Here is a 273,254-nt window from a genome sequence, read left to right as displayed (position 1 = left end):
GCTGCCCTACCTTCCTTCATTTCCAACAAACTACACTGCTCAAAAAAATTAAAGGAACACTTTGAAAACACATCAGATTTCAATGGTGGAAAAAAAAAAAGTTGGATATGGACAGTTTCATGTCTCAGGAACAAAAGGATGCCACATCTTTTGATGGAAATAAAAGTTTCCAGCCTACAGAGGGCTCAGTATATAGACACCCCAAAAATCTAAGTGAAAAAATGTTGTAAACCTGCTCTCATCTGTGAAAAGCACAGGGCGCCAGTGGCTGACTTGGCAATTGTGGTGTTCTATGGCAAATGCCAATCGAGCTCCATGGTGCTGAGTAGTTAGGACAGGGCACACTACAGGACGTCGTGCCCTGAGGCCATCCTTGTGAAGTCTGTTTCTGTTTAGGCAGAGACATTCACACCAGTAGCCTGCTGGAGGTCATTCTGTAGGGCTCGGGCAGTGCTCAACCTGTTCCTCCTTGCACAAAGCAGCGGATATCGGTCCTGCTGATGGGATGAGGACCGTCTACGGCCCTGTGCAGGTCTCCTAGAGTAACTGCCTGTCTCCTGGAATCTCTTCCATGCTCTGGAGACACATCAAATCTTCTTGCAACAGCACGCATGGATGTGTCATCCTGGAGGAGTTGGACAATCTGCGCAACTTCAGGAGGGTTAAGAAATCGCCTCATTCTTCCAGTCGTGATAATGACTCTTGGTAAAGCCAACACTTGTGAAAAACAGTTAAAAAAGATCAAGAGGGAAGAGCTTGAAATGGCCTCCACCTGCAAAACCAGTCCTGTTTTGGGGACCATCTCGTTGTTGCCACTCTAGTGTACCTGTTGTTAATTCCATCAACACCAATGCAGCTGAAAGTGATAAACAACCCCCTCTGCCACGTGCCTGACCAAAACCTTATCAGAAAAGTGTCATTGAATTCATGCCATACCCTGATAAAAAACTGTTCCTTTCATTTTTTTGAGCAGTGTATTTGCGCTGAGTGGATTTTTCTCTACCTGATAATCACAGAAGCAAGAACTAATATGAGGCCTGGACTTTCTCCTCCTTGGTTAAAAGACATGTCCAATCAAACAAGTGATAAGGAAATGAAAGGAGCCATGGCCTGTGCAAAAAAATAAGAAAAAAAGGAAAAAAAGTGGGGCACAACAATGGTTGTTGAGAGTTGTCAGAGCAGCAGTGCTCAGCAGGGAGCGGTGAAGTTGACCTTTGTTCTTCAGAACAATAAAAATCATCCCGAGTATATGAGTGGAGACGTGACTAACTGCACACACACATACGTCCGACCTGTGTCTGCTTCTGCGTACTCGAGGGACCACAACGACCAGCTGTGGATTGCCTGGTGGAAGTGTCTCACGATGATGACATCACTGTTTTGTCAATCTTTTGGGTAGCAAATAAGAATAACAGCTTTGCTATATTTTAGGTTGTTATTTACGTCACTGACGGGTTAGCAGTTGTGCCTAATAAAGTGTCCTGAGTGTGTGACAGTGCGACTGGAGGTCAGGATGTTTTTCGGCTTCCAGGAGACAAGCTGCTTAGCGCTATGAGATGAGCAGCTCACAAGTCCTATTTTAAAGGCTTTGCCCTGAAAGATTTTCAAAGCTCTGAAGCAGAGAAGCTAACGCGCCGTGTGCCGTTTTCGCTTACGCTGTCATCACACGAGATACGTTGGCAAGATAGTTACAAATCGGGAAAGCTGCCGTTATGGCCTTTAATTTAAGGTATCATGACATACGCTTTGCTGAAAGCAGATTTTTCACCTAATTTGACTAAGGAGGCAAAGAATCCACACTTATTTGGATTAAATGTATTTGAAAATAGTTTGGTGACTTTCCAATCATAAAACAGACTGTTTTAAATAGGAAAGCAGGAAGTAGACTGGACCAGACTCAGGAAGTAGCCTATTCCTTTTGCAAGTTTCCATCTTCCACTGATTCACTTCTTCTTTCAGAAGTAATCACAGTAAATAAAGATTCTGAGTAGGCCGTCTGAGTCTGTGATCCAAACACGACACGTTTCTTTATTTAACCCTGCAGTAGTGAGTAAGGCCGGGATTAGCGTCTCTCGTAGCATGCCGGTCACAATGATCCCGCCGTGTCGTTCTTGTGGCGGCGGTGCTAAGAGGCTGCGGTCGGCCAGGTCACTTCGTTCTGATGAAGCAATAAAACGTCCAAGGAAGGAATGTTGCCGTCTGACGAGCACCCGTCGTCAGTTAACTTCCTTTTTTAGGAAACGGCCACAGATGCTTGTAAACGCTAAGCGCTAAAAACCAAATAAATAACAGGACATTCCAAAGAGGGAGATCTCCCAGTACTGTCATGTCGTCACCTCTTTACTTTTTTTTTATTTTTTTATATTTGTATAAAAGAAATAGCCAATATCTTTCAACATTCGACTGAGTGAACAACAATAAAAAGACATTTTTTTTAACTGTATTTTTTTATTTAAATTTTGAATTGAAAAAAAAAAAACATTTGAACTTTTGTGAACTTGCTGTTTTATACAAACATTTACAATTTATCACAATAAATGAATAAAAAAAAAAAAGAACCTTTTTGCCTGATGTTTGTTTTCTGAAGTAATTTCAACAAATGTATAAAAAATAACAAGTTGTAATGTCAGCTTGATGCAAGCAACCAAGATTACTTAAAAAAAAAAATGCCATTGAAAAGCAAACTTGACTATGTTCTGGGTTTGGTGGCGAACGTAAGGTACCCGGTGTGGGCGGGCATCTCGCGGGGCGGCGTGGTCGTCTTCAAGGAGAGAGCGGCGTGATTGGAGGCGGGAAGGGGCCCAAAGTCGGGGAGCGGCATTGAAACAGTGCGGACTTCGTGAACCCTCAGCACCACCTCCAAGGTTTCCACCTCCTCAAAGTTGTGAGCCAACAAAGCCTGGCATGTCCTCTGAACTTGCTCCATACACGGAGAGAATGAGCACATGCGACCTCCTGCTGGGAAAACACAACACGTAAAGTCATCATGAAACTGGTGGATGTTGCTAGAATGGCCATCGGAAACATGGCCGGTGGGGTGGGTGGGGGTCAAACGACACACCGCTAGCATGGCCATTGGAAACATGGCCGGTGGGGGAAAACATAAAAAGGGCTTGCCGAAAGAAAACCAAACGACAAATGCAAGCCCTGCAATGGGGTGAGGTTTACCCTCTTTCTTTTTGGGAGGGGACCACATTGCCGGCAAGCGAATGGGGCGAGGCGGCCATAAAGTGGACGGTCTCTGTGGCAACCCACAGGCAGGGGAGGCGGTTGATGATTAAACAAGCTCAACGGGCAACCAATCAACAGTGCTGTTGCCACAACTGGGCGCATTGTTGGGCTCTTATTTGTTTTATGCGCTTACATCATGGAAAGGGGCTGGAAGGATTGCAAAATGTGGTGGGGCAGTGTGTGTGTGTGTGTGTGTGTGGGGGGGGGGGGGTCCTGAGGGGCGGGCTCAGGATGTCAAGGACCTGATGGAGAGCAGCTTTATTCTAAACAAGGAAGTCGGGCGGCTCACCAAATCCACGACAAGAGTTACGAGCTAGGCGAGGGAACGAGAGAGAGAGCAGAGAAGAACTTGCAAACTGAAGCATTCTGCTAAAAACTGAAACTGAAGAAGTGAAGAAGACAAAATCGTATTTTGTTTTGTTGCTGCGCTTACGGGCCAGTCCTCTTACCAAGTTCCACTTTTGGGAGGACGCAAATGCGGTCACGTGACCTTGCCGCGGCGCAGCCCTCTATGGACATGCGAGACGAGACCTGCAGTCGCGCGGTGGCGACTCCATAAAAGGCAGTCAAGACGGGCCGTGAGCATCTCCAGCATCTTGCCCGCTGCCTTCGCCTTGCACGTTGCGACGGTTTTCATAAACTGTCTTGGATGTTTTTACCAAGGAGCATTCAAAAAGATGTTTGACTGTCTTCAATTACTTTTGTCATAAAAGTTTTCGAGAGCGTTTTAACAAAGATTTGGTTTCATGACGCAACGTCAGAATCGTCTGACGCTAAAGCCTCTTGATTGTTGAATGTCAACGCTAAATAGCTCAGCGTCGTCTCACCCACGTGTCCGCCCAAGTGCGCTTACCGTGCGCTTTGAGGGCGGTCTTGGCGTGCAGCACGGCCTCCCAGGGGCTGGGGATGTCCAGGAAGACGGCGTCAGCCACGCCCGCCACCCCAAAGCCGTCCTTGCAGACGTCGGCGCAGGTGACGGTGACCAGGTGGTCCACGTGGTGCTCGGCGAACTCCACCTCTGCCTTTTGGGCGCGCTGTTGGTGGAACTCCACCGTGTGAAGGTGGCCCGTCGGTGCGATGCTGCGCAAAATGGCGTGAGACAAAGACCCGCTGCCTGTACCTGGAAAAAAAAAAAAGAAAACACATTTTGTGAGTGAGACGCTGGGAGGAATCCTGAAAAATTTCAGACTTCACATGGGAATGCTAAACAACAGAATAAAACAAAGCAATGTGAAGAGTAAAACTTCACAATTAAAATGATTACGACGAAGACTAGCGGGATGAGAAAAACTCTAGACCAGTGGTCCCCAACCATTGGCACCGGTCCGTGGGTCACTTGGTATTGGGCCGCCAAGCCACATAGAATTTCTTTCTTTTTATTTTTTTAATCGACGATCAATTAATTTAGGTCAAGACGGTCATCCCGGTCACGTGACATGTTTCCTTAGTCGAGCCCGCAAAGCTAGCAAAAAAGAGTAAGAATTTATTTAGAAAAATATTTTAAAAAAAAAAGGTGATTCTCTCCCAATTACATCTGTTGGTTCAGGTCAAGAAGGCTCGTCTCGGTCACGTGACATGTCACCTCAGTCGAGCCCGCGAAGCAAGCAAAAATGAGCACAAAACAGAGCTGTTTGGAAAGCTTCTTCGGAAAGGGAAAAAAGCCCAATGAGGAGACGGAAGAAGAAGAGGCTACGACTTCTAAGAAAAAGAAAACTGCATTTAAAAGAACATTTCTGGAGTCCTAATTAAGATATGGATTTATCGCCACAGGTGACTCTGATGCACCAAGCCCATAATATGTGGCGACAGGCTAGCTAACGAGGCAATGAAACCTTCAAAACTGCTTCGGCACATGGAGACCAAGCATCCTGTATTAAAAGACAAACCTTAACCACTAGATGGGACCGGCTCGTTTCTGAGAAACAAGCTCAGTGCTCCCACTAATTCAACGTGAAGGTGAGTTTTATTTTTATGTCGTTTATACTTGTTTTTATGTCAGTCGTACAATTTTATTTCATCGTATTTATATAGTTATTATACATGTATTATTTATTTATATAAATGTATTATTTATTTAAAGGCCGGTCCGCAAAAATATTTCTGACACGTAACCGGTCTGTGGCACTAAAAAGGTTGGGGCCCACCGCTGCTCTAGACGACAACTCCGTACTGCGTAAAAGTCAAACTACGACGTGCCAGATGAGCGATTTGAATGGTAAAGGACCTTGGTCGCTAGGACGACCAGCAGAGAAGCTTCAAAGTGGACGCTGACCGATCTTATTGTCGACCCCCCACCCAAGCCACTGTTTCCATGGCAACCAGCCTCAAGTGACGTGGCAATTTGATGCCAAGGCTACGACTAACATTTGCACGCCCACGTCCGCCTTGAATTCATCAGCAGGCAAAACCCACAATGTGAGCGAACATGATGAAGCACCGCTATGACACGCTCACAAACACCCCCACTGCCGCCACCGGGTCAGGAAAGGCAGAAATTATTGCAAGTGGAAGTCAATGCGAGAAGCACTTCTTAGCCAAAACACTTCCAAATTTTCCGAAATTGTCACGTACATTCATTCATTTCGAAAAATATTGCTTGTGTCTCCTTGAAGCCGTCTTTGACGTTTACAAACTCAAGTACGTTGGAAGACCAAATCTTTAGCGTTAACCAAAACACGCAACAGGTTTGCCTACAACAGGGATGAGAATGGCAATGATGAAAAAGCACTGAAAAGCAAGGGGGGGGGTTTATATATATATGTGTGTATATATGTCTTTAATGATATCATGACAATAGCCTAACATTAGCTTACATGTAACATCATGTTACTGTCTAAACCTACATGCTTGTAAAAGTCATCATCATACCTTGTCACGCCAAACAGCCAACCATTCTAGGGTGTTCTGATTCACATTCACCAAGTCAGGGTTGTTCGGGCTGCATGATCTCGGAGGATATGCTCAATGGTCTGGGCGCCCTCTCCAGACTCACACAACTGCTAAAGCATGTTGGACTGTTTTGGCGAGTAAAAGTAAAAACGTAGCTTTGTGGTTTTTTGTTTCGATGTGCTCCTTTAATGTTCCTAGCGCCGCGACCTCCGTAGCTGATCATATCTTGACAGAGAATACACAAAACCTAAAAATGCCATCGCGACGGGGGAATGATTGCGAGTCGCCAAGGCTAACGTTGCCCGGCCAGCTGGCTGGTCCCTCCCCCTCCATATATATATAAAAAATAATTTTCTCAACGGATTCACATGATTCATGAAAATGATACTTTAGACGGAAAAATGATACTTTAGACGGCAAAAAATACGGAAATCCGCGGATCCGTGGAAAATTCTCATCCCTGCTACATTGTCATTATTGAGCGGCGGCTTGTTCAGAAAGGTGGTTCTCACCGGACTCGCAGACGATGGAGCCTGGCTTGAGCTCCAGCATGAGCGTGATGGTGGCGATGTCGGTGGTGTAGAGGATCTGCGTGCGGTGTGGCAGCGTGACGGTCCACAGCTCAGGTGTGGGGTGCAGCACGTGCACCCAGCCCCCTTTGCTGCAAGTAACCTTGGCGCCGTAGCGCTTGCCGATCAGATCGGCCGAATGGCGAATGGCGCCGTAGCGCGTCTGTGTCTGGCCCCCGTGCTGCACCTTCACCGGCATCATGGACTCATGGCCCAGGTACACGACTGCCACGTCGCCGTCACGGATCTCCTCAGAGTACTCCGCAAAACTCATGACCCGGTTGCTGTAAAACGCGCAGGAAACAAAAATAGATCAACTGTTTATCGCAGACTAAATTTGCATGTGAATAGGATACACAAAAACACAGCAAAGTACAGCATTGGAACCAGAGGTTAAATTCCCACCCTAAAATATGTTGTTATTTTTAGTGCATAATACACTAGTATACTTTTTTGGAGGTAACTTAGCACAAGGTGGTCAAACGGGCAGAATCACGTCACTTAAGAGATAAATTAAATTGGTGTTAGGTATTACGTGTTTAAAAAGTTCTTGAGCTGAACATAAGATTACACTGCTTAGACTTAAACGCCCTCACAATTTAGCCATTTGTCAAATTCAAGCATTTATGAGGCCAGTGTCAACTTTTGATTCATAATAATAATGCAGGGATGCGTTAGACCCTCCACAATAACAACCGATAAAGACAAAACCAGGAAATATTACTTTACGGGACAGGATGGGGCGGCTCGGTGGAGCACTGGGTAGCACGTCCGCCCCACAGTTAGGAGGGTGCGGGTTCGATTCCACCTCCGGCCCTTCCTGTGTGGAGTTTGCATGTTCTCCCTGTGTCCACGTGGGTTTTCTCCGGGGACTCCGGTTTCCTCCCACATCCCAAAAAACATGCTTGGTAGGCCGAATGAAGACTCTAAATTGTCACTAGGTATGAGTGCGGATGGCTGTTCGTCTCTGTGTGCCCTGCGATTGGCTGGCAACCGGTTCAGGGTGTCCCCCGCCTACTGCCCGATGACGGCTGGGATAGGCTCCAGCACGCCCGCGACACCCGTGGGGACAAAGCAGTTCAGAAAAAGGATGGATGGATGGGACAGGATGGTTCCAAAAAGTGAAACTAAGATTGCGAGCATGCGCGATGACTTGCGTGCTAACCACGTTAGCTTGCCTGTCTAATACAAAATGGAAAACCGAATTCAGTCAAAACTGGACTTACCACGTCAACAACGCTGCTTCTTTTACGTTTCACTGAGAGCACTAACTTCGAAAAATGAACTTTTTGCAACTATTACAAGCATAAAGACATGTAGACGTGCATATAGCCACATGTGCCAGCGAGTTTACAGGAAGGTGGGTGAAATAGACCGGAAGTAGACGCATAATGTAGCCTAATACACTTCCTGGAGTGGACGGATGACTCTAAATGCGATGGCGCAGCTCATTTGTAGATCTACGTCTACCGCAACGAGAAATAGCAGGTGGTTTTTAGAATTTCTTTGCTTGCAGAGTGGAACACTACGGAAGATACGGAAGAAGATTAGGGCCAGTGAAGAAAAAAAAGGGGGTGACAGATTTCTGACTTTTTTTCTCTCAGAATTCTGACTCCAAAGTGAGAACTCTACGGTAAACTTTAAAAAGTCGGGGTGACAGAATTCTGACGTTTTTTTTCTCAGAATTCTGACTTTAAAGTGAGAAATCTGGGAATAAAGTCAGAATTGCCCCTTTCTGACTCAGAATCCTGACTTTAAAGTCGGAATATTGTCACCCCCTTTTTTCTTCTTCTCTGGCCCTAATACTCTTCCGCAGAAAACAAACAAAAATATGAACTTTTGATTAAAATTTGAATGTTTGGCCACATTGTTTTTTGTGCAACATACATAACAAATTAGTGATTTTATGATTTGACTGTATACAAAAGTCCATAAAGCGATATAGTGAATGTGAAAAGACACTCTTTCAGGCAAGATTATATTTCCGTACAAATATAAAGTATTTACTAAAGAGCAATTTATTCATACTGTAGGCATCAGTTTCATATTTTTGATGCCATTTTGTTTTTATTGAAAGTACAATGTTTTCTCTATTCCGGTCGTCCGTCATCCATTTTCTGAATCCCAAAATATGTTTATGAATTTATTCAAAACAATTACTTACGCGGTTGTGGTATTTTATTATGCCCACTTTTACCACAAATGATAACAAATAACGCATTAAAAACAGGCGAGGAGGCGTCGTCCAATCCGTGTCACGAACGACGTGAATGGATGCGAGCCTCGTCCAATGTGCGTCGAGCAAGGGGCTCTATAAATGATGATGTCAGCTGGCGTCGTTCCGCGGACGCTGAGAAGAGAGGGCATCTTTTTGTCGGACCCAGATTGTTGCTTGTTTTGGCACGTTTGCAGGAAAAATAGGGATCTTCGTATCCGTCCCGGCTAGTAGTTGTAGTAATCAGCCGCATATCTGCAAAGCAAAGGTAAGAATTTGGATTTGTATGCATGCGCGTGCAGGAGCTATTTCTAAAATTGAATGATGGAATGACGCGCATTGGCCTATTATCGGACACACAATGAATTGCATCGATTGACAGCATAGCGGGCCCACGCCTCCAAGCCAAGTTGTGTTCTGTACTCTTCGTTGTCTGTCAGGAATGGCCATTCATGAATCGTGCAACCCAATTTTTTTAACATGAATCTCACTTTGTCTTGGTTGTGACTCTTGAAAGGAAACTCATTTTGCTGCAGGAGTAGATGGGATTTGCCACAGATTTTTTTTTTTTAAGACAAGTAGCTTAGTCTTAAAGCCATAAAATATGCTTCAGTGAAAACTCTCAGTACTAAACATTTTATTTTAGTAAAAAAAAATAAAACTGCTTAAAAACTATGCGTCAAATCCAACTATGTGCGTTATGACATAAAAATTAAGACATTTTGCACTACAAAAACCTTGAGTGTGGTGGTGGGGGAGTGCAAAAAGACCTATTTGCTGCTTTTGTGTTCAGGCTAAAGCTAAAGTTTTTCTTTAGTGACATCTAGTGGTGTCTTGGTGTCACTGGTGTATGTTGAAGTGGGTAACGTTCCATTTGGCCATAATTGGTGCTTTGCTGCTATCTTGTGGCATCTATGGATAGTTACAGATAATTCAAGTCTGGGGTCAGCAGTGTTTTGTCTCCTCCAGTTTTATCATGCGTTGAGTGACTCTTTCTCTAGTTCTCGAGTTCTTTGTTGGCTTTACCTTGTCGCCGATGAGTCCGGTTTGCTCACGTGTAGATGTCTCCTTTCTCTACCTCCGTTCCCGGCGGGTCAGGGTGCAGACATGCCGTTTGGTAACACGCACAACGAGATGAAGCTGCGCTACACGTCGGCGCAGGAGTTCCCGGACCTGAACCAGCACAACAACCACATGGCCAAGGTGCTGACGCCCGACATATACGACAAACTGCGGGCCAGGAAGACGCCCAGCGGCTTCACGCTTGATGACGTCATCCAGACTGGCGTCGACAACCCTGGTGAGGTTTTACCTTTTGACTTGGATGGTGGGTAGTTGAGAATCTTATCCAATCAAATTTGTCGTGCACCCAGGCCATCCGTTCATCATGACTGTGGGCTGCGTGGCAGGCGACGAGGAAACTTACGAGGTGTTCAAGGAGCTCCTGGACCCAGTCATCCAGGACCGCCACGGAGGCTACAAACCTTCCGACAAGCACAAGACTGACCTCAACCCCGACCACCTCCAGGTAAGTTGCGCCAAATGCTCACTTGTCCACATAATGGCGCTGCGCTTGCATGGTTACACGTGGCCGTTTTTTGTTTTTTTAGGGTGGCGACGACTTGGACCCAAACTACGTGCTGAGTTCTCGGGTGCGAACGGGCCGTAGCATCCGTGGATTCTGCCTGCCGCCTCACTGTAGCCGCGGTGAACGCCGAGCAGTAGAGGAGCTCTCCATCCAAGGTAAAAGGAATGCTGCTGGTGTTGGGCCACCTCTAGCGGTAGCAGGCGGAATAACACTACTCCTGATTTTGCAAACGAGCCTGTAAAATTTCAGTAGAGTCGACAGTCAGCAGAAACTTTACAACCTTCAATTGGGGCCACTTAAGTCTTGAGGGGTGGAAATTTTGGATTTTTCTCCCCCCCAAAATTGCCATAAATGCTATGGTAACAAAAAGTTCACTTTGCAGCTCTGGCGTCGCTGAGCGGTGACCTGAAGGGGAAGTACTACGCCCTGAAGAACATGACTGACGCCGAGCAGCAGCAGCTGATTGACGACCACTTCCTCTTCGACAAGCCCGTCTCGCCACTGTTGCTGGCCTCCGGGATGGCCCGTGACTGGCCTGACGCCAGAGGCATCTGGTGAGGACTCACTCCCACTCCTCTCTCACCCAAGTGACCTTATGTGACTATTGCGTCGTAGGCACAATGACAACAAGACCTTCCTGGTGTGGGTGAACGAGGAGGACCACCTGCGGGTCATCTCCATGCAGAAGGGGGGCAACATGAAGGAAGTCTTCCAGCGGTTCTGCACCGGACTCACCAAGGTCAATGACATGACCTTACAAAGACCTCGAAAAAGACTCGCTCGCATGCTTCTGCAAAGTAACGCCATGCTGCTTCTGTGGTTTTTGCGTTGCAGATTGAGAGTTTGTTCAAGGACCGCGGCCACGCCTTCATGTGGAACGAGCACTTGGGCTATGTCCTGACGTGCCCGTCTAACTTGGGGACGGGCCTGCGCGCCGGCGTCCACGTCAAGCTGCCCAACATGAGCAAGCACACAAAGTTCGAGGAGGTCCTCAAGCGCCTTCGTCTGCAGAAGCGAGGAACTGGTGGGTTGCCCTGAACTTGAATCTAAAACATGAAATTTTCTGACTTAAAAAAAAAACCGTTTGGGCATCTTTTTTTGTGTGCAGGCGGAGTGGATACGGCAGCAGTCGGCGGCGTATTCGACATCTCCAACGCCGACCGTCTCGGTTTCTCGGAGGTGGAGCTCGTCCAGATGGTGGTAGATGGCGTGAAGCTGCTGGTGGACATGGAGAAGAAGCTGGAGAAAGGCCAGCCCATCGATGACCTCATGCCGGCGCAAAAGTAGGAATACCTAGGCCGCGGCCGGGTGGAATTGTGGCTTGCTTTCCTTTCCTTCGCTTGTCCCAGAACGCGCTCTACCCCCGTGTGTGTATTTCAATGATGGATCTACAATAAAATTTGTTCCCAAGAGAACTTGTCCTGCTTTTGTTAATAGCACTCTAAGGACAAAAGTATTGGGACATTTATTCAACTCACAGGTCAGAATCAAATAACTTCTCACTCAATGGTAATTATTTGGATTGTATTTTGTAGACTTTTGCTCAAGTTCCACAATATATTGATTTTATACTTGTCCCAATACTTTAGCCCAAGAAACAAATTGTCTGGGCCCACATTTGACTTAAGAGCATTTGTCCCAGACTCTTTTGCTTCCAGCAAGTATCGCACCACTTTGATTATTTTAATGAAGTGACTGTCATGTGACCATCACAAACGCCCATCTCTACTCCTCCCCACCGTCCCAACCCCAACACAAAAAGAGAACAAAAACAGTATTTGCCATGTGAGATAATATTTACACGGAAAACAAGAAAAAAAGCTACGTGGTGATTTTAATCTTATTTAGGAAGGGGGAAGAAAATAAATAAGACTAGAAATTCTCTCTTGTGTCCACATTAACAGCAGGACACAAACTCTCAACTATGTTGCCTCCGTGTGGCCAGAACAAAGTATTAGTCAGCAGTTGAGCGATTATTGCCAAAAAAAAGGAAACAAAGGTGGGTGATGTATGTCGAATGGATACATACTTTGCTGGTCTTTTAGTTTCTTACAAAAGGAGGCGTTTGGAAAGTTGCTACATGGATGATTGTACAGCTCGTGGGGCGGTAGCAGTGGCTCCTCATAGCTTGAGCTCGTTGGCCACCTTGGAGGCAATGTTCTTGAAGGCCATGGACGAGCCGGTGATCCTCTTGAAGCGCACGCCGTTGAGCGAGAGGCGCGGCAGCTTGCACACCTCCATCTCCCACTGGACCAGGTTCTCGGCATGCCCGTCGCCGTGGACACACAGTAGCAGAAAGCTCTCCTGCTGCTCGTAGTCACAGTTGTTGGCATCCAGCACTTTGCGGATCTCCCGCATTATGTCGGCCGGCTCCATGGAGCTGGTGGTCCTCATACTCCACGTGAAGCGCAGCGAGCGCGGCTTGCCGTCCTTGCCGTCGCCCTTGGCCTCTCCGACGGGCACGTGGCGGCTGTGGACACACGCGACAGCAAATGTCACACAATACATACATCGTGTGTGTGTGCGTGTGTGTGTGTGTGTGTGTGTGTGTGTGTGGAGGGGAGGTCTTGACATTCATTGTGGCCACAAAACACTCACCAAATCCAAATGTAAAATATATGGGCAGAATATGTTAAATCAAAAAGGCAAAGTTTTGGCCCATAAATTTTAGTTAGTTGCTAAATACACATTTAGCAACTAACTAAAATGTAGTTATTAAACTAACTAATACTAGTTTAGTTAGTATTGTGTATAATACACACATATTTGTGTATTTGACCACAAATACAAATTTATGATGGGAAAATACAAATTATGGTCACAATAAGTAAATGTCTGATTACAAAATATAAAATTGTGTCCAAGTGTATTTTGTGGCCACAATATTCAAGTTTGCAGCCGTAAATTGGTAATTTTCATTTTCATGTTTTGCTTTTTTTGTATCAAAAATAAGGAAAGCAAATGAAACATCTGGAAGAATTCATCAACTTGAACATGCTGCAGCAGGCATCCCGGGGGGGGGGGCGGGGGGGGGCGTTTGTTTGACACAGCAACATGCAGAAAGAGCAAAGACACGGCAAAACAAAACAAGCACAACGGCGGTGACGGCATGCAACCAACAAGACAAACTGGACGAGAATATTCTGACAAAATGTGACGAAGAGGGAGCACTATGGATGCCGTGGCCCCTTTCCCGCCGACTCTGCCCAAAATTGGCACGTCAGGGAGGCAACATAGATTCGATTGAAAACGAGGCGTTGCAACGTGAATTTGCCAATCTGACATTTTTACAATAGATGATTAACGAATGGGATGGAAACGGATTTTGCCTAAAAGTGCATGTGAGCCGCAAGTGTTTTCCTTGTCCACTCGGGAGTGCAATTTTTACATGACAGGGTGTTTTATTGGTGGTGTAAAGCTGGGATGCCACTTTTGGCAGCAGGTAGAAAGAGGCCGGCCAGGCGCCACCAGACAGGAAGGTTTTCGGGGCGGCAGGTCGGGTAAGCTCACCTTGAGCCCTCGAGCCTCCCGTTTCGCTCAAACTCTGTGGAGACTCTGAGGGACATGCGCGAAGACAAGTAAGAAGACAAAAACAAGAAGAGGATGTGGCTCTGGGTGCTAGCATTTTTTTCCCATCCAAGCAAAAACAGCAAGAAAAAAAATTCTCGGCTCTCAATGTGTCTGGCACTCTGTAACCGTGGCAACGGCAACAAACGTCCCACTTCACGCTGGGCACTCCTCAGGATTTGTCGTTTGCTTTTAAATGACGGGATGCAAACTCGTGTGGGTTAAGGAAGAACACAGCGTGATGGCGGCTGTGGCACAGGTGGACGGCGCCCCCTGCCTGCCTACTTGCACGCAGCGCAGCGACATGAGTAGCACTTACGCACGCCTTCTATACGTATGTATGGCGGACCGGCGCTACTCGCAAGGGAAAGCCACTGTGCAACTAATGCTCATTTAAATTGCCATTTTTTTACAAAAAATAGTTGCATACAGATTTTAAATATTTGTCTGAGGCAAATTTGTGAAACTAATATGTAGCGTGTGAGTGTGCAGCCGGGCGGCATGTTAGTGGCGTGCCAGCGGTCGTGCGACAGCGCAGGCGGGCGGGCGGGCAGGCAGCGCCGGTCCTACCTTTTGGTAAACCTGAACGACATGTTTCTACAACAGAACCACACACAGGAAGAGGGACAACAGAGACAGCGTCAAACGATGTCCCGTCGTATGTTTGGACACTGGGAAAGGGACACGAAAGCGGCCACGGTGAAAAACACAACAAGGAGGATGGGAAGCCATTTTGTCCCATCTCTGACCTGCTTGAGCCTCTGAGCAATCAATTGGCGGGCTTTTGGTGGTTCGAGGTTGTCCCTGTAATACTATCACCTCTGTTTAGTTAAATAAATAAATCTTCTCAAAATGAGCGCCTTCCCACACAAAACACTTTTTTTATTCCACATAAAAATTCTGAATTGCTGTTGATGAATCCCTACAGATGTAACGATAAGATTCAGATTTGTAAGTTCCGTACTCAGTTGAGCAAAGTAAAGAGAGAATTTTAACATTGAAACAGTCATAAAAAGAAAAAGCAGTACAAGAAGCAAATAACGTGAAACATCAAAAAGAGGGGGAAAAAATGCGAGCTAAGCGAGGAGAAAGTGTCCTACCTGCGCGTGAGCTTGGAGGTGAGCTTGGAGAAGAGGTTGCTGGTAGCGCGGCTGCGTGCCTGTGACAGCGGTGAGGCGTCGTGCGAGTGGCTGGGTGAGGCAGGCGGCCCGTTGTAGGTGGCTGTGCGCCGGTCGCGCAGCTGGCCGCCGTGGAAGGTGCTGCGGCTGGCTGTGCCGCGTGGGAAGCGCAAACGCTCAGGCGTGGACGCGTTGGCCACACTGTGAGTGGACGCCACCGGGTTGCGCTGGCCACCTGGGGACACCGATGCGCTAAGGAGGGGGAAGGAAAAAAAACACACGTCAGGTCAGCCGGCATATTTGGGGCGACTCAATTGTTGCCATTCGCTTTGATATTACAAGTACATTTTTGCCATGAAGTACGACAATAAAAATCTGAAAAAATATAAATGGCGTTTCCCGCCTGGTAAGTGGAGGTGGGGGCCTGGAGGGGTCAAAGTTGAGGGCAGAGGACAAATGACGAGAAGATTAGGATGAATGAGTGAATGGAAAAAAAACGACGGATGTCATCAAACACATTTCATGACTCGTCATTCCAGCTCGCAGTCTGACGAGCAGGAGGCGGGAAAAGAAGCGGGCTTGACGTGCGGGATTGGCGCAGACACCGGGAGACAGACTCCCGCCCCACTGTCTTACTTGGCCGAGCAGTAGTCCAGCGCGTAGTAGGAGTGCGGCAGCGTGGCCCAGCCCGCCTGGCAGGCGTGCAAGGGGCTGGGCGCCTGGCCCCGCAAGGAAGGCGAAGGGCTGGCGGCACGGGCCACCCAACTGCTGCTGAATGCCCGCGGGGGCCCCGCCCCCAGAAGTCAAACAAGAGAATGAGAGGGGGAAAAAGAGAGAAAGGAAAAAAAGAAAGAAGGCAAAAAGGCGCTGAGGGCAAAGACCTGAGCGGGCGGTGGAGCGGGCGCTCACCTGTTCTCTTTCCCATTGGGAATGACGGAGAGGCGGTCAGCGTTGTTGCGGTCGCTGCACACGTAGGTGTTCCGGCGAGTCATCCCCGCCGACGCCGTGTTATTCTACAGGAGAAACGCGAGTGGTATGTCATTCTCACAAGTGGACATTTTGGAGGCGCAGGGATTCCGGCCGACGCCAGCAACATGACAAGCGTCTAAGACAGTGGTTCTTAACCTTGTCTGAGATATTGAACCCCACCAGTTTCATAGGCGCATTCACGGAACCCCTCTTTAGAAACAAATGTATATATATTTTTTTCAAATTCAAGACATAAATGTATTTTACTGGTGCACAAAATGAGCCGTGCATGATCATCATCTTGTTCAAAGAACAAAACCAACACAATGCATGAACTCGCAAGAAATTACATACCTGCAAATCAGTGTGCTGTTGCCTTTGCAAAACCCGTTCAGAGATGCATCATCACATTTACATGATAAATCAGCTGTGTTCGGACCTCTGCAGTGGAGGCTCTGCCAAACACCTGAGACTAACTCACCAAACCCCTCGGGTTCGATCAAACCCAGGTTAAGAACCACTGGTCTAAGGCGATCCCGACGGCGTCCACTCACGGCGTGCGCGACGGCACCGGCTTTCCGGCGGTCAGGTATGTCGGCCTTGTTGGGGTTGTTGGCGTTGCCCAGCAGCGGGCCGGTGGGTGGCGCTACGCGACTCCCCGGGGCTCCTGACCTGCGCAGCTGGACGCCGCTGTCGTCCTTTCCGTTGTCGACGGCGGCCGTCTGGCTGCGCTTGGGCTGGGCTGTGACCGCCGTGGCGTTCTGGCCCGCTGGAGAGGATGAGCGCATTTAGAATTGACATAAAAAAAGAGAAAACAAGCCAAGTAAACAAACGAGGAACATATTAAGGCCCAAGATATGAAGCTTCTGAATTTGACATGCCAACCTTGCTCGCTGTAGCGTCGCTGCTTGTGGTTAGATGAGGCGCTCCTCTGGACTTTGAGTTGCGACGGTGACTGCCCATTGAGCTCACTGTTGGGTCTGGCCTTGGCCAGCGACAGGTTGCTGTTGGACACCGACTCACCGGGCTCTGCCTGGGGGGCAGAGGGCAGGAGGGATCAGGAGGGGCCGGCGCTTGCCCAAGACGGACGGACAGACGGCGCTTACCTCCGAGGCCTTCCTGCCCAGCAACAGGTAGGTGGCGGTGATCTCGTCGTACTTCATCTTGGCCAGAGCCTCCTGAATCTCGTCCAGGTTGTAGCCCATGCCCACCATCACATCTGTGTGCACGCGCACACACAGAAACACAAACACACAAATTGGTGGCGGCAAACTGCAGGCACTCGTCTGCCCAAAATGCTCAGAAAGGATTTAGGCACTAAATCAAGATAATTGTTGTGTGGGCTTTTGTGATTATTTATTTCGATCATCAAATAGAATTTTTGTTTTGAAAACTATGAGTACAATTCAATTATAACTCTCCAATTCAACACGTAATGTTTTTTTGTCATGACATGAATGTTGATGGCGACGTGCTCAGGTGCGAGTACAATTAAATTATGGCTCTCCAATTTAACAAGTCATGTTGTTTTTTTGTCATGACATAAATGTTGATGGCGACGTTCTCAGGTGCCGGCACTCTTCTGTCGCGTTGCCGGATATCAAAAGTGCTGCTTGGTGTTATGTGGCCCAATACTTTTGTCATAAGGCTGCAATCCTCTATTTTGTCCCCTGTGCCTTTACCTGAATTATTTACAGGTGGAGGGATCCCTCTCCCGGCTTTGCTGCTGTTACGTAAACTCCAGCCCCCCACACCCAACTATTTCATTAAGCCCTTATCCGGGACACAAAGTTGGGGCGGGCGCGAGTTTGCTGCCTCTCGCCAGCAGCAGCTTGTGTTTACTTATTTAACAGCACATTTCTTCTTGGTCGCTGGAATGGAGTGAGCCAGCGAGCTCGGGCCACCAAATGAGAGCTCACGCAAGAGCCTCGTTACGCAACGCCAAGATAAGCAAAGGATGCCGATGTTTCAGCCCATTCCACGAGCGCTTTGTGTGGGTTGTCCTGTTGGGTACCTATTCTCTTCTGATCGGCGATGTCCAACTCCGGGTCCACGTAAGGCTTCAGATCATCGTCTTCGAATCCAGCATTGATCCAGCGATCCTTCATGATTTGCTGCAGCGGAGACAAAGTTTTAGATTTTGCGCAACCTCTACCACTTGACAGTTGTTTGTTCTGGTGTCCTGCCGATCAGATCAATGCCAGCGGAACAACTAATTATCATCGATCCCGCTCGGACGCACGAGCGCCACACACGTGGACGTTATTCGGCTGGTCTTACTATCACTCAGAGGACAAAAGATTGAAAAAGAAATTCAAGATCAAATTGTTTGAGGCGTCACCTCGAGCGTCCCACGCTTGGCTGGGTTGAGCACCAGGAAGCGCTTGAGCAGGTTCTCGCAGTCGGTGGACATGTAGAAGGGGATGCGGTACTTCCCTCGCAGCACGCGCTCGCGAAGCTCCTGCAAAGGCGAGGCGAGTCAGCGCCATTTTTGCATTGCCATGCGGTAGGTGCCACCTCACCTTGAGGTTCTGCCCGTCAAAGGGCAGTGAGCCGCTGACAAGCGTGTAGAGGATGACGCCCAGGCTCCAGACGTCCACCTCAGGCCCGTCGTACTTCTTGCCCTGGAAGAGCTCAGGTGCGGCGTATGGCGGTGAGCCACAGAAGGTGTCCAGCTTGTTGCCCAGCGTGAACTCGTTGCTGAAGCCAAAGTCGGCGATCTTGATGTTCATGTCAGCGTCCAGCAGCAGGTTCTCTGCCTGAGCACGCCAAACGGAGGACCGGGTTACTCAAAAAGAGCAAGTGCGACGCAACGCAAAACTGGTTAAAAACTGGTTCCTTGGGGGAGCTGCGTGTGTGTGCGCGTTCACCTTGAGGTCTCTGTGGACGATGTGCTTCTGGTGGCAGTACTGCACCGCCGATACAATCTGTAAGAGGAAGAAAAGGAGCAGTTTTTAGCTGTCCTGCCGCGATTGTTTCATTCATTTCTTTCAAAGCTTATTTCCTCTGCACTTGGCGGAGGCTTTTTATGGCTAATAAATCAAAGTTGCTCGTTGCAGCTTATCTAAAATACTGTAGAAAGAAAATAAAGGACAATTGTAAAAAAACAACATAAAACACAAAAAAGACTCTAAATTTCAAAACAACTTTTTTTTTCTAGCGTAGCAACAATTCGCTTGTTGGTGAGTGGCCTTTTCAAGACGTGACATGGCGTGATGCCCGACCTTAATTAGCTTGTGGAATCCCGACAGCGGCCTTTGGAAGAGTGTCGCGTTTCGCGGCGGCCGTGCAGTGCAGCCCAAAGCAGAAGGCTGCGGGCGTACCTGTCTAAATTTAGCTCTGGCCTCTTTCTCCTTCATTCTTCCATGTGCTACCAGGTAGTCGAAGACTTCTCCTGCAAGGACCAGGAAGCGGAAGCATGGTGAGGACAAGATGAAGGAGCTTCATTGACTAATCAATCAATCAATAAAGAAATAAATAATCCAACAGAAAGAATTGTTAGTTACATTTGTGTACTAAACAAAGCTATATGCCTGGCTTATTCAAAGGGTGTGAGCATTTGTGCAACCCCAATATCTCACCCCGCCACTTTCATCAATCAAGGGAAAAAAGTTTTGGAAGTTATTTCTCTGCGTTGCTCTCGTACGAAGAGGGGGGGTGCAGACTTTTTGAGATCTGCCGTAAACTCGACGTCTCTTCAGTCAACCCGCCCGGTAATCATCTCATTGCAATGCCGCCGAACGGACGCAAAGCTCCTATCAATAGTAATGCAATGAGAGCGCGGCTCTCTGCACATTGCAGAGAGCGACGCAAGTGTGACGGCGCATGTGATGAGGGGACAAATGTGATACGGGAGAGTGTGTGTGCGCGCGTGCGCTCACCTCCACTGGCGTACTCCATGACCAGGTAGAGTGTCCTCTCCGTCTCGATCACCTCAAACAGCTTGACTGGCGGGAAGAGACACACAACAACAAACACACAACATACGTCAAGGACGGGTCGCTTCGGTGTGCATGGTGATGAAAGAGTAGCAGGTGGACTAAAATAGTCTTCGGTGGGATGGAAGACCAGCAAACCGACAGAAAATGATGCTAGGCCGATATTAGCGCTTTTGAAATTATTTTTTCGCAACATAAAGAAAATGGCATTCAAACATGCAAGCACATGACCATTTAAATAATCTAATGAAAATCGGCCGATTTTCCCCCTTATTATGTGAAGTTGGGCAAATGTTAAAGGACAAAGTAAAACAGTCAAGTGTTCTGTAATTCAGAAAGTTATTGATCCAGAAAGTTATTATTATTTCTTAAACGAATTTGTGAGCTGAAGTTTTTTTCTCAAATATCGGCATCAGGCTTAAAAAATAAAAAACTACATCTCGGTGGGTGCCTATCTCTTATGATTCTCATCCTGCTGATTCTGATGGCAAAGCGCCTGATGGCCAAAATTCAAACTTGAGTGAACAGTTGCTAATGACGACTTACCAATGTTGGGATGATTCAAGATCTTCATTATTCTGACTTCTCTGAAGAGCTGAATGTAAAAACAAAGTGAAGATAAATGTGTGAAGAAACACATACATACTCATGAAAAGGCAGCTGAGACAACCGGAAACACACAAAACCAAACAAAGTAACTGACTGCATTAACAGCATTAATTAACATTATTTGCATTAACAAACACAAAGTGGCCATGAAGAACAAAAACAAACCTGTCACCTTAAATTCACGTCGACAATGTCACCATTAACAAGAACCAGTTTGTGAAGTATTGGCCGTTTAAAATGTGCATTTAATTCAAAGGCATGTGGGGGGAGGGGGGGTGAAGCCATATTCAAATCAAGACCAGCACCAGGAAAAGCACTGGATGTGATGGCGAACATCTGCTATTCCTTTGTGTCTTTTGGGATTAGTGTGTGGCTAATGCTAGGGACCGCTTTGGACATGGCACTTTTTAAGAAGCAACACGTGAAGAGACGGCTGATAAGTCAGGTGGAGCGCTTTGCACCCGACAGGACGTCCTCCAATTGTTGCGCACACAAAAGAGGGAAGCCGTCCATTTTCTAGCCCGGTCACCCATCAGAGCGGCCCGCAACCGTTGCGACCATTGTCATGCCTCATTTTCTCTGCCGGGTCATCCGGACAGCAGCAGATGTGACAAAAGGTCTGATCAACCGGATTAGCGTGAGGATTCAATCCTTAGGGACGCCGGTCTCTCTCTCTCTGGCATTTGTCAACTCTTCATCGTCGCTGTCAGCTACGGTGAGGGGGGGGTCGACTGTTCTGTATTTAAAGCCTCACACGACAGCAATTTCACCTCTTTCAAGACGGCTCGGATCTCTTAAAATAAACAGGAGGAAATCAATCGCCTGTTTGTCTGCGTGCGCGACCTCGCTCGTCGTTTTATCTGGGAGCCTTTGACACACAAAGGGTTATAAATTGATCGTGCTTCGGAAAAACTGATGGAAAACCACTGCTGGCCCGCCTGGGGTGGGGCAAAATAGCGGCCTTCTTTACAGAGGCCGTCAATAGCGACCACCAATAGCTCAAACTGGTATCGCAACCCCATTGAAACGACTCTGCAAGCAAAAGTCGTTCCGATGGGGTTGGGCATGATTAGAAACAAAGGCTCATCCCACTTGCCCGAGTTCATTTGCATGTGACGTCTAGTTTGGGACAACTACGGACGCGCTTTCCCGCTTTCTCACAGAATCGGCAATCGTAAGACACTTGAGCAAATTTGACGGCCGGTTACCTTCTGAAGACTGTTGGGGTTCAGTTGCGTCTTGTCGATGATTTTGATGGCCACCTGTGCCCAAAGAAGAAAAAAAAACAACATGACAATAAAATTAAACCAGACAAATGCACTCGAGGAAGGTACCATTTCAGTACAAAAGTTATTTTGGCCTTTGGGCGTTTTTATTTTATCAATGATGGGCTCATTCATCCCTATTAAATTAATTATGAATACAGAAATCATTCTTGATTTATTATCAAAATAAACAATTTTACAACTCATTAGCCTATGAGCCAAAGTCAACAACAACAAAATTTTGAGCTAGCGCATTGATAGTTTTGATCAACTGAATGTTTAAAAATGACGTAGGCAAAATTACTATGAGGTAGGCTCAGATACTTAACCGGCAGCGGCAATGTTACCTCTCTGCCGGTGAGGATGTGGCGAGCCAGCTTGACCTTGGCAAAGTTGCCCTTTCCAATGGTCTTGAGCAGGCGGTAATTGCCCACGTGCGGCTGCTGGGGCTCATCGGAGCTGCGAGAACGCACGCCCGAGCGGGACGACTGGCGAGCATTGCTGTGAGAGGACGCATGCTGCAAGAGGGACGACACGTTATTCCACAATACACACACATTAAAAAAAACAAAAAAAAAAAAAACTGCTTTGACTTGAGCCTTGCCCGCACATATTTACAGAAACAGTACATTTACTTCACTATATCTGTGGGGGAAGGGGGGTTGACCCGATTCGTGTGCTTGCGTGTCTGAAGGGGTCACGTGAACTTTGATGCTGGCTGCAGTTCTCACCAGCATTGATTTTTTTTTCTGTGTGTGCTGGTGTCTTTTTCAAAAGCAACTAGGGTTAAAAAAAAAAAAAAAAAAAAAACCCGGATCAATGTCAGTCAGTATCAACAGAGTCGTTTCCCCATCACGCTGGCTGAAACGCTGCAACGCAGATCCAACTTTCAAGTCCTGGCAAATTTCTTGGAACATGTGGCTCTGCGACGCCCAAGTTCCAGGGACTACAAGTATCAAGAACGCAAGGTGTGAATGTGTCCAAAATCAGATACAGCCAACACTGCAGAGTCCGTCTCAACCGGGTCCGAAGCTTTTTGAGAGCACTTAACCCAATCAGACCCAAAACCAAATTACCCCATCATTTTTGGACTCTGGGACATTCCTGAGATTTTTTTTCTTCAGGTTAAAAGTACTACTACCGCCTTTACAGGGTATTCTGGTTCTGATAAAAAGCCCCAGAACTACATTTAGCCAACAGTTCTTGTATCCAAAAGGCAAAACAGCAATCCGAACGTTCCTGGAGAAAAGTGATAGAAAAAGATAGGAGCCCACAGTTGCAGTAAAAATGTTACAAACGCAATTTGAACCAACAACTTCCAAATGTCGTCACCTACTCAATCACAGATGCTTTAAGTCTTAAATTTGACCTGTCACGTTGTTCACTCACTGCAGGAAACACAAAAGAGCCTCAAATTACCCCCCCCCAAACCCAAACATGGTTTCAGGCAACATTTCCGTCTGGCTGGCGGTCTTGAGGTTTTTACTCACGAGGCTGGAGTGCCTCCTGGCCGCCTGCGAGCCAGTCATGTCGCCGCTGGAAGACGTCCACCGGCCCTGCAGACTTCATCAATGCAGCTAGCAACTTCCCCACTGATAACCAGCACAGGCCAGGACAGGGGGGGAGCTTGCAGTCAGATAATAATAACAATGTGCTTCAAGTCCACGACAGGCTGCCAACTGCGGCGGGAAGTTGGCCTTTCAGAATAAAAGCCCGATATTTTTCCAGGGGAGTCAAAGGGATTTTGGGAGGGCCCCCCCCTAAATCTAGCTGCACGCTACCTTGTCAGGAGCCAAAGATGTGGACCAGTAATGACATCTAGGAAGTTTTAGGTCCCAGGAACACATTGGAAGCTTTTAGCTCCCTCAACTACAAATTACCAGGATGCAAAGCTCCTGGAACTTCAAGTAGGTCATCTTGAATCGTGGCTTATTTTCAACCTTGGACCAAATTGCAGTCAGGTAAAACACAGGTTCTTGCCCGAGGGACATCCCCAAATAAAGCCCACCTGGCCTTTGATGACACCGGACCCGCAAGTGACACAAGTGTTGCCGTTATCGAGCGTTTGTTGTTGGTTATCTGCAAATGTGACACATCACATTGTCATTCGACAAACACTCTGGAAAACAACAAGGCTGCCAGCGGATGGATGAGGAAATAGAGGAAAATCCATGAATTGATCAGTCCCTCAGTTAGTATCTCAGCCTATCCCCTCCTAATGTATTTCCACGTATTAATTCCAAAAGTCTTTTGGAGTTGACGGCTATTAGGAGTTGCATCAATTAATTCATTATTTAACAACTTAGTGTTATAATTGTCCAAGTCCTTTGACAGAACATATACTGTTATAATAAAATATTTTTTGTAAAAAATTCTTAATAATTTTTAATAAAATAATTCTTGGGATTACACGTCTGAATTAACATTGCAACCCTTGTGAAAATAAGCACAGCAGAAATTCGTCTGTTTCAATTGTTTGCCAATATGGGGCTTACATATTTTAGTGTCGCGGCTTGTAATATTTATTAACAGTTTTGTCCAAATAGTAGACACCGTTACAGTAAAACTCCAAAAACCAACAGTACAGTGGTAAGAAATAACCAGCGCCTTATTGTGACAAAGCACGTCGGAAGTGCGTTCGGTTGTGTCGCGCTTGTTTTGAGCAATGAGTCAGGCACAGTGCCCTCTACTGGTCACAAGTAGGCGGAGCTATAACATTCGCTTCCAAACCCGATTGGTCGAGGCCCTTGATTGATAACCCTTGTCGCCAATAGGATACCCCCCCCAAGCCATCACGCAAAGTAGAGTCTGTCCTGTAGTTTAGCTCGGATGGGGCCTAAAGTGTCCCCCAACACGTTCCAAATAAACAACTACCGCTCAAGAACTTGACACAACTTGTAACTGAGAACAAAAACTAACCCAAAGCGTTTTCACAACAAACGAGGGGATTTGGGGAGGCCGCAAAGGAAGCCGATTTGTTTATGAAGTGCGGTGGAGAGAACAATACGCGAGGTTTCAGTCCGATATGCGCAGCAAACTGTATGCCATGAGCTCGTAACATCACAAAACGGCTACTCACACTCTCGGTCGCCTTTTCGTTGACGGTGGGCAAAGGGGTTTTGGTGGACATGATGTTTCAAGCGAGGCTAAGCAACTCGCGATCCGGTGACACCTCGTTCGATCCCGCGGCGGAAGAGGGACACAGTCGCATGGATCTCCGAACGAGTGTGGAAGCGACACTTTGGAGTGGCCAACAAAATAAAACGTGCAAATCGTTGCTGCACCAGTCGTCCCGACTCCCGGGGCCCGTCGGGCCAAAGGGAATTTGGCCAACGTTTGACGGAGGGGCCGCTCAGCCACCACTCCCCCCCCCAAAAAAACGCCCCGGGCTTTTTTTTTTTTGCTCTCAAATCCGCCTAGCAGCGACGGGCCATGGCCTCCAAAGTCGGGCGGCGGCGCAGTGTCGTCGGGCAGGCGGGATTTAAACGGGTTCTACGTTGTATTTCCTCGGCGTCGGCTCGTTTTGGTCCATCGCGAGCGGCCTAAAGTGGACGAGCAGCTCCCTGGGATGATTTAGGTGCGACCAAAATGGCTACGAGTGCTCGGTGGCTGGGCTGGATTAGGAGGCATTCAATGACCTCGCCCGGAGTCCGAAAAAGTAGTATCGTAAACACCGGAACTGGCCGTCTCTCCGACAGGCGAGATCCCAAACTGTTAAGCACTTGGTTATTTTCACACCCCAAAACATCAATTTATTCGTCTTCAAAATTATATTTTATGTAGAAATGAGCTGTTTTTGTTTGCGAAGCAAAGTTCCCCATATTACCGGGCGTTTTACAGGGCTGATCGTTGGAGATCCAGACAGTGTCGTTCATGTTCAGGGGTCATTTCATTAGACTACAGAAGAACCAAAGTGAGATGTTCGAGAAATAGAGTTTACTAAAAAACTAATTCTAAAACTATCCATGACAACCATGGCTGCCTCTTTTCCGACGACACCAGAAAGTAGCATTGTCGCGAACCAGCTGAACAGGAGGGGCGGAGAAGGTCCTGAAGCTGAAGTCAGCAAACCCACCCGGCTGAACATCTGGCTCCGAGCTATCACTCAAACATCTGCGCTCTGTCAACACTTAACTTAAGCTTCAAACGCGGACAAGTGTATACTTACATTCGAGCTCGGTACAGACAACAAAGTGGCAAGAAATTCCAACCAAAAAATAATAATGTTAACATTATGATAGTGTCGAAACTCGGTAACCTTTCAGTGGAGACTAGTCATGCGACGCATGGAGGTTGAGCGGTGGGATATACAAAAGTAAAATTCACCTTTAGTGACTTTACAGTTGTTTGTCTGTAATTATTCATCACATTTTAACGGTCCTTACACTACTATTTCAAAATTTGCTAGTGTACCAAATTTTCAGCGGTAAACTTTTGTTCACCCTCCGCGCGTCGCATGACAGACAACCATTTGTGAAATTGTGTTCTCTCCACACTCTTATTAATACGCAAAGCCAATCAATATAACACCACTGCTTTAGTTCTTGGACCCATTCCTTATGTGTCTAGAAAGTTGATCATGTCATAAATGCATGATGCCCTGCTGCGAAGTTGGCGTGAATCTTTGAAACGCGACCATGTTAAGTTGGTTCCGAAGAGCCAGGTAACATGGGCGGGTATACATAAGGCATCAGCTCAACTTGCCGGGTAATTTAAATTTGGCTATATTGAAAATGATCTACTGTATTAGCTATTTGTCACGATAGCACAGCGGTTGAAGCGGTGGTTTTTTGCGCTATATGCTATTTCTTTGCGTCACGGGTTCAAATCCCACGTATGACTTTTCTATTTTATGTATTTTTGTGTGTTTGCTATGTGTTGCAGCCAGTCAGAAATGCAAACGAGACGTTTCATTCAGCGTTTTTATTGAGAATTTGAACAGTTTTGCAGTCAGGCAAGTTCCAAGTCGCTTGCGACGAATCTCCAGTGGCGAAACACAAAATCGCTTTACCATAACAGTCGTAACTCCAGACGGGGAGCAAAATAACATGGGAGCAAGTTGACATGTAACACCGGTGTTGTGCTCGATTTGGTTCCCCTGTGAGATTTTGTTCCCCCTGCCGCGGGAGCGCGCACGCCTTGTTTGGAAAGCGAAAAACCGATGCCGTACGATGTCGTACAGGGTCAGCACTATGTTGTTTTCAATAAAACTCACGTTTGCGTCAGTCAATTTTCATTTTTAGCTCCCGCGGCAGGGGGAAACAAAATCTCACGGGGGAACCAAATTGAACACAACACCGGCAACACCGATGCGTCGGCGCATGTGTCGAGCTCATAGAGCGAAGCCCCGTGTCGGTGCGCGTATCGCTTTAAAAAAGTCACGTGACCGAAACAGCAGCAGTATAGTTTGCCAAGGAAGCGCGCCAAACCTCTGTTAAAGGAAGCGCATTGTCAACAGGATGGATCTGCCAAAACAATATGTGATCTTTTGCGGTTCATCCTCGAAGTTATCAAGAATTATGGAGCAGCCCCAAATCAGATAAAGGGACAATCAAAAGACCTATTACCCAATCCTCTTCCGGCTTGCGTTGCAATTTCTCTGCATTCGTGCTTTTTCGGAGTCTGGAATGGCATGTCATCGGGATAAGGATAAGGACGCGGGTTCGATCTCTAGTCTAATCTGTGCCGTGTGGGCGGGTGTTTCAAAAGTCTGGAGAAATTGTATTCTAAGAGCGCAACAGGCAGAATATCAAAATAGTTGAAAAACTTGTTTTAAATAAAAATTGGTAAAAAAACAAACAAATCCCAGTGCACAAACATCCTCTTTCACAACACGTTCACTAGATTGTCATGTTATGATACATGTTCACATTATTGATAGTGCTGCGTAAACCTGCGTGTACTCTTAAGGTTCGCTTATGATGAAAATAACGAGACCAAGAGCGAGCGTTCAAGTTGACTCTGTGTTTCTTTTTCAGTTAGCCTTCAGTTAGTGTCCCACATACCAACAGCTCTGTGTAGCAACAGCGGCCGTACATTCAGTACCATTACAGAACATCTTCCCCTTTTAGTAAGAAACATCCCCAATAACAAGGCATCCAATTTCAAAGAATTACCCCATATTGATTCAACGCTCTTATCTATTGTCTTTACTCTTTGTGCTATTTGCTTGTATGTGTTGTGTAATGTGTCTAGTCACCGTGGGACTGTGGGAAACGTAATTTCGATCTCTTTGTGTGTCTTAACATGTGAAGGCATTGACAAAAAAGCAGACTTTGACTTTGATATCCAACAGTTTCAGAATATTCAACATCTTTAAACATCAGTCTTAACTCAGAATCTCTATTATATTATCAGAATTATTCTCTAATGAACATAGAACACATGCAATTCACTTCTCACCATTACCTTTTTTTATGTGCCCTCTTTGCATCCATTGCAGCCTGGTGATCCTGAAAGGGGGATCCTTCCATCTGTGGTCCCTTCTCAAGGTTTCTCATTTTTCCCCTGGTAGGGGTTTTTGAGTTTTTCCTTGCCCATTTGGGAGCCCAAGATCAGGAGATGCTTTGAGAATAATTGTCAATTGGTTGTCTATGTGAAGCCCTTTGAGACTGCTTGTGATTTAGGGCTATACAAATAAACTTGACTTGACTTTTTTTTCCATTAAATGGTCATTAATCACCCCCCCCCCCCCCTCTCTCTCACAGATCCAGTCTAACTGGAGGGCGTGACGCTCTGCCAGAGGAAGTCACATAGGGTGCCTTGGTGTTATCAAAATGTCTGTCACCCCAAGTCTCTCTAGCATCACGAGCCGGTTGGTGTGCGTGTGTCCCTGTATTGCCTTGCTCCACAGTTGTTTCTGGCACCTCAGGTGTCATTGTCTGAGGTATATCGGGTGCTGGAGCAGGTTGCTGAAGCGTGCGTAGGTGAGCGCGGTTTCTCCTTAGCTGTCCTCCATCGCCGTCCATCTCCACGATGTATGACCTAGGCGTTGTCGCCTGCTGCATAAAGGTCCCACCCCATACCTTTTGGCCACACGTCAGCGTAGATAAGGGGCAAGCTCTGCGTCGCAGATTGTAGCGGCGTTGTTGGCCGGCCTCCTTTGCCTCCCTCTCCAACCTTCTGAATTCTCTCAGATTTGGCCAGGGAGGGACTAAAGTCTTTGGAGTTGTGGTATATTGGACCGAATTTGTCTCCCCATTAGGAGTTGTGCAGGGGAATAGCCACACTCTAGGGTGTGGCGCAGTACACCATCAAATCAAGGCCTGTGCTTTGTTGCCCCCACCTTTCTACAGTCCTTTTACCGTGGCCACGGCCCGCTCAGCTTCTCCATTTGCCTGCACATACCGTGGGCTGCTGGTCATGTGGGTGAAACCATACTCCTTAGCAAAGCTCTGGAAGGCCGATCCATGAAATTGAACGCCATTGTCTGAAACCACAGTCAGCGGCGTCCCGTGACAGCTGAAGACGTCCTTCAGCGTGGCTACAACTGTTTCCACGGAGGCTACTTTAAGGTGGGCAACCTCGATGTAGCGTGAGAAGAAGTCCACAATCACAAGATAATTCTGTTTCTCCCAGAAGAACAAGTCCGTAGCGACTCGCTGCCAGGGTCCTTCCTGCACTGGGGTAGTGACCAAGGGCTCTCTGTGCTCTGCCCTGTATTGAGAACATGTGTCACACCTTTCCACCAGCTGACTGATATGTACTGACAGTCCTGGCCACCAGACTGACTGGCGTGCTCTTGCTCTACACTTGACAATTCCCTGATGTCCAACGTGTAGGTTATTCAGCACGTCCTTTCTCATACACTGGGGAATTTCATCGGGATTTCATTGGCCCCGGAGCATTTTTAGCGCCGGATGTCACGCATGTTGGAAGACTGTGCGGGTGTCCTGTGTCATGCAGATGACAGAATATAAGACGACCCCAATTATAAGACGACCCCCTCTTTTTCAAGATTCAAGTTTGAAACAAAACTTTTTGAACAACAAATTTATTTTTATACAGAAAATAATTACATCTGAAACAAATGATTATAACAATATATTGGAGAGAAAAAGCATGTTATTTTGCCTCATTCAAATCATGCAAAAACTGTCTATCACATCTTAATATCTGAACATTTAAATATGTAAGTGCAATCACATTTGTAAATGAATGGCTTCTGGTTTTTGAAATGTAAATAAACCAATCTACTGTGATAAAACAACACAATTTGCAATAACTGCATTAACCATCAAAGTGAAGTCTAACTGTAGTCTTGAAACAAATCTGAATCAGGAAAAACATTGCAATAAAATAATGCAAACTGCTTCCGCTCTTGTTGGGGAGCCTGAGGACTGTATAGGGGGTTGGCTCGGATGGTTATGCTCTTTTCGCCCCCGGGTGTCGGTCAGAACACAGGAGGGAAGACGTGGTTCACTTTCGATTGCTTTACTAAATTACTGGCAAAAAATAATCATAAATAATCATAAATGAAATACTCTCGGCAACACACCAAACATAAGTCATCGATCGAGACACCAAAATACATTTGCTGGCGACCGTTAGTGGCCGTGCCGCTGCATAACGGCTACTCGCACGATGCGAGGCAAACTTAAAGGGGCGCGCCGGAGCTGTCAATCAAACGGCGCACACACGAAGCAAACCGCGATCGGACAAACGGCACACCAGTGGACAGTAGTAACAATGAAATGTATATCCTCACTTTGTGTCAAAGACGCACACGATCACAGCAACATAGTCGATTATGAGCGCGCCGGAGCTGTCAATCAAACGGAGCGCACACGAAGCAAACCGCAATCGAACAAAGGGCACAACAGTGGACAGTAGTAACAATGAAATGTATATACTCACTTTGTGTCAAAGACGCACACGATCAAAGCGACATAATCGATATCAACAACCTTTAACTTACCGCTGCGCACAAGTGAAAATGGGTATAATGTCTCGGGCCCGAATATAAGATGACCCCCACTTTTTCAGTCTTATTTCAATGCAAAAAACATCGTCTTATATTCGGGCCATAACGGTATATGCAAAGGACATACAGCAGCATAATGAGAGGTTACACAATGTCCTGAAGGCATTGCAGGCGGAACAGTGAAAAGTGCGAGTTTGCAAAAACCAGCATCATGTTCCTAGACCACCCCATCACAGCAGACGAAGTGGCCCCGGATCCAGCTAAGGTCAGTGCAATCTTGGAGATGCCAGAGCCGACCGATGTTGGGGGGGTGAAAAGACTGATGGGAATGGCCCAATACATAGGAAAGTTCTTGCTTCATCTGGCTTCGTACACTCGCCCAATCAAAGACCTGCTGTACGTAAATTAATTAATGTATATACTAGGTCATCAAATCAGTGTCAGTTGAGTCTGTCAACTTGGTTGCCTGTCGTATGTTTAAGGTCCAGCAGGTGTCAGCACTCAGTGACACAGTATCGACACAATATCAATACAGTTTGGCAATGTGTCGAAACGATAAACGACGCCTCATGGACCCATCACTAGTAGAGACTATCACTATTTGGAGGGGAGAGGCATCTGGCCAGTCTGGAATAGGTCAAATCTGCTAATAGTCGACAGTCCATTTTGTAACTTCACAAAATGCACAGCCCCATGACATAGCTGTAAATTAGCACCTAAGGTAAAATCCCCATTACACAAGCCTTAAGTGCTGTTCAGTGTGATTGGATAAGCGGGAATGTACCACTCACCTAAAATTGCACAATCACACATTCAAAAGTAATAGCAGCGAAATAGCACTATTGGTAGACGTTAAAGAAGCAGTGACTTGAAGGGTCTGTTCTGCTTTACTACATAGCCGCAGCAATCGCACCATGGCTTGCCAAAAGGTCTTCAGACAAACCTTTATGAATTAACTTTAAATGAGCTTTGGCTTTGCAACAAACCAAACTAAAAACTTCATAGCTGTCCAAATACTTTCTATTCTTGATGTAAAATTTCACTTTTACTTTGGTACAAGGTTCCCTTCTAGGCTCCCAATCAGAGTGAACACAGGAGTTGTGGATAGCAAAACATTCACTTCTTTATTGACTGGAAAAGTATGAGGGACCAAAAAAAGTGCACTGCAATGACCCTCAAAAAACAGGCATGATTAAAATCTCTCCCAAAAACAAGCATCCTAACATAACATAAGTTATGTCTTATTTTAGGGCTTGTACGCACATCAACGTGACAGAAGAGTGGATGTGCAGCCAGTTAGCTTAGCGCGCAAGGTTACGAGAACATGCCTCAAAGCGAAGGGGGAGGGAGGAGTCAGCTGGTTACAGGGTGGCCAGAGCTAAAGGGTTCAGCCATTTCAAAATCATGGGTCAAAGCCACACAAAAAAAAAAAAAAAAAAAAAAAAAAAAAAAGCATCATGTCATCTATATTGTCCGTGCGTCTTAGATGGCATCAATATCGATGTCTTCGTCCTCCTTCTCCGGCTTATCCACTTTCACAGTCTCCACTTTGAGCTCACGTGCCGAAGAGGAATAAACCACCTGGTGGCCAGAGAAAGAAAAATCATCAAAGGCATGTTACGCACACCATAAAACCCTAAAAAAAAAAAATTCTTCCTCTCTCCTCAAACCGCGTAATGGCCGAGGGATTACCTCGACGTTCTCATCATTTTCCTCGTCGTCTTCGTCGCTGCCCTCACTCTCCTCCTCGGCCTCCTTCAGCCACTTGATGAAGGGCGCCGCCTTGGCGCGGATCTCTTTGGCCAGCTCCTTGGAGACATACTTTTTGGAAACCTGCAGACAGTCAAGTGTCTGTCAGCTTTCTATTTTCATCTTGCTCTTGTTGAAAATGTTCTTGGGGCCCTTGAGAAAAGTCCCAAAAACAAAACAAAAAATGAAAGCAGCCCAAGGCAGCAGTGTCACCTTCTCGGCCCAGGCAAAGATGACGTCCTCCTCCAGGAGGTCGGCATCGTAAAAGTCCTTGAGGATGATGGGAACTCTCTGCAACAGCTGGACTTGGTGCAGCTTGACCAAGCACTCAAAGCCGCCCAGCAGGTACTTCTGAGCCTTCTTGTTGTTGTGGCAGAACTGAATACAAAAAGGACAAAGCACTGTTCAGTTTTTCGCTAATTCAGCGCTTGCTTCAAGTGACCTCGGATGGGCGGGAGAAGTGGCGCGATCGGGACGCACCCGCAGGAAGTGTCGCTTGTACTTCTTGAGCTGCTCGCGGATATTCTCGTCAAAGAGCAGCTCGCTGAGGATGAGCGGGCCCATTGCCTTCACATCCAGACGCTCGGCCTCGGCCAGGATCTCCTTGTCGGTCGAGTCCACGGTGCCGTTCTCCTTCCGTTGCTGCGCACATCAACAACTGGCATCGCATTTCCACAAGACGGACAGCTTTTTTTTTTTGTGCCCAGTGGCACAAAAGAGTAGCAACCGGTGCTGCACAAACATGTTGACAAGAAGCGCCTTTGAAGGGCACACACTTGGGGGCATTCAAGTTTGGAATCAAGACTCTGCTGCTGCAGGAACAGACTTTGTTGCACATTCACAGCTGGAAGGAGCAAGCCGCCATCGCGCTTGACCGTTGACTGTAGAGAGCTAGCAAGCGGTCGAGCGTCGGCGAGCAGCGCCACGGCACTCTGGCATGTTACTGACCAAAGCAGAAACCGAATAGTTTTTGTTTGTTTTAGCATTTTCTGCACAGTCAAGTGGAAAAGCCCGATTGCATAAAGGAGACGAAGGACTGACTTTGACAAAGTTGTAGAAGAGGTTGACTCTCTCCTCCAGAGGTTTCTCCAGATCCTCGCTGAGCGTCAGGTTCTTGGCGTGGTCGCTGATCTCCTCCATTCGCCTCCTCTGAGCCTCCTTAGTGGTCTCCTCCCCCCAGTCGTCGTCATCATCATCTCCGTCCTGAAACGCGGGCAAGCCTGAGCGGCAGCGATACAAACACGAGCTGGCAGGGAGGGGCGGGGGTGAACGCACCACAGCGTCAGGAGCGTCAATGTTCTCCTGGTTTCCGGCCTCTCCGCTTCCTGAGCCATTCTCCTTGTCCTTCTTGCGGTTCTTCTTCTCTTTCTCCTTCTTGGCGGTGGTGGATCCGCTGTCGCTGGCCTCTGGCGTGAGGGAAGCAACGTCAAGTTTGGCCGCGATGTGCAGCTTTAAGGACACAGTCTCACCTGGCGGGTTTTTGAGGATGAAGGTGCAGAGTTTGTGCCTGGTATCGAGCATGCCACGGTAGCCGCAGGCCTTGCAGGACGTGCCAATGGTTTGCTTCTTGGGATTCACGTTCTGCGGAATAGACGCAAGCATTAAGCAGAAGCGAGACGAGCTCCGAGCGCCGGAAGCGGGTCGATGGTTTACCAAGTCGGTTTCTGGGTTGTCACACTCGGCGCACAGCACAAATTTCCTGATGAACCCGTCCAGCATGTCCTGCAGCTTGTTGGCCTCGTGTGAGCCGTTGACAATGTAACGGTCGTTTTTGGTATCGAACTGGGTTTGAGCGCCAAGTTCACAGCCAAAAAACTTGGTCGGGTCTGCTCAAGAGACAAAAGGGAACAGTCAAATAACAGAAGAGTTCAATTCAAATGATCCATGACAAAACATTGTATCGTTATTTTTGTGCGGCAAAAATCACAACCCTCAATCATGTCACCAACATCCACAGTAGTACAAAAAAATTGTCTATTTAACATCATTAATTAAGACGCATTTGTGGCGTTTTGTTATACGCTTCATTTTGCTTTCAAGAGGTCAACATTTGTTGGCCTTCGATCGAGATGACGTCAAGTCCAGAACGTGAAAATCTCATCACTCGATCCAACTAGATGAACGTACATGTTGGAGGCCTGTTCAGCGCCTTTGCAACATCGACCATGTTGACAATGACAGTCTTGATTCCATTCCCTTTCCCTTCCACCTGAACAAATACACAAACATGCAGTACATATTTAAAAAAAATAAATAAATAAATAAATAAAAACGTGGCACGTCCACTCCGGTCCATCTTGCGTGGGTACCTTGGCGATCAGACGGGGCATCTTGTAGCGGTAGAACTGGTCCGACACGCTGCGGTTGACATTGACAGACATGTTGGCTGGACGGCGCTACTATCAGTGAGATAAAAGGATCGTGATTGGGGACTTTCCGGGATCTTCTGTCTGGAAAAGAGGGGATGACATAAACGACTGCAAGCGTGCTCGGTCTCTGACATGAAAAACGCCGTGCCGCCGTGGCCGCAAGCTCCCCGCTTGAAGGCTAAGTTTCCACCACACAGGTTCCAACGGCTGCGCAACAGCTCTGAAACACACACAGACACACAAAGGGAGCCAAGAAAACTCCTGTCAGACTAGAGACGGGGAAGTACAAGAAAGCAAAATACCCAAGTGCAACTTTCCATCTAGCCTTCAGGTTGGCAAAAAAATATTTCAGTTGTGAGGGCAATAATAACGTTTATTTCCAGATGTCTGCTAATTGTTCAACCAAATTGAAGACACAGAACTGCTTTTAGCTTTCCCAGCAAATTCAAGATCTACATTGCGACTTGGCAGCATTTTACATATTTTACGCTTATCCTGTGGCATGAGCGCTTGATCGTTGCTTCTCTGCATTTAAAAGACGTGTGACATCACAAAAAGTAATAAACATAAAAAGGGTAATTTTAGTTAGCTGTGATTTCAGGCACCTTACTGCTTTAGCGGGCAATTAAATCAATTTTAGAGGAGGCCATTTCAAGACTGTATGGCCAACCTGCTGCGCTTGTCATGTCAGCTGATTTCACCTTTTTAGGAGCTCAAACCTAAAAAAACAAAAAAACTGGTGGCTTACAGTCTTCGCTGGACGGCTTCTGTTCTCACGCACACCAAAGGAAAGTGCTGAGTCTGACCAATTAAGTAAATAAACTCGAGTCCGGCCGCCCACCCTCGCAGTGTGATCCGGCAGAGGACACGCAGCAGGATTAAGTGCGAAGAAACGAACAAATCAATGGGCGGTTTACCCGCAGTGGCTTTGGTTTGAAAATAAATGGTAAACATGTTTGTCAAGGCCCAGCATTGTGCGGGGGCAACGGTGTGGAGGGGTTATGGGGTGGCAGTGGAATATGAACGCACAAGGCCTGCTTCTGTTAGGAAGCCCCAGAACCACCAAGGGCTTAGCTAATGCTAAATTGATGACGAATACTATCTATTTCAACTGCCTCGCGTCTATTTTCACACGGACACCACTAAATCCGGCACTGGATGAGATCCCAGAAGCTATTTCGGGCAGATTCGTTAGCTTAGCTCATTAGCCTAGCCGGCCTAGCTTGGCGCAGAGTGCGTCATGCAGCCAATGCACACGAGCGAATGGGGAGGCGCCATTTTGATAGCGCCTACTAATCAAATAGCGCACGTAGCCATGTTAAACAGGACTCGTGAGAAGGCTCATTGAAAACACCGGGCGCAGCATTTGCGACTTACCGTTTTCGCAAAATAAAGACATAAACACAACGCTGATCGTCCCAAGAGGCGCAGTGAACAGTGTCGATGACTGCCGCTGGTCTTGTATCGATTGCAGCAGGCTTCTCGGGTGCTGTGTGACGAGGATGAGGATGATGAAGGAGGAGGGGCCCCTCTCTTTTTTTTTTTTTTTAAGATGCTCGGGTTGGAAAGACTCGATGAAGGGAGGCAAAAGCCTTGACAAGACGCGCGGGCCGCTGTGTCCCAAAATGTCCTCTGTGGAATGGAGACCTTGAAAGCCGAGTGAGAGAGGCGTTATTTTCCACTGTATAATAACGTTCTTGTCTCAAAACATTGAGCAGAGCAATTAAATGTAGCGCAAAGTCGGCCGTACTTGGTCGGTTCTAATGGGCAGCGAGGTTTAAGCGTCAGCTCCAAATGGACGAATGACTGTTACGCAAGTGTCGCATGTGTTTGAGCGTCATATTGGATCCGATATTGCATAATTACAGTAAGTCTCAAATAGTTGTCGCCAACTACTCTAAAGAGAATTCCAAATTAGCGTTACCGTTAGCACGACCTATATCCAGCATTAAAAGCGAAATCGACCGACGTGTGCCAGGAAATAGCTCCTACCGAACTCGACAGGAAATAGCCTGAGCCCAGAGGCTAACAGGGAAGAGCTGTGACGTCGTTTACTATCTGGGAGCAGTCGACGATGAACAAATGGCTATATTGTGAGTTTAAATAAAGGGGGGTGATAATAGCCCAACCTGCTTTTAGCTCGACGTAATCGATTGGTCAATCTGCGACCATATGAGCAGTGTCGCGAGGAATCGGGTAAATTTAACTGATCTGAAAGAACTAGTAGTAACACCTTACCTCTAGAATGTTCTGGGTAGTGACCTCGCTCCACGCTTCGCTTGAATAAACGATGTGTCAAATTTACAGACGAGGCATATGGTATTACTTCCGGAATTGACAATTTGCTGAAATGAAGTTCACATTAGAAAGCTGAAGCACTCAAAAACGTAAAATAAAAATACATATGTAGTATTATAAATTTCCTAAGAATTTTCTTGAAGGGTATTGAGTTCGTCTTCACGTAAATAATCCCACTTTTTTTCCAAGATTAGTTTTATTTTGAAACAACAGAAAAGGAAATAAACACTACACAAAATTGCCTGGCTGGTTCTTGCTCTCGTTATTCATTGGCTGACAGCGTGACGCAGTACGTACGCCGTTACGCACGTACGTACTCGCTTCCTCAACTTGACTAGCACAGACAGCGTATTTGAAGATGGTGAGTGAGAACTAACTGTGCATAAAGAAACAATCTCGCCGATTTGCGCTACGATTTTAGAGCGCCGTTCCCCCCATGATGTTTCTAGACGAGTCTTTGACAAACACGCGGGCGACGTTGGGCATGGGTGCAAAACGATGTGATTTTTTTTGGTAACGCCTCAAGTACGAGATGGCTCGTTGGTCACATGACTTTATTGCACTTTAGTGGCACAAAACGTCAGAATGAATGACATAACCGTACCTTAAGTCTTAAATCGAGCCTCCAAGGCATTCTTTGTGCTGGTATTTCAATCAATAGAAGATAAACATTAACGTTACTTTTTCGTGTTGCCGAAGTGGTTAGCTCGCCGTGCTAACAAGCTAACAAACTCAACTGTCCATGTCTCATGCAAAATGCAGCACGGTGACGATCTAACGATCATTTCATTAATTTTGACATGAACTCGTTCATTTCCTGTTCATTTTGCTCGCTAATTAGAATTCAACGTGTTCAACTGTCCCGTATGACTGCTCGACAACAGGGGTGGGCAAAGTATGGCCGCTCTTTTTTTTTTTTCATTCAGGTTGCATAAAACTTGTATTCATTTTTTTAATTTATTTTTTATTCAGAGATATGATGTAGTGTGGTTCCTGGTTGAGATCAAATGATACGCAAATGATGAATTTTGGTTAATTAATTTGAATGAACAGAAGTAGAAATAATACGTAATAAAAATGTAAAACACTTGACATAATTATTAGCCTTGAGAGAGATTAATTCAACATACTTAAAATATTGTTTTTCCCTTAAAAATGATTAAATTAAGCGAATAGGTGGCTTGGTGGTGGACTGGGTAGCATGTCCGCCTCACAGTTAGGAGGGTGTGGGTTCGATTCCACCTCCGGCCCTCCCTGTGTGGAGTTTGCATGTTCTCCCCGTGTCCGCCTGGGTTTTCTCCGGCCACTCGGGTTTCCTCCCACATTCCAAAAAACATGCTTGGTAAGCCGATTGAAGACTCTAAATTGTCCCTAGGTATGAGTGCGAGTGCAGATGGTTGTTTGTCTCTGTGTGGCCTGCGATTGGCTGGCAATCGGTTCAGGGTGTCCCCCGCCTACTGCCCAATGATGGCTGGGATAGGCTCTAGCACGCCCGCGACCCCCGTGGGGACAAAGCGGTTCAGACAATGGATGGATAAAGCTAATGTCCTAATGTCAATTTTTGAATATCAGTTTGCCAAGCCCTGTTATACTATAACAATGACTAACTGAAATAATCACATCACATTCTAAATAATTTGTTTGTTTGTATTAATCTTAATTTGTCTGTCCATTCATATTTGATTTCTAATTTCAGTTACCCCCTTCTTGTCCCAACTGCTTGTCATTTTTTCTCTGGATACAACCCTCTCAAAACCATATTTATTTATTTTTTTGGTTGAAATAATAATTCCTTCCTTGTGTCATTCTATCCATGCACATATTCCCTTCTTCCATCCCGCTTGCTTGTCTCCAATCAACCAGGCTGGTCACCGGGTAAGTGCCCCGCGATGGACGCCACTCTTTCTCGCCTAACACTAAACTCTGGAGGTCTGCGGTACCCAACAGAACAACCTTCAATGCATCGTTTGCCTTTTTTTTTTTTTTAATGACAATACATATTCACAAGTGTCTTCTCAACACACTGCTTTGACAAAAAAAGGCAATTGTTGGGCAATCATTTGGTGCGAAAATTGTTCCCCAATTAGCGTTCTCTTCTCATACAAAAGTACAATCAAGACTGGATGACTTTATGGATGTCAGAGATGGGGAACCTACGGCCAGGCCAAGTGCGACGGCGGTCCAACCCATCGAACCAATTGACCGCCTGTTGAATTAAATGATCCATTAATTTTTTTCTGTCCTAGTTTTGCTTTTTTTTTTTTGAATGTTATGGTTTAATACAGAGGTGGCTCGGTGGAGCACTGGGTAGTACGTCCCCCTCACAGTTAGGAGGGTGCGGGTTCGATTCCACCTCCCGCCCTCCTTGTGTGGAGTTTGCATGTTCTCCCTGTGTCCGCGTGGGTTTTCTCCGGGGACTCCGGTTTCCTCCCACATCCCAAAAAACATGCTTGGTAGGCCGAATGAAGACTCTAAATTGTCACTAGGTATGAGTGCGAATGGCTGTTCGTCTCTGTGTGCCCTGCGATTGGCTGGCAACCGGTTCAGGGTGTCCCTCGCCTACTGCCCGATGACGGCTGGGATAGGCTCCAGCACGCCCGCGACCCCCGTGGGGACAAAGCGGTTTAGAAAATGGATGGATGGGTTTAATACAGTCAATCTCCAAGTGGTATATGAGCTGTTAATTTGTTGCGTACAGTTCAGTTTTATTTAACTTTTGATTTTAATTTCGTTATTATGGAGAACCAAGTACTTCTTTCTGCTCCAAGGTAAACAATGTTACAGCAGGAGGTTGTTAACTCAGCAAGCTAATGGTACAAACATGAACTGCAGTCAGAGCCAACTAAGCTTAAGAGGCTAGGTCTGTTCCCCGGCCGGGTGTTGTCAAGGTTCCCCAACTCTGTCGCGTATCGCCAAACAAGTTGTTTGTGGGCTTTAGCGTTCAGTTGTTGTCTAAATAAAAAGTACAACTACCATCTGGTCTCTCGTTGGCTGTCTGAAACTCAGCTGTCCACCAAAGTAAGAAAACAACGTGATAAATATTTAACAGCCGTAGTTCAGACAGTCAATTCACTCTGCTTACAAATCAAATGAGTGTTTCTGCCCGGGCGTCCCTCAGGGAGACTCTCGTGGCCCACTTGGAGTTTCCCACAAGCACCATCTGAGCCATCTTCTTTTCACACAGTTGGTCCTGGTGCTAGGCGATCTACACATCCCGCACCGGTGCAACACGCTGCCGGCCAAGTTTAAGAAGCTTCTGGTGCCAGGAAAGATTCAACACATCCTTTGCACGGGAAACCTGTGCACCAAGGAGAGCTATGACTACCTGAAGACACTTGCTGGGGATGTCCACATTGTACGCGGGGACTTTGATGAGGTCAGTATGATGCAATAGAAAGGTTGGCTGAGCCTAACCATTCAAAGCCTGTTCAAGACTAGCTTCCTGAACTACTTTACGCGTGTTTTTTTTCCCCAGAACCTTAACTACCCGGAGCAAAAAGTGGTGACGGTGGGTCAGTTCAAAATCGGCCTGATCCACGGCCACCAGGTGATCCCATGGGGGGACATGGCCAGCCTAGCGCTGCTGCAGAGGCAGCTGGATGTCGACATCCTCATCTCGGGACACACGCACAAGTTTGAGGCCTTTGAGAACGAGAACAAGTTCTATATCAACCCCGGATCTGCCACCGGAGCCTACAGCGCACTAGAAAGGTACAGATAAGTTTGCTTGTGTTGATTTTGGAAATGTTGTGGTTGTCTCAGTTTGTAGCAACATGATCAAAATGTTCTATAGCATGATCCATTGTTTGGTGTGTTTGTAGCAACATGGATATTTAGTCTGTGGTCGGTCAAAAAATCTGATGCTTCTGCAAACTGGGACAATACAAAAACTGCTTTTGATTGTCTATTAGCAACATGAACTCTTTTTGCGCCGCTTTTTGTAGCAACATAATTCCGTCGTTCGTACTGATGGACATCCAAGCGTCCACGGTGGTGACGTACGTCTACCAGCTGATCGGAGATGACGTCAAAGTGGAGAGAATCGAGTACAAAAAGTCTTAAGCTACAGGACCAGATGGTGTTCCATTCCTTTCCACTCAGGGGCAATGTTAGCCCTGTAATATATTGTTCATGATGTTCAGGTATTTTTTTTTTTTTTTTTTGCTTGTGGAGTTTAGTCATTGTCCTGAATGCAAACGTCTTTCACGTGCAAATTTAGTCACAAAACTTAGCTTTCTTCTCATTTCGTATTTGCCCCTTTACACAAAATAAATGACTTCACTCAACTCTCGTTTTGTCTGAAATTATATCATCAAAGTTTCACAGATTTATTTTTACTATCATAAAATGGAATCACAAAAGTTTGAATTGTAAAGCATTATTTTCAAATAGGAAATGCAAAATTGACCTTTACTGTTATGCCATTTTACAACTTTAAAAATGAAAATAAACTTGTTTCAAAAAATGACAGAGTTCTTGTTCACACTTTTAATTGGATAAGTGAAAAAATGCATTTTACCTAAATCAAAATTCATAAAATATATTGATTGCTTAACCAATTATTTTGTGTTCAAAAACTATTTCGCAAATAATTCAGTGAATTAATATATTTCAGTTAATCAATTTTAGGGGTAAAATTGGGCAACTAGTTTTGAAAACATGCTCTATTTTTCATGATTTATTAATCGATAATTTGAAATTAAGAAAAAAGAATATACTAAATTTATTAAGTGAGAAATCTTTGGGAAAATGACTATACAGTAAACTAAATAAGGAATATATGAAGCAACAAATTTTTGGGAAAAGGACTGCAAGAAAATATGTCTTATATAAGTTATGATTAATAAATAATTTAAGAAAGTGCATATTGTATAAAATAGTTTATTAATTAACCGGAATTGATATGTCAGACAGGTTCATATCCTGAACTGTCGTTTAAAATTGTAATTAACATTCGAAATTATTTCATATAAGGGTCAAACCGTGTCCATCATGAATGTTTTCAACAGCGTTTTTTTTTTTTTTTTAATGAGTCAAATAGTGACACCGAGTGAGGGTTTATCTGTAGCGCTGCGAATTTCAAGCACAATTACTCACAAGCCACCAAGACAGACGTGCTGCTCGTTCTTTGCCTTTCCGCTTGCCAATTTATTGCTCTAACTGGAACTAAGAAACAGAAGAGTGACAAGCAATTGCACATGCCGCTTGATTTGAAGTCGCGGAGGGTTAGGCAAGACGTCAGTGCAATTCTGAAATCATTGCTTTCAACATTTTCAGAGACCAAAATGTTTGTGTGGCAACAAAAGACAAAGAATCAATTATTAACCAAACCATTTATTTTGCATGAACAAATCCCTTCCTGCCTGGCGCACAGACACGCACACGCGCGCGCTCACACACACACACACAAACGCGCTCACACACACGCGCTCGCACACACACGCGCGCGCACACACACGCACGCACGCACGCACACACACACACACACACACACACACACACACACACACACACACACACACACACACACACACACACACACACACACACACACACACACACACACACACACACACACACACACACTCTCTCTCACTTGACATTAAATACGTAATGCGGTGGCAAAGGGGCCAAACTCACGGTTGTGTTCCACATGCTTGAAGAAAACCATGGATATTATTTATTATGTACACTGTCTGCAACATTCCCCCAAACTAACACACACACACACATAGAAAATGGAAGGGGGGGGGGGGGCAGAAACTGTCTGGTGGTGGTGTGTGTGTGTGTGGGGGGGGGGGGGGGGGGGGGGGGGCGTGATTTGGCTGAAGAAAAACAAAAAGTGGACTACGTGAAGATGGCAGTAACACTGAGTGACTGACTTGAGTCCTAAGCACTAGTTATATAGAGTCGATAAATTGGACAAATCAGCATGTGCCTTTTTTTTTGTGGGGAGGCTTCTCCAACAGGAACGACAAAGCAAATAAGGCACGACTAATACTTGGACTGTTCACTTTTTGAAAGTCGACCATAAGATGGATTTGGGGGTGGGCCTACAGACTTGTAGCTGGCTTGTAAACAACTGAATTGATTGATTAAGAACGCCAATCAACTACCCTTTGACCCTTATCCTTGACACCCCCCCTCCCCCAATTCACTCACCCGCCCTAAGATACTGGACATCATCAACAAAAGAGAGCGCCACCCTGCCTTACACCTTTGGTACTGCCACACCTATGCCCGAGGGAGTGAAGTGATTGATTGGCGGATGGCCTGATTGACTGGCGTCACAAGCAAGCGCCAATGTGAGGGAGAGTCAAAAGAAGGTTTCCTGAAGCCCGTCCAGAAGAATAGGTGGAGAGCAGAGAGTGAGACCCAAGATGGTGGCGGGTCCTGGGTGGTTATGAGCTCAGAAGGGGGAAGGAAGCAAGGAAATTAGAGAGCAAGGAACCAGTCAGTCGTGTTTGGGGTGCTCCTTGACGTCCTCCTCGTCCGTGTACTCGGAGGGCTCGTCACCGGGCTTCAGCAACCGGCCCACGTAGTCGTATTTCTCTGAAAAGCAAAATAAAATACAATTGAAAGAATGAAGGGAGTTTATTCAATTTTTATTTTTCAGTTACCATCAAATTAAAATTCCACTACATTTTTTTTTTACATTTATATTTACACTTGAGCCCTAAACAAAAATGATGTTCCAGGAAGAAAAAGAGATTTTCTTTTTTACCCATGAACTGCATCTCCCACTCTCGGACGCTCTCCATCTGGACAGCGCTGAGGTCTGACAGGTCGTCGTACTCGTCCTTCAGAGCGCCTTTGCCCAGGCAAAAGGTGGCCAGGCCTCGGGATGCATCGCGACCCGCAAACACGCCATACGGACCCTCTGAGGTGGCAAAAACACAAAATCACAAATCCGTTTTCCCATTATCATTGCAACACAAAGTGAAGCGCACAGAGACATTTTTGGATTCATGCTAAACATATTTTTAAGTAATCAGCCAAGGTCATCGGTAATTCATCCATCTATTTTCTGAACCGCTTAGTCCCTACACGGGTTGCGGGTGTGCTGGAGCCTATCCCAGCACATCGGGCAGTAGGCGGGGGACACCCTGAACCGGTTGCCAGCCAATCGCAGGGCACACAGAGACAAACAACCATTCGCACTCGCACTCACACCGAGGGACAATTTGGAGTGCTCAATCGACCTACCAAGCATGTTTTTGGGATGTGGGAGGAAACCGGAGTGCCCGGAGAAAACCCACGCGGGGAGAACATGCAAACTCCACACAGGGAGGGCCGGAGGTGGAATCGAACCCGCACCCTTCTAACTGTGAGGCGGACGTGCTACCCAGTGCAAATATCGCCTCAAGTTGGAGAGGGCGCGTCACCGTTGGGCCATTTCAAAGACCTCGCAAAAGTTTGGTGCCAGACTGTGCCGATTTTTTCTACAAAGTGCACAAAGGAGCCATGGGACGCTCGACATCGCACACGCAAGCAAACGCGCTCCAGTGAAGCATGTGTCATTATCAGCTTGCAGATTAGATGTGCCCAAAGTGTAAAGATAAACATTTGCTGACACTTTTTCCATCTGCACGTTCACATTCAATCACGCAGCATACTTGGTTCCGCTCACTTTAGTTCAAAGACTGAAAAATACTTAAGAATCCACGTACCATCATCCTGCTGTTCACTTATTTAAAATCCAGAAAGAACTTTGAGTTGCAGAGTGAAGGTACATCAAGTGTTAAAGAACACGCATCATGGAAAATCGACTTCTTTTGCTGTTAAAATCATTTTTCTTGTGTATCTGGAGTTTCCAGGAATGTAGAAAAGTGTAATATATCCTTCCAGGTCCTGCAGAGATAGTTATGATCGTTTTGGGAGGCTGTTTTCTACTCTGTTCAGATTTCTTTGTTTTCTATGATTTTATTTTTTTTTTTACCTTTTACATTACATCCATTAGGGCGGGCCAAACCAAACAAGGTAATGGGTGTTGCCAAACAAAAATTGGAGACATGGCGGATTAGCAAATCTGCCATGCTTAAAACTAATCCACCTTGTTTATTATTCAGTGAGACTTTTGTAGTCCAAACAACTCAAGGATGCCCAAGTGGAGAGATCAAAATGTCCCGTTGTTGGATGCATCAATGCTCTATGTTTTCACTTCTTGTGGGTCTATTTTGAGTTGTATCAGATGAATTGCATCGAAGGTGCTGTATTATTCTTGGGTGACACAATGTGTTTAACGCATTCGTTAGCTTCTCGCTAACTCTAGCATTGGCTTACTTCATCGTTTGACTGCAGTGCGTTTACAAAACGTTTATAAATATTGTGAGGGGATTTATTTTATTACGTGTCAAGTCTTCTGTTGACATCTTTCAATCAAAATAAACTAAATAAAAAAAAAAAAAGTAAAGCTACCTCCTCATCTTAAAAAACTACAAATGTTGACCGGAAAAGGAGGCGCACATCTTGTGGCCTGAGTGGTGTGATGTATCTCATTTGCATTTAAAGAGACCGCACTAAAACGCTTGCTCTGAGCCGCACCTCAGTACAAGTAGAAAAGACTGACGGTATCAAAACGAGGAATTTAGACAAAAGCGTCACTGTTCCACTTTATATAGACCGCAATTACATGAGTAAAACAGTAGAATACAGTACTTTACTGTGATACCTGGGCTTTAAAGAAACGTCAGAGTCGCATTGGAATGCGCTACAAGGCATCTTTGCTCTTTAATGAAGCGCTTCTTGTCATTAAATAAAAACCAGAAAACAAAGCATCACATCTTCAACTTTAGGGACATTCTACAATGTCAAAATATAACAGAAAACAAAGCTTCATATTGAAAACATCCAGCGCAGAGAGGACGGGTTGGCTTCAGAATACTTGGAAGGTTTGGTGTTTTAATGGACTGTTTCAAGGCAAGGTAGAATAAGCAGAATTGTTATCCAGGGTTTCACAGTTGCACTTTCATGGTAGCTTTACTGGTTAGGCTTCAAAAATAGGCTTGTAGGATAAGTGGGTTACTTTACAATACATTGTCAATAGAATTGCCACTCCATTCCATTTCACTTAATTCCAGGTTTTTCTGTATCGTTTCCAAATAGGTCACACCCTTCTCAAATCTAGTCACTGCTACGAAGTAGGGTGGGCTGGCCAATCTACACCGAGTGTTTACAAGCAAAGCCCAAACGAAAATGCACGTTCACGGAGAAGTTGAATAAAAAACTCCCACACTTTCGACAGGGTCGTTCGTGATCCTCATGAAGCCGAGTGCTTGCTTGACATGCAATGCAGGCACTTACGTGTCTGAAGCAAATAAAGGTGCCAACGTACTCAGCAAGAGGACTGAAGAGGAGCCGTTTTTTTCTTCGTCAAATGCTGCACCGATGGCTGTATTTCTTGTCTTTTTTTACTTAGTGTACCACTGTAAAACTCGAAAATGTCAGTATACACATGTTTTTGTTAGTGTAAATATCTTTTTGTTTTTGCATTTGAGTTATTTGGGCCAATAAATGCAATTGCTATACGAACATCATGTCATTTGTGTCATACACATTTGTGTCATAACATATGATAATAAAAAAAAAAACAAATGCCCCCCCCCCTCCTAAAAAAAGGTGTCCCCTTTTTCAGAAACCAAAATCTGGTCACTCTATTTGTGGTTTTAAGATACAGTTGTGGTTTCAACACAAGTAGGCGCGATTCATTTTGAAGTCAGGTCATCAACACATAAAAGGCAGTCAGTGTGCTGACAACCGCCAACAGCTCACAAACGTGTGCACGTCAACGAGCTAACACGCTAACGTTAGCATTCCAACTCGAACTTGGCGCCTCTGTTGCTATGTGAATTGTCAAATGTTGCACTTTGAAACGTAGTACATTGAAACGTATCTTTTCAAAGTGTGCTTTGTTGAAACATGATTACGAGTCTCCAGGTGCTCCCGCTGCTAATAATGTATTCCTGAAAAATGGCTCACTTCCATCAAAACGGAACGAGTTGTTGATAGACTGGGAAACGACTCTACGCCCAATTGTTGACACGTAATTAGTCACGTCTCTTAATTAAAAACGCACATTTGTGCGAATGAAGACGTCAGCGAACGTCACCAAAGTCTCCGAGTGGCCGTGCTAACTCGTTAGCATCCAGCGCGGTAACCCCATTCAAAACAAGACAAAAGCCCCCCAAAAACGAGCGAAGCAAGCCCCCAATTCACAGAGCAACTTTACGCCCGACTGTCTGCTTGAGGACATAGAAGCCGAGAGACACGCAAGGCGGCAAAGCGTCTGCGCACCTTTCCCGTAGAACTTCCTTCCGCTGGTCACGTCGAACACCTTCATATTGACGGCCATGAGGATGCGGGGGTTCCGGAGCCCATCGTACTCGCGCAGCTGCTCCAGCGTCAAGTCCCGCCGCCTCATCTTGGGGAGTGCCGAGGCCTCGTCGCCCCGGGCCGCCCCGTCCGCGCCGAGCCGCCTGGCCCAGCGGCGATAGAGCAAAATGCACGCCGCTACCACTGCCAGCAACACGGTGACGTTCAGCAACATCCCGCTCAACCCGAGCCCCCCGCCGTCGCTGAGCTTCTCTGCCGCGTCCTGGCCGCCGCTGGTGTCGAGCGGAGCGGTCGAGTTGTCGCCATCGTCCGCCATACTGCACGGTTAGCGTCTACCCGCTCCTGGCCTCGTGATGCGTTCGGGGATGTCGGAAAGAAGCCGGACAACTTGACGAGAACGGGATTCCCATTACGTACGTGACTTCAACGTGGTATTTGAGAGCCCCCAAGAAAATCACATTAAACTTCAAACCAAGAGACAATCTCGGATAAGAGTAAATAAATTGTTTTTTTTAATGTTTTGTTATATTGTCTTGTCACCGTGGGATAGTGGGTAACGCAAATTCGATCTCTTTGTGTGTCTTGGCATGTGAAGTGATTGACAATAAAGCTGACTTTGACTTTGATAAGACATTGTGGAAATACACTGCTCCAAAATATTAAAGGAACAGTTTTTTATCAGGGTATGGCATGAATTCAATCACTTTCAGCTGCATTGGTGTTGATGAAATTAACAATAGGCGCACTTTAGGGGCAACAACGAGATGGTGCCCAAAACAGGACTGGTTTTGCAGGTGGAGGCCATTTCAAGTTTCTCCCTTTTGATCTTTTTTAACTGTTTTTCCACAAGTGTTGGCTTTAGCTCGAGTCATTTTCACAACTGGGAGCATGAGGCGATTTCTTAACCCTCCTAAAGTTGCGCAGATTGTTCAACTCCTCCAGGATGGCACATCCACGCGTGCTGTTGCAAGAAGATTTGATGTGTCTCCAGAGCATGGAGGAGATTCCAGGAGACAGGCAGTTACTCTCGGAGAGCTGGACAGGGCCATAGACGGTCCTCATCCTATCAGCAGGACTGATATCTGCTGCTTTGTGCAAGGAGGAACAGGTTGAGCACTGCCCGAGCCCTACAGAATGACCTCCAGCAGGCTACTGGTGTGAATGTATCTGCCCAAACAGTCAGAAACAGACTTCACGATGGTGGCCTCAGGGCACGACCTCTTGTAGTGTGCCCTGTGCTCACTGCTCAGCACCGTGGCACTCAATTGGCATTTGCCATAGAACACCATAATTGGCAAGTCAGCCACTGGCGCCCTGTGCTTTTCACAGATGCGCAGGTTTACCCTGAGCACTTGTGATAGACGTGAAAGGGTCTGGAGAAGCCAAGAAGAGCGCTATGCTGCCTGCAACATCATTCAGCATGACTGGTTCGGTGGTGGGTCAGTCAGTGATGGTCTGGGGAGGCATTTCCATGGAGGAACGAACAGACCTCCACAGGCTAGAGAACGGCAGTCTGACTGCCATTAGGTAGCGGGATGAAATCCTTGCACCCATGGTCATCATTGCACTACTGGTGCAGTAGGTCCTGGGTTCCCCCTGACCCACGACAATGCTCGGCCTCATGTGGCAAGAGTATGCAGACAGCATCTGGAGGATGAAGGAATTGACACAATTGAATGGCCTTCACGATCACCTGATCTAAACCCGATCGAACACATCCGGGACATAATGTTGCGGTCCATCAGACGCCGCCAGGTTGCTCCTCAGACTTTACAGGAGCTCACTGATGCCCTCAGACAGATCTGGGAGGACATCCCACAAGACACCATCCGTCGTCTCATTAGGAGCATGCCGCGACGTTGTCAACCATGCATACAAGCATATGGGGTCCACACATGATATTGAAAAGAAATTTGAGTTGCAGAAATTGAATTTAGGCAAAATGGACGAGCCTGCCACATCATTTTTGCACTTTGATTTTTGGGGTGTCTATATAGTGAGCCCTCTGTAGGCTGAACACTTTTATTTCCATCAAAAGATGTGGCATCCTTTTGTTCCTGAGACATGAAAATGTCCATATCAATATAGATATCCAACATTTCTTTTTTCACCATTTAAATCTGATGTTTTCAAAGTGTTTCTTTAATTTTTCTGAGCAGTGTAGATTGCTTATTGGGTTGTTGTTTTGACATAACGAGTAAACTGCTGTTTTGTTCCCGTCACATAAACCCCACATAAAAAGACAAGTACTATATCGTCAATCACATCAAAACCTGGACACTTTGCTCTCAAAACATGTCAAATCTTCTGGTTCGTTGGATGTATTAAGCTTTAAAAGTAATCTATACTGACGTTTGTTTCTTAACGTCGCTGGACACCCGGCGTTCAAATTTCCGAGGAGTTTACGAAAGCAGCACATCACCGCCCACTAATGTTGCTACCTGATGTGTGTTCTCATTTGCCACCCGTACTGCCAAATTAACGACATTGAAAGCACGTCTTTGGTCTACGCCAGTGCTTCTCAAATAGTGGGGCGCGCCCCCTGGCGCGTGTGACACCAGGGAATATGCTTTTCTTTTGGCTGTACTAGATTCAAGGGTAATTAGACATCCACTGCAGTAGGTGGGAATGGCGGTATCACTGGAACAGTGTGCGTCAGGAGTAGTCGCTCTAGTATCGAGCGCATAGAACAAAAGCACACACAGCACAGAGCTGGCGATAAAAAGTGCAGTGGGACATCATGGAAAAATATTGAATAGGGTTGAAAAGAACGTCGGAGAGAGACACGAAAGCTAAGACAAGGAAATATGACTAAGCGTACGTAGCGCTCCACTTCAGTATGACTACGATGGGAGACGAGTTAAGACTGGTGTGTTTACTGTGCCTTACTTACAGTGTTGGCAGTGGACAGTATGAAGCCAAATAAATTAAGGCGGCGCTTATAAAGTAATTGCACCCCAATCACGCTGATAAGGTGGCTGAGAATATTGTCAGTTGTCATTTTCACATGTCCTGAGTGTTGTTAGTCACCTATAAGTTGAACAGAGACTGATGTAACGAAGTCAAATTCCTTGTTTGGCACGCTCAAACATGGCGAATAAATTCTTCTTGAATCTTGAATAAGATGCTTGAGGTTTTTCAGTGAAAACGGGCTGAATGTTGCCAACAATCATCCCACTTTGTGAATGCTACTTCAGTCAATCAGCAATAGCAATAGCTCAGTGGAAAAAAAAAAAAAAAAAGACCATTGCAGAAGAGCTGATACTACCTGCAGCCGTGGAATGCTGCCTCATTTTGATTAAACAGCACAAATTGTTTGATTCATTTTTGTTTTGTAGGTTAAAATGTTTTATATATTGTGCTCCTGATTAGTTTGAATTGAATATTATTCATTGCTGTTATTTAATATTATGTATATTATTATTTAATTGTATTTTTTTCAGCATAAAATAATGGTCAAGAATGTTTATAGTTTGAATAATTATAATTTATTTTAAGGAAAAGTGATGCACTTTGAATCTGTTCTGTTAGAGAATAAAAAAAACTGTTAAAGTTATTCTTTATTCTAAGTTGATCTTTATATTTTTTGTTTTTCTTTAATGTTAATAACATGGGGGGGGGCGCGAAATGTTTTCTTCTCCCGGGGGAGGGGGGGAGGGCATCACATAAAATAACTGAGAAGCACTGGTCTACGCCAAGAGTTTTCCAAATGTACAGCTGATATTTTTTGGAGGGATACAAATATTTGAAGAAAAAAAACTATTTGATATTTTGTTGTATGAGTCACGAAATTCTGTTAATCGAGTTTAATGAGTCACTATTAATAAGATATTTACGTTTTTTTCTTTTAATCAAACAAATAAGGCTTTTTTTCTTACCTTGATTAGTTTCGATGTTTGGTGACACTTCCGGTACGTAACCGGAATTATCCATCTGAACTGATGATCAAGAGTTTTTAAAGCTTTCAAAGACAGCAGAAAATGGCAAAACTAGTCCAAGTATATATAAAAAAAAGCCTAATTTGTCTGATGACGAAAAATAACAATTCAAAACAAGATTACATTATTTGACAATGTACCATATTTTCCGGACTATAAGGCGCACCTAAAAACCTAAAATTTTCTCAAAAGCCGACAGTGCGCCTTATAGTCCGGTGCGCCTTATATCAAAGTCAAGTCAAAGTCAGCTTTATTGTCAATTTCTTCACGTTAAGACACACAAATAGACCGAAATTACGTTTCCCACCGTCCCACTAGATATGGATCAATTTATGAATTTGTTGATCCATACTGGTTGTACACAGTGCTCTGCCAAAATTTTCAGTACGTTTTAGTACAACTAGTAAATTACAAGGTCGCATCGCTTACCAGCATTATGGCAACCATGGTTAGGGGGCGTCACTGAATAGCTATTGTACCCGTGAGGCTATTTCATGTCAAAATAGGCTGCTCTGTTAATGTTTCGAGTAAATTTACGGATCGATACGGAAGGGAAACATAGGTAAGCAGTACCAAGGTGTTAGATCGAACTTTAGTCAGTTCCGATCATTTTTTTAAGCCCTCGTTTGAGAAACGCGATTGTTTACACTTTGCTGAGACTCATGGGAGTCCGCAAGCTGAGGTTCATGGGAGTTTGCGGGTGGCCAATGCTATAGTGATAGCTGCTATACGCACGAGGCTATTTCATGTCAAAATAGGCTGCTCTGTTAATGTTTCAAGTACATTTACGGATCGATACGGAAGGGAAACTTACGTAAGCAGTGCCAAGGAGTTAGATCGAACTTTAGTCAGTTCTGATCATTTTATAGGATAGTTTGAGAAACGCGATTGTTTACAGAGGGCTCGTTGGTTATTGGCTAGTGGATGCATATCGCAACCCTAGTCAACCACAGTTTGTTGCAGTATAGCTTTTGTTTTATGCGCCTTATAATCCGGTGCGCCTTATATATAGACAACGTTTTAAAATGGGCCCTTCATTGAAGGTGCGCCTCATAATCCGGTGCGCCTTTTGGTCCGGGAATACGGTAACTAAAAAAAAAAAAAGAGGGAAAAAAAGCTTATCACAACGTACATTCATACAATCAATTATTTAATATTTTTTTGGGCATTTTTACAGTACAAGTTATTAACATGCATTACTTATTCCCCCCAAAACACACGTCAAAAAACGCTACCAATTAATCACTTCCTAAAATCAAAAAAATAACTCAATAGCAAAGATTTTTTATAGTATTTACATTTTTTTCTTGTCATTCAGCTCTAAAACCTCCATTTTAAGTCTATTGAAGCAATAATGAAAATAAAAAAAAGCAATTTAAGTGCTCTAAAAGCACCAAAAAGCCTCAAGCGTAATATCAAGTAAACTTAGAACAAAAAAAGTAAAAACACTTTAGGTTTTCTTTACGTGGCTAGCTCAAACCCATGATTCCAGCAGAAATTAATATAGCAAAAAGCCATGACAACACCATCAATCAAGTCGATAACCAACAGAAATAAAAGAATAAATTATGTCAACAAGGGACTTTTTAAAGCATGTGGGTGGCATAAAACGTACTTGAATTAAAAGTGTTGACTTGATTGTTACAATTAAAATTTCATTTCCTTTTAATCTTATGGATTGAAAATAAACGTACATTTAAAACGGGGCGGAACGGATTAAGGCACAGGAGGGCAGCCACCTTGGCAGTTTAGAGATCAAGTGATGATCGATCGAGTTTGGCAAAAGTGAGGGCTCAAAATGCACGGAATGCATCTGCTGTTGTCAACACGACGGTGTCTCTGAAGTAAAATGCCGCAAACAACGCGTCAGGTTAACACTCGGCATCTTCATTCCTTTCTCGCTTTGGGCTCGTTCACCTTCTTCTGGGCTCCTCCGTCTTTATGGTGCGTCTGTGGCGCTTTGGAGGACGCCTGCACCGATTTTGAGGTAGAGTTGGAGGGATGACGGCGACGCCGGCCTTCGTCCCCCGCCGATGACGAATGGCATCTCCTCCGACCTCCTTCCTCTCCCATGGGGGGCTGCCGGCACGCACGTTTGTTTATCACTCTTACATCTTATCAGACACTCATTTGACACAGAGAGAAGCAATTTGGCCTTCCGGGACCTCACTGCTACCCACAATGACATTCCAGGACCAGGCTTGGCTGTCAAATACAATATTTTCCCCCCTTGGTCTTGTGAGACCTGAGTGGTATCCTGTGGGGTCTTCGAGATCGGACTGAGGTCTTCAAGGAGCTAAGAATGACTAATTGCTTTCCAGTGTAGCCATCAAGGACCTAACCGGTTTTCAGTATGACCTCCAAGCCGGTCCTAGACAGTTTTTAATGAGGTCTTCAACGGTCTGACTCGTTTCCAATAAAATCTTTGAGTGGTGTGCAGTATAGCCTACAAGGTCCGACTTAAAAGTGTGACTGTCACTCACCACCACCCTGAAGTCTTCCAGGTTCTTGAACTGGGAGAGGTGTTCTTGAAGCTTTGGGTCGATAGTCTGATTCTTTATCTTGGAGTACTTCAAGAAGGCCCAGAACTTTTCCAATCCGTACAGCTGACCTGCAGGAGAAAGCCAGTCATTGAAACTAAGAAACGAAAAGACGAACGAACAAACAAACAAGCAAGCAAAACTTGAAGGTGACTGATCGTTACCTCTTTCGAAGTCCCTCAGAGTTTCTTCCTGGAAGTCCTTGAACAGGTCCAAGCGGAACCTCTTCTCCAGGCCATAGCTGTAGTAACGGAAGAGGCATTCCAAGCCGTACCTGCGAGGCGTCCGTCGTTTATTTGGAGCGCGTCATCTAATTGAGCGGAGGCCAATATTTGAGACCATGGTCGTCACCTGTAGTTGTCCTTGGCGTCCTCAAGCGCGTACTGTTTGAACTCCTCATACATCTTCCTGTTGAAGTTGTCCCTCAGGAAGAAGGACCAGAACCGGAACAGGGTGTTCATCTCTTGGGACTGGCCAACGCCCAGTCGCTTACGCTCTGAGCACAAGCAAGCAGAGGAATGCAACGTCAGCGACACGCAAAACCCACAGCGCTTGCTTGCTTGCGGCTCTGTTGTCGCTACCGTTCAGGCATCGCCGTCTGTACTTGTGGTAGCCCTGCTGCGTGAAGCCGTTGTCCCGCAATAGCTCGTGCGACGGATGCCAGAACTTGGGCAGCGATTGCGGTGTGCACCCGTAGCTGCCCGTGGACGGGGCCCCTTCCGAGGGCGACGCGTTGGAGCTGCTGTGGGAAGGAGGACCAGAGAGCAAGTGCCTGTCAGCACAATTCAAAATGGACGCCAGGGCCAGGCAAACCAAACAAAAAGGGGAGAGAGTGGGACGCCCCCACCGATGCGAGGCCAACCTGATGGAGGCAGATCGCGGGCGATGCTCGCGCGAGTCCATAACCCAGCCGATATGCGCCTCCTGCGGCGGGTTGGAACTGTGCCGGGTCTTCTTCTTCCTGGGCATCTGAAAACACGTGCCGAAATGTTCAGGACTACTTCTGATGGCGTTAGTTCGCCGTGGAACTCACCTGTCCATCCACGGCGCCACTCTCCTTCATCACCGGGTAAAAGCGAGGCGCCTTGGTCGGGTCCTGGCGCCCGGGGGTGCGCGGCGTTCTCGGGGTATGAGCTTGGTGGGCGCCGGGTGACTCCGGGACCGTTTTGGGCAAGGAGCGAGCCATTTCCGTCTCGCCGGGCCCTGAAAAGGCACAAGGTTGAGCGTGGGCTCGACTTGGGCCAGCGCAAGTGGCGACAAAGCTTACTGGCTGCGGGCGAGGCCGGCACTTCCTGATCGGGGTCCGCAGTCACTTTGGGTGTGAGCGTGTCAAACTCATCCTGGCTGATGACGCTCAGCTTCTTGAAGTTCTCCACTTCCTGCTGAAGACAGGAGGGGAAGACCTTCCAATTTTTTTTCTCTACTGGTTGTAAAAAGGCCGATAAGAAAGTTGGAACACGGCGGCTGTGCGTGAGACACCAAACAGATGCGATGCAAGGGACTTTGGACGTTATACAGCAGTGGACGAAGTGACCTTGATGTAGGCGAGTGTGCGCGTTCAGGCGTAACATTTCCCACGTGTTGAACACTTAAAAAACTTGTTTTAAAAAAACAAGACAAGGGCAAAAGGGAACAAGTGAGGAATTTAGAACCTAAAAAAATTGACTGAGGAACAGTTAAAAAAATAGCCAACAGAGGTTGAATTGGGCTTGTACGGTTTCAATCAAAAGCCCTTTCGGAAGTCTTCCTTGTTTTATATTCACCAAGGAAAACGTCTTGTTTTTTCTGGTGCAAGATCGCAGTGCACGCTCCACATGACATGATCGGTCTCGGTTTGAGTTGAATATTTAATAATTTCACTCTGAACGCTGTGTCAGGATTATGAAAGATGAGGTCGGGCCTCATGGTGCACCCTAGCGAAGGCGTACGTTGCTAGCTAAGATGCTACCTTGGTGCAGTCGGCCTGGTCGGCTCCCTTCCACAGGTCCTGCTCGTAGTAGTAAAGGCCGTCATTGATGGCCTTGACCAGGTCGGCGGTAAGCTTGGCGCGCGACTCGTGGTTGCCGGTGCGGTCGCCGCTGGGGTGCTTTCGCAGGTACGGCGGCGTCTGCGTGACAATCAAAATCTTGTCCACGTCCCGGTCATCCAGCTCGTAGTCCGAGTCGTCGTCTTCCGACCAGTCTGTGAATTGGTTCTTGCGCGGTGCCATCTGCTCCATCTCTTCGTCGAACATAAAGTCCAGCTCCTCCTGCTCGGCCTCCGGGGCGGCTCGCTGCTGCTGCGGAGGGGACGGAGCCTCACCACGTTCCTTCAACGCAGCATCGATAACGTTAGCCAATTGAGCACGACACTTCGATTTGACATTGCAGTCGATCATGGTACCTTTGCTTTGCCAGAGGCGTGGCGGTGACGTTTCTCCACTTGGATCCAGGCGTCGGCAGGGGCGTCGCTAGAGGGCGCCGCTTCCTGGCTGACAGGTTGGGGCTCATCTGCAGGGTCTTGAGACGCAGTCGGTTCAGTGGCAGCCTCTTTCGCGGTCAATGAAACTGCAAAGGCAATATTTGAAGGCTGATGATGATTGGCACTGATGAAACGACACCGTCGTCATCTGTTTTTGTCAGCCTATTCAAACGCATTGCTTTGATGGGGGCTACTTCCTGAAATCTGGTCAAGATCTCATCCAGAAAATATTCAACGGTGTAAATGTCACTGGCCTTAACATTTAAGCATGGGGAAAATTGAAAACAGGACAAAAGGTGAAAGATGAGCCTAGCAAGTAAAGAAGAGCAGAGGTGGAACGAAGCTGATTGCTGACCAGCGTTGGCGACGCTCTGCCGTGGAACAAACTCAGGACAGTGAACGAGCTGCGAGAAGTCGGTGCGGGGTGAGCCCACGACGGGCGGTGCGGGGATGGGCCAGCGCTCGGGCTCCGCTTTGCATCGGATCCGGTCGTCCACCACCTCCACCTCCTTGCTGCTTTTCAGGGCCTGGGCCAAAAACACAAGATGCATTAGCTCGCCGCTGGGTTGCCGCCGGCCGGGCCAGTACTCTTACCTCTATGATGAGGCCCACATCGGTGGTGAGCGCTTGCACACGGTGGAAGCTGGCGATGAGCGAGACGGGCAAGAAGCCCTGCGTGTCCATCTTCCTTCTTAAGAAGAAGTCTCGCTCCAAGTTGTGCAAGCTGAAGTAGTACTCGCTGCAACGCACACATCAGGATGATGCCGCCGCCGCCAATCCAAAGACAACAAAACACAACTGTGATATAGAAATCGTGACATGCGGTTACATTTTTTCATTGAGGAACTCACATTTGTCGTTTAATGTACTCCTTGAGAAGCTTCTCGTCCACCGTATACATCTGTACTTTGTTCCCGTAGTAGTAAACCATCCCCCCGCCGCTGAACTCCGAGGCGGTGCCGTCCATTCCCTCACGGTAGCCCTGCGAGTACTCAAAGCGACCTGGAAGGAGGCGGAGAAAGTGTTCATGGGGCTGGCCCTCAGCCGGGGGTGGTCATTGTCATGTCTACATACCTCTGCCACGACCCCTGCCGCGTCCGCGTCCTTTGCCTCGGCCTCGGACGCCCCCGCGGGAGCCACCGTCGCTCTCTGCCAAGTCGCGCGTCTCCCTCCTCCAAGCTGGCAAGCAGAGCGAGCATGCGTTTGCAGGCGTGCGTGCGTGCGTGACGGCTTGTCGCCATATTTATGCCGTCGTTTGTAACTGGGTCTCTTACTCCTGCCGGTGTCCTGCGCCCGGTTGTTGTTGTTGTTACTGCTCTGCAACGCGTGGCTGGGTGACGTCGGATCGGGTGAGGTGCTGCCAGGCTCCACGTCAGAGTGTGCGGGACCACTGCCAGGTGTCCCGCTGCCGCCATCGGGCATCCCGCTGCCGTCGAGCGTACCAGCGGGGCCGCCGCCGCCGCGCATCCCGGCGGGGCCGCCGTCACTGCTACCTTCCCGAGTGGCGTCCTCCAGCGGCAGAGAGACCCACTTGCGTTTGTTACCTATCGACACACACAGACACAGCTGACACAAACGCACGGCTGCCATCTTGGAGCGACATTGACGCGGCGACTGCATTTTATGAGCGCTTGACTAGTTTGGGATTCTTTGACTTAATCGCGGTCTTGTTTAACTTTTGGGTTATGACATGTTTTGACTTTATGCTCATTCAAATTGGCCGGTGAGTGCATGGCGCAGTTTATAAATGTCGGCCTCACCTCCTCTTTTCTTGGGGCTGGCCGTCTTGACGTCCTGTCCCGGCTTGGCGTCTCCGTCAACAGCTGGAGGCTCCGCCCGAGGTTGCATCTCGCGGTTCTCTTTGCTCTCGCCTCCCCTGCCGTCGTGGCTGCTCTCGGACTTGCGGTCAGGTCGCTCCCGCTTCTTGTCCTTGTCCCGGCGGGAAGACGGCGGCTTCTTGTTGGCGGTGCTGCCACTGCCGCTGTTGTTGTTCACCACATTTTGTTGCCGCTGGATGCATGCAAAAAACTATCATGAGAAAATTCACTCTGGATATTCGGACATCCTTCCTCCCTTACATTCCCAGAAGGGAAATTCAAAAGTACACATTTCCATGAGATATGTCCCAAATCCAATATTTTGCACCCAATTCGGTTCTACTTCATGAAGGACAAAAAATGTCTTAATTTATTTTTTTCTGATACATTATTTGGATCTTTGGGTGTTTTTTTATTTTATTTTATATTTTTATTATTTTGAAGAAAAGCAAATTGTCAGATGTCTTCCGGAAATAAGTTACCCTTTCTTGATGCCTGGGAAATTCAAGTATCCAATTCATAGTCCACTTTGTGCCTTTTTTAAATTTAAAAAACATACAATATCTGAACTTTTTTTTTTTTTTTTTTTTTTTTTTAATGGCGGTCTTACCTCTTTGGCCAGTTCACCGGGCGTCGGCCAGTTTGTGATGTCGCCAAAGTCTCCCGACTGGGAGGAGAAAAAAAAAAGGCAGAATCAGGTCAACAGTTGCTGCGTTGACACAACATTCACTTTGGACTCACAAAGTTTGGACAAGCGAGGTCGGGCGAAGGCTTTGGCTGAGCTAACACGCCCGCTCACCCACGTGCGAGTCCAACACGTTGCTTCACTGCCAATCGCGATTTTGAATAGGGCCAATGGCCACCAAAACGAACGTCAAGGAGCAGCATGCAACCGGCACGAGAGCTGGCAACATCTCAGCGCAATATTTGCCTCACTATATTTGAACTGTCCTTTTTCAGTTCTCAGAGCTTTTTAGGTTTCACGGACAGCGTAAAACAATTCTCGCGCTTTCAGGTCAAAAGCTGCTCGCTGTCGTCGTCTATTTGAGAGCTGCTCTGAGGATGTTGATTTCCATTTTGCAGTGGAAAAACAAGTCGACAAAGCAAACACAAATGAGTTTGGGTTCATTAAAAATGTCTTTTTTTTTTTTTTGAAAGAAAAAAATCACTCTGCACGTTTGTGCTGGCAAGCGGTTAGCAGCAGATGTAGCTTATGCCAGCCCAAATTCCCCAAACTTCTTTTCCAGCGTGAAGGCGGGCAGCGGAAGGTCAAATCGCAGCTCGAGGGACACGCTTTTTATCCCATTCTTGCAACATAACACTTTTACCAACGTGTGTGTGTGGGGGGGGGGGTGAAGCCAAATAAGGTTTGGCATTCCTTCCGTGTGGAAATTCGGAAAAAATTCTGAAAAAGTTCTGATCCTTACCTTGCTGGATTTTCGGGTTCTGGGTTTGCTGGCACGGACGACCTTCAGAGTGTTTTGCTGATCTGCAGACAAACAAGAGGTTAGCAACTCAGGTCCATTTTGGAGTCAAACTACAACAACAAAAGCCGCTTGCCATGTGTGTGCACCATGTCCAAGCACAAAACGTGTGCCAGCCGCCTGAGTCAGGGCCTTCGCTGCAAGTGCAAGACCTGGGAGGAGTGCCCCCCCCTATCGCCTGCCAGAGGACGGCCAACGAGATAAGAGGCCAAAGGGCCGGCCAGGCAGCCACAAGAAGCCTGGGCTGTAAAATGATGCCGCCGTCACCGCGGCGGTCAAATATAGCGAAGCTAACCTTACAAACACTTACATGACTCTTTTTCAAACACATTGCCAGTGCCCGGCGGCACTTTTGGGGGGCAAATGGGCCTGAAAGGTGGCCCAAAACTTGAAAAAGCAAAATAGTTTTCTTGCAGCTTTCTCTAAAGAAAAAATGCTGAGACTTGACTTGAGTCGTGGTTGAAAACAGTCTGCCGATGACAGCGACACAATTTTTCCCCCCCAATCAGTTCAAACAGTGCATGACACATGCGCTTTATGACATAATTGGAAGCCGCTTTGTTACACCAAACAAAATCACAATTCTTGATGTCAAAGTCACATTGTGACTTTTTGGCAAAGTCATGTGTGCTTTGCGACACAAAAGCCACCACGGTGGAGGAATTGGAGAAAAGGATATTTCCTACGACCTAAAAGCCAAATAAGGACTTTGATCTCGTGACCGATTTTGACCACCCCAATTTGTGGAGTTCTTTTAAATGTGCAGTTCAGCACTTAGCTTGACTTTGTACAAAGGTTAGCCCTGAAGAATGTTTCAATTGGATGCCACCGCCATGTTCATTGCTTGTATCTGCCTGAGTTCGCTATTGAAATGACTCAAATGTTGAGACTACATTTTGGTTCGTAGCGCCATGATCCCACGTGTAGCACCAATTGTTCATTTGTTCTACACTTTAATTTCAAAGTACAGAACAAAAGACATTCTTTTATTTTGGAGTGGGGACGTTGGTCAGCGCCTCACAATTCAATTTCTGCCATTTGATTCTGGTTGCGATTTATTAACCGATTCAGAAGGTCGAATGGAATTGTGAGGGGAGTGCTGTGATGCATCCATTGAATGGAATCTTTACCCATGGTTGTTGCCTTCTAAAACTTTTGACTGGGAGCACAGCGGAACACCTCACTAAACCTTTGCACATCTTGTCATAAACGCCAAGTCACTATAAGGGACAATGGGGAACGATTTCAAACTGCCTTTTGCGGCTCCCCTGGTTGACACTGGCATCCCTCCCAGGGAGGGGGAGGGGGCGATGGCGGAGGGACGGGTGGGGCTACATGCTAACAGCTACAGAAGTAGCAGTTGTCAGCAATCAACACGTGGTGCTCGCGGGGGGGGGGCAAAAGGGTGGATGCAGGGGTCCTCTCAAATGTTGACATGCTCGCATTAAAATTTGGCCATTTGAGAATAATAATCCCTCATGGCCCAGCGGGATTATTCAAGATATCAAAGTCCAAGCACGCATACGAGACACGTGCAAAAGTCCTACTCGACAATCGCTCGCCAGCAATCAGCTCACCTCTGTCTTGCGAGGCTGACGAGTGGACGCTGTGGAGCGGCACCCTGCCCGTTGTCCTGCGGGTCCACGCGTTGACTTTAGGCGGCGGAGCCTCGACGACTTTCTTAGCCGACGCGTCGTCGTCGAGGCTCGGCTCGTCGTCGCCTTGCTCCACTCGTCGCTCCTCCGCGCCTACCTCGGCGGCCCGCTCAGCCTCCGAGGGCTTGTTGTTGTGGGGGTTCGGCTTCTCCTGCTCGGCTCCGCTAGAGCTCGCCGCCGCGGGCGGTAGTGCTGTCAAACTGGAGTCCAAGTGACCGCTTTCCAGCTCGCTTGACATGATCCTGCTCGTTTCGCAAAAGCCGCCGCGCTTAAATCCAGGGTGAACTTTTGGTCCTTGGGTTCCTATCCCAGAGAAAAGCGGACAAAAATCTCGTTGGGTGTCCACATCCACAAGTCGAGGTAAACAACTTTTTCAAGGGGGGTGGGGGGTGTCTTGGATCTCGCTAGCCAGCTAGCCCGAGTGCCTCCAGGCCGAGTCGCTCCCGTTAGCCACCTAGCTCAATCGATGCTAACCTTTAGCCGCCGAGCCCGAGTGGGTTTGAGCCAGCTAGCAGGCTAGTGAGCTAGCCTCACCACGCACACGTCCGTCCGCTAGCCCGGGAGGAAAAGTGTCGTTGAGCCCCGCGAGTGCCGAGTTTTACGTCAGTCGGGCGTTTACCTCCGAGTGGCGCGGCGACGCGTTGTCGCTCGAGCTGCCTTGGACTTGGCGTAACTTTTGAAAGGCTTAAAAGTATGACGCGGTCCCGAGCGAGCGTGTCAAGTCCACGCTACCAAGCAGGCAGCTCGGAGCTACTGGCTACTCCCACTAGTGCCACCGCCGACTGCTACTCTCAGACTGTACACGGTGTAACTGCGGCGCTCGCGTCAACGTGCCACTGCGCTGTAAACAGTCACTCTGCTGTCCCCAATAGGCAGCAAGCGGCAATGCAACGCAACGTCTGTTTTTATTGTTTTTTGTTCGCTCGCTCAAAACTATCCAACGCCCCCAAAACAGTTATTTTGAAAAACAGGAAAAAATAATTATATATATCTATATATCTATATATCTATATATCTATATCTATCTATCTATCTATCTATCTATCTATCTATCTATCTATCTATCTATCTATCTATCTATCTATCTATCTATATATATATATATATATATATATATATAAATTATTTATTATTAAAATGATATGCTTTAGAAGATACATATCTTCTAAAATGCTAGATGAATAACTAGCATAGCATTCAAGCCTTATATGGCTTGGTCCGGCAACACCGATGCGTCGAGGCATGTGTCGAGCTCATAGAAACCCCGTGTTGTTGCGCATATCGCTTTAAAAGTCACGTGAGCGAACAAGCAGCAGTTTAGTCTGTCAAGGAACCGCGCCAAAGGTCTTTTAATGGAAGCGCATTGTCAACGGGATGAATCTGCTAAAACAATATCAGTCAGATACAGGAACAATCAAAACACCCACGGACACTGCACTCCAGTCTCATCTGTGCTGTGTGAGTGGGTGTTTTCAACGGTGGGAGAAATTGTGTCAAAAAAGCGCAACAGGCTCAATTTCAAAACAGTGAAAAAACGTTTTAAATAAAAATCTGTAAAAAAAAACATCCCAGTGCACAGGCATCCCCTTTCACAACACGTTCACATACATTTTCATGTTATGATACATGTTCACATTATTGATTGACTGTAACGATCCATCCATTTGCTGAACCGCTTTGTCCCCACGGGGGTCGCGGGCGTGATGGAGCCTATCCCAGCCGTCATCGGCAGTAGGCGGAGGACACCCTCAACCGGTTGCCAGCCAATCGCAGTGCACACAGAGACGAACAATCATCTGCACTCGCACTCATACCTAGAGACAATTTAGAGTCTTCAATTGGCCTAGCAAGCATGTTTTTGGGATGTGGGAGGAAACCGGAGTGCCCGGATAAAACCCACGCGGACTCGGGGAGTACATGCAAGCTCCACACAGGGAGGGCCGGAGGTGGAATCGAACTCGCACCCGCCTAACTGTGAGGCGGACGTGCTACCCAGTGCTGCACCGAGCCGCCTGTAACTGACTGTAACTAAAAAATAAAATATATTTTCAATTTAAATGAATATGTGAAAGAATACAATATAAAATATAATTACTTAAATTAATGTATATACAGTACTAGGTCATCAAATCAGTGTCAGTCGAGCCTGTCAACTAGGTTGCCTGTAGTATTTTTAAGGTCCAGCGGGTGTCAGCAGTCAGCGACACTGTGTCGAAACGATACACGACGCCTCCTCATGGACCAATCACAAATTAGCATACTAATTAGCCCTTGTTGTCTCCTAAGCCCCTAACCCTGGCTCTTTACCATTTTCCTCTTCGGTTGGTCTTCTTAAAAACATATTTGTGAGCTTTGCACACTTGGCAGCATCATCCTGTAAAGCCTTTCTTTTCCGTATCCGAGCTTTTTCAGCCCCACCTGGCTTTTTTCTGAGGAGACCACAGATGGGAGGGTCCTACTTCCAGGATGACCAGGCTGCAATGGATGCAGAGAAGACACATAGTGCAAACAGTGTAGACAATCCAAAAAGGTGTGGAGAGCAGGATGTTATAGCACAGCAGTGACTCTGAGACTCTAAGAGTGGTGTGAGTTCATCAGAGCAACAGCCTGGGGGAAGAAGCTGTCTCTGTGTCTGCTGGTTTTGGCGTACAGAGCTCTATAACGCCGTCCGGAGGGGAGTAGTTCAAACAGACTGTAACTTGGGTGAGAAGGGTCTGTAGAGATGTTGCTTGCGAGTTTCCTGGTGCTGGACAGGTACAAGTCTTCGATAGATGGGAGGTTGATTCCAATGATCTTTTCTGCAGTCCTGATTGTCCGTTGCAGTCTGTGCTTGTCTTGTTTGGAGCCCGATCCAAACCAGACAGTGATGGAGGTGCAGAGGACAGACTGGATGATGGCAGTGTAGAAGGTCTTCAGCAGCTCCCGCGGCAGGTTGAACTTCTTGAGCAGTCTCAGGAAGTACAGCCTCTGCTGGGCCTTCTTCCGGACAGAGTCTATGTGGCCGGTCCATTTCAGGTCCCGTGAGATTGTGGTACCCAGGAACTTGAACGTGTCTGAGGAGAGTATGGTATTACTGTGGATAGTGAGGGGTGAAAGTGGTGAAGGATCTCGCCTGAAATCCACTGTCATCTCCACGGTCTTCAGCGGGTTCAGCTCCAGGTGATTTTGGCTGCACCAGTGGACCAGCCGCTCCACCTCCTGTATGTAAAGGTATCTCCCAATTTTAGACACGGGGAAGAGAACTGCGATGCGAAAGGGGTGTTGCAGGGCCTAATATGGTGAAATTGAAAATGAATTGAACTAAAAACACGAATAAAACTTAATTAACTTTTAGCCTATAAAATGATGGCCCTCACCGGCCACACATTGGAGAGGCCCTCCAGGAAAAGTCCCAACTCTCCCGATTCGCCAGCACGCCATTGGGTGGGCGTCCCCCTTTTGCCAGGTGCGCGGCTGTCAATCATTTCTTGTCACGTGCTTCTTTCCCTAGCTGTAAACAAATGGACGTGGCGACGCTCGGCGGACAAAAGATGCAAAATGTGATTCGGCGGCGCCGAGGGGACTCGCGAAGATGCCGGCACACAAGAGACGATTTAATGTCCGTTTCGCACCGGTGAATACTTTCTCTTAAAACTTGCATTTAACATTTTTGAAAGGGTGGGAGACGAGAAGGGTAGCTCGCCTGTTTTTGAACCGTAGAATTAGCTTGGCGATTTGATGCCTTCGAGGACTGTCGGAAACACTAAATATTTTCCACAATTTCAAGTTTGATTTCAAGTTTGTTTCGAACGTGTGTGCGTGTGCGTGCATGTGTCAGGCTCGCATCAAAAAGATTATGCAGAAGAACACAGAAGTAGGAAGGATTGCCATGGCAGTACCGTTGATCATTTGTATCCTTTTTACTATTTCAAAACGATTTTTGTAACACCGTGCATTATATTTGCTTGTTTTAACGTCCTGATATTTGCATTTGAACGGCTGTAGGACGAAAACACGATGGATCTGTCAAACCTAACATTTTGGGAAAATATGTCGAGAAAATCACGAGAGCTCAGTTCAACCACAGCTATGAATGTTTTATTTTATTTTATACAATTTTAAAATTGTGTGTACGTTACACACAATAAGTTGCATTGTTTGGCAGCTCACGTCAAATGTGACTGAGGTTGAATTGATAATGTGGTTGGTTAAAAACACTGGCTACTTTTATTATCCTAGGTGAAAGGGTGCAACAAAAACCAATACTGGAAAATTTTTTGATGGCAAAGATTAGTGCATCGAGGTCCCAGTGAATGACTAATAAACTGAAAAACGTGACATGTCGACGCCCTGAACTGGAGGCCAGCTCGCCTTCTTGAGATGTCCCTCAAGTTTCTTCTCACCAAAACCTATTTGATCACCAAAGCAAACCTCAGCAGCGTCATGTCCCTCGTGCACGTGTGAGTGCGCATCTTGTCCCAGGTAACTTTGGCAACCGGGAGCATTTCAAATGTGAGCATTTGTAGAAAGCAGTGCATAGAGTCGGAGAAACTCTTCCACTTCCTGAAGGACATGACGGTAAGATTCTCATTCCCGAGCGCATCGAAGGGCCTGAGTGTATGGCCATCGTACATGTGAGGAATTTCGGGAATGCCGTTCTCACGACTGTTGCTTCACTTGAAAACGGAGGGCTAACCGGTGTTGTTTGCAAGCCCAAACAACCCGCGTGTGCGTGCAGAAAAGTGTGAAAGCAGAAGTCACGCCGCGGCAAAGCCTGGACTCGCTTAGCAACGACTCCATCTCCAGTGTAAATAAGCTACCAAGTGAAATTGCCTTCATGTTTCTCATTTTATTTTTTTGAGGGCACTACCAAGCCTAAAGCATGTCTTCAAACGAAACGCCAGACTTCAAATCTTTTGTTGCTACGTTAAAGCTGAAAACGTTAATTTGAGGTGCAACAGTGCCACCGTGAAGCTGCAGTTTTTATTATGCCATTCAAGGGAATTTCTTTTAATTTTTTTTCCCTTCTTTTGCAGGAGACGGAGCTCTTCATCTGCTTGTGAGCGTCCTGCTTCCTTTTTGCTTCTTTTGGACAAGAAACAAAGACTCGTGCATATATTAAGAGCGGGAAAACATAGCTTTTGATGGGGTGAAAAAGTAGCAAATATTATGTTTGGCAAGCGTTTTTGTTAACTATTTTCTTTTTTGTACATTTGCAAGTGTTGCTGAGGTCGATTGTTTTGTGTTTTCAGGCCTTTCTAGGCGTTTGCAAATAGGTGGTTTGCGTTTTTGGAGCGTTTAATTTTTAAAGAACCTATAAATTAACGTTTTTAAACTGTCAAACCTTTTTGCGTGCGCAAAAACATGTTCAAATCCATTGTGAAAGTGAAAGATGCGCTCAAACGGCAATAACGATCAATCAAAGCAAACTGATTGGTTTTATTCTGATCATTTTGAGGCCGTGTCATAGTTTTGAGGGAAATTTTGAGTTGTCACTTAAATGTTGATTCAAATAAAAAGCACACAAAGCGAGTGATCACGCAGTGATTGGTTTATTCCAATAGTTTGCCATCACAGCATCGGCATGAAAAGGTATAAATAGATTAAACCCGCGGTGGCAGCGGGAATGTTTGTCTGCTACGCTCTCTTCCTGCATGATGCCTTCATGAAAGCTGGGACATTATGCGAGTGGCCGCGGCTATGAGGAGCAACATGCACCGGCGGTATGCTTCAACAAAAAAAAACTTTTTCCAGAGCTGCTTGTTTGCTTAAATAAATGCAGTATTGGTTCTTTTGCTTGGACACGTAGAGGCCAATATGCTTGAGTGGTTCTTGTGAAGTTCCTCTTAACAACAAATACTCGATAGGGACAAAACTAAAGTTGAAGAACAAAAAAAACACAAATGGTCCTCGCCGAGTTCACGTCAACATGTCACAGAACGTAACGATGAGTCGAAATGAGGAAAAAAGGATGTTTCAGAAGAGTCGCGCACCGTAGCCAAATGTCTGTTTGATGGCTTCAAAGTAGAACCTGCGCCAGCCGTCCTTGGTTCGATCCACATCGTCGTTGGGAACCCCGCGACAGTCCACACGCAATTCTGTCTCAGTGCTGCGGTCCGCCAACGTCAGCGTCACGGTGGCGTAGTGCTCTGAAACCGATGCAAATCAGTCACAAAATTCATCAGCCGGGCTTTGTAGTCAGAAAATTCCACAGAATGATTACGTGAGTAAGAATACGCTCGTAATTCACCGCGGCCATGCAAACATATCAGAGCGGAACCTTAGAATTCCTGCGTGTGTGCAAATACATACCACAAGGCCAGTTGTTGTACCGCCACTTCATGACTATTTTCTCATCTCGCACCTACAAGCAGGAGTTGAGAGAAGCACTTAAATGCAAAACACCAACAACAAGCACGATAAAAGATTTTGCTTCTTGCTGAAGACGCCACATCTCACCAACTCCACAAACTCCCCCAAAACATTTCCACCTAGCAGATGAAACTTTCCTCCTTTTTCTCCCTCCACGGTGGCTGGAGAGTGCGTGAAGGCCTGAATCATCTGCAACAGGCACAACACGCTCGAGTGGACGTCGATAACGCAGGCGGTGACATTTCATGAGACGGTTGATCTTTGTGACGAAGGGCCACACTTGAGTTTTAAAATGAACAAACAGGCCAGCTCACTCACTCAGTAGGTTAAAAAAAACAACATTAAGACACAAACTGCTCTGCTGAGTTTTTTTTTGTCTGGTGTTGCAAGCAATATATATAATATAAACTTCACAAGCAGCAGACTGTGAGCAATTCTCCCCTTGCCCCAAAAATTGGTCAGCTAGCACATATCATGGAAGATCAACTTTTTTTGCTTTTACAAAGAAGTGCCTGGTCAAATTTTCAAGCAGTGTTCCCACATCTGTGGACAAAGTCCTGCTCGTTCCAGGAGGAGTGTTTTGTTAGTTGGAACATTCTTCTGTTTTCTCATCATCAAACTGACACAATTCTAGTGTGGATGAAGATGCAAATATGCTCCAAGAACAAATCAAAATAGCAAGCTAAATAAAATGGAGTGACTATACATTGTCCACCACTGCCAGAAGAGGGCTGGGCAACGTATTCGTTTCTCACCTCCTGGTTGACAAAGACTTTGAAGAGGTCTGCCGGGCTGGTGAGGAACGTTTCTGTCAGGCTGAACTTGCACGTGGGAATCTTCACACCTGTGTTGGCCGCTGGCGCTGCGCTGCTATTTGATGATGAAATCTGCCGCCGCCCCCCCCCCCAAAAAAAATGGAGTCAGCACGTCTTTTGATGAAGGAACGCCTGTAGAAATGAATGTGAGGTACCCGAGTTGTGTCCGACTTGGCTTTGGACTGCGAGGACGACTGCAGCGACGCCACGCCGTTGGCTGTCGGCAGGATCATCCCCTGAGTGAACTCTGTGCGTACGGAAGAAATAACCCGAGTTAAATACGTGTCGCCCCAAAAAGAATCAGCAACATTTGGTTTGACCTGATTTCAATAAGCCCACGTAGCTTCCGAGAGCCTCACGAATCTTATCAGCTCCCATGGATTTCATCAAGTGGACCAGTGGCGTCTCCGGTTCATCTTTGTTCAGTGCAATGCTAATCTATGAGAAGATGACAACACAAGTGTCACCGCTACAGCAACGCTCCAAGTGTCCGATTTTGACTGCTTACATCCAGATCCTCCATATCGTTCTCATCAGACAGGTTAGGAATCTCCACAGAGCCCTGGTATTTTATTCCCGATTTGGACATTCCTGTTAAAACAAAGAAAAGTCAAAAGGTTTACATTTTCACAGACTGACGATGTTGTAGATCGACATCTCACAACTTTGACCAACCTGTCCAGGTTGCTTTCAGGTTCCATTCATAGAAGAAGATCAGTTTGCCTTTGCGGTTGTTGATGGATGCCTCGCCCTCTACTTTGCTCACCTCAGTCACCTCGCAGCTTCCTTCGCCGCTCTCCACACGCAGGCCCAGCAGCAGACTTTTTAACTTATCCGACGACCAGCTTGTAGCATCTCGTTCCGTCCTGAGGAGGAAACAATTGCTACAACTTGAAAAGAAGTCATAAAAGTTCCTTAAAAGTCTGCATTTGTCGTAAGCCTTTGCGCTGCGCGCACCAGCGCTGGGACTTGGGAAACATCCCACTTGGTTCCACTCAATTACCAAATATCATCTTGTGAAGGTGTTTCAATTGTGTTTTAGGGCACATCTTGAGTTGATGGGGTATATCATCGCAACTTGTAATACACCGGGAACCTGAAACCTCCCAGACTGCAATATTGCATTTTTAGCACTTGTCAAATGTGCGGGACTACCGCACAAGCCTTGGGGATTGCGCCAAACATTCCCAGAAAAATGTTGTTCCATCAAGTCACCATGGCAATGGAGTGTGGTTGCCATGGAGAACCAACTCAGAGGGGGGAAGATGACGCTTGACACGCTGCCTGGCTGTGATGACATTTGATTATGAAGCCAGCTCAATTTTCATTTGCATGTGGTGAGATGCTGACAAAATGACAATTAAACTAGCCCAAGCAATAATTTTTAGCTCTAGTTGCCTGTAAATGTTATTCTCTCATTTGAAAACATTGCACACAAAGAAACGAGAGAACACACATTTGACAATGTTAAGAAGAAAATCTACAAACTTTTGTAGTAGTGCTCAATTTGGATTGTGCCGAGCTAACTCACAATCAACTTCAATATACACTATTGTGAGTACCCAAATGACTTATGGAATGAACCTTTTAAACATCAAGTGTGGTAATTGTAGGGATTCAAACAGCTGAAAGCCATTTGTTTATGTAATGCTGCAAGAGGAGTTTAAAATCAAAGTATAATGATTTTGTTTGAGCGCATTTAAGATTTAAAATTCACCTGCCATGAATGTGAACCTATTCAGGATGTACTTTGAGAGCTGTTTTGCTGCTTGTTAAAGACTCAGTCTCTAAGCGGGTAAAAGACAATATCAATTCCTTTAGTAACACTTTTCTTGCCTGTGCTACTTTAGCTGTTAACTTTCGGACAAAATTAACCTGGACATTTTTAGATTTTCGTCGGAAATATATTTTTCTAATTGTTAATCCATTTTAGCGGTAATAAGACGAAGGGTTGCGACAACGTTGAAAGACCTGGAAGAGCCTCAATGTGCTCTTTTCGTGCGCCCTGCGAACGGGGTCGATGTGCTATTAGCATTAGCCGCCAAGCTCGCAGACTAACGTCCTTTCTTCCCGCCTCACCAATGCCAGTTGTTGACGTTCGTGGCGTCCGCTCGCTCCTCTACGATCCAGCGAGGGTCTCCTTCGCCCCACTTGGCCATCGCGGCTGTCGTCAAAAATAAAATGGACCGTGACGAGAGTGTTTCGCCGACGCCGGTGTGGACGCAGACGCTCGCACACACACGTTGCTTCTAGAAGTATCCAGCCGGCCCCCACGAGAGAGTTGACTCGGCGAGACGAGAAATTGCTGGAAACGGAAGTTGTTGCAATGGGAACGCCTCTTTTGCCGTCTTTGGTTGGACCTCGGTCACACCGGATATCCGGCCCGATGCGAAGTCTCGCGTGACGTCATCGTTCGCGACTCTCGTTCTATACCTCGGCTTTTCAAGATGGCCGCTCTACTTGTCCGAGCACCTGAGCGAGTTAGTTCAGTTGCACTTTCTGTTCACGTCATTTTTTACGTGTTCTGTGTCATTTAACACGTACTGCTACTTTGTGATGTCATACGTAATCAGTGGTGAACTAATGCTAACAGTGGCTAGAGAACTAGCCTTTGCTACAGTAGAAAACGATATATGGATATGAAATAAACGTAGCCGACTCAAAACTCACCAATTTATGATTAGTGGTATGATAGAATACGTGACGACAGATAACACAAATACCATACACAAACTGATTGCTCTGAAGTATAGATATAATCTTAGGAGGCCACCTTCCAAATGCCAGTTCATAAATGCAATCATAGTTATCACCATTTCTCCACTGCTGCCAACCCAAAATAAATGTGCTGTAAAACAGCATCATTGATATTACTGAGCCCCCCTTCCAGCAGAAAAACTGTAGATGGTGAAACATCCAGCTTATCTGCTATATCAACAACCCAGCCATGAAAAGATTCAACACCCTGAAAAAAATGTTGATTTTGAAACACCTACTCTTTTCAGGTGTGGGTATTTTCACATCAGAGCCCTTTTTCTGCCAACACCCATATTTATGGCAATGGAAGCGTTCCAACACCCATCTTTTTCCCAGTGAAATGGCTCAACATCAACTTATCAATGGAGACAGTGGGAGAAAAGAGGGTGTTCTAAGACACCTACTCACACAAAATGTGGGTGTCCACACTTTTGCAAACAAAAGCTCAACACCCACACATCTACCCGGTTCACCACACCACTTCTCTCGTAAGCCACCCGCAGAAAATGTAGACAACTAGACGTCTATTTGGCTGTCAAGTGATGAGCAACTTGAAAAGACAAGTGATTAGTGTGACTCCACATTATGATTTTCTTTCGCGTGGCCTTTCAGCGGAGAAGTCGTGTGGAGCGATCGTGTTGATTCGCCACGACAAGAAAGCAAACGTAAGTCGTGTGCGTGTGCTCGAGTCTGTCGATTCCCCTCCCCCCTTCGCCTTCGTCTCCCTGTCCGTGCCCCGGCTGGCTGGCTGGCTGGCTGCTTGTTTGGAGTTCTCACTCCCTGGCTGACTCAAGCGAGTGGCTGTGCACAGCGGTGTTGGCGGCTCCACAGCAGCAGCAGCAGCAGCAGCCGCAGCGAGCGAGCGAGCGAGTGCGCAGAGAGAGAGGAGAGGCGCTTCACTTTTTGAAGCCGTGGCATGAATGATCTCATCGGAACGTTCTGCTCCGCTTTCACCGCCGACGATCCTATGAGTGAGATCGGAAGAAAATAAGAGTGAGGTGAGCTTAAAGTCTACCGCTCGTCGCATTTAAAGGAAGAGAAAAAGCCGGCAGCCTCGCGTTGTTTGTTTGTGTTTAACAACTTAAAAAAGTGATGGGGGTGTCGTGAAGGAGGAGGAGGAGGAGGAAACGTCGCGGACAATCGAGTGGTCGCTTTACAGGCTAATTGGCCTGTTGGCGTTCACATTTTAAAACGCGAGAATAATTGGGTGACACACGACTGACACGTCCGCCAACTTTTACGACGATTAAGTCCTGCTTTTGCTCGTTTCACCGATACATTGTCGCCCGCTCGGCCCCCACCTCCGGCTAGCTGTTAGCTTAGCACCGCAAAATGGCCTCATTGTGGTGCGGTGGTTGGGGAGACAAAAGCGGAACGCCAACTGACTCTGAGCGGCTCACATTCACAGAGCGAGCGGGCCACCTACCCAAAAGATAGGGACGACAACGTCGACGTTGAGGGGGACCCGGTGACAGAGTAACGGGTAGAATAACCCCGACTATGAGAGCGCAGTTGATTGATTGATGACGGTCGAGGCAAGGCCTCTCTGGCGGTGGGGGATGGGTCACGCTAACGGTCATTGACGAGCGGCGAGACGGCGTCTTGTCGCTTTGTTTCCGCCTATTGCACATTTCATACGCATGACACTGAAATTACATTTTCATAAAATGCAGCAAGATGCCGTTACACACCGGACCGGACTTAAAAGGCGCGGAAGAGCGTCTAGTGGCTACAATGCGCCGTTGTCCCCCCCCCCCCCCCCCATCTTTCATCAAAACAACGATGTGGCCAATCACATGATAGCGTTTGTGGTCTTTTTCAATTACATTCGTCATGTTTTTCCCCAATGCCTTTGTGTATCTACTCTTATCACACTCGCTGGCTGATGTGCTTATATAACATCATGGGCTAGTGACCTGTCAGGATTTTTTTTTAAAGACAAAAACTGTAGTTGGTAAGATCTTGCAAATAAAGAACCAGCTATTACTCCACATTTTTGTTTTCCTTGCTCAACGACGGACATCTTGAACAAACGCAACACCACCTATCTATTTTAAAATATACATTGTTTTTCTTGAAAGGCAGTGTTGCATGCTTAGCCTTACTTTTATGTTGCCACTTTATTGAATTGTGATTTCTAATGAAGGAATGGATTTTTTTCGAAATACAATATTAGGTAAAATAACTGTCAGATTATTTGATGATACAAATAATCATTGAGGGCCAATTGTCAGGTTTAGCTTCTCAAGCGTTTGGCTGAATGACAAATTTGCAGACTTGATGGATGAGGTGTTGCCCCCATCAGTGAAAATGCAATTGACTCCTTAAGGGAGGGCTATGGATAAATCAGTTGTGGGTAAACAGGTTTTCACAAGTCTCCAGTAACACCACAAAATGTTGCGAAATCTGTTGATAGTTGCATTTTTGAAAGCAGTAGTTCAAGGGGTTGGAAAAGTGATAAAAAAATAGTCAATAGTGCATAGTGAAATGAATCTTGTGAAAAACAATCAGGAAGTTACTTTTTCTGCCTCCCTGGGTGAGCATCTGAATCTGGTTCCACCAGTTTTGATGTGTGTCTCGCATTCACTAAATACGTTCAAGACTCACGACATTCGGCTAACGAAAAAGCTGTGTTAAGGATTTTTTCTAGGGGCCAATTTTACACTCTAATGTTTTTTTTGTTTTTTTTCCCGCTTTCAGACAAGACGACATGTATTCAAAGGGCACCAAGCGTAAGTTCCTAGACTCGGCGGAGGAGGCGGTGACAGCAACCAGTCCTGGCGAACAGGGGCCAGCGACAGCTCGGACGCCGTCGCCTTCATATAGCCTCCAGCGCCAGTCTCTCCTGGACATGTCGCTCATCAAACTTCAGCTGTGCCACATGCTGGTGGAGCCCAACCTGTGCCGCTCGGTGCTCATCGCCAACACGGTACGGCAAATCCAGGAGGAGATGACTCAGGATGGCACCTGGCAGATCATGACGCAAGCTCTGGCCGCCGCCCAGTGCCCCGCCGATCGCCTGGTGGCCACCGAGGTGCTGTGCCGGCAGTCGGATCCGGCGGCGGCGGCCGGTCAGAGCCCCAAACCATACCCTCTGATGGGCGGCCTGGACGAGGGCTACCACACAGAGGAGGTGGTGATGGAAGCGGGGGACCACAAAGAGGTCCTTTCCACGCAGTCTTATCTGGCGGGCCCCTTTGGGATGGGGCCCTGCTGGGAGGAGCGTGAGGAGGACGACGAGGACGGCGAGGAGTCGGAGGGCGAGGACGACGACCGCCCCGAGGTGGAATCCAAGCCGGGGGAGCAGGTTTTTGGCACTTTTGAGATCAAGCAGCCGCCGCCGCCCCCTCCAGACCCGGCGCTGGAGGAGCTGTTCTCAGATGTGGACCCATCCTACTATGAGCTGGACACAGTGCTGACAGGCATGCAGAGCGCCCCCAAGATGGGACCTTACGACCTGCTGGAGAGCCTTTCCTCCCACGGGCCGCAACCTCTCAGCCCCAGCGCAAGCTGCCGGTCGGACCTGAACGAACTGGACCACATCATGGAGATCATTGTGGGCTCTTGAAGCTCGGCACCGCCGTGGACTTTCCTGAATGTGCTTTTGTTACACAGCCAGATTGTGGGAGGGGCAAAGTGGGAAATTATCTGCGAGCCAAAAATGATTTTTCGGATCGGCAGCTCCCATTGGGACATTTTTATGTTCTTTTGTTTTTACTCGAACAGTATATTCCAAACACGGAGGAACACGTTCATAAGTAGGGTTGCAAAGTAGTGGAAAGGTTCCAGTACAATTCCACAAAAGTTTATCCAAAGGAATTTAAGCTGGGGAAAAAGGTTTCCAGGTTTGAAACTTTTCATAAGAATTGAGGGCAATTTTAGGGAAGGATGCATAAATTGAAATATTTTAGTTTTTGTCCGAAGCAGTCATCCATGCAAAATAGATAGCCCCAAATGTGGGGTATCATGCTACCTAAATTGCGCTGTCTTTTTTCCCCACTTGGCTCAAGCATTGGTGTATTCGTAACTAAAATTTCCGCTTGTAATACAAACCCAAAATAAAAATACAAACGATGGGTCGAGAAACACAAACTGGTGAATCGGGACTACAGTGGTGGACCCATGCTATTTGCGCCTGATCTGGACCAAACTTGAATCGAGATAACCCGCCAATAATTAACTGAAAATAATCATACGGTTTTAAAAACTATTGTTCAAGAATAAATGAACAAATTCATCTGTTAAGAAACAGCAATTGCAGAAAAAATATTTTGCAATCGAACAAAATGCCATATGAAAGTTTTAACTGATTAATTGATTCTACCAATATTCATTTGTAAATTCCGCTTCAGTTTCCATGGGAAGTTAGGGAATGTTTTTCCAATTGCCAGAATTTTTGCAACTATTTGCAACAGTCTGTTTCTTTATGGGTTGTTTTTTTTTTTTTCCATGTTTACGTCCGTTGCGCTAGCTCCCGCTCGGCCTATTTATTGGAAGTCTTCACACTACGACATCAACAGCAATTCAGAACAAACATCCACAACTTTGAATTCATGCGTATTTTCCTAAATATTTGAGCAATTATGAATGGAATATATGTATATGTACCTATATGTATATAGAAATATATATTTTGCATTATACAGTCGGGGGGAGGGGGGTTTTGCAAGTATCATTTGATATTCTTGTTCCCATCATTTTTTTCTGAGATTTTTAACATGGCCACATTTGGGACTAGATTGTCTTCCCAAACTTTTTTTTTTTTTTTTTTTTTGCCATTGTCAAGCTTTTTTAAAAATGTTTATACCAGTGCTGATTTTACTTCACTTGCTCCAAAGCTTTTTTGTTTTATTTTTTCAACCCAGGGAAGCAAAAACACACCTTTCTATCAGAAGAAGCCATATTGCTAATTTATTTTTTTTATTTATTGTATTTATTCTATCTGTAGGTACATCTGCACCACACGTCACCCATTCGGTCTAAATGAAAATTTGTCACTTGTTTTTTTTCCCGTCTTGAGTGCAGTACCTATTTATGATTCCATTTTTGTTTAAATAATCACAAGAACCGGGTCACAATTCCAATCACTATGCAGCTCCGTCATACGCGTTACGAAAATGATTGTATATGACTTCAATGTCCTTTAAAAGTCCTTTTATGCAAACAGTTGCCTTTCTGCAAAAACGGACGCTCACAGCGGCGGTGAAGACGACGGTGGAGAACTCAGGCAATGTAAACATGTATTGACAAACACATAAGTTCAGTATTACACACGTACACACACTCCTGAAGGATGTCACGCTGGTCGCAATGGGAGCTAGAACTTCAAAGACTTATTACTATCGTTGTCAAAAACTGTATGCATTTTTTTTATATGCTGACAAAAACTTGTAGTGTCTTTGTAAATATTTTTTTATAATAAAAGATGCAACTATTGGTTGTCTTGTGTGCCTTTGTGTTCATTATAGTTGTTTCATCGATATTTGTACTTTTTTTCCTTAAATATTGTAGCATTACAATGTAACTGCAAGGCAGGTCAAAGTTTTGATGTTTAGAAACCTATAAAATATATATATATATTTTCAAACTGAAAGACTTTCCGATGGAGCCATGTTGTAGCCAGTAATGAAAAGGTGCACTTAAATTGTGGTCTTTGTCTTCACATGCAGAGTCTACTCAGGTGGCAGCATGACAAAGCACACACTCATCTGACTCAACACAGTTCAGTAGTCACCAGACCGATATGTGCACAAACTTGCACCCCTACTAAACCTTTAGCAACACTTGAATGGAAAAGAAAACCGAGCAAGAAGCCGTACCTTGGCGTAATGAACGGCTGCCAAGCCTTTGTGACCATCTTTTTAAAGATTAACAGCCTGCTGGTGACTCAGCAGAAAAAGAAAAAGAGACGAGCAGGATGGTGGGAAGCCATTTGTAAAGGCACGAGAACTGCTTCTAGGATTAACTTGAAGGAGAGAAATTAATAACAAATGTCTTAATCACAGCCCAATGGTGAGTGTGAACAAACTGTCATCCAAGAAAGTGATTCCTCCTCTTCCGTAGATGTGACTACAGACAAAAGCAGGATGAATTAAGAATTCTGTTCATTTTCAGCTAAATGCTTCAGAGCTCACTGGACGGACAGCGCCTCACAGTGCAGATGGACAATGACCCAATGCACACAGAGGGCGCAACCAAATTAATTTTGAAGCCAAAGAGGTGGAACGTTGTGCAATGGCCAGGTCAATCACCTGACCCGAGTCCAACTGTGCATGCATCTAACTTGCTGGAGACAAAGGTGAAAAGAGAATGCCACCATAACCTCAGTGAGATTCGTCAACCATTAATATGTTAAATTCACTTAAAATGTACCCTTAAAATTCTAATTTGATGTTGGAGACATTTTGTTGTGGTGATGAGCTTTTAACAGAAAAATGACATAAATATACTATAGCGAATTTGAATTTACTGAATTTTATTGATGGCTGATAACATTTTAGCACAAATAGCCAACAGTAAGTTTTTTTTAAATGAATAGATATCCAAAGGAGAAGTAGGTCAAATCACAATGAAAACTTGTTCAGGAAAGAAAAGAAGAACAATATTGTTTTTTTGAGAAAGCTCGAGTGATGCGCTCACTGCTTTTAGGCGAAAGACGCAAAACATGAGCGTGGAAACCCCTTATTTGGTATCTGCTTGACTGCTTCCGGTCACCCCCCCTCCCTCCCCCGCCCCTCCCCCCGCCTCTAGCCCTCTGGCTCTGCGTCATCGGGCCCTTTAAAATGTTGCATTCAGGAAACACATGTAGACCTGGCAACACCCTCCGGTTCATGTTGCTTTTTAATTTGCGCCAGCATAAAGCATTCAGATGTACGTCTAATAGTTTTGTATCATTGTTGGACAAAAACCACAAAAAATGTAATTTTGACGTACAAACGTTAGAAAACTGCGGTAGTTTTGATTGATAAGTCTTCAAAAAGTGTTATTTTTGTCGTGTTTCGTTTCACAACAAAGATATTGATTCCTAACATCACACTTTTCTATCTAGTTACACACAAAACCGCGATTGGTCCAATCACTTTGGTGGCTCACGTGTGCAGCCACCCGATCCCGAGTTCCTACGTTCTCGGAGCGGCATCTGAACGTACCGCAGCCGCCGCACATTCATAGCCCCGTGAGCGGCGGAGGCGGATGCTTGAAGGACGCTCGAATGGACCAATTACAACCGGTTTAAAAAGCCCCGGTCCCACCCATACTTCGACACCCTCCACCCTCACCCCCTCCACGGGGACCGAACATTCCTCCTCTTCTCTACGGACTCGACGGCGACATATCACGGCCGAAGAAACGGACTTTACGGGGGATTGTCTTCTCATGACGCGGGCCGAGGACAAATAAGGTTTGTTAGCTTGAATTAAATAATTCGGAACTTTTAAACTCGGCTCACAAGCGGGACCGGTTCGTTACCCTCATCGGGAGTTGGAGCCCAACAGAGGAGCATGACGTTCATGTGTGTGTTTTGTCATTAAAACTATCAGAAGGCAAATTGGATATAGCTTTAAGGACTCACTCTCCAACCTCCCTATTTGGAGTTCCACGTGTGGTTGGTAGAACCATCTTCTCGAACCTGCCTCTACCTGGTCTGACTCTCCCTCTAGTAGATGAAGCGGCGCCTTTTCTGCATGAGTAAAATCTTACGCATCACAGCCTCTGAGTCACGACAATATAAAAATCCCAGGTGTCCCAGATAGGACTGTTGGGACAGGACATCAGGAGAATAAAAATTGGACCTGTTTGGTCACTGTTACATATACCAGGACGCTAACATGATGATGGTCCCTGCCAACATGAACTGCCAATGTTCCCAAGAGGCCTTTAGTGTGAAAGGTATTGTAGCAGATAGAAGGTTGGAATCAACCCACAAATTTCCCAGCTTCTGATGTTGGACAATGGCTGTGTGAAAGGCGATAACAGAGGAATGCCAGGACCAGTCTAGTTAAACACCAGTCCTGCAAAAAGCCAGGAATCGGAAAGGTATCGATATGTGATGGGATATTGGAATGGAACAGCTAAACTTGTAAAAACTGTTGTATTATTACAAGTATGTCCTTATAATATGTGGAAAAAACTTCCTGCAGGTCCATGTTGGGTCGCGGCGTGAAGCGGAAGTGGAGCTGCGTGGAGGAGTTGGACGCGGTCGGTGAGGAGAAGCAGCGGCGCAGTGATGGCGAGGTCAGCACCACGGAGGCAATATCAGGTGGTGCCGACGACATGCGTCAGCGCTTGCTGGGCCTCAGCCTGGAGAAGCTGCAACGCTATCGGGCCGGCGTGGAGCTCAGCCTGCGTCGCTCGGTGCTTCTCATCAACACGCTGCGGCAGATTCAGGACGACATGCTCAGCAACTCCGAGGAGAACAAGAGTGCGATCCTCTGTGCTCCGGACTCCCCTCTTATGTACGAGGACCGCACCTGTCCCGGGTGTGCAGAGGGTGGCAGAGACAGTCCGTCCACACAACTGGAATCCACCCGGGAAGCGAACATTGGGGCGTTTAGCGATGTGGTGAACGCCATGGGCTACCTCGGTGACTTGGCTCTGGACGATATCTTCGAAGACATTGATACGTCCATGTACGAAACACCTGACGTGTCTGGGGGCTGGATGGCGGGCTCTCTGTGGCCCCTCAGCGTGTCCCTCTGGGCGGACGATAATGAGAAAGGCACTGGTGGAGGTCTCCAGTCATGCCTGATGGACGTCAATGAGCTGGATCACATCATGGAGATCTTGGTCAAGTCCTGATCCACCAGTACATTGAACCCCTGCGTAGTCGCCTTCGGTATATGTGACTTTCTTGGGCCATTTTGTTGACACGACACTCCTCGTTTTAGGAAGTCCAGAATCCTCAAGACGCTTTGACGCCACTGGGGCTTCTTTGCTGCGTCGTATCTCTCAATTGTATTTTGATGGCATTTTTGTTTTTATGACTGAGGTTTTATGGAAGTAGTTTTGTATATGAAAAGCTCCAGGGCAAAACTTTTACGGTTTACTCCCGTTCTACCTCTTGATGTTGGCACTCCTGCGAACCGATCGTTCAGAATTTTAGCTTTCCCACAAGGACTCATTTCAACGATGTGCCTTACTGTTTGTACGTCTCAGGCCACGTCCACAGATTCAGGAACTTGTGAGCCAATCACAATGAGGATTTAAAAAAACACCTCTCTTTGTACACAAGAATCCGTTTATCGACTTTAGCGTCCATATCAACCAATCTGAATGCTGAAAAAGCTACATCATGCAGTTATCGCTGGTCATCCATTTTCTATAATACCGATTCATTCCAAACACCATTTAGACTCTTCAACGACCCCACATTTTTGGGAATGTAGCAGCCAAGATTTAAAGCCAGAACCTCTCAACAATAAGGTTGACATGTAAAACACGTAGACCAAAAACTTTGGCCAGTACATAACCCCAACGTTTTCGAGAGGACCAAGAAAACAAAAACCAGCCTAATGCAAAAAAAACAAAAACGGAAAACAGTCTTTCTGACAATATCTGCGTTGATGTGGACATGGCCTGAGGCTACTTGAGCGTCATACACTCAAGCACACAAACCTGCCCCACCACCACAGCCCTTCTTCTGTGCTCTGGCTTCATGTTTCCTGACAGGCTGACAAGCAAGTAGCCAGGGAGGGGCTGACAAGCAGGACGACGGGGGAGGGGTGGGTGGTTGAGGAAGCACCGCTTACGTCACTTGTCCATTGGGAGGAGCTTCCAGCTTGTTTTGTCCAAGACTGGTGCAGCTGGCCAATTGCGTGAGACCTATGATCGCTCTTGGGACTTGTTTTTCAGTCTTTCTTTTCTGTGTAGAAAGACCGAGAGCATACGGAGGAGGCTGACCAATGAAATATTATTTGTTATTTAATTTCAGAGAACGTTGCAGTGTTATTTATACGTGTGTTCAGGTTATATAAGCACAAAAGCTGTATGTTGTAGAGAAAGCTCTTTATATATATTTAAATGTAAATGAATGAAGGATGCGATTACTGGTAATAATTCCTATTATGTATTTTATAGATTTTATTAACCAATACAGAAACTACAAAAATAACACTTGTCCTTTTTTAACTACTGACAAAACATACATCTGCACGCAAACACAGACTGACTCGTTGAATACACTCCCTTTACCTAATAATTTTAAGAAATAATGTTAACATTATAGCAGCATTGTCTAAGTCATTTGAACATTAAAAAAAAAGACAAAAAGGGAACCAATTTGTCCACTGAAACCGCTGAGGATACAAAAGCTCGGCGAAGGTTGCTCTCTTGTGGTTAGACGACCGTAATGCAGGTCCACTATTGTACACGGCGTTCTCTGTTTACGATGGCACTGACATGATGTTTCGAGGTACGAATATGCACCCACGCTGTTTCTCATTGGACTTACAAATGTTTTTCATGCTAAGATTCTCTAGTGTCTAAACTTCTAAATTAAAAAAACATAGGCTGGTTCTTGTCTCCAAATCTTGATTCATTAGCTATTCAAAAGCGTCATTGAAAGTAGGGGGTAACCCTGCAAGCTATATAAAAAAAAAAAAATCAAGCATGTGACACATGGACTAAATGAGTTCAAAACCATAACCTTGCAGTTACTTGCATGTTGTTGTTTTTTTAATCTTCCTTCTGCCAACCTTAACTTTGCTCTCCTTTTTCATCTTCAATGATAGTCCTTAATCTTCCTGCACTTCATCTCTCCTGTGCTGACACTAACAGTAGTGCTAAGCCAAGTGGCAACTTTTGACAGAAACGCTTGATTTTGCCTCGATGTGCTTATAGATCAGTTTTGATCGCCTCTTGTTGAATCAAGTCTTCTTGATATATTTTTTAAAGTCAAGTCAATAACCGCTTTGAATCAAAGAACATTTTATGAATCCGTCTTTACGAGAGGTTTGGGGGCCCGAAGAATTCTCGGGCAGGCAGCTGCTTATGTTTATTTCCTCACCCTCAACGTTTTGCCGGCATATTAACTGTCATTACTCATTCTACTCACAAAACTCGTTTTATGGCTCAGCTCATCTGAAAATATGAAAGCAGCCCAGTAAAAGCAGAAGCCAGCAAGACCAAAGTCGCTTGGGATCGATGCGCGCCTTTGCTGCAGACATCGGTCACGGCGGGGCTGCGGGTGTGGTTCAATTAAAAAAAAAAAAAAAAAAAAGCCTGCCCGCAGTCCGTCCGGCCCCGCTCGTCTGGCTTCTCATGAGATGGCCGACATCAGTTGACTGCACCAAATGAGAAAAAGAAGCGACCCTGGTGTTGTGCCGCTGACTCAGCAAAAGCCTATTGAACTTCCTCAAAAGACGGATAGATGGCGCCACTTAGCAATTTGTTTGCGTCAACACAATTTCACCACCTCAAAAGCTCTGTGGAGGAATCCTTTGGTCTGCAGTAACAACAGGCAAGGGATGCCATTTTTGAAGAAGTAAAAGCGCAGATGGTTAGATTGGAAAGCAAACAAACGCATCTGAACCTCCAGAGACTAGTGTAAAGGCCTCAGCTTTCGAGTAGTCTTGTTGGGAGAAATGCGAGGGGACGCATTTCTTGATGTGATTATCCGTAAAGTATTTCCAAGAGTCGGGTAAAGGTCCGGAATGTGACCTGAACATGCAAACATTCATTCACGTGGAAATGGATTTGTGATGCCATCTCATGACTGATGTCGTTCATTTTTCACATGATGCTACAGTATCTTCTTCTTGTTGTTTTTCTTTCATTCTCAACAAAATCATGTGACATGCTCAGTCAGATGGGAACATTTTACAATCGTATTGGAAAATGTGGAAGCGTATTCTTCTCCCCACGTTTTGTGACATAGTTCTCCTTCCTTGTTTGTCAACTGGTTTAAAAGTCTAAAGATTCTCTGATGGATTGAAACCTTTCCATCTTCAAGTCCGACATTGTCCACGTCAACAATGCAATGAATTCCATTTCAGTTTCAGATCTTGAACATTTGCACGTGTTGTCTCCAAGTCAAGCTTTTCAACGAGCAAGCGATTCTAATTCCAACGATGGGCCGGAAAACAGCAATGGGAGCGTTCAATCTCATTTCCTTGACGTTAATTCTAAAGGAGGCTAATGAGGCAAATGGTCTCGCCCATGTGGAAGTACACGTGTGGACCGGCTTCACGTGGTTGTCACATGAGAGGCGGTGGTTTCGTTACGCGAATGAAAAGTCGAGGCATCCATGCTTACAAGTGTCTGCAGGTCGTAAAGTGGAGCAAGTTGGAAGCTGGTTTCCATGGCAACCACAGCCTCTTGAACTTTGCATCATGCATTTTAATTGAAAATTCAATCAAGTGGATGTTTTCAAATGCAACTAAATGATTCCAAGTGGAGATAATGAAAACGAGCAAGAGCCCTCAGTCACAGCAAACGACATTAGGCGCCGGCCGATGCTCTTTGGCTCTCGCTACCCCCGGCAGCTAGCACGGGATGGCCGGTCCGAGTGACGAGACGTTTCGTTAGGGTCAGGCTGCTCGTTCTGTTTTGGGAAAGGATTCATTCTGCCGGTCTTAATTCACATGATGTCACAGCATCAGTGATGAAAAAAAAGTCCTTTGGTGGCAAAACATGACAACGATGAAGAAGAAAAGAGGGATATCTGATTTGAATTAGCATGAACGCTGGCAGATGTTTGTGTCCAACATTGTGAGTACATTTAACAACAGATTTAAAGAATATGAACCTGAGCCGTGTGAACAGAACAGCCCGTGAAAACAAGAATTTCAAGGTAAGCGTTTCAGTGGCTCAGCGGAAAATTAGATCCCGGCCTCATGCCCAGGAACCTGAAGAATTTCCAATGCTAATGTGAGGCGAGGCTGACGCTGACCATCGCTTATTTACTGTGTCGTTTTTACGGAGCTGAGGATAATGCCATTTTAATCAACTAATCAAACAAGAATGCGGACATCTGTCCATAGAAGACCCACAGACACGAGAAGAGTGGAACCTCATCCGCTCATTCCTCATGTGCTCATTGCCTTTAATGGTCAGTTTGAGATGAAATGAAATTCTCAAATGGACCAGCACCAAAAGGACAAAATGGCAAAGATTTCAAAAGAGTTCCAAGTGCAATCGGGCCCAACGACAGAGAGGATCAAATAAGTACCAAGAAGATCAAACACAGAAATGGGAACCACCACATGTCAGAGGATCGAGTGGGCAAAAGAGCCACAGGACTATGCCCAAGTGGACCAAATACTGAGATGTCCAATCTCTGAAAAGGCGACTCGCGGTTAGCTCATAAATGTAAATCTGGTTCACGTCCATAAACAAGTCATTGTGTCACATGACGAACTGAGTTGCGGCCTCGCAGGGTCGGAGGTGTGATAAAATGTGCGTCGACGTGTAATGAGGCTGACTGATGAGATGCTGAGCTTGCAAGAAGAAGGCCTGCTGGCAGCATCCAAGCGCTTGGATTGACAGCGAGAGCCATCCATCAGACCGGTGGCAGAAGGTGGGGCAAATTTGGGATGAGGCCGCCAATACTTAAGGAGACCCGTTTCCAATGATGCCACAATGGTCAGGAAATGCTCATTCCTTTCCTCTGCGGCCATAAAACTGAGAAGCTGTATCAATGTCCTTGTGAAGGTGAGCCAGAAATAAATGCTGCATCACTTTGGCTGCAGGTGGACTTGAGGGATGAGCTCATGCGATCATCTTGAATGCGACGCTAGTGAGAACTTTGGCGCTATCACGGTGGCGGATCTGCGTGCCAACCCATTAAAAAAAGATCTTGTGCTACGCGACGATGTCATTCTTTCCCTAAAGGCGACACTCTGGAAGCGGCATGTGACAGCGCCGGTTGAAGAGTGAAGGCAAAGCAAAGAGCCCGCTACCTGACACCCGGTCTTCCTCGCATCGCCCCGCTATCGATCCACGAGGCTAATGCACCATCGAGTTCACGTGGGCACCACTTAGCGCTGACGATATCTTTACATGTTCGCATTCAAATGTGCATTTCTGAACGTCTGCTCAAGATTAGGTGCTCACATCCCAAGGGACCGATGAGCAATATTAGAAGAGCCGACCTGTCCTACAGGCAAAACACGTTTGATCGTTATCTTCTCCGTTTGTGTCCTTATGCTGCTAATGAAGTTAGTGATGGCGGGAAGGAAGTGGCGAATCCATTTTTATCACAGAACCGCGGTGACAGTTACCTGAGGCGGAAGCGCAAATGCTCTCCAGCTAGTTTCTGAAATGATGACAATGTCCATGTAAAAAACAGTCCATGCCTTGCAAAAAACTTACTTGTCGACTGACTTCACAAGCAAAACAAAAAGCACCAATGTTGTATTCTTTGTCCATGGCAGTACCTTTGCTTAATTTCACAATAAATCCAAATTAAGAAGGTGTACGATTGAGTTGTGACGTTTTACAGATGCACGTTAGCCGAAATGTGGCTACAAAGTTAATTGGAGCACTGAATGGCAACGAGGAGGCACCCGACGGAGGCATCGAACTTTCCAAAGTTCTCAGACTGGCTTCTTGCCTTGTGTCTGATTGAGTCGACATGGCTAGATGTGTCTCCACAAAGGAGGGCTTGAAAAGCTGCACAGACACGGCGGCAAATCCACTTATGGACTCAGAGCACCATACAGGCATGCACACAGACATCCGCGCAAACATGCATAAACATCCAAACAGACACAACACACACTCACATGCACGCACACACTCCATCAGAGCTGCAGCTGAACGTTCTTGTCTGATGAGAGCGATCAATGCGCAAGAAGGAGGGAGGAAGAGGGGAAAGAAAAGGGACGAGGAGTCTGAGCTGGGAGGGGGCGGTGGCAGATGCAGACGATGGGTGGGGATGGCGGGTTGGTGGGGAGGGGTGGCAGCTCCTCCCACAAGCAAGTTATCGAGCCGCGCTGAAGGTCCGTGATGCTGACAGGGCGAGCCAGTCTTCAGACGGCAGCCATCTCATCGGATCCGGGATCAGCCCAAGAGGAGAGGAGAGCCCTGCCGCCGCCCGCCACGCCGCCATCCGGCCGCCTGTCCCGCCCTTTACAACTTAGGAGCCTGTCTTCTCTGCAGCCACCACCATCATGTGCGACTGTTTCCACCTGGCCTTCCCTAACTGGCACGGCGCGCCCTCTGGTACAGGTGATCATCTTTCCCTTTGGATCTGACATTGAATGTTTTTTGGGGGGCTTCACGGTGGTACAAGCGGTTAGCAGTCTGCCTCACAGTTCGGAGGTTCAGGGTATGAATATTGCGTGCTCTAACCCACCCCACCCCAAAATTCATGATAGCTTGACTCTAAATGATATGTCAATCTCAAGGCCCGGAGGAATGAGATATTGTGCCATACTAAAGCAAGTTGACTTTCATGTTTGATAGAGTTGTTTGATTTCATTTTGGCAAGAAAGTGGAATTTTGTCTTGCATTGTAGAGTTTGTTTTCATCAAATCCTTTCAAGGTGACGTGGCATGTGTATTTGATTGTCAATAAACTATAGTATACTGTAATAACAAAATGCACAACGTAGCAATATGAAGAGGTGAATCCACAGTTATGATTTTCAATCTTAGCTACAATGACAATGAGCTGTAAATGGTTCGTGGGTGTTACTTCATGTCAACTGGCAACAAGTCCATTGCTTGTCATGATGCACACTGTGATTGGCTGGCGACCAATCCAAGGTGTACCTCGCATCTCTTGTTCAAAGTCAGCTGAGATTGACTCAGGCTAAGGGTGTTCTACTTAGGGCCCAGGGGCAAGACTGCATATCATCTCTCGAGGTCCACTAAAGCGAACGAGGCGTGTCGCCTTGGAAGGGATTCACTCTTTTCTTTTTGCCACAAAATCTAGACATAAACGTGAAGTGTGTTTTTTAAGCATTCATTCTAACCACTGTTTAACAGAAATTATGATTGATATATATATATATATATATATATATATATATATATATATATATATATATATATATAAATTACTTTGACACCTCTCGGGTGGGCAGTAGAAGAAGCACAGATAGATGATTGGAAAACAACATCCTGCTGACTCAGCGGCAGTGTGTGCGTGTGTGTGTGTGTGTGTGTGTGTGTGTGTGTGTGTGTGTGGTGCCAATGCCAACCTGCAGTGAGCGCTGGGTGTGTCGTCTGCAGAGATTTCATCATCCCTTCTGGCGAGCTGGCCATCCTGCAGCTGCTGCTGCTGCTGCACAGAAGCGGTGGCACCCAAAGCGCAGCTGCACCAGACTAAAACAAAAAAAATACATAATGCGCCACCTGTAACCTTGCAGCAGATGCCGAGCAGGCTTAACTCGTTCTTTGCTACTCTCATCCTGCTGACTTGCCTGCTGATGCGGCACACGTGCTCGATGCCTCGAGGCAGTTAGATACGACGAGGGTCAAAGGGACAAATTCTTGCAGACTTTACGTTACGGTGATGTGGTGGCACATGATGCTGTCTTTTGTGCAGACTTTGACTGCAACTGGTGCCCTAATACTGGTCGGAAAGAGAGCGGGAAGTTGAAGTTGAAGTTTATTTTTGAACATGAGATCGACTAAACACAAAATCTTTTTTTTTTTTTTCTTTCACAGTTTCACATAATTTTCAATAAGACCAATGAGACAAATAAATCAACATGTTCAAAAAAGGAGCAGGAAGAAGCTAGTGAATCTGGCGCAAAACTCTTTGCTTCTGCTTGGACTGGTCCAATGTCAGTCGTGGTTCCTTTTCAAACTTCAAGACAAGATTCAAACTTCAGAACAAAGTTTCAAGTTGGCTGAAGGCCCAGTGATCGCGTTTCTTGAGTAATACGTTTGAGATGCTAGTAACAGTTGTGATCTGAAGCTGATGACATTTTCCAGTTGCCTGACGCTCATCGAGCTCTATCATTTTGCCCTCGCTCTCAAAAAAGCACCTTAGTCTCAGGTTCTGTAACGTCTCTGAGAAGATGACAAAGTGTCCATTTTGTTTCTTTAGGATGTAAGACACTCAAGGTCAAGGTCAGAGGGGTGTTTCAACTCATTCTTGACATTGACATTCTGGATACGATTTCGAATATCGGAAAATCACTTGGTCAAATCCCTCACCCACATTTTATTGCATTGGTGCCTTTTATATATAAAACTGGAATTATAAATAAATACCAGTGAAAAGATGGCATTCACAGACAGCGTGAAAGTAGCTAATTATCCTGAAATGCTTGGCAATGCTGTAACGTTTGATACTCTTCTATATGATTTGTTATTTGTCTTGTCACCGTGGGATAGTGGGTAACACAATTTCGATCTCTTTGTGTGTCTTGGCATGTGAAGTGATTGACAATAAAGCTGACTTTGACTTGATATGTCATGATGTCCATCAAGAAATAAAAAACGCAAAAGAAATATGTTTGGAGACATCTAACAAGCGATAATGTGTCCCAGCCTGAACATGAACCAAAAGTTAAAGATACAGAAATTCAGAAAAATATGAAACAAATATGTATCCATTAAAAAAAAAAAACTGATTCTACCGTTCATGTTGCCATGGTAATGAGGTCAAATTGTTCAGTGGAGTGTTGTTTACACAAACACTTTGTGGAAATAAGCAGTTTCAGATAGAAAATTTTGAGATTACGTTGAAGAAGTAGCTTCAATTTCTTGTTTCAGTGGATGAGGATATTGTACACTGAGAGCTCGAGGTGGAAATCCAATTGCGTTTCTGGGCTGAAATCCAATTATAAATCATATTCTCGGCAGCGGTGGAAGGGGCTTGTGTCCGAGTGCAAGCGAGCGGTCGTGTGACCTTTGACGACTTGGTCGAGTTACGCGAGACCATCAGACAGGAAACAATTCTCTAACCGCTTTAGCTTTTGTTTCTGCAAGACAGCACGATCGGCATCAAACGTGAACGTCGTCGGTAAAAGAAACAAACGAGATAAGGCAAAGCGCTCTGAGACAAGTGGAGCCACACCCACGTCGAGAGCTGCAGTGTCAACCTGCAGCAGATCATCTGCAGTGTGCCCTGCTGCTGACAAAATGCCGCTTCAGTGTGTCTCAACCATGAGTTGACTTGAGTTCCAACGGCTATCAATATAAGCGGCCAAGCGACAATCTAAATATTCGCTTTTCAATGTCGTATATACAATCAGGCAAGTGCCTGGTGTCAAACCAACCAGCCGGGTCAATCTTTTTCTGAGTTTCATATTTCTGAATGTGTACCTGGATGCGAGATGTTTATTATTATCATTAACCATTTATGACTTCAGTGTTGCTCATTTACATCATAGCCACCCCCTGCTGGTGGGTAGCAAGTTGTGTAGCAATGTGTCTGCGACATGCGCCACCCCCTGCTGGTGGGTAGCAAGTTGTGTAGCAACGTGTCTGCGACATGCGCCGCACAAACAGATTTCGCCAGACTAACTGAATTGAGTTGAATGTGGAATTTCGTCGACGTCACAGTCAGAACCGGGCGTTTGCACCATTGTGGCACCATTGTGGGAGTGAACGTGGTCGATAACTTTAGGGCCTCGGAAGTCACCTGTCCATTTTCTCTACTGCTTGTTCTCACTGGAGCGAGGCAAAATTGTAGACTAAAAAATGTACCTTAATTCTTGATCTTTTGCTAAATCATTTTATTTTAATAACTGAAATAATTATGTCTCCTTGAAGGTCTGCACATATTATATTTGCACATGGCAAATATTTGAGAAAGGAGTTCCTCTCATGTGCACTGCTGGACACATAAAAGCCGTCGCACACAGCCACTGAACTGAACAGCACATCATCAGCGCCACGTACAACAATGATTATAGCCTTGACACCACCGGACGGCATCTGGCTGCTACCTTTATTCCATCTAATCCAGTTCACGCCAATATCCTGGAACATCAGGATGAAGGCAGAGACGATGCTTGCCACTCACAACTATTAACACAGGGGTGTCAGAAACGCAACAACAGAGCTGAGGTTTGTTGTAGCAGCTGACAAAAGTCGACTGGGAGAACGCTACAAAAACAAAATAGTGGGTTGAAGTCGACATGAAAATCGAATGACTTACAACATAGTTATTTATCTTTTGTTGATTTTACAAATTATACTAAAGTGTTGAAAATGGCTCACCCTCTTTCACAATGCAATGCTAGCAGTGGAACAAATGAGCCATTTTGGGATCAAATGAAAAGCGACTGTTTTGGAGCCAGCGGTATGTACAAGTACATCAGCGAGAGAGTCAGAAGACTGCCTGTGTGAAAGGCATCATAGGCAGCCGGAACTTGGGTGTAAAGTTTGACTTTCGACACCCAACATCCACACCCCTCTGTGTCCACACATATGGAAGGTGAGCGCGTGTACTGCCACCTTTTTTGTCTGTACCAGGCTGAACAAATCATTTGAGGCACTGGTTGCGTTCAGAGGTGCCTGGGGTCAGTTCCAGGACTTGAACAAATAACATCAGCAGGTAGGTGAACTGCTTAAGTCAATATGTCGGTTATTCAGACTTTTGATTCAATATAGAGATTAGATGGTGAATGTTCCATTGGGTCAAATGAATGTGGACCAGTGTTTCTTCTTATCATCGAGTGGAATGTGATTTGATGTTGTTTTGCCCCCCCAAAGTGAACAGAGCGCCATTTCTTAACACACTAACGCACTTAAAGAAGCAGTCGGAGCTCACATGAGAAAGGTTAGCAAAATGTGTGAGGTCTTACTGTCAGTTGGTAAACAACATGGCTTCTGAAACTAACAACAACAAACCAGATGCATTTGTAGTCTGATCTTTCCTTTTTGGAAATGTGTCTCATATATGGATCGATAAAGAGGATCACTTAAGAGAACATGGAGGAGATGGCCCTCGGGGGGATTTGTTGCCAGGAAGAACTCGTCAAAGTCTCTACGCAGCAGACTTCAGGCTCCAATGAGATACAACAAATGTTGAAGGAGTTTTTTGTGTTTCTGTCCGTAGGAGCTGGACGAAGGCTGAGAGCGCCAGATCTCGGCTCAGAGGACCACTCGGTGAGTCTGAATATATATTTGAGTGGAATGGATTCATAGAAACCAGTTGTTGGATCTTGGACTTTTGAAGAGGCAGATCTCAAATGAGGACAAATGCCACAGACTCTGACTCTGAAATGTACAGCTACTGAGAAGAAGATACCTGTTTTGAAATATAGAGCGTAAAAGTAAAACGTCAACATACAAATACTTAGGTAGAGTAGAGATATCTGAAAATCAACTTAAGCACTTTCCATAACTGAAGGACAATCACAGCTTTTGTTGACTCAGCAAAGTGTCATTATCACACCTTTTGCCGGATACTGGAAATGTGAAGCAAAAAAAAATCTGAAATTAAAGCACGGACTACCTACCGCGTCATCTACAGGCATGTGACGAGCCGTCTCATTTCACCGAGGGTGAGAGACCACGCCCTCAGGGATCGTCCCCCGTGGAAGAACACCTGGAGACGGAGAAGTATAGCGACAGCGACAAGGAGGTAACGCACAGGAAAGTGAAAAGGGGCCACCAAACTGAGTCTGATTGACCAGAGAAATTTTGTCTCCAGTTCAGGAACTTATTTGAGTCAACTGTAATTCTTCTTGTGTTTGACACCACAGAGAGCTTTCCTTTAAAAATACATTCTAATTTTCATCATTGATGTTTTAACTATTAAACACACAACTCTGACACGCTATGCGACCTGACCGAAATTAAAAGGGCCACAGAGACTGAAAGTTGTCCCCCCCCCACACTGTCACAAATGTAAACTCACAATTATCCATCTGGTGCACCGACTAAATTTGCATCTATAATTCCACCAAGAGAAGAAATAAAGGTGGTAACTGTGTTTGCTGACAGCGTTGTTGCGTTTGGTGTAGGAAGATGACCCACACCATAAGCGAGGCAAGGGGAAGAAGGGTAAAAGGTCAAGCTTTGCCTGTGGATTTGACCGCCGCTCGACCCCAAAGATGAGCAAACTGAAGGCGAGTCATTTCCAATCAATTTCTCCGGTTTGATAGAGTTTTCACCACTCTACCTTTTATGCAAGAACCACATGTGAGACAGTTTGCCCATTTTACACAAGCGGCTATCAGCACCCTGTGTGGTACAGAGGTGCTTAAAAGCAGTCTGACTTTCACCTGCAAGGGACTATTTATTGAGAGAAAGTAGGGTGGGGGTGAGACTGAACAGGTTTTGGGGGTCACCTCTGTCTTAGCTCTTTGTTTTACAAGGTTGTGGAAACAGATACAAGTGGAGCCTTTTTAGATAACTAACTAAGCAAGAATGTTTCCACATCAATGTGGAAAGTTTCAATGAGTCAAAAAAAGGTGGAAGGTTTTAACAAAGGTTCAATTCTAGTCAACATTCCAACATAATCATACGATCAAAATAATTTTTGAACCCTAACACTACGTACCATATAATGGTGTTTCCACAGGAAGCGTATAGCCCAGAGTCAGGGATGATCGTAAAAACAGCCCAAGATGGAGGTGCAGAAGGTCTTATCTATGGCGGAGGTGGTAAAGACGGCATCTTCATCAAAGAAGTGGTACCAGAATCGCCTGCCTCTAAAAGTCTACAACTCAAAGAAGGTATGCTTCCAGTTTGACAAAAGCTCAGAAGAGTATTTGCCGACTAAAATGTTCTACTCCTTCTTTTAATGCAGGAGATCAGCTTCTGAGTGCCACTGTCTATTTTGACAATGTGTCATATCAGGATGCTATTCAAATTCTGGAGCATGCTCAGGCTTACAAAGTGAAGCTCTGCCTAAAACGCAAACCCGACATCACAGAGACGGAGCCCCTCGCTGAGTCTGACATCATTCCTGTAACTATTTTCAGTTACATCTTCAGACCCTTGATGTTGTCTTCTTTTTAGAAGGCAAAACTAACATTCCTGTTCCCAACTAGGAGGATGAAACCTTCACTCCAAAGATGCGAGAACATGGGAAATCCAAGAGACGAGGTGATGCTCGCATTTCCTGGCCCAAGTTTCCCTCCTTAGGGAAAGGGAAGAAGTCCCGTTTTGCAAGGTCTCACAGTTCTTCAGAGGCTGATGAGCAGAGAAAATTGGAGCTGAGTCCAACCACAAGTGACACAGAGTCCCCAATAAAGACTCAAGACGCCCTTAAAGGCAAGAAACGGCATAAGATGAAGCTTCCATCTCTAACAAAGAGAGGCCGCGTTAGCTCATCTGAGGATCAGGACACTGATGCACCAACATGCACACAAGAAGCAGCTGAATTATGCTCACCTGAAGGCCTTCAAAGCCCCGTAGGAACGAGGCCTGAAGTGCATCGAATAGAAGAGATAACTCTGATAGAAGATTCTGACTCAAGAGTGACTAAACCTCTCGCTCTTCAACACAAGGTAGAACTCATTGCTATTGACAGTGCGTTGAAAACAACCGATCTAACGGTGGCTCTGACTGGTCAAGAAAGCCCTACTGGACCACTGTCTCCCGATGGTAAGAAAAAGAAAAAAGAAAAGTCCGAATTTAAAATGAAAATAATGGGGAAGGACAAATCGAACAAGAAAGAGGCAAAAGCAAAATCACCTAAAAGGCTCAAAACACTGGGCGCAAGTTTAGAAATAGCAGACCTAGGCATTGTTAGAGGGGATCAGCCCGAGCAAAAGACTGAAACTGAACAAACATCCCCGCGTAAAGGCAAAACTAAAAAAAGAACCCTACTTCCCAAGCGTGAAGACATTGAAATCCCTGGTATGGAGGACATGTCGCGAAGGAAACAAGTCAAAGGAGCCCACGATGAACTACCAGAAACAGTGCAACTCTCAATTGATGTGGATAGCGTGAAAGAGGCTGTTTCGAAGTTGCCTGGATATAAATTACCAAAGGTGGATATGTGTGGAGTACCTATTCCAGAAGAAATCACTGTGATAGATGCCAATGCTCAGAGAATATCAATGAAAACGCCCACTAAAGTTGCTGATGGCAAAACAAAACAGGAGGCACCCATCAGTAAGGCAGAGGAAGAGGACGCTTCCAATCCAGAATTATCCAAGACTTCTTTCAAGATACGAAAGATCAAACCGGGTGATTTAAGTTCAGAAGAAGTTTTCACTGTGACCCTGATGGACCCAACAAATACAGAGACGACACAAGAGTGCCAATCTGCGCTCGACTCAAAAGAATCTGATAAGAAATCAAAGTCGGCAAAGATAGTTTTGCCGAGCATCGGGTTTTCAAAGGCAGACTTTAGAATCCCTGAGGTCGGAATGTATTTACCAAAGCCAAATATTTCTGGGCCCAAGGATGACGAGGTGAAAGGAGAAAGAACTATATTCCTCCAAGAAGAAATAAGAGAAGGCATCACGTCCGCTGCTGCGATAAGTACTGGTGAACTTGAATACATCGATTCAGCAGAATCCCCCATTGAGTGGGAACTTGATGGAAAAGGAAGCCTGTTACAAAACCTGAAATTTGAAGTATCATTACCAAAGTTAAGAGGTGCACAAATCGATTTAAGCTCGTCAAAAACTGATGGAAAAGTCAAATCACCTGATGTTCAATTAGGCGCATACAAATATACTCCGGAAGAGAAGATGGCAGTTGACATTGCAGGGTTGCCAGGAGATCAGGAAGCAAAAGGACGTAAGTTTGAAATGCCGCAATTTGATTTCACGATACCAGAAATCACTGGACCACAACTCAATGTAAACATTTTCAAAAAAAAACTAGATCCTGAACCAGAGGAACAAATCAAAGAAGCCTTAGATGTGGATTTAAGTCCCGGAAAAGCACAGGCATCACCACAGAAAGACAAAACACCTGAACAACGTCTGTCTGGGGTTGAACTTGATGGACACAAAGCCAAATTTCAAATGCCAAAATTGAAAGTTCAAGTACCTGATGTTGATTTTGGTTTATCCAAGGAAATTGGAGATGCTACTGTGCCAAAGGCCAAGGTTGATGCCAACGTTGATATTCCAACAAAGGACCTTGGATTTAACATTTCCGCACCTAGCGTGGAAATTGAAGGATCTAAAGCGTGTGAAATAAAAATGGATGGAGAGGGAATGAAGTTGAAAATGCCAAAGTTCGGAGTAAAAATGCCAAAACTCAAAGGGCCTGAAATTGAGTTCAACTTAAAAAAGAAAGAAATTGATGTCAATCGTCATATAACTGATGAAACAATTTCACAGACTCCTAAACTAAATGTAAATATTGGACAAACTGATGGAATACAGACAGATATTGACATTAAGAAACCCGATTTACAAATGCAAGCTTTGAAATCTAATTTTGAGCACAGTGAGAAAAACCTAAAGGCAAATGTTGACATCAAATGTCCAGATATTCCCAAACTTGATCTTGGAAAAGTGAATATTGGGACTGCAGAGTTGAAAATGGAAGAACATCTGATTGATGCTGAACCTTTATATGCTGAAATTGAACATAAAGGAGGCAAGTTTAAAATGCCAAAATTTGGTATCTCTATGCCAAAGATGAAAGCACCTGACATTGATATAAGCTTATCAAAGAAAGATGGAGAGATCAAACTCCCGGAAGCTGTAGTTGAGCTCCCCGATGTTGACGTGAAACTACCATCAGCTAAAGTGGAAATAGAAGGTCCTGAGGTTGATTTTCAACCAGGTAGTGTTGAAGGATCACCATCAAAATTTAAACTGCCAACATTCAAATTACCAAAATTAGGTGTCGCTTTACCTCAGGTCAGTGTGGAAGTACCCGATACAGACAAAGAGATCAAGGTGGAGGGAGCAGATGTAAAATCACCAGAATTAAAAGTGGGAGCTAAAATTCCTGATGTTGCTACATATGTTGATGTGAAAATAGATGGTCAGGAGAGCAAGTTCAAAATGCCAAAATTTGGTATCTCCATGCCGAAAATGAAAAGACCCGACTTTGATACAAGCTTATCAAAGAAAGATGGAGACATGAACATCCCGGAAGCTGAACTTGAGCTCCCCGATGTTGACGTGAAACTACCATCAGCTAAAGTGGAAATAGAAAGTCCTAAGGTGGATTTTCAACCAGGTAGTGTTGAAGGATCGCCATCAAAATTCAAACTACCAACATTCAAATTACCAAAATTGGGTGTGGCTTTACCTCAGGTCAGTGTGGAAGTCCCTGATATGGACAAAGAGATCAAGGTGGAGGGAGCAGATGTAAAATCACCAGACTTAAAAGTGGGAGCTAAAATTCCTGATGTTGCTACAGATGTTAATCTCAAAATGAAAAGATCAAAATTTTCATTCCCCAAATTCTCATCAACAAAGCAAAGTAGCAAAGAATCAGAAGTTGAGATTGATCTCCCAGATGTTGATGTTTCGATTCCAGCAGGGAAACTGGAAATCCCTTCACCAGAAGTACAGTTTCAAACACCAGATGTTGATGTCAATATAGGTGGTCAGGAGAGCAAGTTCAAAATGCCAAAGTTTGGCATCACCATGCCAAAAATGAAAGGACCGGACTTTAATATAAGCTTATCAAAGAAAGACGGTGAGATCAAACTCCCTGAAGGTGAAGTTGAATTCCCGGATGTTGATGTTAAACTTCCATCAGCTAAAGTAGATATTGAAGCTCCTAAAATTGAAGCTCGACCTGGTAGCGTGGAAGGATCACCATCAAAATTCAAGTTACCAACAATCTCATTCCCCAAATTCTCATTAACCAAGCAAAGTAGCAAAGAGGCTGAAGTTGATCTTGACCTCCCAGGTGTCGATGTTTCTATTCCAGAAGGAAATGTAGAGGTCACTCTACCTCAAGTAGAGTTTCAATCACCAGAAGCTAATGTAAATATACAAGGCCAAGAGAGCAAGTTTAAAATGCCCAAATTTGGCATCTCCACGCCAAAAATGAAAGGACCTGACTTGGATATCAGCTTATCACAGAAAGATGGAGACATCAAACTTCCAGAAGCTGAAGTTGAACTCCCCGATATTGACGTTAAACTACCATCAGCTAAAGTGGAAATAGAAGGTCCTAAAATTGAAGCTCACCTAAGTAGTGTGGAAGGATCGCCATCAAAATTCAAACTGCCAACATTTAAATTACCCAAGTTGGGTGTGGCTTTACCTCAGGTCAGTGTGGAAGTCCCTGATATGGACAAGGAGATCAAGGTAGAGGGACCACATGTAAAATCACCAGAATTAAAAGCAGAAGCAAAAATTCCTGATGCTGCCTCAGAAATTGATGTCAAAATCAAAAAGTCTAAATTCTCATTACCCAAATTCTCACTAACCAAGCAAAGTAGCAAAGAATCTGAAGTTGATGATGACCTCCCAGATGTTGATGTTTCTGTTCCAGCAGGGAAACTCGAAATTACTTCACCAGATGTTGATGTCAATATAGATGGTCACCAGGGCAAGTTTAAAATGCCCAAATTTGACATCTCCATGCCGAAAATGAAAGGACCTGATTTTGATATAAGCTTATCAAAGAAAGATGGTGAGATCAAACTCCCTGAAGGTAAAGTTGAACTCCCGAATATTGATGTTGAACTTCCATCAGCTAAAGTAGATATTGAAGCTCTTAAAATTGAAGCTCGACCTGGTAGCGTGGAAGGATCACCATCAAAATTCAAGTTACCAACAATCTCATTCCCCAAATTCTCATTAACCAAGCAAAGTAGCAAAGAGGCTGAAGTTGATATTGACCTCCCAGAAGTTGATGTTTCCATTCCAGAGGGAAATTTGGAGGTCACTCTTCCTCAGGTAGAGATTCAATCACCAGAAGCTAATGTCAATATAGAAGGCCAAGAGGGCAAGTTTAAAATGCCAAAATTTGGCATCGCCATACCAAAGATGAAAGGACCCGACATTGATATAAGTTTATCAAAGAAAGACGGAGAGATCAAACTCCCAGAAGCTGAAGTTGATGTTAAACTTCCATCAGCTAAAGTGGATATAGAAGGTCCTGAGGTTGATTTTCAACCAGGTAGTGTTGAAGGATCGCCATCAAAATTCAAACTACCAACAATCAAATTTCCCAAATTCTCATTTTCAAAACAAAGTAGCAAAGAGTCAGAAGTTAAGATTGGTCTCCCAGATGTTGATGTTTCCATTCCAGAGGGAAATTTGGAGGTCACTTCACCAAAAGTCAATTTGAAATCACCAGATGTTGATGACAATATAGATGGTCAGGAGAGCAAGTTTAAAATGCCCAAATTTGGCATCGCCATGCCAAAAATGAAAGGACCTGACTTTGACATAAGTTTATCAAAAAAAGATGGAGGGATCAAACTTCAGGAAGCTGAAGTTGAACTCCCAGATGTCGATGTTAAACTACCATCAGTTCAAGTAGATATTGAAGTTCCTAAAATTGAAGCTCAACCAGGTAGTGTTGAAGGATCGCCATCAAAATTTAAACTGCCAACGTTCAAATTACCCAAATTGGGTGTGGCTTTACCTCAGGTCAGTGTTGAAGTACCTGATATGGACAAAGAGATCAAGGTGGAGGGAGCAGATATAAAATCACCAGAAATAAAAGTGGATGCTAAAATTCCAGATGCTGCTACAGATGTCAAAATGAAAACGTCTAGATTCTCATTCCCCAAATTCTCACTAACAAAGCAAAGTAGCAAAGAGTCAGAAGTTGAGATTGATCTCCCAGATGTTGATGTTTCGATTCTAGCAGGGAAACTGGAAATCACTTCACCAGAAGTAGAGTTTCAAACACCAGATATTGATGTCAATATAGATGGCCAGGAGAGCAAGTTCAAAATGCCAAAGTTTGGCATCAATGTGCCAAAAATGAAAGGACCCAACTTGGACATAAACCTATCCAAGAAAGATGGTGAGATCAAACTCCCAGAAGCTAAAGCAGAACTCCCAGATGTTGATGTTAAACTACCATCAGCTAAAGTGGAAATAGAAGGTCTTAAAATTGAAGCTAAACCAGGTAGCGTGGAAGGATCGCCATCAAAATTTAAATTACCAACAATCTCATTTCCAAAATTATCATTCACCGAACAAAGTAGCAAAGAATCTGAAGTTGAGATTGGTCTTCCAGATGTTGATGTTTCAGTTCCAGCAGGGAATCTGGAAATCACTTCACCTAAACTAGAGTTTCAACCACCAGATGTAGATGTCAATATAGAAGGGCAGGAGAGCAAATTTAGATTCCCAAAGTTTGGCATATCCATGCCAAAAGTAAAAGGGCCTGACATTGACATAGGTTTGGCGAAGAAAGATGGCGATATCACATTCCCAGGGGCAGAGGTTCAACTCAAAGCAGCTGACATGAAACTACCATCTGCAAATGTGGAAATTGAAGATCCAAAGATTCACGTTCAGCCAGGTAGTGTTGAGGGATCTCCTTCAAAATTCAAACTGCCAACGTTCAAATTACCAAAATTGGGTGTGGCTTTACCTCAGGTCAGTGTTGAAGTACCTGATATGGACAAAGAGATCAAGGTGGAGGGAGCAGATATAAAATCACCAGAATTAAAAATGGGAGCTAAAATTCCTGATGTTGCTACAGATGTTGATGTCAAAATGAAGAGATCAAAATTCTCATTCCCTAAATTCTCATTAACAAAGCAAAGTAGCAAAGAGTCAGAAGTTGAGATTGATCTCCCAGATGTTGATGTTTGTGTTCCAGCAGGGAAACTAGAAATCACATCACCAGAAGTAGAGTTTCAACCACCAGATGTTGATGTCAATACAGATGGTCAGGAGAGCAAATTCAAAATGCCAAAGTTTGGCATTGCCATGCCAAAAATGAAAGGACCCGACTTTGATATAAGCTTATCAAAGAAAGATGGAGACATCAAATTCCCGGAAGCTGAAGTTGAGCTCCCCGATGTTGATGTTAAACAACCATCAGTTCAAGTGGATGTCGACGTGCCTAAAATTGAAGCTCAACCAAGTAGTATTGAAGGATCACCATCAAAATTCAAACTACCAACAATAAAATTCCCCAAATTCTCACTAACTAAGCAAAGTAGCAAAGAGGCTGAAGTTAAAATTGATCCCCCAGATATTGATGTTTCTGTTCCAGCACGGAAACTGGAAATCACTTCACCAGAAGTAGAGTTACAACCACCAGATGTTGATATAAAAATAGATGGTCAGGAGAGCAAGTTTAAAATGCCAAAGTTTGGCATTGCCATGCCAAAAGTGAAAGGACCTGACTTTGATATAAGCTTATCAAAGAAAGATGGTGAGATCAAACTCCCCGAAGGTGAAGTTGATCTCATGGATGTTGATGTTAAACTTCCATCAGCTAAAGTAGATATTGAGGCTCCTAAAATTGAAGCTCGACCTGGTAGCGTGGAAGGATCGCCATCAAAATTCAAATTACCAACAATCTCGTTCCCCAAATTCTCACTAACCAAGCAAAGTGGCAAAGAGGCTGAAATCGATCTTGACCTCCCAGGTGTCGATGTTTCTATTCCAGGGGGAAATTTGGAGGTCACTCTACCTCAAGTAGAGTTTCAATCACCAGAAGCTAATGTAAATATACAAGGCCAAGCGAGCAAGTTTAAAATGCCCGAATTTGGCATCTCAATGCCAAAAATTAAAGGACCTGACTTGGATATCAGCTTATCACAGAAAGATAGAGAGATCAAACTTCCAGAAGCTGAAGTTGAACTCCCCGATGTTGACGTTAAACTACCATCAGCTAAAGTGGAAATAGAAGGTCCTAAAATTGAAGCTAACCCAAGTAGTGTGGAAGGATCGCCATCAAAATACAAACTGCCAGCATTTAAATTACCCAAATTGGGTGTGGCTTTACCTCAGGTCAGTGTGGAAGTCCCTGATATGGACAAAGAGATCAAGGTAGAGGAACCACATGTAAAATCACCAGAATTAAAAGCGGAAGCAAAAATTCCTTATGCTGCCTCAGAAATTGATGTCAAAATCAAAAAGTCTAAATTCTCATTACCCAAATTCTCACTAACCAAGCAAAGTAGCAAAGACTCTGAAGTTGATATTGACCTCCCAGATGTTGATGTTTCTGTTCCAGCAGGGAAACTGGAAATCACTTCACCAGATCTTGATGTCAATACAGATGGTCAGGAGGGAAAATTTAAAATGCCCAAATTTGGCATCTCCATGCCAAAAATGAAAGGACCTGATTTTGAGTTAAGCTTATCAAAGAAAGATGGCGAGATCAAAATCCCAGAAGCTGAAGTTGAACTCCCGGATGTCGATGTTAAACTTCCATCAGCTCAAGTGGAAATAGAAGGTCCTGAGGTTGATTTTCAACCAGGTAGTGTTGAAGGATCACCATCAAAATTCAAACTACCAACAATCAAATTTCCCAAATTCTCATTTTCAAAGCAAAGTAGCAAAGAGTCAGAAGTTAAGATTGGTCTTCCAGATGTTGATGTTTCCAATCCAGAGGGAAATTTGGAGGTCACTTCACCAAAGGTTGATTTGAAATCACCAGATGTTGATGTCAATATAGATGGTCAGGAGAGCAAGTTTAAAATGCCTCAATTTGCCATTGCCATGCCAAAAATGAAAGGACCTGACTTTGACATAAGTTTATCAAAAAAAGATGGAGAGATCAAATTTCAGGAAGCTAAAGTTGAACTCCCAGATGTTGACGTTAAACTACCATCAGTTCAAGTGGATATTGAAGTGCCTAAAATTGAAGCTCAACCAGGTAGTGTTGAAGGATCTCCATCAAAATTTAAACTGCCAACGTTCAAATTACCAAAATTGGGTGTGGCTTTACCTCAGGTCAGTGTTGAAGTACCTGATATGGACAAAGAGATCAAGGTGGAGGGAGCAGATATAAAATCACCAGAAATAAAAGTGGATGCTAAAATTCCAGATGCTGCTCCAGATGTTGATGTCAAAATGAAAAGGTCAAAATTCTCATTCCCCAAATTCTCATTAACAAAGCAAAGTAGCAAAGAGTCAGAAGTTGAGATTGATCCCCCAGATGTTGATGTTTCAGTTCCAGCAGGGAAACTGGAAATCACTTCACCAGATGTGGATGTCAAAATAGATGGTCAGGAGGGCAAATTTAAAATGCCCAAATTTGGCATCTCCATGCCGAAAATGAAAGGACCTGATTTTGATATAAGCTTATCAAAGAAAGATGGTGAGATCAAAATCCCAGAAGCTGAAGTTGAACTCCCGGATGTTGACGTTAAATATCCGTCAGCTGAAGTGGAAATAGAAGGTCCTGAGGTTGATTTTCAACCAGGTAGTGTTGAAGGATCGCCATCAAAATTCAAACTACCAACAATCAAATTTCCCAAATTCTCATTTTCAAAGCAAAGTAGCAAAGAGTCAGAAGTTAAGATTGGTCTCCCAGATGTTGATGTTTCCATTCCAGAGGGAAATTTGGAGGTCACTTCACCAAAAGTTGATTTGAAATCACCAGATGTTGATGTCAATATAGATGGTCAGGAGAGCAAGTTTAAAATGCCTCAATTTGCCATTGCCATGCCGAAAATGAAAGGACCTGACTTTGACATAAGTTTATCAAAAAAAGACGGAGAGATCAAACTTCAGGAAGCTGAAGTTGAACTCCCAGATGTTGACGTTAAACTACCATCAGTTCAAGTGGATATTGAAGCGCCCTTAATTGAAGCTCAACCAGGTAGTGTTGAAGGATCTCTATCAAAATTTAAACTGCCAACGTTCAAATTACCAAAATTGGGTGTGGCTTTACCTCAGGTCAGTGTTGAAGTACCTGATATGGACAAAGAGATCAAGGTGGAGGGAGCAGACGTAAAATCACCGGAAATAAAAGTGGAAGCTAAAATTCCAGATGCTGCTCAAGATGTTGATGTCAAAATGAAAAGGTCAAAATTTTCATTCCCAAAATTCTCATTAACAAAGCAAAGTAGCAAAGAGTCAGAAGTTGAGATTGATCCCCCAGATGTTGATGTTTCAGTTCCAGCAGGGAAACTGGAAATCACTTCACCAGATGTTGATGTCAAGATAGATGGTCAGGAGGGCAAATTTAAAATGCCCAAATTTGGCATCTCCACGCCGAAAATGAAAGGACCTGATTTTGATATAAGCTTATCAAAGAAAGATGGTGAGATCAAAATCCCAGAAGCTGAAGTTGAACTCCCGGATGTTGATGCTAAATTTCCATCGGCTAAAGTGGAAATAGAAGGTCCTGAGGTTGATTTTCAACCAGGTAGTGTTGAAGGATCGCCATCAAAATTCAAACTACCAACAATCAAATTTCCCAAATTCTCATTTTCAAAGCAAAGTGGCAAAGAGTCAGAAGTTAAGATTGGTCTCCCAGATGTTGATGTTTCCATTCCAGAGGGAAATTTGGAGGTCACTTCACCAAAAGTTGATTTGAAATCACCAGATGTTGATGTTAATATAGATGGTCAGGAGAGCAAGTTTAAAATGCCTCAATTTGCCATCGCCATGCCGAAAATGAAAGGACCTGACTTTGACATAAGTTTATCAAAAAAAGATGGAGAGATCAAACTTCAGGAAGCTGAAGTTGAACTCCCAGATGTTGACGTTAAACTACCATCAGTTCAAGTGGATATTGAAGCGCCCTTAATTGAAGCTCAACCAGGTAGTGTTGAAGGATCTCCATCAAAATTTAAACTGCCAACGTTCAAATTACCAAAATTGGGTGTGGCTTTACCTCAGGTCAGTGTTGAAGTACCTGATATGGACAAAGAGATCAAGGTGGAGGGAGCAGACGTAAAATCACCGGAAATAAAAGTGGAAGCTAAAATTCCAGATGCTGCTCAAGATGTTGATGTCAAAATGAAAAGGTCAAAATTTTCATTCCCAAAATTCTCATTAACAAAGCAAAGTAGCAAAGAGTCAGAAGTTGAGATTGATCCCCCAGATGTTGATGTTTCAGTTCCAGCAGGGAAACTGGAAATCACTTCACCAGATGTTGATGTCAAGATAGATGGTCAGGAGGGCAAATTTAAAATGCCCAAATTTGGCATATCCATGCCGAAAATGAAAGGACCTGATTTTGATATAAGCTTATCAAAGAAAGATGGTGAGATCAAAATCCCAGAAGCTGAAGTTGAACTCCCGGATGTTGACGTTAAATTTCCATCAGCTAAAGTGGAAATAGAAGGTCCTGAGGTTGATTTTCAACCAGGTAGTGTTGAAGGATCGCCATCAAAATTCAAAGTACCAACAATCAAATTTCCCAAATTCTCATTTGCAAAGCAAAGTAGCAAAGAGTCAGAAGTTAAGATTGGTCTCCCAGATGTTGATGTTTCCATTCCAGAGGCAAATTTGGAGATCACTTCACCAAAAGTCGATTTGAAATCACCAGATGTTGATGTTAATATAGATGGTCAGGAGAGCAAGTTTAAAATGCCTCAATTTGCCATCGCCATGCCGAAAATCAAAGGACCTGACTTTGACATAAGTTTATCAAAAAAAGATGGAGAGATCAAACTTCAGGAAGCTGAAGTTGAACTCCCAGATGTTGACGTTAAACTACCATCAGTTCAAGTGGATATTGAAGCGCCCTTAATTGAAGCTCAACCAGGTATTGTTGAAGGATCTCCATCAAAATTTAAACTACCAACGTTCAAATTACCAAAATTGGGTGTGGCTTTACCTCAGGTCAGTGTTGAAGTACCTGATATGGACAAAGAGATCAAGGTGGAGGGAGCAGATATAAAATCACCAGAAATAAAAGTGGATGCTAAAATTCCAGATGCTACTCGAGATGTTGATGTCAAAACGAAAAGGTCAAAATTCTCATTCCCCAAATTCTCATTAACGAAGCAAAGTAGCAAAGAGTCAGAAGTTGAGATTGATACCCCAGATATTGATGTTTCAGTTCCAGAAGGGAAACTGGAAATCACTTCACCAGATGGTGATGTCAAAATAGATGGTCAGGAGAGTAAGTTCAAAATGCCAAAATTTGGCATCTCCATGCCAAAAATGAAAGGCCCCGATATTGACATAAGTTTACCAAAAAAAGATGGAGCGATCACACTCTCGGACGCTGAAGTTGAACTCCCAGATGTTGATGTTAAACTACCATCAGTTCAAGTGGATATTGAAGCTCAACCAGGTAGTGTTGAAGGATCGCCATCAAAATTCAAATTACCAACAATTAAATTACCAAAATTGGGTGTGGCTTTACCTCAGGTCAGTGTGGAAGGACCTAATATGGACAAAGGGATCAAGGTGGAGGGAGCAGATGTAAAATCACCAGAATTAAATGTTAAAGCTAAAACTCTTGATGCTGCAACAGATGTTAATGTCAAAATGAAAGGGTCTAAATTCTCATTAACCAAGCAAAGTAGCAAAGAGGCTGAAGTTGAGATTGATCTCCCAGATGTTGATGTTTCGATTCCAGAAGGGAAATTAGAAATCACTTCACCTAAAGTAGAGTTTCAAATGCCAGATGTTGATGTCAAAATAGATGGTCAGGAGAGCAAGTTCAAAATGCCAAAGTTTGGCATCACCATGCCAAAAATGAAAAGACCCGACTTTGATATAAGCTTATCAAAGAAAGATGGAGAAATCAAATTCCCGGAAGCTGAAGTTGAGCTCCCCGATGTTGACGTTAAACTACCATCAGCCAAAGTGGATATTGAAGTGCCTATAATTGAACCACAACAAGGGAGCGTGGAAGTTTCACCATCAAAATTCAAACTACCAACTTTCTCATTTCCCAAATTCTCTATCACCAAGGATAGTAAAGACTCTGTAGTTGATATTGATCCAGATGTTAATGTTTCTGTTCTGAAAGGAAAAATGGAAACTTCACCTAAAGTGGAGTTTCAACCACTAGAAGTGGATGTCAACAGCAAGATTACAATGCCAAAAGCTAAAAGCCCTGACATTGACATAAGCTTGTCAAAGAAAGATGGAAATATCTCACTGCCAGTTGTTGACCTTAAACTCCAAGATTCTGAAATGAAACTACCATCTGCTAAAGTGGAAATAGAAGGTGCTAAGATTGAAGCTCAAAGAAGTAGTACCAAAGTTTCTCCATCAAAATTCAAATTACCATCTTTCAAATTGCCTAAATTTGGAGGTTCTCCACCAAATGTTGAAGTGCCTGATGTGGGTAAAGACACCGAAATTGATGGCATAAAGCCAGAGATACCTGAGGATGATGCAAAGCAGGTGGTTTCAATACCCAGCATTGACATTGAAGGCCAGTCTATGGAAGTGACAACTCCAGGAGGTGAACTCCGAGAATTAGGAATCAAACTGAAACCATTACCAGATGTTGAGGCTGAGACTAAGCTGCCGGATGTTGAAGTTGAACAATTGGAACGTACCATTTCAGAAGCACCAAAGATTGAGGTTGACGTCAAGTTGAGCAAAGGGACAGGGAATGACGCTCTGAGTCCCGTCTCTCCGAGCAAATTCAAACTGCCATCTTTCAAAATGCCAAGACTAGCATTTTCACGACAAAAACCAGAAGGAGAAAGTGTCTCACCTGACACAGAATATAAAGACAATCAACGAGAGATGAAAGCTGAACTGAATGGAGATGGTAAACCATTGCAAGCCACTCCCACATCATTTGGAGCTGTCCTTGAAAAGCTTGACGTTGAATTTGATGTGTCAAAAACAGAAAAAGAGGAAGAAGACCCAGACAACTCAAAGGAAGTCATAGAACGTAAGGACAAAGAGCCCAAGCAACAAGTGACCAAAAGTCCTGAGCGCACAGGATGGTTTAGGTTTCCAACATTTGGGCTCTCCTCACCTTCAGAACCTGCCAAAACGCCCTGCAAAAATGACGAGAACGATAAAAAGAGCCCACAAGGAGAACATGAAGAGGACATGAGCCCAACTTGTTCTATGCAGTCTTCAGACATCTTTGCTGACATCAGCTCAACAGCAACAAGCGAGTATGTCAGTTTGCCCTCTTCTCCTCCAACCAAGGTCATGGCCAAATATTCTGATCTGAACCTACCTCCAGATATGGGAGAGAGGAATGTTCAAACTTCCACTGCCAGGTCAGAGCTTATCACAGTCGAGTCAAACTTACCAGAGAAGATAACTATTCTGTCGTCTGAGATCTTGTCTTCCTCTGAGGAAACACTCAGAATGGCGTCGGAGAAAATACACGTCTTTACATCCAACGTACAAGTAGGCCCTGAATCACATCACACCAAACTTCTGTCTACCGTCCAGTCGGCAGGCGAGGCCGGCCAATCCTCGTCATCGTGGACAGTGGAGAGTTCTCAGAGCAGCAGGAGGACAGTGTCGCAGAAACGTATTGTCCACGAAACATCGCGCGAAAGCACAGAAACCTTTGTGATTACCAAACAAATAACCAAAACCATCGACCCCACCGAGTTCTTCGCCAACGAGGAGGCGGCTTCGTCCATCCAGCGTCTCAGAGAATCCGTTCACTCGGAGAAAATTAGATTTTTTGACGGTGCTGAGAAGTGAGGTGCTAGCTAAATCAACTTCCTTGGTCTACAAGTAGAACTTTGTCAGTGTTTAATCAAAAGCAGGGATTAATGGAACCTCTGGCTGCATGTTGCAGAAAGAAAAAGAGATGGACAAAGTGTCTTGGCAGAAGAAAAACGCAATGAAATTGTTAATAAGCTATGTATCTAGGTGTCTTATGACAGGGCTTCCCTAAATATGCTTACGTGTGGTACAGAAAATGTTTACTAGCTGCATTTGTGCTCTACCATCACAAGGGTGTTAACAATGAGGCTATAGCAAAATGAATGTTTACGATAGTCATAAAACACTGTGTGTGTGTGTGTGTGTGTGTGTGTGTGTGTGTGTGTGTGTGTGTGTGTGTGTGTGTGTGTGTGTGTGCGTGTGTCTACGCGCATGTGTGTGTGTCTGTGTATTCGCTGAGGTATTCTTGTTGATGCAGTATAGGAAACACACAAAAAGAAATGTAACGGTTACGATGATGACAAAGTGTACTGCTGTATTTTTTATCCCTATTTTTGCTTAAATCTCATTTGCTACAGTACATACATGCATATGTATCAGCAGTGCTTTCTCAGCCAGTGTGAATAATAATAAAGCTGTGTAAATAGCTTTTAATGATCTCTGGACTATTCCATATGCTTCAACTCCAAATGTTTGCAATATACACATCAATAAATACATATTATTAGTCCAAGCATGTCTGAAGAGGTCATATCTTACCGCATGTTGATGATGGGAGGACTGAGCTCCAGGTGAGTTCTCCCACACCAATCTCATCCAAACATGCATTTATCAAACTTGCTTCATCAGAATCATCTTTTTATTGGCTAGATATGTAAAAAAAAAAACACAAGAAATGTGTCTTTGGTAGTCTGAGATAAATTAGGCTGCTGAAATATGGCACTTACTTGATTGACTGGTTGTCAATGTAATGAAAGCGGGCTCGTCATTGGGCCAGGAGTATGTGAAACTGGATGAAGGTCTGGCACCCCTGCACGAGACAGTTAAGTACTTGTTGACAACTCAATCAATCAAAATATCAACTGCGGGGGTGACTTACGAGCTCTCATGATCTCATTTATGTACGTTAAAAGAAAAAAGAGACCCAAGCCCCATTTTGACCAAATAGAGAAGAAAGCACAGATATCCATTTCAAAATTAATGGAGTGAAAGTAAAATTTCGTCACAACATTAAATATTAAAATTGTGTTTTCTCCGGGCACTCTGGTTTCCTCCCACATCCCAAAAACATGCTTGGTAGGGCGATTGAAGACTCTAAATTGTCCCTAGGTATGAGTGCGAGTGCGGATGGTTGTTCGTCTCTGTGTGCCCTGCGATTGGCTGGCAACCGGTTCAGGGTGTCCCCCGCCTACTGCCCGATGACGGCTGGGATAGGCTCCAGCACGCCCGCGACCATCCGTAGGGACGAAGCGGTTCAGAAAATGGATGGATGGAATTATGTAAAAGTAAGTTGGTTACTTCCGACCGCTATGCTTTTGTGCCTCGAGTCTCAAGTGATCTGTCCCGATACCTTTGAACATGGCGGCTTTGCCGGTCGATATTGCATTTCCACCCTAGAGGGAGACACAGCTCACCGTAAAAAATGCACTTACACTCCCAGTGTTCCGAATGTAAAACAGAGTGACTAATGAGGCACCATTTTTTTATTTTTCAACAAAATATTTTCGCAACGCTGTCTAATTAGTCCAGACATTAGCCAAACTAGCTACCGCCGAAGTAACGTTACGTTCGGACGATCTGAATGAGAACAACTTAAAGCACTCGTGAAGTTTATTTAAAACAGGGCGGACTCCTTCTCCGCCAACCAATTGGGTTTTTGTTGACGTTTTCGGGGTAATTTAAAGACGACTCGTCGACCGGCACTTTAAAGATGCCGAAAGCCTCGAGGCTTGCGCCTGAACGTATGCTCCGTTCAGTTATACGTCGTAAAAGCAAAGGTGTAAACCACTGTACTGCGCTCGTTGATTTAAACATGTCAGACAATGTGACTTTGTCCGCTATCCCACAATGGGAACGGAGCGATTCAACGAGTAAAGGTTAGGTGTAAAGGTTGAGTGACAGATAACCCATTGGATTCAGGTTGATTCAGTACCGCGTCGGATTGGAGGTAGCCATATTTCCGACGGTACTTGGAGTAGTCGTGGCGCTCTCAACTACGCATGCGCCCAACACTTTGCTGGGCAACTTGACCAAGAGACTCAGCCGCCTGTCGCCCACAACACAACAGTCCGCATCTTCATCAGTATCTGCATCAGCAGCAGCAACCGTGTGATGAGGAGCTAGATTCTAGACCAACACACAGGTATGAAGCTTTTATTCAGCAAACCAAACAAACATTTGTATATTCGATCTTGTATTTTTATGAAGAAGGCAAGAGTAAACTGTCGAAACTTTCCCCTTGCAGCTGTTGCATATTTGACACATTTGGTGTTTTGTGTGTGTGTATGTGGAAGTGTGGGTGTTTCTTCATAGAGCGAGTCACTCTTAATGTATTCATAGTGTCAGTAAGCAACTCGGCTACCTGTTGTGAAAAAGCTCAATTATTCATCATCCATCACGCACACTATGAACATTTTTGCGCTGCAGAAACAAAAAGGGAAGAGGAAATGACTTGAAAATACCACAAAGCTGCACGGTGTGTGTGGAGAGGAAACATATTTGAACATCCTTTAACTCTTATGAAGAACTTGGCCACTGCGGAGGGACAAGAGTTTCATTGTGCTGTGATGAGGAAAAAGAAGCAACGGCAGCTTTTGACTCAACAAGGTGTCTTCGGGTGATTGACGCCATGCACGAGTGGCCCCCAAATCATCTGTGGGCCTTGCACGCTCAAGCAAAGTGCTCCGCTCACTCAACTCCTCAGGAATCTCATCCCTCGGTATCCATGGCAACAGCAGCTGCCAGTCCACTGCTGACCAATTTTATGAAAAGTGACACATAACTTGTTGAGAGAGCCGAATGGGAGGCCGGACGATTTCGGATGATTCGGGAGCAGGCGGCAGGCAGGTTTATAGGCCATACTCGTCCACCCCTTCCTGTTGGAACGGTGCGGTTGCTGACTGTCCCAACCAGCATCTCCATGGCGATGGAGTCCACAAAGCGAGCCGTTGATCGACGCTCGGCTATCACCGAGCTCGCTGGCTGCCGCCAAATGGCCAACAGCTGCCGACTACACTGGAAAGAAAAGACGCGTTTGTGTGGGAGCGTTGCAGAACATTGAGGAAAGCCCCCAGCAGTAGTTAAAGCGCGTCAACAAGATACGAGCGTCTGTGTTGAAAACCCACAGAAGGTCGTTTGGAGCCAGGCACGTTGTGTAACTAGGAGATGAATAAAGGTTGCATTCAGGCTTTGGCGTGTTGAGGAAGGCTGGAGCACAACCTTCAAAAGCACACCAATGGAAAATTCACAGTTGTGATCAAGTACTCTATCAGGGACGTGCGGTCAGAGGAGGCAAGGGAGGCTGCGCCTCCCCTGCCATCACGAAAAGGGGAAAACCAAATTCAATTGTTTTTATTATAAAGTCATTTTCCTTTTAATCTCAATAATTTTGTATCATTTTGAAACAAAATCGGTGAATTTTTATAGTTCTTTTAAAACTGATGACGATTCGCTCGGAGGAGCCAATGTCCTGTCTTGCCTCCTCTGAGGATTGCGTAATCACATGGCTGCCTATGTTGACAGGCTATGCAGTTAGACTGAACTGCTCGCTATGTCGCTCTTTAAGTGTTCAAACACTGTGGCTATATGAATTAATTTTCGTAGTTAAGCTGGTGTATATAATATCTTGTGCTTTTTGTCATCTGTCACGTCGTGTTTCTTTAGATGAACAAAATGGCTTTGAAAAAGAGATCTTACGGAGGCTACGAAAAAAGGTTCTCCATCCTTATGGCAGGAGGTGCTAGTGATCCCGGGATGCTTCATGCACCTACCTGTAGAATAAGAGATCTTCAGTTCAAATTTACAGTGAACAACTGAGGAGCAGTCGTCCATTTGTTTCGTTTTACATTCGGGTTTTTTCCCGTTTTTACATTTTGTTTTACAATGGAGGATTACATATCCAAACGATTTTGAATTATGGATTTTCGGTCGAAGCAGGAGGTCATCAGTAAAGGAAGACCAACTCCGGAGTAAAAAGGTTTGATTTGGACAACGGAACTTCAGAGCAAACGGAGTGGTATGCACGATCGAAAACAAGTTTTTGATTACATGTGCTTTATTGAGTGTTTTTCTGTGTGAAGACTGCTGAGATTTTAATTAATTTAATTAATTAGTTTTAATTAGTTATTAATTAATGAGATTTTAATTAAAATAGTTCAAATTAAATAATGAATAAGCCAGACTAAAGCAGCATTCCCCAACCTTTTTTGTGACACGGTTAGGTGCTGGACAATTTTTACTGGGGTCGACGTCAGTGCTTCCCCAGTCATGAACCTTACCGCACGTCACTGTACTCTATATTGATTTTCCTGAGCCCGCATCTCTGGCTGCTTCCATACAATAATTGCAGCATCAGAGGTGTAACTGATTTTATTTAAGTGGTGTAGATCAAGTCAGGACCAAGAGTTGAAGGAGTTAGCACTAAGAAAAATACTACGAGAAGCAGGGACCAAATCATGTTCTTTGAAGGCTTGAGACCAAGTCAAGATGAAGATATTCGAAAAACCAATTATGGCTCGAGACTAAGTCATGATTTTGACAGTGAGGGCTTGAAACCGAGTCAAGTTCTTTGAAAGACTGAAACCAAGCCAAGACCAAGACTATGACAGTCTGAATTCAAGACTTTGAGTGGTTGTTGAGGAGTTGAAACAAAGACTTGAATGGACTGAGACTCAATTAAGTCCTTTGAGAGTTATACCAAGACTTTGACCGACTGAGACCGAGTCCAAACCATGCTCAGCTCAGGTCATGCACCATTGCAGTTGTTATATTTGAACAAACAAAGAAGAAAACAACTGAAAAATGTATGCTACCAATATGCTTTGACACAGGACTAAGGATTAAGGACTAATGAGGTGTTTCCTCTGTGCAGGATGACCCAAGTAATGAACTCTTTGGAGACGGGTGCGGTGGGAGGTGACCAGGACGCAGTATCCTTCCAGAAGCGGGTGTGCACAGGGATTTTTGCATGGTTTTTGCGCCGGCTTTGTCTTCACTGCAGGTCCAGCAGCGCTCATGATTGGTTTGGTGAATGAGTCACTGGAGCCAGTGAAAGAGGAGCCAATGTCGCCACACTCATTTTGAAGCCCCAGAAATCACCATCTCTGATCTTACTTTGCTTGTGATGATGATAGAACTTTATTTGTCCCACAGCGGGGAAATTTACTTGTCACAGCAGCGTACAAGAGTGCAAGAATAGAGACAAGTGCCAAATGTAAAAATGGATAAACAACAGACAAGGACAAAGACAAGCGCCACTAGTAGCGGTAGAGACAAACCACATGATCAGGTGCCACGCATGTTGTGAAGTCTGACAGTCTTACCCTAAAGCAGTGTCGATCTGGCTTTTGCATAAAATCAAAACAATTCTTCTTTCTCTTTTGGAGATATGCTGTCACATGTTCACTGACCACATTACCGCTGCACCACCCTGCAGTCAACCTTACATGAGCTTGCAGATATTCCCAGATTCCCATGAAAGGCATCCAAAGTTGTCCAAGAGGCTTCCATCCATTGTGGTGGAGCCGACAGATGGGCCAGAAGTGGAGAGCGGCGAGTTGCGGTGGCCGCCGGAACCCAGCTCCCCGGACGCTCAGACCAAACCAGTTGGTGAGAATGCCTGATGATCAAAATACAGTTGAAAGTGTTCTAAGGATGCGTGACACTGAGTGTAGACAAATATTTAAGCGTCAGACACCAAGTTGAGACTAAGACTGAGAGCTTGAGACTAAATCGAGAGATTTTAAGCATTTGAGACCAGCGGGGAGCTTTTGTAGAGTGGGGACAGAGTCAAAACCAGGAACCAAGCAGGTTGAAACCAAGTCCTAAACAAGATTTGGGGATCTAAGTCAATACCAGGACAAAGAAGGGTTGAGATCAAGACAAGACCAAAACTTTCTTGGGACTAAGAATTTAAGGAGATGAGACCAAGTGCAGGCCAAGGCAGGAAGGGGTTGAGACCCAGTCAAGGCAATGAATTTGTTTCAACCTTAAAAAATCCCAAACTACCAGCCTTGGGGCACTGAACAAAACCAAATTCCTAAACTAGCTTTTTGTTCTTCCAGATGAGCTCCAAAGTGGATCTGGTGAAGAGGTGAAGGTGCACACTTCCAACTAAAACAAAACCTCCTTGGTAACGCCGATTTACTAGTCCATGTGTGGACAGACGCATGAGACGTCCAATAGAAACGTACTTAGACACAGCACACGCACACAAAGATTAGAAGAGTGTCTTTATAGAGAGCTTGAGGTTCCGAGACTTACAAAAGGGTAGAACATTTCCAGAATGTTTTCAACAGTAACATTAGTTCCTTGAAAATTTTATGTTTGCAGGAATCTTTCTTGTCGTAATATAAAATTAAAAAATCATTTATAGATTATTTTGAGCACCATTGTTCACCTGGCACCCCAATCCTGCAGAGGGCAGCATATTGCCTTCAGAGGTGTTTTTACCAATGAGGAAGGAAATGCTAAACTTCCTTCGCGCTGCTTGCAAGTCAGTCAGGCCCTCAATGGACATTTGGATTGTGCTAATATTTCCAGTCATAGAGAGCTAAATTGCTCGCAATTATTGTCAAGTGAAAGGTCTTTCATGATACATAATAACATAATCAGTTTTGACATTCTATTCCCATGAAAGGATGAGAACAATCACTTAGGATTTCTTTTAAGGTGAAAGCTCTGACATGATACATAACCATCATCTTGAAAACTGAAAGGTCTTTCTTGTTATGTGCAAATATAATCATTATAGGAGATCGATTGAAGTGATAATGTCTCATGTTGCGTAATAGCTTCATCATTTTGTATTTTGGAGGAGAAAATTTGACTTAGAGAATGTTGTTTTGCTTTTTTGTCATGAAAAAAAAAGAAGGAAATAAACTGTCGTGGAATTTGGCTTGTTTACATTTGATGGCTTGAAAGTGTCTGATCATGAACTCAAAAGCAGTGTTGAGGTCGCTCCTGAGAAGATGAGCGCATGCGACCATTGTCAATTACCTTGCAAATATCACATGCTAACCGAGACGAATGTTCCAAAAAGTGGGATGGAAACTTTGGTTGTCTCAAAATTCCACTTTCTGATTTAGTTAGCGCCCATTTTTGCGTAAACCCTGCCTGAAAAGACCAAGTGAGTTCACCATGGAGGTTTGATGAAGATGTCAAAGCGATGACGATGAAGAGGACGTCAAAGTGCGCCATGCCGCCACCTTTATCGCCGCTTGCTGCTGCCGGTGGCTTCAAACGACTCTTTTAAGTCTTTTTGCGTTCCGCTCGCCTCTTCGACGGCCGACCCGCAACCCACCTGGTCTGCTGATGTTTAACATCCCCAAAGAAACAATGAAAATTCCAAGAATCATTTTCTGATACCTCAGCATGGCCCTTCATTCAGTTAGTTTCTCTGGAACAGTAATAATATTTATGGGTCAAATTCACCCAGTACATTTTGCAATTTCCCAATGTGGCAGAAAAAATTCGCCAAATTTTGTTTAGGTCACATTCTTAACCAATTTTTTTTCGTTCATTTCTCAGGAAGAGCAACAATGATCCTGGGTCAATTCGACCCGAGTATTTTTTCATTAGCAAAACGCGTCAGAGACACACGTGTTACATGTGTTGCTTAAGGAGTTGTTTGTTGCTAAAACAAATCTCTTACATGGGCCAATTTGACCTGCAATCAAGAGGAGTGAGCTAGAAAATCCCAATAAACGTTTATGTCTCATCTTACCTTAATATTCATTTTTCAGGATCAACAACGTTTCTGGGTCAGTTTGACTTAGGGCATCTTAAAGTACCCAATGGTGTCACAAACCGAGATTTAAAAAAATTAGTAAACACTGTTTCTCGAAGAAGTTCACCATCACAAAAAATTTCTTTTGCCTTTAAATATTTTTGGGGCACTTGATTTAGCGTACAACCCAGTACATGTTCACACGTGCACAGCAAAATTAACTATAGTCGTGTCCCAGTTAGGAGGCGCCGCCAAAGCTTGACCCCGTTTCAAGGCGCCTGCAAAAAAGGCCCTCTTGTCTTCCAGCACTGTCTCGAAGTATGCACAAGAAATGAATGTGAGTAATCGTTGCTGTTAATCAGATGAGCAAGTTCTTGTTCGTGTTGCGGGCGAATATCGCTCCGGCCTGCAGTAACTTCGCCCAGGAATCATTGTAAATGTCACCATGATCAATTTTGCATGGGCTGGCTCTGCAGGTGGGGACTGGAGGGTGGTGCGGGTGTGGCCTCTGTGGCATCTTGAACATCTGACTACGATGGCCAAGAGATGAGTGATGAAAGCAATATTTGATGGAGGAGTAGAGCGTAAGTATGTTTTGACATTGCTTTGCTGAGGGGGAGGCCTGTGCGTGTGTGCATGTCGCTCTGACAGGCTGTCTCGCTCAGTGCTGGGATAGCCGCTTTGTCGTGAGAGGGGCAATCGAGGTGCGTGTGTGTGTGTGTGTGTGTGTGTGTGTTTATGAGGGTTATTTTAGGAAGCACAGAAGCACTTCCAATGGAACCAATCACAGCCCCAACTGGCTTGCCCCCCACACACAACTCCTCAACCAGCCTTTTTCATTTGTACAAGCTCAATTAGCCTTCAGTAGGCAAGAGAAAGAGCAAATCCCTTGAAAGCACCTCTTCACCCTTTCATGAGGGTAAGCATAAGTGTGTGTGTGTGTGTGTGTGTGTGTGTGTGTGTGTGTGTGTGTGTGTGTGTGTGTGTGTGTGTGTACGTGTGTGTGTATGTGTGTGTGTGTGTACGTGTGTGTGTATGTGTGTTGTGTGATGGTCCCCATGTAAACGCATCCAAAGGTGTCTTTGATGTTTCTTCCACAGACGATCCCCCATGGCTGGTCACAATTGTTGCTAAGCAAAACAGCAGCACCAACCCAGTAAGACATGAATAATACGATGGATGCGGCGTGCAGCCAGACAAACAATCATCAAAGAAATTTAGAGTGACAGCTCGCGTGTGCCTGGGCACGCTGAAGCGTGCAGTCACCCAACTCTGGAAGGGGCAAAACCATTTGGAAAAGCATACATGAAAATGCTGACGCATGTCTGAGATCAGTTTCATTTGTTGCCTATGACCACAATGTGAATGATTGGGAGGGTGAGGAGGACAATGGATCGCAGGAGCCAGCGAGGTGGCAAGGCGACGCAGCTTCTCTTCTCTTTTCTTTCATTTCCTGTCTGCGGCGCCGTTGACGCTTGGCACGCCGAGGGTCACCCGAGTGAGACCTCCTCTTTGTCGCCTCCTCGGCTCATCTTCACATTTCATCATGGTGATGATGATGATGAAGATGATGCCAGTCAAACCTCTGAAAACAAAATGTGCTCCATAGCAAATGACGGAAATGGACAACATGTCTCTGTAAAATGAGCCTTAGTGATTGTGCATCCGATGAGCTTGCACAAATACCGGTAATCAAAAGGGTTTTTAGCCCGGATCTCCGTCTCCCGTCAATGTCCTCAAAGGCCCAATTATCTAAAAGATGATCCGTGGCGATTGTCCTGTGGTGTGGGATGTGTGAAGTCACATTTTTCCTGCTGCTCAAAACAAGTGCAAAATGTTAGCCTGCTAGCACGAGTGCCTAAATCATGTTTGGAAACAAAAACCACCAAAAGAGTTAAGGTGCCTTGATTCAACCTTTACTGGTTACCAGATTTATTTGAAAATTCTTAATATAAAGTTCAGTACAAATTAAACACCAGGAGTTCACAGGCAACAACCGAATAACAAACAGATTATTATGATATAATAATAATTCTCACTGTTAATTATTCAACCTTCAATGGAGTCATTATTAAAAAATGTGAATATTAATATCATCATTTAACATGATTCTTGTAAATAATTGAGTAAGGTTTGGTTTATTTCACTGGATTTTTTTGCCAAACACGCACATTCACACCGTCAAATCAAACTCACGGTGTCGGGACTCAAGACAGGCAAGTGTACCCCTACACCATCAGCGACTCCTATTATAAATAGAATTAATGTCTCAAGCGATTATGTCCGTGAGGTCATGATCGAGCTCGACAGTGTGCCTCCCTCTCCTGGTGGACACTTCCGTCATGGCATCCCTTCAACGGCCCTTTTCAAGAGCAGAAGTTTTGTGTGACTTCTGCTTAACCGGACTAGGGTCTGCGCTCAAAACGAGATCCCTTGACAACATTCAAGCACATATGTGCCCCGAACACAATAAGGAGTGCGATTTGACCTGGATTAAGAGTTTACTAGATTAGTGACAATGAGATTTCCGAGGGCACTTGAAGGCAAAACAGACCCTTGCTTCCATAGTATGGAAAGATGGAAAAAAGTACCAAGTGAGAATTTTTTTCTGATGAATTACAGCACACGAGAGTGACTTTAACGCGCTGCGCGCGTGCGCGCTTGCGCACGCGCGATTGTAATAATTAACTGGAGGGACGAAGGTGATCTTGTCATTCCTGTTCTTTCTTTCGTTTCCCCCGCAAACCTTATGCATGGATTGTGAAACAAGACGTCTTTCTCTCGCTGGCATGTCGAAAAAATGAAAGTAGCAAGACAAAGTTGCCGTTCTTCTACCTGAGCCGAACAGGTAAGCGCGAAGGTCGTTTTGTTGCACTTGTTTGTAGACGAGATTCGACATTTGCTCCGTTTTCACTTGTTGATTTCAACCAACGACTGTAAAAGGCATTCACTTCTCATTTGATCACGGTTCATCGAGGCTGACTATCTTCTTAATTTTCGTGTTGTGGAGGAATTAAATGCTGTACTAATTATAAATTTTAGCATACTGAAATTATGTTTTAAGTGTATTGAAAGTACACTTTTTTTCAATATTATCGTAACTGTTTGCACGCTTGTTGAAGTAAAACAAAAAAATAAAAAATGAAAAATCTGTTTCCTTGTCCTCTAAAAAGTAAGTTTGATAAAAAAAAAAAAAAAAACGCAGAATTTGAAATACTGTATAGGTGCCTAATTTGAACTAAATAAATCATTATACAAACTTAATTTAATTTTAATTGATTGATGAGCAGGGTGTAAAACGAGTTCTGCAAGTAAGACAATTCTGCACCTTCCCACAGCCATATTGACAGGACGGGTCGCCATGTTTTGTGTAAACAAAAAAGTTGAGTGTTGGGTAACTTGGCGACTTGCAAGTTGTACGTTAAATTAACTTTGACTACACTGAAGCAAAAGTAGCTCAACTAACTTGTTCATTATCGCAGTGATTGGAGCGTGAATTACTTTGGGAGTGGAACTTGATGTCAAAAGTTCTGTGCATCACCTTCCCTTCCATGTCCAGTTGCCATGTCAATGACTGAGCCTGGCTCCCAAATCCACCACCATGACGCTGACTCCTCCAAAAAGACACCGGGGGTGCTGGAGACCTTCCGCAACAGCATCCGGCTGGCGGCCGAGAAAAGTCCTCTCACGCCAGGGTCCAGGGGGTCCAAGAACCAGTCGCCCCTCATGCCAGTCCGAGCGCCGCATTCTCCTGGTGAGTGGTGAGGTTGGCTGAGGTTTTTCACAGTCCCCCATGGGCGCATTCCTGAGCAGGTCACTCGAAGGACATGCGCTGACTGGTGGCTGGCTCTGTTACGGTTTTGTCAGGCGTCACGTCGCCGCTGAGGAGTGTGCCGGCGCTCTTCCAGACCAAAGAGGATGACGACAACCACCCGCAGAAAAGCAAAGCCGTGATGCGTTCAAGGACAGGTGAGCGTCTCAAGCCCATGACAAAATGAGTCCTGTATGTGTCAGCGTGGTGGCCTAGTGGCTAGCGTGTCTGCTTTGGAAACCTGATCTTCGGGCATTCTTGTGAAATGTTTAGGTTGCTTCTCTGAAAGCTCCAGGTTGTCCAATCCTGTTTTGATGCCTCCTATCTTCAGAACCGAGCATGGCCCGACTGGATTCTCTCCTGAAGAAGGGCGCGTCCATCCGTCGCAGCCTGAGATTCAACTCCAAGAAGGACAAGCGACAGGACGCCTTCCTCACCGTCCAGGAGGAGGCCATGGCCAAGGAAGAAAATGAGGAAGAGGAGGAGGAGGAAATGGAGATGGAGGAGACATACACGCTCCCCGAACTGCCGCCCGTTCCTCTCTCGGGTGAGTTTGGAAAAGTGCTCGCGCGCCGCGTTCAAGGACAGTGGGAAATATCACTCTTTTCCTGCAGTAATGCAGATCAGTAAGCTAATCGAAATGGAGGTCCTGGAGGAGGCGCACCTCCACCTGCTGGCTCTGCGGGCAGAGTTTCAGCACGAGCGTCTTGGCCTGGAGGACTCTCCTGTCGAGCTGGCTAAGAAGGAGAAGGACCTGAACCTCCTGTACGCCGACCTCCGCCTGAAGCTGGCCTCCATTGTGCGCACCTCCGTTTCGCTCCCCGCCAGGAACAAGGGGCTCTTGGTCCACGTGGCCCGCATCATCCAGGAGGAGGACAAGCGAGCCCAGGAACTTGGCGGTCTGCAGGGGAGCTGGATGGACGCCTGGAGGGAGGCAGTGGACCAGGGCGCCCGGGACAAGGTGGAGGCTGTCCACCTGGAACCGACCAACCACAGGTTTGTTGGCAATCAAATAAAACAACTCATTTGATTTGATTTGATTCTGCGTGTTTTATACTGTCCTCTGTAGGCCAAATGGAGCAGCTGAAATCAAAATGCAGCAAAGACTCATTCATTCCTGCACTCTGGATTTAATTCCGCCGTTGTCTGTGCCTCCCCCCTCCGGGCAGCAACTCCTCGTGGCTGGCGGTCCACCTGGGCCTTCTGGGCAAGGCGCTGCTGGAGGATCTGGAGAAGGTCAAGTGCGAGCTGCGCTGGTCCTACCCGCCCAGCTTCCAGGTCTTCGCCACCTACGTGCGCGCCTACCACACCGCCGTCAAGGGGCAACTCGGCACGTTGGAGGGCCGCGCCGTGGAGCTCAAGGACCTCTACGCCCTGTTGGACTGGATTCTGCACCGCTACCGCAGGTCAGGAACACCGCCTGGTCTCTATTTGGCCTTACAGTAAAATGCACTGCTAGCTAAAGAAATACGCAAGCAATGGCTCATATCTTGAAAAGCTTTAAAGTCAAGGGACTCTTATCTCAAGGTGACACTGTATGAATTTGACTTCTTGTTGCTAACGAATTAATGTGGCGGGTTCAGATAAAAGTGCTTTGCCGCCATCTCGCGATATCCTAGCGCCAAAGAATTCTGTTGGAATTAGTTTCAGTTAGATTTACAAAACGTTTTTTAAAAGCATTTTCCGTTTTATTCAACAGAACAAATTTTCAATTTTTAGTTTTAGTGGTTTCAATAGTTGTCATCTGGTAGAATAACCTTGAAGTATTCTCCACTACGTTTAGTAACGTAAAAATATTTCCATGCTCATGAAATAACTGGACAGACAAAATTATGGAAGAGTGTTGATGTCAGAGAGCAGGAATGTGGGCAACATTTTCAAACAAAGAAGAAGCAGCAGCTGGGCTGGCGGCATTCCCGCCTGCATATCTCCAAACGCGGGGGCAAAAGGCTCAAAATAATTGCAGGTGATGCAAGCCGCTGGACATTATGGCCGGCGTGTCTTCACGCGTCCTCCTAACGTTGCCAACGCTGCGCTTGTCAAACCTCGACAGTCGGACGATGATGGGAAGTCCCGCCCTGGAGCCCGAGATGAGCCTCGCTGACGTCGACCTGCGCCCAGATGGCGACTTGCTCCTGACGCTCAGAGACAAGTTCTGCCGCACTGTCCAAGTGCGTGATGTCATCGAGTGGCCTTTGACCTTTGTCACTTGCAAACTTACTTTACTGTTCCAGGAGGACCTGAGAGCAACTCTGGACCGCTTGGTGGAGCTGGAGAACGAGGAGATGTGGAGCACCGGAAAGCATCCCGACAAGGACGACGATGGCTTGCTCTCCTCCATCTTCCACATGGACATCTGCACGGTCGGACAGCGACGCTCGGAACCTGACCTCGTTATCTTTTTCTTAAGCTTTTGGTTGTTTACGTCATGCAAAGTCAGCAAATGTATACTTGAATGTCACATTTTAACGTGAATGCGTTTCACATTATAATGTGATGCATGATAAATTGGCTGGATGATTTAATTTACCGATATTAGCCAAATATTTTTATATAGTTTTTTTTATATTTCATATTATCATAATTAATTGGTTTTAACATGGTTATAATGTAAACCTCACGTTATTCCATGAAATTGGCCGTGTTTTTTTTCTTTTTCTGGTAAGGCAGCAATGCGCTTCTATAGCCAGCAGAGAGCAGCAAACTCAGGCCGTCCTTTTCACGTGTGTGCAGAAAGTAGGAGGAAACGTTGTGAATGCGGGACACGTGGATGCCGAGCTGGAAGGAGACGTGATCGCTTCCTGTCTGGCAGAGCTGAAGGATTTCCCCAAGAGGTGCTGCATTTTGTTTACCCGAGTAAAGTGGAAGTGGGTATTGACAAATTGTTGAGGAAATCTTTCAAAAGCAGAAGAAATGATGGCTGGGTGGTGATGCAACTACAGAATGCCTTGGGAGGTAGCAATAGCAAAAGGACGTGACCTTCAATTCATGTCACTTTTGGAAAACCAACCTCAGCTGAAGCAAAATGTACATGAATTGTAACACAATTGGACGTGAAGTCAGTCAAAAACAATCATTTCAAAACAGAACAGACACTAAAATATGGCTCGTGTGGTTTATGTTTGTGTAAGCAACAAAACAATCATTGATCATTTTCAAAAAGCCATAAATATAAGAATGCCTTTTGTTTTTTCAAAAAAAGTTCTTACGAGGTAACTCCAATGTTGTGTGATGTGTTCAAGACTGTGGGAATTTTGCACGTTCAAGCATGAAAGGCGAACTGCCGCTCATGTGCAGGTTCCACAGCGAGTTTTGGCGCCACTGCTCGTCGCTGCCGCTGTGGAGCGAATACCAAGTCGTCTACATCAACGGCTTCCAGGCCTTACTGTAAGTCACATGACCGTCGCAGGTCCGCAATTGTTCAGAGCGCCTGCCTGACACTTGTCGACATGTTTGGACGTGTTTGTCAGGTGCCACATGGAGAAATGCTACGCGGGCTCCAACCCGAATGGGGTGGCGGCCTTGAGCGAAGAGGTCGTGTGGCTCCTGCAAGCCCTCCAGGACGGCCTCCAGCAGCGTTTCAAGGAGGACGTCAAGGTGCAAAAGCAGTTTAAGTTCTTAATTTTTATTTCTTTTGACCACTCTTGCAACAACAAAACAAAAAAATGTTGATTCAAATGGGAGATAGCGTTTCCCTGCTGACCAACTGAGTCGCACCAACTGGTCGACGCGTTGAGACTCACGAAATAAAAATACCTTTTATTTAATTTTAGTTCACGCAAGATGTCATCATGAAAAGTCCTTTTCTTGACTCAAAAGATGGGTCAAGGAGGGGTCTCCTCAGAGTGGCCCGCATGTCCTTTTAAGTTCTGATTGTGGGAGTCGTCGGCTGAGACGAGAGCAATCGCAGCCGATTTGACTTTTCGCCGCTCATGTTTGAGATCCACCAAGGAGAAAGGAGTCAAGTGCTCATTTAGAACAATCCCAATGGGTTACAACCGTTAATAGTTGAAGGGGAAAAAAGTGGAAGTGTGCTGAAAAACAAAACCTGGTGAATTCCCACGATGCGCATTTCTCAATTTATGACTTCTGCTTCCTCCTCCTTCGCACCTTGCAAGCATTTTGACCAACTCACATGGTGACAATATTTACACAGACCACACTCATGATGACACTCAGGAAAAAAAAATAAAAACGCTCCTTGTGATAGGAATTCCTCGCGTTGTCATAAACGTCAGCGTTTGTTCTGATGTTGTTTGTGCATGTTCTCGTCAATGGAACCTTGTCCTTGCATAAAATGAAGTGCCAGTGTTATCGGTACTTGGTATGTGCGTACTCAGAGAGTGATGCTTGTGTCCAAAGACATTTTGGTGTCCTAATTGAGCCAGGTTTTGTGTTGCAGCCATACCTGCGCAGGATGATGACGAGAAAGTGGCTGGCCAACGACGACGACTTTGACGCCCTGTACGCCCGGGCCGAACGTCTGGCGTGCCACTGCGAGGCCCTGTGTCCGCCGCACCGCCAGGTAGTGCCGCCGTCCCAGAGCACCCGACGCCAACCCATGTCACTTTTGGATCTTTGCGGGTAGGAAGTGGCGAGCGCGGCGCACTTACACACACTGAAGGAGTATGTAGGCCAGCTGATGAAGAACAACTACTCGTGCAAGAAGCGCAAGCACGGCAAGGCAGCCAGCAAGATGCAAGCGCAGTGCTGCCGGATCGCCGACGTTTTCCGCCGCATGGTAACGCATCCTCCTACATCGTAGCAGAAACGTCAACCACGAGTTACGAAAACTGAACGCACTCTTTTGTGTCTACATCGGTTTCCATGAACGGCAAAGTTTGTTTCAGTAAACAAATTCAATTCAAGACTCAAGGTGTTTTTCCAGGGCTCGCGTGAGAACTGGCTGGACCCCGTCGGGGAGCACCTGAGCAACATCGTGGGCCTGAAGAACCAAGGCGACATCAAAGACCACCTGCAGCTTCTACTGAACCAATACCCGGACTTCAGGTACGGCGCCGTGTGTTTTCCATGCTGCCCAAACTCATCACCGTTGTTTTTGTGGCACCCATAGCTCGAGGCACCTGACGGCCGTGCTGGCGTTCCGCGGTGTGCTGCGCGGCCGCGAGCATCAGCGCATCATGTGCAGGTTCAACCAGCTGAGGAAGAATGTCATAGTCACGACAACGGGCGACCAGGCTCGCAACCCAAACAACGGGAGCCGCTTGCTCTTCAGCAACATGGAGGCGGCGGTTCGCGCTGACTGCCTGTCCGATGTCTCCGTCTTCTGCTTCACCTTCGTCTTCCCCAGCGAATAGCTTCCTTCTTCATCCGCCGCAGGAAGTACGTCCTGCATATCTGCTGCTTTTTAAAATTATTTGATACTGTCCAAAATTGTGTTTAGAAATTCAAATTCAATTCAACTGGCATGAAAATAGCGCAAGGTGACATTTGGTGAATTACATGGTTTTTTTTGGGTGGCAGATTTAGAGGCAGTTCCATACCAGAATTTTTAAAAATCAAATTAAAATTTTTTCAAGTTATTATTATTATTTTTTTAAACATTTCAATTTTTACCACTGATGTTGAAGTTCACACACTAAATTTGTTTGTCATCCAAATAATGTATTTGAATGACATTTTTTACTCAACATTTCCTAATAGTAAAAAATGTTGTGGTATTTTTGGAAAAGAATTAAACAATTTTTTGTCTTACAACTTATTCAAGCGTTGACACGCATCTCCAAAAAAGGGTCAACATCTGCTCTCAATTTTGTAGTCTGTTTTCCTCTTGTCTCACGTAATTTTTTTTGTATGTGCTAAACCAGTTTTAGTGCTTGTATAAACAGTTGTCTATGTTAAAAAAAAAAACGTCATTCGTTCCACTTCATGGCCGTTGATTTTCATTTTGTGTACACTATAAAGTGACTTTCACTTTCACACTCATCTGTGGTCTCTCGTTGTTTGCTGTCACGAGAGCACAACTTCTCATGCAGTTTGTTCCCCTTCAGACAATGAAGGCAAATGGAAATGTGTCCTCAATCTTTTTTTAATGACACAAGCATCTTTTGATTTTAATTTCAACCAAAGAAAGATGAAAACGATTGCAAATCAATTCACATTTTTCCATCCATTTTCTGTACTGCTTTGTCCCCACGGGGGTCACGGGCATGCTGGAGCCTATCCCAGCGGTCATCGGGCAGTAGGCGGGGGACACCCTGAACCGGTAGCCAGCCAATCGCAGGCCACACAGAGACGAACGACCATCCGCACTCGCACTCACACCTAGGGGGAATTTGGAGTGCGCAATCGGCCTACCAAGCATGTTTTTGGAATGTTGGAGGAAACCGGAGGTCCCGGAGAAAACCCACGCGGACACGGGGAGAACATGCAAACTCCACACAGAGAGGGTCGGAGGTGGAATCGAACTGGAACCCTCCTAACTGTGAGACGAACGTGCTAACCAGTGCGCCACCGAGCCACCCAATTCACAGTTTTAAACATTTAAATTCTTCACTATGATTTCAATTTGAAGACAAGATTTTATTAGTATTAATATTAAGAAATTATAAATGTAACACTTTAAAATGATTATATACTTTGGTGTGACTGACCATTTCTTGGAATTTTGTGGATTTGGCATTTGTGGAACTAAGTTTGAAAGATTTCCTCAGAGTTTTGAGTTTCTTTGCATCTGGATGCAACAGGAAGTGGCTTCTCGTGAAGAAACTTCGTGGTGAGGGGGGGAATTTCTGAAAAGTATTCACTGTTACATCACGCTCCTAACTTGCTTGCAGTGATTTGCTCTCGAAACTTTTGCACAAATGGAAGAAGAATGAAGTTTAATGGATTTTTAGGTGACATGCTCCGCCCACTTTTAAAAGTCCCCCAAGTCCCAATGATCATTGTCACACACACATCTGGATGTGGTGAAATTTGTCCTGCATTTAACCCATCCCCATGTGATTTTGATCCATCCCCTGCCCTGGGGGAGAGAGAGGGGAGCAGTGAGCAGCAGTGGTGCTGCGCTTGGGAATCATTTGGTGATCTAACCCCCCAATTCCAACCCTTAATGCTGAGTGCCAAGCAGGGAGGCAATGGGTTCCAATTTTTATAGTCTTTGGTACAACCCGGCCGGGGTTTGAACTCACATCCTTCCAATTTCAGGGCGGACACTCTACTACTAGGCCACTGAGCTGGTTTTCTAGCATGAACACGTTGTATACTGCAAACTCGGTCAAAATATGAAAACTGCATAATGTTCACAAGCAAGCCCCGGTGGAGTCGTGCGGTTTCCTGCAAGCGTCTGCTTGCCATGATAAAAGTCTCATTTCCTGTAAAGCCCCGCCCCTCTCCAGGGTTGTGCTGTCATGCTACAGGTATAACGAGTTGCAGCATTTGTAAGAATTACTTTCACTTTCCATTTTGGAGTATGCCAACAATTGCACTGCTGCCTTGGGTAATGCTGAGGAACAACAGAGAAGCCTTTGACAAAATAAAGTGGCTTTTTAAACCAGAGCATAGGCTGAGATGTTTTGAACAATGACAGTTTGACATGCAGTTTGTTGTGAAGTTGTGAAACGTTTGTTGGGTTAAATTCGAGAGCCAAAGGGCCAACCTCAACCCAACATGGATGACCCCTCGTATTTTTTCAGCCTTGGCACCTTGAGACTTTTTCGTGGGTGACATGTCCACCACATTTCCTGAGTCAAACTGCCTTCAACTCGCAAGCAATCTAACGTCTCAACCAATCACTTTGGAATGACAATCACACGTTTTATGGTGCTTACGTATTATCGGGAGGACCTTTGATTTTTACTTTTTCTTTTTTTTCACATGGAAAAATCAGGCTTTCATCACCTCAACGTCAACCACAAGTACAACTTTGTGGATCCGAACACCGGGGCTCATACGCAGACAGTGGAACGCCTATGGGGATCGGCAAAGTGGCGAAACAAGAAGCACTGTGGCACTGCACGTCACCATTTGGAGTCGTATTTGGCCGAATTCATGTGGCGGAAGCATGTTGCCTGTACTGATGTCTTTGAGTCACTTTTGGAAGCAATTGCGACGTTCTGGCCTCCGGAATTACAAATGTAATGTTATCGTTTCAATAAATAATTTACTTTAATTTTTGAGTCGTTTTTTTAAAGGTCCTCCCGATAATACGTAAGCACCCGTTTTATTTTACCCCAAATATTTCACCCCACGTTTGAGCAATTGGTGGCGCTGGGGGATCTCCCTGCATTCGTGTTTGTTCGTGCGTGTGAGTGTGTGAGTGTGTGTGTGTGTGTGTGTGTGGGGGGGGGGGGGGGGGCGTTATTCCTTGTGCAGGCGCGGCCTGAGCCATTTCAAAACAGAACAGACACTAAAATATGGCTCGTGTGGTTTATGTTTGTGTAAGCAACAAAACAATCATTGATCATTTTCAAAAAGCCATAAATATAAGAATGCCTTTTGTTTTTTCAAAAAAAGTTCTTACGAGGTAACTCCAATGTTGTGTGATGTGTTCAAGACTGTGGGAATTTTGCACGTTCAAGCATGAAAGGCGAACTGCCGCTCATGTGCAGGTTCCACAGCGAGTTTTGGCGCCACTGCTCGTCGCTGCCGCTGTGGAGCGAATACCAAGTCGTCTACATCAACGGCTTCCAGGCCTTACTGTAAGTCACATGACCGTCGCAGGTCCGCAATTGTTCAGAGCGCCTGCCTGACACTTGTCGACATGTTTGGACGTGTTTGTCAGGTGCCACATGGAGAAATGCTACGCGGGCTCCAACCCGAATGGGGTGGCGGCCTTGAGCGAAGAGGTCGTGTGGCTCCTGCAAGCCCTCCAGGACGGCCTCCAGCAGCGTTTCAAGGAGGACGTCAAGGTGCAAAAGCAGTTTAAGTTCTTAATTTTTATTTCTTTTGACCACTCTTGCAACAACAAAACAAAAAAATGTTGATTCAAATGGGAGATAGCGTTTCCCTGCTGACCAACTGAGTCGCACCAACTGGTCGACGCGTTGAGACTCACGAAATAAAAATACCTTTTATTTAATTTTAGTTCACGCAAGATGTCATCATGAAAAGTCCTTTTCTTGACTCAAAAGATGGGTCAAGGAGGGGTCTCCTCAGAGTGGCCCGCATGTCCTTTTAAGTTCTGATTGTGGGAGTCGTCGGCTGAGACGAGAGCAATCGCAGCCGATTTGACTTTTCGCCGCTCATGTTTGAGATCCACCAAGGAGAAAGGAGTCAAGTGCTCATTTAGAACAATCCCAATGGGTTACAACCGTTAATAGTTGAAGGGGAAAAAAGTGGAAGTGTGCTGAAAAACAAAACCTGGTGAATTCCCACGATGCGCATTTCTCAATTTATGACTTCTGCTTCCTCCTCCTTCGCACCTTGCAAGCATTTTGACCAACTCACATGGTGACAATATTTACACAGACCACACTCATGATGACACTCAGGAAAAAAAAATAAAAACGCTCCTTGTGATAGGAATTCCTCGCGTTGTCATAAACGTCAGCGTTTGTTCTGATGTTGTTTGTGCATGTTCTCGTCAATGGAACCTTGTCCTTGCATAAAATGAAGTGCCAGTGTTATCGGTACTTGGTATGTGCGTACTCAGAGAGTGATGCTTGTGTCCAAAGACATTTTGGTGTCCTAATTGAGCCAGGTTTTGTGTTGCAGCCATACCTGCGCAGGATGATGACGAGAAAGTGGCTGGCCAACGACGACGACTTTGACGCCCTGTACGCCCGGGCCGAACGTCTGGCGTGCCACTGCGAGGCCCTGTGTCCGCCGCACCGCCAGGTAGTGCCGCCGTCCCAGAGCACCCGACGCCAACCCATGTCACTTTTGGATCTTTGCGGGTAGGAAGTGGCGAGCGCGGCGCACTTACACACACTGAAGGAGTATGTAGGCCAGCTGATGAAGAACAACTACTCGTGCAAGAAGCGCAAGCACGGCAAGGCAGCCAGCAAGATGCAAGCGCAGTGCTGCCGGATCGCCGACGTTTTCCGCCGCATGGTAACGCATCCTCCTACATCGTAGCAGAAACGTCAACCACGAGTTACGAAAACTGAACGCACTCTTTTGTGTCTACATCGGTTTCCATGAACGGCAAAGTTTGTTTCAGTAAACAAATTCAATTCAAGACTCAAGGTGTTTTTCCAGGGCTCGCGTGAGAACTGGCTGGACCCCGTCGGGGAGCACCTGAGCAACATCGTGGGCCTGAAGAACCAAGGCGACATCAAAGACCACCTGCAGCTTCTACTGAACCAATACCCGGACTTCAGGTACGGCGCCGTGTGTTTTCCATGCTGCCCAAACTCATCACCGTTGTTTTTGTGGCACCCATAGCTCGAGGCACCTGACGGCCGTGCTGGCGTTCCGCGGTGTGCTGCGCGGCCGCGAGCATCAGCGCATCATGTGCAGGTTCAACCAGCTGAGGAAGAATGTCATAGTCACGACAACGGGCGACCAGGCTCGCAACCCAAACAACGGGAGCCGCTTGCTCTTCAGCAACATGGAGGCGGCGGTTCGCGCTGACTGCCTGTCCGATGTCTCCGTCTTCTGCTTCACCTTCGTCTTCCCCAGCGAATAGCTTCCTTCTTCATCCGCCGCAGGAAGTACGTCCTGCATATCTGCTGCTTTTTAAAATTATTTGATACTGTCCAAAATTGTGTTTAGAAATTCAAATTCAATTCAACTGGCATGAAAATAGCGCAAGGTGACATTTGGTGAATTACATGGTTTTTTTTGGGTGGCAGATTTAGAGGCAGTTCCATACCAGAATTTTTAAAAATCAAATTAAAATTTTTTCAAGTTATTATTATTATTTTTTTAAACATTTCAATTTTTACCACTGATGTTGAAGTTCACACACTAAATTTGTTTGTCATCCAAATAATGTATTTGAATGACATTTTTTACTCAACATTTCCTAATAGTAAAAAATGTTGTGGTATTTTTGGAAAAGAATTAAACAATTTTTTGTCTTACAACTTATTCAAGCGTTGACACGCATCTCCAAAAAAGGGTCAACATCTGCTCTCAATTTTGTAGTCTGTTTTCCTCTTGTCTCACGTAATTTTTTTTGTATGTGCTAAACCAGTTTTAGTGCTTGTATAAACAGTTGTCTATGTTAAAAAAAAAAACGTCATTCGTTCCACTTCATGGCCGTTGATTTTCATTTTGTGTACACTATAAAGTGACTTTCACTTTCACACTCATCTGTGGTCTCTCGTTGTTTGCTGTCACGAGAGCACAACTTCTCATGCAGTTTGTTCCCCTTCAGACAATGAAGGCAAATGGAAATGTGTCCTCAATCTTTTTTTAATGACACAAGCATCTTTTGATTTTAATTTCAACCAAAGAAAGATGAAAACGATTGCAAATCAATTCACATTTTTCCATCCATTTTCTGTACTGCTTTGTCCCCACGGGGGTCACGGGCATGCTGGAGCCTATCCCAGCGGTCATCGGGCAGTAGGCGGGGGACACCCTGAACCGGTAGCCAGCCAATCGCAGGCCACACAGAGACGAACGACCATCCGCACTCGCACTCACACCTAGGGGGAATTTGGAGTGCGCAATCGGCCTACCAAGCATGTTTTTGGAATGTTGGAGGAAACCGGAGGTCCCGGAGAAAACCCACGCGGACACGGGGAGAACATGCAAACTCCACACAGAGAGGGTCGGAGGTGGAATCGAACTGGAACCCTCCTAACTGTGAGACGAACGTGCTAACCAGTGCGCCACCGAGCCACCCAATTCACAGTTTTAAACATTTAAATTCTTCACTATGATTTCAATTTGAAGACAAGATTTTATTAGTATTAATATTAAGAAATTATAAATGTAACACTTTAAAATGATTATATACTTTGGTGTGACTGACCATTTCTTGGAATTTTGTGGATTTGGCATTTGTGGAACTAAGTTTGAAAGATTTCCTCAGAGTTTTGAGTTTCTTTGCATCTGGATGCAACAGGAAGTGGCTTCTCGTGAAGAAACTTCGTGGTGAGGGGGGGAATTTCTGAAAAGTATTCACTGTTACATCACGCTCCTAACTTGCTTGCAGTGATTTGCTCTCGAAACTTTTGCACAAATGGAAGAAGAATGAAGTTTAATGGATTTTTAGGTGACATGCTCCGCCCACTTTTAAAAGTCCCCCAAGTCCCAATGATCATTGTCACACACACATCTGGATGTGGTGAAATTTGTCCTGCATTTAACCCATCCCCATGTGATTTTGATCCATCCCCTGCCCTGGGGGAGAGAGAGGGGAGCAGTGAGCAGCAGTGGTGCTGCGCTTGGGAATCATTTGGTGATCTAACCCCCCAATTCCAACCCTTAATGCTGAGTGCCAAGCAGGGAGGCAATGGGTTCCAATTTTTATAGTCTTTGGTACAACCCGGCCGGGGTTTGAACTCACATCCTTCCAATTTCAGGGCGGACACTCTACTACTAGGCCACTGAGCTGGTTTTCTAGCATGAACACGTTGTATACTGCAAACTCGGTCAAAATATGAAAACTGCATAATGTTCACAAGCAAGCCCCGGTGGAGTCGTGCGGTTTCCTGCAAGCGTCTGCTTGCCATGATAAAAGTCTCATTTCCTGTAAAGCCCCGCCCCTCTCCAGGGTTGTGCTGTCATGCTACAGGTATAACGAGTTGCAGCATTTGTAAGAATTACTTTCACTTTCCATTTTGGAGTATGCCAACAATTGCACTGCTGCCTTGGGTAATGCTGAGGAACAACAGAGAAGCCTTTGACAAAATAAAGTGGCTTTTTAAACCAGAGCATAGGCTGAGATGTTTTGAACAATGACAGTTTGACATGCAGTTTGTTGTGAAGTTGTGAAACGTTTGTTGGGTTAAATTCGAGAGCCAAAGGGCCAACCTCAACCCAACATGGATGACCCCTCGTATTTTTTCAGCCTTGGCACCTTGAGACTTTTTCGTGGGTGACATGTCCACCACATTTCCTGAGTCAAACTGCCTTCAACTCGCAAGCAATCTAACGTCTCAACCAATCACTTTGGAATGACAATCACACGTTTTATGGTGCTTACGTATTATCGGGAGGACCTTTGATTTTTACTTTTTCTTTTTTTTCACATGGAAAAATCAGGCTTTCATCACCTCAACGTCAACCACAAGTACAACTTTGTGGATCCGAACACCGGGGCTCATACGCAGACAGTGGAACGCCTATGGGGATCGGCAAAGTGGCGAAACAAGAAGCACTGTGGCACTGCACGTCACCATTTGGAGTCGTATTTGGCCGAATTCATGTGGCGGAAGCATGTTGCCTGTACTGATGTCTTTGAGTCACTTTTGGAAGCAATTGCGACGTTCTGGCCTCCGGAATTACAAATGTAATGTTATCGTTTCAATAAATAATTTACTTTAATTTTTTAGTCGTTTTTTTAAAGGTCCTCCCGATAATACGTAAGCACCCGTTTTATTTTACCCCAAATATTTCACCCCACGTTTGAGCAATTGGTGGCGCTGGGGGATCTCCCTGCATTCGTGTTTGTTCGTGCGTGTGAGTGTGTGAGTGTGTGTGTGTGTGTGTGTGGGGGGGGGGGGGGGGGGGCGTTATTCCTTGTGCAGGCGCGGCCTGAGCCTGCTCTTAAATAGTTGCACTTGAAGGAGCGTTTTGTGTTTTGACAGAGAAGCGGCAATGATATCAGGTAAGTCGCGTACGCACACACAAATACACGCACACACGTTTCGTGTACATTGTGTGTGGAAACGTGTCATCTCGTCATAATTTGGATGTTGAATATTAGTCAGTATGTTGAGTTTGGTGATTCAATACGTGAGAACAAACTCATAAATTTTATTCTTTCTCCACTCTTAAAAATGTACAGAAACTGTGAAATGTGCCCACAATGCGGGATTGTGGGCACATTAGAAGCAAGTTTCAAGTGCAAAAACCAAAAACAATGCACATTAATTTGATGTTTGCAGGTCATATTTCTGAGATTTGATTTCAAAATAAGTGTTTAAAATAAATGTGTTGCTATTTCTATTTCCAACTATTTTGGTCCTGCTTTCAAATCCTGTCTTGAAACCCATTTGAAAATTCTAAACATGAATCCTTTCAAAATTGTCGTGAAACCGTATCCGGAAGCCTGACCCAGGCTTAAAACCCTTCCGTGAAACTGTGTTCATGTGTCAAAAGATGTTTGTGTTGTATGACGTGTCAGACGCGGCGCAGAAACATGGCGGCTTCAAGTGGTCGACGTTGTCATCCTGGTCCGATCCCGAGCGGAAGGCGGCTACGGAGAAGAAGCCTGCCGGGAAGGGGTTGGGGGGCCACAAGCTGAAGCTGAAGCTGCCCAAGCTATGGGGAAACAACGCAGCTCAAGTCAGGCGTAACAGCGTCCCCGCAACGAATGGACGGACAGAGATACAAGACATCCATGAGGACACAGGTGCTTTTTTTGGGTTTTTTTTGCTGTCAGCCTTGCATAGCATAAATGGATTTCCAAACTTCCACCTTGAGACCTGACCTGAAAGCCTAAGCCTGTCTTAAAATGCTTATTCACAACCCAGTGCCTGGCTGGAAGCCTTATTTTGAAAGCCGAGCATTTTTTTTCTGCTTAAGAGCCAATGGCACGGCCAGCACCACCGGCGCCACCGGTGCCGCTGACCTTCGAGGAGCATCTTTCGGCGCTCCACTTGAGCGAGGCGGGCCGGCTACTATTGGCCCGAGAGGAGCGTCTGTTTGGGGGCACCGAGGCGAGCCAGGAGGGACGCCGACAAGGGGACGTGGACGCCCTGGCAGCCGACCGCCGAGCCTTGGAGGAGGCGGTGCTGCGGACGCTTAGGAGCTCCCTGGACGGGGTGGACACTGACGTGCTGACATCAGCCGTGACCTTTATGCAACAGGAGGAGGAGTGTGATGCGTTGTGGGAGCAGCGCGGGGGGATGCCGCCGCCCTGGAGGCTCAGGTATGGAGAAATATTTGTTCAAAATTCAACCCAGCGATGGACGGCAGAGGCCTAACTCACAGCATCCCTCAGGGACTGGAGACAAGTGCACGACGGGACGCTGCAAGGCCTCGTAGAGGAGCGCATGGACGCTCCGGCCACACTATCGACGGAGAAGTCGTCCATCCAGGCCGACATGCACAGCATGGGCCGTCAGCTGAGGCAGGACCTGCTGTTAGTGGCCGAGCGCGTCAAGCCCTGCTACCCGGGCCACTCGGACATCTGCCAGCAGTACGCTACCTGGTACCACCAGTGCATCGGCGCCAGGCTAAGGAGGCTGGCCGACTTTGTGCTGGATGACCGTGACTGCACCTTCCTGCTGCGCTGGGTCAACGACTACTACCCGCAGTCAGTTCCACATGCCTCAGATTTCTACTTTTCCATTTTTTCTTTTCCCATTCATTCAGTCATTCAGTCATTCAGTCATTCATTCAGCTTTCCCCCTTTCTCTTCCTCAATGTGTCAGATTGCTTCAAGAAACTCAGCTGGCCGCCGACATCGACACATGCGGCCTTCAAGAGCTCCTGCCCGCCAATCTCCTCTCACCTCTGGAGGAACAATACCTTAGCTGTCAGCAGGTAGCCATGCCCGTCTTCACCTTGGCCGAGAACCATTTGTAATATGGAACGTGTCTTCAGCGAGAGCTGACCACGTACGTGGGACGCATCCTTGACCAGGCTCAGGAGGCCTGTACCAAAGGAGAGATGCCGCCCACTGAGGATGAATGCTTTGTCAGTCCAATGGCCTATGACATCATTCAGGTACTTGACAGCGCCCTGCCCACCCAGCCACGGAGAAATATGTGAAGAGTAAAATGTGATTTTTAGATGGTGAACGGCATGGTGAACGCAGCGGCAAAGGTGCTGGGCGACCTGCAGGAGGCTCAGAATTTGACCCCTCAGCTGCAAGACTTGCTTCACAGGTAGGAGTCGAGTTATTGTGAATGCCCAGGCGTCGCCACGACGACAATCAGTCACATGGCTCTGATGGCTTCGCCCACTGGCTTCCTCGAAGGTTCCGGACTTTCCAGGCTGACGTCATCAAGTGCAACAGAGCAAACAGCACTGCTTTCGTCAAAGCCAACCTCGGCTGCGTGGCGCAGTTCAGGTAACGTTTGCTTCTTTCGTTCTCATGCTTTAACCCATCATCCACTCATCCTTTGATGATGATGATGCACGCGCAGGGACTTCCTGATGACGCATAGCCGTCTGTTCCCGGAAGACGTTCGGGAAAAATGCCTGAGCGTTTTGGCCGACATGACGCGAAGCGCGCACGAGTTTCTGCTCGGCCCCGTGCACAAGAACCTCGAGGTGAGGCGAACTGTTGGATTCGACGGCTTTTTCCCACATACTTGACTCAACTCCGAACCTTGTGACACGGCAGCCGCACTACCGGAAACTGTTCAGCCAAAAGTGGTTGAAGAAGTCCACAATCGAGAGGCTGCGGTCCGGCCTGGAGGAAGAAATGCTTCAGCTCCAAGGTCTGCCAGAGCCCACTCACCAGGTACACATGCCACACGCTGATATATCACATATGAACTCTTACGACATTACGTTATTCGATATGTACAATGCAATAGCATATAAAATTGTACGCTTCCCTGATTGGCTTAGCGTTCTGCGTTCTAGGAGCTGATTGGCCGGCTACACCAGGAAGTGTCTGCTGAATACGTTCGCAGGCTCATGAAGGGAGAAATCAGGCTGAAGGACAAACAGCAGCAGCAGCAGGCCGCCATTAACGTGGAGGACGACGCGCGCCATTTGCGTGAATTTTTCGCCACGCACGTACGTACGTCGCACGCTGTGTGTTTCTCACAGCGCATACGTTGGTGTCCTATGGCGCCATTTGCAAAAGAATTACTGCCAAACTGTACAATTCAGTTGTATTTAACTTTTTAGTCCAAAACATTTGCACTCAGATTTTTTAAAAACATTCATTTATGTACACTTTTCAGTCAACCTTTCCATGTCATATAGTCTATTGAATACTTTTTTTTTTTTTTTTTTATTCAGTATGAATGACCACGTTATTATTGCACAATAGCTGAAAGTCCAACGCTGACTGGGATCTTGGGGAATTTTTCTTAAACAAACAAACAAACAAACGTGTCTGGCATTTAGGGCTCCAAAGAGGCATGGCTTCAAGAGGCTCTCAGCATGATGGCTGAAGTCCTGAAGCTCCAGGATCTCCCTGCCATCCAGTTCCAGGTGGCCTCGATGAGAAGCACTTTCCCAGACCTCAGGTAACCAGGAAGTGATGTAATCTCTCTGCTACTCACTGCAACCGAAAGACTTTGTGCTCAGCGCGCTCGATATGAGCCAAAGCGACACCTCATTTGCCATTTTATCTAGCATGTTAGCACTAACCTGCTAGCTTTAGCATTAATACAAAAATCTAAATGGGAGCAAAAACAAAATTGTGTGTTTATATTTTTGTCAAGTGTATTTCCCATGGAAACAATTGAACCTGCCTTAGTGGCGGTCATCTGTAACTCTGCACATCATAGCATAGTCAAAAGAAACTCTCTTGATCTATTGATCAAATGCGTCCAAAGGTGCTCAACACATGTGCACTAAAATTGGATCAATGCCATGCCCACTAACTTTTCCTGCCCTGCCTCCTTCCTTCCTTTGCTTCCTTCAGCGAGAAACACGTGCTGTCTCTGCTCAAGATGAAGAGCAACCTCACCAAGAAGGACAAGAACAACGTGAAGGCCGTCCTGGCAGAAATTCCCCCTGACTCTAGCCAATCGCGGCCTTTTTTCTCATTTGTGGTGCTCAAATGACAACGGTGCCAAATAGTCTCGCTCCGCTCCACAATCCGAGCGCAATGTGGTTCCCATTATTCCGCACGTTTGTGTGTTTGTGTCCATTGGTTGTTAAGAATGTACTGGCCATTTTATTTTTGTATAGTTTGCACATGTACATTTTGTTGAATAAAAGAAATGTTAATTATTGCATTCTGGTCTTTTTACTATTAAGACTTCTAAGAGTAAGATTGTGAGATACACAGAGCTGGTTATGAAAGATTTAATGAGTCAAGAATTACGGGCATTTTCAACAGCACGCTCTTCCCCAGAGGGCTCTGCCTGAAGGCTGACTCACTGGCATTCAAAAAAAGTCACAAAGAATTCCCGGAAATCATTTAGCCTCAGAGTGGGAATGGAACCCCGGACTAGGTTGGCCTCATTAATGTAACAGAGGTGTTTTCAAGCTTGTTCTACTTTGTCCGTAAGTGAGGGCGAGCTTTCCTGAAAGTCCGCCTTTGTTTGTATGCATTTTGGCAGGAAACGGAGGTGCTCAGAATGAGCGAGGTCAGAGGTGCACATTCTGTTTGGACGAACGAGAATGCAGACGGAGATAGTTCAAGCAGTCGGATGATGGGAAACGGGATGCCGGGAACGATCAATTACGGAGAAATGTGACTCCCTCGAATGTTGTACTAAGATGTGAGATCATTTGCCACTATAGCATCTCACTTGAATCATGAAATGTTCCTTTTAGTGTTTGTTTCCCTCTGGTGGCAAAAATAGGTACAAACACAAACGTGTCCCTGAAATGGTACAAAAAGTGGTACAATATAATTTAGTGGCGTAAATATTTAAAGAGAATTTTTGTAACTTCAGAATTCTCTCTATCTTCTCTCTCCATGTGTATGTTTTTGTTTCTTTCTATGGTTGTGTTTCTCTGCTAGTTATAACCAAGCCTACTGTGCATTCCTTCATCATGCCGTGTCACGCTTTTGCTTCAACACTCTCTCACTTATGCCACACATCTGAGTAGCCCTGGGGCCATTTATGGGGCAAAATAAGCGCAAGGCATGCTGGGAAATACTCGCTGCCCTACATCTCCGAGAGACAACGAAGCAAGTGAAACGTTACTAATGTGAGACAATTAGATTTTCTGTCTTTTCTGAGCGTAATCTTGGTAGCATGGTGACGTCCTGTTGGAAAAAGAAATACATAAAACATCAGCTCCCATTTCTTTTAGAGATAGGATTATCAATTGTTTTATTTACTAATGTTTCATAAATCAGCAGATATAGAAAACTAAGCCAACACAACAGTACAATTTTGCCAATGGAATTTAATCATACTGCCATATGTCTTAAAGTGTTGGTGGTGGTGGTGGTGGGGGGGGGGGGGGGGATTGGGCGGACCACCCAAACTTGTACACTTCTTCGTGATCAAAATAAGGGTGATTTAAATAGAAAGATGTCCGACAGCGCCACGTTTGCTGTGGTCATTCATGGAACTATCCCCGACGTATTGGATGCCATCACACACAAGCAGCCAGCTCTTCCTCCCTTTTCCGACTATCCTGATCCTCAGCTGTGACAGCCCCTCGGAAACGGGACTCCGAAACACGATGGCCGAGCATCTTTCACAGAGTGAGCTTGACTATCCGTTTAAACTACTCGAGTACTTCAACGGCTTCAGGGTGTCAAAGGTAAATGAAGTTGATCTTCTTGGAATGAATTGTTGTATTTTACTCATAGTATCATTCAAATGCAACGTTGAGGTTACAATCTTGTAATTTGGCTTGTTGATGTTGCTTTGTAGATGATAAGTTTGTTGCTCTTAGCCTTCCACGTCAGTTTCAATCAAATAAAACAGCGGTTTATGATATTTACTAAGGATACAGGAATTTGTCACTTTCGTGCGCTTCCAAGAATGCTAACATGCTAACGGTTGTTATGCAATCTTGTTTTGTGGAATTTTATTTGTGTTCAGGTGATCTTCTCCGCCTGCGAATTAGGCATCTTCGACCTCTTGACGACGTCGCCGTGTGCCCTGAGCGCCCAGCAGGTGGCGCAGGCCCTGCACGCCAGCGTGGATGGAATAGAGCGACTGCTGGACGCCCTGGTGGGCATCAAGATACTCCACGTGGAGACGCAGGACGGGACAGGTGACCACCAATACTAACCATCCCCACTAAGAGCTTCTCTCTTTAAATTGTGGGCTGATATCTTGGTCTTAAAATTGAGGAAAAATCCCAATCAAATAGTTTATATACAATAATATAATGTTATAATATCTTGCTGAGCTGACATATCCTGGTGTCTTTGCTCCCACGTCAGCTCTTTACAGCAGCACCGATGTGGCCAGCGTGTACTTGGCCAAAAGTGGCACCAAGTCGTTGCACGACATGGCGTTCTACCAGTCGCAAACCGTCTACCCACTGTGGAACAACCTGGCGGATGCCGTCAGGTTCGTGTCAGCTGTGAAGCTCGACACGTCTAAAGGCTTTTTTTTCTTGTTCACTGGATATTGCACCTCCTCACAGGGAAGGCAAGAATCAGAATCAGAAAACCTTCGGCATTCCACCCGAGGAGGTCTTCCAAGCCATCTACAGGTGGGTCTCCCCAAGAAGACGTTGGCAATTGTTTGGTTTCGACCCAACATTCACGCTTTTTTGAAGGTCTGAGGAGGAGATGCTGAAATTCATGGGTCTGATGGACTCATCCTGGGTGCTGGACGGACACGACGTGGTGACGGCATTCTGCCTCGATGGCTTCCAGAACATTGTTGACCTTGGAGGTAGGAAGTTTGATCATCGTTTGGTCACGGCTATCTCAACACAAATGGTGGAGCAAAACATGTAGGGAACCAACATCACAATGTTCTTAGGCACCTTTCATTAAAGATCAGTTTGGTTTTCAGATGCGTGCTATTGCTCTTGAACTCGCAGGCTGCACGGGTGCGCTGGCCCGCGAGTTAGCCAAGGCGTACCCTTCGTCCTCCGTCACTGTGTTTGACATGCCGGCAGTGGTGGAAACGGCCACCCAGCGCTTCCTGCGGGAGAATGACACCTTCACATTCCAGAGCGGTAGTCAATGACTTTTATTTTTCAGCTGGAAGAATGCTAGCTATAGCACTGATTGTTTTTGACCATTATCAGTCGGTCAATTGGAAGTAAAACTGCACCCTCTGATGGATATTTTGAGATGCTGCAGTGTCTGCCTTGCTGAACTCGTGCTCCTGACAACGTGATGCGAGTATTAACAGATCAGATGGCCACTTTCTCTAAATCATAAAATACATTTCTATCCTTCAGGAGATTTTTTCCATGGTGAACTTCCTGCTGCTGACTTGTACGTCCTGGCTCGCATCCTCCACGACTGGTCGGAGGACAAATGTCTGACACTTCTCAAGAGGATCTGCGACATCTGCAAACCAGGCAAGGTCTTATCACGCTGTAGCATTAGTGCATCACATTCAAGGACTCGGTTCGGTTGTGTTTCATTCAAAATGGACCTACTGTTCGATATTGCACGTCTCAATTGGAGAGGATGTGACATTTCACATAGAATCCTCATTGTATGCTTTTGCCTCAGGCGGAGGTGTGCTGCTGGTGGAGGCCATGTTGCTAGAGAGCCGGCGGGGCCCCATCCAGGCGCAGCTCTTCTCGCTCAACATGCTAGTGCAGGCAGAGGGCCGTGAGCGCCCGCCTTCCGAGTACACTGGGATGCTCCGACGGAGCGGCTTCCGCGACGTGCAGCTGTGCCGCACAGGAAAATCCTACGACGCCATCTTGGCTCGCAGATAAGAACGCAGGAAAACATGGGTAAAGGAGCACAATGAGAAATGTTGCTATTCCAAATGTCAAAATATTGTACATGCAATTGTCTAAAGCAGTGGTTCTTCACTTGGGTTTGATCGAACCCTAGGGGTTCGGTGAGTTGGTCTCTGGGGTCTTCACTGCGGAGGGCCGAACGCACCTGATTTATTGTGTAAATTCGTGATGACGCATATCTGAATTGTTCTCGCAAAGGCAACAGCAGAAGTCACACTGATTTGCAGGTATGTCATTTGTTGCAAGTTCATGCATTGTGTTGGTTCTGTTCTTTCAACAAGGTGATGATCATGCACCTTGTTGCATGATCATCATCATCACGCCGGCTCATTTTGTGCACCAGTAAAATACATTTATGTCTTGAATTTGAAAAAAATAAAGGTTTTCGCTAAAGAGGGGTTCGGTGAATGCACCAATGAAACTGGAGTGCTTCGGTTCCTCCAACTAGGTTAAGAACCACTGGTCTAAAGGTTTATTTATAACTTTATTTGGCTGTGATCAAGTACCTTCATGTTCCATGAGTGCCCCAGTGGTGAATTGTACGTATATGATTCATCTCTTTCCCAACATCTCATCTGCAGAAGTTCAATGAGGAAAACCACGCTGATTTATGATCAGATAGTTCTGATTCATAGGACTGAGACCCTGTCGTACTGTGTAATAAATATCCACAAAAGAAGCCACACATGCAGCAAAACATAATAATAATTCATATTTTGTATCCAAGTACGTAAAGTACAGTGTCTGCGAAGTTGTTGTTTTTTTCATTGTGGATATAAAATATTTCAGTTATTTCTCAATTGAACAGCGCGGGCGTTGCTGCCATCTAGGGGCCCAGGGTCACAAGTGCAGCCAAGCAGGGTTTCCTCCTCCCGGCCGAGTCAGTCCCGCCCATGACCCCCTCCCCCACACGCCCCTATTCCGTTGCCCCCTCCCCTCGCGCGCCTCATCTGGCTGTTTGTGTGTGTGGAATGCGGGTCAAGCAGAACTCCGAGCCCGAACTGCACTTCTCCTTCGAGAACAACGACGACTTGCACCGTCCCGGCGTGCACCGTATGTACCGTCCACACTACTGCGCTACACTTGGCCCCTTAAGCTTCTTGTCGGCGGCCGGCGAGACCCTTTTTGAGGCGGCGGTCACTTCCACTGGGAGAAGGCGACGTCGTCATTTTAAAATGGCGCCAAAGATTAACCCCGACCAGTGGCTCGCTGGCTCGCGGTGTGCACCACATTGTACCCAGCTGGTTAACATTCATTCCCCGTTCGCCGCACGTACGCAACAATCTCCCTTTTGGTGTTCTTCGCTTGTCTTTACAAACGTATCCGAGCCAAACTATGGACATATTTACAAATTCGAAAATGAAACCTAAAATTGGATAAGTAGGTGCCGAAATTATACTAGCAATGTTAGCTTTAGCTCTTTGCTACGACTTTCTATAGTAACAAACGTAGCTATAAGGTTAGCACGGGTTGCCACGACTTGCTAACGCCTAAGCCGTTGCTTACCCCCTTTTAAAGAAAGATTTAAATTCTCGAGTTTTTGGTGGTTTTAGAGTAATCAAGTCTACTAACCGCCCCGAGGTCTCTATTAAACACGTATAAAGGGGTCAAACAAGAAGGAAGAAACATCCAGAATATTCCACTGGAGGCGCCGGTTGATGGGTGGGCCCTCAATGTTTTGAAACGTCTCTGACACGTTAGCTTTGAGGCTAATGCCAACAGCTATTTGCCCGAGCTTGTTGTCAGCGTAGTCTCATTTTCCTTCCAAAGAAACAAAAGTGATAAACTTCCTATATATGCGGTAACGAAACTAAATTGTACTTTACTATCTTTGTCGTCTTTAGCCACTGTTATCGTAGCTACACATATAGCGGCGTAAACCAACTACGCTTTACACTATTACCAACCATTTTATTTTTAAACTTATATTTTTCTGTTATTCTTTACGCTTCCCGTGTTGTTTATCCACCCTAGTGCTTGCTTCTGTAGTTGTTGTTCACACTAACGTCATTTCCCTAAAAGTTGCTCGGCCAAATGTGGCATCGCGAGGGTGACGTTCATCATTTCTAATTGTGTTTTGTCGTGTGTGACGCGAGGCAAAATGTCGTCTTGTACACAGCAAGCGATTCCTTCGCTCACAGCCTCGGGAGACGAGTTTGTTCAGCAGCTCAGCGCACAGCTCGAGCAGCCCTCGAACTATGTAACCCAAACAGCCAACTTCCCAAATGTATGTTTGCCATTAGCAACTAATAATGCATGGCAGTTATGTTTGGTGGTCTTTTAGGGACATAATTTGATGAGATTTTCTAGACTTGCTGTACAGGCTTGCAAGTCTTACTTGTATTAGTTGTTTAAAATATATAAAACATTTAATACTGTGCATTAAATAACAGCTCTATTTTTTGTTCCGGGCCAACTTGTGCTCTTTTGAACTTGCAAATATTTTCTTTTGTCCTCAGCGTGAAGCCGGAACTCCTCAGACGCGCCGCTATGAAGAGAAATCGGCACCCCAGTAGCAGCGATGACTCTGACAATGCCAGTGAGTCCAACGCTGATGACGGGGGAGGTCTCATCCCTCAGAAAAAGTTTGATTTGTTCACCCCACCAATTTCTTGCTCAGGCAATTCAACCTGCTGGTCTCAGCATTCGTCTCAGGCCAGAAGAGGAAGCAGCCAAAAACCTTCAGAGGTGCGTCTCTCGGCGTTTTGCACACTTTTGCGTCGCGACGTCGTGCTGCTGTTTGACCTGATACTCCTTTGTTGATAAGTGCCTTTCGAGCGTTATCTGCCGTTGCCACACCCCGCGGCTTGAGGGCCAAACAAATGCAAGCAAAACAAGGACCAGCTTGATATTTTTTATTTTATTTGAATAATAAAGACAAAATGAAAAATAGAGAATCAAAAAAACATTTGCCTCTCAGTTTTCCCCCAAATTGATAAATTATTTTCAAGAAATTGATAAGGCTCATTTAACAATAATTTATTTACTCATTGCTAATTTTTTTAAATTAAATATTAATCGGAGAACTAATTACATTGTAAAGATTTTTTGCCTGTGGTTTCTAATCAAAATCGTGAAATTGCAAAAAACACAATAGTTTGTTTTTCTGTCAACCGAAGATGCACGTAAAAGGTTAAAAGAATCCCAAATGTAATTTTTCACTGCTTTCTTTCCTGCGCTCTTCAGGTCTTCAGGACAGACCTGATCACGGCCATGAAGGTCCATGACTCGCACCAGCTCAACCCGGAGGACTACTACGTCCTGGCCGACCCGTGGCGCCAGGAATGGGAGAAGGGTGTCCAGGTGCCAGTCAGCCCGCGGTCCATCCCGCAGCCGGTCACCCGGCCACTGGCTCCCAAGAGCACTGAGCTCACCTTCGTCCGGCCCAAGAAGCTGATCCGCACCTCGGCTGCCCAGGTGCCGGGCTACGCCGACATCCGCACTCTGGCCGAGGGCACCTGTCGCTATGACCTCACCGAGCAAGACGCCGCCTGGCTGCGGCTTGCCAACCGCGAATTTGCCAACCTGGGTGAGTGCCGATATTTAGTTTCTGGCCTGATTTTGATGCGGCTGGCACTAAGCGCTTCCATCGACGTCTCCGCCGCAGCCCTCCCGCTGCTGGATGAGTTTGCCATGGAGCGCGCCTTGGAGGAGTTTGAGCGCAGTTGCTACGACAATATGACGCACGCCACCGAAACGCAGGAGGGACTTGGCATCGAGTACGACGAGGATGTGGTGTGCGACGTATGCCAGTCGCCCGACGGCGAGGACAACAACGAAATGGTGTTCTGCGACAAGTGCAACATCTGCGTTCATCAGGTTGGCATCGGCGCATTCGCCGAGGATTTCTGAGCTGTTGCTGACGGGATCCAAATTTGTGCTCTCTCTTCGCTCATGATTTCCTTTCTGTCCTGCCACCGACCTTTTGGTTTTGCTTTGTTGTCAGGCGTGTTACGGCATCCAGAAAGTGCCTAAGGGCAGCTGGCTGTGTCGGATCTGCGCCCTGGGCATCGTGCCAAAGTGCCAGCTCTGCCCGAAGAAGGGTGGCGCCATGAAGCCCACCCGCAGTGGAACCAAGTGGATCCACGTCAGCTGCGCCTTGTGGATCCCGGAGGTGAGCCATCAGCTCGGGCGGGCGTGATCTCGCTGGCAGTTTGGGTTTTAACGCCGGTCGACCTTTCTGGCAGGTGAGCATCGGGAACCCGGAGAAGATGGAGCCCATCACCAACGTGTCGCACATTCCTAGCAATAGGTGGGCGCTCAGCTGCTGCCTCTGCAAAGACAAAACGGGAGCCTGCATCCAGGTGGGTTCACTCGCTGCCCTCGTCTTGATTTCTGCGCTTTGAGCTGCTTTGTGTGCCAACGGCAACCTCTGCCTTTCCTTCCGCCTGCAGTGCTCTGCCAAAAACTGCCGCATTGCCTTCCACGTGACGTGCGGCCTCCACGCTGCTCTGGAGATGACCACCATCCTCACCCAGGACGACGAAGTCAAGTTCAAGTCCTTCTGTCCCAAGCATTCGGGCCTGGAGGGCGACGACTTCAGGGAGAGGGACTCTGGCACTGAAGGGGAGCCGGAGGAGGCCGTCGCGAGCAAGAAGGGCAAGCGGCGGCGGAGGGTGAGAGGGGGCGAGGAAGAGGACCTCGCCCGCCCCTCCGCCTCCTCGCCCTCGTCTTTGTGTCTCGTCCGCCAACATGACCCACAGGATAAGCGTGTCAACCTCCGTAAGATGAAGCTGCAAGAGATGGAGGAGGTCTTCTACCAGTTTGTAGACGCCGAGGTGGTGGCTCGCCACCTTAAGATGGCGCCCGAGATGGTGGACTTCCTCTACCAGTATTGGAAGCTGAAGCGCAAAGCCAACTTTAACCAGCCGCTGCTCACACCCAAAAAGGATGAGGAGGACAGCCTGGCCCGACGTGAGCAAGAGGTGCTGCTGAGACGCCTACAGCTCTTCACGCATCTCCGCCAAGATTTGGAGAGGGTAGGTGACCGCAAGAACGGGTTGGGGGAAAGCTCAACAAAGAGGTGAAGGAGGCTATAACTGCAAGAAAGGCTAGAAAAGCGAGGGCACTCCCTTTGTAAAGGAGGGTGGGTGAAAGGCAATGGTGGCCTTTGTGAGCCTCGGGGACGAATCTATACCTTTGGGAAGGCCAGTTGACATGGCAGCAACAAAAACTCCTCCAGAAGAAGGTTTTGGAGTGGACCGTGTAAAGGGGCCTCTAGAAAGGATGTGGGTCCTCTGAAGAGAGATCCCGTTTCTACTAAAGTACCGGTGACGACTGGCAATGGTAGCTGTCCACCTGGGGAGGTTGATGATCATTGATCATGCTCCGAGATTAAAACTGGAGTATATTCAATCATGAGAACAGATAGCTTAAGTGTCTTCTCGTCTTCCGTGGCATTTGACTTGAGCCGCTGCTGCCGCCCTCAGGTCCGCAACCTGACCTACATGGTGACCCGGCGGGAGAAGATGAAGCGGTCCTTGTGGCGAGTTCAGGAGCAGATCTTCCAGCACCAAGTCCAGCTCATAGACCAAGAGCTGCTCACTGGTAAGTCCTGTAGACACCACCACTGGGTGGAGCTGTAAATCTTTAGTCATTGAATCTTTTTAAATTGTAAATCTAAAATTCGCAATTGGCTGGAAACTAGTGTACCCAAATTTATTTAACTCCAGCGCACCTCCAACCTTCTTGAGAATAAAATGGTTCAGATAATGGATAGCTAAATGGTAAATTGCAAAGTTGTCTTGATTTCAACGCGGGTAGTTGCACAACCCACAAGCCTAACGCTTTTCCCACCATTTTGTCCTCAGGAAATCCAGCTGGCAACCTGCAACGACTTTTTTCTGAGGAGCACCTAAACTCTGGCGGGTGCCACTCGGCACACAAGACCAAACGGGACAAGGGTAAATCACGTGACAGGAAAGGATTCTCCGACTCGCTGCCGCTTTCCAAGGATGACCCTGACACCTCTGAGGCTAAATCCAAAGATTCTGATGTGGAACCCCGACTCTCTAACACCCGGAACGATGACCTCATTCTTCGGCACGCAAAGTCCCCAAAGCAGGAGCCCACCTCTCAGGAAAGTATCAGCGTGAAACTGCATAGGAACACCGTCCGTAGGGAAGCCCTTGGGCCCGGGCGACGAAAAGAAAAACAACCAGAGCACGAGGACCGCAAGAGGAAGCGGTGGACTGAAGTTTCTGAGACATCCGCCGGATCCCAGAAAGTCCGGTTCGGCTCCAAACATCTGGATAAAACCGTCTCCATCCGGCTGGTGGACATCAGGTCATCGGACTCGGAGAAAATCAGAAAAAACATTGCAAATGTGGATGTCATCAACCACCCTAAGATCAAAGATCTGGATGTGCCCCACGTCTCCAACGGGTCCCTGAAAGGTTGGGGGAAGTTTCGGATCCCCAAGAGAAACGACAAGATAGAGCCGGAGCAGGGCAAAGTGTTGCTCCGGCCGCTCACCAACACGCCGGCGGCGCCAGGGCCCCAGCACCCCCGGACCAGGCTCCGCACGGGGGCTGAAAACGAGGACGCTGGCAGCCCCGAGTTGCTGGAGCCCTGCTTAAAGCGCTGCCATTCGCACCAGCTGAGGGGCGACGCCTCCCTCAGCCGGCGCTACGGCTCAGACATAATCCGGCGTGGCGTCCTCGCGTCCTGATCCCAAAGAGGAAAAAGCAAATAATTGCTCCCTTTTTATTTTTATGGACAAAACCCACAAAATGTCTGAGGAAAGCTGATATTTATTTTTTATGTGTGGCAAACTGGGAAACATTTGACTTTATTTTGAGAGGACCCCCACCCCCCACCCCTAAGGGACCAAATGCTCGCTCTCATGGTGATTTTGTTTTTGGTGTGTCTTGAAAGTTGAAAAAGTAGTGGGAAATGTCAAGGTGTTTCCAAAACCTTCTTGGAATGTTCAGCTGGAGAAATTTCCAAATTGGAAAATTTCCATGGGAATTCATTGTGTTTTGAGTCTAGATTTCTTTTAAGGTGTTTCCAAAACCTTTTTGGAATGTTAAGCTGGAAAAATTTCCAAATTGGAAAATTTCCATGGGAATTCATTGTGTTTTGAGTCTAGATTTCTGTTAAGGTGTTTCCAAAACCTTTTTGGAATGTTAAGATGAAAAAATTTGGAAACATTTCCATGGGAATTCATTGTGTTTTGAGTCTAGATTTCTGTTAAGGTGTTTCCAAAACCTTTTTGGAATGTTAAGATGGAAAAACTTGGAAACATTTCCATGGGAATTCATTGTGTTTTGGGTCTAAATTTTTGTTAACTCCCATGGAAACGCTCCATGGTTGCTCAAAGTTTGCAACCCTTGTGAAAGTGTTACCAACTATTTTGCACAATGCAGGAAGCGACAGCGGCCTTTTTACAATTGGTATTTAGGAGGAGTTAACAGTGACGTTCGCCATTAGCACTTGAGTGTCATTGAACGAGCGCCCGCGCCACGTGCCTCACTTATTTCAAGCGTTTGCACTACAACGGGCTGGCCAGAGTTATTTTTTCACTGAAGGGAAAAAAAAAAAAAAAAAACTAAAATATATATATATTTTCTATCCTAGGCCGCTGCTGTACTACTGTTATGCAAAAAGTTTAATTATTTTGACTGTCTTGAGTATGAAAGACAAATAAAAATTTCTGGAGGAACGTTTGGCATCCTTGGGTTTATTTGAGTTAGGAAAAACATCTCAAGCACTAATCCTTTATGTACCTCAATGCGGGTATGTCACACTAAGACGTATGTATGTTATGGAACATGTTATTGTTTTAACTTGTTTTATGTGAACGTTAATTCTCATAGAAACCTTAAGGTAGCTAGTACTAATTCCAAACTTCTACCTAAAGTGCAACTTGACAAGATCATCCCCTTAACTTGGGTTATCTTGTCCATTTTTTTTTTCCATGTCTCACATTGTTTTTCATATAGTGTTACTAAATTCATTTGACTATCTGTATGGATAGGTTTGTATGTGTGTGTATATTACCATGTTTGTTAGTATTTTCTCATGCAACATGAGCTGTAGCACACAAAAATTGACAGAATGGTAGGAGAAAAAAAAAAAAAAAACTTGATATATTTACAATAGAAGGCATCACTATGGGCACTTATACAGTATGTACATATTAGTCTGTGGTTTAGGAGGGACAGTAGTTAAAAGCCAGTTAAACCAGTTAAATGGTGCTCACAACAATCCACTACATATATTCAACAAACAGTCTTTCCAGGGCTCAACCTACGTTCAAGCAGTGAGTCCTTGAGAGCTGACATTTGCCACCTTTTTATCCTTTTTTAACAAGAGACTAAAAACTAGAAGTTAGGATCCAACTGAAGAGTACAAAATGTGCTTGGAGCGCTCTAACGACTCAGTAGTGTTTGTCACAGATTCACAGGGAAGCTCCACCTCGCCTCTCCCCCAACACTATCAATATTACCACCCTCTGTTGGGTATTATTACCCCCAAAAAATATGAAGGACACTACTGGACTAAGCACAGTACAAGGTAGTCTCATCTTTGTCATATGCACATATTTACTATGTATTATCTATATATTAGAAAGTACAAATAGAAAGAAGGGGACTCAAGTATGAAAGCCTCGACTTGATGTTTCAAAAAAAAAAAAAAAAAAAAATGCAGTTTGGCAAAAACAAATCAGACCAGGAAGTGGATAGCTCAGTGCAAGAAAAAGAAAACCCTGAAAAAGCGCAATCGGTGAGCTTGTTCCCTGATGACCACGATTGAACTTTTTGTTTTCTTTCTACTTTTTAAGCTTCGACCGCTTTCCTCTTGGTGTTCTTGACTGGGGTTTTCCTTGGGCCATTGGGACGGGCGACGGCAGGAACGGCAGCGAAGGCGATGTCCTGCTGCTCGTCGTGCTCCAGGCAGCACAGCTGGCCCGTGGGAGGCCAGGCACGCAGCGCTCCCTCCTGGTGGGCCTTGCAGAAGGAGTTGGGACACAGTTGGCAGAAGGCTTGGGAGTTCTTGCCGCAGACGTCGCAGTGGTGCCACGGGCAGTCCCAGCGACCTGACAGCAAACGGGAAACATTACTTCACTCTGTAGCATCTCCTGGAAGGTTGCAAAAAATTGTGCTCCTGGAACCAGTTTGACTGATGAGCACAAGATTGGGTGGATGTGTTGATCATGAGGTGCACACAAAAAAGTCTCAGGTACAATGCCCAAAGTTAAACAGGAAGTTGACAATTTAGGTTTTAAGGCTAGAAATATAGTTTGTTCCATCTTTGTTTGTTTTGATTTTTAATCACTGACCAAAGGGCCTCTTGGAGAGGTTGAGGCAGGACAAGTGGAAGGCTTTGGTACAGGTCTTCTTGCCGCAGATGACCAGCTGGCCTCCATCGCCGCAGCGGAAACACTCGTCGTCTGACTTCTTGCCCTCTGTCCGTCGCTTCCGGTACTTGCGCTTGGGCCTTTTGGCTTTAGGATCGCCCACCTGACCGCTGGAATTCTGGCGACGGCAATCAAATATGCTAGTACTTGTTGCAGCTTTGATTTGATTTTTTTTTTTACCTTGGGGCGATCTCCCAGGAAGCCGCTGCAGTTGGGGGCGCCACAGCGGCACACCGTCTTTTCGTTACCCAGACAGTCCAAATTGTAGTTGAACGTCAGCTCAGTGCCTACCGCAGCAAAACAAACATCAAAGCATCTGAGATTTGTGGAAAGGCCACATGAACGTTTGGAGCCTCCAAAGTGGCTTGTTGGTGTTTTGAAAAGAGTCGTTAAGTAGTCAATTGTTGTGGCGTTGTGGCGACGTGACGTGTAAGGTTACCCGCCGGGATGTCGCAGACGGCAAACAGTCCCACGCGCGTGTCCCCATTGACAGTCCACTTCTGCGTCTCACAGTTGGGCTGGCAGCTGTGGTTCATGAAGCGGGAGAAGTTGCCCTTGGGACCGGCGTCGATGATTCGGTCCTGGGGGAGTGGGAAAGGCAAAGACGTTGCCGGACGATGGGGCCGCACCGCCGCATTTGTGGTGTTGACGACTGTCACGTTACAGTCCGCTCTCGTGTAACGTTCCCAACATGCCGACACCTCGTCATTTGTGTGGCTCCCGGCGGGAGGGGAGCCGCTGAGCGCACGGCGCCCGCCGACACGTCGGGGAGCAACGCTTTCGCAAAGCACGCACCCACCTTGTCAATGGTGAGCATGTAGAAGTCGGTGATATTGTTCTCGTGAGCGTCTTTGATCCTGGCCCGGCATTCGTCCTCGTCGATCAACTCTCCGACGTACTCGTTGACGAACTCGCCCTGGCGGGTGAACAGATGAAAAGCTACAAATTGGAACCGTTTTGAGCCATGAGCAAGTCGCAAATGACCCGCTTGTGTTAGTTTTCCGCCAACAAGTTTGGTTTGCAGGGCGGCGACGGACCTTCTTGACGTCACGCAGCGCCATCAGGCCCCAGCCCTTGCCGGGCGTCTTAATGATCTTGGTGTCTGGGTAGAGGCGCTTGCTGAAGTCCTGGTTGCAGCAGCGCTGGCCGCTGGGGCACACCTGCGGGTGGCACTCGTATTGCAGCATGCGGTTTAGGCACTCCGACTCAAAGCCGCATGGACGTTCCACCGAGGGCTTGCAGTTGCACTTGGGGATCTCCGACACGTCGGCCACGTACACCTGCACCTTGCCCACCGCCTTGTTGACCTGCAAGAAAGAGAAAGGAGCTCTTCCAATTTGAGATGATTTTCCCCTTCACTTTCTGAAAATGCAAAAATGGCCATTTCTGTTCTCTAACCCACCTTGATGAATTTGTACGGGGGCGGCTTTCGATTTTTCTCCTGCGCTTCCTTGGCCTCTCGCTTCATCTTCATTTCCTTAAACCGAGATTCAGCCTCCAGCAGTGCTGAAGAGAGCAAAGCGGGTAACGCTTCAAATCAGCTCTTTGCGTTGGGGCGGATGCTTGCCACGTGAGCCTTTACCCGTCTTGAAGACTTTTCCGATACCGGTTTTCTGGTACTTGCTTCCCCGGTCACCTTCCATGTAGGGGAAAACGCGGCCCTGGTGTGTCCAAAAGTAGTCCTTGGAGCCAAAGAAGAAGACCGGGAACTCTCCGATTTGGTGGCGAAGGTGCTGGATGTTGGTGGGGACGTTGCGTGGGTGGTGAATCTCCGCTGGCCACCAACTGAAGGCGAACGACGTGAGAAAGGCGGCGATGGAAAAACGCCATGGCCATGCAGTGCTTACCGGTAAGTTCCCAGTTTGACCCAGATGATGTCTCGGTATTTGGGCTTCTTGCCGGCGCGGCAATCGTTGCAGAACCAGCTGCCGTCGGGCATGGCGATGTTCAAGCAGTCGGGGTGGAAAGCGGCGGGACACGACTCGCAGCACAGCAGCTGACCTCCTGCAAGGCATTGCAGCAGGCTTGCTTGGTTTTGGAAGAACTATAAATCAGGCGAGAGTTGCATAATGTTTTTTTTTTTTTTTTTGGAAGTGGAGGGGGGGTCTGATTGGGATTTTCTTTTTTGGTCATAAGTCGGTGCCTTGTGAAACACATGGCCTGAGTTCGCTAGCTAAATGCTAACGCACAATGGGAAACACCATAGAGTGGCTACTTAATAGCATGGGTGCCACAGTGTTTCCAGCATATTTGATATCGGGACAGAAATGGTGGCACAACACACGTAGACAGACAATCTAATAGTATGCAGGCATACAGTATTATATTTATTATTTGCAAAGAATGACACTGAAAGCTATTGTTGTTTTTGGGATTATGCTGCATGATTTTCACCTTTGGAGCAGACGAAGCACCAGCTGACGTTGACGTGACTGTGGTGGCTATATCCCTTCTTGGCGTTGAAATGGTTGGTGCAAACAATGGCGGTGTTGGTGATCATCTCACTGCCCGCCGCCAGGCACTGGTCGCCCACGTGGTAGGCCACCGGGCAGCGCAGGCACCGCATCAAGCGCCCTGCAAACACCTCAGCTGAGCCTCACGTTTGCAGCTCGAGTTGGGGTCCGCTGGCGAGCGCCTCACCTTTGGTGGACCTGTGCTGCGTGCGGCAGCCGTAGTGGCAGGTGAGGCAGGTGTGCAGCGGGCAGCGGAAACCTTTGCTGTCAAAGACACTGAGTGGGCTGAGGCGGGCGCACACTTCATGGTAGAACTTGCCGCAATGCGCCACGTGGCAGCGCCGCACATCCCCGTCCGACTGCTTGCATGAGAAGCACGGGTGAACCCCTGGTAGGAGAAACGGAAAGTCTGCTAAAAGATTCGAGGCGACGGCAAACGGACGGCGCGCTCGCTTGCTCACCCGTGCTGCACGGCCGGCACAGCGGCTTGTCGTTCGGCTGAAAGCTTTCGCCGAGACAGCCGAGGTGGAACATTCCGCAGCACTGACCTTCGCAAGGAACCAGGTCGTCGCCAGCCAGCTCGCACACCTGCACCACAACGCCGAGATAAGTGCACTCGCAGAACGTTCAAGCAAGCCAAATACCAACCTGGCAGACAAACTCTTTCTTGCGTTCTCCCTTTTTCATGCCGTCTAGGCTGTCGCTCGGAGAAGCGGGACAACCTTCGCTTCCGGAACCCTGCGCACAAGGTAAGGTCAGCCTCAGACATGAAGGCAGGGCCTTCCCCCCCAAAAAAAAAATCCCCACACAGCTCTCAGACCTCAGGTTCAGGACAAAGGGACGTGCGTCTCTTTTTGGTCTTGGTGGGCTCGCCGAGGTTTTCGCCATCTTGCTTCCTTTTGCGCTTTGGTTTCTCAGCTTCTTGGTCTTGTGGAGCAAGGGAACACTTTGACAAACTGGTCTTGTGGTTGGGCTGCTTAATGCCATGGCTCGATTGTGGTCTACCTGCAAGAGGGACTTGCTGCTCTTTTCGTACTTTCTTGGTTTCTTTGCCTTCTTTGTCAGTTTTCCAACTCCTCCTTGTACTGGCCTTCTGGTCGACCTGCTCCTGTTGATAAAGAACGTTGTGAGCTTGCGTTTCCCATATCCGCGCACAACGCATGCAGGATCTTCTGACATTTTTTCGCCTCTTTTTGGGCTGCTGCTCCACAACTGCGTCGACCGCTGTTGTCGTTTTGGAGGTTTGCTTCAGCCGCCTCTTAGCTAAAACCACAACAGATGAACGGCATGATAAACAATAGAGGATTTGTTTGGAAGGCAGATGGCACTTTCCCCACTGACCCGGAGCCGAATTTTCTGCCGACGTCATCTTCTCAGAAGGACCTGTTGATGTTTTCCGCCTCCCGTCCGCCTTTAGAGGTTGTCGAGGCCTTGGCGGCTTCTTGAGAGGCATCGGGGGTTGCTTTGGAGTGAAAGCAAGTTTTGAAACAGTCGGCAACAGCATGTTATGACTTCAAAGCGTGTCTTACAGCATCTTTCTTCTTTCTCTTCAGATGGCCTCCGTTCAGCCGCTGTCCACGCTTGGAGGCAGCGGCCACGCCCATCAGGAGCCGGACCTCCGCCTCGGTGCCGGGTTCGGGTTTCAGCTTGTCCATTATACAGGCGTTGAGGTGAGGCCCGTTCTCGTCGTACGCAAAGATGAAGTTGGCCAAGCGCTCGTCAGGCGACATGGCCAGCGCCTCGGTGGCCTGGATGACGCCCATCTTCCACTGGGGGCGCACTTTACGGGGCACCGATTGAAGTGTCTGCAGGGCCAAACGGCCGTCAACCACAACCAAAAGGAACAAAAATGAGGTACCTCCACTTGAGAATCGAATTGTTTGAATTCTTTCCTATTTTTTTCTCACTATACAGCGAGGTTGAAGTACCTTTTTGTGAAGGACACGCGAGACCGGCTGCTTGCTGCGCAGGCTGAGTTCCTGGAACTGGCTCTCCCGAGCAAAGGGCACCATATTCTTCTCGAAAATGTAGCCCCTTTCAGGAGCATCTCCAAAATACTGCACATGGTAAAGAAAGCCTGACCTGCCTTTAGCTAAGGGAGAGAGAGGAAAAAAAGACAGATTGGAGGGAATATTCAGTGTCCTTGTAATGTAGGAAAGTTGAGCGAAGAATCACCGTTGGGTTTAGGTTTGATGTAGTGGTTGAGTTCAGGGTCGGTGGTCACGAGACAGGGCCACCAGGGGTAGCCTGACACTTTGGTCCACACCACGTCGCCAACAGAGAAGCTGTTCGGCAAAGGCAGCGCTTCTGTCGCGTTTGCCGGCGACTCAGAGACGACTGCAGGCTAGACAAAGAAATTAGGGGGGGGGGTCCACACTTTTAAGAGGAAATCATCTTTTGCACTTCACTAACAAAAATGTCAAAGAGCTTCTTGTGACCACTTATGAATTAAAGAGAACCCTCATGTTCAACTTTTCTAGTAGGCTTTTCCTGACTTTTTGCTTTCCAGCAGAAAATATTTTCTGCTCACTGACCGCAAAGTGGAGTTCTGAATTCGCGCCAGCTTGACTAAAGCCTCGACAGCTGAAGAACAACATCTCCAAGCCTCAACAACACAGCCACCACAACGCTTCACTATGGCTCTCTTTTGTACCTTTTGAAGCGACAACCAAACAGTTCAGTCTTGGTTCCGCAGCACAATTTAAGCACATGCGTTTGGGTCAAGTGATTTTGTTAGGCCACCCCGCCGCCATGACATATGTAGAAGACGGCATATTGTTGTCACGCCAGTACTTGCCAGAAGGTCTTGCAGCTCCTCCACCATTTTCGTCTGCCTCTCAGCGGCCCTCCTAACCAGTTTTCTTGTTATCTTTTCAGCGATTTTGGAGGGGCGTCCGGTTCTTGGGAGCGTCATGGTCGTGCCGTACTTTCTCCATTTGACGATGACCGTCTTCACTGTGTTCCACGGGATCTTTAATGCCTTAGAAATTCTTTTGTACCCTTCTCCCGACTGATACCTTTGAACAATGAGATCCTTCTGATGCTGCGGAAGCTCTCTGCGGATCGTGGCTCGGGACTACAAAAATGTCAGGAAAAGCCTATTAGAACATCTGAACCTAATTTTGAATGAATCAGAGGCAATCTACATGAGTGCAGGTGTGCTCTGACTCCCCTTCAACATGAGTTTGGACTGCTGGGGTCCAGTGTAATTTCTTGAAGTTCCCAACAAATACAAGCTTGAACGTGTTGACTAGAAGCGGAAACTCACCGCCTCCACTGCCTCCGAAGCGAGACCATCTTTGGATATGGCGGAGGAACTGAGGTTGGGTTGATGTTTTGGTTTCTGAGGTCTCCCCCGCCGCCGCTTCTTCACTTCCTGTCGTTCCTCGGGTGCCAAGGCAGCACCCTCAGCGGCGGCCAAGCTAGTCCCACTGGCTAAACAGGGCTCAAAGAGTGGCGCCTTGACCACTTGCGGTACGCTCACTTTCAGCCCCGGTTCACCGTGAGGACCACGTGCGTGCTGATGGGTTCCGTTGGAAGGAAGAGCTTCGGCGCCCTTGAGGGCGGGCAGCTCAGCGGCGCACATCTTGGGGATGGCGTCCTGGTCGCTGTTGAGCACCAGAGACGTGAGGTCCTTGAGTCGCTCATGTCCGTGGTTGCCGTGAGCGTGGCCGGACATCTTCGGGAGTACGCCGTCCTGCAAGGTGGTGGCTGTTTGCGCAGCGGCCCGTTCCATGAGCAGGGAGGGGTCGCCGCGCGACTCTGGCGGCTGCTTCATACTGACGGGGTTGGCCGGCTCTGCCATCAAAGGCAAGGAACTTCCTTTGCTGTCCATTCCAAAAGTCCTTTTCACCCACTCTGACAAAACAGCAGAGGTGGGACAGAGTCAAACGTGTGCAAATCTCAAATTGATCAAAACACACTTTCTCAAGAGTTCCTTTGCACAAATAAATCCAAGTAGGGAGCAAGACTCTATCCCTGGCTCCCTTGCATATCAGTCCCCCTGGAGAAAGGACAAGCTATCAGCTAGCTGCAGTCTGTGCACGGAGGAGGGCAGGAACCGCGTGCAGCGATGCCCAATGAGCGCTTCGCCGTCTGGAAAAGCCGCGGAAACAACAACAGCTGACACGTCCAATAGCGTGCCTTTTAGTAGCGATGTTTCATCGTGGATCGATTTATCTTGTCTGGCGTGCGCCTTGCGATTGTTTCAACTTCGTGCTACTCACTGTCCGGACGTACTTCTAAAATACAAACTAGTCGTTCTCATAAACTGGAACATGTTTTAAGATGTAATAGCTAGTACCTGTAATTGGCAAGCGGGCATGTTTTATTCCCTTTAGATTACTCGCGATCGTCTGCCATTAAGCAGCAAGTAGACAAAGCCGCCGCACAAAAGCCAAAAACACCATGGCGAGAAACACTACAGTTACAACCGAATTGCATCTGAGACTGAATTGTGTGTTCGGCTCCGACTCGGTCACAAGAGTCACTTTGTCGGCGCCATGACAGCTCGTTTCGAAAAAATGCTAACAAGCAAAGCCTATTGAATCCCATTAAAAAGTAGCAGCCAGAGTTAGCATTGGCTAACTAGCCGCCTCTCGCTTAAAATGGATGCTGGGCCCCGGGACAAGTGTACACTTTCCCAGAAGAAAAAGTCCCCGCGTTGGCTTCTATCGACTCGGCCTTGACATTAAGGACGAACGGCAACGGTCGGGGGTTTACCCGCTGGCTGGACGTCCCGGCGGCCACTTAGACGGAAAAGAGGATTTTTTCCATGGCGTCAAACGACGAATTTCATTCAAGTGGAGTGAAAAGGCTTTTGCGGGGAACTCAAACTGTGAGGCCAACCAGCGCGAAAAATGCTCACTCGTGATTGGTCGGAGGAGCACACGAGCAGACGGGTCCCTTAAATAAACAGAAATTACATACATTTACGAATGTTTTGGTTTTTTATTCTTTATTTTTGTTCATTTCTATTAAACTGCAAAAACACTTTATGGAAACCATTCACATTTGGAGGCACCCACTGCTGCGTAATTCATAGGTGGAGTCATTTTGGTGGTCCTGGGTAAACCCAGTCATGGATTTTGTAAACAGTGGACCCCGCATACTCGCAGATTTGCATTTATTTACTTTGCTTTTTTGCATTTATTTACTTCTTTTTTTGTCTATTTCTTTTACGGGGAGGTCCTTATCCACAGCACATCTGCCCCACACTCTCGGGAATGTGGTTTTGAATCCAGGCCTTCATATTCAGGATTTTGCATGTTCGCCTTGTGCTGAAGATGCCCCCAAGGACTACATGAGTTGCCCATGTGAGGAAAAGATTACGATTATTGTGGACAGAAACAGTGATAATACGTTCTTCTCCGTTATGCTCTTTTTCCGGTTGGCAGATCCCGCCACAGACCAACGCACCGTGGTCGGAAAGGACGGGACTTTCAAATTAAAGTATATTTTTTCGTAAAACAAAACATCACGTTCTACAGAAAAATCAGCCATTCATCTGGAAAAATTGTTGAACAATATCTTTTGAATTACACACAATGAACATACATGTAAGCTCGAAATCAGTAAATTACCCCCCCCCATAAAAAAATGACAATGACCTTTTATTTTTACAAACCACACAAAAGATGTGTATTCCGCCTCAGTTCAAACAAAACAAAACCGAAGTCTAAAAAAGTATAGTATAAGTATAAAAGTTGCAAGAAGATAAACAAAATGCCACGCTCTTTGTGTACACGCACATATGTAGTAATTATTATTTTTTATTATGTCGTGCTGACACGCTCTTGCAGATGGCGGTTACGTCATCGTATCACTCAAACGTCATCGGCGGAAAGGAAGTTAAAATGAGTCTAGTAAAACAATTTTAAAAAGGAAACAATCCTTTGTCCGTATATTTTGTAGGCCAATAATTGTTTATTTCATTAGAATTCAAAAATACATCAAATTTTTTTTGTCAATATGATTTCATTTTATTTAACCACAAACCCAGACGTGTTTCCGCCTTGGTTAAAAACAGACAAATATACTCGAACTTTAATAGCTATAGAAGTAATGGCCAAATAACGACGATATTTTGGTACATTCATATTTATAAATATAGTGAGAACTGTCTCTCTTTTTAACACTATTATTATCATTATTATTACAATTATTATTATTATTATTATTAATTTTATTATTATTATTATTATTATTATTATTACAGCGAATTTCCGGTTGGCGGTTCCCGGGCTTACGGACGGTCGAATGACGTCAGAGGAAGCCTTGCCCTCGTTTTGCTGTCACTCGAGGCCTCCTTGAGCGAGAGAGACGGGAAGGGCATGAAACACGTAGCCGGATTCCCTGATGTTTTGCAGTTATTTAAGCGACGTTTTTTTTATTCTATGTTTCTCGTCTGTAACTCTGGGAACCTTCTTTCCGTCGTTACGACAAACATTTAGCTTTAGCTCGCTAGCCTGCCGGCGCACCAGGTAATAAAAAAAAAAAAATCCAAGGTAGCCGCGGGACCGACACCGAGCAAAGCTTCCACATGGCGTTAATCCTGTTTACGAGGTCCAGGGCACCCTTAATGACTACCTCCAGGTCGTTAAACGGCGATCTACGGAAAGCCAAAGGTAAGGCGTCATTTATTGTTGTGATGAATTTGTTAAGCCCCCGAGTATGAATGTATGTATGGGGGGCTTGACGTAGCTAACTAGCTCGTTTGGATTAGCATTCGTGGTAGTTTTCCGTTTAGGGCTGTGAAGTGGCGGATGACTCACTGTTGCCGTAAAATCTTTGGTAAAGGTCGCCGTCATAACTGTCTAGGAAATGAAATGGAAAAAGGTCGTGTGAGGACAGCGGCTCACCAGCTCGCATTGGATTGGGGGATACCGGTTGCCATGGCAGCTCCTTCGACTTCGCCCAAATCCTGTCATATATTTTTGTTCATGTCATGACTTTCAATGTTAAAAATGATGCGAAATTTACAAGTAACCGCAGACTTCTGATTAATGATGTGCAATTCATTTTCTCCAATGTCCACGTGAGAAATTGGAATGTTTTGGGGAAAAAAAGAATATTGAAGCTGAAAACATTTGCATCTTGTTTGGCTTTTATTCTTTAACGTCCTTTTCTTAGTGCTGCTTGGTGCTCTGTTTCGGTCCTCCATTTATGAAGCATGTCAAGTAAAAGACACATTGTTGCTTGGTGCAGTCTGTAAATAGAAACAAACACTTGAGCAGCTCACCCCAAAATAGCGTTTACGGGCGATGCGAGCAAACTGCCGATTGTCGGTTAAAAGCAAGCCAGCACTCTCGGATAGCGCCACACTATTTTCATTATTTCTAGTCCTTTCCCTCGGTGTCATGTGTGAGTGCAGTGCTTCCAGTGCACTCTGCTTGTGATTGTGCGTGCACGCGTTTGTGTGTGTGTGTTCAGCCAAGGGGGGTGCCACCCGGCCACCTGTTCCCACACAATTGGTCAAAAAGCTTCCGCGGGCCTCTCACTGAGCCTTCTGGGATGTCAACAGATAGTTACTGATTGGCCTGCTTCTTTCGGTACACCTTTTCATGTCATCCAATGCAAGAGTCGGATCAACAATGTTGAATACCGGTAGACGTTGGCACGTAACCGATCTCAACTCGATAGTCCACCTGGAGCGCTTGGAGTTCTATCAATGTTATGGATGTTGTGCGATTGTTTCTCTTCCAAATCAATCAAAGATACGGTCTTTGCTGCTTCACAGGGAAAATAAAAGATTCTTCCTGCTTCAACTGCACTGCGTTAAGACTCTCCAGTCACAGGTGAGACAGTCAAATCGAGCCTGAAAAGTGCACATTTTATTCATGAGGTGAACTTTGATGTCACTATGTTAAGCAAAAGATATGTGAACACAAACAGTGCAGCAACACATGTTGAATTTGATAGCGTTGCTTTTGCCTTCGCAGACTGGGTGGGTTCCGACTTGTCAGCACAACCCAGCTCTATCAGTTGGACCCCTCGGTCCTCTCGTCCGATGGCCCCCCCTGGAGCTCGGACTCACGGCGCTTCTTATGCACCTCGGCCCTCCGGGCTCCCCGTTGGCCGTACCCAGCACTTTCTGGCGAGACGCAAGCGTGGCGGAGGGACGTTCCCGCCGTCCGCTGGCTCCACGCCTCTCCGGCCAGGCGGGACGACTCCAAGGTGGAGAAGTCCCTGCGCTCCCTTAAGGACAAGAAGAAGCTGGAGGAAGGTGGGCCGGTGTACAGTCCGGCTCTGGACGCCGAACCTGTCAGACGGACGCTGCGACAGCGGGTGCTGGACGAAATCAAACATTACTACCACGGCTTCAGGCTGCTCTTTGTGGACACGGGCATCGCCGGACGAATGCTGTGGCAGGTGCTCAACGGACATGGCCTGTCCCGCCGGGAGAGGAGACAGGTGAGGACTTGAAGTGGGAGAAAGTGCTACGTCATTTGCTGGTAGTCGGTGCTGACGATGCCCCCAACACGCACACACATTTCCCCCTTTTGGGCCTTTTCACATGCAGCTGAACTCCCTCTGAGCAGGCATGTCCCACCCCCATCCACAGTCCATTGATCTAGCCCGGACTTAACTTTTGCCATGGTAATCTTCTTTTCGTATTATTCATTCTCAAGTCTTCAATGCCCAACCATCGAGCAACCCCCCGCGCCGCCACGCTTTAATGTGATGCTATACATGTCAAAGGCCCCGCTCACGAAAGGCCTTTTCACTGGGAACCACCCGAAGCCCTTCATCTGGTGTGAACGCCCTGTTTTCAAACGTATGCCCTCCCCCGCAGTTCCTCCGGACCTGCGCGGACGTCTTCCGACTGCTTCCCTTCCTGGTGTTCATCATTGTCCCCTTCATGGAGTTCCTGCTGCCCGTCGCCCTCAAACTCTTCCCCAACATGCTGCCGTCCACTTTTGAGACGCAGTCCAAGAAGGTAACAAACACAGCGGCCGATACCCGTGATCGGTGCATCAGCGTTGCAGGAAGCAGTGTATTAACACAAACGGTTGCACAACACATGTAGACAGGCAATTTAAAAGCACTGACGGTGAATATTCTCTATCCTCTGTGAGCAACAATTTCATATACTTGCAGGAGGAGAGGTTGAAAAAGGAGCTGCGGGTCAAGCTGGAGATGGCCAAGTTCTTGCAAGACACCATTGAGGAGATCGCTTTGCGTAACAAGGCGGCCGAAGGTGACGTCGCTGAAGAGTTCTCCACATTTTTCCAGAAGGTTCGTGAGCGACGTGTGCTGAATATGCCACCCTAACCTCATGTTCATTTGAAAAACACCCGCAGCTGAAATCTGCACAGAAATAAAAATCCAACATAAAAGTCCTCACATGCTCCTAGATCCGAAACTCGGGCGAGCGTCCCAGCAACGAGCAGATCTTGCGTTTCTCCAAACTGTTTGAAGACGAGCTGACGCTGGACAACCTGACTCGGCCCCAGCTGGTGGCGCTGTGCCGCCTGCTGGAGCTCCAGTCCATTGGCACCAACAACTTCCTGCGCTTCCAGCTCATCATGAAGCTGAGGAACATTCGCGCCGACGATAAGGTGACCTTAGCTGCTTTCGTAAATGGGCGGGCCAAGATTTGTGCCCTTGACTTTTTCCCCACGCACAGATCATTTGTAGACAAGGCAATTTATTATTATTTTTTAAGTTAGTCATCTTCCTAAAATAAAACATTTTTACACACGCTGTGACAAAAAAATCATTGATAGGAATTTGAAATATTGGTAAAAAGCGCAATATGAAAATTACAACATTACAGTCATACTCAACGGGGCAGACTGCTTTGTCTTCTTGCAGCTGATCGCCGAAGAGGGCGTGGAGAGCCTCAATGTGAATGAGGTGCAAGCTGCCTGTCGGGTTCGAGGCATGAGATCGCTGGGCGTCACAGAGGAGCGACTGCGAGAGCAGCTCAGCCAGGTGCCCCACTTTTATGTGATGTATGCTTGCTCCGTTTTGAGGGAGGTGCATTACACCCGACCCGTCACTAGTTGATGTTTTTAGAATCGATCATCCATAAACGATTCCAGAGCAATCGGAAGGTTTTGCAATGTTTTAGTCGACCCGTCATCTTATTTTTCCCACGATCCCTCTTGCAGTGGCTGGAACTTCATCTGAAGCAGCAGATCCCCACCTCCCTGCTGCTGCTGTCTCGGGCCATGTACCTCCCCGACACGCTGTCCCCAGCCGACCAGCTCAAGACCACCCTGCAGACGCTCCCCGAGATGGTGGTACGTCCGCCTGGCTAGTGCTCGTCCCACACTGTCACTCGCCGCCTTCCGTCTTCCGCAGACGAAGGAGGCGCAGTTGATGGCGGCCGAGATGGAGCTGTCCAAAGTGGACAACAAGACCAAAGTGGAGACTACGCTGCAGGAGGAGGCGGCCATTCGCCAGGACAACAAGGAAAGGGAGCTGGAGAGACTGGCTGACGCCGCGGAGAAGGCTGCCAAGGTAACGCCATCATTTACTAGATACAAGCCCCCAGCTGCCTTTGTTTACACATTAGCTTAAAACTTAAATGTCAGAAGCTGACGTTTTGTCAACTGGTACAAATCATCCTGGCAACTGTGACTTAAGCACAGTGACAAAAGTATTTGTGCTCCGTTACTTCCCGCTACGGGTTCAAAACACCAAAACATCCTCCAAAAGTCTGACGAGATCCATTCTTGAATACTAACATGACAGAACGGCGAGGAGCTGGAGGCTGAACGAAGCAGGCAGACGGCTTCACAGGTTGACACGCTCAGGGACACGGCGCCTGTTGTTGAAGGAGTTAAGGTAAAACTTTGTTTGGGAGCAATTGCACACGTATCCATGTAAACAATGGCTCCTTCGAGCGTTTGCAACACAGTTGTTTTTTTTCCTTTACTGACGCAACCTCAGGCTTTTTTATGCTGCTTTAATTTCCTCTGTTCTTCTTCACGTGTGTACCTATGCACAGTTTGAACAGTGGACATTCCTGCGCTACCAGGTTAGCTTGAGTGCTAGCTAACGCTAGCTCCCCTTCCCAAATGACCCTGTGTTCATACAAAAGTTTCTGCCCACGTCTTGTGAAAGTTCCTGTGTTTTCCTGCTTGTCTTGTGTGCATGGACATTTGGGCTTCATTTTGTTGTTTCATTTCCATCTGTCCTCGTCTTTGAAGGGCGAGGAGATCACCAAAGAGGAGATTGACTTGATCAGCGACGCCTGCTCCAAGCTGAAGGAGCAGAAGAAGCTGCTGACCCTGGAAAAGGAAGAGCTGGAAGAACTCAAGGACGACGTGCAGGAGTACAGCGAGGTGCCATCACTCACCCTTAAATGGATTTTCTTGCCTCAGAAATTTTAGGGAAGGCAGGCAAATTGTAAGGGCAAAGTCAGATGATGGCATCATAAGTGGAAACATTTTGATGTTCCTGTTGGTGCGTTTAAGGGCGGCCCCAAACAACAACACAATTGCAGATGAAAAACGATTTCCAAAGAATTAGACCCAACAACATTGAGATGCCATTGGATTGCGCCAAAGTACTCATTTTATCACTCGGGCCTGCACAGAGCAAACGGGGAGTTGTAAGGACGGGTTCCACTGGTGGCACACTTTGAAGAGCACCGCCCTGCCGTTGTGTGCTGTCACGCAGGACCTGGAGGAGATCAAGAAGGAGCTCTCCAAGACTGGCCAGGAGAAGGCAGTGTGCGAGTCCAAGGCCAGCCAGCGGCTGTCCAAGAGGGTCAACCGCATGATCGGACGCATTGACAAGATCATCGGAGAGCTGGAGAAGGACAAGGTCATCCTGGACGGACAGATGGGCGGCGGAACTACGCCTCCTGTTGGGTAAGAGAGCAATGTTCTCACCCCATCATCATCATCCTCTTCGATTGAATGGTAAAATCCTGGTGGAGATCGGTGCCTCAGATAAATTTTTGCCATCATAAATACCCCCCCCCCCCCCCCCCCCCCAAAAAAAACAACCCCAACAACAATCATTTGATGCTCCCTAATTGACTGCAAACATTTCCAGCTTATTCTTGACTAAGTATAGTGACGCTCCAAGGTAAGATGAGCTGCAATCAATTGAGTTTGTTTGGCTGATTTATGCTTCCACCATTGCTAACGCGGCATTGTGGTTGTCTGCTGTGATTGTGCTGGAGACGCTTCCACATTTTACTTGCTCGCCATCAAGCCTTCCATTCGCTTCTCGGAGAGAGAAGCACCCGTAATGATTTTTTGTTTTCTGGCATGAAATTAATTTTGTGGCAAGCGCAAGCTTGGAGAAGCTTGCTTGGAAACCTTTGATTGGTTTAATCATGGGACGGGAGGAGCTGGAATGCAGCATGCAGCCCCCCCTCCCCCCAAATGAGTGTACTCAAGAACTAGCTCTAAATCTCCACCGCCTTTTACACCCCCGCCAAAGCCGGTAACGCACCTTCCTGTATCCAGTCTCTTCTACACCTTCAGGGAGAACCTGATTAGCATCGACGAGCTCATTGGCATCATGCGGCAGATCCAGAACATTCCTGAACACAAGCTCCAGAGCATCGCAGATGCGCTCGATGACAACAAGGACGGCAAGATCGACATCGACGACGTCATCAAGGTGGTTATTTGTGATTTCATGATTTATTTGGGAAGTGCGTGACTGACCACAATAAAATGCAAAAAGAGACCCCGGCCAGAGTGAAAGGCGCTGGAGTTTCAAATTGGCTACGTTCGAGTGTAAATTTGCCAATGCGCTTTTACTCTTGCCAGAGCGGCCATGTTGTTATGGCACAGAGGTAAGATAGAGAAGGTCACTTTGTATAATGCATTTGCTCCACTCAAGTGCGGTAAGCCAGGAAAAGTCATTTTTCTTAAATTGCGTCACGTACAATATGGTCACGCGTTTGCCGGCAGGTGGTGGAGCTGATCGACAAGGAGGACATCGACATCTCTACCACGCAGGTGGCTGACATCATGGTGATGCTGCAGAAGGAGGAGAAGCTGATGGAGAAGGAGAAGGCCAAGGAGAAGGCAGAGAAAGAGCAGGCGGCTAACCTCAATGGATAGACCAAGCAAGAGCATTGTGGCGGCGCTGTGGTAGGCGCTTGGCGGAAGGTACACGACCAAAAACTGCCTTGTGAAAAATGTATTCCCGCCACAAGGCTTCAAGAAATGTCTACTGATGGACTAAATGACACTTTAGCGTTCTTTTATTATTTATTGGACATGGTGGGATTATCCGTTTGCCCCATGGGGAAGGATGAGGGCATAGACACTTGTAAAAAGTGATCAGGAGACGTACCGAACGATCCGAGACACGCGATGCTTTGTGCACTTTAGTCCAACACGTCATTCCTCCTCTTTCATCTCGATTGTACACTGAAGGTGTGTCGCTTCAACCAAAGAAGATTCAATTCACGTCATCTCACTTTTGCACCGCTTCATCTCCGTTTCATCATCGTCCGCGTTATGCTTGCCACTTGAGAGATTGCGCAAGTGACCTTTGTGTCGTCACCTTCTTTACGTTCCAATAGGAGAGGGGACATGCTCGAGCTCATAAGGGAAGGCAAATCAAGACGGAGGCTCAGACAAACTTGCTGTTTTAGAATCACTCATGTTTCAGAGGTGCACTATTAGTTTCTGTCAACAGGGAGCGCCAGAGTGAGCATTATCAAGGCTCAGATTGGAGGAAGATGGCGATCCCGATGGTAAGCCGTTGAGCATTATTCCGTACATCCTTGGTGTCCAGCTCCTCGTGGTTCTTTTGGTTGATTATCATTGGAATTTATCATTTGGAATAAGTGCTCAAAAGGCTTTTCAGATGTGGTCTCCCATGCAACTTGCGTCCATGCACTTTGGGTTGCGGTTATGACTATTTCCTGGGATGTGTTTGCATCATTTGACTCAAACCGTCCTCTCTTCTTGTATCATAAGAAACAAAGCAATAAGCAGATCTGCATTCAAACTTTACAATTGAGTGTCATTATGATGATTCCTCATTGTCACTGTTATTTAGCCAGAAGAGGGCAGCTGTGCTTTTTTTGGAGAGTTTTTTAGGATGATTTCAGGTTCCTTGCTTTGGACTGCAGTGGCGTTATTAATCAAAAAGGAAAATGCTGTGTCAGGGTTCCAGCTACATGATGGTATGTTGGATGCAATTTGCTTTCACGCTCATTTCATCGACCGGATTGGTCGCATAGGTGGCGGAAATCCCTCATGTAAATGAATCTAACGGTTGAACACTTGACAGCTTGTTGATTGTTGCCACCGTGATTGTACCGCCTCAAAACGGACCTTCAAATTAATTCCACACAAGAATCGTCTCCAGTGTTGTTTCACCGCACGTGGCATGTAGATTATTTTGAAATCAGTTTTATTTATTTCTTGAACCTTCATGGAAATTTGAAGATTTTTTTTGTTTTTGCTTTTGAGGAGGTCAGACTTGAAAGAAAAACTTCTTTTCTCTCCCAATCAGATGAATATAAATTGTAAAAAAATATATATACATATACAATATACAAAAAGTGAAATAAAAAAAAACCAAAAAGCTCACACGCTTTCCTTTTTACTGCTTGTTTTCTATATATATAAAAAAAGAGGAGAAAAATAACCATCCATCGCGCCTCCCCTGCTTCCAAAAAAAAACTTTGCAAACACCATCCGGTCCGTCAAACAACCTTAATTTAACATTGATCACGTCACGTATGCGTGCATCAGGTAATGCGGCAAGACACGACTATCAGGAGTAAATTAACATCACGTGACAATAAGGGCGCAGTGTATTGCCCACTGAACAGATTTGAGATGGAACTGACTGAGCTAGAAAACTGGCGATTTTTTTCTCTTGAGAGCGCTCGTGCGCCCCCACGTGGATTGCGCCCTGGGTGGTCGCCCATATTGCCCAAAGCGAAAACCGGCCCTGGCGATACAATTGGTAGTTTTTGTTTTTTCAAGACAACATTGGCCACTAGAGGGCGGCAAAAGAACATTTTGAAACTTGCTGAAAAATGTAATCCATCACCTCGTAAGTGAAGGCAACACTCGTTTCAGTTCCAACCCAGACCTCAATCTTGAAATGTAGGCAACACTCATTTCAGTTCTGACACAAACCCCAATTTTGAATTATACCCTCATAATTTTGTGTTGGAACCCCAATTTCAAACACCCAAACTTGCTTGAGGCCTCAATCTTCACTTGACACCCTAATTTGAAATGCTGAATTCAATCTTAAAGCCTAGTTTGATAGTAAAGCCACATCTCGAAGCCTTGATTTGAATGTGATGATATTGCTTTCTTGAAATCTTAATCTGTAACCGTGGCTGAATTGAATTGCCTTCAAAGTGTGACTTGAAACCCTACCTGTGACTTTTGAGTGACCCGACGAGCAGCAGGGTCCAATCTGGTTGTTATTGCTTTGCGTGACATCGAGCGTGACAATTGCAGGATTGACCCACTTCATCCTTTCAAACTCATGAATTTCAATGTGTGCCCATTTCACACCTAAACACCGCACCACTTCCATTTAGTGAGAGCCCATGTGTGTCTGTGTGGCCCTCCCCCCACAAAGTGTCGCTGCAAAAGTCCAATTCACTCCTAAATGAATGGACACTTGAAGAGGATATTCCATAATAAGCACTTGATGCTACCTCTGTTGTAATCCAAAGAATCGAACGATATTGCTGACGACGTTGTCTTGACTTTGAAATAGACCTTTACATGAAATCCAAATCTTGACTTGAAACCATCTTTTGAAGCCCCAACCACAAACAAGCCCCCCCACCCTCCATATAAAAGATCAACTCTCAGAGCAGATCGTAGGAGCAACTTCATCCTGTTCACCTCAGCCAGGTGGAACGTGGCTCCAAAGGTTGGGGCTGCCCGGAAATCTCCTGTAGTCTCCGTGGGGACCCCCTTTTCTTCCCCCTTCCCCCCTCGTCTTCCTCTTCCCTCTCCTCCCTCTCTGCAGCAGATGAAAGAGGATGAAATCTTCACCATTGACCTTCAGGCTTTTCCCCTGTGCCATGTATTTTAATGTGCACACCATCACCTGGAAGACCCCCCAGCCTCTTCTCCATGTTGCAAAGCGAAGATCCAAGCATGGTGTATTTGTGTGTGTGTGTGTGTGTGTGTGTGTGTGTGTGTGTGTGTGTGTGTTCCACTCAATGGGTTTCAAGGACAATGCGATCACGCATTAAAACACCCTTGTTTTTATTCTTAGTTCCACGAATCATCTCACTTTTTCAATAGTTCAAATTTTTCTTTTCTTTTTTGTTAACAGGCTACGCTATTCAAATCATAACAGAAAAATTGATTGAAAGAAAAATAAGAGCTAAAAAACAAAATGAAACGATTTACTTCGAATTTCCATTTTTGGGCAGGATAATAAAAAAAGATTTCTTTGTGTCAAGCACATCCACAGAGTTGAATTTAGTTTGTTAAACATTTAAATTGGTAAAATGTTAATTTTCTGCGTCTTCAATAATAAATTACAAATAGATTTAAAAAAATAGTACAATAGTTTTTATATACATTTCTAAAACTATCTCAAAATGAATTAAATGATTTTTATTGCATTTTCTATTTTTCACATTATCTATTGCTGCTTGTGATTTAGGGCTATACAAATAAACTTGACTTGACTATTATTAATTTATTTCATTTTGTCCATAGGTTTATTTATAAATTGCTGTAATTATTATAGGCAATTTTATTTTGAAATGACTAATTGTTTTAATACAGTACTATTTTTACGTTTATTTTCCTATTTACATTTTTTTATATTTGTATACATTACAAATTGATTGCGCATAATTCATGCAGAGAATAAAAGTGAATGCTGCCACCTCGTCGAAAATAATCATCAGCGCCATGTTGCTAAGCAACAGCAGCCCTCACCTCCTGCTCCTCTCAATAGCCGTTTGTCCGTCCGGGGACGACGAGTTTTTGCAGCGGCCCGGAAGCGTTAGGGGGATAAGGTTAGGCTTGGAAAACCACGCTGTCTCGTTCGCGAGAACAAAAAACACAGTAAAAATGAAAAGCAACAGTTTTTACTTTTTTCCCCTTCACTAATGTAAACACTAAATAAACAGAATAGAACAACGAGCCCCTGTTTTCTAGAGGACACAGATGAAAATAGTCACACACAAACATAGATAATAGCAGTGTATGTATAAATATATCCACACACATACGTGTGATCGTTTTTAGTCTGTTTTTCATGTGGGCAACTTTCATTTTCAAAAGCGCCAGCGAAAACAACCACGGCTCCGAAAACAAGGAAATCTATTACTGTACTGTCTCAACATGCTGCGCGACCGCTGTAATTATGCGCGCGCATCAAATTACACGCGCGCTGTAATTACGCATACAATGTCCCGTATGCACATCCGTGTAATTAGGCTACACTGCAGACGTTTGATTGGCTTTCAGTTGCAAAATGTTTCGTAGCCTTTGCGTGCTGGCAGCATACGCTATGTTGCAACTATGCCGTCGGTCCAATTTGCGGCCACTGTTGCCGGGTAATAAAAAAAAATAAAAAAATAAAAAAGAGCCAGCAGAGGGAATGTGGGTGGATTTGGCTGCGCTCACGTCCCGTCCATGCGATACGATAATGACATGGTGTGTAATTACATGGCTGACCACACGAGGCACCGCGCTTGCTGCTGTTGAATCTTTGTTGTTGTTGTTTTTTATACCGCAAGGAAATGAAACGTGACCTTCACTCACCAGTCATGCTACATTTTTTTTGTTCTTCAGGATTGTTTGGACTGTTGATGTGTTTTCAAAACTGCTTTGTCAGTGTGAGCATACAAACGATGTAAAAACGATGCAACTACTCTTTTCCTGGAAGTATAATTGTCACCTATTTGTGCAATTTTTTTTTCTGTTGATTTTCACCTTGACTTCATTACATCTCCATTTTTCCTTGACCATTTTTGTTCCTAGGAAATGAAATTTGGAAAAAAGCCAACGTTGTCCATCCCACAAAGTTTTTTCTTTACCCCAAGGAGGAACATTCCCGTCAATTCGTTTTTTCCCACCCTGTCGACAACCACCTTCCACGTGACACCTGGCCGCCATTTTAATCGAAGACGTCATCAAGCAATGACAGTAAACTTAACAAGAGCGGGAAACGAACGCTATCAACCAGCTTCACAGCAACATCGTGCCACCACTCTTGTCTCTGGAAATAAAAAATAAAAACGTTGGGGTACCAACCACAAAAGCAGAACCACAACAGTAGCCAACAGAAGAAATGTTTCGGTGAGTAAAAATGCACTCTTGTCATTTTGGAAATAAAAAAATGAAAACCCCAACAGTAGCCTCGTCACACTTTCAGTTCAGTATTATGCTCTTTAGTCCAATTTTATTAAACGTTGTTATAAATCATATGATGACTGCTTGTTAACTTTTTTCAGTGTAACACCAGGGGTCATTGGCACGTAAAAGCAAAAAGAAGTTAAGCATATAATTTTTTTAAATAAATCACTCACTTTGACTAATATTTTATGAGTCCAGCATTTTAAAGTTAAGACTTTTTTCTTTTATTGTTGCCGCACTTGTGAAAGCCGAAACATTCACAAAGGAAAAAAACAACAATTGAGTGAGTGAAGTGAAATTCAGCTCCTATGTGCAATGTAGACCACGTAATGGCAAAATTGATTTTTTTATACTGCTCATTTGTTGCTAGGCAGAATTTGTAGGGTGGCAAAATCACCAGTGCCCTATTTGCTGTAGAGGGAAAAAACTGTTGAAACTTCTCTTTTTGTTACTTTGCAGCTTTTTTAAGTAAAATTAGTATCAGTCCAAAATATCTTTCCCTTTCAAATTTTTTTTTTTTTTTTTTTTTTACTTAATTTAAATTATTTTCCTTCATCTGTTGAAACTGTAAAAAAAAATAGACATATAGCTAGCTGTTCGTGCAACTGGCATCAGTAAGACAGCATAATGTGTTTACGCTACAATCACTATGGTAATCATTCTGTTTACCTTCCAAATAACATTTCTGTCCACCAATATAATATACTGCATTTTTTGTCCCTGAAATATGTATATGTGTGCGGCATTAGCCGTCAAGCTGAGGGGGAAAAGGCAGAACAAAGCGAACAATCCATACTGAAGCCGGAGAGAGAAATAATTGAATTCTTATCTTATTTTGCACGGCAGTGACTCATTAGACTGGCGGCCATTGGTTTGTCATTGTTAATTACTTCTCTGGCAGCGAGAGCAGAAAGCTTCTTCAATCTGGAGGCTAACAGGCGACACGTCGCTAATGTCGCTGCTACACCCTCAGACTATTCCACTTTTTATCATCATGTGAATAAATCCATACAAACGCATTGAGACCGTGTTTTAAGAAAAGTAGTTTGCCTTTTAAAGCTCTGATCCCAAACAAACTTCTCCGCCTTTGATTTATTAACATTTCAAGATTTGTTTTAAAAAAGAGGTCTTGTTGTAAGTCAAGTCAAAGTAGAAAAAAATTAGAGTTGTTCGACTGCCTTCAGCTGGCCGCCTTTGTTGTTTGTTGCTCTCTCATTGTCTGTATTACGGATAGTTTTACTTCTTATGATTCCTGACGGGAATAAATGTTCTGAAATTGGAATGTCAATGCGAACGTCACGTCGTTGTGTCGTTCCAGACAATTCAGCAAGAGGAACTGGTGTCGTGACAAACTGGCGTCTGATTGCCATGGAAACCCGACAGCCTCGGGAGCGAGACCGGTCAAGATGATGTCATCTTCGGTGGTCACTGTGGCAACGACAACAGACTCATCTCACAAGGGTGTGCAGGTAGGCCAGCAGACGCACTTGCACGTTGCTGTTTTTCCGTTCTGTTACTCAGCAGCAAAATGGAACTATGCGCAGTTTTGTGGGGTCCATGTCCAGTTCAAGCATAGAAAAGTTGTCATGTGCACTTTGAATGATCTAGAAAAAAAAACCAACAACAAAAAACTTTCATTTTGGATAAACTAAGTTATGTGAGCTCGCCTGGCGTTAGCGTATTTTCACTTTGCATCCGCCTCGCAATTCTAATGTCGCGCTGATGTTCCCTCCGATGTATTTTCATACAAACTACGAGACGAAAGAAGGCGTCACATTTCTCAACGGGCTGCAGAGGGAGGACAAATATTTGGTTAAATCGATGTTTTCTCATTCAAACACTAGCCGGCCAACGGCCGGAGCGAGCAGAGGCAACGGCAGAGGCTTAAGCAGATCACTCGGAGGCCGGGGGGGCGCACACACTCATGTGTGAAATGGACTCTTTCCAGGCTTTGGGGGGCTAATCCCCACGCCTACTCTGGATGGAGGCTTTTTTTTTTGGGGCGAGGGGGAGCGTCAAGTGAGGGCTTGCTTATCGGAGGTGCCCATTTCATTAAGGACACTCAATGGTCGCGTTTGGCAAAGCGGAGCACATGCCTCATCTCTCATCGGCGGGCCCCCTAGACAATTTGGAAAAGACAGTCATTTTCAGATTCATCAAAATACCTGAAAATTGTTCAAATGTACGGACGGAGCGCATCCCGCGCCATGTGGCCTAGACCTCAATAGCTCTGCTGGACTGCTTTCCCCAGAGTTGCCCCCCACCTAAAATTATGTTTCCAAGCTAACCCGGCGATGGCGTGCTTTCTGAGCGCCACTTGGTGAGGAAGCCAGGCAAGCACGTCAGATGCAAAGTGACATCAGGTTCAGCGGTGGGAGACAGACTGAGAAATGGACTGAAAGACGGAATGAGAAGGCGATAGAACACGGGCAAATGTATTCAACACACCCGTCCAATGCCATCTCTTCTGTTTACACGGCGCTCCTATATTTTGTATTTATTTGCACCTCGCCCAGAAGGGGGCAGCCTCGCCTCTGGCCGCATTCGCTCTCTGATGAGGACTTTTCAGGTGCTATTGAATACTCTGATTGGATTGCCGGAGTTAGCAGCTAACTGCTAGGAGGCCATTAGTATTTGAATTAAAACGTTGAAGCTTGAATCATAACAGGCGACCCCTCCCCCGTTCCCTTGACATTTAACCAATCTTTTTTGAAGAGCAGGAAAGAGGCGTTCAAAGGCGGCCAACTTGATCAAAACCATCCACCTGGCGTGCGTCGATGTCGCAAATAGAAACATTTGCATCTTTAAATTGGAGTCGCCAAACATCCCCGGAGAGAAACCACGACAAATGTCGCTGGTTTGAATAGACAAAGCAATTAGTTTTCTTCTGTTGGGCGAGTTATTGCGCCATTATTTGAGCCGGGATTCGGTTCTCAAGTCTTGATCTTGGCCACACTTTGAGTGGCCAACATGTAGTTTCCAATCTGTTCTCTTGAACGGCGTGTCACTGATAAGCCGACATTCCACACATCCCTAAAAACTTGATCCAGACCTCGGGAGGGTCTTGAGGGTGAGGAGGTCCAGGCTGTGTCATTAAACCAAAGACAAGGAGGGGGGCGAGGGTTGTTGGTACTGGAAGAAGCACAATCAGAGACTTGAAGAAGAATTTGGGGGAAAAGACGCAACGACAATGATGATGATGATAAATTGGGGAAAATGTCAATGGTGACACCGATGTTTTTAAAAATAATACAGCAAGTTTGGGAAGCCTCCTCTAGAAACAATGGCGGTTACAACGGCATGTGTACTTTTTGTTCAATACTTCTCTTTTTTTTAATAGGGGGATGTTGTCACTGTTGACCTCGCGTTGACTGACGAATTGTCGCTGAGATGCAACTTTTCCCCCAAATCCAAATAAATCAACTCATTGTTGGCCTTTCACGCGTAAACCGCCGAGCGGTTGATTGATAGCAATTTTGTGGCGACTTTTTCTTGGAACCTTGCAATGCTTGGAAGGGGACGTCGCGTCAAATGGCAGCCGGGCTGGGGCGGGCCAGGCCAACGTGGGCTGTCTGGCGGATGTCACCACGTACGTAGTCGTTAGTGTGCTGTCGTTGTTGCACTCGTGCGCTGACAGCAAGCGCGTTAGCGACAGACTTTAAGCCGTACACTTGGATATGGAATTAATGCCTTCACGGCTTTCTGTCCACGGCAGAATTGAAAATAGTCGCGATTATTTATGCAAAGCGAAGGCAGCCGGGCCTATTTGGAGACAATTACACGGCGGCGCTGCCAGCACAGCTGCAGTCAGCCATCGAGCGAGCGGCCGTCGGCTCGCAACTGTAAACTGCAATTACGCCGCATTCCCGTCGGCGAACCGGTCGAACGACCGCGAAAGGGAGCGTCGACCGGGCCGCCTTTGCGAGCTGTGTTTGTCGACATCAGCCGTTTTAACAGAAAGCGCGCTGCCGTGAGAATGCTCTCGGCGGCCGACCTTTATGTACGTTTCTTGCAAAAGGCGCATGTGCAGTCCCTAACGTACATTCGAGCTGTAATTTTGTCGTCTTTTTTTAAACCGACATGATTACAAGGTATGAGCCACAAGTTTGAAATGATTCGGGCAGCTTAAGCTAAATTTATACTTAAGTTGGAACACTGACATGGTGGTGTTATAATTAGAGTCAATAATTCCCTGAAAACACTTGGCAGCCATAAATATAAAACAATCAAATGCAGTTAGACTCGCTTGTTTCTAGCTTTCTTCATTCTTTAGCGATACAAGGAGGGTGGGCGACAGCAAAAACGCCAACTTCTGGCCAAAAAGTAGAGAAAATGACATCAACCTTCCATTTAAAACATTTGTCAGCGTGCAATGGCCAACGTCAGTGTGTTGTTTTTCCCGCGTTTGCTGAAGATTGAAATCAATCTGTATTCTGTCGTACCAGCGAGCTAGCTTGTGACTGAGTCTAGTACGTTGCGTCTTTTGCGGCTGGCTCCTCCTCCTTGCAGCACGCATCTCGCTTGTAAATGATTATTATTTTTTTAAATCTTGCTTGTAAAGTGTCTCCAGACGTGGACGTTTCCTTTGATGCGTTCGTTCTGCAGGCGGAAGCGACAGGACGAGGAACTTGCTTTGGACACATAGACACTATACGTTCACAAACTCACAGACGTCCACGTGTTGTCCATATGCTTGGGGTGCAGAGTAAAGAGACTGCTGGATTTCCACCGATGTTTGAGACAAGCCAAAGCCTCCTCATCGCTCGCGTCTTTCCTGTCTTCCGCTCTCGCCGTTTCACTCTGCGTGTGTGTGAAGCCAGATTGGCGATCCATTGCCCAGACTAGCTTTGAGTTAAGTATCGGCGGCTAGTATCGACATCTTCTGCACGATACGTAAGGCTTGATATTATTTTATGAGTGTCAAGTAATTTTGGGGGCGAAACCAAAGTTGTAAACATTTGACATGTTCCATGCATTGCAGTAAATTTCAAGACTGACTCCTGTTTCCGAGACATTTGAACACTTCCAGAATAAAAGAAAACCAGCATTGGACCGTTTGTGTGGTGACGGACACGTCTAATAAATGTCGATGTTATCATCTTGTCCCACGTGATGCAACAAGTTGAGAACCCCCCCGCCCCCAAAAAAGTGTGAGTTTGAGGAGGAGCACAGCGTGGTTCTAATTACGTTGGGCTGCTGCAGCCTTGCGGCTTGCGTCGGCGTGCCAACACGTCCCGAGAGAGACTTTGCTGACGCCTTTGAGGCCCGCCAAGCGCGGCCGCAGAATTCATCCCATAATGCTCCACTGCGGGGGGATGACGCGGCCACGCAACATCTGACAAAACAATCTTTTTCCCTGCCCGCGTGCCACTGACTTTTGTTGCCGGCTTCAAAATGGCACCTCACCTTTATGCGACACATCTGCCATGTAATTACACATACCAAGGCAGGGGGCGCCCTTTAGCAACGTCACACTGACTTCTCAAAAAGGCAGCAAATCAATAAAACGTGGTTATTTTTAGTCATCGATTATCTGTCGATTATTTTGTCGATGAATTGTTGAATCAGATTAAAAAAACGTTCAACATTCAAAAACAGGACATTATTTCAAATTCAGAGGGGAACATTTTTTACAAAAAAAAAGAAACAATGTCAGCAAACAGGCAAAAATGTTGAGCCTTGTCTTTGAAAGTCAAACCCAAATGTCTTATTTTGAGAAAAAAAAATGGATAGCTCAAATTTCCAATTGCTAAACTACCGTAATTTTCTGACTATATGTCGCTCCGGAGTATAAGTCGCACCAGCCATAAAATGCACAATAAAGTGGAAAAAACATATTATTACATATTACATAACAGTTATTCAAGTATTACATAAATAACACGTTTATAAAACCATCTGTGTCACTCCAATTCATTAAATCCATCGATCTTGCTTTATGTAAACAATGCCGCGTATGCGCCGCATATGCTGACGTGGGACCCGTTGTAAATTGCATTTCTAATTATTCCACAGACCCATATAACGATATATAAAGTATATTTCAAATAACTATCATATTACAACAATATTATCAAACCATCTGTGTCACTCCAAATCATTAAATCCATCGATCAAATTCCTCGTTCTTTATGTCAACAACGCCGCGCGTGCGCTGCAGAGCTCTAGTATATAACTATATTGTAGCGTTAACAAAGTACCAGGAAAGACGTGGGTTTGGTAAACGGCTCTTTATTTAACAAAACAAGAGTTCAACGAGCCAACAACTACTGAACTTCCAGCCACGAAGGTGGAAGAGAGCTCCATAGAATAGTAGCGGACGTGCGTAAAAGAATAAATTGACTAATGAACACCCTTGGAGATGTGCTCTTGTGGTGGTGGAAGAATGAAAGCGACGACCACGAGATTCCTGGTATCCTTTTTATGACGTGCCAATAATCAAAGAGTCACCGTCAAACAAATGGAAAACTGTCGATCGGCAAATTTGGACTATATTTTCTGAGGGGGTCAGCAGAGGACTGGGGCTGCGCCAACTGTGTTTCAAAATTCGGCAAATGTGTATTGACTTTGAAGAAGCCTCGCAAACAAAAATTCTGACTTTTGAAGAATGTTACGCAGGAAGGGCTGTGCCAATAAGGGGAAAAAAAACTGCGCTGACTAAGTATGGTCGCCACTGCAAGCTCGTCAGTGTGAAGAAGTCAGCTTCTATGCATAAATCATCACACCGTTAATGGAGGTTAATGTAGGCTGCGACTTCAACATGCGCTAGCGTGCGCAGTCGTTCTCATGAAGAAAATTCAAGTAAGACGCCAAATTGAGGTCTTGCGCAATATATACACGAATCTAAATGTACAGTGGTGTGAAAAAGTGTTTTCTCCCTTCATGATTTGGGGGTGCATTGTGTTCAGCTGAGGGTGCGTCCCTTCGTCCATTAAGCTGCAAACACAGCAGGAACACAGATGGCGCCAAAATATGATGTGAATCCAAGATAGCGACAGTACGGATGGGGAGGGGGTGCCCACAGGGACATAAGGTGAAATGGAACCCACGGCCTGAAAGGAGACGAGTGGGCCGGCCGGGGGGGCGGCGTCTTTGTTCCACTCCAATCACACCTGTTGACAAGAGGACGCGATGATGTCACCCGCTTGGCCTCCTCGATTGAGGAGTTGGGGTGTGATCGTAAGAAAGCAGCAGGTCACTCGGGGTGGTGGGACGAGAGAGTGGGTGGGGGTGGGCCCGGGATGAGGTTAGCAGCAAGGTTTATTGTCCTGCAAAGGTTTGACATAGCTGTCGGGATGTGGAAGCCAGTGCTTGGCAGAGCGCCAATTCTGTCCGCATCACGAGATGGGTTGAGTTCATTATGTCCCCAACTTGTTTTTTTAGCTTATGTTGTGAGAGGAATGTTCAATCAGTGCATATCGTAAAAAACATTATTAAATTAAGTTCAAGTTTCTGCCGCTGCCCCCCCCCCCCCCCCTCTTTAGACCTCTTCAACTTCCATCCTCCTGCATCATATGCAAAGACTCGTCTATTGAGACGCCTCCGTAATTACCTCAAGAGGAGAAAATAAGGAGGAGCAGAAGGGGGTGCGCGGGGACATATTAAAATTGCCTGAAAAAGAAATACTCTGCATTCTTCTGTCAGTCCTCAAAAAAAGGATGACGAAGAGGAGGAGGTGGTGGTGGAGTTGTTCCCCCAGGGGAATGTGAAAAAATTAATCACAGCGATTGGCTTCCCCTGGTCTTGCCGCCATCTAAAAGGGCCCCGGCCCGGACGGAGCGCTCTCATTGGCCGAGAGGGAATGTGAGAACCCCAAGACCTCGGCCCGTCGGGCTGACAGAAGCTCAAAGGGCAGCTTCTCTCGCTGGCGTGAATGGCGAGGGGCAGGCAGGGGAGGCGGCAGGGGGCTGAGGGGGGCCGCTATTATCCGGCTACTAATGGAGCGGCGCATTTTGGAGAGGGATAATTAAAAGCGATGGCAGCGGGGGAATTGTGAGAGGAGTGTGTTGTCATGTGCGCAGGTTGCTTTGCGTGTTTGCAGAGGCGCACTCAAACAAACAAAAGCGGGGATTCTGCCCCCCCCCCCCCCCACTCACCCTACACCCCCCCCCCCCCAGTGTGTCCCAATGGCCAGACATCTGCCTCATTATCGCCATGACTTGGCTGCACGCTGCCCGCTGCGCTTGCTTCATTTGTGCTCGACATCGACACACCCGTGGCGTGGCGCTCATCCGCAAGCGGTGAGAAATCGGCATCGCCCGATATGAGGGCGCCACGCCTGTCAGGAAGATTGAAATGAGCTGTGAAAAGGCCCAATAACGATACTTATCATCTCAGTTTAGAACAGGTAAAGCAATCCCAACGCTGAGACAACCTGCAAGCCCTCGCACCCCTGGCATAAATTCATCCAGTGTGACGCCTTTCTGCCGAGGGGGCTGCGCTGAATGTGGCCTTTGAGAGTTGGGAGGGGCAGGGCGGGGGGGGGGGAGCAAACATGTCACCGGCAGTGCTCGCCTGGTAAAAGAACATCCCCGGCGAGCGGCGCTGGGCCGTCCTCCTCGCACAGCCGCTGCCTGAGCAAACAAACTGAGAGGGCTTCTTGAGAACCGGGGGCAGGGCGGGTGGTGGTGGCGGCAGGCTTTCCAGGCAACAAAAGCATTTTAAACAGACGCTGAAAGTACTTTTTTTATGGAATTTGCTCACGATGGCTGCTTTAAACCAAAATGGCGGGCTTCCTGTTCAGCCCTGGAGACTTTTTTGTCACGCACTGTCATGACAGGCAGGCCTACACAATCCCATGTCTATCGCTCCATCTTTTCTTCTCAGCTCGTGACTTTTTCACATTCGAAAAAATTCTCAGAAAATAATGACTTGACAAAAAAATTCCAATATTTCTCATGAAACTGATGATCTTTTTTACATAAAATTAAAACCTTTCTTTTAACGTACAATAATGAATTTTAATACAAAATGAAATGTACAAATATACAATACAATACAAAAAATCGTCTTTTTTGTGCATCCCAATAGTGATCCCCACACATTTTCTTTTCTTCCAGTGTCGAAAAGTAGTGGTAATGTGAAAGTGGACTTTTCCAAACAATCTTGTGGAGGGGGCGCTATTGGCTGGGTTTGGGGACCCAGCACTCTTGCAATTCTCATTTTGCACCCTCAAAAAGTCTCCTTAAGCTGATGAAGTGAACAGTTGTGCGGGCCAGTGGGAGGGTGTCTCGGCTGGGGGTCTGCACCGGTTTGTTTACTAGTGTTTACGCAGGCAGGATCAGCGTTCACACATGAAGCCTTTGAGTCGCTTCAATCCAGGGATTAACTATTGTGCCCGCATAGTCGCCCCCATCTCGCTCATCACCTCAACCTGCCACCCACGGCACCGGCGAGCCTTTGACCCCCCCCCCCAGTTGGGGTGCCTGATCGAACCGAACCGTCTCATTGGTTCATTGATGGTTTTGTTTGCTCCCAATTTGTACAAGACGTCAATTTTGATGTCGCATATTGCTGTTAGACCTGAAAACAAAACGTTGAGCAGGGCGCTGAATTTTTCTTCTGTATCTTCTCCAGTTGGAGGCTCTTTGCGTTTTTGTGGGAGTCACTTGACGCCTTTGAAAAGCCTCCATTCAGTACCCCAAAAAGAAAGAAAATCACAAAGTAAATAGTCCAGTCTGCATCATCATCAGCTGGCGTCGGACCCTGTGGGTGGTCCATCGCCTCCGCCGTGCTTTACACACACACATACACACACCCCTCTCTCTCGTTTTAGCCACACACTTGCAAATTTATGAACGTTCCAATAAAACAAGTTTTCGCTCTCATTTTGTTCTACTGACACAAACATGATGTATAGACATGACAGTTCACTTTGTACTCGTTTTTATTGTTCTTATTTCTTCTTCTTGGTGGCTGCGGGCGTGCCGCCACAAGCTCAAGTGGAGCCTTTTCTGACAACATTGCTGATATTTATGACCACTTTCATATTCAGAGCGCGTCTGCGTAAGTGTCGGGTTCGACGTGATATTGAAATGATATTTGAAATGCTCTCTTGGCAAATATGTCACTTAGTGTGGTCAAGAGAGAAGACCGAATATGTAAAAAATAAAACTGAAAGGAAGTCTTTTTGCCAGACAAACTAACAATGGGCCTTTTTATGATGTTATCAATTTGTGTTTTTCCACCAGTTGAACAATCACAGCTGCTCCTCGTTAGCTTGCACGACAATAATTACATTGCACCGATTGAATGAACTTTTTCGTGGAAGTCCACATTCAAATCCTTTGTGAAGCTCTGCCTGCGGGCAAATTTAGTGCGAGAGTGCGGCTGTTTTTTTGCATCGAGTCGTCGCAGCAAGGTGGCCATTTTGTTGTCGTTGTTGTCGTGCCAGTGTTTTGGTCGGTGGTTACCGTAAACCGGAGCTCCAAATTGCCCTCCTCCCCATATAGCGCCACCAAACAGAAGAACAAACAAAACACATGCACCAACACACACGTGCGCACACACACATGGTGTTAGATGGGCTCGGCAAAGGGCTATGTGACATATATGCCCTGTTTTTCCCGTTCCTTGTTTATTTTGGGGCAAACGGAGGCAGCTGCAGTTTGTCTGCACGCTTGTTTACGGACGAGCACTTTGTGCCTCTATTGGCCTGTCGACATGACGCCTTTCCTTCCGACCGTCACTGAGCCGTAGCGCATTTTGTTAGCGTGCTACCGCAAATGTCCTTTTTGAATGTTTTGGCGAAAAAAGAAAAAAAAAATCACAGAATCCAGTCGTGGCCTGGATGACAGAGAATCCGCACACACAAAGACAAAAAAACAGCGTTTCGAGTAAGGGCAGAGCTATTTAAAAATTTTTGGAGAATGTGACAGAACAGAAATTCTACTATGAGGTTAACGACTTGCGATGGTACAAAACGAATGATACACCACCAAACAATTTCACTAGAAGTTGATATCTTGGCATATCTATATGTTTTAGTAGTCACAACTGGATGTAGAACCTGACTGCTACTTTTGAAGGGCTGGGCTGGGCTGGGCTGAGTGGGGGTAAAGACCCAGAGGAGCGACTCATGCATGGGCTGTGGGGGGGGGGGGGGGGGACAATGAGAAGGTTGTGGTGGTCCTCTCGGAGGCAGACTGGACGCCTTTCAGCTGCTAAATGCAGCAGCGGCGGGCGGCAGCAACACTTGTGCGGTGTTGATGGAAAAAAGGCTTTAATGTGCCTATAAAAGTGGCTTGGGTGCAGACAGCCCGCATTTAGATGGGCAACAACAACACAAGACAAGGAGCACTCTGACTGCCTGCGCCCTTCCTTACATGACAACCTTTTCATCTGGTTAACGTTTCCAAGCAAAAAAGGCATTTTCAGTGGATATTTCACAACATGATGAAAAAACTATTTGTGCTGTGGAAAGCCCTGCTTAGGCTTAGGCGCACTTGCATTTTTCACTTTTCTGAAAATGAAAGCCACCAAAACCTAAGCAGCTAAACTATAAGTCCACCAATTTTGGAGCTGGTCGAATGAATTTGATGTTTATTTCTCGACTTTTGGCATGTCGAGCACTGTAAAACTTCAGAACTGTAAATGGCAAACGTTTTGGTGCCCTTTCGGCCTCACCTTGAGACCGTGAGGCTTGATGCAATGACGGTTACCATGGCAACCAAAACGCCGTATGCTGTTTGTGCACATACAAAGCAGTCAGTCAGACGCTCGCAAACTATTTTGAGATGCTGACGTGGGCGGACGCTACGACTTTAGCTCAAAACGTTTATTGGGAAATCAGTCTCTGGCCAAGTTTGACACTTCCTGGTTAAGAGTGAAAACGTGGCTCATCGGCTCGTGATGAGCTTGTTCAAATTTGGTAGCAGTCGGTATTTGAAGCTATAACAGCAGAGTTCCATTTCGATTGGTGTCCCTAATGAAGAGTCCTTCATTGGGTGAAGTGCGAAGACACGTACAAGCTAACGCGCTGTTTGCCATAAAGCCTCTTAAGCGCTTTGTGCGCGCTGGGCCGAGGCGACGCGACGGGCATGTTGAATTTGTCTCGCCGCGCCGAGGCTAACGATTTAACGGCAACAGCCAAGTCGCGTAAAAGCCGCCAATTAGCGGGCTAGCGCGCGCTGCTGCGGAGAAGTGATAAGTGCCGCGACGAGGCGTCCGCTTAGACGGGCAGCTGTCACGGAACATTCTAAGGTGTGTGTGTGTGTGTGTGTGTGTGTGTGTGTGTGTGTGTGTGTGTGTGTGTGTGTGTGTGTGTGTGTGTGTGTGTGTGTGTGTGTGTGTGTGTGTGTGTGTGTGTGATGTCCTTTTCTCACACTTTAAAATTTCTCAAAAGTCAAATAGCTAGCACACATAACTTAAGAATTCAAATAACTGCTACTAAAAATGTGGATATATATTATTATTTAAATTAAATCAAATGTCATGCGAATTTCACACAAATTTCATATGGCATCATTTATCATTAAGACTTTTGACAGTTACAGTTTAGAGCTAAACCCTCCCGCCCCACACACACAATAAAAAAAAACAGATCTAATTTTGAATATTTATAGTGTTTAAGAAACGTTGGAGTTTGTTTTGGCTCAAAGCCATTCTTGAGGCCCTAAAGGCTAAAGTTGAGGGGTTTCCCTATAAAAGGTTGGACTTGACCACACTCCTCGCATTGTGATTGGATGACGAGTTTTTAGCGCTCAGGAGTTATCATGTAAAGTGTAACAGATATTTTTGTTCCTAATTTTTGTTTTAGAAGAAATTATAAAATTGCCTTAAATTTTGAATTATTTTCCTTATTAATATAGGTAGGTATAATTAAATTACCCAAAATGGTATGCAGTGGGGAAAAAAAACAACTATAATATCAGCTCTACTAAGTTTAATGTTAATTATTGTATTATTATTATTATTATTGTTGTTGTTGTTGTAATTTATATACCTAATTGGAAAAAATCTAACACCAAAGATCTAGTCATTATTATTTTAATTGTCCTATTTTGTGCAACCTTAAAAATACATTTTGGGGTTATTTTTTATTTTATTTTTAAGTTGGAAAAGTTTGTGTGTGTGTGTTGAAGACGGTGGCTGTTGCGGTGTGATTTGGTGGCACAAAATGAACTCTCGTTACGAGCTGAGCTAAGAAAACTTGAGTAGGATGTTGCATGGGTTCCTAAATTGAAAGCCTTCTCCTGCTGGGCTCTTCTCTGCAAGCTGAGATTGATCCTCACGACTCTCTGGAATGCAGCAGGATGGATGAGAGAAAGGGAGGAGGATGGGGAGGGAATGTTTAGGAGGGGCGGGTCTCGCTGGGGGACGGGGTGATTCCAAGGCTATTAGCTCGCTCCCTTTCCACCTGTCACATTGGTGACTTTATTTCCACTGGGCTACGCCCCCCCCCCCCCGATATCAGAGAGATCCGTCATTAGCTAAACAACTGCAACAAGCGTCACGGCCTGACCCCCCTTTCCACAAAAATAGCACCCCCCCACGGGACCCCCGTGACCCCTCTGGCACCGCAGGGGTACCGCAGGGTGCAGAGGTCTGGCTCAGGCCAAGATGGAGACCTTCTTCTCCAAAGGAGCCTGTCATGCAGAAACCTCCAGTCCCTCCCCTCCTGCCCCCAACGCACGCACACACACACACAAACACACACACACACACACACACACACACACAGCTGCGACAAAGCCTAGGCAGGATTAGCCAGCCTTTGTTGGCACAACACAAATTACAAGTCTTTTAACGCACACCTCCGTGTGTGTGTGTGTGTGTGTGTGTGTGTGTGTGTGTGTGTGTGTGTGTGTGTGTGTGTGTGTGTGTGTGTGTGTGTGTGTGCTCGGGGGATTTTATTTCACGTTTGATAAGAGTGTATAGGGTTCCATGTGAAAGTCTGTGCATGTTCATGTGGGCTAAAACGAGAGAAAGGGGTGTGTGTGCGTGCGTGTGTGTGTGCTTTCGTGCGTGTGTGTGTGTGTGTCAGTGTGATTAAGAGGTTCAAGCGTGACAGAAGAAGGCTCTGGTGTAAAATGTTGAGGAGGAGCAACTTGTCAGCCGGCGATGTCTCTCTTACGGCCAGAGTCATTCCCTGCGTGAAATTTCCTGCCGCTGGTTTGAACCTTTTTGCAAAACAAGAAAAACGATTTTTGGGCCAAGTATCTCTTGGTGTTTGTGTGCTGAAGTGACGTCGGCTAACAAGCTGTTACGGCGCTAACGTTTTTGCAAAAATGTTCAAATATGACTTATGGCAAGTGTGCTTTTAAGCTAACGTTTTGCTAGCTGTTGGCCTGTCGCATTTTGCAGGCCCAATGGAGACTTTTGCCCTGACAGTGGCTCAACTTTGTCGCAGAAACTTGTGACAAGTCGTTAGCACGTAATTACATTTTAATTTATTTTCAGTTTGCCGCAGTTTGTTGACAAACGTCAACGATGTCATCAATGAATCGACTATGACCCGACGTTCATCACACGAGCATCTGCGAGAAAAATTGCTCGAGGCGCGACATCTAGCAAGAAACACGTCGGCAAGCGATTCACTCATCTTGAACAGAAACGCAGCGACAACGTGATACGAGAACATGTCTTTGGGTGACAATGCACTTTGATTGACAGCTCGCCATCCATTGAGCGGTCCGACCGGCCTGGCCGGTCGCTCCAGCTAGAAATCTCTGCCCCCGCACACTTTGCATGCTCGAGAGCCTCTGAGGGCGCGCACACACCTGTTCCGTCATCATGACGATACACACACACACGTGCACACGCACACACATGCACACACAGACAGACACCTCCCCCGCCCCGAGGGAGTAGCTGATGAGCAGATGAACAATGAATCTTTTCACCGAGTTAAAAATTAAACACGTGAGAGTTCATTGGCAAGTCAAACCTTCAAACAGGTTGAAACACAGAAAGAGCCGCAAACAACGAGCCAGCTTTTAAATGATTAGCGACGAGCCTCATGCTCGCTTGTGCGTGCGCCTGTCGCAGAGAAGCTAAACTGAAGTCCTGTCGTTAGTAGCTTAGCATTAGCATTTTGGTTAGCGGGCTAAAGCATCGCAAAAACGCAACAAGATGGAGGTTAGCGCCAAGAGCTAATGAGACGCTAACGCCAAAGAGGCGCTTTAGGAGCGTTCAGGCGTGCACATTACGCAACGTCTGGTTTAGCGGCGGGCCAGAGGAGACCCGGCGGCTCACTTTCTCCACACGGCAATTTAGCAGATTGCTACTTGGAGAACGTCCACCACGAGCTGCGCTTGGACACCTTCCATTTGGAGCTTCGGCGCAAAGCAGGAGCAACCAAACAAGTCATTCACTTCTCATTTTGGGGTCATTGGTGGAAAATAAATCAAAGTCTCGAGGCACGAAAACAGCATTAGCCAGGCGACAAGCACAACGAAAGATCAATTTAGTGCAAATAGATGCCATTCGCAACAATGACGATCACTTCCGATACGATTCAATCCGATCTGCGATTCAATGCCATCCCCGTCGGGGATGCAAAATTGTTATACACTGGCCGCTTGTTCTTCCGGCCCTGGCACGCTCCCGCCGGCTCGGGCTCGGTCGCCAACGCCGACGTCTGTTTGGAAGCGGAGGTGTCAAAGTGGACAAAAGCGGCCTTCAGCTGTGTTTGTTTTTGTGCTCACCACACGCACGCAGACACAAACAGCATCAAGAGAGAGCAGGAGATGAGAGCCGGGTGCTTCCCAAGTCAAGATGTCTTTGATATGAGCGACGTGACAAGAACAACAGTTGCGGCAATGTGGAGAAGAAACGGAAAGCAAAAGCGGCGGGAAAAAGTTGATAGCAATTGATAGCAGGGTACGTCACAGAGCACAACGTCCAATCACGTCATAGCATTTTTGCATTGGCAAAACGGTAATGCTTTTACGTCAAGGGCATCGGCCCGACCATTTGGATTCATAGGGGTGGCCAAGCAACAGCAAAACCTCCAACAAAATGTTAACGTGTTAGCACGCACGTGCACTTGAATTTAGTCCTCTTGGCTTGCTGACTGTATGCGAAGTATGCTAGCGTCTTTTAAGAGCAGGCTGGAAAATTGCGGCAATTCCCCAAACGCAGCGTGAGCGTGGGCCTGTAATCTATTATCTATTATCACTCGGCACGCGTCAGCCTCAGCTTCGCATTTTCATTTTCTTCTCCCGAAACAAGAAGAAAAGGAAGGAGGCAGATGAAAGGCCATTTCTGCCCCTTTTTCATCTAAAGGCTATTTTTAGAAACTTTCATGAGCTTCTCCTCGTTGGCCACATGAAACGCTGAGGAGCTCGCTGCTGATTCATGTGTGACTGTGTGTGTGTCTTTTATCCACTGCATGTCTATTAAATTAAATTGCATTATTACTGTTATTATTATTAATGGGTGAGCATGTTTGTATGTGAGACTGAAAGAGAATTAAGAGCTTTATGCATATTGTCTTTGCAAAGGTCCATTTGTTTATCACATTGGATGTGATGGGATGAGGAACCTGATGAAGTGTCCGGCAAGTATATCACGTGTGCACAGGCACAGCATCGGTGTCTTCCTTGTTATTTACACTTGTCACAAATCATGGCAATCGGAGGTCCTGTGAGTTACGGCGACGGCGGCACACTCCTTGTGGCTCGAGGGGGTCGGCCGAGCCACTTTACGGCGCCATAAAGCGCTTGTCTCAAAACATTGCCGTGCCCTTTTACTGCCTGCGCCAATTAGGCCTGCAGGTTAGCCACTGTTGAACGGACCTCAAACATCATTGACTGGATATGTTAGCTTGCTAGCTTTGCAGTAGCTTCTGCTACCGAAATCCGATTTTAGTTTTTTTAGGGTCCTCCTTCCTGTTTGGGGGTCATTGTTAGGACCTCAGAAACAACGGTATCGTCTGTAACTAGTGTGAGCCCAAGTTTTGCTTTTAGCTATGTTGCCAAGTTTTAGCTCGTGACCATAGGTGAGGGGAGGAGCGTAGATCGACCGGTAAATCGAGAGCTTTGCCATTTGGCTCAGCTCTCTCTTCACCACGACGGACCGGTACAGAGTCCGCATTACTGCCGACGCTGCACCGATCCGCCTGTCGATCTCGCGCTCCATCCTGCCCTCACTCGTGAACAAGACCCCAAGATACTTGAACTCCTCCACTTGGGGCAGGATCTCATGCCCGATCCGGAGAGGGCATTCCACCCTTTTCCGACCGAGGACCATGGACTCGGATTTGGAGGTGCTGACCCTCATCCCGACCGCTTCACACTCGGCTGCGAACCGCTCCAGTGAGAGCTGGAGATCACGGACTGAAGAAGCCAACAGCTCCACGTCATCTGCAAAAAGCAGTGACCCGATGCTGAGGTCTGCGCCTAAAAATTCTGTCCATAAAAATTCTGAACAGAATCGGTGACAAAGGGCAGCCTTGGCGGAGTCCAACCCTCACTGGGAACGAATCCGACTTACTGCCGGAAAAGCGAACCAAACTCTGGCATCTGTGATACAGGGACCGAACCGCCCTTATCAGTTGGCTCGGCACCCCGTACTCCCGAACCACCCTCCAGAGAACCTCCCGAGGGACACGGTCGAACGCCTTCTCCAAGTCCACAAAACACATGTAGACTGGTTGGGCGAACTCCCATGCACCCTCGAGGATCCTGCCGAGGGTGTTGAGCTGGTCCACTGTTCCACGGCCAGGACGAAAGCCACACTGCTCCTCCTGAATCCGAGGTTCGACCTCCCGACGGATCCTCCTCTCCAGCACCCCTGAGTAGACCTTACCAGGGAGGCTGAGGAGTGTGATTCCCCTGTAATTGGAACACACCCTCCGGTCCCCCTTCTTAAAGAGGGGAACCACCACCCCAGTCTGCCAATCCAGAGGCACCGTCCCCGATGTCCACGCAATGCTGTAGAGGTGTGTCAGCCATGACAGCCCCACAACATCCAGAGCCTTTAAGAACTCCGGGCGGATCTCATCCACCCCCGGGGCCTTGCCACCAAGGAGTTTTTTAACTACCTCAGTGACTTCGACCTCCGAGATTGGAGAGTCCGCCTCAGAGTCCTCAGGCCCTGCTTCCACAATGGAAGGCGTGTCGGTGGAATTGAGGAGGTCTTCGAAGTATTCCCCCCACCAACTCACGACATCCCGAGTCGAGGTCAGCAGCACATCATCTCCACTGTAAACAGTGTTGACCGTGCACTGCTTCCCCCTCCTGAGACGCCGGATGGTGGACCAGAATTTCCTCGAAGCCGTCCGGAAGTCATTCTCCATGGCCTCGCCAAACTCCTCCCACGCCCGAGTTTTTGCCTCAGCAACCGCCGAAGCCGCGTTTCGCTTGGCCATCCGGTACCCGTCAGCTGCCTCCGCAGGCCAAAACGGCCCTATAGGACTCCTTCAGCTTGACGGCATCCCTTACCGCCGGTGTCCAATAGTTTTACAACATTAAAAACGAATACGTATTATATGTAAAATTCTTTGTAAACGACATGATATAGGTATGAGGAAATTACAAAATCTTATAAATAGTTATGCCATAAAATTGGCAAAAAGAACTATTGCAGTGTGCAATAAAAAGTAGAATTAGTAATGCAAGAGTGGTGTCCAGTGGCATTGTGTCAAAATAAGACATGTTCACTATAGAGCTAATAGTTTTGTGAACAATCTAACAAAATATAATGCAGTAATACCTTACGTCTATTGTTGATATTATTCAGTAAAAAACATTTTAATTCTGAATCAGTTCCTTTTTTATTTGCACCTAATGAAACGGAGTTCCACGTTGTGCGCTCTTATTGTGAAATGCAAAACCGGTCCATCTGTATCAGCTCCGCGAGCTTCGCGGCTAAGTCATCGATGCCTCCCCTCCGCCCTCAAGTTCTTCATCTCACTTCCTCGCGCGGAGGCTCCCGTGCTAGGCCAGTCTCAGCGAGTCGTTCTGAGCGTATGGAGCCGAGCGCGACACGGCTGTCGGCGGCCACCGAGACGGCATGAGGGCGGCCGCCTCCCTCGGACTTTCTCGACCGCAGCGCACCGTTCACTGGACCTCCCCGGCACCGCTGCAAAACAACGAACGAGTTTGACTTTTAAACCGTTTTTCACCCTCGCACTTGTGAAGGATTTCTTATTTAAGAAAAAAAATCAGAAAAAGCACTTTTTGGAGGGAGAGTTTGACTGTGGAATTATCTCATACACTTTGCTGCCTGCACAGATATACATTGGGTGAGTTTGTATACGTTTAATACTAGTTTGATTATGATTCGTGTTTACCTGTGGAAATCGGCTCACTTCCTTGGACGGCGCAGTCAAACAGGTTGACTCCAATGTGTGTGCGCGCGCGCGTGAGTGCAGTACGGTATTTAAAAAAAAACAAAAAACGATATATTTGTCCGTTTTGGTCCCATATCATTAAATGTGTATATATATATTTTTTATTAATATAATTTAAAAGTGTCTTGCATCATTATGTATACAGTTCTTTAATTAAAAATTTATATGGTGGTCCGAAATGATGTTCACACTCTGTGAACATTTTATTGGCATAAATCGCTGCTGTGCTTTTTCCATTCTTTCCGGCATATTTGTCAAACCTCGTCTTGTTGATATATAGTTGGGATGCATCATTCTTTACCATATTTCTCATGTTTTTTTTTATTTTTTAATATCAACAATATGCAAACCCGATGAGAGCAGTCTTCTCGCATTCATCCGCTTTCATGTTGACTCACTTTGATGGTCAGGCTGAGGAAAACGATGAATAATTTAAATGGGGGGAAAAACGTGCGAAATATGAATTCATCATCGTCATCATCTGTGTTTTTAGTTTGAACAAGTGGCGTGTCTAAATGTGGCCTGTGAAGTTCCTCCGCTGGATTCGGGTTTGAGTGATGAAATGATATCTGAACAAAGTGCAACCTGCAAAAGCTCAGTGTGGTTGGTCAGACAAGAAACATGCCAATCATACTTTTTGACACTTTGAGGATCACACCTGAGTCCAACTGGACTTGCTTGAGTTCCTGCTTGAGGCATGTGAAATTCTGCAATTTGCAGAATGCCTCAAGTCAGCTTCCCTAGGCCAATACTTTTGAAAATACAATTGAGGGCTGAGGTGCAGCATTTCCATGTTGTGTTTGCAATATTTACTTCTTCACCTCTTGTGTTATGATTTGTGCCGTGACTTTAAAAAAGCACTTTTTAGATAAACAGACAGTTGTTGTTTGATGTCACTTTCTTGACATATTATTAATATATATAAACGTTATTTATTTTGTTGTGGTATAACTGTTAGAATTTTTCTTAAATGTACATACATCATACAATACCACCAATACATCAGTTATTTAATGTATTTAATCTAATTAATTTTAACCTTTTTTGTGTAAAAGTTTATATTTGAACATCGTACTATTTTTATTTTTTGCATCATAATCTGGCTCTTTGATTCATTTTTGGACGTTTTATCCTTTTCATTTGTTTGTGTCAAATAAGCTGCTTGACATGATTAATGTTTAACATTTATACCGTATTGCTCAGCGTAAACATTTCAACACACATTTAATTATATATGTGATGTATTTTGTATAATTATGGCAAGGATAGGGCAGCCTGACACGCAGCTACCAGACCTGATCTCGTTTGCACATTCTTGGACATTTTTGCTGGGTTCCAGCACGTCACTTTTGAATTTTTTATAATATTGAGCGAACAAGTGTCCCCCCCACACATGCTTCACTCTCGTCTGTCAGCTGATCGCTATCTTCTTCACCCCAGGGTGTGTTTGATTGATCGTCAGTCAGCAGGAGGATGGAGAGGGAACGTGACGGTCAGCAGGAGGCGCACCCGCCGCTCCGTCACTCATGAGATGGAGGCGTTATTTGTCGCCTTTTGTGCTAGGAAAACATTAGCATGGGCAACCACTCGCACATCCACTCGTGGCTCTGTCGCCACATTTTCATGTGGCGACAGAGCCACATTTTCATATGGCGACAGAGCCACGAGAAAGCTTTTCAGGTGGTGTTGCGCTTTGGCTGCAAAGAAAGCTCAAGAGCGAGCACTCACTGCTCCTTTAAGCGCTGCATATTTGTCAAAAATAGGAACAATTATTCTCACCAGCACTTTTCTACTCACTACTCACTCATTGATGCTGATAGCAAGTACCGATACAACTTGGACCGATACCACATGTACCTAAAATGTGAAAGAGCTCCACCAAGTATTGTACTGGCAAGGAAGACTTATTCTATGTCTGGTTCTTAGCTTGTTGCTAGCTGGCGCAGCGCAAAGACAACGTAGTATCAAGCTTGCCTAGAGCCTGAGTGTGCGTGCATCTGGCCCAATGAAGCCTTTTTGGGACCCTCTCCAACCATCTGAATGAACGTACAAATTTTGGATTCTGAGATTTGCTGTCCGCCGTAAAATTTTGAAACTGCCATTCAAAACGGCTTATTTGGAGCCTTGCGCAATCTGTGAGGCAGACATGCTAAGCACCCCTCTGCCTCGTTTCCTTTGATACTGTTCAAAATCAACAATATAGTCCTGTTAGAGTTTCTGCTGACGCGTAGCGTCAAGTCCACTAAAAAGCTTTGCGCGTCTTCGTGTGTGGTCGCCGCGGAAAACGTCCTCGGCAGCGGTCGGGCCCTTCGACGCCGCCCGTTTGTTTACACGGCGGCGAGCCTGACGTGAAAGGCGTCGCTGTCAGCGTATTAGCGTCTGCGTGGCGTTATCGTCTTGCCCGCTTGCTAGCGAGCAAGCGGCGTGTGCGCGCGTGGCGGGGGGAAGGCAAAGAAAAGCAGCAGTGTTAACACAACACAACCTCTCTGTGGACGCACAATACGCGCCTGTGTGAGCGAGCCAACACCACTCGCCCGCTAACCTTTGTGCGTGCGTGTGAGCGGCACTCGGCGTCTCGCAGACGAGGTTACTCCCGGGCTATGTACACAACTAGACGGGTATGGAAGAAAAAACAGTGGAACACCACTGAGGTTGCCCAATGCAGAATTCAAGCAGAAGCTTTCTGGAAAAATAAGCCGCCAAGGTCGCGCAGAATACCGGCCGGCAAAGATGACTTTGTTGCCTTTAACAACTCGCCGCTTGTCGCCATCGCTTGAGTTGCTGCTCCAATGTGACCCGTCCGTTGTCTGTTTGTCTTGCAGGTGGGCTCCGGGACGCCATGCAATCTTTGGGTGGCACCTGAGCCGGCGTGGGGCCTCACTTTCCTTTGGCTTTACCTCACCGGGATGACGGCAGCAGTGTGCCGTTGGCTGTGGCTGGCGTGCGTCCTACTGGCTGCGTGCACCACGGCGGCCAGGCTGCCCGTCGCCGAGTCCTCGGGTAAGACATGCTTACTGTTGATAAAGTTGATTAAATCATGAGAAGAGAAGGTGAATTTCACGTTTTAACCTGATAAATTTCCCGAATGAACGGGAGATCAAGAAAGTTGAACGTTTCACTTCAGGCCCACTATTGGACGAACGTTGACCTACGCTGACTGCCATTTTGAGAGAAAGGGAGACTACGAATCAGTCAGTTATGATGACGGCATGCCAACGAAAATAAGTGGCTGGCTGATGAATTGGTACAAATGCCAATGTGAGAAAACTGTCAAGTAACCAAAAAGAAAGTGAGAAGCGGAAAAAGGAGGCCACTTGTTTACACGGCCTTCCTCACGGCGGCACGATTTCACGCAAAGTGACGTGCTCGGCGTGCGTATGCATTTTTAATTGGACTATCTTAGCTTTTTTGTTTCTCCTCCTTCTTCTTGTTCTTTGGTGTCCCCCGGGCGGAGGAAGCAGCCAGGATCTCATTCCAAAGTAAACCCGGGACATGTTTGCTTTAATCACTCGGTGAAAAAAAAAAGAGAAGAAAAAAACAAATGCAGAGGAGTCATCGTTTTGTTTGAGGCCGCGGCCAATGTCTTTGTGCTGCTTTTGCTTTCAAATCCACACACACACGCACACACACACAGTGTGTGCGCGTGTGTGGTGTGTGGGAGACATGACAAGCTCAGCACTTTTTGACTGCGCACGCGTGTGTAACTTGAGACAAACTGTGTGTGTGTGTGTGTGTGTGTGTGTGTGTGTGTGTGTGTGTGTGTGTGTGTCTGTGTGTGTGTGTGTCTGTGTGTGTGTCTGTGTGCGTGTGTGCGCGCGTGCGTGCGTGTGCGCGCGTGTGTGTGTGTACATGCGTGTACATGTGTGTGTGTGTGTATATCTTTGTGCGTATCTGTGTATCTGTGTGTCTGTCCCAGATGGGTAAAAATATTGGGACACAATTCTTGGTCTTTCCTCATCTTCCCTCATCTTCCTCGTGATCCACTTTCTTTTCTCCCCATTTTTGTCTTCAAGTCCCCTTACTTAGGGCTGTCATCTTCCTTGTCTTCCTCATTGTGGTGTCCTCATCATCTCCCTCAGCCTCCTTCTCTCCTTCGTCTTCAGCTCGCTCACCTCCATGGTGTTCCTGGTTTTCCCCCCATCAGCTCCCTGAACTTCATTTCACTCCTCCCCGTTGTCTTCCTTCCCGGTCTTCATCGTCACACTCATCATCATCATCGTCTATGCCGTTGGGCAGATGGACTAGCAGTGGGTATAAAGTGTCTGCTGTTTACTGGCAGATGGCTTCATTTCCTACCTACCTGCCTGCGTGTGTGTGCGCGTGCGTGCGTGTATGTGGGTCATCAAGTACTAGACGTTGGCGCTAATGACAGACGCGTCCTTGAACGCAGCACGTAGTCTGACGGCGACAGCGAGCGAATGACTTACGAGTTGACGTTGCGCCGAGTGTGTTTGTGTGCACATGTGTGTCTCCTGCATTTACTGATTCCCCCAAACCAAACCCCCTCTCGCTCCCAGCATGATTTATGTGGCTCCTGCACGCTGACATTTTGGAGCTGCACATTTAGCACACTCACTTTTGTCATTCCATTACTGTGTGGGCACTCGTGTGTGTGTGTGTGTGTGTGTGTGTGTGTGTGTGTGTGTGTGTGTGTGTGTGTGTGTGTGTGTGTGTGTGTGTGTGTGTGTGTGTGTGTGTGTGTGTGTGTGTGTGTGTGTCGCCTGTCTAGCTGTACGGGCTTCAGATTTGGTGACAATCGAACACATTTGTTTGTGGAAGAGTCTTGGAAACGGACAAAATAAAGCCGAAATGGAAGCTTGGAACCAAACGGTTGTGTTTTAGTTTTTTTGTGGGTCTACTCAGGCTAGACGCAAATCCCGTGTTGCTGTGGCTGAATTTTCCAAAAGGAAGAGTGAAGTTTGAGTGTGTGGCTGTGAGACAGTTGAAATCTTTTGCGGCTGATAGAAGCGCACACGCGAGTGACGCCGGGGGGAAAGTTGGCACTTGGTCGGGGGAGACAAGATGAAGCCAATTACACCACCAAAATAAAATTCCATGGGAATTTTCTAGCGCTGCTGGCGTGGTTTGTTAGAAAAGAAAAAAAAGAGGTCGCCGCCGCCGTCGTGGTCTCCTTTCCAGGCCCAGAGCGGCTTCCATTACACTCTGCAGGCGGCACAAGGATTTATTATTTTTGCTCTCCTGGCAGAATAACACCACGAGGGGGAGGGAGGGGGAGGAGCGAAGGGGGAGAGAAGAGCGCTTTTGGTTTCGGCCAGCAAAGATGGCAGCGGCGCTCTTTCCATTCACAGAAACGTTCAGACGATACCGTTCGCCGTCAGTCAGGACAAACAAGTCGGCATCAAAAAGGCATAGCGGCTTCATTTTGGGGAAAATCTATAAATAGATGTATGTGCATTGTTGTTGGCACACAACCTGCCATCTGCAACACACACACACACACACACACACACACACACACACATGATTGTTTTGCAATCCGTCACAGTCATTGTGTAAAACGTGTTTTGTGCGCTTGTGTGTGTAAGTTGACTTTCAAAGTTTTTAAACATTTTGTCTATTGAGCAAGCGCCGGGCCTGACACAAAGAGACTCTTTGTTGCAACTCGGGCTAAGTATCACTGATGACTATCTCAACAATTTCCTGCAGGCAAGCTTTTAAATTCATAAATGTCAATGCCGCTGTCGGCGGGCGGGCAAGCGTTCAGGCGGGCGGCCACCGGCCGCAACAGGTACGCCACGTGCAGGTGTGTGTGTGCGCGCGCGTGTGTGCCTTCTTGATGTGGAAGCAGTTGTCTTGACAGGAAGTTGTTGGAAAGCCAAAGCTAATCCTTGAAGGCCCAATTTGGAACCTTGTGGCAGACTAATGACCCCGAGGCTTGTTTTCAAAACAGTTTGGCGTCAAGGGCTTCGGCCTCGGCCAGGATGCTACGTTAGCGTATGTTAGCCATCAATTTTTATCTTGAGGGACACACCCGACACATTCCATGTAGCACAGTAAAAATGCCACTGCCGCCCAAATTTCGACACCCGTAAATTCCAAAAATTCCCCAAGTGGCCGTGTCCAACTGCGTTAAAAAAATTTGTGGGTCTACTCGTGGCAGACAAGCCTCCCAAATTTCATGGTGCTAAATGACACTGGCACGGGGAGCTCAATTTCCTTTCTTAAGGGCTAAGATGCTCACTTGAAACCAAGATGGTAGACTTTCTGTTCAGTGTGGATCTTGAGACTTTTTGTAGGTCGACTTTTTGTAGGTAGACACAGGTACCAAATTCCACGCTGCTAACTGTATTCAGGCCCCGACCGGTTAGCGAAGCACTTGGCAATGCGGCGTCAATCTTGAAGTTGTTGTTAGGGGCTCCAGGATAGAGCCATCAAGCTAAGGGGGAGGCGCTGCTTTCTTCTCTTTCTCAATCTCTGGCAGACAATCACTCTTTCGTCTTGGCAGCCCGCCCCCTCAAAACGCAAGGTAACAAACGCCGCGCTGCGAGCTAGCCCGGACGGCCCCGATTAAGCGCATTGTGCCGCTGTATTTACATCCGGCCAAAGCGCATTAAAGTAACATTAGCGCTGCCGGCTGAAAGAAGAGGGAGGGGGCCATCCTCCAGGATGTACCCCTGGCATGGCTGCAAAATGAAAGGGGGAGGCCACGGATCCTGTGTGAAGGTCATGTGATGGCGGCTTCTCTGTGCCAACCAAGCGCTTGGCAGCCGAGGCGCTTTTTGCACAGAAAGTGAAAAGAAGCCATTTGGCGGGAAAGCGCCAGGCGGAGAACGACTGCCCATCGTCCGGAATGCGTCTATATGTCTCGGCAAAACCGGGAATTGACACTTGAGTCTCAATGGATTCATTTAGCAGCAAAATCTAGCGTAGCGTAGTGTAGTCAGCAAAGTACCAAATAAACTTTTTTTCAACTTTGTTCGTGACGAGGCTTTCAAGTGAGGGTTTGAAACAAAACTTTCAAGAGCGTTTTAGAGATTCAAACAGCAACTCGGGCTTCAAATTAGGGTTCGGGGTTTCTAATCAGCGTTTGAAACAAAGGTTAGGCCTTCAAATTTGAGTTTCTGAGATTTGAATAAGGGTTAGTGTCGATAGCAGTCGTTAAACAAACAGAAAATCCGTCCATCTTGCAAACAATCCCATTCAATGAAGGTATTGTTTTTTTTGCCGATCGTTTGTCGGGCACAATCATTTGTCGCAGCGGCAGCCGGGCAAAATGACAAATGTCTCCATCTGGAATCTATCGCACTCCCTCCGGGAGCGCTTTAACAGCACTTAATGCTTTCAAAGGGCCGTAAAAATCACCTGCTCGCCCGTCCCAGAGGAACCCCTTCGCACTTGATTGCTTCTTAATGGTGATTGGCCGCTCGGCCCCCGGCAAGGCCGCCTTGTATCTATTTATGCTTTTGACAACCTTTCATTGATCGTATATAGGGAACATTAAGACTCAAAACAATGCTTTAGAATGGAACAATCATTTTCAGCCGAGACACTATTAACGTCTTGCTGTATTTTTCATTAATTCCGGCACTGATCCACTAGATGGCGCATCAAAAGCGACCTAGCAGGAATAATGCCTTGTCTTTCGTTTGTTCAAAGAGAATAAAATATATTTTGTGATGCTAACAATAATACACAATAATTACCAAGTAAACAAAAGTTATAATCAAAACAAAAATTATTGCCTTGAACAAAGTGAACTTCTTTCTAACAAGGCCTCAGCTGCTTGACGTAAAAATACACAAAAGTTCTATCCTCTAGGTTTTGTTAATTATTTGAGACTGCAAGCTGAAAAAGTTTGTTAAAACCTAAACAAAAAACATCATTTTTCTTGATATGAGCTCTTGGGTCGTGATCCATTTATTGGCGGCATCATTTGAGCAGCCGTCGCATTTTTCTGGCCGGGGGCTCTGCGTCTAAATTGTATTTATGAAAGATGACTCGCCATTATGGATGACCTACAGCTTTTGCTGTTGCAGAGCAGCCCCCATAAAAGTCCCCCCCACACGTTTTTTCCTCCTGCACTACAGAATGTCATCAACGTTCTAGCGCTACTTGTCCTGTTCAATTGACAGTAAGACACAGAGCACTACGAAGTTCTAGTTCTAACTCCAGATTGAGTTTGTCTTTGAAGGACATCTGTATCTGACACTGAAGACTTCCTGTGCCTCTTAAGGCATGGCTTCTTGAGACCTTTTGGCGTGCTCATTCGTGACAGTCAATTTTCAAAGTCGCTTAAGTGATTTTTTTTGTTTTTCTTGTTGAAGGGGCACAAAAAGGCCAATTTGGAAATTACTAACATGAGCATAAAATGGATGCTTCAAAACTTTTTTTTTTGTGGGTCTACTCATGATAGACATCAGTGACGTGCGGTGAGGTTCATGACTAGGGAGGCGCTGACTTAATCCCCCCCGAAGTCCCGTTGTCCGAATCAAATCTTTTAACTCCAGAGTTGGTCTTCCATTACTGATGACCTCCTGCTTAGACCAAAAATCCATAGTTGAAAATCATTTGGATATGTAATCGAAACGAAATATAAAAACGAATGTAAAACAAAATAAATGGACGACTGCTCCTCAGTTGTTCACTGTAAATTTGAACTGGAGATCACTTATTCTACAGGTGGGCGGCATGAAGCATCCCGGGATCACTAGCACCCCCTGCCATAAGGCTGGAGAACCTTTTTTTCGTAGCCTCCGTAAGTTCTCTTTTCAAAGCCGTTTTGTTCATCTAAAGAAACACGACGTTACAGAGATGACAAAAAACACTAAATATTATATACATCAACGGAAAATTGTTAATTTAGCCACAGTGTTTGAACACTTAAACAGCGACATAGAGACAGACAGCAGTTCGGTCTAACTGCATAGCCTGTCAGCGTCTGCAGCCGTGTGATTACGCAATCCTCAGAGGAGGCGAGTCAGGAAGTTGGCTCCTCCGAGCGAATCCTCTTCGTTTTTGAAATAACTATAAAGATTCTGTGATTTTGGTTCAAAATGATACAAAACTACTGAAATTAAAAGTAAAATGACTTTATAATAAAAACAATTGAATTTTTTTCCCCCTTTTCAAAATGGCAGGGGACCGCACGTCACGAAATTTGTCACTTTTTCACAGAGGTGGCACTTTGTCACTTTTTCACAGAGGTGGCACTTTAACAAAAAGGAAATACATTTTAAGTTAAAACACACTTGAGATAGACATGACTACTAAATATTGTATTTCTAAGGCAAACTGGTTTTGGAAGTTTTTTATTTACCACTACCAAAATTGACCACTACCTGCCCATTTCTAATGAGGACACCTGAAAATCAGGAACGACTATAAACTAGCCATTTCAGAGCAAATTAGCAGGCTTGCTGTTTCTTTTTTGTCGGGACTACTCATAACAGACATGGCTAGAAAGTGAAGTCAAACTGGCTCGAGGGGCTCCATTTCAAAGTCCTTTGGAGCAGGCTGCTTGCCGTCCTTCTGGATCCCTCAGCGAGTGCGACTTTCCCCACATAAAGAGTCTCTTTCTTTCTCCTGCGGCGACAAGCCGCCGTCCGTCCGGCCTCCTTGCGGCTTTGCCGAGGATAAATAAACCTCTTGACGCGCAGAAGAGATGGCATCTGCGGCCGCACGCCGGCCCGGCTCAATGAGAGGGCCTATATTATTGTCAAGGGCTATTTGTTATCGTAGTGAGAGGCGAGGCGGGGCCACGTTGGCCTCTTGATTTACTCACTGACCGTCTTACACACACACACACACACACACACACACACACACACACACACACACACACTTGTGGAAAAAGTGTTCTTCAAACAGAAGCTGATAGCGACGGAGAAAGTCAAGCCATTCATCCATTTTGCTGTGGCTGACGGCGGCTTCCCACACTCGGATAATTACACCAGATTCATCTGGTGTGACGTACAAAATAGTTGTCAGATGCTGATAGTTGCTTTCAATATAAGTCTGCTCGAAGTCAAATTCCGTCCAAGTGAGGCCGTTCTCCAGGTTTTTCATTCTTAGCTCATCTTCGAGTGCAACGATTACGGCAACCCCTCCCCCATTAAGACGTTTCAAGACACATGTTGGCATTTCCCGAGGTCAGCGCTAATACACCAGCGACTCAGTGAGCCATTCATGGCGCCACTGCCGTGTTTTCCTTTTCCTCAATGGCCCTTCTTGTTTGGAATTAAAAAAAAAAAAAGTTGTTTGTAGCACCAAAAGTCTCAAAGTACGTGAGCTCGGCACCTCAGAGCGCTCAAAAAGCTTTACTTACTTTTGAGACCAATTTGTCATGCCAACTTTCCCCCGTAGCCCATTGAGGCAGAAGAACAATTTAGCTCCAATGAATTGTAACTCCGTTCATTTTGTGCGTTTCACTTCCTGTTTACCGGACGCGAGGCAGGCGCCAACAGTGCCTCCACCTTTCTAGGCGGGTCAGCGGAGGGTGTGCCGGGCCAGGCCAGGCCGTCATCTATCACACGCCTCCTTTGCCCTTTCCCAGGGTTGTGATGTGTGTGCGCGCAAACACTCATGGCGTTGTTGCTCCCAGATGGTGTGTGTGAAAGTATGTGTGTGTGTGTGTGTGGGGGGGGTCACGGCATTCCCTTGAACGGTTACCGCGGAAATGGTGTGGCAAGAGGAGAGGTCTGATTTAAAGGGCCGCCATGTTGTGTTGATTTTTCTCTGGCCCTCTGCTTGCCTCGTCCAAATATTGAGCAACACTCAACTTCAATGACGCTTTTATTAACATGCTCCAAGATTTGAGTCTTATACATATATTTTAAATGTTGGAAGCATACGTGATGACTTGAACATAACCATATGATTGCTCTCAACTGATCAGAAAAAGAACATTTGTTATAAAAAAAAAACAAATTGACATCAAATACCAGCTCAGTGGCCTAGTAGTAGAGTGTCCGCCCTGAGACTGGAAGGTTGTGGGTTCAAACCCCGGTCGGGTCATACCAAAGACTATAAAAATGGAACCCATTGCCTCCCTGCTTGGCACTCAGCATTAAGGGTTGGAATTGGGGGGTTAGATCACCAAAATGATTCCCGAGCGCGGCGCCGCTGCTGCTCACTGCTCCCTTCTCCCCCAGGGGATGGATCAAAATCACATGGGGATGGGTTAAATGCAGAGGACAGAGCCCTTTGAGACTGCTTGTGATTTAGGGCTATATAAACTTGACTTGATTGATTGATTGATTGATTGATTGATTGATTGATTGATTGAAATATCTCAAGATAAAAATGTTTTACTATTGAACATGTCAATACGTATGATTCCAAAAGGTGAATGACCTAAAAATGCTTTGAGTGTATTATCAATATCGTTCTGGTCTTGTTTGCAGATGCGGTGTCCAGCGAGCCAGCCTTCCTGGAGGACTTTGTCCTGGGCCTGGGGGACACCCTGGAAATGTCATGTGACCCAGAGGAGGAGTCGGCCCGGCCCGCCGTTTGGTACAAGGACAGCAAGGTGCTGTTGCCTAGCGACCGGATACGGCCCGGCCCGGGGATTCTGCGCATTGTCAACGTGTCCTACGAGGACTCGGGCGTTTACGCCTGCCGACTGACCCGCAACAACAAGCTACTCAGCAACTACACCATCCGGGTGACAGGTACGGACCGGTGTTCCACCGCCACCCGCGCAGTCTGCTGCCTTTTTCACAAAATGCTAAATTAAAAATTTTCCATTGGGGCGCATCTCATTTGGCCCTCGTAGCTTTCTTCAGTCATTTGTAACAAATGAGTGACACGTGACATCGACCCGTCTAGGCAACCCGTTCAAAATAAATTGTGCTTCCCACATCGCCCAACTGCTCTGTAGCACCACCTGTTGTTGTGGAATGCTCTGCAAATTTCCACTAAATATGATTTTTTTTTTTTTTGGCGGGGGAGGGTTTTTTGTTTTTTGGGACATTGGCTGAGCTTCTCATTGACAACTCATTAGAAAGCAATTAGCTGGAAACATTTCCTCATCGCCAACAGATGGCATGGTAAGAAATGAGAGGCGCATGCTGGCATCAAGCCAGGAAAGAAATGGCCTTTTATTTTTCACGTTGTGATGATCAGAGGTGGATGTTTTGTATCATCAAATCCAGTTAACACTTGCCAGCAAAAAAATTCCACTTGAAACAAAAACGGGTGACTTTGTACTATCACAAGTCATGTCCTTGTGATGGACATGCCGAGCAAATTCCTTTTAGATGATTTTTTTTGTTCCGTTTATGCTCACGGTTGTCCCCTGAAAGCCAAATAGCCAACTTCCTCTGCTTTTTCGAGGATCACTTTTTTTGATGGCTCTGCTCAAGATCGAAAAGTGTTTTCAGCATTTGGGAGTGCTTATGGGCCTTTCAGTGACAAGTCAAGTGGGACTTTGTGGAGCGCGTGCAGGCCGTTTCCTGTCACCACCCGGCTGGCTGCTCCAAGAACACACACGCGCTCTGTTGTGTTTCGCCTCAAATATTTGAGCAAGGTGTCAGATATGTGGCGTCCATGTATCAACTTTAGCAGCTAGACGGCGCCCAGACGGCGCTAAGTGGACGCTGTACACAAACGCCCCACCCTACCTCCCGTAGCAAAGAAAAAATATTTAAAACGAACCAGGATGAAATTTGACATTAAGATCAACCTTTGGTGATGCAAGTCTAAAGAAGAACATCTCCTAACGTTTTTGGGTTGTTTTCTTTCTTTTAGATTCGCTGTCGTCCGGCGATGATGAAGATTACGATGAAGATCCAGAAGATGCAGGTAATGGCAATGGTGAATTCTTATTTTCTCTCTCTCGATTTTTGCCCATTTGAAGTTCATTTGTCGTACTTCTTTTTTGTGTTTCCAATGTATGCTGCTTTGAGTGACTCGCTTTGAATGCCTTGGTGACACAGCAGCAGCGCATCGATACGTTTTCATAACGGGAGTGGGGCAGCGTCATTTACCGTACGTCAGCCATCTTGATTGTACAGATGGAATGCGGCGTCCCTCCGGGCGACAAAACAGCCTTAATCTCAGCCACTAAATCCACCTCATGACAAGCAGGTCCTGGGCCAGGAGTGCGGGGATTAGCCCAGAAAAGCACTAACTTCATGTGTGCTAAGCCAGTGCTAATTGCTCCTACAGGATGGAGACCCAAACATGTGACGCGCAGAGAAAAGATGGACTCTGAAAATATTTCCCTGAAATGTTCATGCCTCTGGGACGGAGACAAGATGGACGGTGGCGCGCTAAGCGTATTGATCCAAATATTTGTTAGATTGATGATGGTAGCCTCAGTCATCGAAGAATGGTGGATAGCAAATCTTTCAGTATCCAGCAATGTTTTCATTTACGGTCAAAAGGAAGTGTGGTTATTTTTTTGTGTGATTGTTTGCCATTATTTGACATTTAATTTGTGTCAAGCGGTAGCTTTATACACAAAATCCGCGCAATAGAATAACAGTCACTTACACAAAAATAAACAGTGAGATTAGGATGGAAAAATGGCGCATGCGTGTGGGGGGGTGAGGGAGGGAGGGAGGGAGAAAGAGAGAGTGAAATCAAGCGTGTCAGTGTGCATCTGTGTGTGTGTGCGCGTGTGTCGGAATGTGAAGAGAGGCTAATCTGTGGCGTGTCCCCGGCTCTTGTTTACGCTGGCAGCCAAGCAGAGAGCCAATCGCTCGCTCGCCGGGTCATGCTACGCTACGCTAACCCGCCCGCCGGCCTTTGCGCACCTTCAAAGGGCCTGATCACCACTCCGATCGGCCACCGTGCGCGCTTGTGTGAGTAGCAGGCGTCGGTGAATTATACAATTAAGCACAATTATCCTGCGTGGCACCACGTGGCCGCCCGAGCGCTGAACCGCTGCCTGGCGTGTCGACCCCCTCACACTCGCCGCTAATTGCTGTTAGCTTTGATCACACTGGTAAGTTTCTGTTTCATCACAACCAAAACAACAACAGGGCATGACCAAACACACCAGTTTCGATATCCCCGCGGGGACGCCCCCCCCCCCCCCCCCATCACACACATACCACACGCCTGAAAATCACAGATAAACAAATTTTTTTAAGTTAAGCACCCGTTTGCAAGAGTCCCAGAAGAGGCACACCCCATCTCCCTTGCACACACGTTCGACCTGTTGAGCGTCACAAGCCCGACAGTGTTGGCACCCCCTAAATAGTTAGCAGATGAGCAGCTGATATTTGAATGTCACTCTGTCCTGCGCTACGACCGAAACTTCCTCCCGTGTCTAATTGGCGGGATGGTATTTCCTCAGCGCAGGGGCGGCGTTGTGCGCGCCCCTGGGGAGGACCCTGCTGCGGTATGCGGCGTCCAGGTTGTGGCGCATCATCACGTCCACCTGTCAGCGGGCGCGTGCGGGGAGGAAAATCCAGCAGCCGACTAAAAATATAGCGCAAGTACGCCAAAAGTTGACTTAACATTCAGGAAGTGCACTCGCCACTCGTCACACACGGAAAAGAATTTTATAGTCATTGTACACAAAAGGTGCACCCAACAATCCGTCCGAAAGACATAGAAATTGACAATGATGTTGTTAAATTGCAAAAGTAGACCTTCTTTTTCTTTTTTTCAAAAACTGCTATTTAAAGGCATGTTCATGAAGTCCAGTTCAGAACAACAGGTGTGTCCTGCACCTTTTGGCATCTGCGTCAAGCAGACCAGATGAAGAAGAAGAAAGTCGCCCACGGCCTGCTGCTGGACTCTGAGGATTATTTCCAACACACACATTGTGATGCTAATAAACTCCTCTCAGTCCTTCTGCTGCTTGTAAAAAAGTAAAAGAGACATCTGATGAGCAGTCAAACACCTCCTTGGCTTTTGTTAAGTTGAGCACTGAGCACGCACGTACACACATGGGAGGGGGGGCACCGTCTCAATTGTGCGCTGGTGTGTGAGAACAAGTCAATAAATCACCTTGGCAGCTTGTTGAATGGCAGAATGGTTGGACGCTGGCAAAGAAAGCGTTGCGGCCGTGCGACCATGTTTTTGCATTAGAGAAAGAGCCGTCAGAGCGCGTTTAACAGAGAAGCAGCCTTTTATAATGTGTGTGTTTGGGGGGGCGGGGGACTCCTCGCCCCTCCCCTTCCTCCTCCGAGATCCTCGTCTGTATGTGTGTTTGCCTCATAAAAGTGAGATTAAGCCGTACACTTTGAACAGAATGATGAGTTGAGGCTCTTTCTTTATTTTTCTTCTATGAGCAGTAGATACAAAAACTCCACACACCCCTGTTGAAAGCCCACTTTTTGTGATGTACATTTTCATCTTGTAAAATAAAATAAACACATTTCATCCCTCAAACTTTAAAACCTTAATCTTGTCATATTACAAACGTCCCGCTTAAATTTTGCCACCTTTGTTAAGTTTGTGCTGTTTTTGCGCGCAGAAGCTCCGTACTGGACCAGGCCAGACCGGATGGACAAGAAGCTGCTGGCGGTGCCAGCGGCCAACACGGTCAAGTTCCGCTGCGCGGCGTCGGGCAACCCCACACCCACCATCCACTGGCTCAAGAACGGCAAAGAGTTCAAGGGGGAGCAACGCATGGGCGGCATCAAGGTCAGTTTGCAACATTCCTCGTCCGCCCTTGAAACAGAAGAGAGAGCAACACGAATACGACAAACGGGTCACGGTTTGTTTGGTCATTTGCTGACAAAGTCGACTAGACCTTGGAGCAGCTAAAAGCGGGTCTACGTTGTGGCGCAGGTAGTTGAAATGCAGACGGACAGATTCTGCGTTTCGCTGATATTTGTACTGGTTTTTATCCTTAAATATGATGAGAGTGAGCATCGAACCTGAAACAAGGTGACAAAAATGCTTTAAAAAAAAAAAAAAAATTGGATAAATATCGAAACGCCCAACAATTTTCCCATTCCTGTCTGGATAGCCTCCTAATTGTAGTCGAAGCGGGCGTTTTGTGGGCTGGCGTGTCAAGCGCGTTCTGTTCAGGAGCCTTTTAGCCAGCAAACATTTTAATCCCCACTCAATGAGCTCGCTCTTTGCCACCGCCGCACGTGGGAGTATCTAAAAGCGGAGAAAGCGATCCAGCTCTTCTTCTCACGGCGAATAAAGGTCAGGATCGCCCCGCCGGGCCGCACGTCAAATTCTGGGACCCCCCCACTGTGAGGACCACCAAAATAAATAATGCGGCGTTGAAACCGGAGTGCCGCTGGGATGCTTGAACGCCGGCCCGATAGCGCAGTGTTGACAGCCAGGCAGCAGCGCTGCGAGCAGCTGCTCGCCTCGCTTTTGTCATCGTTCCCGCCAGCGCCCGTGTGGGAACCCAGCGGCAAATTTTACTTTTTGATTCAAATCAACACAGTTTGTCACGCACAAGACAAATGGAAACGAAAGCTAAAATGTCTGCTTTGAAATAAACTGGCAGATTTTTAGGCATGGCTTCTTGAGAAGGGCGGCTCGGTGGTGCACTGGGTAGCACGTCCGCCTCACAGTTACGAGGGTGCAGGTTCGATTCCGCCTCCGGCCTTCCCTGTGTGTAGTTTGCATGTTCTCCCCGTGTCCGCGTGGGTTTTCTCCGGCCACTCCGGTTTCCTCCCACATCCCCAAAACATGCCGATTGAAGACTCTAAATTGTCCCTAGGTATGAGTGCGAGTGCGGATGGTTGTTCGTCTCTGTGTGCCCTGCGATTGGCTGGCAGCCAGTTCAGGGTGTTCCCCGCCTACTGCCCGATGACGGCTGGGATAGGCTCCAGCACGCCCGCGACCCCCGTGGGGACGAAGCGGTTCAGAAAATGGATGGATGGCTTCTTGTGACTTTTTCGTGGGTTTACTCATGGGAGACATGCCTGCCAAATTTGATTTTGGGTGCTCGGTTTTCCCCAAAATACCATTAGTGTGAGAATTTGAAAGACCTCTGAAAATGAGCTTAAAGTGGCCTTTCAGTCAAAATGGCCGTCTTGACTTTTTGTAAAAAAAAAAAATTGTGAATTTATCCTGATAAACATACCTGCCAAATTCTATGTTGCTAAGTAAAACTGATTTGGTGGGCTAAATTAAAAAAAAAATTTTTTTGAAGGATCAGGAAAAAGAGACTAAATGACAGCGGTGGGAAAAGTGTTGCCGTTGTCCCTTCAAGAGTTAACGTAATGAGATCCCGTCGCTATTAACAGTTTACGGAGATCTCCAACATCTGCTCCCAGTGGGCCGCCAGCAGTTGTCCGCCGCCCCCTCCCACCCACTCGCACCTGTCGTCAGCCTTCCAGCCACCGAGCTAAAACGTTTGCATCCCAATGCGTTAGCGGCATGCTAATCCCACGGCAAGCGCTTGGATTTCATCAGATGGCTGCACGGGAATTGAAAGTTGTTTTTCCAAATGTGCCATCGCTGCCAGGACGTGGAAATGTCACGTTTGGCGCGCCACTTAGCGTCTTAGCTGAGTTTATGCTTGAGCTAATGGCGGCTCATTAGCAAGAGCTTTATGTTAGCACAACGCGGAGAGGGGTCGAGTGCGTCCCGGGGGCTTTGCCTTTCCGCACAAGAGGCAGCCAAACCGGACGTCGTACAGAGACATGGTTGCTAAACTTCATAGCTCAGTCCTGCTATTTTTGATGGAAGGATTTCCCGCTAAGAACAAGCAAAGTGGCAAATGTGGAAATCTGTCTACGGCGATGCGTGGCAAAGTAAGAGCGACCCCCGCGATGACCTCCACAGTGACAGAACTCTGTTAGTCCTTTTCATGGACCCCCTGCCAGGTCTCGAGGGTGAAGCGGTCATCACCTCTCTTGTCTTGAAGTGACAACATGGTTCAGCGAGCGACTAATCTGCTTGGCTGCTCTTGACGCAATCTCGGCTTTGCACATTTTCAATGTTACGTCTCATTAAAATGGAGTTACATTCAAATAAAGTGTGTGTGTGTGTGTGTGTGTGTGTGTGTGTGTGTGTGTGTGTGTGTGTGTGTGTGTGTGTGTGTGTGTGTGTGTGTGTGTGTGTGTGTGTACACACAGGGCATGTGATGCGTCAGTGCAGTAGTGTTGGAGTAGTAGTGCCTGTAGTTTGCGCATGCTGTATGCTGCTTCTGCTTGCCACTTTTCTGCTTTCAGCTACCGCCACCGGCTAGCCCTCTGTTTCCGGGGGTGAAAAGAGGAGCCGAGTGCGTAAGCCTCCTCCGCCGGTACATAGCCTCTCCATTGCCAAGACTTGCACACGCCTCCTCGTGGCCACACACGGTAACTGGCACCTTGCGGTCCCAGGCTAAGTTGTGCAGGATCTCGGAGCAGCAGTGGGCCCCAGAGATGTGGCATGTAGGCCCACCGGTGTGTGGACACGCCCTACTGCCCATCAGCCACTGCCCCTGCTGTGGGTAAACAGCCCCAGCTTTGGGTAAATAGTGAAGACCTCAACGGCGGACCAGGCGGAGGATGATGGCTGACCTAAGGGGAGGCGTCACAACGGCTGGGAAGGCGGATGAAGGCTACAGCAGAAAAGGGTCACCAGTCGTCTTGGTCTCCTTGCCACTGGATTCTGACCCCAATCTGTCAAGGACAGTGTGGTGACTGTCTGTGCACCAGTCTCCCCACGTTAAACAAAGTCACGCACAGGCGTCTTTTTCAGGGAATCCATTTTACATCCCAGATTACCCTGAGAAGAAGACTGTCATACTCGTCTCGAGTGACCGCCGATGATGATGATGATGATGGTGTGTGTGTGTGTGTGTGTGTGTGTGTGTGTGTGTGTGTGTGTGTGTGTGTGTGTGTGTGTGTCACATATATCATATATATCACACACACACACACACATTTATTCAAAACAGCTACTGGCTACTTGAGTAGCAAAGTCAAATCAGCTATTGTTACGTGGTGGTGGTGGGGGCATGCAGCTTGTGGGCATGTTCTCGGTGGTCCCATGGTCGAACATTCAGCACCTCTCCGCTCGTTCACCGATCGTGTTTTTCTTCGTTTTTGGTCGCCGTGCGGCTGAGACGGCTTCTCTTTTGGGGGGTGGGGGGGCGTGCTCCTGCTCTGCTCAGCCCACGCAGACTTGAAAGTATTTGCACACGTTTTCCACCCGGCCATCCAAGAAAGTGCCAAGGGACGACGATGACGATGATGCTTAGCAGCTCATTCTTGTGACATTTTTCAAATCAATTAAGTTAATTTCAGATTTTTTTTGGTCTCAGTAACAAAATGAGATGTGTTTTATGATGTGTTTTAAAAAATATACAATATTATTGGTCAAATTATTATTTTCATTTCAAGGAAACTGGTATGTAATATTTTATATGCTATCAAAATATATTTGTTTACACAAAATGCAAAACTATTAGAATAAATCATTTTACATTTCAGCATTTTTTGCGACACGTGCTTTGGGTTAGCCGTGCACGCGAGCGAGCTGGCACGGTCCGGGCAAGCCTTCCGGAGAAAAACACCAGAGAGTTTTGACGCTCCGCAAGATGTTCTTCAAGCCCACACTGAGGCGTTTTCGCTGCACTCGGCTTTGCTTCGCACGCCATTTTGTGCGGTCTGATTCATGTCATTGGAAAAGACGCACACACACACACTCTACAGAAATCAACACCTCAGGCTTGTTCCAAAGAATATCTGAAAATGACTAAAATATCAGATTGCAAACACACAAATATTAGGTGGAAATATATGTCTAAAAGTCAAGAAAAGCAATTGCCATTGGAGGGATGCTGTCGCAATACACCAGAGGGATCTGTGACGTAAAGTGGCAGCCATTTTGCAAGCAATAGCAAAATAAACACAAGTGTCTTCTACTTTGGATCATTTCTGTATTTGGACGAACCGCTCTTGAACTGGCGACTCTCTGTGTCTTGTCTCTTTGCGAAGCTACGGCACCAGCAGTGGAGTTTGGTGATGGAAAGCGCCGTGCCGTCAGATCGCGGCAACTACACGTGCGTGGTGCACAACAAGTACGGCACCATCACGCACACCTACCAGCTGGATGTGCTCGGTACGTCACCGCCGCCACCACAAAATGGAAATAACTACCTGTCCAAATATGGCAACTTGTACTGCAGTAACTATGCAAAAACATTCCAAGGAGTTGATTAAAAATGCACAAATATTCCTCCAATAGATAAAAAATCCAAAGTCTTCAACTTTAATATGATGGAAATTACTCCAATATAAAAAAAATGTCAAAAATAATTGACAAATATGAGGCAAAAAAGACGATGATAAATTTAAACCAAACTTTTTTTTTAAATGTATAGAAGGAAAAGTGCAACAACAATTGACGCAGATGGCATTTGAAGCGACCTTGCGGCTAACGTCTCTGCCCGATGGCCCGTTTAGAGCGCTCGCCGCACAGGCCCATCCTGCAGGCGGGCTTGCCGGCCAACCAGTCGGTGGTGGTGGGCAGCGACGTGGAGTTCCACTGCAAAGTCTACAGCGACGCCCAGCCGCACATCCAGTGGCTCAAGCACATCGAGGTCAACGGCAGCCGCTACGACTCCGACGGCGGGCCCTACGTCAAAATCCTCAAGGTGAGCCAGCTCGTCAGCAAACTTGACCCGACGTCGGCTGCCCGTTCTGAGAGCTGGATATTTGGGGCTATGTAGGCAAAAATGGCTGCCTCAAAGCAAAATGGCAGACTTTCCGGCCATTACTTTTTTAAGCCTTTTTGTACAATTGCTCATGATGCCCACCAAACCTCGTGTCGCCAACACAAACTGGTTTTGGGGGCGGAAATTCTTTGTGAAACTATACGTGCAGGGTGCTGTTGAGGCAAAATGGCGGCCATCTTTTCAGTCAGGCTTTTTTTGTACGTCTAGCCACGATGAATGTGCTCCCTAATTTCACGTGGCTAAGTCAGACTGACTGCTGAGCTTTCAAAACAAACAAACAAAAAAAAACACTCCCTGGTCCCAATCTTGACAATTTCAGGTCAGTCCAGTCTCGTTTGGCGGCCATGTGGACCGTCTTGAGGGTTTTGCCGAGAATAGTCACAGAGGACAACACCCTAAAACCCTTCTGGGGGGCGTGTGGTTTTTGTTTTTTTTACTTCTTGTCTCCCACACTTTCTCGTTCCGCCTCCTCCAATTTTTTCTCTTCAAGGTGGCCGCGGAGTGAGCGAGGGAATTAAACAAACATCTGGTTTAGACTAAGTTAACTGCTGCGGTGGCGGCAGCGCAGGCAGAGAGGCGGCCTCTGCTAACCGCCACTGCCGTCAGATGTCCCGCGTCGCGGCTTTTTTTTTCGGCAGCGGGAGGACCAGGACGAGAAGGAGGAGGAGGCAAACCCAAAAAAAGCCTTGGAAAAAATGAGCGGAGCAAGGAAGGGCAGAGTCAGCACACACTAAAGTGTGACAGAGGAGGAGGATGGAGACCAAACAGGACCAGAGACGACTTTGTTTTTCCAAACGGGGCTAATGAAGCAACATGGGAATAAGTCAAAGTATTTTGTAGCGCAAACATGAATCTAGAAAAACACAAATGGACTCCACGTAAGATTGGCCACCGTTCCCTAAATGGTGGACTCGCTGTCTTTTCAGGCCTGCTTCATTGAGACTTTTTTGTACACAAATTGGCTTCAAGGGCTAAATGTTTTTTTTTCCTTACTATCATTATTGAAGGGGACACGACTGATGTTAGTTTAGGTGACATTTTACAGGTAACCTCATCTTACATGCTATTACACAATGTTAGGAAAACATTAGGCTAGCGAGCTCACGCTAGTTTGGGTTAGGCTACCTTATGCTAAATTAGGTTCGCATTCTTTGGTTATGTTACTTTAGCTGAGTCTGTGTCGATTTATGTCAGGTTACACCGGGTTAAGTTTACAACTTGAGAATCATTTATCACATCACTTATTTGGCCAAACTCAAATGACAATAGTTAGAAAAAGCAACTTAAACTGCAGCTGTGTTGTCTGCAGTCTCCCAAAAACCAGCCACGGATGGGAGGGAAGAAAAAACGGCGAAAGGGGGGGAGGAAGGAGGGCGGCAGGCCAGCCTGTCAGCCCAAACCGCGGCTCCGCTCCATGCTCTATTTTGGACCGCCGCATAATTGAAACAGTATTTAGGCGCCGAGTGCGCGCCACCGTGCTTTCATTGAGCCGTCATGTCGTGCATGTGTGTGGTGGGCGTGCAGCGTATACTCAAGTGGGTGGGGGTGAAAAGGGGAGGAGGCCGGAGGCTTCGTGAAGCCTTCTTTGATGGCTGGAAAAAAAAAAAAAATGCAGCCCCGACCGACGTCTGAGGGTCGGCCCTCCGGTTTCACATTCATAACAAGCGCGGGAATATTTAAACCTCTCTCTGCTCATCTGTCGTGATATAATGGATTGGTACCTCCGTGTTTGTTTTTTAATGTATTTGCAGAGCTTAGTGAGCTGGCGCACCGAGTCCCGGCACACGCTCAAACTGTCCAACGTGACAGAGCGGGATGCCGGCAAGTACTGGTGCCGTGCCACAAACTTTCTAGGCAGGTCGCAAAACGCCTTCTGGCTCAAAATACAGCGACCAGGTAACAGGCAAAACCTTTAGACGGTGTCTGTGTGGCTCCTCCTTTCCTCTTGGGGCGTTCGCTATGGTCTCATCTGCTGCCGCCGCTGCTGGTTCCATTCTGCTAACACCTTTTTCTACTTTTAGTTACGCTAAACCAAGCTGGTGTAAGTTAACAAAATATGTGAGGGAAGGGAAATGCCCTAAAAACAGGATTTGGAAACAAAAAACATGTTCAGTTTCATCAAAGTAGCCGATCGCTTGGATTTGATCCAAGTGGCCAAAATAAAAAGTGTTTTATTTGATCAAGTTTTAATTGCTTGTAGTCGTCTTAGAAATGGCAAAATAGTTGCAAAAAGTCATCAGCATGTTGGGAAGCAATTTTGTGTGTCGTGCTGGTGATGGTTCTGCTTGGGTGTCTTTTTGTGCGCCGTCTTGGTGTTGTTTGGTGGTCTCTTGACGGTGGTCCCCCCCTTTCTGCTTTCCTCCCTTGCTTCCTTCCTGCCTCCTTTTCCCTCAGACTGCCGGTATTAACACCACGGACAACGAGCTGGAGGTGCTCCTGGTGTCCAACGTGTCTTTTGAGGACGCGGGCGAGTACACTTGCCTGGCGGGGAACTCTATCGGCTTTGCTCACCACACTGCTTGGCTCACGGTGCTCCCAGGTACTCCCCCCTCCTCCCCACCTTTTCGGGACCGTCCATGATTTTCATTGGAGCAACAGTGGCCATTTCATTTGTGGGTGTCCTGTGACATTGAGTATTGTGACTTGACCCCAAAGCAGTGAGTCCAGAGAAGGAGGACTACTACGCCGACATCCTGATCTACGTGACAGGCTGCGTGCTCTTCATCCTGGCCGTGGTCATTGTGGTCCTGTGCCGCATGCGCATGAGCGCCCAGAAGACGCTGCCCGAGCCGCCCGTGCAGAAACTCTCAAAGTTCCCGCTCAAGAGACAGGTAACAGAAAGTAGATACGAGATTTGCAACCCGAGCGACCACAAGCCTTAATCGTCGAGTTAGCGAGTCACCATCAAAACAAAAAAGCCAAAGAAAAAGAATAAAGTGTTCATCGACCAAGACATTTTCGGTTGATTCTGACCAAGGTGACATCCAAAGTGCTCCGTCGGGCTTCTCTCTATAAGGCAAAGATTTTATTGCATTCTTGTGTAATCTTTGCTCGCTTTTGGTCCCGCTAATCTCCTGCTGAATTTGCTCCTTGTGTTTTGTTTCATGAGCAACTAAATCTCCCGAAAGCTCCTGGCATTTTCTAGCACATATTACTTTTCAGGCCAGGCAAATTTGGACCTGGACTTTTTTTTTTTTCCCCCTCCATCCTGGTCTGTAGCGACATCTTTCTTGTCTATTTGCCTCAGACGAGAACTGGTTGGTTTGTAGGTGCACTGGCAAATCCATCAGAAGCCACGTGGCATCGCAAATGGGCAAGATGGATGGACGGAGGGGGAAATGAGACCCTTTTTGCATTTGTCTCATTTGTTGCTTCCATTTGTGCCAGTCGCTACTTCTGTCGTGAAGCTTTCCACTTTGCAACTTGAATCAGTTTTAGTGGAAAACCAGCAGTGAGGTCGCCGTCCCTCCCGTCTTTACCTTTCAGCGACGATAACGGTCTCCTCGGCTTTGTGTTTGGCACCCAAGCAGGTGTCCTTGGATTCCAACTCGTCCATGAACTCCAACACGCCGCTGGTGAGGATTGCCCGGCTGTCGTCCAGCGACGGGCCCACGCTGGCCAACGTCTCTGAGCTGGAGCTGCCCTCCGACCCCAAGTGGGAGTTTTCCAGAGCACGGTGAGGACCGGCCGAACCTGACGTGTTTGACACGGCGTTCACGTTCGGGCCACTGAAAGTGATTCATTGCTGTTTTCCTAGGCTGACCCTGGGCAAGCCTCTCGGCGAGGGCTGCTTCGGTCAGGTGGTGATGGCCGAGGCCATCGGCATCGACAAGGAGAAACCCAACAAGCCGCTGACGGTCGCCGTGAAAATGCTGAAAGGTGAGCTGTCACTTTCGACATGACGAACTTACTAGAAAAACAATTAAAATAAAATTTATTATCTCAGATGACGCGACAGATAAAGATTTGTCCGACCTGGTGTCTGAGATGGAGATGATGAAGATGATCGGCAAACACAAAAACATCATCAACCTGCTCGGAGCCTGCACGCAAGACGGTGAGGCCCCGTCGCTAACATCCGCTAGCATGCTAAGGAGCTGGAAGTGACCACAACGCCCTGGTGCAGGTCCGCTGTACGTTCTGGTGGAGTACGCCTCCAAAGGCAACCTGAGGGAGTACCTTAGGGCACGTCGACCGCCGGGCATGGACTACTCCTTTGACACCTGCAAAATCCCCGACGAGCAGCTGACTTTCAAAGACTTGGTGTCCTGCGCCTACCAGGTGGCCCGAGGCATGGAGTACCTCGCTTCGCAGAAGGTCAGTCCTGAGTGGACACAGCAGCAGCAAAACAGCAGCTGTCGAAAATATACGCAACTTGTTGGGTGTTCCTCAAGGCACAACATTAGAGTGCATGCCTTTTGTATAGAGCAAAGGGGAAAAAGCATATTAGGAGGTACAGTGGAATTGTGATGCATCTGGTCGCTCACTTCCCACGCCAGTGCATCCACCGAGACCTGGCGGCCAGGAACGTGCTGGTGACGGAGGACAACGTCATGAAGATCGCCGACTTTGGGCTTGCCAGAGATGTGCACAACATAGACTACTACAAAAAGACCACCAACGTGAGAGCCACGGTCTTGTATTTCACATATGACACATTTTTATTCTCAGAACTAGCCATGAATTAGATCGCTGTCCTCCATCTGTGTTTGCGATTGATTTGCTCGTGTTGCCTTGCCAGGGTCGTCTCCCCGTCAAATGGATGGCGCCCGAGGCTCTCTTCGACCGGGTCTACACTCACCAGAGCGATGTGTGAGTGGCCCTCACTGAATCGGATTCTTGTTCAAATCTCCCGCCTCAGCGCATTAGCGTCAGGGGCTCAGCGACCCCGCCGGATGGCGGGAATCCCGGGTTCCTCCCGTACCGGCTGCGGCGCATTCCTCAGCGCGTTTGTTCTGCGCGTTGCGTAATCTCCCGACACGACATCAGAGGGAGCCGAGCGGCACGGCGCCTTGCCGTCTTAGCCGTGTTTTAACTGCGTAAATCCATAGAGTGAGAGATAAGAGGGTTGCGGCGCTCACTCCACATCTTCCCTCGGGGATGTTTTTCCACCAGGATTTAAAGAGAGGGTCTCCTTTAAGCACCTCGCACGGGTCAAGGGTCACAGAGGCGCACAAAATGGACCCGTTCTCGGGACAAAAGTTAGCAGGATAACTATTCAAATGTTTTGAGAGAGAAAAAATGTTGCATTGTCCCAAGTTGTAAATAAGTAAGTCAGACTAAAATAGCGTGTTACATAATGGGGAGGGCATATATTATTAACAATCAAAGTTGAAACATCCATCCATCCATCTTCTGAACCGCTTAGTCCCCACGGGGGTCGCGGGCGTGCTGGAGCCTATCCCAGCCGTCATCGGGCAGTAGGCGGGGGACACCCTGAACCGGTTGCCAGCCAATCGCAGGGCACACAGAGACGAACAACCATCCGCACTCTCATTCATACCTAGGGACAATTTAGAGTCTTCAATCGGCCTACCAAGCATGTTTTTGGGATGTGGGAGGAAACCCACGCGGGCTCGGGGAGAACATGCAAACTCCACACAGGGAGGGCCGGAGGTGGAATCGAACCCGCACCCTCCTAACTGTGAGGCGGACGTGCTACCCAGTGCGCCGCCAAAAAAGGCCAAAAGTTCAAAAATAAATTTGGGTTCACCGAAAAGTTGCAATGCTTGGCCGCAACCTTTGTGGCGTATTTGTGCGAGCAGGTGGTCGTACGGCGTCTTGCTGTGGGAGATTTTCACGCTGGGAGGCTCGCCGTATCCGGGCATCCCCGTGGAGGAACTCTTCAAGCTGCTCAAGGAGGGCCACCGCATGGACAAGCCCGCCAACTGCACACACGAGCTGTGAGTTGCAAGCAAAAAAAGTTTTAATTGCTAAGCTAGCATGCTAATGTGATATGCGAGGCTGAGACGCTAAATGTGTTTTGCAGGTACATGATCATGCGTGAGTGCTGGCACGCCGTGCCGTCGCAGAGGCCGACGTTCCGCCAGCTGGTGGAAGATCACGATCGCGTTCTGTCCATGACGTCCACCGATGTAAGTCTGACACGCACACACGGCGCGGCGTACATCCTTCTCCAAATGTTGGCGCTAATGTGAAGCCCGTACCATCCGGCAGGAATACCTTGACCTGTCGGTTCCGCTTGAGCAGTACTCGCCCGCGTGCCAGGACTCCAACAGCACCTGCTCTTCGGGCGACGACTCGGTGTTCGCCCACGACGCCGCACCCGACGAGCCATGTCTTTCCAAGCAGCTTCCCTCCACCAATAACGCTCAGACATAAAACCTCAGCTGGAGCAGTGAGGGGTGGGGGGGTAAACCAGTGCATCCCGGTGTATCCCGGTGTACCGCCCCCCCTTCCTGATAATCACCTCACCTAGCGCAGCCAGAGTGCTCGGGAAACTTTGAAGGACTTTTATATCACAAAGTTTATTTTTGTACACAGCCAGTCTTTTGTTACGGACAATCTGAAAGGGAGAAAGGGGGGGGGGGCGACCAATCTGTGCCTACCGGGATAAAAGCTCCTGGATCGGAGAACTCTTCCAAAGGTTGGACTCGACGTTCTTCCAAAGTCCTCCGACAAGGCGGCTTCACTGACGAGTTCATTGTAAATACACACATGCAAAGAGGAGTTAGATTGTCACAAAAAAAAAGCATTTTGGAGAAGACACTGTCATCACACAAATGGTTGAAATTTATAAAAGAATTAAGTTGTATATTTGTAAAGATATTTATGGATGGACAGGCGCTTGGGGTGAAAGGGATGCGCCAAAAGCAACATTTGCTTTTGCTTTTTTCACTTAGTTCAAAGTCATCAGTTGGGTTGAAGGACACACTGGCAAAAAAAAAAAAGTCGTTTACTCGAAAAAAAAAATGTTGGAAAGGCTCCAGAAAGAAATTCAGAGTAGTTATGTTTCAAGGGGGAAAAGTCCAAAGATTGCAAGAATAAATAAAGAAAAAAAGTATCAAAGGTATTAGATTTTTTTTTTTTTTTTTTTTTTACATTCTTTTAAAAGAAAAACACATGGCAGTGCGATAAGGATAAACATTAACAGTGCAAACTATTTTCCAAACACTATTCTGATTTTATTCTCACAATTTTCGAACTTTTACTTAGAACTTAACCAATTTTTCTTGTAACGTTGCACCTTTTTCCCAGCCCTTATTATTCTACTTGTGTTTGCATTTTTACTTTCCACTGTGTCACTGCTCCTTCCCATTTGTAGCCGTTAGCGTCTCGCTATTGTGTTTACCTTTTTTTTTTTTAAGAAGAAGCGGAGAGACTCCTGCTGGGTTGTGGTTTCCGAAGACGACGTTCACGTCTTGCTGGCCAAGAGGCGTTGAGCACGCTTGAGAAAAAACAAAAAACTCTAAGTCCCATCATGCTTTGTACCTCAATGGATACGCAACTTGCCAAGTGGAAGGAAAAAGCAATATTTGTGTGCGTGTGTGTATGAATGTTCCTCTTCAGTGTTAAACGTGACATGAAGTCATGCTGAGTGTGCACAGCCAAAAGTGAGAAGAAAAAAAAAAAAAAAGAATTTATTGACTTTTTTCTCATTCTGTACTGTATATGTGCTGAATTGTTTATCAAAGTGCCAAATGAAGTCTTAAACGTGAGTTGCCAAAAGCACGCTGTCATGTGGCAGCAAAGCTTTTTTGGGATGCACGCTTTGAGAACAAGCACAAAAAAAAAGTCAGTTTTTTAAACATTGCATAACATTTGCATTGTTTCAGAAATGATTCCTTAGCTTGCTGCTACTGGGAAAAAAAATCATCACCACAATACCATAGGAGTACTTAATCTTTTGTCCCCTTTTAGTGCTTAATTCTGCTGTGAGGTGAAAAAACATCAAATATTTTGCCAATGGTTAAAAACAGGATCCAATCATCAAGTCTTCCCTAAGTTTTTTTTCAACTGTGTAATTAGAAGCAAAACTAGAAGGCACTTGTGTAAGAAGTGAAGAAGATGAAACGGATGTTTTTATTATTTATTCTTCCATGCTGTGTCAAAGCTTTCCCTATGGTGAGAGTCTTTATTCAAGCTACCTGCGTTTAATGTTGCTTTTTTTTTGTCATTTATTTGAGAGCCAGATGATAGTCCTCACGTAATGGCGCTCCCTGGCTTTCACGCTAACCACGTGAGCGGTTTCAGCATTGTTGCCACTTTGCAGTTTTAAACACTTAACGGCAAAAAAAAAAAAAAACTTTAACAAAAATCCAAAACAAAATACTACATTATTCAACCTTAGATTTAATGCTAACACAAGCAGCTAACATATTAGAGTTTGATTGTTTGTTTGTTTGTTTGTTCGTTTGTTTCACAGTAGTTATGACCTGCCCTTGTACAAAATATTTCGGCTAGGATTTTTTGTTTTATGAATTTGAAGCCTAAAATGGTGATGATGAAAAATTTTGTAACAACTGAACGCTTGGCGGGCAGCAACTTCTCTCACATTTGTGTCAAAAGCGCTGACAGTGGCGACTCATCAGCTTTTTCGGTTTTAACTGGTTTTTTTGTGTCAGTTTGACTTTCTGAGCTGGAAATGTTTTGTTTATTTTTCACACGCAATGTTTTATATTTGGTCAGATTAATTTATAGTTTGGAACGTGCTTGCTGTTGTACATAAGAGACATTAGACCTTTTTGTTAGAGTTTTATTTAGCGATGCGCGCTATTTTTGTTTTGCATTCCACTTTAGAGCGTTTAGCAGCGGGCTTGTACCACGTAATTTATTTTCAATAACATAGTAAAGTGGAACTAACCATTTGGCATTTGTGGCCTCTGACGATGATGATGACGGATGCTGTGGAACATTCCGGCACGAGGCGGTGAAACATTGTGTGGCTGTGCCTGCCTGACAAAACTATGTAGCTGTCTGTCAACAAACAGCTTCTCAATAAACAGCTTATATGTTTCATAAATGAAGTATTTGGATTGCTCTTTTTTCATGCCAGTGGAAAACAAAACGTTTGAAGACACCAATGCTGTTGGCGGCGATCCCTCGACAAACACCAGCCGACTGGGCTGTCCGGCGGCAGCGGAGCTTCAAGTGCTCCATTGAAGCGCTCTTGTGAAGGCCGCTAAAGGCTCTTCTCTCTCTCTTCCTTTACTGGACCTTTTCTTCGTACCCCATACACAGACCTGAGCCCACCATCATTTCCCTTTACTGCACTGAGTGCATCAAGTTAACCAGTAGCAACCTTAGCAACATTGGCCAGGAAGAACCTTTAAATGTCTAACGATAGCAAAATCCCCCTTTTGCTTCCAAAAACAAATTGAACGAGATCAAAAATTAAAAGCCACTTTGAAGAGGAAAATCGCTTTGGATGCGCACGCATACATTCGGACTCAATAAAATTGTTGCAATTTCACATAAAGTGGCAATAAATTGCACTTGGTTGAGGGGTAAGGCTTAGCTTAAGCCTCACATGTGTAAATATACATATTAAAATGAAATAAAATTATTTTTCGCAAAGTAAAAAGGGTCTGAAAAAAACTCAAGTACAGGTGGAAAAAAAAAAGGTCACATTTTCCTTCAAAATATTTTCCCAGGGAAACTTTTTTTTCCATTGAAAATGTGCATTCCAAAGCTTAGCAACTGATTTTATTTATACAATTCCTCCTACTTTTTGTGAAAACAGACATTTGTTCTCATAATACTCGCACTTTTCATTTTGTGGTGTCATGGTACCATTAGCATATAGTTAGAGTGATTCTATTGAGATAAATCAACATCATGAGGGAAAACAAAATGAAAAGTGGAGTCAGAGGTCAGTGTGTAGATAAGATATTTCGTGAAAGCAAAAAAATAAAAATAAAACTTGTGTGCGTCATTCGGCGACTTGATTACAGTGTTTTCGCCGCGATTAAGGCGGGAAAACACTGCCACATGTGAAAGGCGTCACCTCGCTTTCACCTTCAGCATAAAAAAAGCACCCAGCCTGACAACCGGGCGGGTGGGGCCGTGGTCGCGCGTGTCGGGTACCAAATATGGGTTGCTCACCAGCTATGAGTTACAAATTAGGAAAGAACAATTTTGAACATTCTCTCCAATGTGATCTCAGAAACTAATAATGCACCGCTGCTTTTTTAATTGCTTCTATTATTAGAGCTTGCCGTTTAATTGAGCTAGCAGGACTTCTTCAATAATGAAACGTGCCCATTTGGTGCGTCGGACTGGAGCTGAGCGGCACTAATTTGAAGAAGTTGTTTAACTTTTCCCCAACCCCTTTCACAGAATAGACAGAAAAACTAAACTAATTTATATTGTATATTGAAATAACCTGAACCACATGCTACTTCACCTAGTTGGGACATTTCTATTATAGAATAGACAGAAAAACTAAACTCATTTATATCGTATATTGAAAAACCTGAACCACGTGCTGCTTCACCAAGTTGGGACATTTCTATTATAGACAAAAACAGTCATTAACATACTCTTAAAACTATTAATTCTGCAAACGCACATTTTAATCTGGGTTCTCATTCAGGGGCCGTTCCTAATAAAGTGTCCGGTGGGCAGATGTTTTGGAAGAGAGGCAGGAAGCTGCACAATACTGATTTAAAAAAAAAGGGGGGGGGGGGGTAGTGAAAGACTACGAAATAAAAGAAGTCTTGTTGAATGAATGAATGAATGAATGAATGAATGAATGGGCTTTGCGGAAAAGGGGGCGAGATAGCGCTGTTGTGGGATGAGTTGGTTGATAGGAGCACAAATGTTGCTTGTTGTCTTATCTGACAAAAAAGAAAAACTTAGTGAGCAGAGATGGTCACATCCACAAACAATGTTGTTGTTGGACGTTTATCCTTCACCTAGCTTTAAAAAAAATTCTCTTTCATTTTTGTCCCAAAGCTGCGATTTCACTGGCACCCTGCGTGAAACAAAATGTTTGCACATTCTGTTTGCCAAACAAATCTAATGACTGTGAAATCTTCCTCAAGAGAATTTGAGAGTGTTTCTTTGGTTTTTCAGGGTTGTGTTTTTTTTTTTTTTTTCAATGTTCTTACTAAATAAATATCCTTTTGGAAACTGCCCACATCACAGAACCCACTTGGGATGCTTTGATGTCTTAGCAGAAACCAAATTGGAACCTGAAATGTCTTTAGGGTGTTTGATTCTGGGGTGTTTGTTTCCAGAAATTACTTTTATTATTGATTTAACTAAAACGACTTACAACCAAACTAACAAACTCAAATCTTAGCTGTTAATACTAATTAAACCCTCACTAAAGTACTGTAATGCCCCTCAGTGCGTCAAGATTGTTCACACGGTTTGATCTCCGCTTTTATTCAACAAGAAAAGGCAACAGAAAAACACATGCATACAGGAGTTGCTGGTGGCCACAACTCACGCCAATGCGCTCCACACACCAACTGATTGCCAAGCTAACCAGCCCGCAAAACCCACCCGCATGACGTCACTTCTCACTCCTGGCCACGCCCTCACACGCACAACTACAATGAACAAATAATACAAGACATTACAGTGCTAATGAAAAACCAAATGAAAAAAAAATGTACTTGTCAACAAATTAATGTTAAAACAAATCTAACAAATTAACTCAAAATCTTACAACCAAAATGAATAACCAACCCCAAAAACGGGAAAACCCTAACAATCCAATGAATAAACAAAAGAACTTACCAACTAATGACGACGAAAGCTCAGTAACCAGGAAATTAATGGAAATACTAAAAACCCGACGAAATGAACGAGGGAACAAAAACAAACAAATTAGTAAAACCGGCTAACTAACAAGCTAACTTGCGAAAAACCGAACTACCGTATTTTCCGGACTTTAAAGCGCACCGGACTATAAGGTGCACCTTCAATGAATGGCCCATTTTAAAACTTTGTCCTTATATGAGGTGCACCGGACTATAAGGCGCACCATTAATGCATCATGTCAGATTTAAGATCCAGATCAAATCAATCTCCATTTTATCTTTTTTATTTCAACTTCAGATGCAACAAATTACTTTACAATCACAAAATAATGATCCATAGTCTTTTTGATTCATGATTCATAGTCTTCAGCGGGCCACTTATGATTGATTTCATGACACAATGCTTCGGGCCAGTTTAAAGTTAGGAATTTGGTCCATATATAAGGCTTTTGAGAAATCTTTAGGTTTTTAGGTGCGCCTTATTGTCCGGAAAACACGGTACTTTGTCCTTAAATAGTGCCCCCCACCTAAGTTTAAAAACGCTGTCTCAGTTAGTCATTGGACTCAACTAACCAAACGATAAAAAAGTGTCATGAGTGAGCCAGACAAACCCACAACACAAACAACCTCACTGCACCTGGCACAGATAATAAGAAAAATAGCTTGTTTGTCAGAAAACAGCAAAACTTTGCAACATCCATAAAGACGCAAGGCATTTTCGGCGCTGGCAGTTGTACGCGTTGCGATGGATTGTTTGTCTTCTACCGAGCGACTTTAAAGCAAGCATTGCGGTTATTTACGGCCCACGGCGCTATGGGACAAATTGTACTGTTTGTGTCGGGAGAGCACCGAGACGAGCGGACTGTGTAGACAGGCCAGATTTAAGAAGTGAAGGAGCGTTTGTGGGCGCAACGGGCGGCTTCTGCGTGCCAGAGACACACATCAGCCCAGCTTGTGCCTCAAGTCCAAACAAAGCGTCGTCAGCTCCGAGGACCCTGGCTGCGTCCGAGGCCTTTTAAAGCAAGGTAGCGAGACTCGGGTGCCCGGATTGGTCGAACCGAGAGTCTGAGACAGAGCAGAACTTCTTCACGTCTCCCTGGCGCTGCCCTGTTTTGACAGGCGATTCTCTTCGGGATGGTCTGGGAGGGCTCACACGCCGCTGGATGCCCCGACGGGTAGAAACACAGAACAAGCAGGACACTTTGCTCCTCAACCTAAACGGGATTTTCCACTCAACTTGACGACCTCCAAAGAGTAAACACTTCTCAGCGCCTGGACTAACGCGCGCAACTTTAGTGTGCCCTTAAGTTGTTGTTTTTTTTTTTGCTCAGCCATGTAACTGAAAATCAGGCATCTACTGTAAAAAAATCCAAGGTGTCATTTTTTATTTTATTCTAATTCTAATAACCCTTTATTAACAGGGTTATTATATTGCATCTTACTGCAATTGGCTGTTCAGTCCTGTGTCTCACACATGCAGAAAATGCCCTTCAATTCTTGAATGACAGAAAGGTTACTACATCACCAACTTAGATCTTTATTAGACAATTGAAGCTCCCTCTTCCGTCCGGCGTCTTCTATCTTTTCACTTAAAAAAAAAAAATCTATTCTCATTTGTTGTCGCCTTTGAGACAGAAAACACAAGGATGATCTACTATGCGTTGGCTAATAGCTATTGAGTTTGTGTTTTCTTGATCATTGGCTGAAACCCTACAAAAAAACTCCTATAAAACTAACTAAAACCCTACAAAATGAATGAAACCCTAGAAAAATCACAAGCTCTTAAACAGACTTGCGAACAAGCTTGCTAAAATCCAAAGTGACACCCTAACAAAACAACAAGCTAACGATTTAACCAAGGAACAAGCAAGCTCAAGCTCATAAACTCAATATAATTATCAAAGTAACAAATCTAACATGACAAGCGATCAAAAACTTCATTGACACCTAACAAACCTAACCATGTAAGAACCTAACCATGTAACAACCAAGCAACGTATGGCAAACGATGGGAATCAATCGTCTGCTATCATTTAATGTGTCCTGATGCCGGACTTCTGAAGGGCGAAGCGTAGGAGGCAGAAGGTCGCACCGCTGCCCACCCCCCACGCATCATTAGCTGCTAACGTTCGTCTCGTTCAGCGGATCTTGCAGCGACCTTCAAGCTCATCGGACCTCCTGTTCTGATGCGTGCAAGCAGGAGAGGAGAACGTCCGCGGGGCCAAGAGACCAAGTTCAGGCCCAGAGAGAAGACATGATGGCACTTGTGAAAAGCAGGCTCGCCTACAGATACGTTTCGAGTCGAAGGACTGCCGGGGCAACGGTGATGAACTAACAGATGGATGACGGACAGAAGGATGGATGGACTTGACCGTCGGATGAATGTCAAGGGAACCTGCAATGAGGTCACTTTGACACATCGCTTCAGTGGACTTGAGGGACGTCTCGTGTTCTCTGCAGCTGTCAGCGTCGTCAGCCCCCCTCCACAATCTTGTCCAGACATTCACAATCGCTGCCAGATCCCGTTGGTAGCGACTTCATTGGAAGCTGGTCCACAGCCCAGAGTCATCAATCAGTGAAACAAAGCCGCCCGCCTTCCCACCCCCCCCCCCAACCCCGCGGTCTGTCCGGTCCCAGCCTTTCATGGACGCATAAAAGACCCTCGGAATCAAACGGATCCTCTGATTGGCTGGGAAAGATAGGGCATCATCAATGAAGCGTACACAAAATAAGTCAGGATACAGGAGACTTGAGGCAATAGTAGCAGCAGCGCTCTGTCCACTCGTAATGGACTCACACAACAGCTGCTCCACTCGTCCACTATCGGCCTTTTCACACTGCACTCAGTTTTACCGGGCCCTCATCAATGCGAACTGCGTATTCTAATTAATATTGTGTTTATGGATTGAGAATGAAGCAGATCTCTTTCAGTCTGACACCATCTTGTCCTATACCTCCTATACCCTTATCTCTGCTGTTGACTTCAAGTGATGTCAACGTGCCCTCAGGCTCGCATTGCAAACGTCACGTTGGTTTTCTGGGTTTGGTCACGTGACGTTTTATTCATTTCGGCAGACAGTAGAAGTCAGTATGACCAAACGGTGTTCTTATTCCATGGATGCGATATTGATCGGAATCCTGTGTGTGGACGATACACTCGGCCGAGATGACGTCGCATTTTTTTTTTCGATTCCACGGCTAACAGCCACCGAAATGTAAGACGGTGCTCGGTTTTTGACTACGTTCTGCGTTGCGTATCTAAGTGCAGTTCAGAAAGGTCTTTGCAAATCACACTGCACTGTGCTCAGTGCAGCGGCCTCTTTTTGTCAGTCTGATGCGGTTCCGTCCCGCAGCGCTAATGAACTCAGACGTGAACTCTGCCTCCCCCTGCTGTCTTCTGCCCGCTTCCCGGACGAGTCTGTCGTCATGGCAACAAGCAGAGGGCTCGCTTTAGTGAAGTGATGACAAGAAAGCAGAATCAACTTGCGAAAACCTCGCAGGAAACCTCGCCGTAGTGATGTGTGCTCGCTTCACAACTGCGTGTGTCGTGATGTGTGCGATATTCTGATTCCACGGCAGAACCCGACATATGGTCATTCCGCAACGTTGTGCACGTCAGTGTTCCACAATGTTGTGTGCATGCGCATTCCAGAATACTGTGACTCTCGTGCTGTTGTGTGTATCCGTGGGAATCGTTCTGATGTTCACAATGTGGTGTCAATATTTATGTGGCGGTTGATGCTCGTCGTGGTTCCGTAATCCCATCCCGCTTTTGTCGTCTAGTGTGTTCTGCAATCTGCTTCCGAGTGTTTGAGAAGACTTGCGTGTGGTCACCCCACAATATTGTGTCTACATGTATGTTTCAAGGGAGCTGTAGTCCTGTAGAAGTTGTTTTCAAAAACACCTTTATTTGATATAAATTGTAACGTATCAGTGAAATAGTTGAATATCATCCCAAAAATGTGCGAGTCGCCTCCCACGTCTGCAGTGGAGTAAATCGACCCTCCCGGTGACTATTTACTCTTTTCGGGGGCGTAGAGAAGGCTTACAGCCAAGTCCTTAAAGAGCCAGCTCCTGCCAAGCCCATTAATTACCTCTTTGAACACTTGACAAGTCAAGTAAACCTTCCGTGGACTTTTCTGGACTGTCAACGAACTCAAGCACTTTGCAAGGCAGGCACTGGACGCTAAGCGTTAGCAGGACCCGCAAAATTTAAACTTTTTAGTAGCTATTAGTGGCGTCGCTGGATTCTCGCTGGAGAATTTGGGGAAAATTGATGCTTCAGAAATGAAGGGGAAAATAAAGTGTGTGCCCCCACACCGCTCTGTCAATCCATCCTCCCCTTTCTGTGCCTTTTACACCGAACAGCGCTGCAAGCAAAAGCTCAAAATTTAAACAAAACAGTGAATTTTTTTTGTCAAATTTTGGGCCTGGCTTTTGCCAGCTCCCAGGTGCCGCTTTGCTTCCTCTCGCAGGCCACTGCGGGTACTGCGTCAAATTTGTTCCGCCTCTGTGTCACCATAGAAGCATCATCACCTTGTGACGTTTTCTGTGCACGATTAAGGGCTGCAAACATAACCGCCCAAGTGTGCGCGTGTGTGTGCGCGTGTGTGTGTGTGTGTGTGTGTGTGTGTGTGTGTGTGTGTGTGTGTGTGTGTGTGTGTGTGTGTGTGTGTGTGTGTGTGTGTGTGTGTGTGTGTGTGTTATCTGGTTGGGTCGGCAAGAACATAGGTGGATTGACGGAGGTTTGATGTAAACACGTGCCCCAAATAGATTTGAGCTCAATGAACTGGTTGTACGCCTCTTCAATGCAAGCGAGTGTGCCAAGAAACAAACATCAATGCACCTTTTCACACACGCAGACAGGCACCTATTGATTTTTTTCTTTTGGGCTTTCACAAGTGCATTCTGTCGCTGGTGGTTTTTGCGTTGCTTGCGTCACAATTCTGAACGTGTAGCTTTTATATCCAACCAAGAACGCTGTAGATGTTGACCAACATTTGAAACACGGTTGCATCGCTAGAGTAAGAATCCTAAATTTAGAACATTTCGCACACGAAAGCACTGACCGATTTTTAATCAGAGATGGCTTTGTGTCCCAATTGTATTTTGGTCCCTGATTAAAGAAAATGTGTTTTGTTTTTGTGGATGTTTCCGAGTTTCACCTCCACCTTGCGCAATACGGATTTTCCCATGCATAGCTAACGTTTCTGAAAGGGAAGAAAAGTTTTACATACATTGGATGACAGGTGTCAAACTCAAGGCCCGGGGGCCAGATACGGCCCGCCACATCATTTTATGCGGGCCGCGAAGACAAATTGCGCATCAAATTCGTGTGTCATTACTGGAATTGCAAAGTGTCTTCACTTTTAATAATATCTTTTTTTTTAAATATTTGATTTACTCGTCTGATTTGAAAACGAGTTATTTGTCAGTTTGTTTTGTAGCTTTTACTGTATGTAATATGAGGTGGTCATACATTTATTTGGGTTGACAGTCATACTGGCCTTCCGAGAGAAGCTATGACTATAATGCGGCCCGCGAAAAAAAATGAGTTTGACACCCCTGCATTAGATTATTATTATTTTTTTTTTATTATGAACACTTTTTGTACAAATCAACAAACAAGGGCAGATTTGCAATCATCGTAAAAAAAATCAAGAGTAGTTTACTGGGTTGACGACGTTTGGCGACCAAGCCCCAAATGATAGCATTACTGTCAGACTGAACAACTCCTCCTGCTTCTGCAATTCCTCTGCGGCCAAAAAGCAGGAGATGTAACACTCTGACATCATGTGTCAAAGACGGTGGAAGGAGGAGCGTTGGCGTTTTGAAAGAACGTTCTTGGTTCTTGCTGAGAAGAACACGGCGTGAGTTTCCGATCATTGTGATCCGATACCTCCATCTCGCGGTCATTGTGCAACATACAGACAGATAACACATGCACTTACAGCAATGAGCCTCGAGAAGGCAGTGTTGACCCACGAAGATGTTCCACTGATGAAACTGAAAAGAACTGTTACGCATTTTAATATTTAGTCGACCTTTAATATAGTAAGAAATATTTAAATAAAATAACAATATGATTTTGTTTTGTAAGTACATTTGCATTTTTATTATTTTTTTGTTAACGTCTGAGATAAAATTCTTGTGTGGGCAATATCTAAAAACTGATCACTATTACTACTAGTTTATTCCTGATGGCTTCTTGAATTTCTTTGGATGCAGCTCGTGAAGATTTTTCGACCGACTTGATTTTGACATATTGGATTGAAGTGAGCCAAAAATAACCCAATTTGGGTCAAACAATCCACTGGGTTAATTTGACACAACTTTTTTTTGTAAGCCAAAATTGACCATTTTATCCCAAAAAGATTTTGGTTTTTTTTGGACCCACGTGTTTGTTGAGTACGTGTTGAAAACGTGCGCTTCTTTGCAAGAGGCGTGCAGACTTTAATGAGCGTTTCAAGAACAAACTTTAGTGCTACTGCCCCCCCCACTCCACCCCCCACGGGAGACATTTAAACTGTCATTACGCCTCCCGTATTGCAACATGTCGTTCCATTACAATGTCGCTGCTCCGCCGTAGCACTCCTTACTGAGCGTATTTACCAACCATTCAGAGTTAATTACCGTAATGTAAGGTGCACCTCATTAAATCTGGTCAATCTGACTCGTGCACCGTTTTGCTTATACTCGCCTACTAAACGTACTCATAAAAGATTGATCTTGCTGCTTAATTTCCTTTTTTTTTTAGATTTAACAAATGTATGGTGTGGTGTGGCTGATTTGTGTTATTTTATTATATGATTGAGCACGATTAGTGACTTTTTTTAGGCAGTGATTGAGAGAAAGGAACATGGATAAAAACTGCATGCAGTTCATATAGATTTAATCCCAATTATTATTTAATTGAATGTAGATTTATTTATGTTAAAAAATATTAGTTTACAATGACTTTTGAAACACTGAGTTAAAATATGTGTGCAGTTGTGTGTGTGTGTGTGTGTGTGTGTGTGTGTGTGCGTGCGTGCGTGCGTGCGTGTGTGTGTGTGTGTGTGTGTGTGTGTGTGTGTGTGTGTGTGTGTGTGTGTGTGTGTGTGTGTGATGTCCTTTTCTCACACTTTAAAATTTCTCAAAAGTCAAATAGCTACCACACATAACTTAAGAATTCAAATAACTGCTACTAAAAATGTGGATATATATTATTATTTAAATTAAATCAAATGTCATGCGAATTTCACACAAATTTCATATGGCATCATTTATCATTAAGACTTTTGACAGTTACAGTTTAGAGCTAAACCCTCCCGCCCCACACACACAATAAAAAAACAGATCTAATTTTGAATATTTATAGTGTTTAAGAAACGTTGGAGTTTGTTTTGGCTCAAAGCCATTCTTGAGGCCCTAAAGGCTAAAGTTGAGGGGTTTCCCTATAAAAGGTTGGACTTGACCACACCCCTCGCATTGTGATTGGATGACGAGTTTTTAGCGCTCAGGAGTTATCATGTAAAGTGTAACAGATATTTTTGTTCCTAATTTTTGTTTTAGAAGAAATTATAACTGCCTTAAATTTTGAATTATTTTCCTTATTAATATAGGTAGGTATAATCAAATTACCCAAAATGGTATGCAGTGGGGAAAAAAACAACTATAATATCCGCTCTACTAAGTTTAATGTTAATTATTGTAGTATTATTATTATTATTGTTGTTGTTGTTGTTCTTGTAATTTATATACCAACCTTAAAAATACATTTTGGGGTTATTTTTTATTTTATTTTTAAGTTGGAAAAGTTTGTTTAGTCCACGTGGGGCTCAAGCCGAGCAAAAGCAAGCAAACCTGCCCTTGTTTCTCTGCGGGAGGTTCGACTCCATAAGTGACCCCGGCAGACTTGCGCCGTGTCTCGACCACCCCTCCCTCGCACGGTGATTGGCTGCCGAGCTTTTTGCCATCGGGAGCGTCAATACAATTCAAAGAAGTTGTGCACGCCGCTTGACACTTGTTGAGAGAACCGGAGAAAAGAACACCTCTACCTCTGGCCGGCCGGCTCCACTGCACCCCCCTCTCCGGGAGTGATGATCGATCCCGAGTCCCACCGCCAAAACCACCAGAGCCAGCATCAGTCCTCCGCAGGCAAAGGCGCTCAGGAGGGCCCGGACATGGCCGTGTACTGCGACTCCCTGAGCGGCATGTACCACCACCACTACCACCATCACCATCATCCCACTCAACAACAGCAGCAGCAGCACACGCAGCAGCAGCACACGCAGCAGCCGCCTCAGAACCTTCAGCCCTCCGCTCACCGAGCCGCTGGCTTCAGCCTGGGCGAGTACGGATCCTCGCCCAGCCCGTACCTGTGGGGCGTCAACCCGGCCCCGGCTGCGGCGCCGTATCTGCACGCCGGTAGCCACTCCGCCCCCTTCGGCCCCCCGGCGTATGGCTCCCCGAGGCCGTTCCTGGGCGCGGGCTCAGCCGCCTTCGGCGGCCCGGAGCTGAGCTGGCTGTCAGTGGCCAGCCAGGAGGAGCTGCTGAAACTGGTGCGGCCGCCCTATTCGTACTCGGCGCTGATCGCCATGGCCATCCAGAACGCGCACGGCAAGAAGCTGACGCTGAGTCAGATCTACGCCTACGTGGCCGATAACTTCCCTTTCTACAAGAAAAGCAAGGCTGGATGGCAGAACTCCATCCGCCACAACCTGTCTCTCAACGACTGCTTCAAGAAGGTGCCACGCGACGAGGACGACCCCGGTACGTGAACGCACCACCCGCCGTCACGCCACTTCAAGGGCCGCTTCCCAGACTTGCCCAGAAAATTGGAAGCGTCTATACTTGTCCAGCACAACATCCAACTTGACAGCTGTTTATGACGTGCAGGGGGAGTCGCCTATCATCGTTCCAAACCCACCCGCGATTGGTGAAAATCCGCGATAAAGAGACCATACAAAACGTATTTTTTTAAAGTAGTTTAAGTCTTAACTTCACCCCCTGCACTTTCAAATATATTGAAATTGTATACATTGCAAACAAATAATGTAACATAAAACAAAATGTCCAAACATCTAAACAATTGCGGGAATACTTATACACAACCAATACGTATAAATATATATAAACTCAAATTAGATTCTTCAATTAAACACAAAAAATATTTGTGTAAGTATATAGGCAACGTTTACTCCATCATCGAAAAGCTGAGTCATAAATATTTTTACATCTAAAATTATTACACACAATCCAATCCAAATGTATCTATCTATTTAGCGCTTTCACAACAGCTTTCAAGTAACAATGCAGCAAGAGACATTTGAACCAGCCCAGTGAGGTACGGTTAAGCATCCTCAAAGTCCAACTTATTGTTTTTATTATAATGTAATGTAATTGTAATCCTGTTTATGCGCTGAATTGAAGGACGCATCATTGGAAAATGGCCGGCAAGAACACAGACTCCGGTCGAATGGCGTTTAAGACAAATGTGAATGTTTACACTCCAGGCAAAGGAAACTATTGGACGTTGGACCCCAACTGCGAGAAAATGTTTGACAACGGAAACTTCAGACGGAAAAGGAAGCGAAGGTCCGACCAGGCATCTACACCGGCCGCCAAGATGGAGGACGGCGCGCAGGTCCCCGCTCCCAAAGCCGCCGACACTCCTCAGCTCCCGGGCCCGCCCTCGCCCTCCGACATGGACGCCCTGAGCGAGAGCCTCAAGACGCCGTCGACGTCGTGCTTTAGCAACTTTTACAGCAGCATGTCCTCCTTGGGGGGAGCGGCAGCCCCTGGGAGCAGACAGGCGGGTCCACTGGGCCTGCTCAGTGAACTCTCCAGCAGGAACATTAGTGCCCTGCAGGCCCCGTACCCCGCAGGCGCCCAGCAGGACCTGGCGGCAGCGTCCGAGCACGGCGGCGAGGCTGCGCATGTCAACCGCAGCGTGTACTACAACGCCCTGGGAGGGGGGCAGGGCGGACAGTTCAACAGCCACTTGTACAACGGCTTCAGCGTCAACAGCCTCATCTACCCACGAGATGGGGCCGAGCTATAGGACGACGCCGCCGTTCCGGGCGACACTTCTCACAGCGAAAGCCGAAATCAGAACATCAACATTTCTGGTGTGTACCTAAGAGGTGTCTGGCGAATCAACAAGCACTTATCTCCCTTTGTTGATAAATGACATTAAAGACACTCGCTTGTAAATTGAGACGTGCGATGATGGTATGTTTCTTGCTCCCATTGAAGCATCTTTTGTTTGTTTAAAATGAACAGTCCAGCGGGTCTTCTTTCAAAGTTCTGCCTTGGTATGACTAGCTTTGGCTGATAGTTTGATGATGTCAAATGTTGGCTAGATGTTGAATAGGTCGAGGGTTGGCCAGATAAACCTCACATCGGCAAGTTTTGGCTGGATAAAATTGGTTTGGATTTAGCTTTTGGCTAGATCCAGATTTGGCTGAATGAAGTTTGAATATGTTAAGGTTTGCCTACCGAGAGTTCAGTTACTCTATGCCAATCTTTGGCAAGTTCGGATATGTCCAGTCAGACTTCCGTTTCAAGGCCGTGTCATTTCGTTGACATTATTGCCTGGTGTGAAGACGCAATGACCAAAAAAAAACCCTTCAAAGGCCGCCGCTTATTGAACTTGGAGAGGGTTAAAGAAATGCTCAGTGGTGGCCCAACATGTTCCAACCTGCCAAAGTTGCCGTTTATTTTTTATTTTTTTGAGCAGGGAGCCTCACGTTACCTCACATAGACGAGACGTCTCCTCTCCGCTTCGCATGCAGTAACCTTGTGTTTTTTTTCTGTCTTTCTCTTTTTGAGGCAACTTGATGACTGAAACGGGAGCACTGTGCCTCATATGAACAAACAAATTAAAATCTATTTTTTTAAATTATAGTTTGGAAATATTTATGCTATTTATACAGATAGGTGTTTTTTCTATTCTAGTTTGTCTTATGAAAATATATATTTGTATAGAAATTGTCTATGTATCAATCACTGTCGTTTGGTCTTTTTCTCAGGAGACAATCCTTCAACATTTCAACTTTTTCAAAATGTACACGCACAGACAGGCAGTTCGAACTGTGATGATTTAAATAAATGTTCTCATAACATCCACTTTGTTGTCGTATTTCATCTGCTGTTGCTCCTCTTGTACGTTTTGCGTTTAAGATGAGGTTTTTATTACATCCCAATTTTCTACACAAAGGAAAATTATTGTTAAAAAAAATCTAAATTAAAACTGATTATTTTGTATACCTGGTGATGCAAAAAAATAAAATCTAGTTAAAGTATGTACAATACAAACAATAGTTCTTAATTAATTATTGGAAATAATTATTTGAAGAAAATGTTCAAAATACTTTTACTAACTTTAGAAGTGTAAAGTGTCGAGCTGTAAATGATTCAACAACAATCTGCATTTAGTTGTTGAAAGAGTCTGTTTTAAGAGGGTGTGCACATTTGCGCAAACATTAATGGTGGAATAACAATTTGCTCGCAGTTGTTGTGTTACTAAATAAATTCAAATTCAGCTAAAAGTTACTTTTTCATCATGTGGCACTTGATGGATTTTGAAATATTCAATTGTCTTGATAATGATCAGAAAACCGAAATTGGAAACAAAATGTCTGTGAAATGAATTGATATAATCAAAGTAAACTAAATAAGTAAAAGCTAATCTAAATATGACGTTGCTATGGTAAATTCTTGTCGTAATTCAATTTCTGTCTTTTTCGATCAGAATTTATTTAAAAGTGAAGCCAAAAGCCAGTTGAGCTTTTGAGGTGTTGCTGACATGTTCCATTCGACTCGATGACAGAACAGAATCGACGTGGTGAGTACAATTATTTCTGAGTCACTGCAAAAATATGTGTGGTTTCGTTGCATTTAATTAAATATAATTATGAGTTGAAGCTCAGAGTCTAATGTTTCAAAGACATTTAGTGGGGTCATTTGTCGTTGATTTTTTAGCATTTGAAAACGTTTCAAATGATCTTCGTTCCACGCCAACAAGATGTGTCCGGATGTCACGTGTGTGTTTTTTATGAAGACCACAACAAAACGGAGGCGGCTTTCAGCATAGTGGAAAGCAAAAGTTTGGCGCAGCTCCAGCGAATTGGTCGCACGTCTTGATGGATGACGGCGGGAAAACAAAGGCGCTTTTGTCTTTTGTTTCAGCTCCTGCGTGCCCGTCTGTCTGTCTCTCCGTCCGTCCTCTTCCATCAATTAGGGCCTTCGCTTCTCACGTCTTGTTAGCCTTTGATGGTTAGCGTTAGCCAAAGCCGCGGTTGCCCCAGGCTTGGATTAAGAGCGCTTGCAAAAAAAGATCCAGGTGTTGACATTAGAAGACGTGGTTCGCTAAACATTGGCGGATATTGCTTGCATCATTTCTACGTTAACTGATGCACAGGAAGATTTGCCAGTGTTTCTTACCACCGCGGTGTAGTGCCATTTACTGGCAAGAAGGATCTTACTTGATGTCAGATTGTTTTGAGCCTCAATATTGGCGGTTGATATTGGCAGGAGAACCTGATATCTTGAAATAAGACGACCAACTTTGAGTTATGGTGTCTGTAACTCACCTGTCCATCCTTACATTAGCCTAACAAGATTTAGACACAATTTGTGGGATAATGCAGAAAGTAGCACAATTATATTTTGAATCAACAGCAAATTGGGTGACAAATGTAAAGCAAGGTACGGGCCTTCCTGTTCCCAGCCTGGCAGCAGTTTGGCTGAATAAGCAAATCAGCTGCCAACGTGGCAATTAGAGAAGATCCATTGACCCAGGCTCCGTTTGACCACCTTCCATTGGTTCCGGGACATTGGTGACACCCCTCTGCCCCCCCCCCCAGCCCCCCACTGCCGCCCACCTTCCTCATTTGGCAGCGTCACCATAGGATGACGTTGAAAAGCGCCATTGTGGTGGCGGCTGGGAAGCGGCTGGAAATCAGGCCCGGCGTGACATTCTCTGGGGCAACGCTTAGGTCGGCGTCCTCACAAGACCCCCGCCAGAGGTGTCACCATGTTAATGAGAATCGTATTTTGTGAGCAACAGAAATAGATAATCTTGCGTCATAAATGATGATGAGATAAGGTGCCAGGAACCCCAAGTCCGCAGCGTGGGCTGTGTAAGGGCCAGATCTTCAGTTGTCTTTTACAGAACTTCAGTGCCATCCAGATCTTGATTTCCACCAAAAAGAACAAAAGCAGCTTTAATGTGTCCTTTTTGCTCTCCAGGACATATGTAGATCTGAATGTATCACACGTAGCTTTCTTAAAATGGAACACGGAACAATGAAAACAACAGGGGCCCCAAAATTGAACCCTCTGGAACACCGGAAGAAGCGCCTCGCAACGGGTTAATGTCATCCACGTCATGGCGGAGGGCCTCCAGTTGGTCAAGTCTCGCGTCTGTGTGTGCGCGGCCGCTGATTTCCATTGTGCGAGCGGCTGCAGGTGCGAGACACGCTTTGTTGATCATAATCCCCCCCGGCCGGCGCAGAAGCTTTGAGCGCGCTTGACGTAGCCCGAGCGGCGAGCCCTTTTGCTCCCCGGCCGCCGCGCCGCCACCGTCTCCCGCTGTTGCTCATGAGATCCGACAGGCGGAAAAATAATGAATAACACCTTCACCCGGAGATGACCCGGCTCCAATTCGCCGGCTCCGCACGACGGCTGGAGCCACTTAATTGAGCCGTGCTGGATCAAATCCTTCCCTGATTCGCCCGCCCCGTCAAGACGCTTCCTGCGCGCTCCCGCCTTCACCTCGGAGTGCAACTGACCTTTTTTCCGGATTTTTGGAAGCCACGCACGTGATTCCCAACAATGGGCTGTGGGAAATCGGGGAATCGGTCTGAAAATTATTTATTCTCTACATTTAATGTTTTTGTCTTTGTAAATTAATTTTGTATGTGAGCGTTGGGGGTTACGTTTATTCTACATAATTAGCCATTGGCAGGACACGTGGTTTCAAATCCAGATCAGAGAAAAACACCAGAATTCAAACATAAATAAACAAACCAAAGTATAAAAGAATCAAGAGTGTTGTCCATCAATCCCTTTGTGCCAGACACACCGTCCGACTATTTACAGTAAAGTACAACCGCAGCGTTGCGCACGCGCTTGCGCCAACAAGTAAACAGCACGGTTAGCGCGTAACGAGGCGTGTTTGGGGTTTGTTCCTGACGTGTTTCCCAACAGCCAGTGGGTGGGCGGACTCTCAAATCTTGTGGGGTGTGAGCCCCACATCCCGTCGCGGTGGAATGCGCGTCGTTGGCCTCATGGGCGCACCCCCTGCCTGACCATCCCACCGCACACACACACACATGGACACACGCACACATATGCGTGCGCACGCACACACACAAATCGGTGTGTTAATTGGGGCCTCTAGATCACACTGTCACTTTACGCTGCGTAATAAGCTATTAGCCCCCCCTCCGCGTTAATCGACATGGACGTGGCCATTGTGTGTGAGCGGGACTGTTGTTGGTCGGGCTGTCCACGCCCAGGTCTGGTCTCGTAGAAGGACAAGGTTGCAGGGGCGGCGGGGTGGCCTGCTTGATGGAGGTAAACAGAAATGGGGGGTATCCGCTCGGGGGTCAAGTTGAGGCAAGCCCGTACTTGCTGCCCCCCAGGAAACAAGAAAACAAACTGTAACACCCTCAGTGCAGTCATCTTGCTTTGACAAAAATATGACTTTGCGCCTCGCTCGGCGACAACACACAACCGAAGGAGCCCCTCGGATACGACCCCCCCCCTCCCTGCCTTCATGGTGTTGCGGTGCATTGTGGGACTGAGAAACCTATTTCAAACCAAAAGGTGGACTTCCGGTACCTTTTGGGGCATGACTTCTTGAGGCTTTTAAGCACTGTGAAGTCTCCTCAACATGTCTACCAAATTTCATGTTGCAACACCAAACTCGCTTTGTGGGCTGGATTTTGGAGAAAAAAATTTGTTTACTTGGAGGAGGTGCACCCTAGCCTAAAGCAAACCTTCAAACCCAAAGTCCAGACTTCTTGATTCCATTCAGGCATGGCTCTTGGAGACTTTTTGTGGGTTTATTCATCACAGACAAATCTACCCAATTTAATGTCAAACTGGCTTAGGGGGCAGATTTTTCTTTGAATGGACATCGTAACCTACAAATGGCACTGTGGGGGCAGAAAAGTCCAGCAGTGTGTCACTATGGGGATAATTGCTAACACACACACACACACACGCACGCACACGCTTTCTCCGTCCAGGCTCTAATCCAGACCCCTTTGAGCTCGGGTCTCGGGGAAAAGTTCATCCAGAGGGTGAAAGCAGCCTCCGTGGTAAAGTGGGAACAGGGTGATTGGGGGTAGTGCTGTGGGGTTACCAGTCGGGCGACGTACTGAACAGCTTCACGTCAGCACATGGGGAGGGGCTTATTGGTTTTGGGGGTTCATCTGGGTTCAGTACCCTGAGGTTACAGTAGGACAAGAACAATTCGAACCACAGATGGACAATGTCATTCAGGATGGTTTTTTATCCCTCACCCCATCCCGGTTTCCCACTAGAACTTTTCACATGGGAAATTTTCACGTCCCCTCCCATTTCGCGATATTGGCTTTGATGGGCACTGTGAAAGGGGACTTTGTAGCCCTAATTTGCCTTTTAACAGTTACTTTCTTTGCAGCAATTTGCGGGTTGCCTTGTCCAAGCTGGAAAACGGTAACCCGCCACCACCCCTTTAGTGCAGGTGCAATCTAAGGCCAACCGTGACGCTCTGTCAGCTTCGCGGCAGGCCAGCAATGGTGGTGGGGGAGGATGGGGGTGGGAGGGTGCGCTTCCTCTGCAGCTCGTTTGGACAGAAAACTGGAACGCTGCCGAGGGCGGCCAAGCGGGCCGGGGTCAGGGCACCCAGCAGGGGGGACGGCCCTGAACTCGAGATGACCAATACTCATTGGGCCGTGCACCAGCCCGCCAACATCCCCCTTCTCGTCCCTGCTTCTGACTCATCTGATTCTCTTTGAAAGGCTGAGGCTGTCCAGATTTCTCCAGATCAACCTTTCAAACATTCCGACAGACTTGGCGCACCTCCTCTTCTTGCACACATTATAAACAAAAATTCTGAATCAGACAATCCTTTAATCAGTTTTGGTGCGCATCTTGACCCAACACCCGCCTAAAAAAAACAAGAACGGCCCGACCAATTCATCAGCCAGTTGATATATAATCGTCCAAAAATTCAGTTCTTCTAGTTTTATTGTGCCAAATAGCAGAATCTCAAAAATAAAAAATCGTGTGTGGGGTGCGCCCGAAACGGCAACTAATGGGAACCTGTGATAGAGCGACGTACCGGTGGGTAATTACAGCAAAGGGTGTCTTGTTTGCGGTGATTCATGCTGCAGCGCGGTGTCATTTGCCTGTCAACACATTGCTAACACTTGAAACAGGAAGAGGAAGCCTTCCTCAATTGGTGCCGTCACCTCACACTGTGTGAGCACATTTTCTCTGCACTGGCCGACATTTTTACAGTCGAATCGTGTGCAATCCAACTGCTTTTTGTCAGACTATAAATTTAAATGCTAAAAGGTTCATTTGAGAGCATTTGCGTAATGTCATGCTCACGTGTGATGTCGCCTCATCTTGTGCTAGCTTAGCGCTAGGGTATTCGTTAGGCTTGTATGCTAGCTGATAGTATTGTTTGTGTCCAATAATGTTCAGAGTGAACAGTCTGTTATGTAATATTTCCATTACTGACGACTTGATGACAGAGCAAAGTGTAAACATTCATTTATTCATCTTTTGTACTGCTTATCGTCATGAGTGTCAACAAAGTGTAAAGTAAAAACTGGAAGCCTAGTTTTTACTGAAGATGACTCAATCAATCAAATTCTTCTTACAAAAAGCAACTGCTGTGAATTTTTGCCCATGATGATTGATTTATATTGACATATGTATGTTAGTTTAATTTGTTGACTGTAAATGCTCAGGCACATTCGTAGCTGTCTTTGCCATGTACGCAGACTCCAGTGAAGAAAACTTCCCAGCATGCACCTCCTGGAACAAGTCGGCCTCGCAGCCACGAGACAACACACGAAGCAGACATCAAAAGGCAGGTGGAGTGAAACCATGAAATTACACTCAAGGTGTCAATTACGCCTTAAAAGTCAGGCAAGATGGGGCCCGTCGCTGGAATCAGAACAAAAATACGAGAGGAACCCAAGGGGCGGCAACGTTGCTAATTCCTCAGTTTAATCAGAGGTCCTGAACGCCTCGTCTGACGGAGACTCCACTTGTGAGGGCTTTTCCTCCTCCGGGCTTCTTCTTCTTCCACTGGAGGAGGAAAACGTCCATTTTTCTTCTCCTCCCTCACCCACTCGCTCGCTCATACGCCCTTTTTTATGACTTATGATTAATGGACGTGTGTAATGAAGCTTAAATGCTGCTCAACATCTCACTTAGTGGCGCTTCAAAGAGTTTCCAAGTGCATTTAGCGTAATTTTGAATCCAATTTTTTTTTCCTCCCACATGGGAAGTGATGGATCCAGAAACAATGTGCTCCGGGGCACAATTGTAGCCATCATAAAAGAAACATTTAAAGTCATTTTTAAATGGCTCGTATCTGTCAGACAAGTGTAAAAAGAAGCAGGCCGCTGTTCTTACTAAAATGAAGAAAACACGAATGAATAACCCACAAAATAACCTGAATGTTTTGTACACCTCCCTCAATAAAAGGTTGTCTTGTGGATTATTGACTTAACTTCCAGACAGAGCAAGTCAAAGACGACGTCTGACATTTGTCAACAAGTGAGGTGGTGAAAAAAAAGCCCCATCGTTTTTCTGTCGGCACTTACGCGTGTCTACGTGTGCACATAAATAGTCTGAGCGCTTTCGTGACGGAATTGGCACACCAAATAGGCCGCATGTTCGGAATTTTTCTGCAAAGCAATTGTGTAATTTCTGGTTGATGTATGTCATATCAGTTGCACATTTCGAACATAAACATTTTTCATTTACCAGCACTAACAGAGCAGTCTTCTTGAACACCCTCTTTGCATGAGTCCCACCGCCACGCATATTGAACATTGTCATTTGTGTAGAGGCCTACAACAGTTTACAACCGTGAAGGGGGGACCACAACATCCAAAAGTTTGACAAACCAATTCCAAGCTTAATCATTCTGTCATTCAGTCTTGCATCCTGCTTGTCATTTATTTCCTTGGACATCATGTCAAAGGTCTCCAGATCAGTCATGGGCAACCCTCCATTCTCCACATCCTATTATGAACGAGAGCAGAGACTCCTCAGCCCAGGGATTGCCAGAAGGGGCTCCATGATGACCTTCAGAAACTCTGAGAATAAACAGAATTAGAAATAAAATACTCACTTAAATTACTGCAGATATGACCTCTTTTAAAATTATTAATGCCTACAAAAAAAAACAACAACACTTTCTTACTTTTCCCTGTCATGGGTAGTAGCCATCATAAAAGCAACATTTTAAGTCATTTTAGGAACCACTTCCTAGCTGTTGAAGAATGAAATAAATGTTAGCTGCAAGATTTAAATAAACCATTTTCCAATTATAAAATTTGCCCTATTTGAAAAAAATGATGGCATTCTGTCTGTTCCTTTGAATGTGGTGCAATTTAATTTGGCTGTTGTACATATCCAATCACGTTATTTTAAAATAGTGCTGTGTAGAAATAAAATTGCTGACATGTCATAAATGCAAGTTCGGTATTGAAGATTGCAATCACAACATACACTTTTTGAATATGCTCGACAGTAGCTACGCATACATAAGTATATTCAAACCACCAATAACATCAATTTCCAAAGATAACCCAAGGAAGTTGTGATTAGTTCTACAATCAAGAATAATTCTATAATCAATCTGTACCATGTGGAGTCTGGTCAGTTTTTAATACAGATGCTCCTCTTTTCTCCAAGCTTGTAGTCTGTGTCGTTAAAGGGGAAAAAGAGCATGTCTTATTTGACAACTCACCCATTAACTGCTGTTAATCACATGACATAACACAATTTTAACTTTTGAAGTGCTTTGCCTTTGAGTTCCAAGCCCTGTTAAGCGTAAAACATAGTTAGGTGCACATTTTAATGACATCAGCAGATAAAAACCTACCTTTTCACGTGCCACTCCTCGAGCTGAATCTGGAGTCATAAATCACTACATGGGTAAAAAATTGAAATAACATCTTTGCCATGCCATCAGAAAATCTCAAATTTGTTATCTATACTTACTGTTTGATCTCGGGGTTTTTTCTTATAGTAGCCATGGCGATTTTTGAACGCGAGCTGCTGACATCTGCAAAAGCAATGCCATTTACATTAGTTTTGAATTCACATATGAATTGTAAATGCATACAGCATAACCTCTTGTCATAAATAACATTGGCTTTTTAAATGTCGGCTACTCATACCGTTATAAACTTCCAAAAAGATTTGATTCACTTGGGATTTTCTTTACTTAAGAAAACCTCTACATACACTATGCATCAACATGAAAGACAAAGAAGACAGTGAAAAGGTCAGATAATGACATTCTAACAGAGTTCCTGTTACAATTTTTAGCCACCCTCCCCACCACCTGTAACTTTGCTTGGGACAAAAGAAGCCTTCAGAACTTCTCAATCATTCATTCAAATCATCCATCCATTTTCTGAACCGCTTAGTCCCCACGGGGTCGCGGGCGTGCTGGAGGCTATCCCAGTCGTCATTGGGCAGTAGGCGGGGGACACCCTGAATTGGTTGCCAGCCAATGGCAGGGCACACAGAGACGAACAACCATTTGCACTCATACCTAGTGACAATTTAGAGTCTTCATTCGGCCTACCAAGCATGTTTATTGGGATGTGGGAGGAAACCGGAGTGCCCGGAGAAAACCCACGCGGACACGGGGGAGAACATGCTAACTCCACACAGGGAGGGCCGGAGGTGGAAACGAACCCGCACCCTCCTAACTGTGAGGCGGACGTGCTACCCAGTGCCCCACCGATCCGCCCGTCCTCATTCAAATCAATTCATTCAAATCATTCTCGTTATTATTGATTTCATCACAAAACTTGTGTGGCTTTTTCATAAATGAACATTGTCGTTGTGTCAGCATTTAATTATTAAGCATTGTCATTTCTAACTCAAATTAATAAATACAAAAATATTAAGTTGCTTTGAAAATACGTGAATAATAATAAAAATTGATTAATGATGATCGTAATGATAGTCCCCTTTGTAATATATAAAAAAAAAAAAGTGGAGCTCCTTTGCATTGAGGTTTATGCAAAGAGCTCACGTAATTATCATTGGTTTTTGGTGAAGTAATTTAGTGTTCCGACTGTACGATTGGTCTTTGAACGCACCTCACGTCAACGGCAGAACACAAATGAACTTAAAGAAATAAAATAAAATAAACCCTTTCTAAAAATGGAAGTTGACTGACGCAGACGTGTGTTCTTCATGATTTTATTGAAAACATTAAGCTGGTACTGTCTGCTGTATGGCATCGGTGTCCACTTTCCACTCAAGACGTGCGCGCTCCCGCGGCATGGGATACAGATTTCTACTTTGGAACAACACCTGAAAGCCGAGATTCTTGCTGCCTGCTTGTGGCGAAAACTCACTGATGCAACATGACATTGTCAGTTTTGTATAATTGCACATTTCCTTGAGAAAAGAGAAGACGTCACTTTCAGTGTCTATTTGAGTTTTTTTTTTTTTTTTTTATCAAAGTTTTGCAAAATACTTTGCCGTGATGTCACTAAAGTTTGCAGCACAGTGACGCCGCGTTGCCCGGACGCATCCGCCGAGCTGCTGTCAGCAGCACCTGCTCTTTTTGTCATGTACCTGGTGCCGCCACCTGAGGGCCAATCACAGCTCACGGTGAGACCGCGCCTTATACGCTTACCTGATTGCGCGCGTGCGTGTGTGCGCGCGTTCGTGCGTGAGTGTGTGCGTGTGTGTGTGTGTGTGTGTGTGTGTGTGTGCGTGCGTGTGCGTGCGTGTGTGTGTGGTTACCACTGTCTGACTCGTCTGAACATGACATGGGACGGTGGAATCGACAGAAAAACAGCGAGAAGAAGAGAGAGCCTGCAATGAAGCCATCGGGCGTTAAGCACTTCTAATAGCGACTTGATGCTAGACCACACACGTTGAACACACGCACACGCGCGTACAAAATGAAAACAACATCATTTGTCAATGCTCAGGTCTGTTAGTTGATTTTTTTATCTGTCAGTTGAATTAAATGCTGTTTTTTCACATGTTGTTCTTATTCCAGCCCACAGAGGGCAGTCTAATGTTATGTAAGATTTGTGGGACTTCCAAAGGCTCAAATTTACTTAAAGCACTGGCAACAAAAGTGAGCAGCCCCAAAGTGTCAATATTTGGAGCTATCTCTCATCCTGTGCTGCTTGAAAACTCCCACTTGAGGAAGCCCTGAGATGTTCAACTGGCTTTGGGCCCGAAGATATGCTGGGACAGTCCGTACTGTTACACTTCTTTTGCTACTCTGTGGACATGGTCACATCTCTTAGTGCTCCTCGACTTCCTGTCCAGAAAAACTAAATTGTCTGTTTCTTGGGTCTTGAAGTACTTCATGGTTGGCTGATAGTGACATGGAACGTCTGCCAAATGTGAGGGACGACGACAATTGGCCAAAGTTTCTTGTCAAAACGCGGAAATAAATTTTTTGCCATTCTGTTGGTTACGTGATTCTCGAGTTGAGTTATGGCTTGCTTCCTGTTTTTCTCTTTGTATTCCCGGAAAGGGACAAGAGGAGGAGAACAAACTCCCCCGTCCTCCCAGAAAGCCTCTAAAACATCCCAGCTGTGAACATTTGTAAGTTGAAGCTCCACCATGCTGGGCAACAAGACGCTGGCGACTGCGGGGATCTTTTTGGTGGGGCTCTTCTCGCTCGGTGAGTCGACCAAGGTGCAGATGGACGTGTCGTTCTTTGGACGTTGGGCTGACGTGTGTTCTCTGCATTCAGGGGAGTGCATCATCGGGGGCAGGGAGGCAGCGGCCCACTCTCGGCCTTACATGGCGTCCATCCAAGTGGCTGAGGGAGACGGGATGAAGCACGAATGCGGAGGCTTCGCTGTGGCCGACCAGTGGGTGATGACGGCTGTGCACTGTCTGCCCACAGGGTGAGACTCTGCAGCTTCTTTAAAGTTGAAAAGAACCCACGAGATCGGCTGCCAATATTTCCAGTAATATCACAATACCGACGTTTAGAAATGGGCATAGTCAAAGAAAAATGGAGGACTTTATGAATTGTATTTATTTCTTCATAAAATAATTCTTTGATTAATTTATCCATTTATTTATTTTATTTAATTTTAAATTTTTATTTTGGGATTGCTGGATCCTCATCTGAACAGGGCCAACGGCAGAAAGGTTGTCCTAGGCGTTCACTCCCTGAGTCAAGCTGAGGACACCAAACAGACGTTTGAGATCCTGGAGCTCCACAATCACCCTCAGTTCAACCCGGATAACTACGACAACGACATCGCTCTCATCAAAGTAAGCCCGCCTTCTGGAAAATCCCCTCTCATGATGGTCCAACCGAGTTTTTTTTACCCTAGCTGGACCGCCCGTTCAACGCTTCTGAGGCGGTCAAGTCGGTGGCCTTCCTGCGAGCCGGCGGCATCAACCCTGGCACGGACGCCGAGGTGGATACAGCCGGTTGGGGCTCCCTGGATAACCTGGGCTCCAGACCTGACACGCTGCAGGAGGCGCTCATCCAGGTGGTGAGCTCCACCCGCTGCCAACGGAGCGACTACTTTGGCAGAAAGTTCACTGCCAACATGATATGCGCTCACAAGCTGTGCCCGGACCCTTGTGACCAGCCGCACAAGATGAAGGACTCCTGTGACGTGAGTGGACGGACAAACTGGATTAAGATAAAAATCGGCTCTCGTGCTTGGAATTCCTCATTTTCACGGTTTATGACAGTTGCTTGACAAGTCATTGTTTGAAAACAAAGAGCCCAACTTAACCCCCGCCTCCCAAAAAAGTCCAACCTCTTCACTTTTGAATTGATTTTTGCCACATGTTTTTAGGGAGACTCCGGTGGTCCTCTGCTCTACAACGGCGTAGTGGTCGGCATCACGTCCAACGGTGGCAAAAAGTGCGGCCAGATCAGAAAACCGGGCATCTACACTATCATCTCGCACTACAGTGAGTGGATTGATGGCATCATGCGCCTTGGGCCGACACCTGACCCTGCAATACTAACGCTCACGTAATTAGCAGCACTTGATGTTTTCACGTTGTCTCGTCGTTGCAGCACGAGCAGAAGAGAAAATGCAGCAATTAAATGTCAATGACACAAAAGACTCTCAAATTGTCTCGTCCATGCCAGTCTTGTTTGTTAACAGTTACATCTAACACATATCGAATCAAATCCACAAAATGGCTACAACTTAATCTATGAGCAGGAAGTTGTCCTCCCAGGCTGCTTCCTCGCTGCCCGCCATGACTTTCTTCCTGTCCCGGAGCTCCTGTGCTGAGAACCTCTTGATGACGTGTCCCTGTCCTCCGTGGGCTGCCGCTAGCTTGTCTATGCCCACCATCAGCTCTCTCACCTGGGGGTAACTCAGAGCGTCGTGGGGACCGGCGAGACTGAGCTCGTAGTAGCGGCTCCCGCAGCGTCGGAGCAGCTCGCGGAGTGCCGCGTGGGCCCCCGCCACGTAGTGGTGGACCCTCTGAGAGCGCTTGGGCTGCTGCTGATCCATGTGGACGAACAGCACAATTGCATGTTCCGAGGCGTCCCTGCCAAAGACCTTGTGCAGGTGTGCCAGCATCAGGCTTTCGCACTGGGTGAAGCGGCCCACCTGGAGCACCAGGAGGTAGACGTGAGGCCCTGGGAGCGCCAGAGCCAAGCAGTCCTTCACCATCCCCAGATTCTCAACGCCGTCCTCGTCCCACAGCTCAGGGGTGTCCACAAGAACCAGCCTCCTGCCTGGCCAACGGATTTCCCGCCAGGCACACGCCAGGGTGGGCTGGGTGGTCTCGCGGTCTGATCTGGAATCGGGGTAGCGGTTACCCGCTTGCGCCGAGATGATGTTGAGGGCCGACGTCTTACCGCTGCCCGACAAGCCCAGCAGCACAACGGACAGCTTGCTCGGGTCGTCTACAAACAAAATCAAGATGTTTTATTGTTGTTCATTCCTGTGCGATTGTGTTAGTTTGTCTACTTGTTTAATTTGCCATAACTTGCCACATAACTTGCAGCAGAACATTCTCAACAAGATGTAATGCGCATGACTACCACCTAGAGGACTGAAGTGGACTAGTAGGTAATATTGAAAAACAATTCCGCTTTGGGTTCCTGTTTTTGTCGTTATTTAGCAAGGCAAGAAAATGAGTCGTATCTTCTTGGATTAGTTCCTACCGTCATCGGGCTTGTTGTGGAGTTGCAAGGTGGCCTGGTGGCTGATCACAGCCTCTTCCAGGCTCTCCTTCTTGGCCTCGTAGCGCCTCCTCTCAGTCGCCTCCTGACGCCTTTCCTCGGCGTGTTTGGCCCTAAGCTCCTTGACCTCCTTGACTCTGCGCTCCTCCCGCTGCGCCGACACCTGCCCGCAGGCCTTGGCTTTTTCCCCAGCCTCGTGCACTTTCTGTCTCAGCATCTGGGTGGCCGTGTCCTCGGTGCTCCTGCGCTTGACTTCATCCAGCATGGCCCGGGTGTAGCCGCTGCCGCTGCCGTTCTCGGCCAGCAAGTAGTTCACCATGCTGACCAGGGCGCCGACTTTCTCCCTGGCCGCCGACGCGGTGAGGCGGCAGTAGCGTCCGTCGCAGGTGTTTATCAGCTCCAGTAGGGCGTCGTCCAGCATGTCCACTGTCTTCCCGTCTTCCAAAGAGACCACTACCAGGTACTTGATGGCTTCAGCTCCAAAATGAATATGAAGGAGCTTCACCAGGCGCATTTCCCCCGCTGTGTAAAGTCCACCCCGAATCAAGAGCAGGAAGGCGTCGATCCCGTCTGCGCAAGACTCGAAGTGTCCGCTCACGGCCCGGCCGATGACCTCATCTGTGGCGTCTTGCGGGATGTTGGCACGGTGCAGACTGACCACGCAGTTGTCCAGAACCAATTCAAAGCAGAACTGTTTGGATCCCTGTGAGGTCAACTCTTTGTCCACCGCGCTCTCCCTGAGCAGGGACACCAGAGAGGACCACTCATCGTCTGTGGAGAGGACCACCATGGCTCGCTTGGCATCTGCAAGAAGACCAAAACATCTGACAAACAATAAAACAGATAATGTTCATCACTAAGAATTGACCCTTACTGTAAGTCATGATTCTCGCAGCTTTCAGATGCTTGTTGTCTGTCCGAAAAAACCAGAGCGACTGGACTGGATCCACCGGCTCCGCAACAACTTGCTGAATGTCTTCAAGACGTGACCCCCACCGCCCCCCCTCCCATCAAGGAAGTGCATTCTTGCTTCAAGTGGAACGTAACACAGCAGATAGCGATCAAATGTACATTTTTCCGGATTCTTACATGCAGCAACTTGGCACAAAAATGGGGTCATACTACTCATAGTCTTCACAATCATTCCATATCTGACAGGGACGTGTGGTCAGAGGAGGCAAGGGAGGCTACACCTCCCCTGCCATCATTAAAAGGGGAAAAACAAATTCAATTGTTTTTATTATAAAGTCATTTTCCTTTTAATCTCAATAATTTGGGTATCATTTTGAACCAAAATCGCTGAATTTTTATAGTTCTTTTAAAACCGGACGATTCGCTCGGAGGAGCCAACGTCCTGTCTTGCCTCCTCTGAGAATTGCGTAATCACACGGCTGCCTATGTTGACAAGCTATGCAGTTAGATGGAACTGCTCTCTGTCTTTATGTCGCTCTTTAAGCGTTCAAACACTGTGCCACTGGCTATATTAATTAATTTCCGTAGTTAAACTGGTGTATCGCATTTCCGGCAGTAAGTCGGATTCGTTCCCAGTGAGGGTTGGACTCCGCCAAGGCTGCCCTTTGTCACCGATTCTGTTGATAATTTTTATGGACAGAATTTCTAGGCGCAGCCGAGGCGTTGAGGGGGTCCGGTTTGGGGACCTCAGCATCGCGTCACTGCTTTTTGCAGATGACGTGGTGCTGTTGGCTTCTTCAGTCCGTGATCTCCAGCTCTCACTGGAGCTGTTCGCAGCCGAGTGTGAAGCGGTCGGGATGAGGGTCAGCACCTCCAAATCCAAGTCCATGGTCCTCGGTCGGAAAAGGGTGGAATGCCCTCTCCGGATCGGGGATGAGATCCTGCCCCAGGTGGAGGAGTTCAAGTATCTTGGGGTCTTGTTCACGAATGAGGGCAGGATGGAGCGCGAGATCGACAGGCGGATCGGTGCAGCGTCGGCAATAATGCGGACTCTGTACCGGTCCGTCGTGGTGAAGAAAGAGCTGAGCCAAATGGCAAAGCTCTCGATTTACCGGGCGATCTACGCTCCTACCCTCACCTATGGTCACGAGCTATGGGTCGTGACCGAAAGAACGAGATCCAGGATACAAGCGGCCGAAATGAGTTTCCTCCGCAGGGTGTCCGGGCTCTCCCTTAGAGATAGGGTGAGAAGCTCGGTCATCCGGGAGAGACTCGGAGTAGAGCCGCTGCTCCTTCACGTTGAGAGGAGCCAGATGAGGTGGCTCGGGCATCTCATCAGGATGCCTCCTGGACTATGTCTCTCGGCTGGCCTGGGAACGCCTTGGGATCCCCCGGGATGAGCTGGATGAAGTGGCTGGGGAGAGGGAGGTCTGGGAGTCCCTCCTAAAGCTGCTGCCCCCGTGACCCGACCCCGGATAAGCGGAAGAAGATGGATGGATGGATGGAAACTGGTGTATATAATATCTTGTGTTTTTCGTCATCTGTCTGTAACGTCATGGTTCTTTAGATCAGGGGTAGGCAGTTCCGGTCCTCGAGGGCCGGTGTCCTGCATGTTTTCTAGGTCTCTAGGATTGCTATCCAGCTTCTACAGACCTTGCTAATTATCTGACCATTTGAATCAGATGTGTTGCAACAGGGTGAGATAGAAAACATGCAGGACACCGGCCCACGAGGACCGGAATTGCCTACCCCTGCTTTAGATGAACAAAAGTGCTTTGAAAAGAGGCTACGAAAAAAGGTTCTCCAGCCTTATGGCAGGGGGTGAGGTGCTAGTGATCCCGGGATGCTTCATGCGCCTACCTGTAGAATAAGAGATCTCCAGTTCAAATTTACAATGAACAACTGAGGAGCAGTCGTCCATTTGTTTCATTTGACATTCGTTTTTTTTCTTCCGTTTTTACATTTCGTTTTACAATGGAGGAATACATATCCAAACGATTTTCAATTATGTATTTTTGGTCGAAGCAGGAGGTCATCAGTAAAGAAAGACCAACTCCAGAGTTAAAAAGGTTTGATTTGGACAACGGAACTTTGGAGCAAACTGAGTGGTACGCACGATCGAAAACAAGTTTTTGATTTCATGTACTTTATTGAGTGTTTTTATGTGTGAAGACTGCTAAGATTTTAATTAATGTAATTAATTAATTGTAATTATTAATTAATTAATGAGCTCTTAATTAAAATAGTTCAAATTAAATAAAAGGTCACATTAGAGTAGCGTTCCCCAACCTTTTTTGTGACACGGTTAGGTGCCGGACAATTTTTACCGGGGTCGACGTCAGTCCCTCCCCAGTCATGAACCTCATCGCACGTCACTGATATCTAATGGTCTTTCTGCACTTTGGCAAGTTTCTGCAGAATTTTTTCCTGCGCACTTTTTTCCGACCACTTGGCAGCGCTCTTCCCCTGAGCGTGGGCTCGAGCAAACGGGGCAACTAGACAAGGTGAGGTTTGACTGACGACATCGTGCACTTTTTTTGTGCTGACCTTGCGTGAGTGTGGGTGCGTGTGTGTGCGTGCGTGCGCGTGCATGCGTACGAAAGGTTGTTAGCGTCATTAGCGGGCTGTCAAGAAGCCACAAGGAGACGCAGAAAAAAAAAGAAAAAGTGGGACACTGGGCCACTTCCTGGTTCGACTCAACAAGGAGTAGGAAAGGTGGGAAAACACATTGTGCTGGACGCTTGATCTGCTAGATAGTAAAAGTTCGCACAAGTAATATTCGTTACATTTATATAGCGAATGCTTATGCTTAAGTGGCTAATTATTATGTTTAAATTTTTAATAATTGATATGAGGTAATTTGTTCGTTGATTTATTGTGAATAATAAAACAACAACGTAAATGAGAAAAAAACGAAAAATATATATTTTAGTATTTTTTTTTATCTCTTGTAACGACTGCAAGAAACAGCCGTGAATTGGATACGAAAACAAATGAGCTTGCCAAAACACGATTCCCTGCATCTGTCGGACTGAAGGACGGGGCCAAATTTTGGTCATGAGTTGTGGTGGCTTTTCAGCAGGAGATCACGTGACGCTTTTATAGCTATTGCAAGTCAAGGCGGCTCAGCCTTACATTTAATCTGCCGCTCTTTGTGTCCTACGCGTGCCGGCTTTATACGGAGCTGGACTGAGCCGCACATGGCGCGCCACTCCGCTTAAAACTCTTTCTGCGGCACCGATGCGGCGCTGCGTCGTTGATGTCAGCGCATGATTTTTTTTCCCCGGGAATTTGTGAATCACATGCAATACACGAGCTGACTATTTAAGGCGTGGGACGCCTATACGTTGCGCCGTGGTCATTGGACCGCCAGGCGTGATGTTAATTGGCTGGACCCGCCTGTCACATTGCCCACCGAATCCACGAGAGCCAGTTGTGTGAGTGTAGCGACCCCACCACCACCACAACCACTCGCCGCCATCCTCAGCCAAGCTTATCAGTCAGTCATGATCCATTTTTTTGTGATGGATGCAGACAGTTCATTACACGAGGACAGGCAAGATAAATGCCTTTCAAATGACCGATACGGCTAATGGATGGAGGGGCCCACTAATGCCCCAACTGGCATTCCTGTTCTGCAGTTGATCAGTTTTGGAATCGGAATTCAGGGATGCTGACGTCACCGGCAAAAATGTCTGATAGCAAGCCAGCGAGCACCACATGCGCACGACGTCTTTTTAATTTGTGATTGGAGCGAGGCTGCTTTCATGAGTGATTTGCTTGTGTTCGGAGATTTCAGCCCCTCAAGACTGTTTCATTTAGGAGCATGAAATTCACTCACGATGTCTCTCATGAGGAGACGTCTACAAAAAGTCTCTAAACTTTGTCCAAATTTGCTCTTGGCATGGTGTTCACCGGGGCAGCAGCGGAGCAAAAGCATCCCTTCATGCCAAGCATACTACCCCTCCTACATTTTCAGTCGCCTCTAAAATGTCCTCCATTAGTATCATGATGACACTGTCCCAATGAGCCACCTTTATGTTCTCCTGTAAATTCCACATTACGGCTCACCGCTTTACGACTTGGTGTCCTTTGCGTCACGCCATGGTCTTGTCATGGCACTTGCATATACGCAACTGCCTCCCCTAACCTGTAAACCCCCAACCTCGTAACTCTGAAGCCAACCTCGTAACTCTTGCATTCTGATTCCTACACCGGTGGTGCGCAAACTATGGCACGTGGGCAATTTGCAACACGCCATCCTTTTTCTGCGGCCCGGGGCACGTACTAAAATTGACATTTTAGATGCTGCCACCGATCCAAACATAGTCTCTCCCAACCAAAATTACAGACTTCTTGTGTCTTTTCAAGCATGGCTTCTTCCGAATTTATTATGAGTCATGATAGACATTCCTACCAAAACGTCATGTTGCTGAGTGAAACTGGCTAACTCTATTCTCAGGATAGACATGCCTGGCAAATTATATGGGGTGAAGAGAAAGCTAGCTTTTGGGCCTGAGTATTTTGTTCAATTGTACAGGCTGCTAGCAAAACAAAATGTCTCCTTCAAACCAAGATGGCAGACAACGTGTGCCCCATCGTAGAGTTTTTTTTCTGGTCTGGTGATAGACATGTCTAGCAAATGTCATGTTTGCTGAAACGAACTGCTCATGCTGGTCTCTTCAAGTACTTATTTACTCAGGAACGAGGCCAGCGAGGACATTTGAGAATGCTTAAATATGGAGATTAACTACTAAAAAGTTCAGGCTTGTGCCAGAATATAATCTTGGGAGAAGAGAGAAGGGGAGGGGAAGGGACGGGGGAGCCTGCTCTGAGCATTGAGGCATGAAGACTGTCTGGAACAGGCCCAGACGGGAAGGCGATCCCCGTGTGCTACATGGCAACTGGTGTGTGCGGCCAAGAGCTTGTTACCGGGCTACGAGCGGGCAGCTGCCGAGAGAACACGAGATGCCCGGCGGGCTTTGCAGGAGTCGGTGCGCCACCTCTGACAATTACACACAATTCAATTAAAGACGTGCACCCTCTTGGATTTCACACACCCCAAAAAACATTGCCCTCGAACCTTTGCAAAATTGTGCTGCGGCTCGGCTAGGCTAGATGCTGACATGTGACTTTTGTTTCAGGTGCAACGGACGCTTCTGCTCCAGTTCCGGTTCCTCTGTCTCGCCCAGCATCGCATAACCTTCAGCCGGCCCCTGGAGAAGCCTCTCTTTGTTGACCGGTGTAAAGGTAAAGTGAGGAGAACGACCCCCCTCCCTCTCCCCTTTTTATTTCCCGTCATACGCGTGACAGAAGCTTCAGCTCTGAGCTGGCAGCACGTGCTGCGGTTACATAATGCCGCCGTCCCCTCCAAACATGAGCACGCCCGCCGTGCCAGAGCCCACATTGCGAGCGCGGCATGCCAAGCTTCTGCTTTGGCGCTAGCAATTCGACATTTGTGCTTTTTGAGCGCCACGTGTCGTCACCCTGACATCACGCATACGGACGAGCCTGCGAACGTCTTGGCAAATACTTTCAAGAACACCTGGAGGCAAAATGCGTAACATTTTGTCAATTTTTTTGTTCAAATCAAGGTGAGCTTTGATTCTTTATCGCCTTGGCTGTTGCGGAAATTTCCACCGCCGCTCTTGGGCGGCTGAGGCTGATTGGTCGATGTCACGTAGCAAATGAATGTCTCTATTTGCGGTGGTGCAAGCGTGCCGGGCTTTCTCAAGAATTATCGTCACCCAATCTGCCTCGGCACCTGTCTGCTCGGGCCCTATGTAAACAACAAACGTTATTTTAGGGGTCTCGCCACCAAACTAATGAAAGGACAATTAAGCGAGTCGCGGGTTGGGTCCACAAGTGCACCGCAACAGCTGAGCATGGTGTTACGTGTCCGGCACAATCTCCTCCCTACATCACCGTGCTTTCAGGTTTTTTTTTTTCTACTCATGGTTACCAGGAAGAACATGTTAGTGTCCCCCCCCTTAAAAAAATCATCAAGGTACCACTTAACAAGCGTCTGGCTACACAGTCTGTTAAATTATTTTCCTGGTTGTCAGCGTCGTGACTTCCTTCCAGAGGGAAGCAAAATAATAAAAGAGCTTTCTCCAGGTCGACAGGGCAAAAGTGATAAAAGCTACTCTCCCGACCCATCCCCCCCGGTCCCGCATGTCCGGATTTATATAATCCACACCACTGCGCCATCTCCACTTTGAGCAACGGGGCTGTGTTTGTGTCTTTTCCAATAACAGAATGCTGAGAATAGCACACGGCACAGCAACCAAGTCAGGAGAAGTGACTTTTCCCAAACTTAAAAGCGCTACAGAGAATCAACAATATGATTACAGTTTGGATATGAGCGCATTTCTGGCGCCGTCTCAACAAAGAAGTCTATTTTTGGAAGGTTCCACACGTACAGCACACGGCCTGTTTTTTTTTAGACGCATTAAGGAAAAGAAACAGTACAGCAAAAAAAATTTACTTTATTCAACTTCAATTTGACATCCGTCCACGAGAGACGCATTGTCGATTTTGGAGTAAATTAAAGGATTTGACGAATCAGAAAAATACAAAACAGTACAAGTGCAGTTATACCCGCTTTTCTTTATCGTGCACAATTTGTACTAATTACTTTTAATCCCACCGAGCCTCTTGAAAGGACGCTGGGAAAAAAGGGCAAATGGCCTTTGTCTTTCAGATTGCCGGCAAACGGGATTACAGTCGTACAGGATTATGTATAAACGGCATCCTTTTGTGTGCAAGAAGGCGAACGAATGGACGGCGCGCCAGCTGTTGTTCCACCTCGCGCAACAGTTGTCTCTCCCGCCGTATCAATGACGTAATCCCGCTGCGGATTTAGCAATTGGCAAAGCACCAAAGGCTAATTGGCCCAAAGAAGCCCTTCAAAGGTCGAGGGAGGGATTAAATGCGACAGCCAAGAAATGAGAAAGCGGAAACCGCATACAAGCCTAAAAAAAGGTTCTTGAATCAGCCGGAAAAAAAAAAAAATATATATTTTTTTAAAAGATAGTAAAAAAAAACCCAACCTATTTTAAATGAATGTGTCAATTGGACTCATGTTGTAAAACAAATTTCATTGTTTTATTTGTTTTGATTTCTAGCGATACAATATAAAAAAAATTCTCAACCCACTGAAGTTCATGCAAATAGGATTTCAAATGTAAGATAAGTTACTGTTAAAATCTACTCATGCATGCGTTTACGAAATACAAATAGTGAAATTGAAAAAAACCCAAAAAGGTTTGTTGTAGACGTCCCGCTCTGGTCCCAAAATGAGATGCTAGGTAACTAGTGCTCTTCTGTCTTGGTTCAGAAATGAATAATACATTTAAAAAAATCTGTTTTGATTCAACTTTTTGAAGCAATATGATGCACTGCACTTGATTTGAGGATTAACTGATCACTCATTCATACTCACTGTGGTGTACACATAGAATATATAAAAGTATTGGTCAACCTAATTCCAACAGAACTAAAGCAAAGAACAATACCGATGAAAACAACCCATTCTGAGAACTAATTAAAACTAGCAAAATTTAAAACCAAAACGCAATTAGAAATAACAAGCATACAAATTATAAAAGCATTTCAAAGGTTCATGAAATGCATCCTGACCTTCAATGTGGCCCAACTGTTTGATTTTGTGTCACTTAGTAGTGATAAAGAGCGAGAGCGGCCCCAAAATTGCCAAGAACGCCGCTGATGCGGCCCCGCGTGCGCAGCTTTTACGGCTCCTGTTTCCTCGTGCGTGTGTATTGTTGCCAGGCAGATGGAGCGGTCCGCATGGCGAGCCCCTGACATCAGCTTTCCCTGCTGCCACTGCCGAGCTGCCTGTTTCTCCCCCGGCGACTTAAGGCAAGGCCCACGCGTGCGCGCATCTCAACACCCTCGCCGACCCCCACTTGAAATATCAACCAAGTGTTTCTGTGAATATCCACCGCCGCCATTGGGCCATTGTGTTGGTTTATTTGCGGAGCACCTTGACAGGCCAGTGTAAACACTCGTCACTCTCGCTGGGTTGAGTGAACAGCCGAGCGGACACAGGCCTCACGGGACGTTGGCCACACCTGATATGGGCTAAGGCAAAAGGAATTCTTTTGATCGGGATTTCACCTTAAGATGGCTCTCAAGGATATCAAATGCTCAAATGGCTTTCAAAGCTTGAATTGTCTTACGTGAGGACAAAGAGCAAGACCTTAAGCTGGATCTCAAGGTACACACCCAAACGTCGGCTTTTTGATGTCGAAGGTCATCAAAACGGCCATTTCTCCAGAATCTCTCAAGTTGGCAGCTAGTTTGAGCTCCGCCGCAGCCTCCCCGCTGAACACCTCGCCTTCCCACACCCGGCTCTTGTTGGCTTTCAGATCCGTCCGCCCGTCACCAACCACGCACACCCGCTGCGCCCCCGGGACCCTCACCCGGAAGCGGACCCAGGAGGCGGCGTCCAGCAGTCCGGCGCGGGGCTCAAACAGCACGCAGCCTTTGCTCCAGGCGGCGTAGACGCGAGGGAAAGGCAGGCGCGCTTGGGCGCAGCTGTTCCTCAGCACAAAGTCACACATGGGGTTAAAGTCTCCGTCGGGGGCGGTCCTGGCGTACAAGCCCAGCCGGTACGTGCCGGCGCCCGGCAGGCCCACGCTCACCGTCACCTTGCTGTCAGTGTGCGTGCAGAAAAGGTGGCGCGCCAGCGGGAAGGCCGAGGTTTTGTCCTCGTCGGCCTGGTTGAGCGTGGTGTGCAACTCTAGGTCTTGCTGGTTGTGGAAGGTGATGTTGCATTTGCCCTGTGGCGTGCTCACCAGCGCCGCCGCGTGGCTGAATTTAGACAAGCCCGCCTGCGAGGTGCGGGTTCCCGGCCCGCACGTTGAGCCCAGGTTGGGCGGGAACAGCTCGTCTTGGCCAGCCGCATTCACCTGGCAGTGCAGCAGGAAGTTGGCGGCGTTCTGGAACTTGACATCCGTCTTCTCGTAGTCGCGCACAAAGACAGAGAGGCGGTAGAAGCCACGTGACGGGCAGAGGACGTGGCAAGTCAGAAGCTCCGCTTGGATCTGCGGCGCTAAGCAACGCTTTGTCACCGAAGCCTCCAGGTCCGGGTGGACCAGTTCGCAGAGCATCATGAGCGAGCGTGACGTCCTCAATGCTAACTTGAAGTGGCCATCCTCCACCTCGGCCACCTCGCTGCCCAGATTGCTACCCATCACTCCCAAGGACCCGGCCGTTGGCTGCAGCCCCCACGACAGATACGGGTTCTCCGGGATCTCCTCGGTGGCCCTGGGTCGCGGGCACTCCACGGTGAAGGAGCACACCCAACTCAGGGGGGTGGTGGCGCTCTCGGGCCTGGCGTACAGCCTCAGCTGGTAGGTGCCGCTAGCGGGCGGCAGCAGCTGAAGGTTCATGTTGCGTTGGGACACCCTGAGGAGGCCGAAGGACGAGTGGCCGCTCTCCTTGTGTTCCGGTGTGCCCGAGTGGAGGAGGTCCTGCTGCGGCGTGATCTCGTATGTGAAGGTCACAGGCCGCGAGAAGCTCATAGAAATGTTGGCCTCGCCTTCATCTGAGAAGAAGAGAATCAGAGGAGTTAAGTCCTGCTCCTTAAATCATTCAGTTCTCTCACGACAGACCGACCGGTGATGAGGTGGCAGTGATGAGGCTGAAGGAGCCGGAGCCCAATGTCAAAGAAGGCTGAGGTCTTGAAGACTCGCTTCTCAAAGTCCTCCAGGGTGACGGGCACATCCAGAAGCTGCCATCGCTCTTCGTCCGGAAAGTGCGACTCAATAAACTCCTCCGGGTCCGTCAGGAAATAGAAATCGTCAAACCTTGAGAGGGCGACGGACAAAGACAGCTGCTGCGTTTTGGGACTCTGGGATGATTTTTTAGTCGCTAAAGCGAGCAAGCGAGGCGGGGGAATAACACTCGGGTTCCTGTCTCGGACCTTTTGACGAAGCTCTCGTGTTCCATGTCCACCCGTCCGGCTCCCCAGCAGGCGTCCATTAGGAACCACTGTCCACCTAAGAGGACGGCGTTCCATAGGTGATCCGATTTCACGTTCCGGAGGCTCTGCCCCTGGCGGTAGCCAATGCCCTTACTGTGGCCCGCCACCTCTTGGCACTCGATGCCCACCAACCTGTCAAAATAAGACGGGCATGGGGCCCCTTGTCTTAAATTACGTCCTTTTTCTGAGCACGTCCATCAGGGCGGAAAATGAAGACCCAGAGGGATTAAGGGCAAAATGCCACTCTATTGTCAGCCAATTGAAAAAGTCAATGATGTGAATATGACTCTGTCCAGCATGCCGCCGCTTGTGATTCAAATCTTAAAATTTGGCATTCAGAGTGAAGAAAAGCAACATTTTCTTCTTTTGTATGACTATCAGTCGAATCATTTGTACCTATTATCACTGTGTGGTAGAACATTCAATAGTTCTGCTTGTCACTGTCATGTGACAGTCATCTGACCGCAGTGAGCAAAACAGTTTAGCTGTGTAAAGATTAAAGCATAGCGAGAACTACAAAAAAAGTCTTTTCGGTACCACAAAAAACCCTGAAGTCTTTTTGGGTCCTACAAAAAACCCTCACGTCTTCTTGAGTACTACATAAAACCTTGAAGTCCTTTGGGTACTACAAAAAGCTCTGAAGTCCTTTGGGGTAGTACAAAAACCCTGAAGTATTTTTGGGTACTACAAAAAAAACCCTGAAGTCTTTGTTGGTACTACGAAAAACTCTGAAGTATTTTTGGGTAATACAAAAAACCCTGAAGTCTCTTTGACTATGAGAGTATTTTGGCTCGGTTTGAAGGTTTTTCTAAGGCCACAGGAAGTCCGTACCTGCACATTTCCAGACAGAGGCTGGCGTAGCCGCAGCAAACGCCGCGACCAGTCGCGATCACTTCCTCCGGTGAGCACAGCTTCTCCGATCGTCCCAGGTAGCCGCCAATGTCGTACTCTGTAGACGGGGACGCTTTAGTGTTCCGGATGCCAAAAAAGCTGACACGAGTTGGGGTAATCCTCACCGATGTTATAACAAAGCCAAACCCAGATGGCACGGATCTTCTCCAAGTCGCTCTTGGCAATGCTGGCAATGTTCTGGACAATGGTCGCCACGTCACAAACGTCGTTTTTTTTAAGCTGTAACGCAAACACCAACAAAAGCGTTTCCAGGGTTCTTCACAAGTCACTGGCAGGTTTTTGTCCGAATTCTCTTTGAACAAGCAATCGTCACTGTCATTTACTTGTCTTGATCCAGTGCTTCTTGGTAGCTGGCGTCTATTTGATTTTCTTACCTCTGCACCCGCCCTGATGACATGCGAATCCAGCCGGTGGAAGATGTTGGAGTTGGCAAAGAGATCTTTGCGCGTCTTCCTCCTTCCCAATGGAGCCGCGGCTGTGCGCCTCAGTGTGACTTGTGCTTTGGGTTTGAGGTCGCTCTGTGGCTCCTCCGCCCTCACGGCGCTCTTCTTCACCACCGCGATGTTCCTGGAGGCGCTCTCAGACGACAGCTGCCTCTTGGCCGTCGGACGCTGGTCCTCGGCCTCGGCCTTGGCCGCCAGCTTTTCAAAGATGCTACGGCGGGAAAGGACAGCGCTCTGTGGGGCTTGGACCTCCATTGTGGGGGTTTTGGAAGCTGGGTTGGCGCAGGCTGCCAAAATCTCCACAAATGCAACTGCGCTCGGCCTGCTTAAAAGGGGATTTTCCGTAAGCCTGCCGAGCTCCGGGGCCTTCACCTGGATGCATCCCGTCTGGCTCTCGTCATTCTGCCGGCCAGAGGGAGAGAAGGGGAAGGAGAATTTCTGGATTCCGACATCTGCCGACATTATGCGCAAATCATAACGGCCTAGAGGGAGAAAGTGTAGAAAAACACAACACAAGGTCGTCGTTCTCACAGTCAAGACCGACTGTCGCTCTGTATATTCCAGATGACGCATTGTCTGCACGACAGTGATGAATTGGCAATTAAAGCATTTCTATTCGTGACTGTTAATGATGGCCAAGGTTGGAGTCATTAGTCTTTGTCAAAATTTACAGCAGATTATTTCCACTTTACAACTTCCTGCTGTACTTGTAGCGTTTTGAAACGCAAAACAAAAAATGGTGATCTTGCACAGCAGAAAGAGATTTTCAATTTTTCAGACCTTTTTCAATCACAAAGTAGGCAAACACTCGGATAATATATGTTTAAATATTAAAGAAGCAAGATGCTATGTTGTTAGCATTAAATTTAGCATTAGCAAACAAAGCAGAAAGGTTATCTTGGTTTGTTTTTGACAGTCTGCAACAGTTTGTAAACCCATCAAGGGTAACAATTCAGTCTGAAAAGTTGTTTTTCATCATTAGCCTTGGACTTACTGTCGCTTGTAGCCAACTCATGCAGTTGGAATTTATTTTAATCAAGCAAGTCGCATTTGCCTGGCTTTGACACGTATCGTTTTGAAATATCAAACTTCTCAGATCCACAGACCAAAGCCAGTCAAAGAATTTCTAATCGGACCAAACACTCCTGAAGCAGATTTGAATTTGAAGACTTAGGGGTGGAAGCCGTCCTGTTGCAGTCTGTCCCGTAAACGTACGGCGGCGCGGCGTGTACTCACCCCGAGCCAATTTGAAGTGCCTGCTGTGAGTTTGCCCGAGAGTGCGGCATGGAGTTGTTTCCCCGTCTAGTCAGTGGGCGGCAGTTGGCGGGGGGCACAGTTTATATAGCCTGCCAGGACCGGGCCCCAGAATAACAGGCCTAAAAATACGTCAAAGAAGCAGCCAATCGTGGTTGAGACGTATGTATGTGTGTGTGCGTGGCTGTGTGTGTGTGGCATCCGATAATGGGTCCGTCGGTGTTAAACACATCAACAACTCTCAATAAGGATAACGACCCGAAAAGAAACTTGAAGCTTTAACAATTCTTGACGGACAGTCAAAATGCTAACAGACATGACCCGCTAAGTGGCCGCCGAAAAAAGCACTGGGTTATTTGCACCCCTGTGTTTTTCACCAAGGAGACCACTCACCAACTGCAGTTGTTTTTTTTCTTTTTCTTTTTTTTTTTTTTACACTTCTTTGAAAAATAATTGGGGATGATTATTTTCTGATAGACATTTCAGGATGAAGTTAAAATGCACCTTTACTGAAGCTACCCACCACACAAACACTTGATGGAATTTGTTTATGCAGAACAATTGAGCACATACCCCTCAGTCGCTAATGCACAAATACACAATAAAAACACTCGCAAGAAGTCAATCAGATGGTTTGAATGAATGAAACTCGGCCGTATACCGCTGTAGTTGCTGTCAAAGAACTACAGTGATGTGATACATCACAACTGTTCTAAACGATGTCCAGGAGATGCTAAGTTTAGCCTTGGTTTTACACTATTAATAAAGACAATAATTATAAAACGTAGGACATTAATCGCATTTTTGGGCTAACATAAGGATTTTCTGTATATTTTGAAATGAAATTGTCCAAACGCTATGAATAGCAAAGGTTGTAAATCATTTGCAATTGTAAAATTAAACGTCACTGGCTGCCGCCATAAAATGTTATCAGGCGGACACGACGCGACGCAGATTGACGGAATTGCGCCTGTTCTTCTTGTTGCTAGGTGGAATTTGCGGAGTGTAAACATCTGTTCCGCTAGCCCCCATAAAAAGATGATCGTTGCGCCTGTAAAATCGGTGTTGCTGAACAGACAAGAATAATGTCCAGGTCATTTGTTTGTTTCTGGCATTTTAAAATATTCACTCAAGTGAAAAAGATTCATTCTCCTTGTTGACACCACTAAAGTCGTTAAAGCCAGCAACCCAATTGGAATCTTTTTCCTTCCCTCACCCAAAGAAAATCAATGAGAATCAATCAGGAATCGGACAGGTGGGCTGAATTCTTATCAATTCCTATTTGCACGTAAACCGCAAAGGCTTTTGAAGAAGCGCGAGAAGTCGCTGGCGGTTTGTGAGGAGAAAATGAAGGCATTCTGCCTCGAGCGAGAGATTTAGTCCGAATGGCCGTTGAGACGCTTCCAGCTGCGAACTCCTGTGATCTCGCGTATACCTGCTGGCCCCATCTTCTTCAAACACCCTGATGAGGATGAGGATGCTCTGTTGTCTTCAGGCACCAGAATGGAAAGAAAAAGACATTGGAGCTATTGTGTGTGGGTTGTCACGGCGACGGCAAAATGAGGACATTGAAGATGAAGCGTGGCGTCACATGCCATCATGTGACTGACGAGACCAGTTCCAGCCGACAGTCAGGTGACTCCAGCTCTTCAAAACCTCTCTGGCAAACGTCTAACACCACCCAGTTATTTCATGTTTTTTTTTATTAAGTAGTTTTACATTGTAGACTCACCCCAAACGACACACTTATGAAATTATAAAAAAATATTATTAATTAAATAATTAATTATTAAATAATAATAATAATTATTAAAAAATAAACAAATGAACGTAGTCTTGCTCTAAATGCAATTTAGTTGTAGTCTTTTGTTTCATTAACAAACTTTCCTAACTTAAACAATAAGGTTTTCGTCTGATATCACATTGAGCTCCAATCGCCCAAGTGAGACGTCCCGCAGATCGTGTCGCCTGCGCGTGCACGGTGGCCCCTGCCACGCGCTCTACAGCCTGCACAAGCACACTTGGCAGGCGGCCGCATTGGGTTTTTTTGTTCGTTTTTTTTTTTCCTTGGGGGTGGTTTTCAACTTTTGGCAATGTTTATCTGCTCATTTTCACTTCTGGGGAGAGGGACGCCACCGTGACGCCACAATGAAGCCCGCGACGATGGATGATGGTGGCCCGACACCAGGTAAGAACGTTTTTCTTTTAACCTGGATTTCAAAGTATTTCCTCTGGGCTGACTTCAGTTCTGTTGGCAGTTTATTCTGTTTGACCCGAGAGGGAGCCCACGTCATGATCAATCAGGTGTGACCTGACATCTGAACAGTGTTGCAAATGTTACTTTAAAAAAATAATTAGTTATAGTTACTCACTACTCAATCCAAAAAGTAACTGTGTTAGTAACTGAATTACTTTATAGTATAAGTAACTAATTACCAGAGAAAGTAACTATTTGCGTGACTGTAAAAAAAAGTTGCTATATGTCAAAGAATTTGGATTTATCTGAGCAGTTTTCACAAGTCAGTTGAAATGAGTGGAACAGATAGATGTTTATCCGATTGGTTACCATGAAACAGGTCTCTTTGCCTTAGCCAATCATAATCGCTTATCTCGTTAACGCACCCAGTGTCCACTTTGTGCGTGGATTAGCCAAGGTTGCGTCAGGATTACGCAGTTGATTCAATCAATTCATAGCAATGCATCACATTTAACGTTCAGTAACGATAACGGCGTTATAACGACGGTAACAGAAATTAGTTAGATTACCACGTTACGGAAAAAGTAACGACGTTACCTACATTTTAAACGCCGTTATTCCAAACACTACATCTGAATGTATGTAAATTATTTCTTGTGTGTGAGAGTTGTTCTTAAAAATTTTGATTCACTAAATGAGAGGAATTTTTTCTTTGACTTGACCTTCAAACTTGACCTTTTGGCACCTTTGTGTGCACTTAGTGTCGCGTTGTTGTTTTTGCGAAAGCCTGGCTGCCGGTGCCTTTTCTTTGCCATTTGGATGACACATGCGTCCCAAGCAGCAAACGTGTTGTTTGGTTCCGGCGGGAGTTGAAAGAGCTTCCATCTCTGGTTTTGCTAACGCTGCCGCGGGAATGTCAGCGTGTTAGCGCACGCCTGGATGAACGCTACGCTAGTTATGGAAGTGAATTACTTTGAAAGCTTTACTTGATCGGCAAATGTGGATTTTGCCGTTCTTTTCAGTCGTGCCGTGTTTCGTCCTATTTTTGCTCGGCAAACAAACACAACAACGCGGCTAGCGATATTATGCTTTTAGCCATATCTGGAATTCATTTGAAATGAAATGGAAGGGCTGTATGACTATGGCCAAAATAATATTCACGATTCTTTTCGCATCACTATTTTTCATTTCATCTTGGCAAAATCTTTTGTATTGTTATTGCACTACCCTACAATCAGGTTAATTGCGGGAAAACTGGGATAAATATTCAATAAGTGTTTTCCACAAAATAATAAAAAAAAAATATTTTCAAAAATATTTAAAAAAAAAAAAAAAGGAGTTGGGTGAATAGCAGACACGTCATTCTTTTATCATGTTCAGGAAGGATGCAAACATTTCCCAAGTGTGTGTGTATGTGCGTGTTGGTCTTGCCGTTTTAAGTGGCTGCAGGCTCCAGCAGGGGTCAGTGTGCGCGTGTGCATGCTGCGTGTCCTCTGGAGAGTTGATGATGACGATTTTTGAAGATCATGTTAACCAGTAGCATGTGTTGTCAAGTTTGTCTTTGTTGACGTGGAAGTAGATTGTAAAAGCGAGACGACACGCTTCCTCGATGTGTGCGTATGGGTGCTTCTGTACAATAGGAGGTCATAGGTTGCGTGTGTGGCCAGGAAGACACAAAAAAGACAGCAGGCGTCCACAAACTCTAAAACAGTCCCAAACTTCATAACTTGAAGAATGAAAATCAACTCGGCAATTAAATTTGAGAAATTCCTTTTTTTAGATTAGCAAATGTGTTGTGTCGTGTACTTGTGTTGTTTTGTGGTGTTGTGTGCTTTTTTTTTTAATGCATTCTTTTAATGACAATTGTATTGATGTAATGCTTTGTCTTGAAATGATTGAATGGATTGTTTTGAAATTTGCAATCCAATCTAATCCGCGAGAACACGATGATATTTCCATTGTTATTTTACGATTAATATTCATCGTGATCCGCCCGCACACACACACACACACACACACACACACACACACACACACACACGATGATGTAGTGTGTGCGGGCAGCTGCGTAACAAGTGCCAGCTGCTCCCCTCATCCCCATCTTCCTCCTTTTCCTCCTCATCATCTTCATCCTGGTGATGGTTCCAAGGTGTCACTCAAACACACCCATTTGCAGTCCACGCACACACACGCACGCGCACACACTCTGCTAATGAAGGTTGTTCCCCGGATTCCCCTTTTCCCTTCTTTTTCCACTCTGATTGATGACTGTGGCCCGCCATTTTACCGGCACGCTACGGCGGCGGCACGTCGGTCGGGTCGCTCGGAATTTGCGACGGCGTTGGCATCCTAATGAGCGGTCTCCGCGCACATGTGGCGCAAGGGCAGAAAGGACGAATGGACTGCAGACCGATTTCAAGCGGTGAACAGCTCCATCTTGACTTAGCTTGAAACACAATTTCATCGGATGCCACGTCTGATCTTTGAAATCAGTTGAAATATCATCACTCCCTTCCAGCAACCCCCAACAAGATATTTTTGGGGTGGCTTTACTTTTTTTTTTTTTTTTATCTGCCAGGTCTTTTCAAATTTTGAACTTGACAGATTTTCCACCAAATATTGCAATCGGCCACCAAATGAACAGCGAAAGTATCGCAACTCTTCTTTCAGCAGAAAGAAAAATCTGCTTTCTTGTTTTTTTGTTGCTCCGTAATGAGCAGTAGGACAGCGCAGAAAAAATGTCAATGTTTCTTTCCACTGTGGAATCTGTCTGCAACGTGTGCATTTTCTAGCCCCTCCCCCTTTTTCCCATTGGTATGTTTTTCTTTATTTAAAATAGCATTTTTTTATTTCTATGATATTCTTTGTTGAAGTGGAGCGAAGCTAGCATAGTAAGAATTACAATTATCAGAAGGCAGGGAAAAAGGGGTGCGCCAAGTCTGAAGGTGTGTTTTTGGGGGTGCGCTAACTCTGACAGGATGTTGAATAAGTTATATTCCATTTATGGGGGAAGAGATTTTTTTTAACTGTTTTTTTTCTTTCTATTTTTTTCTCATGTACTCCAGTAGGGTATTTTCTTGGCGTGCCGGTGGTGCATTTTGTTTGTTTTGGTCCTAATGTGGGTCACAGGGCTTCTCCGGAGACGTGCACCTTATTGCTTTCTAGCGACACGGGTGATTCATCACAGCGGCTAACGCACTCGCCATGAGCCTCCGGCGTCCTCCGTGCTTCCCGCTGCCGACCACTTGCCGTTGGCGACTCTCCCGAGCGAAGCGATATCAGCGCGGCCCGGCACAGGATATGAAGGCGGTGCGCGCGCTGCCGTCGTGATCAAAGTGGATTGGCAGGCTGAACTTGTGTGTGGCGCATTAGCGGTCATCTGATGTTGATGTCTGCAGATGAAAAAAAGCCACTCGTTTGTTGATTCGATAAAATCTTCTTTTTTCGCCCCCTCCTACTTTGTCCAACTAACCAATCAACCCGCCTCACCCAAACGACTCATCTCTCTCAGGCAACCAACCCAAAAAAACAGAACTCTTTACAGTTTTGACCTTTGACCTTGGCTCTTTAATGAAGCCCACAGTTTAACTAAAAATAGATATTTTTGAAGACGTGATTGACTTGACAGCAGATTGAGGCTGAGCGGTCACTTCCATTGTCCAAAGTGCAACATGAGACCCACTTGAAAGCTTAGAAGTCATCTCCAGCAGCTTCCCGCTTGTTGAGCAACAGCGAGGGTCGACACTTGAACGCAGCAGGTCCTGGCAGGTCATGTAACGACCTCAACCTGACTGCGCCGACCCAAAAGGCTTTCATTTTGCTGTGGACGACAGCACTTATTGTGAGAGCGCTTGCTGCCGCCTCCTCGTCCGTCATTTAGCTCCAAATGGTGACTTATTCTCAAGAAGTTTGGCGGAATCATGTTAGCTGCAATGCTAACGACCTTGACCCCCATCAAAATAAGTCAGACTTTGGTTTCATTCATTTAAAAATCGGTCTTTAAAAAAATTATCACTTATTTTCCTCACTCAACAACATGACGTGAGTTTAATAGCCCCCACCTCCCTTTTTGTTTTTAGCGGGAGTGCACTCACACAGAAGCGCCCAGTGTGTGATTTGATCTCTTTTCAAATGTTTGCTTAACACATTTCAATAGCAATAACCATGGTGTAAAGAGCAGGCCAAAGGTGCGCTCGCAGGTGGCACATGGAGCTGACACGTTCCGACACGCGGCTAGCTAACGCTAACGCACTCACGCATGGGCCCCCCTGGCACCAAACGGTCCAAAATGCAAAGCAGGGCCGGCGGACGTTTTCTATATACAGACGGATGCAAATGAGCGAGCAACCTTTGGCAAGCAAGCAGCCGCATCCAGCATTAGGTCAAATAAATATTCTCCCTTTTCTGATGTTCTGTGTTTACTTTAGTAAAGGATGAACAACACTTTTGCCAATTTTCTGATGGAGCAAATCGGTAACTGAAAAAACACTTTTCTGCACTGTTATTATTTGGGTTATTTGCTTATTACTTATTTGTTGCTCTTGTCTGTTCGTTTTTACTCTTTGTGCTGTTTGATGTGCGTGTTGTGTACTGTCTAGTCACCGTGGGACGGTGGGAAACGTAATTTCGATCTCTTTGTGTGCCTGGCATGTGAAGAAATTGACAATAAAGCGGACTTTGACTTTATTTGAAATGAGATGCAGTTTTTCAATGGAGAAGTGGAAATATTTCTTTTCCGTTGAATCCAGTTCTTTGAATAATCAAAACAGTAATCGACATTTTGTCCAATTTTTAAAAGAGTTGCCTGGGCGTTATCTTGTGACCATGGGTTGATTCACCGAAGATTCCAACTTGCAAAAAGCAAGCGATGCGGAGAGGGAGGCATTAGGACCCGAGGAGCGCCTTGGCGGCGGCGGCGTGTGTCAGTCTGGGCTGAGTCACTGCGTGTGCGCGCGAGTCAGTCGGCGCTGAGCAAGCGAGAAGGTGATGTCGCGCGCGGAGGGCAACGGCACCATGATGGGTTGACTGTGGGCCGGGGGAACAGACGGACGGACGGAGGGAGGGAGGCAGGCGGTCGGACACTCCGTCGGAAAGAGGAGGCGTGTGCGCAGGGTTGCACACGCACGTGCGTGTGTGTGTTCCACTTCCACGGCCGCCACTGCCACGCGCTCAGCTATGGAAACCAACAAAGTTCTTCATTTCGTGCCTTTGGGTAAGTGAAGCAGCACCTCCGCCGCCTCCTTCTTTGGGGAGAACCTTGGGGTTCCCTTCCTGGTCAAACCAGAGAGCCCCCCCCACGCTCCTCTTCTGCCCCCGAATTTGACCCCCGCCCCCCCTTTTTTTAAACGCACTTCCACACCAGATGTTTGTTGTTTTTGCTCCGTATGCAACTGACTCATTTGACTTTTTCTGCTTGGAGGGGGTCTTCCAGGAAAACAGCCCCCCCCCCACACACACACACAAAATGAATGCACCCCCTCCCTACTCCGTCTTGTTTATGTCAGGAGGCTGACAAACGTCCTACCTGGCTAGCAGGAGCAGCTGGAATGCGGAGAAAAGGCAATAATGCACTTTCTCGTGCGCGTGTCCGCGTGCACGAGCGTCTATCATTGCGTATGAGTTTACGTGCGTGTTGTGACTTCCTGTGTGTGTGTGTCCTCTGAGACTCAATTTGGAGGTGCGATGCAGCTACCTCACATCTGTTTTGGCTGGTAAGGTATCGTGTGTGTGTGTGTGTGTGTGTTGTGTGTGTGTGTGTGTGTGTGTGTGTTGTGTGTGTGTGTGCGTGTGTGTGTGTGTGTACGTGCTCGTGTGTGTACGTGCTCGTGTGTGTGTGCGTGCGTATGCGCTAGGATTATGAGTGTGGACACCAGCGTGTCCCTTGCATAATATTGCTGGCTCATTTGCATATCAGTTGCTGATGACGAAAGCTCACGTTAGCCACGTGTCGGATGATCTCATTAACGTTAGCACCAATGCTCTCGAGGGGGCCACGGTTGGCCTTTTGACCTCTAGTTGGCTGGCACACACCTGGAAAGTTGAACTGCAATCCAGAGCCGTAGGAAATTGTCTCTTTCGAATTTAATCACACAGGACATGCTGAACATCACATTTTAGCATGCTTAACGGCCAGATATGTGTATAAAAAAGAAAAACGTTCCTCTAAAATTTTAAAATAAAAAAAATAAAAAAATGATGAAGAAACGAGACCGACATTTCACAAACAGCCACTATAAATCAGATTAATAATTTGCACATGGTGGTTGAAAAAAAATCTTTACTGTTCTTGTATTTTAGTCAGGAATTGTGATTATTACTACTACTAGAACATCTGAACTTTATTTGGGGCCACTCCCATTTAATCTGTGTTTACTTTCTCCATGGAAAAAGATTAGAAATTATTTATCTTGGTGTCATTCAAACGGGTGTGTAGACTTTTTATATTCACGTTACTATTTGTTTAATATTGCCAAATATTTATCCCTGAATTGACAGGAGAATCGGTAGATACTCGATTCTAGAAAATATTTCGCCGCTGCAGCTTTTCTCTGGTCAACCTTTGTAAGACTTGTTGCTGCCAAAAAAGCCAAAGAAAAAGTCTACCGCATGTATCGATTTCATTCTTCGCATAGATGACCTCCACGCTCAATGTCATTGACACTCGTTCAAGGTCACCGCTCGAAACAAACGCGCACACACACACTTGACGTGCATCCACTTCAGTTTTTATTCATTCGAGTCAAATTATATGCAACAAATACGTACATGAATATAAATGTGAGCGCACCGCCTGCTGGCAAGTCATAGCACAGCGTCACATTGTCACCCGTTTCACCGACACATTCGTGCATGTGCACACGTTAGTGTGCATAAAACCTGAGAGTGTCGTTCATGAAATTCAACTACTTGAAAGAGCCGCTTGTGCGTGTGCACCGCTTTCATGTCCCGTCTCATTATTTTTGTGGGTCTATTTGCATGTATCATAATTTGGATGTGTGTGTGCGTTTGCATCCTTGTATGTGTGGGCGCAGTCGCGTGTGCCAACGTGACTCTGATCTCTGATCAGTATTCACCGCTGGCAACGCGTCTCACGCACCGCGGCCGACGAGCCGCCATCTGCGTGCATCCAAATGATGATACAGTACACACGTTATTATGTGCAGAAAAAATTTAAGAGTTTGAGAAATGAGACAAGATAGCGGCATGCGCACTCGCATGGGTTTGTAAGTGACGCACGCATATTCAAATAATTACACGCGCGTTCATCTGAGAGATTGCATCATCTGAAAACAAATTCTTATGCGCATGTTGTTTTGGTTCAAGTTTGAATTTTCAAAATGTTTTGTTATAGCCTCTTATCGTTATGAAAATTAGACGGTACTTGAGGATTTGAAAATTTGTGGGGATTTTTTCACAGGACATTTGAAAAAAATTTGGAGAGTTTGAGAAATGAGACAAGATAGCGGAATGCGCACTCGCACGGGTTTGTAAGTGACGCACACGCGCGCATATTCAAATAATTACACGCGCGTTCATCTGAGAGATTGCATCATCTGAAAACAAGTTCTTATGTCCTTTTGTTCAAGTTTGAATTTTCTAAATGTTTTCTTATAGCCTCTTATCGTTATGAAAATTAGACGGTACTTGAGAATTAGAAAATTTGTGGGGATTTTTTCACAGGACATTTGTATGTGCAGAAAAATTTGGAGAGTTTGAGAAATGAGACAAGATAGCGGCATGCGCACTCGCACGGGTTTGTAAGTGACGCGCACGCGCGCATATTCAAATAATTACACGCGCGTTCATCTGAGAGATTGCATCATTTGAAAACAAGTTCTTATGCGCATGTTGTTTTGGTTCAAGTTTGAATTTTCGAAATGTTTTCTTATAGGCTCTTATCGTTATGAAAATTAGACGGTACTTGAGAATTTGAAAATTTGTGGGGATTTTTTCACAGGACATTTGTTGTTTTTTGGCGCTAAATTTGACTTTAGTCAGAATTGAGTGGCCAAGTCAAGTTTTGTGGGTAACTTAGGTGTAACCACAACAAATTTTAGCAATTTTGCAATATTGCAAAAAAAAAAAAATCCTGTGGTTCTCGTCCCTTGACCCAATTTGAAACACAGGTCCCTCATTTTTACAGCGGGATGACAAATTTCCACAATTTTTTTTTGTTTTCTTTTTACACTCAGAGAAACTTTTCCGAAGGCTGATTGCAGACGTGACTTGTAAAGAATCTGTAGAAAATGTTGGCTCGCTGTCTTGTTGCTATCACATTTTCTATAAACAGTGCGAAACTCATTGTTACACATGGAAGACAGTTAAAGAATATTAAAATGTGACTCAGAACGTGGCCTGGACTGCTAATAATGCTTTTATGTGACACGACACAAGCGTGCTACAGGCGTGTGTGTCCGTGTCCGTGTGTGTCTGTGCTTGCGTGTGCGCGCGCGCGGCGAGGGAATTCCTGCTAATTGCTCGCACATTCTCTTCTTGCTTCGCCTCAATTAAATCCAGGCGCCAGCAGCGTCTTCTTGCCTCCATTGCTCCCCCCCCCCCCCCCCCCTCTCCTCTCTCTCTCTCTTGCCGCCGCCACCACGGAGCGCAAAACGCTACCAGCGCAAAAGCCTGGCCGCTCCCTCTCTGGCTTGCTTGCCGCTTTTCATTTGTGCCGCGCCGCCTTCCTTCCTTCCCGCGAGGAGAGCCCGCCACATGTTGTCACGTCGAGTCCGCACCGCATGAAACGTGCGCGTACATAAGATGTAACTTTGGCGGTGACAGAAAAGCACAGCAAGTCCGCATGACGCGCCAGCCATTTTGCTTTCAGCTCGTCGCAGTGCAGCCGCCATGCAAATGTGAACGTGGCCTTCACAAGCAAAGTCCAAAATGAATTCGCTCGAGTCAAGGCAACAATGTGCGTTCTTGACCTTGGGATGTCAACATACTCGTTGCTGCCTGGCGCTTTTTATTTGAAAGCCTTTCGAGAAAATTTGCCTTTCAAAATCCTATGAGGGTACTTTGGTTATAAATTAGCTTTGAATGAAAAACGGCATTAGAACGAGGGCGCATGTTTTTTTGTGGTGAGCTGTAAACAAAACAAAGTTTCGACAAATGTCGCCTCGTCGTGCTCTCTTGGCGAGTCACTGAATCATAAACGGAGTTTAGCTGCGAGGGTGCGTCGTTCCTTCACAATCATACTTTAGGGGGAAACAAAAGTTCTTTTTTTTTCTCTCTTTCTTTCTCATCGCTACTGCCGAATCACAGCACTTCAAGGTTGTTGGGATGGAAACATCGATCAGATGAGGCTCCATTCAGCCAGTGCTAAAAATCTGTGGCGCTTCTTCTTGTTGTCAATTAAAGTGGTTGGTTGCCACGCTAAGCTCGTCAAAACATCACGAGGGAGTCGTGCAACCGCAAAATGTAGACCTAAAAGAAAAATCATCTGCTTACGAAACCAGGGAGAAAACTCTCACGATCGTTGCCATGGCGACCACACGGTAGATGTTTTTCTTCTGTCGTTTGTTAGGGCGAGCGCTAATGCTACAACTTCACAAATGTTGGGGCAGTGATAAATGAGTACAGTTGTAGCATAAAATGTGAAAAACATTGAATATAATAATAGTTCATATTTGCCAACTACAGGGATGTGAAGCCTCCCACAATCTTTTGTGGTGTCGACATTAACAAGTGGTTGCTCCACATTGTCGCTCGCGTGCCTCCACTTAAGTCATTCCCAAAAGACTGTCATGAGGTTTCTTCACATGTTGGCAGATGTCCAGACAGGGTCGTTGAGCTCGAGTGAATTTCATCATCGTACAGTGTGACAGCTGCGACACTTTGGCGAGGTTAAAGTGAAAATTACCAGCTTAGTTTTTTTCCCCCACCGGCATTTCTAAAATGTCACCTTCCAGGTCGGCGACATTTAAAGCGACGTTAGCGTTCGTGCTGACGTACTGGCGAACGGGTCAGTTTCTTCCGAATGAGTGCACGGCAGCCAGGAAAAAAAAAAAAACATCACCACCTTTAGCACTGATTCATGAATATTAAATATTAGGGTTCGTGGCTAGTAAAAATGTTTTCATAGATTTTGGTCAGGCAAGTCAAACCATATGCTGTGCAAAGTAAATTCAAGTCAAATTTTGACTGTTCAATTGTAGCATGTAGCGTTAGCCACACTGCTAATTAATTATTGGTAAAACATGGATGTATGTATTGTTAGTGCTAGCAGGTCATCTGACTGAGCTCTGCCGCAATTTTCTTTGCGTTCTTAGTACTAGCAGTTCACGTTGTGGGTCAAGTTTGGAACGTTCTCATCGTGACCCTGTTAATCCGTAAGGAGACCAATCCTAACATTACATGCCAAAACAGTCCAACCATGCTTTAGCAGTTGCGTGAGTCTG

At 46.1% G+C, this 273,254-nt stretch overlaps 25 protein-coding genes and 2 long non-coding RNA genes across 69 annotated transcripts in view; 17 read left to right on the top strand and 10 right to left on the bottom strand.

Moving 5' to 3' along the window:
- Positions 1-2,465: 2,465 nt before the first annotated feature.
- On the bottom strand, positions 2,466-8,198 carry trmt61a (tRNA methyltransferase 61A). 2 transcript variants are annotated; one of them, XM_085932862.1, is made up of 4 exons: positions 7,916-8,198; positions 6,633-6,973; positions 4,085-4,351; positions 2,466-2,958 (listed from the first exon to the last, which is right to left on the bottom strand). In XM_085932862.1, the coding sequence occupies exons 2-4, from the start codon at positions 6,961-6,963 to the stop codon at positions 2,690-2,692; spliced, it is 867 nt and encodes a 288-aa protein (XP_085788988.1). In that variant the 5' UTR covers positions 6,964-6,973; positions 7,916-8,198; the 3' UTR covers positions 2,466-2,689. The 2 variants fall into 2 exon arrangements, with proteins under 2 accessions (XP_085788988.1, XP_085788990.1); XM_085932864.1 differs by having other exon boundaries at positions 2,467-2,955; positions 7,916-8,193.
- Positions 8,199-9,014: 816 nt separating this feature from the next.
- Positions 9,015-11,907, top strand: ckba (creatine kinase, brain a). Its single transcript, XM_085932861.1, has 8 exons — positions 9,015-9,172; positions 10,003-10,204; positions 10,278-10,432; positions 10,515-10,647; positions 10,875-11,046; positions 11,108-11,231; positions 11,327-11,516; positions 11,601-11,907. The coding sequence occupies exons 2-8, from the start codon at positions 10,012-10,014 to the stop codon at positions 11,777-11,779; spliced, it is 1,146 nt and encodes a 381-aa protein (XP_085788987.1). The 5' UTR covers positions 9,015-9,172; positions 10,003-10,011; the 3' UTR covers positions 11,780-11,907.
- Positions 11,701-25,638, bottom strand: mark3a (MAP/microtubule affinity-regulating kinase 3a). 5 transcript variants are annotated; one of them, XM_085932860.1, is made up of 19 exons: positions 25,038-25,638; positions 22,306-22,476; positions 21,902-21,955; positions 20,631-20,679; positions 20,028-20,093; positions 19,470-19,540; positions 19,017-19,073; positions 18,669-18,905; positions 18,488-18,607; positions 18,161-18,260; positions 17,253-17,365; positions 17,032-17,179; positions 16,701-16,915; positions 16,087-16,190; positions 15,814-15,948; positions 15,160-15,429; positions 14,630-14,656; positions 14,003-14,047; positions 11,701-12,962 (listed from the first exon to the last, which is right to left on the bottom strand). In XM_085932860.1, the coding sequence occupies exons 1-19, from the start codon at positions 25,086-25,088 to the stop codon at positions 12,614-12,616; spliced, it is 2,382 nt and encodes a 793-aa protein (XP_085788986.1). In that variant the 5' UTR covers positions 25,089-25,638; the 3' UTR covers positions 11,701-12,613. The 5 variants fall into 5 exon arrangements, with proteins under 5 accessions (XP_085788986.1, XP_085788982.1, XP_085788984.1 ...); XM_085932856.1 differs by lacking the exon at positions 15,814-15,948 and having other exon boundaries at positions 11,705-12,962; positions 25,038-25,636; XM_085932858.1 differs by lacking the exons at positions 14,003-14,047; positions 15,814-15,948 and having other exon boundaries at positions 11,706-12,962; positions 25,038-25,635.
- A 6,348-nt stretch (positions 25,639-31,986) lies between these two features.
- eif5 (eukaryotic translation initiation factor 5) lies at positions 31,987-37,372 on the bottom strand. Of its 5 annotated transcripts, none has more exons than XM_085932182.1 (12): positions 37,238-37,372; positions 36,377-36,646; positions 34,940-35,219; positions 34,758-34,839; positions 34,284-34,456; positions 34,100-34,211; positions 33,906-34,036; positions 33,672-33,833; positions 33,111-33,272; positions 32,844-33,008; positions 32,574-32,714; positions 31,987-32,462 (listed from the first exon to the last, which is right to left on the bottom strand). In XM_085932182.1, exons 3-12 carry the CDS (start codon positions 35,009-35,011, stop codon positions 32,364-32,366), a joined length of 1,299 nt encoding a protein of 432 aa, XP_085788308.1. In that variant the 5' UTR covers positions 35,012-35,219; positions 36,377-36,646; positions 37,238-37,372; the 3' UTR covers positions 31,987-32,363. The 5 variants fall into 5 exon arrangements, with proteins under 5 accessions (XP_085788308.1, XP_085788309.1, XP_085788307.1 ...); XM_085932183.1 differs by having other exon boundaries at positions 37,129-37,244; XM_085932181.1 differs by lacking the exon at positions 37,238-37,372 and adding an exon at positions 36,992-37,139.
- Positions 37,373-37,557: 185 nt separating this feature from the next.
- On the top strand, positions 37,558-41,583 carry vps29 (VPS29 retromer complex component). The gene is made up of 4 exons (XM_085932664.1): positions 37,558-37,658; positions 40,482-40,673; positions 40,773-41,008; positions 41,242-41,583. The coding sequence occupies exons 1-4, from the start codon at positions 37,656-37,658 to the stop codon at positions 41,357-41,359; spliced, it is 549 nt and encodes a 182-aa protein (XP_085788790.1). The 5' UTR covers positions 37,558-37,655; the 3' UTR covers positions 41,360-41,583.
- Positions 41,584-42,615: 1,032 nt separating this feature from the next.
- pgrmc2 (progesterone receptor membrane component 2) lies at positions 42,616-48,049 on the bottom strand. Its single transcript, XM_085932306.1, has 3 exons — positions 47,591-48,049; positions 44,022-44,177; positions 42,616-43,849 (listed from the first exon to the last, which is right to left on the bottom strand). Exons 1-3 carry the CDS (start codon positions 47,943-47,945, stop codon positions 43,752-43,754), a joined length of 609 nt encoding a protein of 202 aa, XP_085788432.1. The 5' UTR covers positions 47,946-48,049; the 3' UTR covers positions 42,616-43,751.
- A 4,647-nt stretch (positions 48,050-52,696) lies between these two features.
- Positions 52,697-62,391, bottom strand: larp1b (La ribonucleoprotein 1B). 3 transcript variants are annotated; one of them, XM_085932148.1, is made up of 20 exons: positions 61,446-62,391; positions 59,812-59,873; positions 58,995-59,051; positions 58,328-58,577; positions 57,842-58,111; positions 57,642-57,746; positions 57,419-57,569; positions 57,162-57,306; positions 56,923-57,094; positions 56,490-56,653; positions 56,056-56,415; positions 55,375-55,489; positions 55,141-55,310; positions 54,970-55,076; positions 54,689-54,849; positions 54,459-54,603; positions 54,272-54,381; positions 54,051-54,178; positions 53,485-53,646; positions 52,697-53,406 (listed from the first exon to the last, which is right to left on the bottom strand). In XM_085932148.1, exons 1-20 carry the CDS (start codon positions 61,759-61,761, stop codon positions 53,323-53,325), a joined length of 3,234 nt encoding a protein of 1,077 aa, XP_085788274.1. In that variant the 5' UTR covers positions 61,762-62,391; the 3' UTR covers positions 52,697-53,322. The 3 variants fall into 3 exon arrangements, with proteins under 3 accessions (XP_085788274.1, XP_085788275.1, XP_085788276.1); XM_085932149.1 differs by having other exon boundaries at positions 55,375-55,486; XM_085932150.1 differs by having other exon boundaries at positions 52,697-53,646; positions 61,446-62,390.
- A 2,512-nt stretch (positions 62,392-64,903) lies between these two features.
- On the top strand, positions 64,904-66,532 carry LOC147045597 (dr1-associated corepressor). Its single transcript, XM_085931824.1, has 5 exons — positions 64,904-65,136; positions 65,341-65,413; positions 65,869-65,962; positions 66,029-66,136; positions 66,192-66,532. Exons 1-5 carry the CDS (start codon positions 65,095-65,097, stop codon positions 66,361-66,363), a joined length of 489 nt encoding a protein of 162 aa, XP_085787950.1. The 5' UTR covers positions 64,904-65,094; the 3' UTR covers positions 66,364-66,532.
- Positions 66,533-67,032: 500 nt separating this feature from the next.
- On the bottom strand, positions 67,033-73,151 carry ahsa1b (AHA1, activator of heat shock protein ATPase homolog 1b). Its single transcript, XM_085931821.1, has 11 exons — positions 72,873-73,151; positions 70,932-72,411; positions 70,769-70,853; positions 69,365-69,555; positions 69,198-69,280; positions 69,010-69,127; positions 68,845-68,936; positions 68,630-68,761; positions 67,962-68,063; positions 67,815-67,866; positions 67,033-67,651 (listed from the first exon to the last, which is right to left on the bottom strand). Exons 3-11 carry the CDS (start codon positions 70,846-70,848, stop codon positions 67,479-67,481), a joined length of 1,023 nt encoding a protein of 340 aa, XP_085787947.1. The 5' UTR covers positions 70,849-70,853; positions 70,932-72,411; positions 72,873-73,151; the 3' UTR covers positions 67,033-67,478.
- Positions 71,793-76,882, top strand: cdca4 (cell division cycle associated 4). Of its 2 annotated transcripts, none has more exons than XM_085931823.1 (2): positions 71,793-72,111; positions 74,147-76,882. In XM_085931823.1, the coding sequence occupies exon 2, from the start codon at positions 74,157-74,159 to the stop codon at positions 75,012-75,014; it is 858 nt and encodes a 285-aa protein (XP_085787949.1). In that variant the 5' UTR covers positions 71,793-72,111; positions 74,147-74,156; the 3' UTR covers positions 75,015-76,882. The 2 variants fall into 2 exon arrangements, with proteins under 2 accessions (XP_085787949.1, XP_085787948.1); XM_085931822.1 differs by having other exon boundaries at positions 71,803-72,444.
- Positions 76,883-78,353: 1,471 nt separating this feature from the next.
- LOC147045594 (cell division cycle-associated protein 4-like) lies at positions 78,354-81,939 on the top strand. Its single transcript, XM_085932818.1, has 2 exons — positions 78,354-78,845; positions 79,585-81,939. The coding sequence occupies exon 2, from the start codon at positions 79,589-79,591 to the stop codon at positions 80,240-80,242; it is 654 nt and encodes a 217-aa protein (XP_085788944.1). The 5' UTR covers positions 78,354-78,845; positions 79,585-79,588; the 3' UTR covers positions 80,243-81,939.
- Positions 81,940-86,553: 4,614 nt separating this feature from the next.
- Positions 86,554-108,332, top strand: LOC147045593 (uncharacterized). The gene is made up of 11 exons (XM_085932711.1): positions 86,554-86,611; positions 91,406-91,455; positions 91,823-91,933; positions 92,316-92,420; positions 92,876-93,029; positions 93,104-93,264; positions 93,348-95,564; positions 95,715-98,011; positions 98,186-103,265; positions 103,629-105,527; positions 105,666-108,332. The coding sequence occupies exons 1-11, from the start codon at positions 86,554-86,556 to the stop codon at positions 107,754-107,756; spliced, it is 14,223 nt and encodes a 4,740-aa protein (XP_085788837.1). The 3' UTR covers positions 107,757-108,332.
- Positions 108,333-109,142: 810 nt separating this feature from the next.
- Positions 109,143-113,546, top strand: LOC147045592 (uncharacterized). The gene is made up of 4 exons (XR_015068344.1): positions 109,143-109,225; positions 109,860-110,082; positions 112,810-112,867; positions 113,396-113,546. It is a non-coding gene; the product is annotated as an uncharacterized LOC147045592 (long non-coding RNA).
- Positions 113,547-118,184: 4,638 nt separating this feature from the next.
- On the top strand, positions 118,185-125,411 carry exoc3l4 (exocyst complex component 3-like 4). Of its 3 annotated transcripts, XM_085932597.1 has the most exons (15): positions 118,191-118,513; positions 119,225-119,419; positions 119,533-119,634; positions 119,808-120,023; positions 120,091-120,472; positions 120,646-120,882; positions 121,530-121,647; positions 121,711-121,839; positions 122,210-122,310; positions 122,774-122,863; positions 122,947-123,073; positions 123,879-124,001; positions 124,065-124,217; positions 124,365-124,486; positions 124,551-125,411. In XM_085932597.1, exons 2-15 carry the CDS (start codon positions 119,230-119,232, stop codon positions 124,792-124,794), a joined length of 2,334 nt encoding a protein of 777 aa, XP_085788723.1. In that variant the 5' UTR covers positions 118,191-118,513; positions 119,225-119,229; the 3' UTR covers positions 124,795-125,411. The 3 variants fall into 3 exon arrangements, with proteins under 3 accessions (XP_085788721.1, XP_085788722.1, XP_085788723.1); XM_085932595.1 differs by having other exon boundaries at positions 118,185-118,513; positions 121,530-121,839; positions 123,879-124,004; XM_085932596.1 differs by having other exon boundaries at positions 118,189-118,513; positions 121,530-121,839.
- A 2,440-nt stretch (positions 125,412-127,851) lies between these two features.
- LOC147045590 (exocyst complex component 3-like protein 4) lies at positions 127,852-130,684 on the top strand. 2 transcript variants are annotated; one of them, XM_085932109.1, is made up of 6 exons: positions 127,852-128,136; positions 128,220-128,346; positions 129,152-129,277; positions 129,338-129,490; positions 129,638-129,759; positions 129,824-130,684. In XM_085932109.1, the coding sequence occupies exons 1-6, from the start codon at positions 128,018-128,020 to the stop codon at positions 130,065-130,067; spliced, it is 891 nt and encodes a 296-aa protein (XP_085788235.1). In that variant the 5' UTR covers positions 127,852-128,017; the 3' UTR covers positions 130,068-130,684. The 2 variants fall into 2 exon arrangements, with proteins under 2 accessions (XP_085788235.1, XP_085788237.1); XM_085932111.1 differs by having other exon boundaries at positions 127,856-128,136; positions 129,152-129,274.
- A 2,419-nt stretch (positions 130,685-133,103) lies between these two features.
- LOC147045589 (tumor necrosis factor alpha-induced protein 2-like) lies at positions 133,104-137,424 on the top strand. The gene is made up of 13 exons (XM_085931931.1): positions 133,104-133,163; positions 133,683-133,910; positions 134,084-134,429; positions 134,502-134,816; positions 134,935-135,046; positions 135,107-135,229; positions 135,296-135,390; positions 135,483-135,575; positions 135,652-135,778; positions 135,852-135,971; positions 136,097-136,252; positions 136,589-136,710; positions 137,112-137,424. The coding sequence occupies exons 1-13, from the start codon at positions 133,154-133,156 to the stop codon at positions 137,251-137,253; spliced, it is 1,989 nt and encodes a 662-aa protein (XP_085788057.1). The 5' UTR covers positions 133,104-133,153; the 3' UTR covers positions 137,254-137,424.
- An 868-nt stretch (positions 137,425-138,292) lies between these two features.
- asmt2 (acetylserotonin O-methyltransferase 2) lies at positions 138,293-141,688 on the top strand. The gene is made up of 10 exons (XM_085931561.1): positions 138,293-138,352; positions 138,693-138,916; positions 139,201-139,375; positions 139,548-139,677; positions 139,754-139,822; positions 139,889-140,007; positions 140,159-140,296; positions 140,525-140,647; positions 140,805-141,034; positions 141,138-141,688. Exons 2-9 carry the CDS (start codon positions 138,716-138,718, stop codon positions 141,014-141,016), a joined length of 1,167 nt encoding a protein of 388 aa, XP_085787687.1. The 5' UTR covers positions 138,293-138,352; positions 138,693-138,715; the 3' UTR covers positions 141,017-141,034; positions 141,138-141,688.
- Positions 140,397-141,939, bottom strand: LOC147045587 (uncharacterized). Its single transcript, XR_015068309.1, has 3 exons — positions 141,550-141,939; positions 140,729-141,000; positions 140,397-140,636 (listed from the first exon to the last, which is right to left on the bottom strand). It is a non-coding gene; the product is annotated as an uncharacterized LOC147045587 (long non-coding RNA).
- On the top strand, positions 141,854-148,706 carry jade1 (jade family PHD finger 1). Of its 4 annotated transcripts, none has more exons than XM_085931560.1 (10): positions 141,854-142,096; positions 143,503-143,582; positions 143,664-143,731; positions 144,230-144,572; positions 144,651-144,862; positions 144,990-145,157; positions 145,231-145,347; positions 145,438-146,022; positions 146,473-146,590; positions 146,854-148,706. In XM_085931560.1, exons 2-10 carry the CDS (start codon positions 143,534-143,536, stop codon positions 147,711-147,713), a joined length of 2,520 nt encoding a protein of 839 aa, XP_085787686.1. In that variant the 5' UTR covers positions 141,854-142,096; positions 143,503-143,533; the 3' UTR covers positions 147,714-148,706. The 4 variants fall into 4 exon arrangements, with proteins under 4 accessions (XP_085787686.1, XP_085787685.1, XP_085787683.1 ...); XM_085931559.1 differs by lacking the exon at positions 141,854-142,096 and adding an exon at positions 142,202-142,705; XM_085931557.1 differs by lacking the exon at positions 141,854-142,096 and adding an exon at positions 142,717-142,844.
- An 865-nt stretch (positions 148,707-149,571) lies between these two features.
- nsd2 (nuclear receptor binding SET domain protein 2) lies at positions 149,572-157,750 on the bottom strand. Of its 3 annotated transcripts, XM_085931556.1 has the most exons (23): positions 157,580-157,750; positions 156,126-156,715; positions 155,655-155,933; positions 155,033-155,201; positions 154,786-154,949; positions 154,387-154,662; positions 154,199-154,319; positions 154,035-154,120; positions 153,863-153,965; positions 153,678-153,784; positions 153,506-153,595; positions 153,319-153,445; positions 153,045-153,245; positions 152,799-152,978; positions 152,252-152,408; positions 151,987-152,189; positions 151,807-151,910; positions 151,442-151,711; positions 151,204-151,320; positions 150,844-150,985; positions 150,585-150,691; positions 150,327-150,522; positions 149,572-150,083 (listed from the first exon to the last, which is right to left on the bottom strand). In XM_085931556.1, the coding sequence occupies exons 2-23, from the start codon at positions 156,690-156,692 to the stop codon at positions 149,824-149,826; spliced, it is 4,026 nt and encodes a 1,341-aa protein (XP_085787682.1). In that variant the 5' UTR covers positions 156,693-156,715; positions 157,580-157,750; the 3' UTR covers positions 149,572-149,823. The 3 variants fall into 3 exon arrangements, with proteins under 3 accessions (XP_085787682.1, XP_085787681.1, XP_085787680.1); XM_085931555.1 differs by lacking the exon at positions 155,655-155,933 and having other exon boundaries at positions 157,580-157,749; XM_085931554.1 differs by lacking the exon at positions 155,655-155,933 and having other exon boundaries at positions 153,678-153,965.
- Positions 157,751-159,097: 1,347 nt separating this feature from the next.
- On the top strand, positions 159,098-167,377 carry letm1 (leucine zipper-EF-hand containing transmembrane protein 1). Of its 2 annotated transcripts, none has more exons than XM_085932519.1 (14): positions 159,098-159,483; positions 160,596-160,653; positions 160,798-161,269; positions 161,652-161,795; positions 161,957-162,094; positions 162,214-162,417; positions 162,674-162,793; positions 162,973-163,104; positions 163,166-163,324; positions 163,559-163,651; positions 164,017-164,151; positions 164,489-164,682; positions 165,307-165,445; positions 165,742-167,377. In XM_085932519.1, exons 1-14 carry the CDS (start codon positions 159,399-159,401, stop codon positions 165,892-165,894), a joined length of 2,226 nt encoding a protein of 741 aa, XP_085788645.1. In that variant the 5' UTR covers positions 159,098-159,398; the 3' UTR covers positions 165,895-167,377. The 2 variants fall into 2 exon arrangements, with proteins under 2 accessions (XP_085788645.1, XP_085788644.1); XM_085932518.1 differs by having other exon boundaries at positions 165,289-165,445.
- Positions 167,378-170,496: 3,119 nt separating this feature from the next.
- Positions 170,497-219,959, top strand: fgfr3 (fibroblast growth factor receptor 3). Of its 12 annotated transcripts, XM_085931201.1 has the most exons (20): positions 170,498-170,676; positions 170,773-171,090; positions 172,466-172,616; positions 193,267-193,444; positions 201,808-202,074; positions 203,153-203,218; positions 205,836-206,005; positions 210,259-210,382; positions 210,727-210,917; positions 213,393-213,537; positions 213,654-213,829; positions 214,526-214,674; positions 214,756-214,877; positions 214,945-215,055; positions 215,125-215,315; positions 215,498-215,620; positions 215,740-215,810; positions 216,764-216,901; positions 216,988-217,093; positions 217,176-219,959. In XM_085931201.1, the coding sequence occupies exons 2-20, from the start codon at positions 171,083-171,085 to the stop codon at positions 217,338-217,340; spliced, it is 2,652 nt and encodes an 883-aa protein (XP_085787327.1). In that variant the 5' UTR covers positions 170,498-170,676; positions 170,773-171,082; the 3' UTR covers positions 217,341-219,959. The 12 variants fall into 12 exon arrangements, with proteins under 12 accessions (XP_085787332.1, XP_085787327.1, XP_085787336.1 ...); XM_085931206.1 differs by lacking the exon at positions 213,393-213,537 and adding an exon at positions 212,750-212,894 and having other exon boundaries at positions 170,497-171,090; positions 213,657-213,829; XM_085931210.1 differs by having other exon boundaries at positions 170,498-171,090; positions 203,153-203,206; positions 205,839-206,005.
- Positions 219,960-230,666: 10,707 nt separating this feature from the next.
- On the top strand, positions 230,667-233,801 carry foxi2 (forkhead box I2). Its single transcript, XM_085931965.1, has 2 exons — positions 230,667-231,484; positions 232,228-233,801. The coding sequence occupies exons 1-2, from the start codon at positions 230,812-230,814 to the stop codon at positions 232,773-232,775; spliced, it is 1,221 nt and encodes a 406-aa protein (XP_085788091.1). The 5' UTR covers positions 230,667-230,811; the 3' UTR covers positions 232,776-233,801.
- Positions 233,802-243,408: 9,607 nt separating this feature from the next.
- Positions 243,409-246,044, top strand: cfd (complement factor D (adipsin)). 2 transcript variants are annotated; one of them, XM_085932715.1, is made up of 6 exons: positions 243,409-243,595; positions 244,482-244,631; positions 244,704-244,860; positions 245,095-245,236; positions 245,299-245,589; positions 245,776-246,044. In XM_085932715.1, exons 2-6 carry the CDS (start codon positions 244,571-244,573, stop codon positions 245,959-245,961), a joined length of 837 nt encoding a protein of 278 aa, XP_085788841.1. In that variant the 5' UTR covers positions 243,409-243,595; positions 244,482-244,570; the 3' UTR covers positions 245,962-246,044. The 2 variants fall into 2 exon arrangements, with proteins under 2 accessions (XP_085788841.1, XP_085788840.1); XM_085932714.1 differs by lacking the exon at positions 243,409-243,595 and adding an exon at positions 243,716-243,921.
- A 15-nt stretch (positions 246,045-246,059) lies between these two features.
- Positions 246,060-248,051, bottom strand: LOC147045580 (uncharacterized). Its single transcript, XM_085932712.1, has 3 exons — positions 248,002-248,051; positions 247,110-247,931; positions 246,060-246,848 (listed from the first exon to the last, which is right to left on the bottom strand). The coding sequence occupies exons 1-3, from the start codon at positions 248,009-248,011 to the stop codon at positions 246,139-246,141; spliced, it is 1,542 nt and encodes a 513-aa protein (XP_085788838.1). The 5' UTR covers positions 248,012-248,051; the 3' UTR covers positions 246,060-246,138.
- Positions 248,052-254,550: 6,499 nt separating this feature from the next.
- On the bottom strand, positions 254,551-262,266 carry ky (kyphoscoliosis peptidase). 4 transcript variants are annotated; one of them, XM_085932615.1, is made up of 7 exons: positions 259,335-262,266; positions 259,065-259,179; positions 258,880-258,997; positions 258,143-258,180; positions 257,989-258,064; positions 257,682-257,872; positions 254,551-257,610 (listed from the first exon to the last, which is right to left on the bottom strand). In XM_085932615.1, the coding sequence occupies exons 1-7, from the start codon at positions 259,974-259,976 to the stop codon at positions 256,274-256,276; spliced, it is 2,517 nt and encodes an 838-aa protein (XP_085788741.1). In that variant the 5' UTR covers positions 259,977-262,266; the 3' UTR covers positions 254,551-256,273. The 4 variants fall into 4 exon arrangements, with proteins under 4 accessions (XP_085788741.1, XP_085788742.1, XP_085788743.1 ...); XM_085932616.1 differs by having other exon boundaries at positions 257,989-258,180; positions 259,335-259,885; positions 260,640-262,266; XM_085932617.1 differs by having other exon boundaries at positions 257,989-258,180; positions 259,335-259,805; positions 260,640-262,266.
- Positions 262,267-262,647: 381 nt separating this feature from the next.
- The window catches only part of slc4a11 (solute carrier family 4 member 11), a 29,272-nt gene continuing 18,665 nt past the window's right edge, over positions 262,648-273,254 (top strand). For 5 of the 7 annotated variants that reach the window (XR_015068359.1, XM_085932391.1, XM_085932394.1 and 2 more), the window contains exon 1: positions 262,648-262,845. Coding sequence is in view for 6 of the 7 variants with exons in the window: in XM_085932391.1 (XP_085788517.1) it covers positions 262,806-262,845 (40 nt within the window). In the remaining variant the exon portion in view is untranslated. Of the gene's footprint in view, positions 262,846-267,841; positions 268,067-273,254 lie in introns of those variants that run through there. The other 2 variants (XM_085932392.1, XM_085932389.1) reach the window with 1 other exon arrangement.

Source organism: Syngnathus leptorhynchus, chromosome 15, assembly GCF_054491065.1.
Source record: "Syngnathus leptorhynchus isolate UIUO chromosome 15, UIUO_Slep, whole genome shotgun sequence".
Taxonomy (NCBI): Eukaryota; Metazoa; Chordata; class Actinopteri; order Syngnathiformes; family Syngnathidae; genus Syngnathus; species Syngnathus leptorhynchus.
The sequence above is the reverse complement of the archived record's forward strand: the minus strand, read 5'-3'. Positions and strand labels throughout refer to the sequence as shown.

What these genes read in the sequence shown, in the direction of transcription:
- asmt2 (XM_085931561.1), top strand. Translation starts at nt 138,716, where the DNA reads ATGGAACTATCCCCGACGTATTGGATGCCATCACACACAAGCAGCCAG. An exon ending in GGAGACGCAGGACGGGACAG is followed by an intron (nt 139,376 to 139,547) that starts GTGACCACCAAT and finishes CTCCCACGTCAG; the next exon opens with CTCTTTACAGCAGCACCGAT. An exon ending in GTCTTCCAAGCCATCTACAG is followed by an intron (nt 139,823 to 139,888) that starts GTGGGTCTCCCC and finishes GCTTTTTTGAAG; the next exon opens with GTCTGAGGAGGAGATGCTGA.
- ky (XM_085932614.1), bottom strand. Translation starts at nt 259,976, where the DNA reads ATGCGTCATCTGGAATATACAGAGCGACAGTCGGTCTTGACTGTGAGA. An exon ending in CTCTGTCTGGAAATGTGCAG is followed by an intron (nt 258,181 to 258,879) that starts GTACGGACTTCC and finishes TTATTTTGACAG; the next exon opens with GTTGGTGGGCATCGAGTGCC. An exon ending in TCACTGCCACCTCATCACCG is followed by an intron (nt 257,611 to 257,681) that starts GTCGGTCTGTCG and finishes TCTTCTTCTCAG; the next exon opens with ATGAAGGCGAGGCCAACATT.
- LOC147045590 (XM_085932109.1), top strand. Translation starts at nt 128,018, where the DNA reads ATGAAAGGCGAACTGCCGCTCATGTGCAGGTTCCACAGCGAGTTTTGG. An exon ending in AACGGCTTCCAGGCCTTACT is followed by an intron (nt 128,137 to 128,219) that starts GTAAGTCACATG and finishes CGTGTTTGTCAG; the next exon opens with GTGCCACATGGAGAAATGCT. An exon ending in GTTTCAAGGAGGACGTCAAG is followed by an intron (nt 128,347 to 129,151) that starts GTGCAAAAGCAG and finishes TTTGTGTTGCAG; the next exon opens with CCATACCTGCGCAGGATGAT.
- cfd (XM_085932715.1), top strand. Translation starts at nt 244,571, where the DNA reads ATGCTGGGCAACAAGACGCTGGCGACTGCGGGGATCTTTTTGGTGGGG. An exon ending in GGTGGGGCTCTTCTCGCTCG is followed by an intron (nt 244,632 to 244,703) that starts GTGAGTCGACCA and finishes CTCTGCATTCAG; the next exon opens with GGGAGTGCATCATCGGGGGC. An exon ending in AGATGAAGGACTCCTGTGAC is followed by an intron (nt 245,590 to 245,775) that starts GTGAGTGGACGG and finishes ACATGTTTTTAG; the next exon opens with GGAGACTCCGGTGGTCCTCT.
- jade1 (XM_085931557.1), top strand. An exon ending in TCCGCCAAGATTTGGAGAGG is followed by an intron (nt 146,023 to 146,472) that starts GTAGGTGACCGC and finishes TGCCGCCCTCAG; the next exon opens with GTCCGCAACCTGACCTACAT. An exon ending in AGACCAAGAGCTGCTCACTG is followed by an intron (nt 146,591 to 146,853) that starts GTAAGTCCTGTA and finishes TTTTGTCCTCAG; the next exon opens with GAAATCCAGCTGGCAACCTG.
- eif5 (XM_085932182.1), bottom strand. Translation starts at nt 35,011, where the DNA reads ATGTCTGTCAATGTCAACCGCAGCGTGTCGGACCAGTTCTACCGCTAC. An exon ending in TTGACGCTCCTGACGCTGTG is followed by an intron (nt 33,834 to 33,905) that starts GTGCGTTCACCC and finishes CCCGCGTTTCAG; the next exon opens with GACGGAGATGATGATGACGA. An exon ending in TCTTCTACAACTTTGTCAAA is followed by an intron (nt 33,273 to 33,671) that starts GTCAGTCCTTCG and finishes TGATGTGCGCAG; the next exon opens with CAACGGAAGGAGAACGGCAC.
- ckba (XM_085932861.1), top strand. Translation starts at nt 10,012, where the DNA reads ATGCCGTTTGGTAACACGCACAACGAGATGAAGCTGCGCTACACGTCG. An exon ending in TCAACCCCGACCACCTCCAG is followed by an intron (nt 10,433 to 10,514) that starts GTAAGTTGCGCC and finishes TTGTTTTTTTAG; the next exon opens with GGTGGCGACGACTTGGACCC. An exon ending in TCTGCACCGGACTCACCAAG is followed by an intron (nt 11,232 to 11,326) that starts GTCAATGACATG and finishes TTTGCGTTGCAG; the next exon opens with ATTGAGAGTTTGTTCAAGGA.
- ahsa1b (XM_085931821.1), bottom strand. Translation starts at nt 70,848, where the DNA reads ATGGCCAAGTGGGGCGAAGGAGACCCTCGCTGGATCGTAGAGGAGCGA. An exon ending in CCTGAAAGCAACCTGGACAG is followed by an intron (nt 69,281 to 69,364) that starts GTTGGTCAAAGT and finishes TTGTTTTAACAG; the next exon opens with GAATGTCCAAATCGGGAATA. An exon ending in CCAAGTCGGACACAACTCGG is followed by an intron (nt 68,762 to 68,844) that starts GTACCTCACATT and finishes GGGCGGCGGCAG; the next exon opens with ATTTCATCATCAAATAGCAG.
- cdca4 (XM_085931823.1), top strand. Translation starts at nt 74,157, where the DNA reads ATGTATTCAAAGGGCACCAAGCGTAAGTTCCTAGACTCGGCGGAGGAG.
- LOC147045597 (XM_085931824.1), top strand. Translation starts at nt 65,095, where the DNA reads ATGCCGGCACACAAGAGACGATTTAATGTCCGTTTCGCACCG. An exon ending in TTAATGTCCGTTTCGCACCG is followed by an intron (nt 65,137 to 65,340) that starts GTGAATACTTTC and finishes TGCATGTGTCAG; the next exon opens with GCTCGCATCAAAAAGATTAT. An exon ending in AGTGTATGGCCATCGTACAT is followed by an intron (nt 66,137 to 66,191) that starts GTGAGGAATTTC and finishes TTGAAAACGGAG; the next exon opens with GGCTAACCGGTGTTGTTTGC.
- larp1b (XM_085932148.1), bottom strand. Translation starts at nt 61,761, where the DNA reads ATGTCAAGCGAGCTGGAAAGCGGTCACTTGGACTCCAGTTTGACAGCA. An exon ending in TGGAAGACTTCAGGGTGGTG is followed by an intron (nt 53,647 to 54,050) that starts GTGAGTGACAGT and finishes GCGTGCCGGCAG; the next exon opens with CCCCCCATGGGAGAGGAAGG. An exon ending in ACGGAGGAGCCCAGAAGAAG is followed by an intron (nt 53,407 to 53,484) that starts GTGAACGAGCCC and finishes ATTTTACTTCAG; the next exon opens with AGACACCGTCGTGTTGACAA.
- LOC147045594 (XM_085932818.1), top strand. Translation starts at nt 79,589, where the DNA reads ATGTTGGGTCGCGGCGTGAAGCGGAAGTGGAGCTGCGTGGAGGAGTTG.
- trmt61a (XM_085932862.1), bottom strand. Translation starts at nt 6,963, where the DNA reads ATGAGTTTTGCGGAGTACTCTGAGGAGATCCGTGACGGCGACGTGGCA. An exon ending in CTCCATCGTCTGCGAGTCCG is followed by an intron (nt 4,352 to 6,632) that starts GTGAGAACCACC and finishes TTTTTTTTCCAG; the next exon opens with GTACAGGCAGCGGGTCTTTG. An exon ending in GACCGCCCTCAAAGCGCACG is followed by an intron (nt 2,959 to 4,084) that starts GTAAGCGCACTT and finishes GTGTTTTCCCAG; the next exon opens with CAGGAGGTCGCATGTGCTCA.
- vps29 (XM_085932664.1), top strand. An exon ending in TACGCGGGGACTTTGATGAG is followed by an intron (nt 40,674 to 40,772) that starts GTCAGTATGATG and finishes TTTTTTCCCCAG; the next exon opens with AACCTTAACTACCCGGAGCA. An exon ending in GCCTACAGCGCACTAGAAAG is followed by an intron (nt 41,009 to 41,241) that starts GTACAGATAAGT and finishes CGCTTTTTGTAG; the next exon opens with CAACATAATTCCGTCGTTCG.
- nsd2 (XM_085931556.1), bottom strand. Translation starts at nt 156,692, where the DNA reads ATGGACAGCAAAGGAAGTTCCTTGCCTTTGATGGCAGAGCCGGCCAAC. An exon ending in CCAAAAAGAGGCGAAAAAAT is followed by an intron (nt 153,966 to 154,034) that starts GTCAGAAGATCC and finishes CTTTATCAACAG; the next exon opens with GAGCAGGTCGACCAGAAGGC. An exon ending in CGTCTGCGACATCCCGGCGG is followed by an intron (nt 150,692 to 150,843) that starts GTAACCTTACAC and finishes TTGCTGCGGTAG; the next exon opens with GCACTGAGCTGACGTTCAAC.
- exoc3l4 (XM_085932595.1), top strand. Translation starts at nt 119,230, where the DNA reads ATGTCAATGACTGAGCCTGGCTCCCAAATCCACCACCATGACGCTGAC. An exon ending in CCGAGCGCCGCATTCTCCTG is followed by an intron (nt 119,420 to 119,532) that starts GTGAGTGGTGAG and finishes CGGTTTTGTCAG; the next exon opens with GCGTCACGTCGCCGCTGAGG. An exon ending in GCCGCCCGTTCCTCTCTCGG is followed by an intron (nt 120,024 to 120,090) that starts GTGAGTTTGGAA and finishes CTTTTCCTGCAG; the next exon opens with TAATGCAGATCAGTAAGCTA.
- LOC147045593 (XM_085932711.1), top strand. Translation starts at nt 86,554, where the DNA reads ATGTGCGACTGTTTCCACCTGGCCTTCCCTAACTGGCACGGCGCGCCC. An exon ending in TCGGCTCAGAGGACCACTCG is followed by an intron (nt 91,456 to 91,822) that starts GTGAGTCTGAAT and finishes CGTCATCTACAG; the next exon opens with GCATGTGACGAGCCGTCTCA. An exon ending in TAAAAAAGAAAGAAATTGAT is followed by an intron (nt 95,565 to 95,714) that starts GTCAATCGTCAT and finishes GAGCACAGTGAG; the next exon opens with AAAAACCTAAAGGCAAATGT.
- fgfr3 (XM_085931201.1), top strand. An exon ending in CTACACCATCCGGGTGACAG is followed by an intron (nt 202,075 to 203,152) that starts GTACGGACCGGT and finishes TCTTTCTTTTAG; the next exon opens with ATTCGCTGTCGTCCGGCGAT. An exon ending in CGCCGTGAAAATGCTGAAAG is followed by an intron (nt 214,878 to 214,944) that starts GTGAGCTGTCAC and finishes TTATTATCTCAG; the next exon opens with ATGACGCGACAGATAAAGAT.
- pgrmc2 (XM_085932306.1), bottom strand. Translation starts at nt 47,945, where the DNA reads ATGGCGGACGATGGCGACAACTCGACCGCTCCGCTCGACACCAGCGGC. An exon ending in AAGGAAGTTCTACGGGAAAG is followed by an intron (nt 44,178 to 47,590) that starts GTGCGCAGACGC and finishes TTGCCACCTCAG; the next exon opens with AGGGTCCGTATGGCGTGTTT. An exon ending in GTGGGAGATGCAGTTCATGG is followed by an intron (nt 43,850 to 44,021) that starts GTAAAAAAGAAA and finishes TTTGCTTTTCAG; the next exon opens with AGAAATACGACTACGTGGGC.
- letm1 (XM_085932518.1), top strand. Translation starts at nt 159,399, where the DNA reads ATGGCGTTAATCCTGTTTACGAGGTCCAGGGCACCCTTAATGACTACC. An exon ending in TCTCCACATTTTTCCAGAAG is followed by an intron (nt 162,095 to 162,213) that starts GTTCGTGAGCGA and finishes ACATGCTCCTAG; the next exon opens with ATCCGAAACTCGGGCGAGCG. An exon ending in ACGTGCAGGAGTACAGCGAG is followed by an intron (nt 164,152 to 164,488) that starts GTGCCATCACTC and finishes GCTGTCACGCAG; the next exon opens with GACCTGGAGGAGATCAAGAA.
- LOC147045580 (XM_085932712.1), bottom strand. An exon ending in CCACAACAAGCCCGATGACG is followed by an intron (nt 246,849 to 247,109) that starts GTAGGAACTAAT and finishes TTTTGTTTGTAG; the next exon opens with ACGACCCGAGCAAGCTGTCC.
- foxi2 (XM_085931965.1), top strand. Translation starts at nt 230,812, where the DNA reads ATGATCGATCCCGAGTCCCACCGCCAAAACCACCAGAGCCAGCATCAG. An exon ending in ACGCGACGAGGACGACCCCG is followed by an intron (nt 231,485 to 232,227) that starts GTACGTGAACGC and finishes TTTACACTCCAG; the next exon opens with GCAAAGGAAACTATTGGACG.
- mark3a (XM_085932860.1), bottom strand. Translation starts at nt 25,088, where the DNA reads ATGTCCACCAAAACCCCTTTGCCCACCGTCAACGAAAAGGCGACCGAG. An exon ending in CATGGAGTACGCCAGTGGAG is followed by an intron (nt 19,541 to 20,027) that starts GTGAGCGCACGC and finishes TGGTCCTTGCAG; the next exon opens with GAGAAGTCTTCGACTACCTG. An exon ending in CCAAGCGTGGGACGCTCGAG is followed by an intron (nt 18,261 to 18,487) that starts GTGACGCCTCAA and finishes TCTCCGCTGCAG; the next exon opens with CAAATCATGAAGGATCGCTG.
- LOC147045589 (XM_085931931.1), top strand. An exon ending in AATACCTTAGCTGTCAGCAG is followed by an intron (nt 135,047 to 135,106) that starts GTAGCCATGCCC and finishes ACGTGTCTTCAG; the next exon opens with CGAGAGCTGACCACGTACGT. An exon ending in TGGCCTATGACATCATTCAG is followed by an intron (nt 135,230 to 135,295) that starts GTACTTGACAGC and finishes TGTGATTTTTAG; the next exon opens with ATGGTGAACGGCATGGTGAA.